At 42.3% G+C, this 286,244-nt stretch overlaps 18 protein-coding genes across 29 annotated transcripts in view; 11 read left to right on the top strand and 7 right to left on the bottom strand.

Moving 5' to 3' along the window:
* nrxn1a (neurexin 1a) overlaps nucleotides 1-13,430 on the top strand; it is a 40,609-nt gene extending 27,179 nt beyond the window's left edge. The window contains exons 18-21 of the mRNA XM_080487471.1: nucleotides 108-197; nucleotides 1,342-1,649; nucleotides 9,448-9,526; nucleotides 10,577-13,430. Coding sequence (XP_080343597.1) covers nucleotides 108-197; nucleotides 1,342-1,649; nucleotides 9,448-9,526; nucleotides 10,577-10,878 — 779 coding nt within the window. The 3' untranslated portion in view covers nucleotides 10,879-13,430. The remainder of the gene's footprint in view (nucleotides 1-107; nucleotides 198-1,341; nucleotides 1,650-9,447; nucleotides 9,527-10,576) is intronic.
* A 3,459-nt stretch (nucleotides 13,431-16,889) lies between these two features.
* On the top strand, nucleotides 16,890-29,954 carry fshr (follicle stimulating hormone receptor; the record flags this gene model as incomplete). The annotated part of the gene is given in 11 exon segments (XM_080484594.1): nucleotides 16,890-17,029; nucleotides 22,939-23,013; nucleotides 23,448-23,528; nucleotides 25,063-25,131; nucleotides 25,240-25,314; nucleotides 25,753-25,938; nucleotides 26,568-26,788; nucleotides 27,279-27,460; nucleotides 27,548-27,739; nucleotides 29,471-29,908; nucleotides 29,910-29,954. Coding segments are annotated over 11 exon segments (1,704 nt in total).
* A 3,363-nt stretch (nucleotides 29,955-33,317) lies between these two features.
* Nucleotides 33,318-44,935, top strand: fbxo11b (F-box protein 11b). Of its 6 annotated transcripts, none has more exons than XM_080487728.1 (22): nucleotides 33,318-33,641; nucleotides 34,836-34,999; nucleotides 35,247-35,328; nucleotides 35,537-35,681; nucleotides 35,780-35,909; nucleotides 36,146-36,229; nucleotides 36,360-36,492; nucleotides 36,654-36,760; nucleotides 38,388-38,499; nucleotides 39,177-39,283; nucleotides 39,764-39,901; nucleotides 39,989-40,206; nucleotides 40,296-40,476; nucleotides 40,803-40,925; nucleotides 41,489-41,574; nucleotides 41,970-42,046; nucleotides 42,131-42,274; nucleotides 42,437-42,547; nucleotides 42,625-42,732; nucleotides 42,817-42,925; nucleotides 43,874-43,972; nucleotides 44,093-44,935. In XM_080487728.1, the coding sequence occupies exons 1-22, from the start codon at nucleotides 33,554-33,556 to the stop codon at nucleotides 44,220-44,222; spliced, it is 2,676 nt and encodes an 891-aa protein (XP_080343854.1). In that variant the 5' UTR covers nucleotides 33,318-33,553; the 3' UTR covers nucleotides 44,223-44,935. The 6 variants fall into 6 exon arrangements, with proteins under 6 accessions (XP_080343854.1, XP_080343856.1, XP_080343851.1 ...); XM_080487730.1 differs by having other exon boundaries at nucleotides 35,247-35,307; nucleotides 44,093-44,858; XM_080487729.1 differs by having other exon boundaries at nucleotides 33,330-33,641; nucleotides 35,540-35,681; nucleotides 44,093-44,858.
* A 1,538-nt stretch (nucleotides 44,936-46,473) lies between these two features.
* On the bottom strand, nucleotides 46,474-55,360 carry msh2 (mutS homolog 2 (E. coli)). Its single transcript, XM_080487604.1, has 16 exons — nucleotides 55,132-55,360; nucleotides 53,762-53,910; nucleotides 53,388-53,675; nucleotides 53,017-53,163; nucleotides 51,765-51,914; nucleotides 51,461-51,594; nucleotides 51,152-51,351; nucleotides 49,735-49,844; nucleotides 49,531-49,654; nucleotides 49,229-49,379; nucleotides 49,058-49,155; nucleotides 48,542-48,787; nucleotides 47,910-48,114; nucleotides 47,586-47,833; nucleotides 46,929-47,104; nucleotides 46,474-46,732 (listed from the first exon to the last, which is right to left on the bottom strand). The coding sequence occupies exons 1-16, from the start codon at nucleotides 55,337-55,339 to the stop codon at nucleotides 46,565-46,567; spliced, it is 2,802 nt and encodes a 933-aa protein (XP_080343730.1). The 5' UTR covers nucleotides 55,340-55,360; the 3' UTR covers nucleotides 46,474-46,564.
* A 2,807-nt stretch (nucleotides 55,361-58,167) lies between these two features.
* gch2 (GTP cyclohydrolase 2) lies at nucleotides 58,168-61,337 on the top strand. The gene is made up of 6 exons (XM_080488995.1): nucleotides 58,168-58,682; nucleotides 59,196-59,305; nucleotides 59,460-59,515; nucleotides 60,052-60,083; nucleotides 60,199-60,283; nucleotides 61,073-61,337. Exons 1-6 carry the CDS (start codon nucleotides 58,238-58,240, stop codon nucleotides 61,200-61,202), a joined length of 858 nt encoding a protein of 285 aa, XP_080345121.1. The 5' UTR covers nucleotides 58,168-58,237; the 3' UTR covers nucleotides 61,203-61,337.
* A 1,940-nt stretch (nucleotides 61,338-63,277) lies between these two features.
* On the bottom strand, nucleotides 63,278-66,661 carry cript (cysteine-rich PDZ-binding protein). The gene is made up of 5 exons (XM_080489470.1): nucleotides 66,534-66,661; nucleotides 66,327-66,392; nucleotides 65,538-65,592; nucleotides 65,024-65,127; nucleotides 63,278-63,648 (listed from the first exon to the last, which is right to left on the bottom strand). Exons 1-5 carry the CDS (start codon nucleotides 66,547-66,549, stop codon nucleotides 63,584-63,586), a joined length of 306 nt encoding a protein of 101 aa, XP_080345596.1. The 5' UTR covers nucleotides 66,550-66,661; the 3' UTR covers nucleotides 63,278-63,583.
* A 1,804-nt stretch (nucleotides 66,662-68,465) lies between these two features.
* Nucleotides 68,466-71,619, top strand: pigf (phosphatidylinositol glycan anchor biosynthesis, class F). Of its 2 annotated transcripts, none has more exons than XM_080489119.1 (5): nucleotides 68,466-68,822; nucleotides 69,738-69,829; nucleotides 70,253-70,369; nucleotides 70,463-70,571; nucleotides 71,148-71,619. In XM_080489119.1, the coding sequence occupies exons 1-5, from the start codon at nucleotides 68,595-68,597 to the stop codon at nucleotides 71,259-71,261; spliced, it is 660 nt and encodes a 219-aa protein (XP_080345245.1). In that variant the 5' UTR covers nucleotides 68,466-68,594; the 3' UTR covers nucleotides 71,262-71,619. The 2 variants fall into 2 exon arrangements, with proteins under 2 accessions (XP_080345245.1, XP_080345246.1); XM_080489120.1 differs by having other exon boundaries at nucleotides 68,506-68,781; nucleotides 71,148-71,490.
* A 9,859-nt stretch (nucleotides 71,620-81,478) lies between these two features.
* On the bottom strand, nucleotides 81,479-89,111 carry cox7a2l (cytochrome c oxidase subunit 7A2 like). The gene is made up of 3 exons (XM_080489344.1): nucleotides 88,976-89,111; nucleotides 83,554-83,688; nucleotides 81,479-82,948 (listed from the first exon to the last, which is right to left on the bottom strand). The coding sequence occupies exons 1-3, from the start codon at nucleotides 89,045-89,047 to the stop codon at nucleotides 82,808-82,810; spliced, it is 348 nt and encodes a 115-aa protein (XP_080345470.1). The 5' UTR covers nucleotides 89,048-89,111; the 3' UTR covers nucleotides 81,479-82,807.
* A 4,602-nt stretch (nucleotides 89,112-93,713) lies between these two features.
* On the bottom strand, nucleotides 93,714-99,307 carry kcng3 (potassium voltage-gated channel, subfamily G, member 3). The gene is made up of 2 exons (XM_080488876.1): nucleotides 98,481-99,307; nucleotides 93,714-96,372 (listed from the first exon to the last, which is right to left on the bottom strand). Exons 1-2 carry the CDS (start codon nucleotides 99,104-99,106, stop codon nucleotides 95,727-95,729), a joined length of 1,272 nt encoding a protein of 423 aa, XP_080345002.1. The 5' UTR covers nucleotides 99,107-99,307; the 3' UTR covers nucleotides 93,714-95,726.
* Nucleotides 99,308-100,699: 1,392 nt separating this feature from the next.
* On the top strand, nucleotides 100,700-129,537 carry mta3 (metastasis associated 1 family, member 3; the record flags this gene model as incomplete). Of its 3 annotated transcripts, none has more annotated exons than XM_080488289.1 (19): nucleotides 100,700-100,918; nucleotides 103,344-103,411; nucleotides 104,585-104,678; nucleotides 108,004-108,130; nucleotides 108,291-108,354; nucleotides 110,117-110,234; nucleotides 111,542-111,644; nucleotides 113,266-113,365; nucleotides 113,476-113,664; nucleotides 114,227-114,301; nucleotides 116,110-116,168; nucleotides 116,330-116,460; nucleotides 118,693-118,850; nucleotides 120,338-120,560; nucleotides 122,349-122,441; nucleotides 122,541-122,702; nucleotides 123,287-123,318; nucleotides 123,408-123,526; nucleotides 125,345-126,162. In XM_080488289.1, the coding sequence occupies exons 1-19, from the start codon at nucleotides 100,891-100,893 to the stop codon at nucleotides 125,472-125,474; spliced, it is 2,073 nt and encodes a 690-aa protein (XP_080344415.1). In that variant the 5' UTR covers nucleotides 100,700-100,890. The 3 variants fall into 3 exon arrangements, with proteins under 3 accessions (XP_080344415.1, XP_080344414.1, XP_080344416.1); XM_080488288.1 differs by lacking the exon at nucleotides 125,345-126,162 and adding an exon at nucleotides 129,366-129,537 and having other exon boundaries at nucleotides 100,737-100,918; XM_080488290.1 differs by having other exon boundaries at nucleotides 100,737-100,918; nucleotides 123,408-123,536; nucleotides 125,345-125,982.
* An 8,755-nt stretch (nucleotides 129,538-138,292) lies between these two features.
* Nucleotides 138,293-161,189, top strand: ppm1bb (protein phosphatase, Mg2+/Mn2+ dependent, 1Bb). Of its 3 annotated transcripts, none has more exons than XM_080488581.1 (6): nucleotides 138,293-138,703; nucleotides 148,208-149,050; nucleotides 151,961-152,078; nucleotides 153,254-153,365; nucleotides 154,474-154,531; nucleotides 159,796-161,189. In XM_080488581.1, exons 2-6 carry the CDS (start codon nucleotides 148,220-148,222, stop codon nucleotides 159,823-159,825), a joined length of 1,149 nt encoding a protein of 382 aa, XP_080344707.1. In that variant the 5' UTR covers nucleotides 138,293-138,703; nucleotides 148,208-148,219; the 3' UTR covers nucleotides 159,826-161,189. The 3 variants fall into 3 exon arrangements, with proteins under 3 accessions (XP_080344707.1, XP_080344705.1, XP_080344706.1); XM_080488579.1 differs by lacking the exon at nucleotides 159,796-161,189 and adding an exon at nucleotides 156,059-158,964; XM_080488580.1 differs by lacking the exons at nucleotides 138,293-138,703; nucleotides 159,796-161,189 and adding exons at nucleotides 138,733-138,879; nucleotides 156,059-158,964.
* Nucleotides 161,190-171,757: 10,568 nt separating this feature from the next.
* six3b (SIX homeobox 3b) lies at nucleotides 171,758-173,084 on the top strand. The gene is made up of 2 exons (XM_080480083.1): nucleotides 171,758-172,512; nucleotides 172,851-173,084. Exons 1-2 carry the CDS (start codon nucleotides 171,818-171,820, stop codon nucleotides 172,987-172,989), a joined length of 834 nt encoding a protein of 277 aa, XP_080336209.1. The 5' UTR covers nucleotides 171,758-171,817; the 3' UTR covers nucleotides 172,990-173,084.
* Nucleotides 173,085-178,509: 5,425 nt separating this feature from the next.
* prkcea (protein kinase C, epsilon a) lies at nucleotides 178,510-220,817 on the top strand. The gene is made up of 15 exons (XM_080468019.1): nucleotides 178,510-179,706; nucleotides 197,715-197,778; nucleotides 203,470-203,635; nucleotides 203,741-203,775; nucleotides 206,147-206,235; nucleotides 206,454-206,583; nucleotides 207,638-207,780; nucleotides 207,908-208,007; nucleotides 209,032-209,240; nucleotides 210,998-211,171; nucleotides 211,257-211,411; nucleotides 211,503-211,641; nucleotides 218,630-218,818; nucleotides 219,540-219,686; nucleotides 220,571-220,817. Exons 1-15 carry the CDS (start codon nucleotides 179,362-179,364, stop codon nucleotides 220,718-220,720), a joined length of 2,235 nt encoding a protein of 744 aa, XP_080324145.1. The 5' UTR covers nucleotides 178,510-179,361; the 3' UTR covers nucleotides 220,721-220,817.
* Nucleotides 220,818-222,796: 1,979 nt separating this feature from the next.
* epas1a (endothelial PAS domain protein 1a) lies at nucleotides 222,797-228,083 on the top strand. The gene is made up of 9 exons (XM_080467959.1): nucleotides 222,797-222,997; nucleotides 224,895-225,061; nucleotides 225,183-225,412; nucleotides 225,495-225,579; nucleotides 225,967-226,067; nucleotides 226,288-226,451; nucleotides 227,189-227,295; nucleotides 227,505-227,661; nucleotides 227,874-228,083. The coding sequence occupies exons 1-9, from the start codon at nucleotides 222,972-222,974 to the stop codon at nucleotides 227,932-227,934; spliced, it is 1,098 nt and encodes a 365-aa protein (XP_080324085.1). The 5' UTR covers nucleotides 222,797-222,971; the 3' UTR covers nucleotides 227,935-228,083.
* Nucleotides 228,084-235,826: 7,743 nt separating this feature from the next.
* glud1b (glutamate dehydrogenase 1b) lies at nucleotides 235,827-251,480 on the top strand. Its single transcript, XM_080467944.1, has 13 exons — nucleotides 235,827-236,351; nucleotides 239,661-239,741; nucleotides 240,275-240,330; nucleotides 241,064-241,127; nucleotides 242,645-242,739; nucleotides 244,184-244,363; nucleotides 245,703-245,840; nucleotides 246,110-246,247; nucleotides 246,335-246,415; nucleotides 247,190-247,313; nucleotides 249,085-249,176; nucleotides 249,508-249,570; nucleotides 250,461-251,480. Exons 1-13 carry the CDS (start codon nucleotides 235,952-235,954, stop codon nucleotides 250,578-250,580), a joined length of 1,632 nt encoding a protein of 543 aa, XP_080324070.1. The 5' UTR covers nucleotides 235,827-235,951; the 3' UTR covers nucleotides 250,581-251,480.
* Nucleotides 246,974-248,863, bottom strand: LOC308112461 (uncharacterized protein). Its single transcript, XM_080467991.1, has 2 exons — nucleotides 248,691-248,863; nucleotides 246,974-248,365 (listed from the first exon to the last, which is right to left on the bottom strand). The coding sequence occupies exons 1-2, from the start codon at nucleotides 248,703-248,705 to the stop codon at nucleotides 247,682-247,684; spliced, it is 699 nt and encodes a 232-aa protein (XP_080324117.1). The 5' UTR covers nucleotides 248,706-248,863; the 3' UTR covers nucleotides 246,974-247,681.
* Nucleotides 251,481-255,082: 3,602 nt separating the features above from the next.
* sncgb (synuclein, gamma b (breast cancer-specific protein 1)) lies at nucleotides 255,083-266,732 on the bottom strand. The gene is made up of 5 exons (XM_080468011.1): nucleotides 266,235-266,732; nucleotides 261,720-261,761; nucleotides 260,619-260,746; nucleotides 257,918-257,959; nucleotides 255,083-257,437 (listed from the first exon to the last, which is right to left on the bottom strand). Exons 1-5 carry the CDS (start codon nucleotides 266,353-266,355, stop codon nucleotides 257,429-257,431), a joined length of 342 nt encoding a protein of 113 aa, XP_080324137.1. The 5' UTR covers nucleotides 266,356-266,732; the 3' UTR covers nucleotides 255,083-257,428.
* Nucleotides 266,733-270,523: 3,791 nt separating this feature from the next.
* Nucleotides 270,524-283,311, bottom strand: ldb3b (LIM domain binding 3b). Of its 2 annotated transcripts, XM_080467970.1 has the most exons (10): nucleotides 283,110-283,311; nucleotides 282,536-282,879; nucleotides 279,242-279,393; nucleotides 278,559-278,634; nucleotides 275,047-275,069; nucleotides 273,631-273,828; nucleotides 272,928-272,951; nucleotides 271,847-272,016; nucleotides 271,676-271,712; nucleotides 270,524-271,211 (listed from the first exon to the last, which is right to left on the bottom strand). In XM_080467970.1, exons 2-10 carry the CDS (start codon nucleotides 282,629-282,631, stop codon nucleotides 271,115-271,117), a joined length of 873 nt encoding a protein of 290 aa, XP_080324096.1. In that variant the 5' UTR covers nucleotides 282,632-282,879; nucleotides 283,110-283,311; the 3' UTR covers nucleotides 270,524-271,114. The 2 variants fall into 2 exon arrangements, with proteins under 2 accessions (XP_080324096.1, XP_080324097.1); XM_080467971.1 differs by lacking the exon at nucleotides 272,928-272,951.
* Between the last annotated feature and the right edge of the window lie 2,933 nt (nucleotides 283,312-286,244).

The raw sequence follows: 286,244 nt of genomic DNA, 5'->3' as shown, positions 1-286,244 counted from the left end.
ATGAGCAGACCATTACTTTCTTTTCATTGCTGTTCTTTTTGTATCCAGCTCCTGTACCACGTTTGGATGTGCGTAATTACTACTGTGTTTTCATCTCTAAATTAAAGGCAACATTGATAACGAGCGCCTGGCCATCGCCAGACAGCGAATCCCCTATCGGCTCGGTCGAGTAGTTGACGATTGGCTACTCGACAAAGGTAAAAACCCTGATTAAAATTCCTTAAAACTTTCAGCTTTAAAAAATACAACTTGAAGACAGTTGACTTTATTGTGCACCATCAACTAACATCTAAAAATCTAAATCCATAACTAAGTATTTAAAAGTTGGGCAGCTCTAGTATGTAATACTGTGTAAACTGTAGTGCCTGTGAACGTATCTTGTTAGTGTGTATCTGATAATATCAGGTTAAAGGGACGATGGAGAGATTTAAATGTGAATAAATCAGAAAATAGTACTGATAAAAGATGCTTTATTAAGAATGGTAAATAATGTTGTTTCTTCTCAAATTGTAAACAATAAAGCATTTACTAAAGCATATATGTTGAGAACAATTTTGTAATCAAATTAAAGTACATGCAAAGTATTGTGTCTTGTAAGAATTATGTAAATTTGAAATGATTAATAGAGCAATGCTTTTTTTTTTTCCCAAAAAAAAAGTATGTAAAAGTTTTCCTCCTAAACTTCAGCAGAGCTCCTTAAATTAGCCTCTAGTCCCTTTAACAGTGAGCAGTGCTAGAGCTTATAACCTGTGCATGCTTCATAGGGCTGTGACAACAGTTCCCTAGATCTCTGTCTCTCTGTCTGCCTGTCTGTCGCTCCTTCAAATATAATGTTGTGCCGCACAGCCATCAACATTCCAACCATCTGTCAGCCCCGTCTTCTCAGGGCCCTCTCTGACTCCTCTCATCTGCTGACTCTTCCTCCTCCTGCTGTTCTTTGCCTCTTCATCCTCCTCCTCAACTTCTCCGTTTCCTCACCCTCCCCCCCCCCCCCCCCCCCCCCCCCCCCCCCCCCGTCCTCTTTCTGTTGTCTGTTCTCACTCTTATCTCTCTCAGTCTCGGCCTTCTCCACGGTTCTCCACGGCTTCGGTTTGCTCTGCCATGCTTAATCTATCCCATCCTCTCACCATGGCTCGGGGGTGGTGGATTGTGTAACACTCAAACACTCTTTGTGTGTGTGTGTGTGTGTGTGTTTGTGTGTGCGTGTGCGTGTGTGTGTGTGTGTGTGTGTGTGTGCGTGTGCGTGTGCGTGTGTGCACGCGACCGTATTTGCGTGCATCTGTACACGTCTACCTCCCGTGCGCCTCTCTGTGTGTTTGGCGTGTGCGTGTGCCCGCGTAGGCCGCCAGCTGACCATCTTCAACAGCCAGACGACGGTGCGAGTCGGCGGAGGTGAGCCAGGCGCGGCCATGTTCCAGGGGCAGCTGGCTGGCCTCTACTACAACGGCCTACGCATCCTCAACATGGCCGCCGAGGGGCACGCGCACATTAGGGTGGAGGGCAGCGCGCGGCTGGTCGGTGACATGCCGTCCTCCTCCATCACCCCGCAGTCCAGCGCCGCGGGCGGAGGCAACCACTCCGGCCCTGCCACCTCCATCAGTGACATCACCACCACCACAGCCACCAACAGGAAGCAGGGCCCCACACAGGTCAGAGCGCAGTCCTCGCCATTCGAGCTCATTAAAGCCGTGCCATGTGTGGTCACATAAATATCTGCTGTTCAACTGTAACACAGCAACCCTCCTCTGGTGTGACAATAGATAATTAAAAAGTGGTAATTCGCTGTGATAAATGTCTTTTCTGACTCGGTAAGAGGATTAGCAAGCACACAGCCCCACTAATCAAGGACTGGAGGAAAGGCGAGATATGCCCGCAAGAGTGCTGTTGTTTAAAGCTCCACTCAAAGCAGCCACTTCACTCATGTCACATATTCCTTTCTTTCACATGGTCCGTCACAGACATTGAACAAAACAAGTGGGATAAGACGTTATGGATTAAAGCAAAAAGTAGAAGGCAGATGATGATGCCTGCTCATGAGCCCGTTAAAGGCCGGAGGACAGCTGGAAAGTTTTTTGAAGGTTCTTTTAGTCGTTTTGGCCAAGAGGAGCTAAAATCGAGCATGATGTGTACCGAAAGGTTGCGAGCTGAACCTCAAACGCTGAATTACACGGCCAGCTTTTCTGGCCTGTGGGCCACCAGGACGCTCCAACATCAAAGTTTGCTGCCCGAATTTAAAGGTAGTCGGAGTCAGTGCAAGTCATACATAAGCTGGCAGTTTGTGCTGTATGAACAGTGAGAGAATGTGATGACCAGAATGTGACACCAGAAGGTGAATTTACAAATTCCCTCATTTATCTCATTTCAGCTGTAAAGAGATGAAATAATATATCATCTAACACACCAAAGCAAAAAAAAAATACTGCGCAAAACATATCACTGCAAAATCAACCTTGACCTTTAAAGATTGCAAAAGCTGCAGTTGACTTATGTAACATTAGTCCTCGAGCAGCAAAATGTTCAAAATTTGTTAAAGTCAACTCTCGATGCAACAAATATTTTCAACCAACCAGATCTCATCTTATCCTGGATGTACTGAACTAACACTTGAACGGCTAATGCCACCAACAACAACAAAAGGCTGTTAGAAGAAACACTTCAGAAGCTGTGAAATAGAGACACTGTTGACAAGGCATTTTGATTTGGGGAAAGAAATTGTCGGCAAAAGATTGCACAGAAATCGCAGCGTTGGAGTGTGTTGATCTCAAAAGATCAACAATTTTTAGTATAAAGGCTGAAAGGAGCCAAACAAGAAGACGTTTCAATATAATCAACTACAATTGGTGGGTCAATCGGTTGAATTATTAATTCTATTATACTTATTGAAAAGATCTTGATCAAAAATAAGAGAAAATATGTTTGTATGTCACATCTGGCACCAGACCCATTGTCTTCCAACGTTAGTCAGATCAACCAAAATGACCCGATGGATCGAAAGCTCACGTTCTCATTTAATTTTTCTGCTACATGCACACAAATGGATTAGCTGGCAAATTCTCAAACTGAGTGGTCCCTCCCCACGAAATTACTGGAGGAGAAATGTTTGTGCTAATGGAGGATGTAATGGCTTTTCCATAATATGTGTTAAGTAAACTGATCCAAATGGGACGACAGAAACACGATTGTTACGGAGACCTATTTTGTAGTGGCTGAGGATGCATTAGCAGCAGGTACACCACAGACTCTAATACTCTATTGTTCAGATCACTACTGAGACGCTGTCAGGCTCTTTGTGGGCGTCTGTGTGTGCTGCAGTTCTTCTTCTGTGTTATAAAACTGCCGCACTGAAAAAAGATGGTTCTTTTTTTTTTCGTTTTTTTTTTCCAAGTGATACAAGTTGCCATGGAGATAGGGTGCCCCAATACCCGTTGCTTGCTTTCTCTCTCCCATCCAGACTCCCACAGAGGCTCGCTCCTCTGTGTATAAACCGCCAGCTGTTTCAGACATAAATAATAGAACGCAGAGGGCTGTGAGCTAAGCCTCAGGCATCAATAATGGATACGGGAGCTGGATGGATAGCGCTCCAGAGTGACAGCACTGTCACTGGTTCCTGTTTTCACACCTCGCTTCTCAATCTCTGCCTGTTTATGCAAATGTGATTTAGATGAACCGTCCCTGCTCTTGTGATATACCGATGGCTGAGCTGAATCTGAGATGCAGAGCAGAGCACCAGAGTCACTATCACTGTATGAGAACTAGGTCAGAGCAGACGATCGGCATACTGCAGTGTTTGCTCCAGTCTGCCAATCGAATCACTCCTGTTGGCCCCAAAACTCTCATTTAACACTTTATTAAGAAAAATACACATTTCTTCCTATTTCAAGTGCTAAATACTAAGATGTATACATGCTGCTTGCACGCTACTTCAAATATTGTACAATAACAAGATTACACAAGATTTATTTCTTCTTTCAGTGACTTTTTAACATTATGAAAAAAATATATACCGGTATATAAAATTTTACACCATTTGCTTTTGATATAAAAAAAGAGGAAAAAATTTATCACTTGGCATTTCTATCTTAAAATATATCTGCTTGAAGAGAAAAAAAATTCTCCTCTTTCCACTTGTGCTGGGTAACTATTTTATGACGTGTTATTTGCAGGGAAAAAATGCCTACATAGACTATTTGGATATATTTGGCGAGTGTGTGAAAATCCACAGACTGCAGCTCTGCACACTGTTTAATGTGCACTGGGCATATCATCCAATCTGTTTCAAAAAGACATAACGCAACGCTCTTAATATTAATATTCTGCACAAACTGTCTCTTTTAATGTTCAGCATCACTTTAATTGACTTACATTCTCAGTTTTAAAGTTATTGGGGAATATTAAGGAGTAATCACTCAATTGAGATTAATGGCATTGTGCACATCAGTGATGGATGACACTGTTGCTCTTAATCACATCTTAATCACAGAAACAGTGTTTTGGCTCTTTCGCTTTGGACCAAAAATTTATCTTGAAAATATGAAGACTTGCTTGACTATATGCACTCTGTATCTAAAAAATACTGCAAATCAATTCATAAATGAATCAATCTTTACTTAAAATTAAAAACCCAGAAAAAGTTAAATATACCACAATCTTGATTAATTGAGAGATGAAAATACATTACATGTACTCTTAAAACCACTACTATGACAAGATGAAGGTAAATTCTTGCGAGACATCATATCACAGTGATGACGGTGCTCGAGACAAAAATAACAAGAAGACCGCCACTGGGGAAGGGAACCATCAATTCAAACAACAAAATAAGTCCTAGATTAAAGCCTATCAAAAATGCAATGTGTGCCACCGATAAAAGAGGAAGGAAGATTACAAAATGTGCAAAGATCCTGTTGAAATATTGATACAAATAAAAAATCTTGTAGAATATTTTAGAGTTTCTTTTATTTGTTCATGTTGCCGATGGCGTTTGGAATAAAGCTGTTTTTGTAATGCTTCGTCTTTCTGGCTGAAACTATGAAACTCAGCCTTGAAAGGGTGGGTGTCGTCATTTCAAAAAGAACAAACCAGCCCTTCAACAATTATATGATTTAAACAGTTCCTGCTTTAAAATTTGTATAAGTGCCACGGATTATGAATTGCAACGAACAGTGTGCCTTTCTTTTTTCTGTCGCCAGACAATGATCAGATCTGATGTGTTTAAATGAGCTTCAGGAATGTGATGATTGTCAGATTTCTTTCGGAGCGAAAGAAATCAGAAGTACGCACGTTGCGTATTGATGTGCGGCTCAAACTTACTTATTCAATACATCTGGCCTTGTCTTGTTGAACATGGCGACACCTTTGGCCTTCCCATTAGCTGTGCTGAAGGTTTTCATTTTCTTGAACACTTCATCCCCAGTGACATAAAGCTTCAAAAAGGTCTCTCCATTGTGTTCGCTCCATGGCAGCATGTCGCCTCTCTTCCTATGACAGGTTAATCTGTTCCAGCTCTGTCTTGTGCCAGGTGGTTTTCCCAGGTTTTCTTTTGCCTGACGGTGTTCATCGTGAGGCAGTTTTGGTTTTCTGGTCCTGCTCCAATCAAGGAGATTATCTAGATGATGGTTCGAATCTCCGTTTTTCTGTGACGTTCATTGTTGGAGATGTTGTTTGGCCAAACGATCTGGCATATATGCATTAGAGACATCCACTGTTAGAACTTCACAAATCGATAATCACATTTTAATGTGCATCTAAAAGAGTTTGATGATTATTTGTGCTGACTTCTTCAAAAAGTCAGCAAAGTCGAAAAAAGAAATCAAGAAAGAAAAAAAAAAATCATTCAACAACCCCATAGGGTGAAGATGTTCAATGTTCAAGTCTTTCGATGAGTGCCCTATAAAGGGTGAAGAAGAATCTACAGCTCCTCTATTGAGGCTGACTAGTGTTGCCTGGCAACCAACCTGGTCTTAACCAGCACACACATAAAAAGGGGAGACGAACACAGATTGCACGCACACACACACACACACAAACACTCAGGTGGATCGAGAACAATAGTCTGGAATTGCAGCACATTGCGTCAGAGGAGGGGCAGTAAGGGGTGTCTCACTAAAGTGCCACGGGTCCGAGCAAGTCATTGATTTTCTTGCACATGCCTCACGATTGGGTGTGTCTTGAATTTGGATCTGTCTAAGTTTCCCCATGGGATCACCCCTACCATGAGTTCTTCATGCAGTGAGAATATGTTATATGCTTCCTCCCCAAGTCCACAGTGTGTTGATTTTTATTTTTTTTTTTTGTGCCTGTTGAAAAGTGGAAGGAATTAATAATGCATGACAGCTGAGCACCAGCGAGAAGCAGAGAGGGAGACCGTGTGAGAATGTATGAGTGTTTATGCTAGAGGCTGCTCTGAGTCACAGAATTGGAGTTTGGTTTTGATGTTCGATGTCTGTCTGTGGATGTGTTCTTGTTGGCTGTTTCGGTTCATGCATGTGTGAGTGTACCTACGAATGTCTGTTGGGAGGACTGATGGAAGAAACCTGAGGCTCAGTGCAGCGCTCGATTGGCTATCGGGGAATCAGCTGACCCAGACACTTCCACACGCTCTCTGATGGTCTGTCTGTCTCTCCTCATCTGATTTTTTTTTTTCTTTTCTTGTTGCTTTCTTTGCTCTCTTCACATCTTTCAAATCTTGGTCTCCATCTTGCCTTTTTTTTTTTTAACCTCACTTGCTGTCCTTGTCTCCTGGAGATACTTTTTCCCCTGTCCCCCAGCTCACTTTCTCTTTTTCGTTCCTTCTTGCTCTCCTTTGCTGTCTCTCTCTCCATATCTTTCCATATTTACTCGTCACTCCCCCCACCTCCTCCTCTCTAGCCTCCCTCCCTCCTCTGTCTGTGGTTGAGCTCCAGTGATAGGCTGTTAATGCAGGCGGTGTATGAGTCTATCTCACCATCTGCAGTAGTGAAGCTAGCTCCTCTCCTCGCTCGTCAGGATCTCTTCATCAGCCTGCCAACTTCTGCCTGATTCTGTGCGCGCCTGTTTGCTTAAATAGAAATAGACCAATGGAGCATGTACGGCTGTTGTAGAGTGTATGTGTGTGTGTGTACATGTGCGCGTGATTTCCAGTTGTGAAAGTAGCAGACAAGCTGTTGAATCTTCTCCGAGAGTGTGTGAGGACAGAGTGCCGTGACCATGTGTGAAATAGGCAGTCAGGGAGGCATGGACGGCCGTTGGCACTGTTCGGCTGCTCAGGTAGAATTTTTGCTCTTTAAGCATGCAGATGTCCTTCTTCTCTTTTCGCCCTCTGAATTCCTGTCTCTTTCCTCTTGTATCCAGTTTGTTGTCCTCTAATTATATGTGTCCGTCATTATGTCAGCGTGCTATCACGATAGACCCTGAAAAGATGGGGACATGGAGGGAGGGGCAGAAGGCGGAGGGGCGGCGGGTCCTCGTAATTTTTTTAAGCTCATCTTCTGCAAACTTCTGTAGGTGATTGACGTGATTTAAGTTGTTTGTTGCGCCCGTAGTATTTCTTCCATCAGCTGTAGCCCATGTGATAAGTGGATCAATACTGCTATTGACACCTTCCTATTTAAATGGGACAGTAAGCTGAACGGGGGATGTCACAGATTGTAAAATTAAGTGGTCTGATTGTTATTTGCAATCTACAGGATTCAGAGCCGCTGTGTGTGCAGGGTGCATAGGTGTCTTTAGATTAATAATCAAGCGTGGTGACTTGACATTGATCGGTGACTGATGTCGGGAGTGATGTGTTTCCTACAGACTGATTGGTTTGTGTGCTATTTGGATCCTGGCAAAAGCACAGAGCTTTATTGACTGGCTGAATTCCAGAGGCTAAGCTCACCCTAGCAGCATTTGACAGCCCACTGGGCAGAACTGATTGGAAAGGCAGTGGAGGAAAGAGACAGAGTCAAGCACCAATAACTTAATGTATGTTTCAGGCCAAAATTAAACCACACTAGACTTGTCAGGATCAACGGCAGCCCGTGCAGGGCCAGAGGAGGCTTTCTTAGATGAATAAACTAATGCTTGGCTTCTCCACTACTTATCCAGTCTCTTACAAAAACAAGGGGGCAAGAAAACAGAGAACGCGATGCTTAATGGATTTCTCTTTGAAACACTGCTTGTAATTTTCATCATCGACCACTTAGCACTTTGACTGGGTTCAGATTTTTCCTGCAGTTCAGTTGTAATCTGCCTCTAGAGCGCGTCTCTTTTATAGCGCTGCTGCTCTCCCCTTTCTCCTTTATTCTCTGGGTTGCTAACATCTACTGCAATGCATCACAATCCAATTTTAATTTAGTGCTGGCACCGAGCGCCCAGTGTGGTTAAAACACACACACACACACACACACACACACACACACACACACACACACACACACACACACACACACACACACACACACACACACACACACACACGCACACACTCATATCTCTCATGCCGAAGCGTCAAGGCAGGCGATGTTTAACAGTAGTTCATGAATATGCGGAGCACATTAGCACAGTGTTAAGTAAAGACCGCAACACTTTGAAGTCCTCCTCCTCCTCCTCCTCCTATCTGTTTCCCTATTCTCTTTCCTCCCAAATCGCCTTCACCTAAAATTCCTTTTATCCATCTATTTATCTTTCACTCAACCTCCCCCTCTCTTTTCCTCCCTTCTCCTCACACTCTTGCTGGAACGGCAAATCAATGCACAGGTCCCTACTGAGGTTGCACACTCCCTTTTTTTATTCCTCATCATTTGTAACAGCCTGAACTTAGAGTTGCCATGGCAACAGGAGGAGAAGGGATGAAGAGGATAAAGGGCGCCTTTTCCATTGAGAGGAGAGTGAGGCACAGAAGAAGAGTGGCTGTTGAGATGTTAACCGGATAATGTAGGTTAGAGGTTGACTACAAGTAGCATATTGACTTGATGCTTATTGAGTAAATTGGATTTAAATCACCCATCTGAGCTGGAATATTCAGTCCAAACTGCTTTTACTCTCGCCTTTAGCGTCATGCGACGCCTTCCCCATCGCATGTAAACACTTGCCAATATCAGATGAAGAGGATAGAACACAGGGAAGCGGCGAGATTGGAGGGCCAGTCGAGAGAAAACAGGAGGGGGAGGGTTAAGAGGGTAGGAGATGATATCTGACTGTCCCCTTGTGGTTTCAAACAGGATTCAGTGTTTCTCTCCGCCCTCCTCCTTTCTTATTCTCTCTGTCTTTGGCATTCGGGTTTTGGCCGCCTGCCATTGCTGGGGGCCGTAGCAGGCAATAGTGTGTGTGGCAAACTGGAAAACGGGTGGGCGATGGATTGGTGTTGTGCAGTCACACATAAACAGAAGGGGCGTGGAGCACAGGCATTTTATCTCTGTGGAGATGTTGTGGAACACAGATTTGTATCTATAAATGTGTATTTATGCTCTCAATTTTTCCCCGCAGTCGGCAGACGACCTGCTGGTGGCGTCGGCTGAGTGTCCGAGCGACGATGAAGACATTGACCCCTGTGACCCCAGTTCAGGTGAGAATCCCCCACAAAAGCTCCACTCAGACTGCCTTTTGGAGCTTTTCTTTCTGTCGTATGTCCTCCACACTCAATGCCACTCTGTTGTGTGTCCCTCTCTCTGGCTTTGTCACTCACTACAATGAATTTTTCATAACCACTTAGGTTTCTGCCTTCAGGCATTACCTAACACTCTCTATCCACCTTCTCTCTTCATCTCACTCTTTTAAGGCTTTGCTCCCCTCTCTTCTCTTCCTTTTCCATTGTTTTCTTATCACGTTTTACCCTCTCTTTCTTTTCCCCTGCCTCTTCTCCATCACCTGATCTCCCCACAGCCTAACAAATTCATATGCAAATTTCGTACTAGCAGTCATTTAATAGGGTGTCAGATATTTTCTCACTGCAACCCTCTATCATAAATTGTCAGAAGTATGTAATAAAACTTGATATAATGGGCACCTGTGCCCTCCACTCAGCAATGAGTAATGTAATCTGTTTACACATTATATGATAATATGTAAACAGCTTTGGCTGTAAGCAGCAGCTTTCCCCAGCCAGCATGTAGCAATATGCAAAATAGACGTCAAATAATTCATCGCGATGATGCATTGTGTCTTATTGCTCCAGCTCTCCACCCACCACCTTCACATGTAATCCAAATTAATAATGTAGACTTGTGGTGGGAATCTCCACAAGCCCCCATGACGTGACATTATCGCAATGTTTGAGTCACAATACGTTGTTATTGTGATGTGTACTTCACTTGGGCATAAGGTGTTGCAGCTATTTTTTTGAACTGCAAATCATATCCCCCGCAGGAAACATTTTTATTTTTTTTTATTATCCCTCACTCAAGGCATTTTATTGCAGTTTAATGTGTCTCAAGCTGAGACACTGACCAGCACTGTCATAAATTCTTTACATAAATGTTGCAACCCCCTTATAGTGAAGTGAAAAAGCAAAAGTCTGATATTAAGACGTGAATTTTCCGGCTGCAGAATATTAGTATTTAGCTTACGTCCATCATAATAATGTCAACTGATATAATGCCACTGTCCTCTCCTGCAGCCCGGCCTCCCCTGCCAGAGGTTAAAGTGTTCCCGGGGCCATCTGAAGTGGTACGGGAGAGCAGCAGCACTACAGGCATGGTGGTAGGGATCGTGGCAGCCGCCGCCCTCTGCATCCTCATCCTCCTCTACGCCATGTACAAGTATCGCAACCGTGATGAAGGCTCCTACCACGTAGACGAGAGCCGCAACTACATCAGCAACTCAGCCACACAGCCCAATGGCAGTGCCAAGGACAAGCCGCTGGGCATCGCCAAGATCTCCAAGAACAAGAAAAACAAAGACAAGGAGTACTATGTCTGAGGCAGGAGACTTCTGACACACAGACATATAACGCATACACCTTTATATATAATGGTATATGTACATAAATAGATATATTCTGAAAAAAAAAAAAAATACACACATACACACTGACATAGACATGCTGATGATAATGTTTACTCTCGAATAATCACACTTGCACACATGCTCGCAAGCACAAACATACACATAAACAAGTCCAGACATACATTAAGCACAAACATCCATACACTAACACACAGACTGGCCTGAGGGCATGAGCCCTCACTGTACAGTATTTACCAATGAGCAGAGCCTCTGAGAGAGGCTTGTTTTATGAACATAAACACCATTCCAAATGATTTAGAAAGCACCAGTTCAACTCCCAATAAAGAAACATTTTGGGGGCAGCCAGATTTAAAAAAAAAAAAGAAGAAGAAGAAGAAAAAAACTGTTACTTCTCTGCCACAACGGGACCTCTCCAGTTGGACTCCAAGAGGTCAAGGAGGACTTTTAAGCGCCAAGCACATGGCAGACTGCAAGTGTTGAACAAGAGGCAGAGCACCAGAACAAAGAAGATGTAATAGCACCAAGACAAGCACTAAGTGTCTCTTCCAAGCTTCTTGGCCTTCCTCCCTGTTAGCAGATGGGACTTGATGAAGCAGCGAGGATGCTGAGGACACAAGCACACCGACAGTACAAGTCTATTCCCGAGCAACAGGACAGGAATTCAGGGTGTAGCCATTAGAGACGGTGAATTATGAGTGAATAGGCTGAGGCAGGGCTGGTGCCCGTTAACATAATGGATGAGCTGCGGTCGTTATGCTGCAGAGCTGATGTTTTACGGCGCCCTGTAAATCACAAATGTGGGATTCAGTGGAAAACTGACAGATATTTTCCTGGACAGGATACTTGAGACTTCAGATGCTACCTACAGACACCAGTCATGCATGACTGTGGTGTCACACACACATGCACACACAAATACACATGCACACAGCAAACATGCACACCAATTAAAATATAAACAATCTACTCATGCAGAACTACATCTAACTGCAATGCTAAAGACCCACTGTATCTTCATAACTGACACTGAAGACTATACAAGAAGACAATGGTGAAAACGATGAAGATCATTATGATAATTGTTATGGCAATGATAACGATGACTATGAAGAACATTTGGGCAGTAATAGACACTGGGGAAGGGAGGGGGGATCTTATTGCACGTGAATTATCTTACTCCGTGTGATTTATACCGCGTTGAAACTCCAGAGGTTACATCGTGAAGCACCACCATCATAAACTCACCACCTTGGCTTGAAGTATTCCTAAATACACACTTCAAGTGGGTTTTTAGTCCGCGAGATTCGACGACGATTCAAAACTCCTAATCAACTCTCAGTTCCAATCTTCATGGACAAAGTGTGACCATCTCGCGTGTGATGCATGCCTGAGTCTCTGAGCCGTGCTGTGGAGTGGTGGCGTGTCCCACTAAATCCAGAAGTGGCAGGTTTCTGTGGGCTAAGGAGGAAGACGAGTACGGCGTTGCCGGTTTCATTGTAACGGCAGTGTAACACTTGGATGTGTGTGCACAACACAGGCCATGTCCTGTTTTGTAGTCTGATGTCTTAATGGCCAACCCACACTATACCTGCTCTAGCCAGCCACCTTTTTTTTTAGCATAAACCAGCCGAGGAAAAGAATCAAAAACAGAACAAAATAAATGTTACCATGTGTTGCTTATAGGTAGAAAAATCCAGCTCTTGATGCCATTGGCTAAATGACAACATACGTTGCTTTATTTCATTGGCTCTCCCATTTCTCTCTATCTTTGCATCCTCATGTATTCATTCTATTTGTTAACTGATTTCTCGATACCCATTACCAATACAGCAGAGACAGATGGTTTTCCTATGGGCTACGGTATATTTATCTGTTTATGGACTTTTGCGGCGTCTGAGCCCGCTGCAGCTGAAGAATTGTAACCCCACGAGATATCAATACAAACAGTGCCATGACATGAACAAAGCCCCTCCAGTTCTTCCAAGCGATGTAACTAAGCAGTCGGATGCATGCAGAATGGACCAGGGTGAGGAAGGACATGAAACTGACTGTGTGTGAGAGTTCAAAGTATAATGTCAACGATTAACATTTTCCCTTTTTCTCTTTAACTGGCCTTTATGACCTCCGTTCTCTCCCAGCTCTCGTTTCCCTTCTTGTTTGGTACGTCTCTCTCTCTCTCTCTCTCTCTCTCTCTCTCTCTCTCTCTCTCTCTCTCTCTCTCCCTCGCTCTCTCTCTCTCTCTCTCTGTCAGCCCTCAAAGTTCCTCCATAGCCATCACTTTCCTTTCCCTCTGTCTTTGTTGTGTTGCCATCTGAAACAAAGGAGGTATCTCAACCAATGGGATTCTACATCTAGGTGTTCATTAACCATGTTTATTTTCTATATGTACAATTTTTCTACAGTATTTACTTTTATTTTTATTGTTACGGTTCTTTGATGAACATAAAGTGGAAATTTATTATGAAAAATAGTTTTGAAGATTAATGAGTAAATAAAATATTACCCAAGTGAGCCGCCTGGAGTGCGTTTGTGTGTTGGTTTTTGCTCCCATCGCAGGCGCGGTGACTGTTCTCACACCCCCTTCAGCTATGAGAACAGATCAGCGTCTAATTAGGACTATACAGTCACAACTTGTAGTTAGTGAAGGAAATGAGATGGTAAAGGAATAGTTCAACATTTTGAGTGACAGACATTTACACTCATTTTACACAGAATTAAATTAGAAGTTGTCGACGTGGTAACAATGTTCTAATTTTTGCTTTCATCAGGAAGCTATTTTTCAATGTTACCGCTGCTAGAAGTTGCGGATCTCATGTGTTGTTGTTTTCATTTCACCTTTTGTTTCATCAAAACAAGGGCACCGGTACCTTTTCTTGTAAGTCCCACTCCCTCTAACTGAGACAGCAGACGCGCATAAATACCACCTTGCACACACCGAGCAGAGCTTTGAAGTATGACTCAGTGCAGTAAACGGTGTAAGTCTCTGCAGAATTGCTGTTTGCCGGATGAAAGATCCCTGAGATTGCAGAGCTGAGCTTGCCTCCTCAGGTGAGAGCGGCAACAAGGACCTGCTATTTCAATAAACACCTCCAAAGACCCACTATCTTGTTCTCTCACTGTATCTCTTCCTTTAACTTTCTTTTTTGTCTCCGCTGAAAAGTCTGTGCTCAACAAAAGGCTTGTGTTGGGCTTTGGCCATCTGCTGCTTTCCTGACCTTGAACACATCCAGCTGGCACAGAGATAAAGAAATAGGCATGCTGTATTTATAGGGTCAATACAAAACAACTTCACCGTTCACCAGGTCAATCAGTCAGCAGCAGCATAAACCTTCAGAGTTGACTGAAAGAACAAATCAATACCAACAATCCTGTGCTGTCTGGTATATGTCCGAACAAAACAAATTACAACACTTTATCGCACGATCTGACTGGATTAAGCACCCGAATTTTCAGCTGATTCCTGAATAGGAAAACAGCCCATGTTATTCAGCCGAGTTGCATTTTAAATTAGCGAATCATGTGGCAACCTTCAGGTTGTTGGCTCAAAATATAGGAACAATTAGACAATGTTAAAATAAAAGTATTCAAAGCAGTATTGTATTTTATGAGGTGGTATTTTGAAGTTTGAAACTAAGCTACTTTGCATGAAAAACATTTCTATGGCAGCTTTATTCAAGTTTGAGTTAGGGGGCTGGAGTTGAGCCCAGCTCACATTGACGCTCACGGAGAAAAGACAAGCACCAGGCAGCGTATTTTATCCTTCCCTGCACAACCAGCAACAGATCCTTTTATATGTTTGTATGAATTGTCAGTACACACACACATACACCGACACACACACGCACACGCACTTCCTTTTCCTGTCCCCTTTTTAGTGCAACGACATGGGTTCATTTGTTTATCATATTTCTCTATCATTCTCCTTCCATTTCTTTTTTTGCACTGTGGATAGGCAAGCAGCTGTGGGAGAATGTTTCAGTGTGCGTGTGTGCGTGCACGATGGTGTCAGGAGCTCAAGGCTACATTTTTCTTCCTGCTTTGGAATTAAATCTCAAAGAGCTCTGCTCTTTAACATGAAGTTCCCACAGCACGACACGTACATGCAGCCATGACTTTGTCTCAATATGAGAAACAGCAACTTGAATGGATGAATGGAGAGGTGAAACTAAATAGCAGGAGAAAACATCACATAATTTCTTTTTTAAAAAGCTGTTTTCTACATGAGTATGTGTGTGTGTTTGGCTGGCACGTTAACAGAAAGTGTCCTTGTGAGTTGGCTGCATGTGCTGTTGACGTGTGGAGAGCGTGGTAGAAAGGAATATTGTGTCCATTGTTATCAAAGTGTGCTCATCATTCAACACAAATGTGAAGGCAGAGACAAAACAGAAACACACCTGGACCTCATGGTTATTTTTAATCCTTGTTGTTTTGAGAAAGAAGGATTGTGCTCACTGCTTGAGCTCAGGATCACAATTAATTGATCACTGATTTTTAACTCTATTCTTTATTAATTTTGATTCCTATATCATATAAATGTTACAACTCACCAGGAGAAAGGAGTAATTATTCAAATTACATCATAGAAAAAATCACAGAACATCCAATGAAAATCCCTCTACTAAAAGACACACAATGGCACATTACTCTCACCACCACAAAACGCTCAATATCCCTTTACTATTGCAATGAAGTACATATGCCTAACCCTGACACAAAATCGTCGCCCTCGCAATGAAACTATATGTTAATACATAAAACTGTGTAAGTTGTTGTCGGGTCTGGCTGAATCTGGCCCAGGAACTATTTGTAATTCATTATATACATAATTTGAGTACAGAAATCACATGTATTCACACTAAACAAGTGTTTCTGCTCCAGATGGGAGGGGATGTATATGTGCAGCTCATTGAAAAAAGCCAGGAAACTGTCGTGAAAACGATGCCATTATATCAATCCACTGATAAGACCAGGGACAGGGATTGCAGCTACAAACTCCAGCAGTTTTGATATATTCATAAATTCAGCCTGTACATTTTAACAATTGATTGACATTTCACATTTAACATTTTTGTATTCAAGTAATAAATGTTAAAACAGTAGTTTCATGTTTTAATTGTTTCGCTATTTCAGGTAATTGGAAGGTTAAATTTAAATTTATTTACACATTTGTGTGACCAAAGCTCCCTCACACAGCTTCGGAGGGGGGCACTGCAGCACAAAACATCTGGGAGTCATGTTGATTACTTTTCACAGAAGGAATTTTGTGATTCAATTCTGAGAGAATCTTCGCAAAAACGAAAAAGGTAAAACTATGACTAATTTCATATTAAAAACAAACTGCTAATTACAGAATTCCCTGTCAGAGTAATGGAGATTCACTACAATTGTGAAAAATGCCTTAACACTCTAACAACTGCAGCAAACTACAGTATATGCTACTGTTAATGGGAGGTAGCACAATGTGGCTGAAATTCTGGTGGGGAGTCGCTCATCGTTCCACACTTTGAAAACCTCCTAACCTCAGCTGAGACTAGTCCTAGTCAAAGCTTTACCCCCAAACTTGTCTTCAATACAAATGTAAATCCTCGTGGGTTGGCGTGGGTTGTTCCCCACCAGTATGGGAGAAAGAACGCACACAGATACACAGACAGTCACCATCCAGCAGAGACCTCCTACATCCTCGAACACCCATGCAGTGTTTCACACGCCCCCAAAACTCACTCCTGCATGGCTGAAAAAAACTTCACAACACCTCATTTTGCTTCTCTCTCAGACGGGAGAAGAGTTTTATGAGAGTGTGGGCGCTGGTGGGACACCTGTGTAAGGCAAAAATCTCAGAGAGAAAATACAAACGAAGAGAAGACAAGGAGGTTTGAAAAGTGAACATTCAACACTGTGGACCCAGACAGGCCGAAATGATGTTGGTAATGCTACTGCTCATGCTGATGATTGTGATGATAAAGATGGCAGCGGCCTCGGTGCCCAGCTCTGAAATGGACATCAAACCCGGACTTGAGACCACCAAACCATCCCTATGCATTTACAAGATGGGACTTGGGGTCACAGAGATGCCCTCCAACATCTGCAGTGACATCCAGACTTTGTGAGTACCCACACACACACACACACACTCACACACAAACATGCGAATACTGTTGTAAAATTTTAGATCTTCCGGCTCTACTTTCTCAAACACATTCCTGGGACACCGATGCAGAGTATTTTCACAGTGTGAAGGCTGCTTATCAATCAATTAATCTCTATCTCTACTATTTTGGTCCAGCCTAACATCCAATTGTTCTCAGCAGCATTGCCATGATTATTGTAATCTTTATTCCTCTCCTCTTCCCCAAACAGCCCCAAACAATAAATCTATTTTTACCCTGACGCAGCATGTTTCTATTTTTATTTCTCTTGTTGTTGGACTGCTCCACTTTTATTCATCTAATAATTTAATATTATATTTTTACTAATTTAGGTCTTACAAGAGACAGACATTGCAAAAGTGGTCAGCATTTAAGCAGTGGACCCGGTAGAAGCAAATTTTCACAATAATGTAAAGCATCATAACTCATCTTGATCAAACTTCTTCCCCTCTTGTTCTAACAGACCTTATAATGTCTTTCACGCTCCTCACGAGCCACAAATACAGTGACTTTGATGTGTAAAACTGATAGGGGTCCCTCGACTCAACTGCACGCTTCATCGGTCAGTATTACAGAGAGTAAATCTAAAAATAGTGCCTCCCATTCGCCCCTAAAGGGCCAGAGGATGTCCAATGTTTACAAAATCCATGAGCGTTCATAATCATGGAGACTTTCCCGTCTAATCCTCATTCATGTTCTCTTGGATGAAATGTGCTGAATTTGCCAACGCCGGTTTTGTTAAACCTTCATTAACTCAGGAAATGGATGCAAAGTATGTCTGGCTGCTCACCCTCAGCATGCTGCAGTCGTACAGCACATCCTCCTACACTCAGCTACTGAGTAGCCACAGGTTAAAAATGTCCCCTGGGGTTGATTCATGTGGACAAATAAATAGGTTCTATGTTTTGTTGTGCTTCTGAGCCCACAATATCTATGTCAATGTCTATCCTTCACTGCAACACGTTGCTACTTTGCGCGGTGCTGCTATCAGGGTACAGCGTGAAACTGGTGGGAGTGCTATGCATCGTGTTGTCTGAGCAGTCATGCCACTGTGCAAAAATAACCTTAAAGCAATCAATGCCCAAAGTTAGTGAAGCCGTTACACAACCATGAAAGTAATACGCAACAACACACTGCTAAGATTTACCATGTTTTTTATTGATGGCATCCTCATTGAAGGAAAGTTTCCTAAAATTCATGTTGTCAAACGTTACAGCGGAATTGATGTGCTGAGATGAGGAGGTTAATGTTCAAACATTTTGATACGGCAAATTGTGTATCCTCGGGATGAGCTATGTTATATTCTATATCCTTGGGATGAGTTGTTTTATTCTGAGGAATGTCCTGCGGTAGCAATATTTAGCATTGGAACTCTGAGCGAGAGCTATGTGGTATTGCATCTTTCAAAAGTTTCAGGGTGTTGCTCTCACCCCCAAACATTGATTAAAGGTGGTGCAAGTAGTGTCGGTGACCTTGACACATCCCCACAGTGCCGAGTGTGAGGGCCACTCGACGAAAACACTGACCTGTTTTTCCTCTGAGCCGTCAGAACGCTTTCAGGAGATCTCAAGGTCTCCAAAAGAAACGGGAGGAGTGGTGAACGATTCAGGCCCACCTGGAGCAAACCCACACCTAAGTGGGCAAAAAAGGGAGTTTGACAATATATCATCACATCAGAGCTTGGATAAATAAATCAGTCACACATTAGACATAAGCATGTACCTTGTGGCACGTACTAGTGACTATTCGCCAGAGACATGCACTGAATTCCTCGGTGGCAATGTGAGTGCTCATCTGTTCTGTTCAGCTTGAAGGTCAAGGCTCCGGAACAGTGAGGATATTTACAAGTATGCGGGAGTAACTGGACTCTTAACATGTGATCCAAAATTTCCTGATGGAAAAATCTAGAACTCTTAAAAACAGCAGAAGCAGAAAAATGTTGCATCTTGTTTGACAGTTAAGTCTCTATTGAGCATTAGCAGCAAATTCAGACCCATCATTATTCAGAACATAAATACAGTTTTATCCCACCCGCTTGCCCCAATATAACCACATTTTCAACAAATGATTTTCATCTCTGTACGTCCCAGTGGTCAGTGCGGAGCCAAGAGCTCAAGCAAACGGCTGTTTCTGCACCAACAGGCAAGTTAACCAGACACAGATCAGAGAGATACCCTTGGGAGCCTTCACCAGCTTCAAGAAACTCAGGAACATGTAAGTGTGTGTGTCTGTCGCTCATGTTTATTCTCGGATGTGGATAAGAGTGAAAAGAGGAGTTACACTCTGGATATGGAGGTGAGGGGGTGGGGGGGGGGGGGGGGGGGGGGGGAGTGATTATGCAGAATTTTAAACTTTGATGTAGAGTTGTATTAAATATAAAATATTGAAAACAAGTTTCTACACTTGAGTCTTCATGAGATTGTATTTGAGTTGTAAACTTGTACTGTACTTGTGATAAATGAGCAGTCAACTATGATTATTAATTATTCTTTTTTTTTTTTTTTAAATGTCCCCCAAGTCCTATCCACTGCCAAAAACAACTCACAGCTTTCCTTTGACAAAAGGTCTTTGAAGACAGATATCATATTTGTCCTCATTGATATAGTTGCTTGCCCTACTTTATCAATCTTTGCTGATAATTCTATGTAAGAGATGTCCTAAAAGCTCCTGAGGTAATGAGTCTGAGATATCATGCGGGGGTGGTTTCCAGCGCTGGACTACAATCTTCCTGGCTGCAGTTAGGCCTGACAGACAGTTTTTTTTTTTTGGGGGGGGGGGGGTGTTGTGCCACCTCCGTGAGAGAAAGACAAGAATCATGATTTAGGAGATGTACCACAGGATCAATCGGGAGTGCCATTCCAATTAGACTTACAAAGGTAAAAACCACCTTTTTCCAAAAATCTAGAATGGCAGGGCATTCCCATACCACATGTATAAAGGAGCCAACAGTCCTATGGACCAGTCCCATTTGGTGCCTAATTCTCCATGGAAGTTAAGGTTTAGGATAAAATATGAAATGAATATATTGATTTATGGTTTTGGACACCTCAGTTACTATGATTGGAATTGGCACAGGCACCTCCCAGAAGATATTAGGATGATGTACAAGAGGCATTACCGTGGAAAAAAGTGTTTCTCAGCTTTTATTTACATTTGAACAAAAATTTGCATGTCCAAAGTATCCACACCCGTCTCAGTAATCAATAGAAAAGCTAATGAAGGCTGTCCTATAATTGCTGACCAGCTTTTTGCATGTCCCCACTGGTATTTTTACCCATTGATCTTTAGTGATTTAGGGTCTCTATGACATCATCCTGATATTTAGCTCCCTCCACAGATTCTCAATTGGATTCCAGTCCGGAGTCTGGCTGGGCTAGTGCAAGATGTTGATTTTTCTGTCTGCTAACCATTTCTTCACCACTCTTAGTGAGTGTTTTGGTTCGTTGTCCTCCTGATTTGTCCACTGGTGCCCAAGTTTCTCTGACTGCCTGATGTTGTTGAGAATCCAGATGTATTGCTCTTTTTTCATTGTGCCATTTACTTGGTTCATTGGCTGGTTTGTGTGTTTCTAATCTGGGGAAGTGGCGTCCTCCTTGATCTGTGTCCGTGAAACCGAGAAGCGTCTATTGGACTGACATTGCCACCAGCAGATCCCAGATTCACCAGGATGGCCTTGATAGTGATCCTTGGATTCTTTTTTACATCTCTCACTATCATCCTGACCAGCACAGGTGTCACTTTTGGCTTCCTACCACGTCCTCTGAGATTTTCCAGAGTGCCGAACGTCTTGAATTTTTTAATAATACTTTGCACTGAAGCCAACAACTGCAAACCAACTGCAGAGGGCAGATGTTTTTCACCTGTTGAGTTGATTAAAACAGATTTTCCCAATGAATCAGCATAATTAGGATGCTTTAGAACAGCCTGGAGTGTTTGGAATGGTAGAGAATTTTGGATCTTCCCATATACTGTAACAGTAACAAAGGGTATGAATAGATTTGGACATGACACTTTTTGTTCAAATGTTAATAAAAGCTGAGGATTTTTTTTTTTTCACAATGATGCCGCTTGTACTTCATCTTATATTCTTTTTGGAGAAGCCTGTGTCAATTCAGGTAAAGAAAAAAAACATTGTTGGTTGAATGAAAATAACTTTAAGTCAGCATTTGCCCTGGAGTATGAATAATTTTGTACATATCTTTGTCTTGGAGCACACTGTATCATACTTAAAATGTGGTCCTCTTGTCTTTTCTTCTGTTCAAATATTGTTTTTGTTGTTGTTTTTTGTTGCCTTGTTACTGCTACAATTGTACAAACGTACTGTTTTGTTTTACCAATCACTCCTGTTTTTTTTTAATAACTATATCCATACCTCTATTCATATCAGTTACCTATTACTGATTTCCCTCCTAGAACCATTTGGGACAATAGCATGCTGAAGACAGTTGGTGCATATGCCTTTGCCAACCTTTCCCAGCTCACTTTAATGTGAGTATACTATTGTTATTTGTTTGTAGAACTACTTTAATGGGACGGTTCAGGGTAGAAATACAGGAAATATGCGGATAGAGTGGCAGTGGTGATACATGCCCAAAAGGTACAGCTACTGAAGGCATTTGCACACATTTGCCATGGTCCGTTGTCACCCCAGTCGGTTTTTAAAAGCTACAGCATATGCCATATTTCATTCCTCTGTGTGTTTAGTCTCTGTAAAGGAACACCAAGAGCTGGAAACTCTGACAGACATAGTTGAGTAATATGTTCATCGGGGTGGCAGAGACAAAATATATCAGCGAGCAACTGTGACTGAAGGTCTGGTTACTTAAATGTTATGCTTCATGTCTCCCTAGCGTGATATCTCAACACGTTGCTTTGAAGAGTATTGGACCTTTTGCTTTTTACAACCTCCCTGAACTCCTTGAAATGTAAGTATAACTGGCAGGATAATAACAGTGGTGCAACCCTGTCATTCCGGGATCAGTGACTTTTACGAATGATTACATGATTACTGAATGTGCTTCTTTCAGAGAAATAACCAAGTCAATACGCCTGACCTACATCCACCCAAACGCATTCACCAACCTTGTGAAACTGCAGATTTTGTGAGTGAAAGTTCAGCTTTCTCTTTTCTCTTTTAATGAAACGATTGTGAGTCTGAGATGAGCTGTGGATGACAAGCCTACTTCTGAGGGCAAATAAATACATAATTTCTATACAACAAAAATCTACATTTTTTCACTTAGTAAGATGCATTTCATTCATTTCTCACACATACATTTCTGTTTGAAACAAACTCAAGGTCATGATTTAATAAAAGTACTAATTCAAGACTGCTTAGAAAAACTAGTTATTTTGCTAGCATTAATAGTACTTGGATATGTACGCATTCACTTTGGTGATGTCAGTCAGCACTTTTATTGTTAAATATCTGACAAATCCTTTTCTGATGATTATCTACTCTCTGTTGCTTATATGTTATGATAAACTGAGATACTATATACCTGCCTAATTCTGCATCATTATCTGATGTTATGATGTGACTTAAATGTGCCATTAAGAGAGATCATACATGAATTGTATGGAAACTAGAAACCTACTTTTATCAGCACAATTTTACAGGCGATGGAACATTTCATTGTAGCTCTCTTCATTACTCTGGAATCTCTTCCCTTGTTAAATTTTATTTTGGTATGTACAGCAAGTGCTACATTTTGTGTGTGTGTGTGTGTGTGTGTGTGTGTGTGTGTGTGTGTGTGTGTGTGTGTGTGTGTGTGTGTGTGTGTGTGTGTGTGTGTGTGTGTGTGTGTTTTCAGGCATTATAGCATGAATGTAGTGACATTTGGTGATTAAATCTTTTTAATGACAGGATCATCTCCAACACCGGGCTGAAAAGCTTCCCCACCTTCTCCAAGATCCGCTCTATGGCCCTCAACTTTCAGCTGTAGGTCTCAGTGCAATATCCAAATTGAGCTACAAATGAGATACACACCCACACACTCACTATTCCCACACGCACTCGAATTTATAGGCTATGGTGTGCACACAGACTTAAATATGCCCTGAAGAAATCACACCATCAGACATCTAACGCTGCAGTCAAACCCTGCACGCTAAAGTAGTCCTTACACAACAGAATATCAGCAACACAAATCATGCCTCCCTACAGCCTCTCTTCCCTCGCCTTTGAAAAATCCATGTTCAGACTATCTGACATCAGCTTCGCAGAGAAAGTGGGTTTATCAGAGACTGGATCAAATATATTTCAGCAGCATAAGCACATATATCTTCTGTTGTCTTGCTCAAAACGTTCTTTGGCCATTGAACTCCCCAGTGTTTGTGGTACATTGGATGTTTTTGATCTTTGTGCTGTTTCAGTAATCTGGAGGATAACAGCCACATCGAGAAAGTCCCCGCCAATGCCTTCAGAGGCCTCAGCACTCAAACCATCATGGAAATGTAAGGGATTCATCACATTATTTAGAAGCTCGCCATACTCACACAGATCCAAGTGGGCACTGCATTTGCATTGGAGAATGTTCCCCGAAATGCTCTCAGCCCTCTTCACCAAGTGTATCTTCTCCTACTTGTCTGCTTTTTTTTTTTTCTGAGTTTCTAACACTTTTGCCTCTGCGTATTGCCTTTCATGTTTTCCCCCTTCAGCCTTCCTGAATCCCGCTGAAATCCGTGCTCTGAATCATGCTCTGACTGAAATGTACTCTAATTTAGCTTTAAGTGTTTGTCATCAATTGCTATTCTAGGTGAATGGTGACGGGTAAGATCAATGGCAGAGGGCTCATTGGGCACATCTGCTCAAGTACGATAATGCACATTTAATTAAGGTGTCTTCTATCTAAGTAGTTCTATTTTAAGCCAATTCATCCTGCAATTTCAATCATTTGCAGAGGCACATAATGTTTGTACTAAAATGATACCTGCAATTCACTTTAAGGATTAAAATAAGAGTTAAGCTTTTGAGACGAAAATACTTACTTCTGTCTAAAAGCTGAGAACATATACTGCATTTTTAAAGAGTAGATCAATGATTCAATGCATTCTGGCCTTGGTTAAAAAAAAACCCTCTTAAGACTTTAAAGCTGCTGATAAAACTTAAAAAAAAAAAAAAGATTGTTCTATACTATTGGAATCCCAAATGTAATGTAAATCTAAAAGTTTAAAATAGTTTCTGTGGCAAAACGTTATTCTACACTTTTGCATGCGCACTGGAAACGGTCAGAAACGAACCATCATTCTCCACCTAAAGGAAACACAATCCATCTCTCTGCACTTCTAAACTCAACCAAACTAGTGTCTTTCTGGGTGTTTCAGTGTGTTCAACAACGTGGAAACACCAGGAGATGTGTGTGGGGGATGACTGCTTGGCCCAACATTTGCTGGGCAACCAGTCAACTTCCGGAAGTTGCTCATCATAGCCAAATAGCTGTCTGGCACCTAACAGCCTGTCAAACTATTTCTTTAAATTCCTTTTTGTTTTTACACTTCCTCAGAAAAAAAAACCCCAATCTAATAACCAGTAGGTGGATTTATTATTTTTTTTTTTTCAAACCCATGCTTGCTGATTTAATGTTTTGTTTTTCTCTTTTCCTGTTTTTGTACTTAGAGCTGCTGACGAACAATCGTTTCTTTTAAACTGTGGCATTAATGTATCAGCTTGCCACTTCAGTCTGTTATTCTGTGGTAGACTTTGAAAAGCAGGGCGTGTACTGTACATGTGAAATTTTATTTTACCTAATAGCCAACAAATTCACGGCAGCTTTAACAGTCTCATTGGATAAATGGCAGAATAAGATAGAGCTCATTTACAATTTACTTATGATTTTGTTCTGAAGTCCCATGTATTTGTTCAGCTTTTCTGACTGGGAACAAAAGAGGTGCAAACACTAAAATTAGCACAGTTCCAATAGGTTTGCAGTTGGGAATGTTGTGTGTTGGAGCCGCATGACTCTCATTTGGCTTCTCTTTCTAATGGCAGACGGCTTTCCAGAAATGGCATCAAGGAGGTGGCAAATGACGCCTTCAATGGAACAAAGATGTCCATATTGTGAGTCACAGGCAGAAACACAATTGCAAACAGACAAAATACAGGGAAAAAATATCAGATCACATATTTAATTTCCCTCTTTCTCCATAAATTTTGTTTTTTTCTTAGGGTCCTAAAAGGCAACCAACAGCTTACTCACATCAATCCCAACGCCTCTGTGGGTTCCAGTGAGTTGGTGGTACTGTAAGCATTACATCCAACAGGAACGCATGCCAACATGATTCACTCTCTTAATCATCTTCTATTAAACTCAAAACGTAGAGAAAAACTAAAAATAAAGTGACATGCGTGGGAAAACTTAAAGATGCCGAGTAAAATATAAATGTTTATTCTCCAAAGAGGCATGTTTGTTTTTTTTCTCCATTCTGAGGTGAAATAAGATAAACGTGATGGTTTCTTCTGAGCTTTCATCAGCGGTTTTCATCGCCTGTAATTATCACTTGGCAATCAGAAAATGTTTTTCATCCAGTAATATTGCTGGCTTATTTTCATGCATGACTTAAATCTTGAATCCCAGTTTGTCCACTAAAAACAAATAGTTTTATTTCATTTACTGATTCCCTTTATACTGTACATAGCAAACACAATTCCCTCAGTGTTAAATCCCATTTGCTCCTGCAGGGACATCTCACATACCGCCCTCAGCACTCTGCCGCACTCCATCCTCGGAGACCTCGAAATGCTGATCGCAGAATCCGCCTTCCATCTGAAAGAACTTCCTCCTCTGCAGTTCTTTACCAAACTGAACCGTGCCAATCTCACGTACCCGGCACACTGCTGCGCCTTCGATAATATGCACAAGAACAGGTACGTCTGTGCCGCTTCTCAGATTGGGCAAAATAATATGCCTTCTTCCACGCAGTCAGTTAGGATTTGTGAAAGAGTTGACCCTGCTCTCATACCTCACAATCAAAGTTGATGCCGCATCCTGAAAGAAGTCAGCTCAGCATCAGGACTTTCAGCATCTCTAAAGCTCCTACTTCATATCATATAAGCTTTTGTTTGGCTCATTTCAGTGTTTGGATCGTTTACATTGCATTCATTATTCTAGTTGTGCGCACAAGCAAATCTTATGCAGTAAATCTTATGCAAACATTTGCAAATATTTACACAGAAAAATTGACTGGGGGAGCGAGTTGCAATTGGATGTGCAAGTATGTTAAATTAATTAACAAGCAAAAGGCTCATTCTTCCCCGGGCAATTAAGATATTTCATATGCAGGGGTATATTTGTTTTTGTATTTCTTATATGGCAGTATAACTTGATATGTATGTATTTTATACTATATACACTAAAATTGACAACAGCAATTCTGTAAACATGAGGTTTGAGTATTCTAAACTTAAAAGCTTGTATCTCAAACAAGATATGTTGTAAAGAAAATAATTTTGTTTCTAGATCTTTTATGCACTTTCTATGTGTTGTGTTGTGCCAGATCAGAGTGGAACAGCTTGTGCACCCACCCTAAAGCTATGGAAAATGAAGTGTTCCAATTGCACGAGTGCTCCAACTCCACCTCCTTCCCCTGCAGCCCAGCGCCAGACAAGTTCAACCCCTGTGGGGACATCATGTCCCCCTGCCCTTTACGGGTGCTCATCTGGATCATCTCTATTCTGGCACTGCTGGGCAATGCAGTGGTTCTCTTTGTATTATTAGGTAAGAAAAATCCATATTATGTCATGTTTCTGGCTGTATTAAAGGTCCCATATCATGCAAAATCCACTTTATAATTGTTTTCTAACGGTAATGTGTGTCGCCATAGCCGGTGAATGAGGCCCTAGAAGTGAAGAAAGTCTATCATTTCCTTCACTTGCTTGCTTTTAAAGAATGTGAGTGAAAAGCAGATTTTCCCTTCATGACATCACCTGGGGAAATAACCACTCTTTCTGGTAGTGAATACTCCCTTTGACCCTCCCACATAGATGAGCTCTACCTTATAAAATTACAAGCTGGCACCATTTTTTCTCCCCGAAAGGTGCATGTGGTAGGCGGGGACAGACACAGCTCATTGGCATTCAAAGGTGAAATTGTTGGGAAAACTGTCTAATATGGGACCTTTAAAAAAATTTTTTTTTAAGTATTTCCAAATATGAGTGTTTTTCCATTAATATACCTATACTTCTACCTTATGACTTTGTGTAATTAGGCAGCCGCTCCAAGCTGACTGTACCTCGTTTCCTCATGTGCCACTTGGCTTTCGCTGACTTCTGTATGGGCATCTACCTGGTGGTCATAGCAGCAATGGACGTACTCACTCGGGGCCGGTATTACAACCACGCCATGGTCTGGCAGATGGGGTTTGGCTGCAAAGCTGCAGGCTTTTTCACGGTATGTGCATGTGCACGGCGCACAAAAGATAACAGTGACGACGCTCAGCGACGTGCACACTCAGATTGTGAAGTATCGTCTCTGCAGGTGTTTGCCAGCGAGCTGTCGGTGTTCACGTTAACAGCGATCACCGTGGAACGCTGGCACACCATCACACATGCTCTGCGGCTCGATCGCAAACTTCGCCTCAGACATGCGTGCATGATCATGACTGCAGGCTGGATCTTCTCGCTGCTGGCTGCATTTCTGCCCACAGTTGGGGTCAGCAGCTACGGCAAAGTGAGTTCCCTCTTCTTCTTTTTTTTTTTGCATTTTAGAATTAAACTGATTGTTTAATCACAAAAATATCAGAGAAAAAAAATTAATAAATATATATATATATATATATATATATATATATATATATATATATATATATATATATATATATATATAAAGTGTTACAATTCCCATCTCTGCCTGCCTACATGCCAAAGTGTCCTTGGGCAAGATACTGAACCCTAAACTGCTCCCATTGGACTGACAGCGCCTTGCACTGCTTGTAAAGCACTTTGGGGCTGTTCTCAGCGAAAAGGCGCTATATAAGTGAAGTCCATTTACCAAGTCCATCTTATATAGTTTGATGTTCTTTTATAACTAATACAACCAATTTTTTACTGGGTTTATTTATATTTTATACATCGTCCCAGTAGCCTTTTAGATGTTGGATTGTACTTTTTTAGGCTTTTTTTTTTTTTTTTTTCATTGGTAGGACGAGAGCAGATCAGACAAAAAGAACAAAGTAAAAATGCTCACAGCTGGAATCCCAAACAGCACTTGTAGAGTTTGCAGGACATCTTCGACATCCATGGCATGTCTGTTCTTCACTGAACAGCTGTGCCATGGAGCCACAATAACTTAAATATGTCATTATTTGTTTTGCTCTGAGGCCCCGTTTACACGACAACGAATACGAGTGTATCCGCAAAACTTTCTTCACTTTTGGGGGGTCTGTTTACACTGCACCAGGGTGCGGATGCACTGTGTCCGCTAAGTTTTTAATCCGGCTCCCAAGGTGGAAAGATTCTTTCATGGCCTATATTCCCTCCGGCAGAGAGTGCGCATCTCTCCCCCTCCCTCCTGCTCATCCAGTTGTAAACAAACATGGCGGTCGCGTAGTGGTACGACTCATGGTCAGTATTCTAGTTTGATCGTCTATATCAGTAGTTTTATAGTTGAGACTCACCCCTGATAGCATCCGATGCATCATCAGTCCATGCGGATGTCGGGTGCTCTCCATTTTCTTCACGTTTATAGCCATAGACGTATTGTTTATAGTGTATTGTTCTCTGCACACATCGTCTGTGTAGTTTCATTACAAAATCAAGAAACAGTGCCCTCCAGTGGCCCGGCAGACTAACCACATCGTTGTCTCCGTTAAACACTCCTTTTGTTTAAAGGATTAGGTGTTGTCACGTGAAATGTTGTCGTGTAAACGGGGCCTGAATCTGGATCACTATTTATTCGGTGAACACACAAAAAGATATTTTACATTTACAGGAGGCAAATGGTAATACAGGTTGGCATGTTGAAATGTAACTCTTTATAGGTCATTCAATAAAATACTTGGAAGAATTTAATGTCACTTTGCAAAATGTGTCAAGACTATTTTTATTTACTGATTTGAAAAAATGTCTATAGTTAAAGTTGTATTTGACAAAAGTTGACCAAAATCACACATTGTATGTCTGAAATCTCCAAACCTATCATAATGTCTTAATTGTGAAAAACAACACAGCCAGGTTTTATATGCAAGAAAAAAATTATGTTGCAGACTTGTTTTTAAAAATGTTGCTAATTTTGCAAAATTTGCACAAACAATACCCATCTCTGTTATCTCAATGTCCATCAACACTTTAACTATTTATCGTTAGCTTTAATATTACAAGAACAAATGCATAAGTTAGGACATACGGTAACTTCACTATGGCTGCTGATACCTGATGGTTTCTTCAATATGTGTTCATGCAGGTGAGTATTTGCCTCCCCATGGACGTGGAGTCGGTGGTTTCCCAGGTCTATGTGGTTTCTCTTCTTCTCCTCAACATGGTGGCCTTCTTCTGCATGTGCGGCTGCTACCTGAGCATCTACCTGACATATCGAAAGCCCTCGTCAGCACCAGCCCACGCAGACACCCGTGTGGCCCAGCGTATGGCCGTGCTCATCTTCACCGACTTCATCTGCATGGCTCCAATCTTCTTCTTTGCTATCTCAGCCGCTCTCAAGCTGCCTCTCATCTCCGTCTCAGATTCCAAACTTCTGCTGGTCCTTTTCTACCCCATCAACTCATGCGCCAACCCCTTCTTGTACGCCTTCTTCACTCGTACCTTCCGACGGGACTTCTTCATCCTCTCAGCTCGCTTTGGCCTTTTTAAGACCTGGGCACAGATTTACCGGACGGAGAGTTCGTCCTGTCAGCAGCCAGCATGGACTTCTCCAAAGAGCAGCCGCCTGACAATGTCTTCTTAGGCCAACACACTCAGTCTAGATGGGAAACAAGAGTACTGATTGTCACACAAATACGTAACTGCTGGTCCAGACTTTTGCTAAATTGCCTGAAGGAGTGTTGGATTTTTCCTCCTACACAAGCCATATTACTACAGGCAAACAAAGAAAAATATTAGTTTTCAAACATGTATAAATGTATGTAATGAAAGAAAACCTGTAAGTTAAAATCTTAACTTATGACATACTGTATGTACTTGTTTTATTGAAGAGGCATCTGAACATGCTGCTAATTCCTTGAAGTAATACCTCTGCAATTCATTTTCATGGTCCAATTGTACGTGGACTCTACATGGTCATCAGAGCTTTTCAGCCTCAGTGTTGTCTGTCACAGTGAGAATGTCTGGTCAGTTAAATCAGAGCACAGAGTGTCCTTATTAAACTACACAGGTAAACGTTCTGCTGTATGTAAGAAAACTGCGGATAGTTTGATCAAATCTGGGTCAAACAGCTGTCCTAGATACTGTTTTTTTTGTTTATTTTAAGTTGATTGGAGTGGCAGGCGGCTGCTGTACTGTACTGCTTCAGGAAAAAAAAGGTAGAAGAGTAGCAAACTGATGACTTCATCCTTACGTAACAAACAACATCCATCTGGTGTCCCAAAATAATCACACAAAATTGTGTCCTTTTGAAACAGATTGACGGGTAGGATCTTCGCATACATGCATCAAGAAATGAACGTGGATTTAACATTCAATGTGGTGATTGAATGATATTCATTAAGAAGGTCACCGCAGGGACCTGCTGATTAATAATCCTCTCATACCCTCAGCCTGCCTGCTGTTCCTTTCCACACCTCCAAATCCCCTTCAAAAGTTCAGTGTCTCCTTTTTTTGTAAATGTGACAGTGTTTTAAATCTTATTATGTTTATGTTTGTAAATGAACGTTTACATTTTTGCCTTTTGTATAAAGTCATTTCTTCAGGAGATTTGTTTTTTCCATGCCGTTTCATAAAGCTGTTTTATGCTCTCTCTTCTTGAGTACATTTTGTATTGTGACTGTGAGTGTGGGGACAAAACACACACACACACACACACACACACAATAATTGGGTTGTCTTTATCTAGTAATGCTGTCCTTCACAGCAGCCAAAGCTCTCAAGGACAAAGTGACCCTACCAACCTCTGCTCTGCGTACCAAGATGGGTGGGCAGGTGTAGGAGCAGTGACTACACAGCTGCTCTTTCTGCTCATTACAAGAAGATGGAAATGGCTGCGCGATAAGATGCACATGCACACACTGAACAGAGTTTCAAGGCTGCAGCTGCAAGGAGGAATCCTAGTCCATCTCATTGATATGGATACACTGCCTCCCACATGCCAGCTCGGAGCCTGTGGGTGCACTTATACCCTTTGACCACTAGATGACGCTATTCATGGGGTTTGATTGTGATCGCTGTTCTATTATGGTCTACTGAACTGCGGACAATAATATACTTGGAAGTCACAGAACAATTGAGGCTGTACAAGGTTGACTTTTACATGTGACAATAACATCAAAAGCAACCATCTGCCTTTGTGTGTATAAGCCTTCGTTAAAAAAAAGACAAATTCTAATCTGCTGATCACAAAAAGTCTAGTTTATTTTATTGCAATGACCTCCAAATGTGTGTGCCTTCATCTGTTCATCTTTACCCAATTCAGGGTCACCATTGCAGCTGTCTATGAGTCTCCAGGTCACCAATCCGAAACATGACAAACAACCACACGCTCCCAGTCACACCTTAAGCCAAATTAGGATGTCACCACACACACACACACACACACACACACACACACACACACACACACAGGGACAACATGCAAACTCCAATCAAAGAGGCTCCAACCGCAAAGCAGATTCAAACAAGGAACCTGTCACCATGAGGCAGGACAGCTGACCACTACATCATTATGCATGCATTGGTGAAAAACTTCAGACATAACAATCTTATCCAGACAGAAGAAAAGATAAAACCTTGCAACAATGCAACAACAGTCTCAGTATAAAGTTGTGTCCGCAGGCATTTTCATATCGCGTCTGTTGTTTTGCAACTAAACAATGCCCTCTAGTGGCCGGTTTACATAATAGGATATTAGTGGAGCAAAATCTTCTTTTAAAGGGACATTTCAGACTTAAACCTGTGCTTTGAGTCTCATAGACATCTCTTCATTAAACGTAGAATGTGGCTGAGCCACAGAAGGATTTTAATTTAGTTGCCTTAGTTAGCTCTTTGACAGACACACTCTTCCATTTTATTTTAGTATTGAGTATTGAAATGCTTTGTGTCCCAGAGGAAACACATGCACACACAGGAACAACATACAAACTCCACACAGAGAGGCCCATCCCTTATTAAAACCCAACCCTTCTCACAGTGAGGTGAGAGCACTAACCACTGCTCCACCATGTGGCCCTCTGTGCTGCTTCATTTATAGGATTCAATCATGGCTAACCTTTTTAAACACTTCAAAATAGCAAATGTAAACAGCTTAATGTGCAATTTGGAACATACTGATGCATGAACAATGGAATTTACCTGTTGTCTTGTTGAAACAATAAATGCATCATTAGTGTTCAAATATATTTCTAAAATGTATTTCTTTAACATGTTTCGTTAATATTTCCTTTTCCATACATGCTCAATGACATTCACTGTTCAGATTTTCTGTTGGAAAGCAGTTTTATAAATGTTAAAAGAACAAACTAAATTAATATTATCTATTGCACTGTGTTTTTAATATTATGAAGCGAAACTTTAAAAATTAGATAGTTGCTATTTCTTAAGGTTGAGTTTGTAGTTTGTGAACACCATGTGGGAAATTCAGATGTCTATTAGTTTATGATTATGATAGCCTTCATATCCTGTTACATGTTGTACATTGCATGGTGTAAAAAAAGAAGAAGAAGAAGATATAAACAGTGGATATCAGTTTTGTGACACTATATATTTTACTTGTTTTTTTTTATTCGGTGACAATGAAATTGAGTTTACATTCAGAGCCAGTCCTCGTCAATGATGCAAACACTGCCACAGAGTGCAACATGCAGCTTCAGTTTTGACTCATATAAAAACCTCCAGCAGTGAAAATTGGGACATTATTTTGCACTTGATTTTGGACCGTGTCGCCCCTCAGTGTGAGTGCACATTGATCGATTCACCGCTTGACCGATTCCGAACCCCAACAGAAAGGTTTGTCAAGCTGACTGATACGAAGCTCCTGATTGGTCACCGGAGCGAGCGATTATGAAAGAGAGATTGTGATTGGTCGAACTGACATTCTGTTCTTTTTTTCTCGCGATTGTTTCCCGTGTGGGTTAATGGCTCCTCCTGCTTCAGAGTGAGACGGAGCTGGCACTGAGCAGTGAAACGGGGGGGGAGCTGTGACACCAACGGAGGAAAAAAAAAAAAAACGCGATTACACCCCAAATACCAGCGGGTTTTTGATCGCATTTGTTAGGGTGTATCGGGGGGAAAAGGCTGCCCGGGTGACAGTTTGGGTTGTGGGCTGATTATAGTAGCGGGCGCTCGAGGATAGCAGGCTATTTTTCAACAACCAACTCCCCAGATGAACTCCGTCAGAGCCACCAACAGGAGACCCAGGCGAGTGTCGAGGCCGCGCCCGGTGCAGCCTGAGCGGAACAACGGGGATAGAGGTGAGTTAGGCCCGAGTCAGCTAAAGCTTTCTCCCGGAACCGTGTCAAGCGTTGCTGGTCTTTACATAACGGTCTACCATTCACAGCCGGGACGCCACACACTCCCGGAGACGGCACTTTCGTCAGGAAACACCGAGGCTTCTTGTTCAGTGGCTCAGGCCAGGCCGCGCTTTGTTTGGCTTGAGTGATTGGGGCTAGCTAGCCCCACTAGCTTAGCCTGTCGGGGTAGGTGGAGGTTGGGGGGTTGTCTTCGCTTAATGCGTATGTAGCTACACGGTTAACGTTGACGACTCACATCCAGGTAAACCCGAATTGTGGGCGAAGGATCGACCCCCACCCTCCCCCTGGCTGTGGCCGCAAGTCTTCACGTCGTGTCGGCCGCTGCATTCTCAGCTGTCACAACCGTTTCTGAGGGTGTAAATCTGCGGTGCCTTTGGACTGCCATTTTTGGGGTGTAACGTTGACAAAAACATTAGCGGCGAACGGGGGCAACGTCAGCTCGCTGCCCCAGCATCGAGAGGCCACACGGATCAGCTGTGATGAATGATCCAGTGTGATTCTGGATGATTTCAGCGGGTCCATTTTGCGGGCTGTAGTTGGAAGCTAATGCAGCCCGCAGTCTGAGCCATTATCCCCTTCCTTATTCGCAGAGCCTGCTAGCAGTGGGCTGATTTGTTTACACCGCGGATTTGCCAGCTACGCAGTTGAGTTTTTAGCCATTAGCCTCACGTCTTAACCGACATCATCCGCGGCCCTGAAACTGACAGCACCGTCAAAGATGGGCCCGATTCTGCACACATATGACCGGCTAGAGTCAAAAGCACACGGGACTCATATCTGCAGGGAATATGTAAACATGCAAGACTGGCGATGTGGTTACAGGGGATGCATCTGTCATGATCAATCACTAACCTTTGTCTGCCTTGTCTCCCAACTATTACCCAGGCTCTTAGCCTGCGCAGTTGGCATACAGCTTGCAAGCTGAATGAAATGATTTGGAGGATTAAGAGTGGTTCAAGCATTTGCTGCAATTCCCCGAATCACTTCAGGCGTGTAAATGGACGACACAATTTAGAAACGCACCCACTGTGTTTTTGTTTGCATGATCATGCTTTAGACTGCATGACTGTTCTTTCTTGTGCATCTTGGGTAAGTGATGTCTATACAGCAAGTCTGTTGCTTATCTATCTATAGATGAAGAGGCTCCTGCAGCAGCCGCAGCAGAAATGGCTATTGAGGAGTCTGGTCCAGGTGCCCAGAACAGTCCCTATCAGCTTCGACGCAAGACCCTGCTTCCCAAGAGAACCGCTGCTGCCTCTGCCACCGCCTCTGCCTGCCCCAGCAAGGGTCCAATGGAGGTTAGACTGAAAGACTTTCATACAATTCTGTTTTGTTTGTTTTTTTATCACATGTGACAACTGTGCTGCAGTATGCATTCCTGCAAACTAGGGAGTGTACATATGTGATTAAAAGAGAACTGCTGATTGGTTACCCTCCTGTAAAGGTCCAATAATTTTGTGGTGGTGTGAGTGGTTACTATTCCAGTTGATGACTCGGTACCTGGATCTTGATTCATATACTACTTTTTTTTTTTTTTCTCTGCAGGGAGCTTCCACTTCTTCAACAGAGGCCTTTGGCCATCGAGCCAAGCGGGCACGAGTGTCCGGTAAGAGCCACGACCTGCCAGGTGTGTGTTAAATCTCTGCAGCTGGGCAAGGAGAGTTTTTGCTGCTTAGTTGAGCTTGTATTGATTTTTTTTTTTTTCTGTCTGCTGGTAAATCTTGTTTTTCATAATCTATTACATTGCATTCCTTAGTTTAATGTGCCTAAAGTGAAAAGGTCCCCTGAAACTTACATTTTGTGTGCGTGATTGTGTGTGTTTTGTGTATTTTCAGCAGCCCCAGCAGAGCAATATCTGCAGCAGAAGCTTCCAGATGAGGTTGTTTTGAAGATTTTCTCCTACTTACTGGAACAGGACCTTTGTCAGGCAGCTTGTGTCTGCAAGAGATTCAGCCAGTTAGCAAACGATCCCATCCTATGGTCAGTGCTAGATGAAGAGATGAAAGCCTCTCTGTTCCTGTTTTGCATGTCACAGCAATTAAAATACATTTTCTTGTATGTGGTGTGCACTGTTGTAGGAAGCGCCTATACATGGAAGTGTTTGAGTACACGCGCCCCATGATGCATCCAGAGCCGGGCAGGTTCTACCAGGTCAGCCCAGAGGAGCATGAACACCCAAACCCCTGGAAGGAGAGCTTCCAGCAGCTGGTGAGATGATCGTGCGAATGTATTGTTATTCTTTTGCGCTAGCCTCGCATTGATTTTTTTTTTCTTTTCCTCTACTCCCAATAGCTTCCTGAACAGTAGATTGTGTAGTGTAGACAAGCACGGGAGAAAATGCACCCATGTCGGTGGCTGTAAGCCTTAAAATGATATGTATTAACATGTAATAATAATGAGTGCAAGCATCCACATATACTAACCATGACGTTTGTTTTTTCCAGTACAAAGGTGCACATGTAAAGCCAGGCTTTGCCGAGCACTTCTACAGTAACCCAGGCAGATACAAAGGCAGGGAGAATATGTTGGTAAGTTATAGTAAAGCCCATCTGAAGGATTTTTTTTTGTATTGTACAGCTGATTTGAATTTTCCAAGAAGCCCGCTGATGCACTGAAGGTATATGCAGCCTCAAAGTGCATGTGCTTTTTCTCCTGCAGTATTATGACACCATTGAGGATGCACTAGGTGGGGTACAAGAGGCCCATTTTGATGGTCTCATCTTCGTTCACTCTGGCATCTATACAGATGAGTGGATCTATATAGAGTCGCCCATCACCATGATTGGTGCAGGTAAGCATGTTGATTTTACTACAATGCACTTAAGACATTACCTTGATGCATGTGCCACATGTAATCTGTATATCTCTCTCTCAAGAAGAGAATTCACACTCGGCTGTGTTTCAGTCGGTTTGTACGAGGGTGCTAATGGGTGTTTTCTGCTTTTCCCACAGCTCCCGGTAAAGTAGCAGACAAGGTGGTGATAGAAAATACCAGAGACTCAACGTTTGTCTTCATGGAAGGCTCAGAGGATGCATATGTGGGATACATGACCATCAAGGTAAATTAAAAAAGATAAACAAATAAGGAAGTGGGGGTGGGAGTTCTATTTTTAACAAGCTTAAAGAATGGCTTGATATCAAAAACTCACCTTTATTGCCCCATCACAGTGCCTCATGCTTAAACTGTGTAGTTGCAGAGGGAAAGCCTCTGTTGTCTGTGGTTCATAACTTATTTATATTTAAGGGCACAAATGTTTCTTTAATAGACTCCTGGGTTTCTGTGTGGAAGAAAGAGAAAATATAAGTAAGCAACAACAGACACAGGCTCATTAATGATGCTTATATGAGGCCCTTTAACAACAACAGATGGTGTTGTCAGCTAGGAAGCTTGTCTCTGTAGCTTTTAATTTGAAAAGACGACCTGTGAAAGGTGCTTTGTTGTCTTGAAATTGTAAAATGCAATGCGGTAAAATCAGCTCTAAAGGAGCTTTTTTTCCCCGATCCGAAATATTTGCAACTGATGTGGTTAATTTGATAAATAGGTTCCACTTTAATGTTAAATTTATGTAGGGAATATCGGCAGAGAAAGCAGACTTATAAATTTATTTATGTGTGTTAGATCGCCATTTTTGTGCCATTTGGTGATGAGAATGAGTTTGTTTGGTTTCTTTGTAAATGCTCACCAATGCTTCTGAATAAATTAGATTGCATTTGGAAAGAACAACAAAATATATATTGAATTCATCACACAAACTGATTTCTTTATTCAAGTTTGTCTTTTATATGTGTATTATTCATGGGAATGGAGTCCATAATATATTTTAAACTGAAAAATGCTTGAAAACGACAGTTTACATAGTTCATGGACAGTGCGTCAAACATGTGGCCCGTAGATCCAAAGTGGCCCACTGGAGTGTAATCTGCAAAATGATTTTGGTGGGAAAAAAAGAAATAGATATAATTTATTTATTTTATTTTATTTTTAAATGAAAGAAATTAACCGCTATTCCAGCTTAACTTACCTTGGCTGGGGATTGGTCTGTTTCCGGAGTATAATGCCGCTGTGCTGGTATGAAAGCTAAGTTAAATACTAAAGCAGCTATGTATAACACTGCTGCATTAAGATGATAAAAACCTCTCCAGTCTGTAACCATGTGACGGTTCTCAGTAGTTATAAGAACATAGATCTGGAGAGAAAAGTTCGTGTAAAATCACCAAATTCCCCCTCTGGTCCGCTCTAACTGATGTGAAAGCAACACCTGTAAGAGTCCCTCGCACAGCAGAACACAGAGAGTTAAAGTAGCTTCAGCAGCTCAGCCGTGCTCTGATGGAGAATGTTTGAAAACATGCACGCCGAAGGCTACAGAAATCTTGTTCCTTTAATTGCTTTTGCCAGCAAATACCTGAGAAGATGCACAAATATTGAATTCCATCTCCATGTACCAAAATTTTCGTTCATCCTCATTGATGCCTGTTTGGTTGTGTAAAAATTCTTGACTGCTAGAAAGCGATCAGGCCTCTCGTGGCAACACATTGTCGTGCTGTGCAAGTTATCACTCTGCTTCAATCACTGCTCATGTTGCCAGTAGTAAGAGTCCCGTGTGGACGTGGAGGGCGGACAGAAAGTTGATGTGTTGTCAGTAATCGTAGCCTTTTGTCTGACTTGTGCCACTCTTCTCTGTGCAGTTTAATCCTGATGATAAGTCAGCGCAGCACCACAACGCCCACCACTGTCTGGAGATCACAGTCAACTGCAGCCCCAACATCGACCACTGCATCATCCGCTCCACATGCACAGGTAACACACACACACAAGCTGATCTTCTGTCACATTTGCTTCAAAGAAGAACTATTTATTATATTGCTATTGTAGTGTTTTTGTCAGTGTTTTTTAATACATTTTTCTTTCATCTGAAAGACATGGGGTGCTCCTAATTTTTTTCAATATCAGTAAGTGACCCGTGTGTTTAGTATGTCCCAGAGTGAGTGACTAAATTTAATATTTGGGTCTTGGACTGAAAACTAAAAAAAAAAAACCTGAAATGGTTTTTTGGGGCAGTTTACTGTGACAGCTCATGGTTAATCCAAATATTTCTCCTCAAGCGAATAATGGTTAAAACTGAGGGGATTCTGAAAAAAGGTTTGGTGTGCTATTTCTTCAGGCCGTTAGTGCCGGGGATGGAATATGGTTTATTAGCATTTTTTATTTTTTTTTTTAGGTCCGGTCCGAACACCCACATTAATCTATCTGAGGAAAGTTTGTGTACATTCGGTTCGTGTTGGTTTCAGCTTCACCGACGTGAGGACTTTCTAGCTGATTTATTAAATTCCACTTGAAAGTTAATCCGACATGAAAACTGTCCGAGTCGATGGTGGCATAAAGGAAGCAGCCGGACAGATGATTCTCATAAATGTCTCCATCTCGTGCATCTTTTCGGAGGTTTGACCTGCTTTGTCCTCTGTTTCTGTGCGCAGTTGGTTCGGCTGTGTGTGTGAGTGGACAGGGAGCGTGTCCAACCATCAAGCACTGCAACATAAGTGACTGCGAGAATGTGGGACTGTACATCACAGACCATGCACAGGTAAATACAGTGATCACTAAATGCCCACCATCTCACCGTATAGGGCCTTTGTAGCCAAATTTTTTAATCAACATGGGTCATTAAAAAAATACTAATTAGTAATCATTATTTTACTTATTTTTAATGTTAACCAACTTCATTTCTTCTTTTGTTTTTTTTTTAAAGATAAAACGCATTGCTTAATTTGCATAAGTCATTTCTCTGTCAAATTTGTATTTTTGTATGTAATTTCTCCTCTCAAATATAAATTAATGAGTCTAGAGGAATGGAATATTTTTTTGTTTTGACGACTTATGGATCAAAAATAGTTGTTTAAATTGTTGTGAATATAATTTTATTAGTTGCCTCTCAAATGTCAACATCATGCAAAGATGACCGTATGTTGTAATAAATGAATGAATAACTTTGTGTGCAAATTATACCCAGCCAGATGCCTCACCTTCTGCTTCTGACCACAAAGTTGATGTTGATGTGTTTCAGGGCATTTATGAAGACAATGAAATCAGCAACAATGCGTTAGCGGGAATTTGGGTCAAAAACCACGGTAATCCCATCATTAGACGTAACCACATCCACCATGGAAGGGACGTGGGCGTGTTCACGTTCGATCACGGCATGGTACAGACTGACCAATGTTTCACTTCTGCGATTTTCTCTCATCTGGAAAGTCTCCAGACAGCTGATTGGCTGTCTTCTCTGTTCCAGGGTTACTTTGAAAACTGTAACATCCATAGAAATCGCATAGCAGGTTTTGAGGTGAAGGCGTACGCCAACCCCACAGTGGTGCGTTGCGAGATCCACCACGGTCAGACAGGAGGCATCTACGTCCACGAGAAGGGGCGGGGCCAGTTTATAGAGAACAAAATCTATGCCAATAACTTTGCTGGTGTGTGGATCACGTCCAACAGCGACCCGACGATACGGTGAGAGCAGAAACTTGATGGAAAACGACACGTAGGGCAATTCTAAATGATTTATTTCAACAATGCTGTTTTTCTTTCTTTGAATTCAGGGGTAATGCGATATTCAATGGGAACCAAGGAGGAGTGTACATATTTGGAGATGGCCGGGGTTTGATAGAGAGTAACGACATCTATGGTAACGCATTGGCGGGAATCCAGATCAGAACCAACAGCTGCCCCATCGTACGGCACAACAAGATCCATGACGGACAGCATGGGGGAATCTATGTGGTAAATACACTGTGCATTTGACAGACAGCAGCTCAGATGTGGTAATAAAGTAATTTCCTTTTATTATAGCACCTATAAAACATTCACAAATGATTTCCCTGTTAATCTTATTTGAACACCTGTACTGTAGTTGCACGGGTGACCGTAACTTGTAGTTGAACCGGTACACCATCATGTCGTAAAAAGTCTAAAGGCAGTGAAAAGATACGTGATCAAATCGATTTAAAAAGGACAATCGCATCCAAGTAATTTGAAAACATGCCGTGTAACCCTGCATGCAGAAAGAATGCATGTTGTTATACATCTAATCCTGTTTGTTATTTCAGCACGAGAAAGGCCAGGGAGTGATCGAGGAGAACGAAGTTTACAGCAACACACTGGCGGGAGTCTGGGTGACCACAGGGAGCACTCCCGTCCTCCGCAAGAACCGCATTCACAGTGGCAAGCAGGTACAATGGACATCAATTAACTTAATTATTGCTTTTCTTATATAACTTCTTAGGATAATACTCGTCAGATGTGCTGCTACAGAGGTCGTGTCGGGATAGTCGAGCCTCTTTTAGGCTCAGGGCACCTGTAAAAAATATGCATGAAACTAACAATAGATTATGTAACGGGGAAAAATAATCAAGAAATGTAATTTTGTCTGCAATGCATTTGAAGTGACCTTGTTTTGATACTCTTTTCTGATCAGAATCGAAGTTGTGAAGTTTCCTCTTGGTCCAGTAGCAGTTTAAAGTAGAAAAACAATTAAATTGTCGAGGTTTTCACTGCTCCTTCGTCGCCACTGACTAGCAGTACATTTTGATGGTATATTTTGTAATTCAGGACAAGACAAAACTACATTTCATGATGTGATTAACACCTGCGATGCTATATATTCTTTAGGTCCTTTAAACACTATCTTCTCTGTCATCTTAATCGCAGGGATAGTCAACATGGTAATCTTTGATATTGAATCTGCAAGTTCCTCACAGTATATAACTTTTTGTTTTCGGTTTGTTTTCCTCAGGTTGGTGTGTATTTCTACGACAATGGGCATGGTGTGTTGGAAGACAATGACATCTACAATCACATGTACTCCGGCGTACAAATACGGTAATAACTGTTTTCTTTCCGCATCATAAGAGCTTCAGTTTTCAGATTATTTAGAGGCATTTATTAAAGGGGTGTCAAATAGGAGCCGGCAAGGAATTCTAATGGACTTAAAAAGTGCTTAAAAAATGACAAAGATGATATTACCTACAATGTGTCATTGAAAATAACCGCTCATCCAAATCCTTCCACTGGGAGTTTCACTAAGTGTCCAGGTCACATCAGTGATGCTGCACTGAAAGCTAAGCTACCTTAATGCTAATAACTTAGCATGAGCTCCAAAGCCATGAGGGTGAGGGCGGACACCCATGATTTACACTGTGCTATTTTTATTATTTTAATTGTTAGAATTTAATGTCTGTTATGAACCGTCTGTGACAAATGTTTATTCTCTTCAGGACGGGTAGCAACCCAAAGATCAGGCGTAACAAGATTTGGGGAGGCCAGAACGGAGGGATTTTAGTCTACAACTCAGGTCTGGATGTTACACCGACACTCTTTAGTCCGACATCAGTGTGAGACGAGCACTTTGACTCAGACTGCGCTTCGATGTGAACAGGTTTGGGATTCATAGAGGACAATGAAATCTTCGACAATGCCATGGCTGGAGTGTGGATCAAAACCGACAGCAACCCCACTCTGAGGAGAAACAAGATCCATGATGGCAGGGATGGAGGCATCTGCATCTTCAATGGAGGAAGAGGTAATCAATGCTCTTTTTAACGAGCAGTAGCTACATCAGAATCTGTCTGCAACCTTGTAGAACGATCAACTTACACCATTTATTGATATATTTTCTTTAAAGTGGTACTTCAGTGCTGATTTGGTCCTTGTGTGACCGTAGCGAACTGTGACATCTCCGCAGGTTTACTTGAGGAAAACGACATCTTCAGGAACGCTCAGGCTGGTGTGTTGATCAGCACCAACAGCCATCCGATTCTGCGCAAGAATCGCATTTTTGATGGCTTTGCAGCAGGTTGGCGCCTTCACATTCAACAGCATCTCCATATCCGTCTCCATACGACCTTGATAAACCTTCCCTTGTCTCTTTAGGTATAGAAATAACGAACCACGCCACTGCAACACTGGAGGGCAACCAAATCTTCAACAATCGCTTCGGGGGGCTCTTTCTGGCCTCGGGGGTCAACGTCACCATGAAAGGTAAATGGCTGCTCTGTCTGTTTTTAAAGCCGTTTGTTTATTTGACCAACTGCTCACTCATGTTTCTCTTTCTGCTCAAATCAGACAATAAAATTCTGAATAACCAGGATGCCATTGAGAAGGCGGTGAGCCGAGGACAGTGTCTCTACAAGATCTCAAGCTACACCAGTTACCCCATGCACGACTTCTACAGGTAAAAAAAACGACACTTTTATTAGGAATTGTTCCTCGGTGATTTAAAATAAAAAAAACTTTTCGATACTAAAGAAACAGCCTTATGCAGCACCGATAACATAAAAACATTTAAAAACCTGTTTGAAGTTCAGTGTATATATAATCAGCCAATGACGAGGCTTGTGGAAACTCCAGTGACTTATTAGCTGTTTACATGGACCAAAAGTAATCTGATTAAAATAGCGTGATGTAACACTTCTATTGGATTAGATTAGCGTCTTTCCACTGAAATTACAATCCAGTCAGAGGAGGAGGTGTAACCGTCTTTATGACCCGATCAGAGCCTGTATAAACAACACATTGGTTTACGTTCTCATGTCCACAAAGGAGACAATGCTGCTCTTTAACTTATTAAATCTTTCTCATCACATCTGAACAGGAAGACTGTTTCTTAGGTTTGCAGTTTATAATGAAATGCAGCTTCACATAGTAAAGCTGTAATACTGCAGTTAAAAGCTGAATGTGAGTTGGACTCTAATCTGTTGGAAAGAATCTGACAGAAGTGACCATGTAAACGCAGCTACAGATGTTAAATCAGCCAGTTAAGTTTCTTAATACAAATTAATCAAACTCTTTATTGATCTTCTGCATTGAAAGAACTTAAATTAGCATTAGTTTTGCATTTGGAATAAAGAACTTGGATGTGTGGCTGATTCATCGAGCTTCACTGAGGGAAAACCTTTAACTCTCATGTAGTCGCTTGATGACTGAACTGAGCTGAGAATTGAGTGAAGAGAAAATATTATGTCGTTTTTTCCCTTCATTTGTGGGGATTTGTTTATAGTTAAAGATATTGGCACACGTGTTGAATCAGCATTCCACTTTCAGGAACCTAATAATTTGGGGAATTGTTTGTTGAATATATTTACCTGTGTATTGTCTGTGTTTTTTTTTTCCCCCTCTCCAGATGTCATACCTGTAACACAACAGATAGGAACGCCATCTGCGTTAACTGCATCAAAAAATGCCACCAAGGACATGATGTAGAGTTTATACGGCACGATAGGTACGGTTTCCTCCTGGTTGTCGGCTTTTAGAAGCAGATTGAATGTTCAATCTGTGTGTTATTTGTGTGATCTATTTCCACATCGACGCTTTTAACGGCCGTGTTCTTGTGCTGCCGCAGGTTTTTCTGTGACTGCGGCGCAGGAACGTTGTCCAACCCGTGCACACTGGCCGGAGAGCCGACGCACGACACAGACACTCTGTATGACTCGGCGCCGCCCATCGAGTCCAACACGCTGCAACATAACTGAGGGCGTCTTGGCTGAGTTCCACTCTCTCACATAAGCATACAAAACACATCACATCACGTGACACACAGTCATACACGCACGCACGCACACACACACACACACACACAGAAACGCACACGGTTACATACACTCATCCACCTGCAGCCATAAGGACCCCAAGAGAGACTCTGTGATTGCGGCGCTCTCATACGGGATCGAGGTGGAGGAGGAGGGAAGCTGCGGAGGAAGCGGCTTCCTGCCCGCTGCAGCGCACGCAGACGTCACTAGAGGGAGCAGCGGAGCTGAGCGCGGTCTGACCGACCCACGGGCCACAAGAGATTCCTCACAGGAGGCATTCTCATCGCAGTCTGTAAGCAAAGAAGACGGAAAGAGAAGGGTCACAGAGGGGCTTTTCCACGATGCCAGAAAGAGAGGGAGCTCCCTCCTGTTCTTCCTCTTTTCTTCTTCTTCGTCTTCTCAAGAACTGCAGTCAAAGAGACTTCCTGCTTCCTCACTGCTGCCATCCTGAATGACTGTGCAGGCAGTAACTTGGGAACAGATGGGCGGACATTGCTCTGTTTGTGTGTTCGCGCGTGTGTGAGAATATAAGCAAGGTTGTGTGTGTGTGTGTGTGAGATGGAGCACTTGGGCTTTTTTAAAAAAGAAAAAAAAATATGTTCTGATCAATGGATTTTATTTCAATGCTTTTCTCATGTAGTTTTGTATTTTCAAGCAAAAAGCTGACTGTATTTGAATGTCTTTTATTTTATTATATATTATTATAATTATTATTATTTTTCTTTGGTTAGCGTCCCCCCCCCTCCCGCCCCCCTTTCCCGTCACCCTGGCAAACTGCAGAAACTCCGACGTTCCAGTGTTGAAGTTCTTTCTGTGAAAGAGAATCTCATTTAAACACTAAAACCCCTCTCCAAGTATATTAGCTTAACTGGCAGGTGGAGCGGCTCCACAGTTGTATAAAGGTGTGTATGTGTGTATCAATGTGTGTCTTGTACAGTGCAAGTAGTGGGTGCGCGAGTGTGTGTATTTGTCGATGCAGTCAGTGTTTTGTGGAGAGGGTTTAAATTGCAGGCGTCGGAGCCCCTTTGAACTGGAATCGTGGAGTCGCTCTGCAGTCTTCCTGCCCCCACCCCCCACCCCCACTCGTCCCCCCCAACCCCCTCGTCTCTCCTCCCCACCCCTTCGTCTCCCCTCCTGTGTATCGTGGTGACTGTGGCTCCTCATGCAGCCTGAATCGTATGCATGTACCATAACATCTAGACTTAATATATTGTGAAGTATTCAATAACCATTATGTAGATGCTAGTTGGAATTCAAAAAGGGGTATACTTTCTTAGAAAGATTAAAAAAAAAAAAAAACAGGTAACTGGCCATTTCTAAGAAAATAAAACTTTATTAGATCAGAGGTGTCTGTCTTCAAATTCAGTCGCTTGTTGTGAAAGTCACACTTCTATAAAGATCCATTTTGTTTTCACCTGCTATGAAATGTATGAATCATGATCTGTCGAAAGCAGGCAATGTATGTAACTGGTTGTTGGAGCAACTGACCCGTTATGACTGCTTCTTCGAGAACAATAGGCTTCAGTAGGAATGATTTCCTCGAAACAGCTTCCAGTATCCGGTATCAGTCATCTGTGACGGCTGATCTTCGGGGAAGATGTTCATTTTTAACAGATTTATATAAATATAGAAGTGAAGTGTGTCTAACGGGATTTCAGCTGGTGGTTTCCGATGCTTATACGCCGTTCGGAGATGGGTTTTAGTTTGCAGTCATACGTCTAATCGAAAGCCAGAGAAAACGTTAATGTGGATATGTATTTCGCTGCTTAAGAAACTCAAATACTAAAATAAGAACAGTTGGTCGTCGTGCACATTCTGCCAGAAGAGGTTAGAGTGTAGAAAACTTGGCGGTGTGGTTTTCTCAATGTGATCTACTAATGGAGCAAACTTCATTATCTACGCTGCATCGAGTTATCCGGGCCCTTTCGCAGATAAACATCTCGATTGTACCCACAGCTTCACTCGTGGTGAATCGGTTTGTTTAACGTGACCGGCGGAGGAAACTCTGTAGACCTGATGTGGTTCGCAGTGACGTAAGTGACCAGAACAACGAGGACAAAACATCAAATACAATTACGACGCTGGAGGCATCCATCGTCGGTCAGCCAGAGCTACGGCGCTCTCCGCCTGCTCCAAACGATGCGGTCACATCTCCGGACATCCGGTTCGGCTCAAACTTGTTTTGAAAGCAGCTGCATTTCTAGTTGGGACAACCAATCTTTATTGAAAATTAAACTATACAAAGTCACACTTTAACTAGACGGTGTGTTTGGACATCAAGCCGTTTATACAGGAACACAACGGCCAAGGAGGTCGCCGATGTACGCGTTGTTTTTGGTGGCCAGCTCCTGCTTCATCCTCCGGAGCTCCGCCTTCACCGCCGCCTCGGACATGGTGGCAACAGGAAGTGATTTCACCTTCTGCAGAAAGTCGTGCATCAGCTCTTCTCCCACCTGTAGGAGAGTCACACAAAGCTCTCAAACAATTCCTGCATAAATTATATTTAGGAAAATTGGATTTAAATCTTGCGGTGACCACTCCATTAGTGTGTTTGCTTATTTCAGATTTACAAACTCTCAATCCACAAACATGAGAAAATAAACAAACATTCTTTGTATCAGAAAGCTTGAAGTTAGAAAGATATCCGACTTGTTTGTCCGTCCGCCGTCTCTTGGCCTCGGGACCGTCCCCCTGCTCCGACGCGTCCCCGGCAGGTTCTTGAAACTCCTCCAGCTCTTCGGCCTTCTCCTTCGCTGCGGCGAGCACCGACGGCGGGAAGCAGGCCAGCTCGGCCACGTGGATCCCAAAACTCTGGTCACACACGCCTGAGGACAGAATTCCAGCTCGGTCAGTCGCATCGGAGTGTCTTTGGTCACGTTTTTTTTAAATCACACTTCCCGGTGTGTTAATGGCTGAAGAAGGAAGTTACAGCCAAACAAATGATTACTTTTTTTACTTGAATAGCTTTTTTTTTTTTTTTTTTTTTTTTTTTTTTTTTAATTTATCGAGAAATTCCAACATGTTCTTCACAAATAAGCAGATCTATTTTTGACAAAAATACAGAAGCTTTAAGAACCTTTTCATATCTGCTGCTTTTAGCCTTTTAAACAAGAATTCTCTTTTTATTCTTTTGTCAGATATTTTTGCGACTGGCTGTGAAATAAGTTGCCCCTTGGGCACAATGAGAAAATCAGTGTTTTAACTAAACACCCATGAAATGAATGTGTGCCCACTGAGAAAATGTGTATACATGAACTCATTAATAACATAGAAATTCAGGCCTTTGTGTGGATGTGGGCCTCCTACCCGGTTTGACTCGGTACAGCATGGTGAGTGTGTCGTGGGACGTGAGCGCGGTGACGTGCAGGTTGTGCACGGCGGGCTGCTGTGCCGCCAGCGCCGTCAGCTCGTGGAAGTGAGTGGCGAACAGGCAGAAGCAGTCGATCTTGGAGGCGATGTGCTCGCTGATGGCCCATGCCAGGCCGAAGCCGTCGTACGTGGACGTCCCTCGGCCGAGCTCGTCGATTATGATGAGCGAGTTCTCCGTGGCTGAGCTGAGGGGGGTCACAGCGGGAGGATGAGCGAACGGGCGAGCAAGAACAACGCACGTGTGAGGGGTATTGCTCTTACCGCAGAATGGCCGCCGTCTCCAGCATCTCCGCCATGAAGGTGGACACCCCCTTCACCTGGCTGTCTCCCGCTCCCACCCTGGCCAGGATGCTGTCGATCACGCTAAGCTCCGCCTTCGCGCATGGCACAAAACAGCCAATCTGAGCCATCAGGGCGATCACACCCACCTGCCGGATGAAGGTAGACTTTCCACCCATATTTGGTCCTGCAGGAAAGAGAAGAAACTGAGAACAAAACAGGTACAAACGATCCCTACAGACAGTTTATCAGTACAACACAAGGCATCGTTGTTAATTCCTGTAAACGGAGGAAAAACTGAAGAATTCTACCAGGAAGTATAAATCCCCTGAGTATCTCTCAACAAGTGATTGTTCTTTGAAGTCAGCCCATTTTGAATTAATGGATATAATTGTGTGTGTGTGTGTGTCGGCACGACGGGAAAATTATGTTTAACCGCAAGAGTAAAAAAAAAGGCAGCATAATCATTGAAGGGTTAACAATAAGAACCAAAAACCTGATTTTGAGGAAAATCGTTAAGAAAATATGTTGAGAAAAGTCAAAATATTTGATGAGACTTTAATCAAATATCATAATCAAACATTTCTGATCACGAGCGCCTTTCTTCTGTTCACCTGTGATAATATAGAAGCTCTTCTCGCCCTGGACGAAGGACACGTCGTTGGGAATGAACGCCGTGTCTGCGTCCGTCTCCATGCAGGGATGTCTGGCCCGCAGCAGCTCCATTCGCCTGCAGCCGCTGGAGGCGAGGCGCGGCCGGACGAACGGCACGGGCGCGGAGACGGACGCCACGGCGAAGCTCGCCACCGCGTCCAGCTGCGCGATCACGTCGCTCAGCGTCTGCAGGGGGTCGACGTAACCTGGCGGCCCCAAAGGTTTTAAGGCAGTGTCGATTAGTTAAATGTCCAGTCCTCAAAATGACACGATCAGATTATCTTGTGACTATTTAAAAGTTGACATCTCAGCAATTTACTGAGCTTTAGGGGAAAATGTGAATAAGATCAATTGCTACGAAAGCATACAAACAAAGTGAGCAGTGAGGAGTAGATCACTATCGTTGTTTCCACTGTCTGTCAGATCGATGTCATGCTGGCGGGGCGCAGTGCGACGCATGTGATTGGAATCCTCACCTGAGGCAATGTTGATGATCTCTTTCACGATGGCGTTCTGCGCCTCCTCGTACTCCTCCCTGTTCTTCGTGTACTCCTCATTCAGGGAGCTCAGCTTACTGCAGACATGGGGGAGGTCATCAGAAGGGGGGGGGGGGGGGGTCACTGGGTGCAAATGGTAAAGAGACTTACCTGTTGGTGAAGCGCACGCCGTTCTTCTGTACGTCCAGCGTGGTGAATTTCTTGTTGTTCCGCAGGCTCTTCTCCTCCTTGCACGTGACTCGGAGGTAGAAGCCCAGCACGCCGTTGGACTCCAGCTTTATGGTTTTACCGGCATCCAGGCCTGCAGCGTGAAGTCACCACAATGAGTTCAAACTGGGACACGAGGTTGTACCTCTTTTTTTTGTTTGTTGCTCTACTGCTCTGATTCAAAGCTTCAACTCATTTAAACTCTGCCACGTCGATGAAGTCTTATTAAAGATGGATGTGATCACCGAGTTCTCGGGCGGCGCCGCTCAGCGCCGCCTGCATGCTCTTTTCCAACGCGTCCATCTTCTCTCTCAGCTCGCTCAGCACCGGGTCGAACGAAGCCTTCACCAGGAACTCGTGGTGGTCGATCTGCATTCGACGCGGAGCAAGTGATCAGCAGGGAAAGTTGCCAAAGCGCGATCACAAAGCAACATCGAGTGATTAGTGACCTGGTTCATGTCCAGAGTCGTCTCGATCATCTCCTGAAACTTGATGAAGTCGGACTGCAGGTCAGTGAGAGGAGACAGGAACACCGCATGCAGCAGGACCTGGAAGCTTCCTACAACACACACAAATGCTACAGTTTCAGATCAGGGGTGTAAAAACTTTATTCCACTTTCTTTCAAAACGGAAACATTTAGAAACTGCAGGTCAACCCGTTAAGAGGTGTGAAGAGTATTCCTGAAACTTAGTCAGCTGCCGTTTCCTTCATTCTTGGTTTTGCTACTCTCAAGAACCAGCAGTGACATTTATCTGCCATTAGCCTGGTTTTGCCGACATGGTGGCTTGTTGAAGCGCCACCTAGTGTTAGAACTGAGAAGTACAAGACAGTGAGCCACAGGCATCACATTTGGACCAGAAGCTATTGTGTTGCAGGCTGATGCAACAGGAACCACGGGGCACAGTTCGGTCACCTCCATTTGGCATCTATTATGCAACCCCACCGTTTGAACAGTCAACTCATTAACAACATCGGCAACACAACATCAAAACAGCAAATTCCTAAACATGCCTCCTTCACTTGACAGCAATTTGGTTTTTTTACATAACATACACAAATATACAGAAATCTTATTGCTTAGAAATATGCAATGGCCGCAACAACTACAACTACTTTATCAATTAATCTGACTGTTGAAATGATTAGTCGACTTATTTAGCTTTAGACACTTCTCAAGCTATTGACCGTTACCTGATGGAACAGTGCACACGACCTGCGTATCCTTGAGCAGCAAACACATTTTAGTTCCGTAAACAGGTTTGATATGTGTGATTTGCTTGTATTTTACCAATACTATGAGATATACCCACCCATTAGGCTTTATATGGGACTATAAATTCTTATGTATTGAATCGTTATGTACCGTATCGAGGTTTGTCTAGACCCAGCCCTATATTCGTCATTACATTTTCTGCCCATATTCAGAAAATGACACAAAAAAAAAAAACCTTACAAAAACAACCAGACTTCTGAACAAATGAACTTTTTTGAGCGTCATAAGACCAGGTCCCGTGATAAAGAGGCATTTCAAGGGTAAACTATTAATACTTAAGTACCATGTTTGTCAGTGTGGAAGCACTGAATTATTTCTATATAAAACTATAAAAGTGGCTGGACTTTCTAGAAGTTCGAGATAGTAGTGCTAAAACAGAGGGAGTAAGAGTAAACAGCAACTGCTAACCATGTTGCTTTTGAGAAATTTCTTTAAAATAAAATTCATGGGCTAATATTTGCATTATTTAATGGTTCTGATGATGACATTTCCCCCGTTTTCATTCACTGCCCCCCCCCCGACACACAGACATGAAATTCCTCCAGCAGTTCTAAGAGAATCCAATGTGGCAGAAAGAAGAGGAAGTTTGTACCGGAGTGTCTCTCTAAGGCCGCGGTGAGCGCCGGGATCTGGCTCACAGCCTGGTAGACGCGGTAGCAGTCCTGCAGTGTCGCCGTGTGGCGGTGAAACTTCTTAGCCAGGCGGTGAAGGTCGGGGAAGCGCCGCAGTAGGTCCTCCTGACAGGTCTGCCTCAGCTCGGCGTCGCACACAAAACTCTCCACCAGGTCCAACCTACAGACGGCAGATTATCCCACACTTCTTGAGGTGTTTGACATGGGGGAGCTAAAGTGCAGAACGCAGGATTTGAACACAGAAACATTACATATCACCTCTGTATTACCTCTCCTCGATTTTGGTTTTGTCCATGAGTGGCTGTTTGATCCACTGGTTTACGAGCCGCTGACCCTGAGGAGTGCGGCACTTGTTCAGCAGCCCGGCCAATGAGTGAGCCCCGCTGGTGTCTTCAGGTGAACCCTGATGGGGAAACAATCCACAACATGGTTCCACCATGTAAACATCACCCCATGGCGACACACACTCCCGAGTATAACAGAGGGTGTGTGTCTGTCTTATGGTTTTGGGGGAAATTTGCTTTATTTATAGGGGAGAGCAAAGATCTTCTCACGTCAGTCACAGTCACAGACCTGGAAAAGGTTCAGCGCCCTGACGGCAGCGTTGTCCAGCCTCATGTACTGACCCAGGTCCAGAGCGGTCAGGCTGAAGGAGTTGAAGTTGGACTCGTCAGAGAGCAGCTCAAGGAAACGGACCACCGCAGCCAAACAGGACATGGCAACCTGCCAATGAAACCACAAATCAAGGTTTTAAAAGGTTTAGAGTTCAAGAGAATTACAAAACAAAGGCAATCTTGTTTACAGGTCATCACTTTTTCACATTCCTGCACAACTTCTAACGTAAGTTTGTAAAAGAAAAAAGACAAAAATAGGTTCTTAATTTTCTCTTCCAGCTCTTTTTCTTCGGGAGGGCACTACAGCAAATCATTATGACTCGCACGGTAGACCTGGTTAGTTTTCTTTGCTCTGCTGGAGGCTGTTTTTCCTCCTACTGCCAGGATTTATTCAGAAGGAAGATCAGTACTTGGTGACCTCTTTGCTTTGCACACAGTTGCAGGTAATCTGCAGAGATGTCACATCTGGGAGAAAATATCACTTATCTTCTGGTGACGGCTCTCAAAGAGATTTGCAGTGTGTTTAAAGTTGGTGTCCTCGGTTGCAGAACGCATTTGAAGCCTGGTTGTATTACTGTAGAAATACCTGCTTAGATTGACAATACCTACTGATCTAATTCCATCATTGAATCGTGGCGTTTTAACTGTTATTAGATTTGTGGTTGTGCTTTGAGCCGACAGGATCGCTTCTGTTGCAGCCCCAAATCTTTAGAACAGCATTTTATCTAGAAGAACTAAAACAAAGTGGAACATAATCATTCCACTGGAATAATCTACAGCAACATTCAAGTCAACTATTAGGATAACTATTTGCATTGGGCAGCTGCTGTTGTCTTCATAAGCGGTATCTAATGAACCTCGACTTGGACAAATCTTCCTTTTCAGCATTTTTCGGACATACTATGCCTTCAATCCTTCAACAAGCCAGAGTACTATCAGCCGCAGTAAATAAGATAAGTAAGATAATCCTCTAAGTGTTACCAATCCCGATGTGACGAATCAGAGCGTGCGATTCAGAGTTCTTGGCCACGACACACTGTTCCAAACTCAAAATAAATGTCCTGCTTTGTTGGATAAATGATACCACTTCTAAAATGATACGCCATCCTGGGAGAATAGAGCTCACAGTTGTTACTGTGGAGATCTTAACGCGATCACCTGATGTGAGATGACTCTCAAGTGTCGGGCAGCTGCATTTGGTTGTCGGTCACCTGTTTGTCCAGCTCGGGAAGAGTGTTGCTCGCCACCGTCTCTCCTCTCTTGGCTCTCAGCAGCCTGTTGAGGTCCTGGACAATGTCCTTGCTGTTGAACTCTGCTCTCTTTCTGTCCGACACCAGCACCCCACCACGCTGTACAACCTACAGAAAGACAACAACAATGTCTCCACAACTTCATCGCAGTATAAATCTGAGTTCACACTGAAATAAAACGACTCCGTTTATAAAGAAAGCAGGACATGCCACACTTCAAGAGCAGAGCGATGTATTATTTGCTGGGATTGCTTTGGCAAGTTGTTGAAAATTTACCGACACGCTTCACAATGCGGATGACTGGTTACAACTCCCCCACCACCACCACATACCTCCCGCAGTTTACTCCCATCCACGTTGCCTTCGCCCTGCACTAACAGACACTCTTTGGGGCTGATTTGAACCAGCAGAGACTCCAGGTTGGAGAAGATCTCGTTGTCTGGAAACTCGCAAACTCCCATCTTCCTCTGGGCCGCGTCCACGTAGCCGACGCCGACCACACGCTGGCCATCGGCTCCTGAAGCAAAGCGCACGGCCACCACTCCGGCACAGCCCTCTGCTCCGGCTCCACCACCGCCAAACAAGATCTCCTCGAACTGAGTCAAGTTCCCCGGAGAGGCCTGCATTCAGAGACAATGGCGTTTGAATTATGTCATGCTTTATGGAAATGATCACGATTATTTAGGTTATTGTGTTTTCACGCTACCTTGTATTCAATCTTCCAGTCGTGCTCCTTGCTGCTCTTACCGTGATTCTTGTAAACCTCCACTCTGTACTGTCTCACCAGCAGCAGGTCTTTCACAAACGCCTCAAAGTTCAGCTTGCTCAGGATCACACTCTCCAACTTGCGACTTCCTGGGAACCAGCATTAATACAAAGAACAACCTCAGACCACCCTGCTCACATCATTTCTTGAAGCGCATATTCAAAGGATAGAGAAATTGTTGTTTTCTTAATCAAACAATATCGACACGTCGTTGGTATAACTAAATCAGCTGACATTTTCCCAGGAGTGGTGTATGCTCACTCTGTTACCTCAGTGCTATGAACCTCCACACCTCAAACTCTTTGGTTCCAGATTCAGTTTTGGTGAATATTTTGAGAAAAATTGGGCCATTTAATTGTGAAGTAGTACAGGTTCTCTGAAGTGGCGTGCAGAGGAGTGTGCATTCATATTGAGGACAAAGCCAAACTAGAAAGGGTTGTTGAGTGTTTCATAAGAAGATCCAGACTTTTTTATTTCATGGCACCATATTAGTTTGGGATTGACTTCAGAAACTCTAAGATGAATACACCAGGATTCAACCAGTAAAGGTTAACAGTAGTTACATCACAGAAACAGACAATAAATAAGCACATATTTACACCCGTTGGAAAATAAGGACAACACAGACTTCACAGAGAAAGACAAGCCATCCCACAAGCTCGGTTCCTCTCACTGTGAAGTAAACATACAAACCACAAGGGTCCTAGTTTTAGGTACACACTCACATTCTCTGTTATCGAGCAAAAGCCACACAGTGCTGGGCTGGAAAAGAAGGCTTCTAAGTTAACAGTAAAAGGTTCATCATATATCTTAAAGGAAAATCTTCAATTGTTGAATGAGTTTAAAACAATACTGATATTTCACACATCTGTTATGTGCAATTGGTTGAAACAAGGTTTCGTGTTGTCAAAGGTTTGCTATGACTGTTGGTCAGGCCTTCAAAGAAATTTAGCACCAATGGGGACTAAAGGATGAAATTAAAGGGAAATGACTGCATGTATGAATAATTTAACATATAGTCCCCTGCAAACAGTTCAATAGTGTTGATTTTAATGAGCTTATCGGGATTTTGGAGGGATTCGGGTCCTATCGCATATATTTAGATAGATGAACACAGAACATGTTCATCTATCTATTTCTGCAGTAACAACACGCAGGACTGACGCTAATACGATAACGTGTGGGATTTGGGCTGGCTCAGCAGTGGCTGGATTCAATATTACACTGAAGAAGAGAAACACGAAAGTGAAATCAGCCTGTCAGTAGTCTGCAAGTTTGAGCCTAGTTAGCTAAGCTACAGGCCAGGTTACCTGAGCCCAAATGTTTGATGACCCCGTTGGTCTTGAAAACCTCCTTCGCTGCGAATATGGCGTCTTTCCCGTGGACGGTATAGTACTCGGAACGGTCGAATATCCTGAACGTGGTGTCCGGTTTCTCCGGCATGGAGAAAATAAAGCTGAGGAAGCCATGCTCAGTGGCGCTGTCCATGGACAGGTTCTGCTTCGGCTGCACCGCCATGCTGGAATCTCCCGCCACCAGAGGGTCCAAACAGGAAGTGACGTAGGGTTATGACGCGTTCCTATCATGGAATGCGTTTTTCTTTCTCAATACAAGGGAATTTTAAAGGAAAGAATTTAAGTACAATACAAAGGCCATAAGACTCTTGAACTGCAAATAAGTCTTCTGTCAGGTTTAGAGGATGATGCAACAATCCAGCTTTTGTGATGCATTGCTGGCACATCACTGTTTTAACTGTGTGGTTTTATACTTTTATTGTTCTTGGATTTCTTGACACCTTTAAAAGCCTAAGCTGAGCCTTTGCTGTAAAATGTTGTTCTTGTATCCACGATGGTCTTTATGTTGAATGACAATATCTATCTATCTATCTATCTATCTATCTATCTATCTATCTATCTATCTATCTATCTATCTATCTATCTATCTATCTATCTATCTATCTATCTATCTATCTATCTATCTATCTATCTATCTATCTATCTATCTATCTATCTATCTATGTATCTAAGACAATCAAAACAAAAGGTTGCATCTGCAAGACACCTATTAGTAAATCGTAATAAGTTGGAAAAGCCATACCCCCCCCCCCCCCCAAAAAAAAAGTAGATTTAGGAGGAACAAAGATCCACTATAAGTAAATTACATATGCTCATGTACCAACGTTTATAGCAGTCACTCTGTGGTATCAGTAAACTTCAGACTCTCAGCATGTGCAAAGGAAGGTCTCCATGTTAGATTGAATTTTGTTAGTGAACCATTTGCTGTGATTTTCTCCGGCTTGATAAAGTTAAGTATGTATTTTATCCAGGCGGAGTGGGAGGGGGGCACGGGCAATCTCCACATCAGCAGAATTTAATATTGTGTGCTAATATTGTGATAAAATGTGTCTGTTTTTTGGGGGAGTGATAGAGTGGGAAGGAAGATCCAACAGTTGTAGTGACATCGAGGTGAGTGCAGCCTTTGCACATTAAGATCAAGGCAAATGTTTCTGACTGGAATTCATGGGCACGATTTTGAACAAAGCAACAATCTTTTAAATATCTAAAAAATCTTTGCAGACAATTGTTGGAAAGTCAAAGATATTGCCTACTTAAACATTCCTTAGTGTTTTAATGTCCAACTTTGACACCTTGCAGAATGTTTAATGGACCAGTGATGGATGGAAAGCTGGGCTGCCTGATTGTGGAGCCAGAAACAAAGGAGAGTGAAGACAAAAACAGCGACAGAACTAGCTCCAAATTCTCATTGTGGACTTGACCACAACATTTGAAGTTAGGCGATGCCAAACCACCACTGACTGCCATTTTGTCTTTGCAGCAGCTCTCTCCTCAGCCAAGGGGTTAAAAATGCACCTTTAATCATCTTTTATTTGTTTGTTTTAGATGCAACTTTTCTGATACACAACTCCCAATTTACATTTTTTATTTTCATTGAAAACACAATTTCCTGCAATTACTTTCCAAATTATGGCTCTCCAGCAAATGTAAATCATGATGAACTTAAAGAAAAACAAGGCCCTTGAAACAATAGTTTGTTGCATGAGTGAGTGTGAGAATAAGTGTGACTTATCGCTCTCTTTTTTCCCCCTGGATTTAAGAGAATGCATGAAGCCATTGCATTTCCAAGAAGTTGATAACATGGTTTGAAATCAAACGTTTTCTCGAGGACCAAAGGATCACGCTCCCTTCCTTCATCATTTACTCTACATTGTTGTAACATTACTGGAGAAACATTGGCAGGTTACAACCGGGATCATCACAGGGCACACATGTGCGGACATATAGTCTCCTCACATTCGGACCTTGGGTTAATTTAGAGTTAGCAATTAACATTAACATAAATTGCTGAGTTTGTTGGTGCTTTCCAAATTTCTGGATTATTATTTTTTTTTTTTGACACGAGGCAATCTTTCCCCCGGCTCGCTCAGTTGGTAGAGCACGAGACTCGCAGTCTCAAGGTAGAGGGTTCATGTCCCACGCCGGGCGCCACCTTCCTGTGGGCTCACCACCTGCAGGAAAGGTTCTTAATCGGTGCAATGTGATCTGGGTGACGGTGCTCAGGCTGCGGGAGAAGATGGATGGATGAGACAATCTTTCAAACCTGTGCAACAAATATACATTAATGAGTGAAACAGAATTATTTATTGTGTGTATGTCTATAGTAGTTTCAATAGCCAAAAGGATGAAGAGTACAGAAATGTTGAATAGACAAAACTTCAGACATGGGTGGCAGCTGCAGAATGTACATACAGTCTGATAAGATGGCAGGTGGTGGCTTTTAAAAATGAAGCAACAATTTAGATCCATTTCACGTTGTTTTTTAAGGACTTTCTCTTGTATCTGCAAAACTTGTGTTTGTAAATCAGTAGGCTATAAGAATTTGTTCATTTGTTTACTCGTCCACAGGATTTTGACTATAGTTCTTCTTTCTTCTTTTTTTTTTCTAACACATTTTATGCATGTTTAATAAACTCATTGGTGCCTTTGTTTAAAATGCAGGTTTGGATTTTTCTTTACTTTTCACTTTGTGCCCTGCATTCTTCCAGTTTCCCTCATTGTCCATCGGTCATCAAGCCCTTTCACGTGGATCCATGACTTCTTACACAATTTGATGTCCGTGTAATTAAAATTTGAAGGGCATATTAGGCATGACTTTCCCCAAAAAATATGCCTGAGCCTCACGTGAAGTCATGAGCCTCACGCGCTTTGTGAGAAAGCACTTCGAGTAACCAAGTCAGAAGGAATCGTTCGTGATAATACAGCGTCAAGTGATGGGAGGTGCGGAAAATGTGAAAACTTCTGAATCTGAGAGGATGTGTCCTCGCCTGTGACACGTCGATGGCCTCTCTGACGACACCAGTGTTTTGACGCACGCTGCGCCCTGACGAATGGGTAACTGATGCGCAACCGGCTTTATAAACCCGATGAGACCCAGCGAAGGGACTGTCTTCTATCCTCACCGGGTGAATCTCCTTGCAAGACCCCTCTCGGCTTTTCATCTTGTCTTTACATTCTCATCCAGAGTCCAAAAAAAAAAAGAAAAAACAAGCGTTCCAGCATGAACAGCCACTGCAACGGAACCGTCAACGGCGCCGCGGAGGAGTTCTGCAACGGCTTCGGCGAGCTCATCATCGACACCAAAAAGTCCGCCGTGCACCTCAAACACGAGATCTCCCGCAAACAGTCCGAGGACAAGAGCCACCTGCCTGCGCTGGAGAGCGCCTACACGAGCATCCTGCGGCACCTCGGGGAGGACACGGACCGAGAGGGGCTGCTGCGCACCCCGCTGCGCGCCGCCAAGGCCATCCAGTTCCTCACCAAGGGCTACCACGAGACTGTGGACGGTGAGTGATGAGTTTGATATCTTACACTGAAAGAGTTCATGTTGTGATTCAGACAGGTATCAATGTCTTTTTACTTTGAAACTGAGATTAGGTCCCCATGGGAAAGTAGAAATCGTGTATCCATCCACCTTCTATTATCGTTTATCCAATTCAGACAGACACAGTCTAAAGTCTGATGTCCACAACCAGAAAGCCAGACACACAATAATGTCTCCAAGCCCGGAGTCGAATCAGGGATATATGAGGAGATACATGCTTCAGATATGTTATTCCAACTCTTAACATAATTTACTTTGTGAAAAAGGAGAAACAACAGGAATGCATCTCTGCAGAATAGTTATACGTTTTATTCCAAACAACTGCAACACAGAGTGCATTGAGGTAATTTCTCAAGATCACTGTAGATCTCAATGTGATGCTCCCTTGTTCGTTTTAGTCGAACATGAAAGCCCACTTGAGCGTTCAAATTAAAGATCTAAATGTATTAAAGTATGTGTTTGTTTCTGCCACCAGATATCCTAAACGATGCCATATTTGATGAAGACCATAACGAGATGGTGATTGTCAAGGACATCGACATGTTCTCACTGTGTGAACATCACATGGTGCCATTTTTTGGCAGGGTGTGTACACTTAGGGCGTGATACTACATTGTTGATGGGTCAACATTTCCAAGCATGACAATTTAAATACCATCAAATTTGAACCGCACACTTTAGAATGACTTCACCCTGACTGCATGTCTTCCCGCTCACGCTGGCTGTGTTCTCATTCCAGGTTCACATCGGGTACATTCCCAACAGAAAAGTGGTGGGGCTGAGCAAACTGGCAAGGTAGCAGAGCACGCATGCGCTACATCTGTCACTGAGGCTGTGTGTGTGTGTGTGTGTGTGTGTGTGTGTGTGTGTGTGTGGGTGTGTTAGTATCAGGCGACTGAGTTCTTCTGTTATCTCAATGTATTGACCCGGAGGCTTAACATCTAAGCCCACAGACCATCATCTCATCCCCTCATCAAGCACACTCACAGATCACAAGTCTAAACTCTGTCCGCTCTCGAGCCATGAGAAAATCCCTTCGGTCCTGTGGGAATGACCCGTTATCATCACAGCCCCTCTTTTCCTAAAATATCGCACCGAATCTGAATATACACACCCAGAATAACAGTAGCAGAGTCACTGGGTTCTTTTTTTTTTTTTTTGCTTTGAGACAAAAACCTACTGCTGTTGAAACTTGCATTCCAGATTCGGAGAATCAGGGTGAATAATTCACAGATGATGGGACTATTGCCCGTTCATGTTTTGAAAAAGATTAATCATTAGGACGACTGACGGGCAATCAGTCTTTTACACTTTGCTTTGTTTTCTTTCAGGATTGTGGAAATCTTTAGCCGGAGACTTCAAGGTAAGCAGCCAAACAATTTATGTAATAGGACCTGCTGTGATGATGAATTAGGCAAAAAGATAGCAACATCTAGCGTAGTAAGTATATTCATGTAGAGTTGTGTTGTTCCTTCCAGTTCAGGAGCGTCTCACCAAGCAGATTGCCATGGGAATCGCTGATGCTCTGAAGCCGAAAGGCGTCGCCGTGGTTATTGAAGCGTCGTAAGTACACAAAACACATTGTCATTTGGCTTGAAGCTGCTGTAATGATGTCCAGGTAAACAAAAGAAAATTAAAAAAGGCGATCTACCTCAAGAGTGAGTGATTCAGTTTACCAGGAATTAAGAGTCTTATTTTAATGGATGAAAATGCTAAATGGAGAAGAGCTGAAGAGTGACTTGTCGAGATTTGTACGGACTCTTTTTCTCACTCAAATACACAAATTAACATGCTGACTGTGAAATTTGTGTTAACTTCAAAACAAAATAGCTCCAGGAAACAAGTAGTGTTGCAGGGTATTGGTGATTTTATAAAACAGTGATGCCTCATGGTTTTTTTTTCTGAAAGGAAGTTTGGACTGTGATTTCTATTAATTTATTATGTCAAAACTCTGAAGCGATAAAAGCTATATAGAGTCTTCATGGAGCACAGCGTCGACGGAATGAAACTAATGGAAGGAGAGAGTAGGAGGATCATTAGTGAACACAAACATGTAAAAATAGTGACGTTTTCCTTCAAAGCAAATGTAAATAATCAAACTTTTATCCTCATTGACCAAACCTATTCCCAGGATGCGGAGGTGCAGCCACATTACAGCACCCCAGGGGGGTCAGGGGTCTTTCTCTGGGACCCGTGGCAGTGGCTCTAACCTCCAGGCCAGTTAGCAGTCGGTTCTAAGACCAATGTGGGGATAGAACCTATGACCTTGGTGTTATTAGCACCAACACTCTGACCAGCTGAGCGAATGCTGCTGCAAACCTGAGACGTGTGTGTGTGTTTGTGTGTTTGCAGCCACATGTGTATGGTGATGCGTGGCGTCCAGAAGATGAACAGCCGCACAGTGACGAGCACCATGCTGGGAATTTACCTGGAGGACCCCAAAACCCGGGAGGAGTTCCTGACGCTCTCGCGGCGCATCTAAGAAACGTCACACACACCGTCCACCCCAGAGTCTCAGTTTCTAGCAGCACACTGACAGCTCAAGTGCCAAAACACACACACACACACACACACACACACACACACACACACACACACACACACACACACACACACACACACACACACACACACACACACACACACACACACACACAAAAAAAACTGCCGCTGAAGTCTATAAATTGAAATCACTGTGAATATAATAATATCACTATCGTGGTGCCTTTCTTACATATTTTACAGTCTCACATGGCAATATTATTGTAATAAAGTGTGAAAACTGAGTGCAATATTGTGAAATTATAACACTTAAAACTTCCTGTGTTCTCTGAAGGGTAATTTCACTGGTGCTTTCACAAGGGCGCCCATGTACATCTTCCCTTCTTTTATCACTGTATTTAGGGTTCATTGATTTTAATGATTTAAAAACAAAAAAGTGTCGTCTATTAATGGGAAGTTTTTCAATGTTCTATATCAAACGATCCTTTTAAGAATTAACCTTAAGTATTATAACCATTGTCCAGAGAGGAGAGCTGATGGATGTACGGAGGTGTTGGTTGAGATCAATGAGAGCATGTATTCTGAAAAAAACAAAAACCTTTGTTTAAATAAAATCAGAAACAGAATGAGTTATGTTCTCTGCCTTGTTTTATAGTCATGCATCTTCTGTACAACAAAGATGATAGAAGATGAATAAACTCTTGTGGATATAAACTAGTCAAACGTGACAATGAACCTAAACCTTTGTTTGATATCTTCAATATGAAGACGAGACGTCGCTCAACTAATCTGATTGATTTACTCCATCCACATGTTGCTATCTGCTCTAATAAAAAAAATAAAAAAATCAGTATCACTTGGAGGTTGATGCCCTGAATTTACAGGGCCCCAACAGCCAAGATCAATAAGTACACATAACAGCAGCGTGCACACGTGGCTGATGGCCTGAGGGAGAGCAAGGCCTTTAAATATCAAATAAAGAGCCCGTCGTCACACAGTCTGTGAACTTTGACCTCCGTCTCTGTGTATGTGTGTATGTGTGTACGTGAAGGGAGGGGGGAGGGTCGGTTACACCTGAAAGTGCAGCATGCACTCTCCAAATATAATTAAGTCAGAATAAACTGATTATTACAGCCATACAGGAGTCTGTTAACTCTCACGCAGTAAGCAGAGAGTCACATAAATGCACGTTTTCTGACGCACTGGTGCTGGTGCGACAATAACGTATCCAGTAAGGTAGTGAATCAACAATGTTTTGTTTTTTTTAATTAAAGATTCTTACCACTGGACATCAGTCAGTGTATTAGATGATGCATCAGCATCCACTCTAGTGGCTGATAAACTATTGCATTGTATTAAAGGGTTAATATGAATATAATATCACTCTTGGCCATAATCTCTACTGAGCCAGGCTGTTTTATACTACTTACTGCTTTTACACTTACTGTCAGTTTGACAGAATTTCACTTTTCTGTGGTATAGTGTATGAAAAAATATGCCGCATATCTTTGCTGTCACTTACCTACTTTTTTAGTCTGCATGCAGTCGTTCACCTCGCTGGGTTCTCTGCGTTGGCAATTTGTATGATTACACAGGTTAATTAACCCACCACGCTTATTTTAATCTATTACAATCGCAAAAAATATCAATCTTATGATTGCAAGTTATATGAATCCCTCAACACCTGTGTGCATGTGGGGTGAAATTTCCCCCCAAAAACAAAAACCCCCATTTGACGTCTCACTTATAATTTACTTATGGTTACAGTTTTTCCTCTTCGAGTTTGTTATAATTATATAAACCTGATTAGAAAACTCCAATACAAACTGTTAAGAAAACCAACATTTGTAACCGTGGATATATTCGACAGCCAACCAAACATTGTCAATTTGCTACTATTTAATGAAGAAATACACAAATAAATAACTCAAAAGTCTCGTTTCAAAGGAAGAAATCTTCTTCTTGCTACTTCGGGATAGTCAAGATCCTTCACTTGAGATAATGCGACAAGACCCCAGCCAAATGATGGCACAAAGTTAACCCGGTCAAATGTCCTCATATTGGAAGCTTTTAATTCACTCAAAAAAAGAAAAAAACAACACAAACAGAAATCAAAAGTTCACGAGGCAAAAACAACGAAAGCTTTGAATTTAAAATTAGAAGTGAAACCCTTGGTTTGAGGAGCAGGTGATAACTGGTGGTGTTTTCAGGGGGAGAGGTTTTAGCCTGTGTAGGGCCACTGTAATCATTTCCAGCAGCATCGCCTGATCGCTTATTATAAGAAGACAAAGCTGTTTCCGCATCTCTATCATTCAGTCTGTGCTTTCCGCTTGTTCGGAGACTTGTCCAATCAGCACGTTGTCACACAGACGTCTGCTTGTAGTTCTTGGTGTCCAAAACTTTCTTTCCGCACATCGCACAAATTCCTGCAGAGACAACAAAGTGAAGTCAGGAGGTAGAAGCTGCACCTTTTTTTTTTTTTTATCTGGGAATCAAGTGTGAACGCTTCAAAAGTGTGAGACATTTCGGGACAATTCCTATCCGTTCAACTTTATAAGTCACTTTCACAGATTTCTGACAACTGATATGAACTTTGAGCAGACGTAGATGTGAACCAGATGTTTACACCATTTTTGCTCAGTGGTCATTCCGGAGGGACTTCATTGTGATCACTGCCACACGGCAGGTGCTATCACGGGTGTTCAATATGACGAGATGAGCAAAATGAATTGTGTGCGAGTGTAATTTGTGCATGCGGGTAAAGAGATTCATCTATGAAAATTAAAATTTGTGTGGCACGCCTTCATAAAAATGTTCATATGTGAACTATATTTGGTGTGCGTGCACTTAGATTTGCTGTGCATCCAGGGACCTGTAAATGTCTTTACCGCCACTACAGGCGTGTCTTTTTACCAATACATTCCACTATTATTTCACCCATGCACACAATTATCTGGAACGAGGGTTTGTTCGCCCACGATAAGGACTGGCAGGCTCACACTTGTCAGGCCGCGTGCCCTTCGGTCTGCACCGTGGTGCACTGTGCAGCTTTCATAACACTAAGTAGCACTGTAACATACAAACAAAACATCACAGGAACTGGACAAGACCTGGCTTGTCAGACATGAGCGTTCCACATCTTTATGGTGCCGCATGGATATATCACCCAGAAACGGCATTTAGTAAAATGTGCGAAGACTGAGCTTAACATTGGTCACTGAGTTTGACGAGCTGCGGACCGAAGGTAAAAGCGCCACATATAAATGTTTTCTGAAGTACTTGAGGTTACCTTTCAGTGCAATCCAGCCTGACAATAACCTGAAATTCATAGTTTCTCACTTCTGCAGTACAGAAAAGCAAAGGCTCATTGATCAAACGTCTAATTCATAGTCCAGTTTAAGTTCAAGGCCTTGGCTGGATGAACTGGAGTATCTGTTGCTACACTCAGGACCTTTGGCCAGCCTCCTCTTGTTTTACAATACTACTGCTGAGAGTGAATGTTTTTTTTGTTTCCCATCAAAACAAACCTCGGGTCATGGCCAAACACTGAAAATGAGCCATTGGCAGCAGTTGCAAACATGTTGTCGGAGAATCTGCATCATAAAAAACTTGACTGAATAAAATACTAGACGGTAACACGCTCAGAAAAAAAAAGACGCACATTTACATAGATCGTTTGAAAGCAATAAATATTGTGACTCTGGCCATATCAACAACGTATTGATGACAAAGATCCTGACAGAGTGCAGTTTCTTCTTCCGCTCTTAACAGCATAAAGCTTAAGTTATCGTGACTTTGTACCTTTCTTGTAGGCACAACCCTGGCAGTAGTGCGATCCAGACTGATGAACTGAGCTCTTGCAGATCCTGCAGATCGCAAATCCTGTCTTACTGTAAGGGTCGAACCTGAAAGAATTGTAGTGCAAAATAATGGGGCAAAAAAGGAAATATTATTGAATTCAGACTATAGAAGGTACCAGAGCATTCCCTAATCTAAGATGTCTAAGTCCAAAGTGCATCACACAATTTATTAAAATGCAAAAATGACAATGTCCACAGGTTAGTGTAAATACAGTGTCTTTAGACCATTTAGACACGTGTTCCTGCATATGGCATTAATAGATTTAGTTCGAACTCCAGATCAATAGTAATGTAAATAAGCAGTTCTTTTTTAGTGATAGAAGAGGATTTTAACATTTAAATACCAATCATTAGCCACGGCAAAACTCTACTTAAATAAAAGACAACTACATTTTCTTAAGTGATAAATTCTAAAAGATAAATTCATGAGAATATTTTCACAGCAGTCTCCTCACCTGGCTTTCTTAGACGTTAAAATCTTGTTCTCGTTCAGTTTTCGTCCACCGCTCTCTAAACAACAGAAGAGTCATAAGAAAAAACATATTATAGAGTGTTACAAACTGACACAAAGCAAAGCAGATGAAGATAAAACAGAATCAGAGATGATTCATTATAGATAGTGTGATTACTTTGAAAATCCACCATCTGGTATATTATTGTTATATGATTCAAGAAGTGAAAACTAAATCTCTGAGCAGTGACATTCCCCAAGTTAATATGAGATGCTCATGATCTTCAGGACGGGATTGAAAAACCACCTCAAGGACTCAGTAACACTCACAGAGATTATTTTCCCCAAAACTACTCATCCGAATTGCATGAAATCTTCAGGGATGATTTGTCGTCATCCAAGGACCAATCAATTAGATTTTACATGCAGACTCAGCTACCAGGTTATGGAGAGGCTGCAAGGCTTTCTGTGCGATGTATTAGTGCCATTATATCTAGAAAATATAAAAGGAAATTTAGTGATGAGATTAAAGGAGACGATTGGGACATTTTTTTTCCAGTTTATTTGGAATTTATACGGAAACGATTGGCCGTTAACATCCCAAAATCTAATCAATTGGTCCTTGGATGATGACAAATCACGATTGTGGTTATTTTTTCCAGATTAAAGCAGGAAAGTGGCTAAAATTAAGTCTTGTGTCCTAAAGAAGCAGAAACAACAGTATAAAAGCAGCTTTCCACGCAAAATAAAAGGCAGATTCGAGCTTTGACTGTGGACATAAACCTGGGTTCACCTGTGGTATTCCGTGCCCCATCCTTCCAGGTGTCAGGAGTGATGACTTTGCCGAGCTTCTTCTCGCCTAAAGTCGAACAAACAGAACATACGCAGATAATCAAGCACCGAAAGTGTGTCACGACAGCGAGCGTCACAGAAAGACCACAGTCGATAACAGCCCTTTAAATGTAAAGACAATCATGTGTCCAGACGATGGGATACGTACACTTTTCACAAACCATCTTCCCCTCTGTTTTCTTTAAAATCGTCTTAAATCTTAAATAATAGGAACGATTGTTCGCGAGTTGGGGCTCGCTCAGAATTGTAAACTTCCGGTTAATGGTTACGCTTTGCGCACGCGCGGGATTTTGCTGAGTTTTTTTTGTGTGTGTGTTTTTTTTTAATGCTTTTTCTGTTTTGTTTTTTCAAATTAATTTACTTTTCTTTATAGATGGAGGAGAGCCGAAAATGAAATACCAAATTCTAAATCGATCGGTTAATCCTAACTGCCTCAGTAATAATAACACACACTGTGATTGGTCCGTTTGTGTCACTCAGGTCAAGTAAATAATCTTTTCCGGTTCAATCCAAACTAAGAGCCTATTTTTTTTCTTGGCTGGCATCCTCTGCATGAAAATATGACTTCGATACAGCATGACAATGACAGGCTTGAAAGTTACCATGCTTCTGATATCTGAAGTAAATAAATACTTTGAAAAGTCAATGTTTGGCTGTTGTTTATTTTATTCCCTGGCATATAGACTATTTTCTATTTTCGAAATTTGATTGTTCAGAGCCCCAGGCATGACATCTGAAATAAAACTTAAATTCTGCTGAGAAATTAATATTGTGTGGAATCAAATTAGTATTTCGTGGCCATAATACGGTATTTTGTGCCAGAAGGTTCATTTCAGCCTGCCGGAGAACCTCATAAAGTGTAAAAATGATAAAGAAAACATTCACTTAATTTTTTAAGAGAAGTAACTGTTGTTTCTGGTTAATTTACTGGGGCTGGCACTGTTTGATAAGGACATAAAAGCTACATCTTATATTGCTGGTAATGAAGCATTTTCATATTATGAAATCATGTATCATGACGAGTGACAGACTTTTTGAAGAGAAATGTCAAAGAAAAATTTCAGATTTTAATGCAGAATTGGAAAGCATAAGAATTGTATTAATTTGTGGCATGTTTATGGAACCATCCATCTTCTATACTGCTTTATCCTGTTCAGGATTTAGAGGCACTGAGTTTATCCCAGCTAAATGTGCGAAGGTACACCTTGGACAGGCCAAGGCAAACACATTGACACTTAGGGGCAATTTAGGCTCACCAATTTATCTCACGTAGAATAGAAATATTTCATGAATCCCAGATTCTTGAAACATAGCTCCTTGCATGTTATTGGACTGTGGGAAGAAACCCATGCACACACAGGGAGAACATGCAAACTCCACACGGAAAAGCCAGAGATGAAACTGAGCCTTGTTTTTTTTTTTTTTTTTGCCCTTGTCCTGTTCGGCAGATTGGGCCAACAATATGATGTGATTGAGAGCCTTCGGAGTCAGAACAGTTTTTGGTCTTGCAACAGGGAGAGACCTGGAGTCTCCTCCTGTTGCCTCCTCCATCAGAAGTTGGCATGGCTGCTGTACACGACCGGGGGGAACGCACAAAGAGAGAGAGAAGAGAAGGGGAGGGGGGAGGGGGATAACATACAATATCCTTGTTGTGCTACATATATTATTTGCAGGTATCACACTGATCCAAATACTTTACAACTGTTTTTGGATTAAACCAGCCTGGCAAGCCCTATCTAGATAGTAACTTGAAGCAGGAACATGAATTAACAAAGAGGCAACAACAAAAGAGGAACATGATTTTTAAAGTTTGAGCAAATGATGACAGAGAGCAAGTAACTTCAGAAGCACCTTTCGTGAGGAGTGGAAGTGTGTGTGTGTGTGTGTGTGTGTGTGTGTGTGTGTGTGTGTGTGTGTGTGTGTGTGTGTGTGTGTGTGTGTGTGTGTGTGTGTGTGTGTGTGTGTGTGTGTGTGTGTGTGTGTGTGTGTGTGTGTGTGTGTGTGTGTGTGAAACTGAGCCTTGTGACGTCCCTTCCATCCAGACTATTAATCGCCTGCACACTTATTCTGAAATGTTGCCGGAAGTGAGGTGAAGCGCCTCCTTTTATGGATTCCTCCTGGTCTGTTTGTCACTTTAACGTTTAAAGTATTTCATTTGAATCGTCTTCACCGTGCTGCTGGGTGGTTCTACAGAGGGCTTGCCTTCACCATGTGGGACCATGAAATCAAAGCCATGGCGTCCACTCACGCGATCATCGCCTCCTCGGTGTTTATGGCCACCGTCCTACCTGCGGCGCTCGTGCCGGGCTTCTCGGTGTACGGCGCTCACCTGTTGTGGCTCTACTCGGTGTCCGCGGCCGTGACGGCGGTCAGCGTGGCCGTCTTCTGGCTGCTCGGTATTACACCGCCCACCAAGAAGCCCACGCTGGGATACAAGGTGCTCGGTTTATCACGGCATAACATGTGGATGTCCGGTTTATAACACTAACAACAAGGGACACTGAAGGAAGTCGGTTATCAGTTAACAGGGAAACCACTTAATCCGAAACACCTGTGATCTCGACTGTTTTTATTCGTTATTATTAGAATACAGTAGATGTCACTAGGAGGCAGATGAAGGCAGGTAAAGTTATGACGTTTAGAAGTGGAGTAAATTAAGTGAAAATAAAAACATGAACATTTTAATTGGAAAACACAGAGGCCACGCACATTAATATTCACGCCTACAATTTAGATTTCTTTTTTGTACTGTGGAAGGAAGCACAGGGAGAACATGCAAACTCTACGTCCAACCCAGTCTCAAACCGGCTATGAGACGAGAATGGTATAAATAAAGCTATTCATATCATTATGTTATTGCCAGTATTTAAAAAATTTGGACAAAATGCATTTCATTTAGGGCACACAGTCTTTCAGCTAAATCACCTGCTCATGGTCTTCAAACAGCTTCCTCAGTTGTCTCCCTTGGACATTTCACACAGTTGCTGACCTTCATCTTTGGGCAAGATAAATAAAACACAGAGAGATAATCATGCACATGCATGGAATCGATCAGGGGATGTCACTACGAGGCCAGAGCCTCAACCACTACACCTTTGTGCAGTTTATGTGCTGTTACATTAGACAGTTGTAAGCAAAACCTGCTTGTGAACCAAGCTTCCTGTATACAGTTTGGACTGGTCGGTCAAGGGGTTTCACAAGCGCTCTTCTTCTGAGGATCAGGGGGATTCTTTTTGAGGATGATTAATTCCTAATTTATTTGGAATATGTACATATGAAAGAGGCTCATTTCTTTGCTGTGTAGGTCTTCTTGTGCCATTATTTTTCAGTTTGAATCTTCTTCTCTCTGCAGCTGTCCAGGTTGTTTCGTTCCTGCCTGTACTTCTTGCTGTCGTGTCTGTTCTTCCATTCCGTGGTCGTTCTGTACGGAGCGCCGCTGATAGAGTGAGTTGTCGCGGTTGTCCATGTGCTACACTTGCCACCATATATTACAACTGTAACAGAGAAACAGTGTTGGGAACAAAGCATTGTGATGCCGCTGCGTTTGACCGGAACATACTACTAACTGACCAAGATGATCACAAGAATGACCTAAATGAAAATATTAAAGTTTGAATGGAACACAGAGGATGTGTGATGCTCTTGTGAATCCATCTGTGGAGTTCATGCATGCATGGAGAGAGATGCATCTTGACTGCTATATGTGGCCACGTGACTGAAAGCGAAAAAAACACTCAACTTTGTGCAGATTTACTGACGCAAGCAATTGTCCTGCGATGTCACTCGTCGTCACATATTTTCATTCCTCAGACCGGTGTGGAGATCGACCGTCACCTATGCATCTGATGTGTCACGTTTGTGTTTCAGATCGGCCTTGGAGACGTTCTCCCTCTCTGTGCTGCTGACCTCTCTGACCACACTGAGGTGTCTCTGTGTCCTCGGCCCAAACGTCCAAGCTTGGATTCGAGTGTTCAGTCGACATGGGTGAAGCACACGTTTTCCTCCATGAAAAAGAAAATTCTTCCGTTCTGCTGTCACACGTTTGACACTGTCATCGTGTCTCGTCTTTGTCTCCAGAGCGATGTCGGTGTGGGACACTTGTCTGCAGATCACAGTGGCCTGTACACTGGTTGGAGCCTGGTTGGGAGCTTTTCCTATACCTCTGGACTGGGACCGGCCTTGGCAGGCAAGTAAAGCGTGCAACAGCAGGAATAAAAATGTTGTTGTTGTCAAAAGTGAAAACTATCCTTACTACCAGCTGTCAGAGCTGCCGAGTGAGTGAATGAAAAGGACACTTTTTTTTAAATGGTTAATGGACTTTTGGTTATCACTCTTTGTTGTGGCGTGCAAGGTGCTCACACACTTGGAGTTCAGCGTGTTGTGCAAGGAAACCTGGACACCTGACTGAAATACAACACGCTTTAAAAACTGAGCCTCAGTCTCCCCAATAAAAAGATCTTTTTTTTTGTATTTAAGGGTGTTCTTTATTTCATATTTACTATAAGCTTTTAATTCACTCCCCAAAATTGTTTTTTATATTATTGTACACTGACAGTATTTAATTGTTCTTTATAGATTATTTAATGCAGAAAATAGACACGAAACGCCAAGGAGATTTTTTAATAATTATTTTTTTTGTAATGATTGACTGAGAAACACTAATAGGAAACAAACTACTTGTATCATATCTGAGAATAACACCTCTGCAGTATTTATTTAATTCATCAGAGCGGCGTCATGACTCCTGCTCTCTTTCTGGTAGGTGTGGCCTGTTTCCTGCAGTCTGGGCGCTACGATCGGCTACCTGACGGGGCTCGTTGCTGCTCCAGCGTGGATCCACTACCATCGCAAACAGCTCACATACAAGTGCAAGTGAGAGGCTGACGGATGTCTGCGATGCGTCAATATGTCCATGGGGGTATTTGTTGCGTTCCTGCTGAAGTTCTTTGGACTTTTTACTGAATATTTATTAAAAGTGTTCACTGTGTGTTTGCAGCCTGGAGGATGATGAGATGATTTTGTAACAATGAAGAGGTTATTTTCTACCTGTGAAGGCTGAACCTGAATGTTTTTTTTTTCACATGATTAAACATATGTCAATAATGATTTGCAGCAGTATGAATCATTTTCTTTTTAAACGATATTCTGAATACAAGTGCACAGGTGCTATACATACTGGATTTGCAGAGGGTGATAACATTAATGAGCAATCTACATAAGTATTGTTTGAATATAAATATAAAAAAATTGAATATAAAATAAAGGATTCAAGATGTTTTTAAGTGGTATTTAAAGCTATAATGTGTGTGTGCACTTGTGTACGTATACATGTGCATATTAACCCATCCAACCACCAGCTTCACTGAAGAACGGTTCAAGTTATCTTAAAAAGGCCTTTTATATCAATAAAGTTACAAAAATACTTCTCATTTAAGAACATGTACTTCAAGAAAATTAAAACAATTTCCATTTGCTAATTCCAAGAATGCTAAAAGTATCTGTACGCCTACTGAAGCCTTCCAACCCTAGGTGGTGCTGTTGACTCATTGTGGGTGAGTGAGTGAGTGAGTGAGTGAGTGAGTGAGTGAGTGAGTGAGTGAAAGCTAATGGCCCTGTGCTTGTGTCCTCCATGTGAAACAACCACGAGTGGATTTTGTTTTATTGATTTTTATGTGAGGATATAAAGAAATTGAAATTAAGACGAGACATTAAGCCTCGTTTGCACAGAAATGCAAAGCTGTCAGTGTTTTAGCTGAGCAGTCGTGTTGAAAGTGTAAGTATACTTAAAAAAAAAAAGTGCACACACACACACACACACACACACACACACCACTGCACCTAAAGCCGACAATAGCAGATGACTACTGCTCCCTTTTAAACAATCATTAATCTTGCCTCAACTCTATTTCAGCCCCCTCCTCTCACCACAGCCCTCATTCTCGTTCCACCTTTCCACATCCTCAGGCAACCATATTGATTCTCTTTCATTTTAGGGACATTAATTTTCCTCTTTCCATGCTGCCCACATCTTTTGTTCCCCCCTGGCCGGCAGTAACCACAGTCAAATGTACATTTTCTGCACTGCGGAGTCAAATTGCAATGTGAATGAGGGATATTTAAAAGCAGCCCAAACACTGTGAACACAACACCACTCAGTATTTATACCTAAGTAATTAGGAAAAGTGACTTGTCTACACAGTTGGAAATGTATTGTTATGTATGATTGAGATTGGTGGACGTTTTCAGTGCACAGCCAAGGGCAAAGCTGTCCATTTACCCCGTGTGTGAACTCTTATGTAAGGTTGTTGCCAGGGAAAGGGATGGGATAATATCCTGAAGGTAAAAAAGAAAAGAGGGAAAAGAGGGAGAAAAGCCTTTCAGAAGGCTACATATGCTTACAACAGCAATCAACACACCGCTTTCTTTCATGCTCCAATCTCTACCCCATCATCCTGATGAAATTCAACCCAACCTCATGCTGTTAACTCCATTCTCCTTATTCACCACACCTCTTTTTTTCTTCTATTTTCCAACTCACTTCTGATAAGTTATTATCAGCAGAGAGCAGAGGAAGTGGCAAGAAGGGCCCTTGGAGAGTAGAGGGTGTGAACAAACTGATTTCACTGTGACCTGAGCAGAAATCTCACCCTGGTTTCACCTCTGAGATCATGTCGGTGTGAGCGCGTATTTTTAGGAGATGTGTCATACCCTTCACAGATTGCATTTTATTTGAGGGTGTCTTGTTCAGTGCCTTGATGGGTTTTTTGGGGAACACGATGCAGTTTTTCAATCTCCACGGAGTTGCCATGTTCATCTTGCACAGATCCACTTGCTGTTGCTGTTTCATATGGAGAACAAGCACAGGGCCATTTTCTTTCTCTTTCTTTTACACGCACGCACGCACGCACGCACGCACACACACACACACACAGCTGCTGCTGCTGCTGCTGCTTCACACAAATTGCTCTCCTCATTCAATCTCAGAGAACTTTATTTATTCATTATTTGTTCCCAGGCAGTGCTATTGTGGCAGGGCATTGTGTAGAGGGATAATTTGTCACTCCATGCTGATCTATCACTCTCTCTAGCCTTTTTCTGCAAGGCGGTTCTCATATGAATGTGTTTGCAGGCTTGTTATGTTACTGTTTTGTTCCTCTCAGGAGCAACAACCAGGATAGTAGAGTCTGAACTCCTGTTTTTCCCTCCACAGTGAATAGTGTCACCTAAAAAAAAAGTACCATGGGGGAATCTGTGACTACATGTATTAATGTAATGATGCAATCACTCTGATTTGACAATAACACTGAATCAGTCACAGAGGACTGCAGTGTGAGAAGGCTGACAATACAGAGGATTAACAAACAGCCTCACATACATTTCTGTGCAGCCTCTCAGCTTCAGATCATTTTGCTTATACATCCTACATATTTAATGTGAGGCTCAGCTCATTTTTTCTTTTAGTGTTCCCAGATCCACAGGCGGCTGCTTTCAGCTGAAAGTTCCTGATTTATCCACCACAAAGGAGAACAAATGATTTTTCTCCATTTTGTTATTCTAATGCAACAAAAAGCTAATTTTGTTATAAAGTGAATTCATTATGAATATCCTATGTTGTTGTATACTTCAGAAAATTAAAAGCATTTTCCAGTTAATATGGTTTCAAAACGACAACTCATCACAACAAGGTTGTGCACAATTTTCTCCTAAAGCACAGGTAATAGGGGCCAATCGATCTTTCGGAATAAGACTCAATGTGCTTCACAAAAGATTGGCAAAACAATTGAAGGGAAAATATTTGCAAAAATACATACATATATATATATATATATATAGATTTAAATGAATGTTTGTATTAATAAAATGAAAGTAAAAGCATGAAGGCCTAAGGACGGCGTAACACAAAGCCAAATAAAGAATTATGCTTCAAATGAATAATATGTGTAACATAATATACATAATATATAAACATATAATATAATAATGTATGTAATAACTAACTGTATAACAGTGGCAATAAAACCTCTTGCAATGGCATTGAATTAACTGTTGGAAAGCACTTTTGTTTTAACTTAGCAGGTGTTTATTTTGGAATTGTAGTGTAGTGATAATGCAATGAGCTGGTTTCTTTCAGTTTTATATATATATATATCCAATGTAGTCCTGTTATTTGATTCGTTTCTCTTCCTTTTTATTGTCAATGTGTAAAAGGATGAGGGTGAAGAGAAAAAAAAAACATTCACAGCAAATTAGTTTTCCATCTATTGATCCATTCAGAGGCTCACCTCTTCATTAGTCCTGGTATGATTTCGGTGCTTCCACTCACGGGAGCCAGATACCTGAACCTCCTCAAACTGTCCTTCCCAACTAATTTATTTCCTTTTTTCTTTTCTTTATTTAATTTATTTATTTTTTTCCATATTTTTTTGATGGCTTGTTATTTTTGCTTTGCCTTATTCTGTTTTTACTGCTTTTTCTCCTGTACCTCTCCTGGTTCTTGTGTTTCGTGTTGTTCTGGCTTTGTTCTTGTTCTGATTTAAAGTTATAGTCCACGTGTGGTTCTATTTCCTTGCTCCACTCTTGTGTCCTCTTCACTCAGTAGTTTACCCCCAATTGTTTTTTGTTGTGCGCCACTGACTTTCTTTTCATTGTCTGTATCAATGCATCATCCCCTCGTCGGTTGGTTTTCTCACAACCTGGCTCGGGACCATGAAAAAAACGGAAGGGACAACAGACGCTTAGCCCAAAACATATTTATTTTGACTCATATGCAGATAGATCAAACAGAAGCCCAAGAAATGGGGCATGTGTCATCAGCAATGACGAATGGTAGATGTGTGAGAAAGAATGGTTCATGTGACGATGAGGTGCAAAGAAGAAATCAAGGTGCCAGCACTGGGAGGGCTGGGGGGAGGGTTAACTACCTCACATCTTAACAGGAAGTGGGGTTTATAGTTCCACTCTGGAGCATATGGCCCAGGTGATCCAGATCTTGTAGAGAAAACAGAGGGGGTCATCATATTCCTCACAGCGTTACCTTGATCATTCAGAAGCCGTTTTAAAGATATACTCAAACGTTTTAATGTAGAATACATGAAGTCAAAATATTGGGTAAATGAGTACAAACAGCTTCCTGTTTACATCTTTTAAAACAGGATTACATTTCATTCTCCTGAAAAGTCACACCCATCCTAGCTCTAACAGCCCTCTTCTTAACCCCCCCCCCACCACCTCCTCCTCTTCCTCACGTCTGCTGTTTGTTTTTTTGCCCCAGTTTTCTTTGTTCACACTCACGCCGGTGCGCTTCATTAACAGTCGAAAGCAGGCTCCTGCGTCGCAAACATGCTATAGCAGAGCTCCCCTGTCTCTCTCCTGTCAGCTCAAAGAGTGACAACAAAAGAAGTCATTGCTACTGAGGGAGGTGCAAATGGGCTATCATGACGCAAGAGGGACAAGGGAGAAAGAGGGTTGCTATGAAAGGGAAGTGCAGAGGGAATCCTTCATAGAAATCAGGTACAAGGTTTAATATCAAAAAGAAATTAGATGAGTTCTCAAAAAGTAATGAGTGCACATATTGAATCTGTTTTCAAAGAGAACGTGGTTCCCAAAGGTTCGACCCTACTGATGACTCCCAGACTCACAGCGCTAACACCAGATTGAGCCTTTTAATGGCATTCCTCGCATAAATGGAAGTCTTGCAATTGTTGCTATTCGCTTGCTTCATTTTTCTCTTGCAAAAGATTCTACTGATAGACAGAGACTGATTTTGTCACCATTGTCAAGACCAGACTAGTCTAACAACGGTCTGTCTGTCCCAAAAAAAACTACGAAATAAAGGTTAATAGATGACATCTGAAATCAGTCCAACAAATTCAACAGAAAATCATGTTTTCTTAAAGTTTTTAGTTGTTTCTTTAACCCAATGCGAACTGAAAGCATGTAAAGTGATCATTAATAGTATTTGTTTGCAGTACAATTGCAGGGTTCTGTTTTTGTGTTTTCTATTTTGTTTATGTGTGTTATGATTTCCTGTAGTTTTTATTTCTGCACAGTTTCAGTGTCAAGTTCATGTCTAGTTTCATGTCCCCCACCTGTATTTATGTGCACATTGTTCTGTGTCTTAATATCTCCTACTGCTGTTCTCTTTACTTAGTTTGACTGTGATCTCAATCTGTCCCCGTCTGACTTTTCTTGCCTGTACTTTGGGGTCAGTTTTTGTGGATTTCATCGATAATAAAGTTTGCTAATTTTGATTGTGAAGTTAAGTTGGGCCACCATCTGCCAATGACCAAAGGCAGTACCATTGAGGAGAGGGTCAGCTCCAAGTTCCTGGGAATACACCTGCAAAAGAGACAGTCCTCCCTTCGTAGCATCTTACCACTATCTACAGAGACACTATAGATTCAGGCCTCGTGTCCTTGTTTAGCAACTGCTGCACAGCGGAGAAGCACCAGACTTTCTGCACCCAAGTCCATCAGTGTGTCGCTTCTCTTCTCGGACAAGCATTTAAACCACCGCTGTGCACACAGGGCTGTTACTGCCACCACCCTTCCTTCACACTTTTATTCTTGTGGCCATTAGGGAAAAAGTACTTGAGCCTTCGTGTGAAATCATTCAGAACGTAGAACAGATGGCGAGAACAAGCCACTGATATGAAACGAGGTAAAGTAGCAGCAGGTGAACTTTTCTTTCTCTGCATTTTTCTTTCATATATTTATTGTTATGCCAGGAGAACACAACAACCTCTCTCTCTCTCTCTCCCTCTCTTCCTCTCTCTTTCTCTCTCTCTTTCTCTCTCTCTCTCTCTCTATTTTGAGAGTTTCACTGCATCCAAATCGTGTTGTCTGGGTCAGTTAATCTCCAAAAACTGCAGCTCCTGTGGGCTCTTGGTCTCAGTCTGCAATGATCAATATATCTATCAAAGTAGTCCAGGCAAACAAGGTGAGTAAGTTCCAAGAAAGATTAAAACTCATTTGTGAGCAAGGGCAAGCCAACTACCGTGGATCAAATGGTTCTGAGAGAAATATGTCAAATTACGCAGTTTATCTCAGCTTGTTGCACATAGGGAGCAACAGAAGAACAATATCAGGCAGATGGTCATAATGTTGTGGCTGATTTGAGTCTCAGCTATCTTTGCTTCAATTCTATTCTTTTTTTTTTTTATCATTTTCAACCCATCTGCGAGACGTAGGATTGAGGTCAGGCATCTGAACGCTCGACTTTTTGGCTGACCGACTTCCCTCTGCTCATGGGACTGCTGTCCTTCTGCTCTACCCTTAAATAGCCGTGTTTCCTATGAAAAACACGGCAGCAAATCAGACGAGGCCACTGGTTGTGAGGATTCAGCTGCCAAGCTTCATGTGACCCTACTTCACTGCACAATCAATGCAAAATGGCTCTGGGCAGACCAAGGTCGCTAACTGCTTTTCAGCAGCAGATAAGAGTTTCAAGTCATTTAAACACCTTTGTAATACACAATATTAAAAAATAAATAAAAAGATCGTCTAAAATAAAAGAGAGAAAGAGAAGAAAAGAAGATGCTTCTAAGAAATAGATCGAAAACTGGTTGAATGTGGAACATAAGAGGTTTGAAGCTTGAACTCTGTTCATACTGACCAGACATTGCTGGAGAGATTCTTATTCCAAACCAGAGACCAGTTGTTCGCAATCATCCTCACGCGGAAATTCCCAGATTGCTTCTAATAAAGGCTGCAGACCCCCTGTGTCCTCTCTGATTTGCTCAAACATAGTGAAGCCAAGGTCTGACTGAGGAGTGGTCTAATTTTGGTCTAACATGCTAATTTAATTTAAAAAATCTCAACACAGTTAAACAAAGGTGTGTCTCCCACTCTAGTTGATCCTGGATCCCAACATTGGAAACCACTGTTCTGGATGATCATATTATGAAATTGATAAATATCTCGAACTATCACATGAAAACTGCTCCTGACAAAACCTCCAAAGTTGCACTAGACCCACATTTCAATAAAAAACTAAATTAACTAGACCAATGGTTTACATTCATCATCTTTATATAGACGGACATCATTCAATCAGCTAAATAAATGTATTTGATCGTTCCCAGACACATTTTTTTCATTACTTGCAAACTAGGCATTATATATATTCAGTAATTGATTGCATCCAGTGAATCCTTTCTCTGTGTGAGATTTAACCACGAGCAGGACGGTGCAGCGACTAACAGGAGGGCCATGGATGGAGTCGAGGGTACCCACTGCAGCACTGTGGAGCAACAAATTCTGCACCGAAAAGAATGCCAGAAAATTCATGCTTTAATGGAGAGGCTGGATCAGACTGAAGCACGGAGAGATGCTGTGTCTGACGAACATGTGGAACTCAAGAAAGAACCTGAGGGGCTGGAGATGACACTACAAAGTGAAAGTCTTTTGGCAGGCGCAATCAGAAAGGAGACTGAGAAACTGACCCAGCTTAACCAAACTTTGAGAGAGAAAATACATGGATGCCAAGAGTGACGCCAACTTCTCAAACCTTTGAAGGCCAAGAAAGAGGCCGTTGTCCAGGACAATGTCACTTTGCAGAGGGAGCTAAAACGAATGTTCGAGATGCACAAACATGCCGAAAGATGACAGCCGAACTCGTCACTGCCACAGGTGCCATGGAACGTCAAACCAAGGTCCTGAGGAAAGAGCTCCAACTTTTGACCGACGGATATGAAAAAGAATGTCGTTTAAATGAGCTGAAAAAGAAAAACGACAATCTGCAACAGCAAATCAAGGTGCTGGAGGATCAACACCGGATCACAGACATTCGCAAGAATACATATGCTGAACTGGTGTTGGAATTTAATATCCTCCAGAAAAAGGAGAAATCCTTACAGCAAGCTCTTGAAACAACTCCTGAAAGAAGAGGACTGGTCAAAAAAGTGTGATTTGCTTAAAAAGGAAATTGATGACCTCAATCAAAAAAAGAACGACTTGACAAAAGAAATTCACGGTTGTCACCAGAATCTTCACAGAAGTAAACAGCACAAAGAAGAGTACAAGTCGCTGGCAACAGAAAACATGTCTCTGGTCACAAATATGACCTCTCTTGAGAAAGCGCTCAAAGTGCTGGAGACAAAGTAGTCAAAACAACAAGCTTTGGAGAAAGAGAACAAAGCAATGGAGCTTATAAACCGAACACTCAGGCAATCTATAGTTTCACTGAGAAGAATCATAAACAAGCTACAATGAGCTCTTAATGGTGAATAGGCTGTGAACTTCAGGTACAGTAGTCTGACAATGGAGGAAGATGCACCCATCCGGCAGCACAACCTTCTACAGAAAGAATATAGAAGGATGAAAAAGCCATTTCAGAAGAGGAACTGCGCAGGTTTGAAATTGCAGATGTCAACATGCAACACGGCCTCCTGAAGGAAGAAATTGAAGACCTGCGGCCGCACTCAAGAAGAAGAAGAAGAAGATACATTTTGTGTTGTTTAGTTATACAAAGTTTTTACTTTCTACCAGAGTTATGGCATGATCATCATTCAGAGAGGTGTTGCACAAAACCAGGATAAGGAATTAAGCCTGGAAATATTGGTTATTCTGGATAAATTTAGCCTCAAGTTGGTTGCACGAAAGCAGGACAAGTTTATCCTGGACAAGTAACCATGGTGACTTATTCTCTGCAGCAAGCCTGCTCCAGACCAGGATATCCAGGATAAGGTTAATCCTGCGGTGGATCTGCTGTCAGTGATGTGAGAAATAAGTGTGTTTTAATTAGCTGCAGTTATCTCAAGATCACACAGTTTGATCGAGATAATCCCTGCAGGTTTGCCAGCTGTGTGTTAATCCCGAGTACACTGGAAGTCCCCCAATCAATAACCTCTGAGACGAGGATTTGGATTTGCCATCAACACCAACTGAAACCTGCACTAGGATTAATTTGCTTTATGTTGCACCTTATTGAAGAATTAGGTACAAACGAAATACCCAACCATGAACGAATACAATGCAAATAATAAAAATATGACATTTATTACATAATTGACTGAAGTTAAAGAGGTCTTCTTCTTCTTCTTTTGGGTTTAACAGCAATTTGCATCCATGAAGTTGCATTACCGCCATCTGCTGGTTCTATCCATCTACATTGTTTCCGCCCCTCTCTTCGTCCCTGATGACTGTTTCCCCCTATCTCTTATTGGCAGCCTTTTCGTCCCTGATGAGCGTTGCCCTTCTTCTTCACTTGGGTTCAATGGCAGTTAGCCTTTGTGAAGTTGCACTACCGCCCTCTGCTGGTTCCAGCTAGTCCATACCATTCCCACCATTCAAAAAAAAAAGAAAGGAGAAGAAGAAGAAGAAGAAGAAGAAGAAGCCCAAAGCCTGCCAAGTAATCATTCCCCACACCCGTCCTGCGTCCACCGCCAGCCTAGACTGTTGACACAAGGCAGACTGGTTGCATGGATTCATGATGCCAAACTGTCATTCCACCATCTGCGTGCTTCAGCAGAAATGGAGATTCATCTTACCAGACTCCATTTTTTTTTTCCAGGCTTCAGCTGTCCAATTTTGGTGAGTCTGCGGCCCACTAACGCCTCACATTTCTATTCTTGGCTGACAGGAGACCAGCAGCTCGGTGTGGTCTCCTGCTGCTCAACATGTTGGGCTTTCTGAGGCGCTTTTCTGCTCATCAGTCTCATAAACACTTCGAAACTGGGTTAAGCCAACCAGTTTTTTTTAAAACAAAAACAGCCTGAGGGAACTTTAGACACTGGTGTGACCTCAGGAGATCAGCGCTTACAGAGACACTCACCCAATGGTCTGAGATCAACAATCAGTTTCTACTGTGACAAGAAAAATGACCAATGTGCGCGTTTGTGTAGCTATTAGGCAGAACTTTTCTCTTGATATGATAAATGTCAGTGATATAACTTCATCAAATCCTTAGATTTGATTATAACCACCAGGGATGGTTATAATGGATCTAATGGACCGGGTACCACAAGCTCATCTTCAAAGGTTTAATTGGCCTCAACCGGTCAAGGCTGCTCACACATCCAAACAGATAATCACCCTCATGTTTACATAGTTAATGAGATTTATACCTAAATAAATCTATTCAAAAAGAAGGATTAAACCTTGAGAAATCTGTATTGCATTCCACGACATCTCACATTGACCAGTGTTGATTTGTAATAGCGTTGCTCTCCTTGAGGCTCAGATGAAAACCATCATTGGTCAACAGGCCACTAATATGACTTTGATTTCTTCTGGTTATCACCTGCATCAGTGTTGAATTTCACAGCAATTACTTTACTTTCAGGTTTATTGAATAAAGACACCATTGCCTCTCTTCTTTGAACTATGAGACAAGGTTTGTAACAAAGGAAAATACAACTTTTATACACTAGGGGAAAAAAGATAAAACAGATAAATGAAAGGTAAAATGAGGCAACTCTCATGCATGCATCATGTATACATACATTTTCATGGGAAACTAAAGCGCCACATGTGGCTAAAAGCTAAAAGCTGACCTTCCCAGGCTGTTCCAGTGATTTTACTAGCAAATGTACTTTTTGTGCCTTGAATAACAGATGAAACTGCTGCGAGAACAAGAGACTATTAAGCATGTCATTTCTGTTCTTCGATGGGTAAATAGGGTGTTATATTCTTATACTAAATATTGGTTTAAATTAGAAGCCTTTGCAACAGTTGACGTGTCATCTGAAACTGAAAAATTACTGTGATTTAAGAAAAAAAACAAAACCCTGGAAAATCTGTCTCATGTAACATATACAGACTTGAAACGTCATACCAACACCCACTCGTGCTTTTGAGTATAAATGACTCCAGCTGTGAAATAAAGACAATCACTCGATACGAAAGGGAGAAAATTGCAGAGAGCGAGACCGATCGTCGGATGAGATGGGAGAAGAGCATCTGACATCACACTTGGGCCCACACACATAAATACTGTATGAGACATTACTTAAGCCAAGTGAGCAGCAGCTATGTTTCAGACGGGGTGTCTCCAACATGCTTGCTCTCTGTCACACACGCATCACTGGCTACACCATGACAAGCCTGTTGAAAGCAGAGTAAAAAAACAAAAAAAAAAAACATCTTTACATCTCCCTTCATCCACAAGCGAAATGTCAGAGCTCTCATGATTTGAAGACTGCTCTCTGCAACAAGGTGACACAATATAGGAAACCAGAAAAACAAATTCAAACAGTTTTCAACCTTTTTTCATCTTCATATTTATTAACATAGATCATCTTTTTAAAGAAGACAGACATTTTTATTGTTATCATTGTTCTGATGTCCTGAAATACCATAAATTCTCATCTAGAAAGAGTCCCAAGAGCTGGCGTGGCGAGGGCAGATGGAGCACGCCACTGCTGATCTGATTTCAGTGGCGACATGTCAGAGGTGTTGGAACAGGATCCGGGCCGCGCGTTGGTCACTTTTTGTTGGGCTGGGCTGCGATGTAAAGAGCCACCAGACAGTAGACGACTCCCCCGACCGTGAGAGCCATCGTGGTGCGGTAAAGAAGCTTGTCGGGAACGCCGCGCTTCAGATGAACGGGGAGCCCATCTGACGACTGGGAGAAGAGGAGGGTGGACGGAAGGGGGAGGAAGGTGGAAACAAAATGAGAAACAGAAATTAATGAGAATGAGGCGGAGAGCAGAAATTGTTGCAGGACACCATTTTATCTCGACTGCTCATTCATCCTTTCTCTCCTTTGTCACACGGTGCGAGTGTTTTTAATACTGAATCTAAATCTGCGATGTGTTTTACAAGACAGTTTTTTTTTTTTAAGTCAGGTGTTTCACTGGAACCAAATTTGAAAATTGCAGCGGGTGATTCTGTGCTTTCCATTTGTTTCAGTGACTGCTCTCCCCACCTTCTCCCACTCGTAATATTCCCGTTACTGCCTCTTCAGTAGCACACTGTTGGGGTGTGAAAGGGCGGCGCAACAGGCAGTTTAAAACAACTTAAACTAATATTATTCATCCTCTTAGGCTAATAAATCTCCACTGTGTTGACAGGCAAAGCCAGCTTGTCATAAATCTTCATTGGCATTACTGGTTTTTTTTTGTTTTTTTTCTCATTACTGTTTTTAATGACAAACTGGCCTAAATTAAAAAAACAAACAAACAAAAAAAAAAAAAAAAACTTTATTTTTTAATCTGAGTTCGGGATTACCTGGAATATCCTCTGGAGGTCTGGAACCTTGTTTGCTCCCAAGTACTCCACTGTGCCCACACCCTCTGACACCACCTTTGTGGGGGTGGCGAAGATCATGGTGGGGCTCTCTGTTGGCAGGCCTGGCTTCAGCCCCTGGGGAGAAATGAGTAGCGGGTCACCTCCATGAACAAACGCATTCTGTGTGAGTAACAACATGCACGAAAACTACAAATACTTCATTAGAGAGTCCAATTTTAACACAGATCAAGAGGATACATTATTCTTAGCTCATATATATGGGGTAAATATGGGACAAATGTATTTCACTTGTGAGATTCAGCCTGGATTTTGGCGTGAACATCGGTTACAATCACTAAAAAAAGTAAACGCCCAACTCAAATAATTAGAAAGAAAATGTGGCTGGCGGGACGTGAAACGATCAGCTTTCTTCAGATTCATCAAGTTGCTGAATCAAAACATTTTTGGTGACAAAACATCTATTATTCCCTCCAGTTTCACCCTGAAATCCTTGAGATTTGATACAGACTTTAAATCTGAAGCGCTAATGATGACTCGACAGGTTTCTAGAGCCGCCACTATCAAGACATGTCAGCCTTTTAAGAATATTGGTAAGTAGGAATTAATCCAAAGTAGGAGTAGGAGATTAATGCATCATTAAATCAACATTTTGGACAGAAAATAAAATTTAATAAATGTGGGAAAAAACTTTTCTATATCTACATCTACATATATACATATTAATGTATTTTCTCACTGACCTACTGTATTTTATACAGACAGATCCAGAGTGTTTTTTGAGGCACTTTACTCAGCTTAACAAGTGATTACATGAGTGTTTCATTGATTTTATTTTGCTAGTTATGGCTCCGCTTGTTAGATTGTTCGAGTGTCTCTTCAATAAATTAAATAGAACTTATTGATGAAGCAATCCAAAGCTTTTAAGTGAGAGAACAGTATTTCACAAGTGTTCTTTATCAAAAGCAGAAAATCTTTATGAGGAAATCCATGGAGACCCCCCCCCCCCCCCCCCCCCCAGAGTTTCCTTGTTTTCCTTTCCGCATGATTGTGTCTCATCCACAAATCTTACCATTCATACATCTCTCACGAAAAGAAGCTTCGTATCAAGCCTGGTTTTGAAAGCTACCGGTAGTCTCATACCTTAGTTAGAGCATGTGGAGGCAGACTGAGTGTGAGCGGGGAAAATTAAATCTGACATATGAAAATACAGAGGCACTGAAGGCCGAGTGTTTGCCATTTTAGAAAGGCCTCAGATGTGCTCACAGCAGGAAACCCACGAGGATTAAAACGGGAATGCGGGGATGACTCGTTCGTATTTTCGGCAGCTTGTGATCACAGAAAATGCTGAGGAACAATAAGCAGAAAAGTAACTAAATGTACTCCCCCACAGGTGTGTGTTGTTTCAGGTTCGAAGAGCCCAAAGCTACACGAGGTGAAGATGTGACTGTAAAGTGTCTATTTACTGGCTTTCCATGACCCGTCGATGTTGAAATAACAAGTGTCTGCTGGCGGAGGCAAGATGGGTGAAAGAACAGATGGAGGTGAGGTCAAATGACCAGCTTTCAAAGTGATGATTACCGTTGGCGGAAAAAGAGCTGGTTGCTATGACATTACATCTGGCACTTTTATAACAAAGCTGGTGTTGGATGTTTCTGGAACACTCCGGGTTGCAGTTTTCACCACCTGATGCATTTGTTTTTAAGCACAGGAGGGGGTGAAAGGGCACGTCGGCAGGCTGTCCGTGCTGCTTGCATGTTTTCTCTGTATGAATGTGGATTTCCCCCAGACTTGATTGGTCACGTTAGAATTGCTCTTAGGTGAGGGTGAGATCATCTGTGATTGCCTGTGCATCCTGTCCAGAACGACCCCATGACCCCGAGTTGTATGGAACATTGACTGACGGCACATTTTAAACAGATTGATTTCCAACTGAATCCAAAGTTCAAGCTTTGCAAACGTGGGGAAAATGATCTCCTGTTTGCGTTTTAGCAGAAGAGGCACGTTCACCTCGCAGGAAGATCACATGGGGCCATTTCTGTGTACAGTTTTGTTTTGACATGTTTGCCAGGGTAATTGGTGAGGCTAAATTGCCCGCAGGAGTGTCTGTGTGTTTCTACCTGCCTGGATATGTTAGTTTATAATAAACTAGCAATCTCTTGATGGTGTACGCTGCCAATCTCCCAAAGTCAGCCGAGATAAGCTCCAGCCCACTGTGACCCTGTCTCGCCTTTAAGCAGATATAGAAGCTGGATGGCTGTTTCAGCACAACTTAAATAACAGTATCTAACATAGAAGATGAAGTACTGACTGGAGTTTTAATCTATATACAGTTCTATTATCACCATCCAGCTTCTATATCTGCTTCATCCAGAAGTCTATCTGAGCTAACATAGTATGAAGGGAAACGTTAACACACGTCTCCCATGTCATTGAAGTTGTCCAAGGAGTCGAAACTGTTCCCAGAAATCACTGCCGGCAGCGCATGAAGAGAACAAACTTTGCACTATTATAACACCTACGTATTTACAGCTATAGAATACAGAACTCATTCTCCCGGCTGCACTCTGGAAGGGGATACAGTCTTTTAGAAACCTCAATAAATAGAGTAAAAGACAGCTTCTGTCCCTCAAACAGTAACACTGCAGCACTGCCAACGTATGCGATTGCTTTTTAAACAATCATATTGAATGATGTTCTATTTCGGTAATTCTATGTACCAGTACTCAGATGAAACGCTGCATCTGCTATTTATGTATTGTCTCATTGGTCTATCTGGATCCTATGACAACATTCATATACGATGCTGAAAAATGACTAATTCGGCTTGATTCTGTACATTAAAACAGCCGTTGGGAGGTGAAAACAGCAGACAATGAGTGGGCTGATTTACAGAATCAGCTGAGCTGAGGTGATACAGGAAGAAGAGAAGCAGATTTGGACGTAAACAAAGCAGCACATGATCTGTAAGGAAAATAAACGTGAAAGACTGGTTTAATGTCCTAATCCCTACAGATAAGTTGAGTTCATTTCTTTGGTTTGTATTCATTATAGCCTTTTTCATGAATAAAGTCTTGAATAATTCAACCAGCACCAGCACAAACATTTATAACGTAGTTGGTTGCACAGGGTTCACACTACATTGTTCCATCATGATATGATTTTGGGTCAATATATGAAGTGTTTAGTTATTTCCTTAACCCTAAGCATGCAACAATACTCATCAGGTCATGTCGAGTATGATACACTTATAAAGCGATGTAACAATTTATTTTCCAGAGGAGATAAATGAGTAAAGGTGTGCATTACTTTATTACTGAAGCAAACTAAGGAGCAATGCCATAACTCATAACAGGCTTTTTGAATGTTGAATAAGTGATATCCAAACAGAAACAAGAGTTCCAATGCTGCTCAATGAGCTTTTATTCTAAAACAAAAAAGAGCCTTTAACTGAGAAAGAATTTGAAGAACTGAGCTGGACTAGATTCAGAAAAGCCCTGGTCAGGAAGTCACACCAAAGTCTTTTTGCTATGAGGCTTCATTGCTAACAATGTCGCCCACAAGGTATTAAAGAAAGGTTGTCCTGACCTGAAAATTATCTTCCAGGAAAAAAACAAAAAAAACATCTTCTGTACTATTAGTCACATTTCAGAAACTCTAGCTTAAAGGACACAAGAACTATAATGAAGGTCACATCTGGCAGTTGATGAATCTAAAATCGGCTGTAAATTTACAGAGAAAGGCCAGATCGACAGATTGGAAACAACCTTTCTGGATAAAGGTTAAGTAAAGGCTTTGTGACAAGCCAGTGAACTGAAGAAGAAGAAGAAAAAAAGGCATAACAGTATGAACAGAAATGGAAAGGAAAACCCACAACGGCCTTGTGGTGTGTCTGAGTTCTATTAGGTTTGGAGAATATCTTCATAGGCAACATAATATTGATCTGGAGAATGAAAAAGGAGCGCAAATGAAGATTAATCCTTAATTCTCTTAAAAAAATAATAAACTGGGAGAAAAGAACACTGGAAACACGGGTATATTTATTATTGAAAGAAATGGGCCAATCTGTTGTAGAATTGAAATAATGAGCAATTTCCATTTGATCTTTAATAATAATAATAACAATAACTAAAATAATAATAATAATACATTTTAAACCACTGTTATGCATTTTAATTTTAAAAGATTGTATTAATTATTTCTTCTATGATTTTTAATAATGACTAAAAATAAATATCATTATACGACAAATAGTTGAGAGGATTATACCTCCTTCTAAACAAACAAAATAAAATATACCGTAGCACAATTAAAATATAAATATGTTATGATTCACTTGATGCACTGGGAAAAAAAAACAAGTGTAAGAAATCATAGCTTTTCAATCAATATGATCAACAATGATATCAATGGGCCACACAGTGGTGCAGTGGTCAGTGCTCTCACATCACAGCAAGGTTGTGGGTTCAAATACTGGCTGTGTGGAGTTTGCATGTTCTGAAGGAAACCCGTGTACACACCAGAAGAACATGTCTTCCGGTGTGTGTGTGTGGGTTTCCTTCAGTCCTCCAGTTTCCTCTCACAGTCCAATGCATGCATGTGAGCTGACCTTAAAATGCCCCTAGGTGTGAATTTGAGTGTGTGGTTGTCTTGTCTCTCCGTTTGGCCTGTGATGGACTGGTAATCTGTAATCCTTTTCTCTTCTTCTAATCTCTCACTCAAACTGGGAACAGCAGAAAGTCTCCACCTCTGAGCCTGGATATACAGGTGTTTTCCTGTTAAATGGGAGTTTTTCCTTTTCATTGTCGCTCATGCAAACACATGAGGAATTGTTGAGTTTTTCTCTCTAAACGTGCCTAGGAGTGACTGTGTTGTTTCTGGCACTAAGTACATAAATTTGAACTGAACTTAAAAATTAAAGCAGCAATTTGGTGCACAAATGGGGTGTAAGTGATAATTTGCCAAAGAAAATGGGTTGAACAGCTTGTGTTGATATAAGAAATGCAGACATGACATTATTTACTTAAATAAATTGAGTTATTAAAGCTTATCTTTGTTAGATTGGAAGAAAATTTAAAAAAAAGAAGAAAGTTGACAAACAAAATCGCTTGTGTGATTAAAGGTTACGTGCAGTTCTCGGTTAAGTAAACAGTATTCACAAGGTGGGGGAACGATTACGTTCATAACCTTCAATTCACAAATATAAACATATTCAAGATTCCACAACGTTTCGTTTAGCAAGTCGCAGCACATTTTGTTAACTTATAGTCGGGGTGACGCTTCGGATTTGATCGCTTAGATTCGTTTAGCTGCTCGGCTCCTGTTACATGTTACATTAACCGTATCAAGGTCATCCCCGCCGGACACCGACTGCGTACGCCGACCCGCCGCCCCCCGGGCTTACCTGCGGGCTGAAGGAAGCTCCAGGAGCAGAGCCGGTCAGCTTCTGAGTAAAACCGCTGAATTTGTAGTACATTTTCACCCTGAAGGGCAGGAGAAAGACTACCACAACAAATCTTCACCGGTAAGGACCTTCCGGTTCGCGGCGACGGGCGATGGAGAGTGACGCAGTTCGAGCTGGCTAAAATATCGCCTGTTTAAAATTGGCTTCCGGTGAGTTCTGTCCTAAATTTAGCATAGATAACAAAAGACAATGTTATAAAAGTAATCCCTCTGTCTATAATCATGTTGTCATATATCTATATATCTAGATCTAGATCTAGACATAGTTATAGATCTAGATCTATATCTAGTTATAGATATAGATATAGATATAGATATAGATATAGATATAGATATAGATATAGATATAGATATAGACATAGATATAGATATAGCTATAGATACAGGTATAGATATAAATATAGAAATAGATATACCTTGTATTATGTGACACTTGTATATTGCCTAGCAGAAAATGTAAAACAATGTTATGGTGCCGTATATATTTTGTAAATTGTAATTTTATTTAATTATAAAGAGGGAAAGGAAAAATGCAGTGAGTTGTAGCATGATTATCCCACAGTAGACCAACAAGAACAATGCTTTTGTAACAATAGTAAGAATGTGAAAATTGTAATTCAAACACTTCCAGAAAAATTTTAATATTTAAAAGCTACTATGCATTTCATTGTATTTCTTGAAGTTAGTTAAATTGACTACATCTAGAAACCTATTGTATAGCCAGTGTCCATATTGGTTAATGAACTTCCCACAGTCACCTTTAAAATGTCATTAATGCCTTGAACTGCAACTACTTATTTAAATTTTTTTTGTATTCTCTGTTGATTTGTTGTATTCTATTTTCCTTTTTCAGAAATTTAAAAACCTTTATTATACAACGTACAATGGAATTGGAGAGCGGCTCCTCTCACAGTGCAATTGAATAAAATGTAACAACAAAAATAGTGCAATATAACAAAGAATAGTGCCATATGATAATAGGGTCACACATTTTCCACAGTTGATGTTTCAGTTGTTTGTGTAGGTGTGGCTTGTGATGTGCAGAAAGTGCATGATCCATTTATGAATTTAGGGTGTTGGCTTTGGCAAACAAATTGTTTCTGAGTTTGTCTTTGCTTTGATAGACCTGTAATGCCTGCCCAGGGGCCACACGTCAAACAAGTGGAAATCACGGTGGGAGCTGTCCTTGATGATGTTTTGTGCTCTGCTGAGGGGAGGGGTCAGCCAACGATCTTCTGTAATCATCTTCTATAGGCTCCTCCTATGTGCCTCAGTGGTGCTCCCATATCACACTGTAACACACTGTAGCATGTCAGCAGGCTCTGGATGCACATGTGGCCTTTTAAAAAAAAAGAATTTAAATCCCTTGTCTTATTATTATGCATTTGTCACTGTTCATATTTGTCAATATACAAAACTTTGAATTGCCTTGTTGCTGAAATGTGCAACATATAAAAATGATTGCCTTGGCTTGTAAAATAAATGTGGCTATGTGTCATAGCATGATGAGTGATCTCGACGTTGTAAAATCTTGAAGCATCGTATGTATTATATAAATCAAAATAAGACCTTTAAAGGCGATCACACACTCAAATTTGGAATGCTTTTTTATGGCCAACACACTTTTGTTATATATATTCATATCTGAGTGAAAACTTTCAACATGTCCAACACTACATTTATCTAATTATGAATGTAACAGAAACAATACATTTATGATTATTCTTTCACAAGCTTTCGGCACTTGGGGTACATTTGTGTGCTATTGCATTGAAATGTCAATCAATCCCTTCTCATCATGCCCTCATAAATATGATATTTAAATGACACTGATACATTCATAATGTTGTTCGGAGATTTCAGACAGTGTTTTCACAATACAAAAATACTTAAGGAGGCAGGAGTTTCAGCCCTATGGCTCCTTTACTCTGGAATCAACTACCAGCCTCGGTCCGAAGGGCCGACACCATTAGTTTATTTAAGAGTAGACTAAAAACCTTCCTCTTTGATAGAGCTTTTCATTAGGAATAAAATAGGAGCACTAAGTTGAGCTGCTCTAGGCCTAGACTGCTGAGGGGATTTTCTCTCTCCCGTTAAAGGGAGGAACTCTACATTTGGAGCTTCTGTTTCTTGTCTTTCTTTCTTTCTCTCTGTGTAACAACATTACTGTAGCCACCAGATACTGCCGCCGTCTTTTTTCTCCCTGACAGGAGGGGAGCAGGATCCAGGGGATCAGACCCAAGACTCCCAGAGTGGAGTTACGACGGTCCTACTACCCGACCCCACCACAGCACGGTGACCCCACCGCAACGGCACGGCCCTTAAACTCCAGACTGAGATTGGTTCATCATCAGACCAACGCTCATCATAGACTTTTCTTAGTATTTGTACTTATCTCGCCTCTCTGCCACTCTCTCTCTCCCTCTTCTTTTCCTCTCTCTCCCTGTCCTATCCCATGTACTTCTCCCCCCAACCGGTCAAGGCGGATGGCCGCCCTTCCAGAGTCTAGGGTCCGCCCCACGGTTTCTTCCTGAAGAGGGACTTCTTATGAACTTCTCTCCATGCGAGGGAGTTTTTCCTGGCCATTGTTGCTTGTTACATCTGCTTGCTTTGGAAGGGTTTAGTTGGGTTCTGTTGTACTCTATCATTGTAAGAGCGCTTTGAGATGTTTGTTGATGTGATTTAGCGCTTTACAAATAAAGTTGAATTGAATTGAATTGAATTAAGATTTCCACATGCTTTAAACTGCCTTTTAAACATGACTAGAAACATTTCAGACGAGCTATAGCGTGAGAGGGAATAGAGCAACCTAATAAGTGTCAGGAAATAAATTATTCAATTGTCACAAGAACAATGACTTTGTGATGCATTTTGTCTCACAAATGAAAGCAGTTCTTTCATTTTTGCAAAATAGAGCTGTATACACACTACTCTATTTCAGACCATCTTTTGTTGAACTGAAGGACACGATAATTTGAAAAAATGTGAACAAAAGGTTTGTTGGAGAAAAAACATCAGCTCTGAGCAGACAACCGCTCCTCTTTTTCATTTGGTTAAATGACCGCTTGGTAAACAATAATTAAGTCCACTGTGCTCCCATGCAGCTTAATGTGGGCAACATTGATTTCAATCCATCGCTCTGGTTCATTCTGAAATATCCCAACAAATATCAGAGGAATCTTAATGATTTTTTTGCTGATATCTATGGTCCCCTGAGAAAGAACCGTAATGACTGTGGTGATCCCTTGAATATTTTTTTGGTGCCAGCAGCAGAACAAAGCATTAGTTATACGGAGAGATGTCTGATCATTAACTGGAAAAACAGCAGCAGAAGCTTGTCGAAGCAGTTCTGAGAACAAGCATTTTCCAATAATCTTTTGAATTTTCTATAAGTTTTTACTTTTCTCTCAGCCATCCATCCATCCATCCATCCATCCATCCATCCATCCATCCATCCATCCATCCATCCATCCTTCCACTCTAAGCAAGACTGGTTATTCTATACATTGAAGAATGTTGTATTTCTTTATCAATATAATTTGTGGTAATGATGGAATTCTTTTATGAATTAAGGTATTTCAATAGAATGTTCAGAATTTTGGCCAATTGTTTGCAGGTTTCATAACAGCCCAGTCAACAAATATTTAGAAACACACATTAAGGTGGTTGTCATGGTATTCATGAGACCCCACCAGCAAAATGTGGAGCCACAGTTTGATAAACTGGTTAGTCCTCTCGCCTCACAGTGACAATATCCTTGAATCTGGGGTTATTGGTGTTTCTGTGGAGTTTGCATCGTCTCTGTTTGCATGCAGGGTTTTTCTTACCTGACTTCAAAGAATACATTTGAGGTTGATTGGTTCCCCTGAAATTGCCCGTTGGAGTAAATGTATGTGATTGACTTTCTGTGGTTGCTCTTTGATGGGCTGGTGAACTTTCCAGGATATGCTCTGGATGAACTTGTGTTGAATAGGCGTTGAGAATTGGCAGTCCCTCTTTCCTCTTGTTTCTGGTGTTTCCCCCTGTCCCGTCCCCAGTGTCGTTAATCATATACCATATCTCTTGTCTCTGAGTCCAAAATGGCTGCATTGAGGGTCCTAATCAGTTCATAAAACACAATCGGCTCAGCTTGTGTCTTCCTTATTTGGACAAAGATGATGGGACTTCTAAACATTAAGAACATTCAGCAAAACTATGAAATTTCTGGAGAAAAAACTCAAGTAAACTGAAAAATCGACTTAAACAAGCCCAACATACCTATGACGTCTGTTTATAATTCTCGGGTGCTTTTATAACAAAGGGAGCTGACATAAAGCAAACACAGCTGCCAAAATTCACTCAGATGTGCAACAGTTTGAGCCCACAGAGCTGCGCAGCTGCTGTTTGTGATTCAATAAACCTTTTAGCTGTACTTTGTGAACCACAATGCGGTCCAGTGATTGTCTATGTGTGAATCTGATGAATGTAAAGCTACGCCCTCGTTGAAGGTCTCAGGTGTTTTTCGGATTAAAAATATTACATCACAGTGCCCGAGGGAGACAACCAAACACACAACTGATCCCAAGAAATCATCGAGTGTTATTAATCCGTTTTTGTAGTTTGTTGCAATCAGGAGAGAATTATAGGTCAGAAATAAGATTGGCTGTGTTTGATCTGTAATACGCTATTAGACATTCACAGACATTTAGCAATTCATAGTTTTATTATTAAAACTCATACATCAATCACATTTAATACAACGTTGTAGTGAAGCAACAGAAAAAAGGTTTCGATTGACGGTTTCAAACAGGTCAGCCTTGACCACTGGGCTATGCTACATGATTTATGCATTGTAAGGTAAATAAAAATATATTGACGTGATTAGTTCCATGACAATACTGAAAAAATGCACACCATTAACAACAACAAGGATACAGAGATGGCTACAATACAGACTAAACTCATACAAAGCTACAGAGATTGTGAAAGAAGGACCTACGTAGACTTTTAAGGTGAGGACAAAAAAAGTACAGACGAATTACTGATTCCACATCACAACCAACAAAATAGACTTTGTGTGTGTAAAAATGGGATGGATGATGGCAACATGAGGAAGAGGAGAGGCGTGGCAGAGAGACTCAAGACTGTTGTGTGGGAGAGGTGTCGACTTGTTTGTTTGGATCATGTGTCTCTTCAACAAATCATATCATCTTGGCAAACCACGAAGAGTGCAAACATGTCTGAATCACAAACGACAGAAAAATCATAGGCGACAACCTGAGCTGTTCTTTTTATTCTCTCCTCGCTTGCCTTTTTTTTTTTTTCATTTTGAACCCTTTATCGTGTAAGTAAGTATATTTAGTTATCTTAACATTTATTTTTGTACCTTCCAAATGAACTCTGCTATTAGGATGCCAATGGCTGAATATATGACGAAATAGTCGTGCTATACAATGAAAAATGACACTTCTCCTCCAATTGATGTCTCTTAGTAACATGAACATAAATGTTGAGTTTTGCCCTTTCGGTCTGTGCATCTGACATATGTAACATTAAAAAAGACAAGAAGATGCACACAATATTGAAGTGTAGCCATCTATTCCTTAAAACATACATCAAATGCAGCTTATTATTTGGTGTGTGTTTCTTTAAATCCAAATAACACATTACATTATTGGACTGTGGTGCACATAAATAACCACTTGCAAAAATGAGATATTCATCCCTTTTAGAGACATTATGAAGCTTCTTTTTGGTCAATTTTCTATCTTCCAAAAGCTTTAAAGGGGTTGAAGGAATTTCAACTCATTCCGTCAAGTGATATTCCCAATAAACCGAGGGAGAGAAGAGCCATGTGCCAGCTAAGAGGTGTGCGTGGATGTAGCCTATTTGTGTGCACACGAACCAACCAGGATTATGATTGACATGTTGGAGGATGAGGTTACCTTGGAGACGGAGACATACAAAATGCCTTACATTCACCCACAAATGGAGAAGCAATCCACACTATTCATCACTGGTGTTCAGGCTTGAGCCACATTCTGTCGTTTCTGTCCAAATATCTTTTATCCTTCATTTCACACTCCATCTGCCTCGTCGTATCCGTCTCCATTTTTATTGTCTGCCACCTTGTAGTCCTTGCTGACTTGTCTCCATATTTCATTACTCTTGGCTTAAGCTCGGCCGCACACTGAGCCCTCTGTGCAACCCCCTCTGAATCCCCACTTTGCACTCTCTTGTTCGCTCATCTTTATTTCACAGGTTTAACAGATTGCATCTAGATCACACATCCATCTCGTGTATTTTGCACCATCTGGGTGCAAAACTTAGACAAAGTGAAAATCTGATGGTCAGACAAACAAAACACAAGCGTGCACACACACGCGCGTTGCACTTGATGCAACCATTTCTGGACATGTTGTAGCCATGGAAACACAGTGTAAACAGCAGCCTCTGTCAAAACTGGATTGACTGCACCTGCGTGTGTTTAATAAATAATTATCTGTGTTTTCCTGTTGTTATGTTCAAACGATGTTGTTAGGGAGACCGTTGCAAAGCATGCTGGTTGAAGACAGTGATTGGAAATCATCAACACACCAGTCAGTCCAAATAAAATCAGAGAGGAAACAGGATCGCTTGCAAAGAAGATCATTATTCCACAATGGCATTAGCAGGCCTGTTGGTTTGTCGAGCTTATTTCTGTACGTGCACGTTCATTGCAGCATCTCTGCCGACAGGTTGCGTGCTATTCTGGCTGAGCGGAGTTTGAGTTCATGGTAGCACTGAACAAAGCTGTGGTAGATGAACGTGATGGGCAGTGCCAGGAGAACAATACCACTCACGACACACATTCCCCCAAGCACCCGTCCCCCAATCGTCACTGGGTACACGTCCCCGTAACCCACCGTGGTCATGGAGATGATGACCCACCAGGCAGCGGCTGGGATGCTGGCGTAATCTGGATTCTGTGTCCCCAAGTCCAAACCGTGCTCCAGTAGCTGGGCTAGAGCGCTGTATATTGCCATGGCGACGAAGACAAACACCATCAGCATGACCATCTCACGATAGCAGCGCCTGAGTGTCATCCCCAGTGTCTGCAGGCCCAGAAAGTGTCTGGCCAGCTTCATGAGCCAGAACACTCGCATCATCCTCAGCACCCGCAGTATCACTCCTGCAACCCCGAGCCCAGCACCCGGCATCCCCGCCCGGGCCATCGCCATGGTGACATAGTAGGGGGTGATTGCAATCACATCGATGATGTTCAGCGGCCGGCGGAGGAAATCCCACTTGTCTCTGGCCACTAGAAAGCGCACTATGCACTCTCCTGTAAACCAACCAATACACACGGCCTCCACTATCCTACAGAGAAGGGCAGAGAGGAGGAAAATGAGTTTAACATTGTAAACAGGAAATGGGTGAGGAGCTACAGAGACATATGATGACACATGATACTGCTGGACATCTGATGCACTATTTCTATTACATACAATAAATTATTTCTTAGACGTGAACATATATTTCAATCATTGCTGAAAATAAATTATTTGGCCAAGTCACTTGTGCATTTCTTTCATCTCTCTTCTTCAGGTCTTCTTAATAATGTGCACAAAGTTGTACTACTGCAGTGCTTCTGTGACACATTAACTGAGCTGTCAGCACTGTGTGGGTCTGATTCACTAAAATAAATTCAGCTGAAATTACATCAGTTGGTTTGAAGAAGATATGTTATCAAGTCTTGACAAAAACCTCCTTTACAAACTAATGGAAAAGAATAAGCGGCAACAAAAGAGCTGAAATAATCTACAACCATGCAAGCATTAGCAGAAAGCTTTTGTAAAGGTAAGATAGCATTATGTTTTATCATCACAGGTTCTGTGCGTGCAGGCAGGAGATAATACACTTTTTGAAAGGCTGAGTTGGTTCTGGATTAATGAAGGTGCTTTTACTCCAGTAAGGTTAAGACAATGGTAGAAGTCCACATCCAAAGTAAAACTGATAAGAATAGCAGCTCTGCACTCAAGCTTTGTTTATCATAACTGTAGTTCATTTCATACCAGTGATCAGTTATTATAGCATCACTGCTTGACTTTATATTCCCAAAGGTGAGGCATGGGTGAGAAATAAATTATGGACGACGAGGAACACATCTCAGGATATTTTGGGTTCACACAAACAAAATGGGACAGGGGGAAGGTTGCACAGTAAGGACGAAAATCTTGGAAATTTTCCAGAGTCTGCACAAGGGGAGGCATTAAAACCCCTCAAAGAGAGACTGTGACGAAAACAGACACATAATGACCCCATTGATTAGCACAGCAAAGGCAATCAAAACCAATTAAGAGAGAGGAGATGCTGGTAAGAGTAGTGAAGCCAACCAAACACCACTGGGCCTCAAGGGGAACTATGAGCACAATAAACCCAAACCAAATTATGGAGCAGCTGACAAAGCTGCAGCATGAGCATGAAACTGAATTGGAATCCATTTGACCCTCTGAGTATAAGCTACACTTTAAAAAATATATTATTATCCAATACTGTAACGGGTCCAAAACTCAAAACTATGTCCAGCATCTGGGAACATAACCTCATATAGAGAGTTTCTGCTGTGGGCATCTTACAGAGGACATGCAGGCTGTGAGTAATGTAATGCAGAAAGAAAGACCCATATTATATCACTTTAAATCTGAAAAAATCCAGTTAGATTACCGGCCAAAGGCTGATTTATATTGGTAGTGATTCCGGCAAGTGGTTTAATTTGTCTTGTTTGCTTACATTATTATGTAATCCTTGTGTAAACATTCTACTTTCACTTCATTACCTCCTTAAATATTATGAATCTGCATTATCTGCTACCTTTCAAATACACAAATACATCCAGATTCAGGGTGAAGAGGAAGTATGGGATGAATTGAAGCTGGATAAAACCAGACAAACCAAAGAAGTATTTTTCCTGGGCAGTAATTGGCTCCTTACTTTTTTGTTTGTAATGGCCTATTGATTGATTAATGATATTCTTCTCTTGGGAGCTTCTCTGACTGTCACATCTTAAAGGACAACAATTCACCAAGGACACATTTCTTATACTGCCCCTTCGATTGTAAATATTTTTCCCATCTTTCAAGATTTATTTTTACTTTAACTTCGTTTAATGAAACACAACGTCGTAGCACACACACAAAGCAAAAATTTTATGGTTCAATGAATCTCCCTAATGAATGGATACATTTTAATGCAGGCACTTGAGAGAGATTCTCAATTGTTTGTTTGTGTACTCATGAAAGCTGTGGCGTAATAGAGAAAGCGTCCTTGACGTAAACAATTCTCTTGAGCGCATCTGGATTCACTTTTACGCGCAGGTCGCAGCATCATCCTCTCATTTGTGGGACTTCCCGCATGCATTGCGCCGTGATATTTCTCAGCTTTTGCATGACTGAAGCGCCGCTATATTTCTCAGGACTGTCGCCTACCTGTGCTCCTCCGCGGTATTTCTTTTAGCTGTATCCCAGTCCGGCAAGGTGCTCGCACACAGCATTATCATAGAGATCAACACAAAGATCACGGACACTGAAGCCAAAAGCTGCGCAACAATTGAAGAGTTGGGCTCCTCAAACGTCTTGCGCACTTTCTCGAGCCATTTAGCGCGACCCGTGAGCTCAGTCCGTGTCACCGGTTCTTCCGGGCTTTGGGACCCGTCCGTTGACAGTCCCATTTCCTCCTCTGATATACTGTCCAGTCCGATGTCGGACATCCTGTCGTCCAGGCGCTTCTGACAGCAGGAGTCCAAGTGCGCGCTCTCCAAGCCCCAGTAGAGCATCTCTGTGTAGAATGACAGCTCACACACTCCTGGAACAAATCGGAGTTTACCGGAGCGCACGTAGAGCATAATGAACATGAAAGCCTGAGCATGACGATCGAAGAAAAACTCATTAAGGTCCCGATCGTAGTCGTCGCACAGTTCAAGGACCTCTTTCTCGGTTGCGCAGGCATGCAGGCGGCTGACGCGCCGAAGAGGGAAATCCCTGATCACCTCACGGGTGAAGGCGTACCGTGTCCCCCCTACATTGAGCACACAGATACTTTTCCCGAACTTCATCTTGTCAACCTGCAGCCCACTAGAACTCCTCGCCACGGTCCATCCCGGCGTCCACGATCACAGGAGTTTGGGCAGTTGGAGGGCTTTCAGTCCCCCTGCCCCGGGGCGTGGTTCGCTCGGAGTGGCCGTGCGCTGAGGTCCGTGCATGGCTGCTGAAAACTTCCCTCTGTCCCTCACTCTTCTCTCTATCTCTTCTTCTGTAGCCTTTAGAAGAGACTCTCCACCCCGCTCAGAGCGAGCCAATCCCATCAATGATGTCACATGCGCGCGAGCTCAACGGACGCACGCGTTGGAAAAGAACCCCCCACTGAAAAACAGTAATTTTAAGCACGTTTATGTTCAATGTGTTTCCAGACAAGATGTTGTATGAATGTTTTTTTTCTTCTTCACACGTGCAACTAGTCCTATGCCAAACACCTTTCCAACAGAGTTTTCATACATTTCTCAACAATTGTATGGATGGGCTATTTATACCAAAAGGAAAACATGTAGGCTCCATACTGCTTTTAACACATTAGAACGTGGGCCTGGTATAGCAACACGTTTGAACACACGGGTAGATGCCATCAGTCATAAAAACGTGTTAATCTTGCTCGATATAATATACTGCACAGGCAAACGTGCACATAAAACGCATGTTACTCCGATGGGTGAACAAACAATGCGTTACATAGCATTAATCGAGTGAGAAACAATTAAAAACATCTGTCAATTCTGCATGCCTCATTCTCAAAAAAAAATCAAATGATCTACTAAATCAAAAGAAAAATCAAGAATTGTCAGTTATAGGAGGGTGTACCAAAAGGCACTGTGATATATTTTAATCATAATATCATAACAACAGGTATAGCCTCTGATAAATTGGCTGTGCATTAATATATCTAAAAACATACCTATTTAGCCCTGGTGACAGGTTTTTGCAAATACAAAAACTTAAGAAAATTTATGAAAAAAAACTGTTGTGAATAAACTTTTTACGCAATAAAAAGACGCAAAACATCCCATCAATCAACAAATATGAGGTGTAACACAGGAGGAAGGTCATTTAATGCCTTAAAAGTAGATGGAAAAACTTCAAAACTAAAAATCGAGTTTTGAAGGGAATGAAAGTGTCAAGGAAAGGAGTAAAATCTGAATGAAGTGCATTATAGAAACTGAATGTGATGGGGGAGAAAGTATGTTTAAGATTTTGGAGATCATGAGATTATTACAAAAACACACTATTTATGAACTGATCATTACCACACAGGAGAATAATCATCATCATCAAACATAAAAAAAACAACACTAACATGCAATGAAATGCGACTTCATAATTCATAATAATGACCAATAACAGAACTTTTATGGGTTGTTGTAGGTATCTCCAATGGTCCGCGTGTGGATGAGTTTGGATCAAATTACGCTTTTAGGGCAGCTCTTCCGAGCTCGGCGTTTTCTCCAAGGTGTCGGTGTTTGTTTGTGCGCATTTCCGTGTCCGTGTTTCCGCGTGCGCGCCCCCTCGCAGCGTGCGTCAGTCGGTGGTTTTTCGGGTTGATCTGACTTCTTTAGGCTGCCGCCGTGAGTTCACTGTATTGTTTCGGAGGAGGAGGAGGAGGAGGAGGGGGGGGGGCTTGAATTGCCAAAAATTCTCCCGATAGGGTTCACATCCGGAGTCTCCACGAGCATAATTTATCGCACCTTCTGCCTTTAGAGCAGCCGACTTTTTATTGTTTTTTTTTTTTTATTAATTTATTCTATTTCTCGTAGTTTATGGTTTACGTTAACACTCTGGGAGGGCAGAAATGGCGGCCAACATGTACCGGGTCGGAGGTATGTATGTCAATGTGGATCTTTTTTCCCCCCCTTGTATCAAACAGAAACCTGTCCAGGGTTTTATTTGCGTGCTCCGGGCTGCTTTGTGGCGCTACTTCTTTGCGGGTTGTTTTCTTTAATGCATTTAACTGCACCGCACGGCTGCAGCACGCGAGCCGGGGCGGCGTGAAAGTTGAAGCAGGAAGGTGAGAATTGTTAAATATTTGGGATCCAAAATGGGTCAGGCCTCGCGTCTGTCGTGGCCACCGCAGCTAGCCTGCTAAAGCGGCTAGCCGCTTCACAATGTAAACATTTTTCCCCCCAGCTGTCGGCTCTGCCGGTAGCTCGCCGCCGTTTTGGGATACTTCCACCGGGGATACCGGGGGTGGGGAGATACGCCGCGGTGCTCCGCCGCCAGACATACGTTTAGAAGCTGGCTAGGTTGCTGCCACGGGCTGTCTGAGGCTGCCTTTGTATTTGCCTCTTCTGGCGTGCAGCCATTAGTACGACTCCTTATTGAGCTAACGTTAGCACCAGCGATGGCCCCGCTGATTAAAGCTCGTGCCGCCTCGCAGCACGTTCACTACACTGACTGGTGCTTTTAACGGTCTTTTTTTAAAACACTGCACGCCGGGTTTTGGGTGCACAATTCCTCTTATATTCACCGTGAGTGTAATTAATTAAGCAGACCGGCTGGGGGAGGACGTTGCTGGCTGGTTGGCTAGCTTAGCTCGTTAGCAATCCGCCGGAATTCAACATCAAATTATTGTCTCGATTCGTGGCGTCGTTTCGTTTGGATTAAACGTCCCCACACCTCCGCTCACAACAAACCCCCCCCCCCCCCACATATTTTGACGAGAGTCAGCCCAAATGTATCACTATCTACCACATGATCATTAAAATTCCTGTCGATAAGGGGTTAACATAATCATGATTTTACTCAATATCTCTGCTGTGTGACAAAGTGTTTCACTCGATGGTCACCTTTACTCAAGTTCCCGATGCTGCCTTCACGTGCTCCACGTAAACTTCAGCTCCTCCAACTTTTACAGATTCCCACAAACATGTCACATAACTCACATATCACATCTGCTGTACAACATGTGGTCAAATCTGTTGTAAACAGTCAAATTAATGATCTCCTACAAAATGTAAATCTAATCAGTGAGTTATTTTCTGTGGTCTCAATTCACTTGATTCAATGGCCGCACATCACTCCTTGAAGTCTGTGTGCATAATCTTGCACTATTCTTGGATGCCAATAGATCTGTGCTATTTTATCCCACAGTCGCCCACATATTTTCAACATCAAATAGGTCGAAGTAAATACAGCTATTGGTTTCTGACTTTGGAAACTCGGTGAATCTAATCTTGTCTGCCACATAACTATCTCAACTCTATTTCATATTCAATGTCAGTTTGTTTGCGGCTCCGTTTAATGGAGTTGCTCTTGATTTTGTTCAGATGAAACCTGAAGATGCCCACGTGGCTCTAAATCAGGCGTTTGCAAGCTTTCTGACTAAAACAACCTGTTTTGCCTGCTTTTCGCCCAAAAACAATTTACTTGGAGCTGCAATACACGACAGCCTCCAAAATAAAGCCAACTATGTATAGTTTTGATGGCTTATGTTGGATTTTTGAAATTTAAATAGAAATGACCAATTTTTAGATTTGATCACATTTTTAGAAGTTCTCCCACAGTTTTAGACCTTTCTACATCTCTAACATACAGGTAAACGTTTGTGTTCCTGTAAGACGTTCCTTTATTTGGACTCACACATGATTAGTTTACCAAGAGGTGCATTTGCAACCCCAACATTCAACGTGAAAGGTAGCATGTGACAAGCTATTGAACCATTCTATAATTTAAATGTCAGAGAAACTTTGACCACTCTTTGACATGTTTACCTCTCCAAGTGGACTGTTTATGAGTCTGGAGGACAGTAATTACTGTCTTTTGGACGCAGCTTAAACATAGCGTTTGCAGTGGACTGCAGCTGCACAGATAAAATCGTGCTTAGGTTGGCTGAATTCATTAAAAACAACCTGCTATCAAATTGATGCATTTGACTGTCCTATAGACTTTGAAAGCCCAATAGTCCCACAGCTTACCAGGATCATCCACTGCATTTTTTTTTTTTGGGGGGGGGGGGGGGGGTCCGATTAGCTTGGAATTTGATATTCTCAGTTCTGCTTGCTTGTTTTCTGCAATTTATTTTCATTAATGGCAGGTTTGTCTTCAGCTTTTTCTTGCAACTAATTCCAGAAAGACTTGTCTGTCTGCCCTATTACTACACTGGTGCTTTTGTAAACTCACATCGTGTTAATCAGTCAGTTTGACTCCCTTGAATGAATTTGTGGTTCGAGTTCGATAATTAACTCACCAATGTACGTGTCTGAATTTCGTGTTTTTTAATTTTTTTTTCCCCCATGTGTTTTACAGATTATGTATTCTTCGAGAACTCGTCCAGTAACCCATACCTGATCCGCCGGATAGAAGAACTCAACAAGGTACTGAGGTGTTTGTCTGTCATAATTGTGTGTGTTTGTGCCTGTTTATGCCTGTAGGTAAATAGCTTGGATTCCTCCTCTTCCCTGCCCCCACTGCCCCTCTCGCTGTATTTGCAATTGTGTGTGTGTGTGTGTGCATTTTATAAATTTGGTTGTTTGCCGTGTGACTAGAGGCAGGTGCTCTGCTCTCCTAACCGTCATTACGCCGGACACACCTGTAGGAGTGACTGTGCGTCAACACTTTAATTGTTGTAATAAGAGGATACAATTCTGCGAGATTGTAGTTTGATATTGTTCCTGAAGGTGTGATAGGCAGATGAATTTTAAGAATGAACCCAAAAATGCTTTTCGGGTATCTTTAAAAGTAAGAACAGGCTTTAACCGTGTTGCAGTTGTGCAGAAATATTCAATATTCAATAAAATCCAGGTCATTATCAGATTGTCTGGGCGGGATAATGTCCGATCAGGCTAGTATATCAGCCTGAGATTGACGTACTGCATCTGTATTTCAGAATTTACAGACGGAAGACTTTTATAGCCGATATAAAAGAGCTTTCTACAGAATTAAACAATGAGAAGTTGTGCTTCAACTAGTACAGCCAGTGCATGTCCATGTCAAAAGAAAGTTATTGTAAAGGTGTTTCTTTTATCAAGTAATGTCACATCTATGACATAAAAAAATCAACAGAAAAATAGCTGATCTCTTGAAACTTTGTTAAACTGTGAGATACTTCTCTAGACGACTATGATAAAATAATGACGTAGGCTGTAGCCTGCAGAAGTTTCTCATTTCAATGCGCAAACTTTTTCTGTTACACTTTTTTTCTTGATTCGTAGAAGCACAACCGTAAAGTGAATTCGCCCAGACAAACAGCAGAAGTTAGCGGCTACCGTGCTTCCTTACCCTTTCACAAACCACATGCAATCACCCTACATCAGTCATGGCATTTAATACTGGCTCGGTCTTCCAGCCTGTCGGCCTAATTACACAGCGAGACAATAAATCAATCATCTGATCAAAAACACCACCGCGGCCCCCGGTCACCCCGTCATAGCAGCAAAAGCTCTGCGATTACACAAAGGAGTCTGGTCTCCGGGGAAATTAGAGGGTCCGTGCAGGGAGGCGTTGCCACTTCTTTCAGTCAACCTGGCTGTCTCTGCTCTTCATTCCAGACCGCCAGTGGGAACGTGGAGGCCAAGGTGGTTTGTTTCTACAGAAGGAGAGACATTTCTCACAGTCTCATCCAGCTCGCAGATAAACATGCAAGTGAGTCGTAACTATTGTCAACCGTCCCAACTTTTGTTCTGTTTCTCTTTTTTTTCCTCTGTGTCACACCTGTGAAATACTTAATAGTGTAGTTAAGATATTTTTGTTCCATGAGACCAAAATCCAGTTTGTTGAATGACCTTGCATCATATAAAAATTAAAAAGTATTTCCAGTTTGTGTACTTGGGAAAACAACACCAAACCGAGATTGTAGAACATTTCTGTAGCAACCTTACTGCTAGAGACAAAGCATGATCTAATCTTTTTGCTGCTCTGTCACTATTGAAATCTAACTATTGTGTAAGTGGCCCCTGAACTAACTACAAGACCCCCCCCCCCCCCCACACACACACACACACACAATTTTGACAGCAAAATTAAATCAAGCACAAGGTTTGAAAGTGAATCGTTTTGTTTGAGAAAAAAATAAATCTATTGAAAGGTAAATAAATAAATAATTTGGTGATTAAATACTTTTTTAATAACGTCAGACAAAATGGATTTTCATCTGAAATTGAAAACAACAGGAAATTTGCCATCATCTGCTTTCTCCTGTCATTAAGAGGTCATTTTCAGCAGTTTTTTTTCTCTTTCTTTTCTTCTTCTTCTTCCATTTAGTGCTTTTGGACATTGTAACATTTACAGTGAATGAAATGATTGTAAAATGCTCTTTCGGGCGATGATTGGAAGTGCTCAAGTGCAGCTTTGTCAGTTTGGCGATATTCATATTTAAATGTGCTGTATCACTTGGAAGCGCAGCATGAGATAGGTAGTGAGGCTGTCTTGAAAGAAAAAGGGAAGGAAAAGCAGGCGTTGTTATCACAATAACACCTCTTCTGCGTGGGAAGCCTTCTACCTGCTTCCTGTGGCTTTCTGTCACAATAAAACAAATTATTAGTCACTGTCTGGAAGTAAAACGCTCCCCTCTGCCAAAGCAATCTCACAGTTTGGCTGATGTGCAGCAGGGGACCCGGTGAAGTGTTTCTCAAGTTTTCCTATGAATGACACCCATCCCAGACAAGACAGGCAGGAACATATTAAAGCTGAACGTTGCTCTTTGTGTGTCTACGTGCGATGTCGAAACCAGTTTTGCTGATTTAGCCTGACTGTGTAAACATAAAGGAACCTTCAGAACAGAAATATAAATCCCGTGCAGTACTTGAAAAAGTGAGCAATGATCTCAAAGCTGTGCCAGGTCTTCGCTGTCATGTCGGCTGAGAAACGCCACAATAAAACTTTAGTACTGCCTACCGAGCTGTAAGGAAAGATTTCGGGCTGAGAACAAAAGTACAGCCGTCACATGTGTTATAAGACGCTATTAATCTTGTACAAGAGTCCAGTCTCAAATATAAAACTGTAGATCTACAGGTTGGGTAAATGTTTTTAGCAGCAAGCGTTTGTGCTCTGAATTTATTCAATAATCGTAATGTCAGTCACCCCGAAGATCATTAGGTATAGCTCTTAAATGTTTTAAAATGTAGAAACAAAACCTTTTGGAATCGTTTGTCAAAGTATTCGAGGGCAGCGAGGAGTGTTGAAACATTTAAAGGTTGATTTTTCAATCAAAGAACATGCAGTATTTACATTTGATTGTTCTTTTTTATATATATATATATATATATGTATTATAGCATTTTATTAGCTGTATCACTCTTAAAGACTTCTATAAACCATATTAGTTCGAACATAAGACATTCTCTGACAATATGCATTGATGCACTAAACTAGTTGGCTGCAGAATTATTAACCGGTTGGTGTCCTATGTATCGATGTCAGACAGCCGTCTACCGCTCCACAGACAAGATGTCATCTCTCTAAATCGATGTGGTTTGGTACGACGTTCAGTTAAGACAATTAAAGCAAAAACTGGTGTTTGAGTATTAACCTGCACTGATTGCTGGCAGTTCTAGGCTAGTTTGACATGTTTATTCTGCCTGGTTTGAGAAGATAATGGTTTTTAATGCAAGAAATGTTTCCATTTAAGTTATTTGAAGGTAAAAGCTTCAGGGAAATACCAAGCTCAGCGTGTAAACACCGAGCCAGATTGCAAAGTGCCTCGGACTTCAACAGCATTTAAATACCTATAGAGTTGCTGAAGATTGTGAGTGAAAGCATCAAAGAGCTTCTAATATTTTTTATGTTTTCTGAGTACTCCTTTTTTATTTTTTATTTTATGACCTGTCAACTTGTCTTAAATAAATGTTCCTTTCATTTCACAGCCTTTAAATCTGTCGCCAAAAAGGGGAAATATCAAATACTTTTCAATAAATTTTCTTGGAATTATTACTTCTTGTTATGACCCTACTGCACAGTTAGAGTTTGGGGTTAGTTTGACAGATCTTTCATGATTTCCCGGGACAATAGAGGTGAATTGAATTATACCAGCAGCACTCGCAGTATCCAAAAATTAGACTTGAAAAACTAAGCCATACCCACGGCTGCTTTCGCATCTATTACTTTAACCTGCCGTCATGTGAAACGTTGAATTTGTTTATTGATTTCTAATAAACAAAACAAAAAACCCATTCAAATGTACCAGGTCTACCAGTAGGGTAGGGGTGCCCAAGTTCGGTCCTGGAGGGCCGGTGTTCTGCATGTTTTAGCTCTCTCCCTGTTTCAGCTTACCTGAATCTAATGATGAGGTCATCACCAAGGTTGTGAAAAAGCTCAATAAGGAGCCCCTCATTGCAATCAGGTGTGTTGCAACTGGGAGAGAGCTAAAACATGCAGGACTCCGGCCCTCCAGGCCCGAGTTTGGGCACCCCTGCAGTAGAAGTTCAGTTGGTGCCAGTCTCGTGGAAACAAAATCATCTTTATTTATGTTTCTTTTTCTTTCTTTTTTTTTTGTGCATGACTGATTTGAAGTGAGTTTTCAAAGAAGCGTTGCATTTTGTGCTGACTCAGCTGTGGCAACGCAGCTAATCCAGTATTTATAGATGACCGCCGTTTGTAAAATTGCATTCCTCCTCAATAGTGTTGAGCTGAACGGCTTGAATCTCCTCAGTTTGTGATGGCGGAGCAGGCAGGAGCGCAGCTATGTGAAATCACGAGGTCTGGGGGATTAATGGGTGAATTTGTGATTCTGTTCACACTTCTGTTCCAAAAATACATTAAAATCTATACGTTTGTGCCCCCTCCTCGTGTGTTCTTGGGGAATTGAACCCCTATATCAGTAAAGTCCATTTATTTTAATATGAGCTGTGAATTTTAAGCCTGTATGCAGCGCTACTGATGCACAGAATTGATATTGTTTTTGTGTGGGACACATTTTGTGGTTTCATCTTCTAAATTACTTTGGGGATTTCCGTGTGTGCACGTTTTGCAGAGGAGCTGGAAGAGGAGAAGGAGAGCCCAACAGAAACAGAGCTCACAGAAAAACAGAAACACCAGCTTCGTCACAGAGAGCTCTTCCTCTCCCGGCAGTATGAAAGTCTACCTGCGACGCATATCAGGTACCGCACACGCACCGAGCTCATCACGCGCAGGCGGAGCTTGTGAATCATTGCTCAGTCAGCCATTAACGCTGCCATCAAGCAAGGCTCACTTCCTTTGTGTGTGGTTTACATGGTGCATCTTTCTCTCCCTCCCTCCATCCCTCCCTCCCTCCATTAGGGGGAAGTGCAGTGTCGCATTATTGAATGAGACTGAAGCAGTTCTTTCATACCTTGACAAAGAGGTAAGCCTGAGAGAAGAACATTTTACGTCTCCCACAGTTCCGTGCTTGCTCAGGCTAAAATCATTGATGGTTACGTCACCCTGTGCTTTCTGTTTGACTACAGGCATTTCTGAGTATAGTTGATATTGAAGATTGAGTTTAAAGTCATCTTTTTCATCAGTGTGCCTTCATTATTCCTAAATAATAATATAAAGATTTGTAAAAAGCTTAAAAACTCTTTTAACTTACTAACTAAAAAGATTGAAGTGGTTCTCTCTCAAAGGTACTCAATAAACTGCACTACACCAATGTTTGAGGCATGTGTGGAATTGAGATAATAAAAAAATATAAACACTGTTATATATATATGTATTTATGTATGTATATAAATTACTATTACTACTTTTATTAACACAATGAATGAACAAGAGAGAAATCAGTAATCTGTGTGACCACCATTTGGCTTTAAAACAGCATGGAAATGTTTTGAAGAAACTCTAGACGGAGGTTGTTGCCCCTCGTCTCCTCATGTAGTCACACAGACTCTGAGGTTCATATCGAGGCCCTGTTAGGGCCCACAGTATCGTCCGCTAGGTTTATTTCTCCTCTTCATCACATTAACCTTACTGTTGACCTGCATAATTAGAGCCAAAAAGACATTTCCTTGATGGAATTGCCTTGGGGCTAAGTAGCATTAATCACACGTGGCTCAAACTTCAGCACTATATTTGTGACGCACGTCGACATTTCACGACAATGAAGTTTCAGTAAAATTTCTGTAGAACTCGGAAATAAAACTGTGTTCAGTAATTGCAAAATAAAACATTTTAGGGAAGCTGACAATTGGAGGTTTGGAGTAACTTGGTGACCAAGCAAGTCCACTTCAAATGCAATGAGAGATGGATATCTGAGTGGTATTTGATTTTCATATATTCATGTATTTACACTTGAAAATTTCAGGCATTTTCCCAGTTCAGCTGAGATTTTCTGAACGTGCGTCACAGCAGTTTGAGCCGGTGCAAGAAGTCAACGCTGCAGCTGGTGCAGAGGAGACAATTAACAAAGCTGCATGAGTAGGAAACATCACTGATGGAGGCAAAAGTGTTAAACAAGCCTCGAGTGCAGAACGAGTCGTCGGAGATTTGATGTTTCTGAGCAAAGGTTTTAAAATGGCTTGTTAGAGGGTCGAACATGATACTTTGACCTTGCAAAGTGTAAAAAAAAAAAAAAAAACACTCACTTGAGGTCTGATGTCTCAGTGAGAGTAGAAATCATTCCTTCTGGGAAGCAATGGGCTTTTTTGCCGACATTAATCTCAAGAGAAACACTGCAGCAGGATATCAAACATCTTTTCTCAAGAAATTTTATTTGTAGATTCTTTTTAAATGCATAAAATTGTAAAATGTTTATCCACGGCTGCATATTGGCCACGAAACTCTGAGGGTTTGAGAGTTATTAATGCCTTCAGTGTCAATTCATCAGCTGATTAATTTATTTACAGTTTTATTATCTTATTGGATTTGTTCAAATGACCCTGATCCACGTTTGATGGAAGTCTTATTTAGAATGAGAGATCTATAGTTTTGTTCACCCTCTTCGCGTTCAACAGATATAAGGACAGTGAGGTCCTCTGCAGTGTCGTTAATCAAGCAACTTCAATATAGATTCAGATTTATTGCTCACGTGTAATAGAGAAACGGAGTTTGAGGGAGGATTAGAACGCAGTGTTTTAAGCAATAAAGTATGAGCCTCAGCGTTCTTGATTTATGTGTCGTTTCCGCAGGATACCTTCTTCTACTCGCTGGTTTATGACCCGACACAGAAGACTCTTCTGGCCGACAAAGGAGAGATCCGAGTGGGACCGCGCTTTCAGGCAGACGTACCTGAAATGTTACAAGAAGGTCAGACCTGAACGCATCCACTCCAGAGTGTACAGTGTTCAACGGCGCCGCCAGATTTTGTTCGCTGCAGCATTAACACCTCCTCTCTGCGTGCGAGCGGGTGATGATTAGTCTCATGGGGTTACAGCAGGGAGAGCTTGTGGTTTTTTTAGAGGGGTGCGAATGTGGAGGCTTTGTTTTAGCAGTTAGAAAATGAGGCTGTTTCTTTGCTTGTTAAAGCCTCAGTGAACCATGTAATGTTTTCATAGCTTTCTGTCAGGGTTTGTGTCTGAACACGAGATGTTATTGTATTAAATCTGATGACTTTAAACCTATTTCATACAGTTTGAATTAACCTTGTTGACCGCTTGTAATTTGACTGGAGGAAGGTGGATTTAGTTTTTCAAGCTTTTATTTTACTAAGCCTGCCGAAAGCATATCTGCATATTAGATTAAAATAAAAACTGCATTTTGCTTCTTTGTCGTCACAATGCCGCTCAACAGTTATTCTCTCATTTATAACAATTAGTACATTTACCCATGCAGCTCAGTCGTACTGTGTCTGTAGCTCCATTCTGTTTAATTGGACTATGGTTTGATTGTTGCGGTCAAATCACCTCAGCAACAATAGTTAGCTATCTACAATCTTTACGATTGTCAGTATTGGAGGATTTCCGTTTGACAACAACGAGCCAGCAAATTGGAAATCAGACGCTCAACTATGGACAAGGTTGCAAATTTGTACATGGTGTGCTTTTTGTCAGTTGGCTCCTTTTTGTTTGAGCTCATTTCGAACTTTCTTTTTTTTTTTTTACATGCTGTTCAACGTCTGGGACAGGATTTGTGAATTTTATAAGTTTGATCCTCCAACATTTGTATTTCAGTCAAGCTAACATGTTTTGTATACTTGTACAGTCTCATTGTAATCTGACTTGTGTGGTTATACATGATTGAACAGTAAATTGGGTGGCTTTCATGAACCTTGTCACAAAATAGCAACATAAAGTCCAGCTTTTGCTATTGTGTAACAAATACACATTGGACTCTATTGTGCTTAACTATATTTCTTGTTTCGTACTTGGTTCCAGACACTATATGTGTTTTCAAAGATTTCTCTTCATTGATTTGGGGTTAATGGTTCACACTGAAACCAGTGTAGTTATTGACCTGTTGCAGTAACTCTTATTTTGTTTGGAAGGCTGGTATTTTATATGGGGCCGGCAGTGCGGTGTATTACACCACTGAATTCTTTGCCAATGCCAGACAGCCGTCGCTTCGAATAGCCTCAAGACATTGTGCCTGTAAGTTTTTGTCGGTGTGTTTTGCAGGTGAGCCAGATGACAGGGACCAGGCCAAACTTGAAGAGAAGCTGTGGGATCCAGAGTGTCCCCTCACCAACAAACAGATCGACCAATTCCTAGTGGTGGCACGGTAGGTTGTCTTTCACCCCACAAGCCTACAGAAACAACCATCCATTCATCTATCTTCTTTATTCAACCCAGTGTCACTGGGGGCATCGTGAACGGGTCTTAAATTAATCATAGGGCAAAGGCAGTAGAGAGAAACTCAATCATATCCTGACATTCACATCTTTGGACAATTTTAGTGAATGTAAGCACAGAGAACATGCAAAGGCCTCTAAGCCTAAATTTCAACCGAGAATACTACATCACAACACAGTTGTATAGAAAATAACATTGTCAAATGATTAGAATTATTAGTTGGCTTAATCACAGGCCTGCTGTGCATTAATTTGATTAATCACGATTAAATGTCTCTTCATCGCGTTTCATTTTGCTTGAGCGAACAGACTCGGAAAAATAAAATGTTTATTAAAAAACCTTTAATAATTCATGTCAACAAAAACCTTTTTCAAAACAAGCATTTGTCCATATTAATTTGGCCTAGACTTGTCAACATTGTCCGATAAGAGACGCGCCACTCTGGGGAGTGTGTGAGTTCAAACCGCTCGATCACAAACTTTGTCTTTTATTACCAAAACAGTTCGGTTCTGATAATATTTGAGGTGAGAAATAAGCTGTGCAGTAGCTGAATCTGTCCTCGTTTTGGATCCACCACAGCTACTTTAGACCTTTTACAAAAGCTTTGCGACGCCTCATTTGCATAAAGCTGGCAGGATTCAACTTTACGCAAGTGAGCTACGGGCATCTCCGGGAGAAGGGTAAGCAGAGCCGGAGGCTGCAGCAACAGGGCTCTAGACAGAACTATTGAGGTCCGGAGCGGCGCAGCTCGAAACGCAGTGCACTACATTCACTTGGACAATGAATGGGATACGGGAAATTGACCTGTGGACCTGTACCTTCGTTCTGGGTTAATTACATTAAAAGTTTCAATTGGATTAATCATGATGATGATAAATCTGTGTTAATTTTGACAGTTCTAATAGAAAACTAATATTCACAGCCACATTCTTCGTTTTGACTCCTAATGTCTGCTGGAGATGTGAAGTGTTGGAATTAGATCCGGTGGTTTTGTCTGTCAGTGAATTTGCAAAGAGCAATTTGACATTTCTAACCCGATCATGAAGGGGATTCGACCTGCCTGAAGCTTCAGAGCTTTCTTTCAATTCTCACTTGTCAGGGCTGATTATGCCATTTGGATGATGGAGGAAATGTCTTAAAGATTTCAGGCAGGTCTTGACGATGCAGTTGGATCTAACATGACCTGAGGGACTGATTCTCCTCACAGACAGATCAGAGGAATGGCTCTCCAGTTATTAACTTATTTTTATTTATGATATGAAATTATCTCTCTTTTTGTTTTTCCAAAATGAATGAAATTGAATTAAAAAGCAATCAGGGGAAGATCTGTTTGTAAGTCATTGTAAACAATTTGGCAGTAATAACCTGTAAACCGCTTTTAATTGTGTTTCTGGCCCCAACATCTCATTACTGGAAGCTGTGTGTCAGCTATAAGGCTTTTGTAATTAATAACTTAAAGATGGCAAAGCCCCACAGAAATGAGTACATGTGCAAATAAAACACGTTTGTAGTTTCCTTGAACTCGTGTGTTTTTGGGGCACCTTTTCTAGAGCGGTTGGGACCTTCGCCCGAGCGTTGGACTGCAGCAGCTCCGTCAGACAACCAAGCTTACACATGAGTGCAGCTGCAGCCTCACGAGATATTACACTGGTGAGACACACACACACACACACACACACACACACACACACACACCCTGCAGCAGGTAATCTGGGTTTTTGTGACGGGTTGTTAACCCTTCTTGTGTGCACCGGTTGCAGTTCCATGCGATGGACACGCTGCATCGTCATAATTACGACCTGTCCAGTGCGCTGAGTGTGCTGGTCCCGGCGGGCGGCCCCGTGCTCTGCAGGGACGAGATGGAGGAGTGGAGCGCCTCCGAAGCCGCCATGTTTGAAGAGGCACTAGAGAAATATGGGAAAGATTTCAACGACATCCGACAAGACTTTGTGAGTGATTTTGCCGCTGCGTTCGGTCTGCTTGAGATGTTACTTACATCCCATAGCCTTATTTAAAAAAATTTTTTATCTTTCTTGTAAAACTGACAGGCAGTGGAATTCCTGAGTCTCACAACTGAAATCCATTGTAATCGTCATAAATCTGACCGCAGCTGCTTTCCTGCAGATTAACCCATTTACACACTCTTTCAGCTTTTTGTCAGACAGGGCTGACTGTTTGGTGCTATTGAACTTTCCTTCCCACCATCTACCTTTGCTGTCCTCTAAAGCCTGGGCAGAGGCACCAGGTGCTCATGAATATGTATGAAACGTGTGTCTGTGTGTGTGTGTGTGAGAGCGTTTGTATTTATTTTTTTTGTCTCGGGCCAGAACTGAGCGAAGCCAGTAGCTCTCAGCCGTCGTGGTCACGATGCCTCCATGTCATGAATATACATGAAGGCTTTCGCACCCAGATGGCAAGAACATGATATATTAATATCGTTCATTTGCTCTCTTCTCTCTCTTTCTCCCTCTCTTCCTCTTTTTCTCCCCACTCTCACACCTGCTCTTGAAGCTGCCATGGAAGTCCCTGACCAGTATCATAGAGTACTACTACATGTGGAAGACCACAGACAGATATGTGCAACAGGTGAGATCATTGCATTGTATTCAAAACACTAAACGTATCGTGGTGTGGACTGTTTTAATGTGATTGATGGCTTTGAGGACTTGGTATTTGCATTTGTAGTATCATTGAGTATAATAATAATAGCATTGTACTCCTCAGTGTGCCCTTGAGTATTTATCCTTCTAACAAATTTGCACTTTAATTTATGGAAATTTTAATGTGCCCGTTTGTACTTTTTAATCCTTCATTTTTATCATGAGTATTTCCTCTGTCAGTGATTTTCTCATCATCAACAGTGATTTAGATTTAAATGAAAGAGGTGATGACGAAACAATGACTATAAACTGACATTTATAATGTAAATATGTTGACTAGACAAGAGAGGAATTTGCAGCATAGTTCATTATGGCATCTGAATATCTATCTATATAAAGGCCGCCACACACTGCGATCTTCGGCTGTTCCAGACAAAAGATGCCAATAATGAATGGATTGTGGTGCGATCTTTGGTCTTTGCTCTAAACCGTCACACTGTGAGACCGATTCAAGGACGTCTTGTGACCAAAGACAACCTGCGATAAAATTCAGACGGTGTCAGATATTTAGAGTGACGGTGACTGCTGCTGCGCCCTGCTTGTTACGTTTGCATGAAGTGTGTTCTGTTGGAAAATGAAAGGCAATAACAGTTAATGCTTACATAAAATGCTAGTAGATGCTCCTTTGGAAAACTGGCATCCCGAGATGGCCTCTCCTTCCGAGCCGGGATTCCTCTCTAAAAACACGACGACAAAATGGCGAAGGCTCCGTTTATTGCATATTCTTGTGCAATCAACTCACGCTGTCGTAGGCTGTGATTCATCATGCATTTTCATTCTGCAATCTGCACACGGCAAACTTCATTTCGTGGCCCAAAGTTTCTAAGATTCACGTGAGCTGTGAACTTAAAGGATTGTTAAAATCGCAGTGTTTCAGAGCCTTTAGACCAGGGGTGGGGAACCCTGGTCCTCAAGAGCCGCAGTCCTGCACGTTTTCAATGTGTCCTCGCATCAACACAGCTGACAGCAATTATTGGCTCGTTATCAAGCTTTCTGCAGGGTTCATCATGATAACTCAGGTGTGTTTGAGCAGGGAGACATGGAAAACAGGCAGGACTGCGGCTCTTGAGGACCAGGGCTCCCTACCCCTGCTTTAGACAGAACATTTTGTTCCCTGCATTGAGTTTGTTTTATTGTTGGACTTGTAAAATATTTACCAAGTTACATTTTGGCCAAAGGCAATTGTATCATCACATCTTCCCAGACTGTAAAATAAACTTTGCACAAAAAGTTAGGACACGTGCATTTGGTACATTTCTTCATCTTAGCAGCGATTTTTGAAAAGCCTGCTTATTTCCATTGTAAACTATGCTAAGTGTGTAAGAAACATGCATTTGTGGGATGAGAGCCATGAAAAAAATGTGCCGTACCTTCTCTGCTAATGCTAAACCATTTTTCTTTCACCGTTGAATATTGTTCTGCAGATTAAATTATTGAAGTCTGAAGAAACAAGACAGAAAAGTGTGAATTCCACATGAGAGGCATAAAGTTGAATCCCATGTGAAGCCCTATATTTTTAAGACCGGTGATAATAACCTGCAGAGAAGGTGCAAATATTCAGCTCTTCACAGGTTTAGTGGCGTTCAGCGTCTCAGTGAAGAAGGGAAGCGACACCTCTTGAAATACTGTGACACGTGAAGTGATTTTCTTTATAATCCCACAGCGATGTTTTCTGAGAGGATGTTTGTTTTCATGTCATTAATGAATAAATCCCCCGTGTCTCTCCTTGAGCAGAAACGGCTGAAGGCAGCAGAGGCAGAAAGCAAACTGAAGCAGGTTTATATCCCCACATAGTGAGTCTCCTCTACTATTCCCCCCTCCCCCCCCCGATGTAAACGTTGCTGTTGTTACTCTATCTGTTGTGGAAAATGACCGTTTTAATTTGCAATCACTTCAGGAGGCAGCTGCCGTCTTTCCGTTTTGTAACTCTCCTCCTTTTTATTTGCCCCGGCAGTAACAAACCCAACCCTAACCAGATCTCAATGACCAATGGCAAAATGGCGACGGTGAACGGCGCGGGCCCCGGGGCCTACCACACGGCGGGCGGCGGCGGCGGCGGCGGCAGAGCCTGCGAGAGCTGCTACAGTGAGTTTTGTGCGAGCGAGTGTGTAGTTGAAGATGACAAGTGTGAAATTGAATAGTCACTGCAGTGACCACAAGTCAATTAGAAATGAAAAGGGTACGAAATGAAGTGTTAAGTCGGAGGGAGGATTTCTGACTTTTAACCGCTCCTGCTTATTAAACGGCTACTGTTGCAAATCCACTGATCAATACCTGCTGCATTTGACTATGATTGAGGGTTCTGTTATGCATTGAAATCTATTTATTTATTTTTAAATTGCGCTAAATGGCACTTTTAATGTTGTTGCTCACAGGTCACACCCAGCCCATATCCTCAGATAATTTAATATATATATATATATATATATATATATATATATATATATATATACACACTCATCGGCCACTTTATTAGGTACACTTTGCTAGTACTGGGTTGGACCCCTTTTGCCTACAGAACCGCCTTAATCCTTCGTGGCAAAGATTCAACAAGGTACTGGAAACATTCCTGAGAGAGTTTGGTCCATATTGACATGGTAGCGTCACGCAGTTGCTGCAGATTTGTCGGCTGCACATCCATGATGTGAATCTCCCATTCCACCACATCCCAAAGGTGCTCTATTGGATTGAGATCTGGTGACTGTGGAGTCCATTTGAGTACAGAGAACTCATTGTCATGTTCAAGAAACCAGTCTGAGATGATTGGTGCTTTATGACATGGCGCGTTATCCTGCTGGAAGTAGCCATCAGAAGACGGGTACACTGTGGTCATAAAGGGATGGACATGGTCAGCAACAATACTCAGGTAGGCTGTGGCGTTGACACGATGCTGAATTGTTACTAAGGGGCCCAGAGTGTGCCAAGAAAGAAACCGCCACCACCAGCCTGAACCGTTGATACAAGGCAGGATGGATCCGTGCTTTCATGTTGTTGATGCCAAATTCTGACCCGACCATCCGAATGTCGCAGCAGAAATCCAGACTCATCAGACCAGGCAACATTTTCCGATCTTCTATTGTCCAATTTTGGTGAGCTTGATCGAATTGTAGCCTCAGTTTCCTGTTCTTAGCTGACAGGAGTGGCACCCGGTGTGGTCTTCTGCTGCTGGAGCCCCTCCGCCTCAAGGTTCCAGGTGCCGTGCGTTCAGAGATGCTCTTCTGCGTACCTCGGTTGTAACGAGTGGTTATTTGAGTTACTGTTGTCTTTCTATCGGCTCCAACCAGTCTGGCCATTCTCCTCTGACCTCTGACATCAACAAAGCATTTGGCCCACAGAAACTGCTGCTCACTGGATATTTTCTCTTTTTCGGACCATTCTCTGTGAAGCCTAGAGGTGGTTGTGCGTGAAAATCCCAGTAGATCAGCAGTTTCTGAAATACTCAGACCAGCCCGTCTGGCACCAACAACCAAGAGAGAGAATTTATATCTAATTAGCTTTTTTCCTCCTAGATTGTCATCATAGACGTACACAGTCACAATTGTAGTGAGAAGTTTCACATCTAAGCGAAATAATTTGTAAAAGCAATCTATTTTTTTATTTTCTCTATGAATTGAGTTAGAAAATGGCTTTCTCATATTTAGATTTATAGCAGTAATGCACCGAGGTGAAATACCAAAGTTAGTAAAACTTTATTCCCTGTCATTAAATAACTTTACAGAAGATCATTTAATCCATCTTAATGCAATAAGCTCTTTTTAATAAATCTGTTTAAAGAAATCTAATATCCAATACGACAGAATGTTCTTTGTAATGAAAGCTGTTGAAAGTCTGTAACATAATATTTCCCAGCTCACAAACGAGATTAAAACCAGAAGAACTGCACTGTCAATACATGAACACAGAGCGATAGCTGGATGTTTACGTGCAGTGTGGGTTTACAATGCTTAAAAACGCCCCAAAGATGAAAACAAGCGCTCCGTGATCAAAGTCGACAAAGGTTTGACGGAAATAAAGATTAACTCGGGACAAAATGGAGCAGAAATTCTAACAATGGCCTTTGGTGGAGCAGTGGCTAATTCCTCTGTATGTCATGTGTGTGTAAATCTGATGTGGCTCCATGTATGAAAGCGGGTTCAATTTGATTTAAAAATAACAGATTTATTTTGACCAGGCTGTCGTGAAAAATTTAATTCTGGCCCTTTTTGAAGAAAACATTCACTATGGAGGACTGACACTGTGAAAAAGAGTCCACTGCTCTGAGCACGCTCTCCTCGTAGTCCCTCTTAACCAACATGAATTAATTTTGTGCATCAACAGCCATGCAGTCGGCTCAATGGTACTCGTGGGGCCCTCCAAACATGCAGTGTCGACTGTGCGTCTCCTGCTGGATGTACTGGAAGAAGTACGGCGGCCTGAAGATGCCGAGCAGGGCCGAGGCCCCAGAGGAGCGGACCTCCCCGAGTCCGGCCAGCAATGTAAGATCCATGAGAGGGCGAAGGGCAAAAATAATGCTCAGAGGGGCGTGAATGTGACCTCGATTAGGGCTGATCGTACAACTCGTGGAATCTCTAAGCATTTTATTCCTTCACCATTCTGCTTTATTTCCTGCTTTTTCTAGATAATAATTTGACATTGATGCAGTATTTTCTTCTTCTTCTCGCCAGGTTATTTGAAATTGAATGTTCAGACTTGATAATAGTGTTTTGTAATAGTAAGATGTAGCATGAGTGTAGCTGTTTTACTGCAATATTTACTGTTGCGTTATAGTAGATATTGTTTTTTGAATGAAGAAAATGCATCATGCAAGAAGAAAACATCTGATTGGTTCCACATGGTTCCAGTCATAAAGCCCATGTCTGGGATCGTACCACCTTAGGGTGTAAAGTCTAAGGGATCAATGAAGTAGTGAGAGTCCTGACCTCAACATCGTTTGAGATTAAACATTGGGACAAAAGAATTTGATTGTGGCCTTGTGTCCATATACTTTGTAGCCTGCAGCCAATTTAACCACAAATCTGTTGAAATGACTTTAAATGATTGCATTACAGAGTTTATCTTAGGTTAAAAATCTAATTGAAATTATTAAAAAAATTACAATATTAATAGATACAATTGCATACAACCCATTCTTTTTCTTAAATCCTTCTGGTAAAAGTGCTCGGTCACAATTTGGCTCTGAAGTAAAGATAATTAAATCTCTGTGGCCCTCAAAATGATAAGATCAGTCAAGGCTTGACTTTGGGGAATTGATGCTGTTCTTGGTGCTAAATGATGATTGTTATTCTGTTCCTCCACTTTGCATTGTGTTAATTAAGTTTGTGAATTCACTTTGAATTTTGATCACCTAAAACCAAATAGTCGGACATTGACGGCCACACACATCTAACTAGTTGAACCTATGTGAATTATGGCTGGTAATTTATTGAAGATAAATAAAATAACTAATAGAGCTCACCATAAAAAAACGCAGCGTAGTTGTCTGCTGCAGTCTAATCTGGCAGCTCTGCCATAAATCGTCCCATCATGAAGGCTGTAATATTACGATTTTATCTAAAGTGTTTTCAGGAGGGCAGTGATTCAACTTTACAGCCGTTGTGGAGGCTGTAATTATCCTCGCTGACATAAAAGTGGGTGCACAAAGTATTCAGCTGGCCCCATTCACACAATCCAGTTCAACAACACCACAAACAGCAGCTTCATCAACCCCTTCTTTCTTTTTCTTAAAGTCAAATTCATAAAGTTTTAATGTCTAGTTCTTTCCCTAAGGAGGAGGTGCTGTATCTTTAAGCCTTAAACGGCTTCAAGGAGTTTTTTTACATGGTTTTTTTTTGTTTGTTTTGAATGAAATACTGATTCTTTCAGTGACAGATAATATCAGATAGCCTGATGTTGGAGTGGGCCTCAGGTTGTATTTTTCAGCAGTTTAATTGATGTTTTTTATCTTTTCTCTCCTCGATCTCAGGAGTCCCGCTCAAGAGGCCACGCTCCCCGCCAGTCCAACCACATGGTGCCGATGCGAAACAGCGGCAGCCCCAAGTCCTCTATGAAGACCAAGCAGGCCTTCCTGCTGCAGGCCACCCGCCTCACCAAGCTGGCCCGGCACATGTGCCGCGATATCATCAGGCTGCGCCGTGCCGCGCGCCGGCCCTTTGTCCCCATTAACTGTGGGGCCATAAAGGCAGAGTGTAAGAGCTCTTTCAATTCCTCCTAACTTCTGCCAACATGGAAGCACACATACACATTCACATATATACACACACACATACCTACAGACACAAACACACATACAGAAACACACACACACACTCACTCACTCAGTCACCATCCCTCCTCAACGCTCCTCACCCTGACTGCTCCCGCCATCAACCCCCTCCCATCTCTGCTCCCCGTCTGTCCCTTCCTGTTTTTATTATTGTTATTATTATTATTTTGTTTTTTGTATTCTCCCACCCCGTTTCCAATAAAGACTGCCTGTCCTCATAACTATGAGTTTTGATCATCTTTTCATTTGTGTTTTAGTTCAATTTTTTTATTTGATTTCTTTCCCCATTTTCTTCTTGTTCGTTCTTGTTTCTTGTTCACAGCTGTTGGAATCCAACGAGTGGTTAGATAAGGACCATTTCACAGAAGCACACCTGCGCACACTGGAACAACACACACGATAATAATCAAAAGCGCTCTCGTCATTAACGCGTATACTTTTGCGGAAGTGGTATTGTAGCCTGAGCCGTGCATTCGCTTCAGTTAGCTGTAGAGAAGATGTATTTTACTAAGAGAAGCTCTATTTTGCACGGTGCTCCCGGTGAAGGCGCACCCTCTCCGTGCTGCGATGACAGAGCGAGTCGTCCCAGCCTCTGATGATCACTGTAAATACCGAAGCTCGGCTTTAGAGTGTTGGCCATCACCACTTTTTTTTCCACATAATTTTTTATTTATTTTTTTGCGGCCCCTCATTCTGTCCATAATGTGTGTTTCTGTGAGTGTATTCAGACAAAATGAATGTTTCTGGATATAAAGCTTTAGATTGAGGCAGCTGAAACTTAAAAAAAAAAAAAAAAACACATAGAGATAAAATGACTTTATTGTCACATAATATGAAAATGTAGCGGCTCTTCACTTCTTCGCTGCTGGCCTCGTTGCCTAACGTAGATTATATTCACCTCATAAGGAGTCCGGGTCCCGTCGGATGGACCTGCACAGTTCTACTCATCCTGTTAATTTCCTGTGTTTAAGCCCATGCAATATTCATATGAATCCATCCTGTTGCCTCCTCCCGTCTTGTAAATCCCGCAGACAGGATTTGCCATCCAGCCTCATTTCTCTCCCTCCGGTTTCTAACCTCATTCTTCATTTTCCTAATGACGGTTGCAAATGTTCTCATCCCATCCTCTACCTCTAATTTGCTCTTTATTTTATAATTTTTTTCTTTCATTACTGTGTGAATGTGAGAGTCGACCTCCAATAAAGTCTCACCTGAAAGCATCTCTTCCGAGTCTTTGTGCTTCATGTGTCTTGTGTTATCTGTCCCATCACACTCCACCACACTTGAGAGGAACAACAGCACCCCCACCCCCCCACCCCTCACCCCTCACCCCTCCAAGCATGGACTCGACCTTCAGTGCCCTCATGTTCTCACGTATGCGTCCTCACAATAAGCTTTTTGCATGAGCATGCGAGCATGTTCCGGCTCCTGTATGTTTGCATGCGACGAAGGGGCGGCTTTTGTTTCCTACAGCGCTCATTTCACTGCCTCAGTTTTTGACTCGCGTGCACCGACTCCTGCATCACGTGACGCTCCTCCACATCCATCCACTGCAACAAGAGGCCATTTCCATCCACACAAGACATCCTTGTTCTCATTATAAATGGATGAGCGGATCTCGGTCAGGTGCTGTTTGGGTAAATGGAGGGGAGTTTGTGCAGTCGGAGTGATCCTACGCTGACTGACACAAATTTCTGTGTGTTTGGTTCAGATATGTTGAGGGTGTCGGAAGGGCAGGGGACCCGCCTACCCAAAACCAGGGCAGCCCAAAGGAGCACTCTGACCAGTGTCCTGCAGTTTCTAGGTAAATCAATGATCATGTGACCACACTCACTCCCCAAGAATTTAATCAGGTGGCCTGAAGGGGTCAGTTCATGCAGATCCGGTGTGGTGTCTCTTCCAGAGTCCCGTCCGGCGACCCATGCCCCTCGCTCCCACCGCACCCCGGGCCTGCAGACGCCTCCCCCTCGCCGCCTCCTTTCCTCGCTCCCTCATGGCCCTCATGGCATGCTGGGAAAACGCAGTTACCATCACCACAGCAGGGCTGAGCCGGACAGGCGCTCAGGTACACACACACACACACACACACAGCCACACAGAGCTTGACCACTACCCCCAAAGTAATTATCACTTGTTTATCTATGAGACTGTCATTGCTTTAACTAAATCCTGCCTAAAGGCAGGAAGTCATTACTTGTTCTGTAAAAGCCCCCCGACATGCAATCCAAAATGCATCCCCGCTATTATGAAGCTTCCTATGATGTGAATGAATGTTGGGGACTAAACTGTTGATATCAAATGTTTCTTGTCATCCTTGTGTCTGATGAAATGGAGTTAGTGGACATACACCTGGACTTGATAACCTTTTCTGCCATTTCTTATCTAAACTAGCTCGTTGGAGAGAATGACAACTAATTCTAATGAAAACGAATCAGCAGATGGGGGTCATTTGGATAATTTGGATGATTCAACTTCAGTCTGACACTTTGTTTTTTATTGGTAACTCCACTATTCCTCCTGACATTGAAACACAGTTATTTGTTGCACCACTTTTAAAAAGGAAATTTAACACACTAATCAATACTGTTGACAGATCCCCTCATGTGTACTTTGCATCTTTCTCTCACGGCTGTGGCTTTGTTTTTGCAGAAAACCCAGGTACAACAAGTGGACCTCTCATGGTATTTATCTTTTTCTTTATTTGTCCATCATTTCCTAAATCTGTGCAGCTTTTTGTTGAATGTAAGTAACATTGAGTTTGTTTCCACAGCATAATGGGCGCAACAGCGGCAGCGGAAGCGGCCGTGGGGGGATGATGATCCGCAAGAGACGCCCGAACTGGATCGATGCCCCAGATGACAGCTTTTTCCTCGTCACCCGGGAGACCAGGTAAGCAAAGGTGACCTTTTATTGATCTCTGATTGATTGACAATGCATGTGTGTGTGAGGGGAAAGCCGGGGGTCCTGAGAGTCCAGCAAAGGCACATAACAGGAGACGAGCAGAGATGGAAAAGAAGTCCTTTTTGGTCTCTTAGAGATTTTAGAAAGCTGAATAGTATACACGAACACACAAGAGAATGCAGTACTCATGTGTTTCACAAGAGATGAAACAGCCTGAGAACATCAGTGGAAAATTTATCAAAATACTGCTCCTGCAGATTCAAAAACACCAAAGTCTGAACAATTATACTGAAGATTGTTTAGCTTAAAAGTTGAGAAAAATTAAGCCAGAAAAAGATTGATATTAGTGTAACACACGGCTTGGTTATGCTTTTCTGTTAATAATGATTTAAATTCACACGGAATTTCTCACAAAACTTTCCAGTTTTGACACTTTCTGAGCTATACATGGCCACTTCCAGGCCAAAAAGATGATTTAACATTAGTTTGACTCATCCGGCTCATGCGCAACATGAAACAGAAATACTTGATTCTTCGTGCGTGAGAGTGTTTAACAAAAGGCATATTAATTATCTCTACATATGAACTTTTAGTTTGACCTTGAAGTCACTTTTCTCAAACTTGTACCACACTCCCAGCTTCACATGCAAATCGGCTGCTGCTTTATTTTAATAAGATACTAAATATTAAAATACAATAACAGTTTAATAGCAATCAAAGGCTGCACACAAAAATGTTTGATTACTTTGATACTTAAATAGATGAATATTTTAGCCATCATCTGGTCACAATTGTAAATCTTCATGTGGTTGTTTATGTCAAGCATTTCAACTACTGACTTCTAATGTGTTTAAACATCTTTCTAAATGTGGTATTAGCTTTCAGTGGTCTGTGGTGTCGGCTCACAGGGCGACTGTACGGCTGGACAGATGTTTTACTGAAAATGCTTTCAAACTCAAATCAGATTTGAGGCTGAAATCTAAAAATTGCTGATGCATGAATGAAAACAGGAGAAACAGTATACGCTTGTGTAAAAACAGCTCCTCATCAATGATTTATTTGTCCCATCATTGTTCTGCATATGGACTGAAATAAGCTGGAACTGATTTCTTTTTCTAGTTCTTGTAAAGCACAGTTTGAAGAGACTTTAATGCAGGTGTCACTTATTGAGCGGAAGACCCGTTAGAATGACTTCAAAGTTCACATAAATCATGTTTATTTTCTGTGAGGCTTCGCTGTTTGTCGTTTGACATGACCAAATAAACACGCTTTAATTTAGGCTCAACACACAAGACAAAGAAGCACACGCTCCTTTCTCTTTCTGTGCATCTAATAAATCAGTTTGCATGTACGCATGTGAGAGAGAAATATGTTCCTCCATTAAGTCTGTGTCTAAATGAGCCATAGCAGCCGCCCTCGGACCGCCGGGTCTAAAATTAGAGCAGCTAACTGGTGCAGATGGAGCCAGGCACCGCTGGGCCCTGAGTGGAAATATCATTACCACATTAGCCGTGGCAGCACTTGCATGGATCACTCACTTACCACCAGACTCGACATGGATGCACGACGGCGTGCGAGAGATAACATCAATCACATTTTTTTATTTATTTTTTTCTTAATTTCCTTTGTTGTATTTATTCTGAAATTCACTCTCCTGGCAGGCAGGCAGGCACATACAAATGCTTCTGTGAATAAAAGGCATTATTAGATCTGCTCTGAAAGGCTGGTGCAAATGAAGGATGATTGGAAGTTTCATTTTCTCCCATTTTCAGCCTCTTTATTCCCCTCTCTCTCTGTCTTTCTCAGTGCGATGGAGAACGCAGCACGTTGCAGAGCAGAAAGAGGGAGTGGGACATCACTCCCGCTTATTCAGGGAGGGGAGAGAGACAAATCAAAATGGAATAAAGATGACAAATTAACACTTTTCTTATCATAGGTAACACGGTGCTTCGCGGGGTGACATTACAGCAATTCAACCTGTTAAAAATCAATCTGTCGGTCCAAAATATAATCAGATTTCATTCCCAAATATAGAAAGGCTAGAGATGCTTTCATTGAGTGGTGCTGAGAAAAGGTCAGAGGATCACTGAAGTGAGTAAGAGTGATCATCAGGGCGCCGTCAATGCTTTCAAAAAACGTCACCGTCTACGAAGGAGATCAGAAATGGCTGTAACCTTTTTGTTTTCTTCCTCTTTTTAAACAAATTCCTTTAATAATTGATGCAAACTTGTTACGTGTGTCTGCTGTTCAATGGTGATGTTGCTGAAACACAAACTGAAAGTGCATGCTTTAGTTTCATGTTAGATCCTATCATGTGAAACTTTGAATTGGGCATTTTGAAACATTTGACATTTCGCTGACCATAACTCTGTCTGTAATCAAGTCAAGCATGTTATTTACCAAGAATCAGAGACTTTTAACACAATAAAACTTTGCAAAAGGGGGCCGCGTGCGTCAACATCGAAAAGTGTGTTGCGCATGTGTGAGTGTGTGTCTTTGGCCGTGCTTGTCCCATTGTCTGTGCGTGTGTTTGTGTATGTATGCATGCCTATTTCTATTGTAATGCAGTAATACAACATCAACTCTGAATACATATCTGTAATCATTAAACTAATTTCTCTTCCTTTTTTTGTATTGCGCGTGTGTGTGTGCGCGTTGGCGTGCATGTGTGTCGAGCCGTGAAATTATTCAGAGAACACAAAATGACTGCTTGTGGAAAGTTGGAACACTGTCACAAACGACACGATGAACCTCGATTCATAACGTAAAGCAGATGAAACGTTTGCATGTGCAACTCGCGTGAAAATAATCTGCAGAGGTAAAAAAACACGCAACGTAAGTTTGATCATTTCAACTACCAAATGCAGCCGAACGAAAATATTTTCTAACCTCCAAATTGACTTGCCACACACTTGAGTCCATTTGTTTCCCAAATCGGGTGTAAACATGTCGTTATTTAGAAACAGACCGGCAACCCTTATCGGTACGATGAATCTTTTAAATCATTGCCTTTACAGTGGATTTGACCTCCACTGGAGCTCCAGCAGCTCTGTGGATCCCAGCGCATCAGCATCATGGACAAACAGCTTTTCTAACTTGTGTTTCAAGAAACTGGATGTATATATCAGGTGTCACAGCCATTCCTGGTCTCACCTTCATTGGTTAGCCAGACATGAATATAATTGACAGGATAATTTCATCTGCTTTTAAACACTTAACGTTTCCTGCTGGAATCCAGCCAGTGGTGAACATTCAGTAGTGTCTTTATCATTTTGTATAAATATCAAATTATAGTATTGTGTAGTAGGACAAACATTTGACCTCCTTTCAACTTATATTACAAATAATCTAAGAAGAAAAAAACTCCAAACTTCTCCCTTCTTAAACTTTACTCTTCAATTCCTTCCATGCTTCTTCTTTTCTCTGAGTAGCAGTATTCAAACATCTGTTGAAAGTGTTTTATTGGTAGCCTGCTCAGTCACGAAACTGACACTGCAATTTGCAAGCTGCTCACTGATTTGCAACCGCCGTTGCATAAACACACAATTTCTTTTCGAGATTTTGAAACAAGCTGCACATTTCATAATAAACACTCTAAACCCTTAAATGGTAAAAGCATCTAAGAACGTGTCCCAATTTAGTAAAACTGTACTCTGAGAATGTTTGAAAAAGCAAGGAAAACAAAGTGTTTATAATGGATAGAAAGAGCTTCTTTCACCGGCTCAAGCAGTGAAACACAGGCAGCACGCAGTTCCCCCAAAAGGAGCGACACTCAAATCGTGTCGTACGGCACAGCTTTGCAAACAGGAGTCGGAATTACAGAAACTAAACAAAAATGTAAATGAGACAGCTTGTTATGTTTGAGGATAGATTTACATGTGTGCTCTCCTTCCCCTGACGGACAGCTGAGCAGACGAACAGCAGAGATTTGGATCCTGCGCCACATCAGTCGATTCTGTTCGTCTCCACAAAATATTCAGCTTCGTCTCGAAGACACCGAATGAGCACAAGTTCTCGTGTCACAATTGGCCTTGGAGTGTACCTCGCGTCAAAGATGTTTGTGTGGATGCATGGCTATTGAGTGCAAATGCAAACATGATTTGATGTTGGTGAACGTATGAGCACATAGAACACCATGCGTTCTCTTTATGCACGGCCAGTATTGTGTTTCCCATTCACAGGGCTGGAAAGCCAGCCGCGGTGTTGCTGAGCGAGCAGCAGGCGGGGAAGAAAGCGAGAGTGCAGGAGCTTTGCTCTTCATTAAATCGCAGACTGCCTGAAGGGAAACCATGAATAATCACCTATACATTGTGGCTACGTACCTCGCATTTGTCTCAAATTGAATTCCATTAGTGCTGCGTCAAGCAGTCCTGGGTGTGTCCCCTGGTTTTGGTTTTAGTGCAGTCAGTGGTTGTGGGCTGCTGAGAGTGGCTTCCTGTCACAGCACAAAGCCCACTGCCGCCCAGGAATGACCTCTGAGTCCCTTTACAGGCCTGGAAGTCCTGCCGAGATGCAGCTCGTCTCTCTTGACTCCTAACCTGAGATTTGTACGTCTGTTCCTGATGCTCAGTAATTGTTACACTCTCCTCTAGTGAGTCCTCTTCAAATGAGAAGACTGGGTTGTTTGTAATTACTTGCAGGCTCAATTTATTGCCCTTGAACTGAACTTTCGAGCTCGTAAAATCATTTCTGCTAGACTCAAACTTTATGGCTTTCTCTTTTTATGAGTTTTCTTTTCACCTCATGTGTCCGATTTATCGAGCTGCTGCGGGAGAGGCTAACACCTTCCGTCTCATGTAAAGCTTGTTATCTGTGCCCAGCTCAGAAAAAAGTAGAGAAGAAACAAAAAAAAAAACTGCTTTAAATCATGACTGTGGCAAGAAGTCCCACCTGATTAAGTACAATCTTTTTTTCTTATGCTTGCAGAAGTACTCTAATACTTTAATTAGGTAGATGTAGATGCCCTTCTTTGCCAGGACGTGTTTCTTGTACTGTGTGTAATTATTTTTGACTTGTTAAAAGCAAAAGCAAAACAAAAACACTCCTGTGATGGACCTGGCTTTAGAATCCTGGTTATGTCTTTGGTGCAAGTTGCTGTGAGGATTTATCTGTCTATGGAAAAGAAAAAAAATAGCTGAAATTGAAAATGCTCAAGACTACAAATGCAAATTTTATTGAACCCATTATTTCATTGGTGTTTTTCATGTTTTTGGTTTAAAAAATATATATATACTATCAGCAGCTTTTGTATTGTTTCATTTCATTCAGTTTACTTTTAATAGAATTTGTAAAACATAAGCAACAAGAGCAATCAGAGATTTCAAGCATCCGCCAAAAATTTCCAGATCACCTCCAAAATGTTAAGGAATCTTCCATGGCCTAATGTCTATATGTGGAGCAAATTTTGACAAAATCCGTGCAGTAGTTTTGACGTAATCTTGCTGACAGACATAGAGACAGGCTAACAAATATATGCCAATGACTTCATTAACGTCCTTGGTGGATGTAATAAGATGGGATATAAAATAAAAGGACCATGACTTACTGTTAACGCAAATGCGCAAAGAAAAAAGTTTTACAGTGAAGACCATGAAACAAAGCAACTATAAAAGCCTTTTCACCTTTCTGACAGCGGAAGCTCTGTGTTTAGCAGCATATTCCCAGAGAATATTTCCAGAGAATAATCACATCAAACTTGTGAGTAAATTAGCGCCGAGGAACGGAGCTCCTTCATTGTGCGTCAGTGTTGATTAACGTGACTTCATTGTGCTTTGCATCCCTGTGTATTTCTCCTGGCTCATGTCCCATCTCGTCTTCACCCCCCTAGGAGGGCCCGGCGGCTGCTGTCGCGCTCGCAGCTCAGACACGCCTGCCGGCAGCCCTGTGAGCAAATCACCCTGCGCAGGGTCTCCCAGGCCCCACCGCAGGGGCTGGTCCTCGCCCCTCCACACCCCCACCCGAGCCTCAGGATGCGAGGCCCCATCGTCATCCACGACTGATTGGATATGGACTCTGTTATACCCAACCACACACACACACACACACACACACACACACACACACACACACACACACACACACACACACACACACACACCCACCCTAATGAACTCTCACCACCCGTTGTCTCATCATATCCTTTAGTTTCAGACCTCATGATACCGTAATAACCCTGACAGCACTTCAGCAGGCTGTCTCACTGTTAGACAGCCGATGGATTTGGCGAGCCACGATGCAATAGCAACATAAAACTGATCAGACTGCAGGTGCTGCCTGTATTGACCCCCCTGCGAATGTGGTTGTATGTGTACATACTGTATCTGGGAGCCTGCGTTGGCCGAGAGAGAGCGAGAGTGTGTATGTGTGTGTGTGTGTGTGTCTTGTGAGAGAGCGAGGGGATGCTGTTCTTACTTTTTACGGATGGACATAACGACGGATCTCAGTGTGACCTTTGTGTTGATGGTGAATTGTCGTGAACTTTTATCAGTTTGTACAAAGCTAATTTGGGGAGTTGGGCGGGGTTTGGCAGGGGGTGGGGTGGGGGGTTGGGATAGGATGAGGGTGGGGTGCCTTTGCCTGGATTTCTGGGGTATTGAGGCTTGTTTTATCCTGGGAGAAGAGACACGTGTCCACCGCTGATGTTTAAAAAAAAAAGAAAAAAGAAAATGCACTAAAGTGAGGCTGAACCAGCGGCCTGTTGGGAAACGCAGGCTTAACAACTTCCAGTTGAGTTTTTTTTTGTTTTTTTTGAGCTCATCTTGAAGTCTGACCGGGAGACCGTATTATTTGACATAAGCCCCCACACCCCCCAAAAAATAAGGAATCAAATCTCCAATTTAACACTTTAAATAAAGCAAAAACATAAAGGGCCAGCTTACATAAACAGCATAAACCTCCCAGCTGAACCTCTGTAAATATAACGTATTGTATATCTCATGGCAACACTGTAAATTCTACTCACCTGATTTCTATGGCCGATACCTACCTAGCCACGACATGGGCACTAAAGCACTTCTTTGCCGCAGAGAAAGGCATGGATCTGTCGTATTTCCCTCCAGGCTGCGATGCACCGGCAACCTTTTGTGGCAAAAAGAAATAAGAGTAACATTGCCAGTAGCTATAAGCTGTCTGCTTACATCAGTTTATCCCATTGTATTTGTTCTATAAAGCCAGTAATCATGTTTTTCCTGTCTTTCCTCTCTCTCTCTTTCTTCCCCTCCTTCCTTCCCTGCTGCATGACAATGTTGCAAGAGGGCGTTGCCCCACAAAGTTGCCGGTTAACCCCGTCAGGCCTTCAGGCGTGTTTATTCTTAAGTTTTGAACTGGCATCGCCGCCGCATGTCTTTGAGGATGAGAGCCTCCGCTGACCTGCGGGTCACATGATTTCTTCTCTTTCATTCAGAATGTTTATGTTGATGTTTCCTGTATGTCATGTGTTGAATTATGAATATGCTGACAATAATAAAAAGAAAAACAACACCACGAGCGTTGTCAGTGAGTCATTTTGCAGTTGGTGACTCATCATTTCGCCCAATCTACTGTAGAGAACAACTTGGTACTTTTTCATATCAATACACTTTAAGACTGAATTGAGAGTGTCACAGCATGCGTGACTTTCACATGTAACGCAAGACGATCATGCAAGAAAACCTGTTTAGATTGTTTTTCAGTTGTGCCACATTTTTAAGGGACAAAAATTTGTGGAAAGAGCAGCGGAGCAGAGTTTGTAGATTGCGCTCGTGAAATATTTGATAAATCTCATTGGCTCCTGCCAAACAGCTCTTTGCTCTTGACTCTTGTTTGAGGGATTGCTAATAAACATCATTCAAACAAACAAATAATCTATCAAACACAAATTGTCACACCAAAATCACACAAATGATTTGTTTTCAGTTCAAATCACGACTAAAAGAATTCATTTTCTTATTTTTTTAAAATACATAACTTTAATAAACCAGTGGGAAACTTGCACATCCCCATCTATGAGCCTCCCACTCCATATCTTCATATGTGCATCTCTCTTCGTGTTGCCTTCAAAGGGAGAGAGTGCGTTAGATGGGCCCGAGGAACACGGTGGCCTCTGTAAAGATGTTGTAAAAAATGATCCCCATCAAAACATGGCAGTTTGACATAGTGATGAGGAACAAGACGTGCTCTTGGAATATAAAAGGCGATGGTGGGAGCTCCGAGTCGGCCTTGAGGTACTTTGTTGCCTGTTATACGAGTGTGTTTGTGTTGACACTGGCCATGCTGCTGCCGTCAGACAGGGGCTTCATTTGCAGACCACACTCTGTCATCACAGCTCTTAAAACCTGAACATTGTATTCAACTCTGTATTTATGTCTTAATATTTTCAGTCAGGAAACCCATCCTAATACTGTCACGACGGTATATTCTGATCTTATATTCATCCTCAAATGACTAATCGCTAATTAAACATTTAACTTTTACACAAGGGACAATGGAAGACCTTGATATCTGCTTCTTATGGAGCAACCAACACCTGAATCAGAAGGGAAACAATCACTTCTTGTACGCTCGGCTCACAGACACAATATCTTCAATATCTTGGGTTCCCTTTCTGTGCAGAGTTTGCATGTTTACCATGTATCTCTGGTTTTTCTCAAGGGAATTCCAGTTTCTTCTCACAATCCAAAAATATGCATTTTAGATTATACAGTGATGTGTGTCTGGGAGACGGTTCAGGGTGTAACTGCCTTCGTCCTTCATAGAACCAATATACTGTAACTATCTGAAAACGTATTCTGCTTACAGCATAATAAATAAAAGATTTCTATTCTATTCTGTAGATCAAAATCGCAACTCTAATGTTGTTCCATTATCCAGCAAATGGAGTAATAATATTACCTAGACCCAGATAGTTAAAAGAGCTTTTGATCATTTTGAAAATATGTTGGTACATCATGTTATAGGTTTTTCAAAACACTGTGATCGGATTTAATGATAATCTTTGTGAAGAGACTGTCTAATAAACCATGACTGGCACAGAGTGACCCAAGCTGTCTGCACTTCTGAAAATGCTATTCACAATGCTTTTTTGTGTGTGTGAAAACCTGGCTGCAGAGATTTGCTTCAGTTCAGCCCATAACAGCATGAGTGAGTTTGAGCAGTCATCTTGGGAGGGAACATCTGATTTGCAGTCACAGTTACGGTTAATTCCAAAGAGTTACAGCTTGGAGTTGAGGTCAGGGCGCTGTGCAGACAAGATACAAAGCAAGACAACATTTTCTGTATCAGTCAGGCTTCATGCATGAATGCATGTCACTTCAAAGCAGGGAGACTGTAGCAGGGACAGTTCACTTCCTTATTTGTTATCCAGTGAGCTGTGGAAACACTGCTGCCATCATCACAGTCATACACATCTCAATTATGACATGAGTGTGGCTAAACAATATTATATACAATTGATAGACTTTCCTACATTGAAAAAAAAAGATGAGCTCATTGTAGTAGTTTTAGGAACTGAGATGTAAAATCATCATTGTTGTTGCTTTGTTTGTGTTTCTATTTCTTCACGTTTTAAAAAAAAAAAAGTTTTGTATTGGGTTTATTTCTCCAGAGAGAAATAGCCAAACGTCTGAAAGAAAATCATTTGTTAGCCAAGATGATTAAACCATTGGAGAGCATGAGTCACAAATGCTCAACAAACAGAACCCATCGATCAACATTTTAACAACAAAATTAATAACCATAATAGTGATTTATTTTACATTCATGATTTATATAAATATATACATATTTAATTAAATCCATCTAAAATCCTAAAAGTGTAAATGCGGAATAACAGCTGTAACAAAGAGAAACTAATAAATTAATAAATGTATTTACGCCAAATTCCCTGAACAGCGTTCACTCCAGCTGAGACTAATCTTTCCGAGCTTTGTGAGGGGTACTTGAACGCAGCCTGTGCGTATTATGTCTGTGGTTGGCTCCACGAGGCTCCCGTCCTCTGAACCTCACGCGACCACCGGCGTATCTCACCAGCGTCTCACCTGCTTTACGCGGTTGTTTCCGTCATAACAACATAAATTAATCACCTGCAGACGGAAACGAGCGCGCGAGGCCCACGCACATCTGTGACTTTCTTAATGCCATTTCGCGGCCGCTCACCGCTGAAGCTCCAGTGGCGCAATCGGTTAGCGCGCGGTACTTATACGACAGTATTCAGCAGAGCAATGCCGAGGTTGTGAGTTCGAGCCTCACCTGGAGCAGAGTTTTTAGTGGGACAGTCACCTGGTGCAGCAGGTGAATCCTCCGGAGGGAAACACCTGCTCGCCTCAATAACGGGCAATCATGAAACAGCTCCAGGACACTCACCTGCCCTCATACTGTCTCCGGACACGTCTTTATATAACAACTGGACGAAAACAATGGCTTTCTGTTGGAACACAAGCAATTGATTTAAACAATTCAACGAATCATCAATTATTATTCTCCTCTTCTACTGCTCTTTGCGTGTTGTTTTAAAGTCGAGCAATCCACCGGTGACCACCCTCTCACGTGTTTTGTGTGACACCGCCCCCTATTGTTCAATAGGTGACATTCCCCTCCGTTGTAGAAGCAGATGTCCGCCGCGAGAGGGCAGTATGACTGCAGCAAACAAGCCAGAGGTAAACGCAACCAAACGCACACGTTTGCAGCAGATCTCATGACTCAATTTATGGTCTTTAAACATACATATATCATTCTAATATCATTTCTAATCAGTGATAGATTAAAGGTACGCATTTAAGACATTTCGAACAACCAAAGTTTGGGGAGGAAAAATTGTACATTTATTAGATGGACCACAATAGTTAATGCAGACCTGGGTAACAGGAAGCCTCTGCAACACAATTCCCCATTTTTTTGTGAGCCAATTTCCATAAACTAATACTTTACTACTTCCACAGGTTATGAGAGGTGGAAAGTAATTTAAACCATTTCTGTGTATTTATTGGCCATAATTATTTTACATATCTCTGCAGCATTCATGACTGGTGACAATTGCCATTGCTTGTAGATAATATGTATAATTTGGGGCCTTACAGCAATCAGAAATGTCCTTCAATGCTCTAATGTGATACAGTGCAACAGACAGCACTTCTTCTTGAAGTCAAAATGTATTTGTATGTTAGTTATGGTTACATTATTAAAGTGATGCCAGGTTTTTCTTACAATCTTGGTGAACACTTTCAAAAATGCTGCAGAATTTTAATATGTCATCCTGAAGACACCGTCCAACCTTTTAATCCTTTTTAAGATGTTATTTTAATTCACTGTGCACAACTGTGACATGCAGTGTACACGTCTTTATCCCTGTGTGTCTGAGCGTCGATGTGCTTTGTGTGTTTTGGTCACTCTTAAGCCCAGTAAAGCTGGGAATGAACAAGCAGAAGATTGCAGTAATGACGTGACCCAGATGTCCCGGGTGCAGATCTCCAGGCTGAAAATGAGAGTGCAGATCAGGACCTCGTACCACCTCCTGTCGTCACCCCTCCCCTCGTCTCCATCCGGCCCAGACGCACAGCGTGTAATGGTAGGGTATACTTCTGTCTGAGTACACAACTTGAAAGGGAATGCTGCAGTGTGTGTGTGTGTGTGTGTGTGTGTGTGTGTGTGTGTGTGTGTGTGTGTGTGTGTGTGTGTGTGTGTGTGTGTGTGTGTGTGTGTTTAAGCTCATCCAGGTCCGTGTAAACATGTGGGATCAGATTTTGGAGTGTGTGCCACTTGTTCTTGGTGCTCCGGATTAAATGTAACAGTTTTTTTTAATTTACTCTCCTCGGCTGCTTCCATAAGACACTAAAGCCTGGCTTCGACCCCGGCACAACCCCACGCCACCGGCCTCTGCCGTCTATTCGCCCACCCCCGGAGGTCACCAGGTGGCTGAACAATCACATAACACACACCGCCCGGACAGGAGGCTCAGCAGGCCACTTTACTGGATGAGAAGCGGCACAAGCATCTGTGTGTGTGGAAATATGTTTATGTGTTTGTGTGTGCACGTGTGTGTGTGTCTGTGCGTGCGTGTGTGTGCGTGTGTGTGTGTGTGTGTGCTGGGGATTGAGGCAAAAGGGGACAAAAGACAGCGAGTTTAATATTTGGGATAAGCTGTGATTGAACATCCTGAGATCAGAGCTGAATGATCAAATTCTGCTAGTGATAATCCCTCATCTTGGAAAATTAAATACCACTCTGCCGTCTCTCTTCTGCTACTCACTAACTCTCCTTCACACACACACACACACACACACACACACACACACACACACACACACACACACACACACACACACACACACACACACACACACACACACACACACACACACACACACACACACGCGCACGGTATTTAAACCGGGTCTTAATCTTACATGTGTCTCATAACCCTGGTTGGTTCCTCAGGGAGCTGTTCTGATATCTGATGAGTTTTTCATTAATAAGACACAAGTCTAATCCTGAGGGAGAAACACAAAATGACAACGGATAAGCCCTGATTTCCTGGCATCTCTCTCTCTCTCTCTCTCTCTCTCTCTCTCTCTGTCCCTCTCTCGCTCTGTCTTTTGCTCTCTCCACACACACACACACACACACACACACACACACACACACACATTACTTGTGGCGGACACTCATTGACATAATGGATTCCTCAGTTGCCTCTCCTATTCATGACTCAAACCTGGACACAGTTGCCCCCTTGGCCCTGAAGCCACCCAGAGGTTCCTGTCTTGGAGTTCAGGTCCACTTTGGGCAATCACCAGAGTTAGGGTTATAGTCAAAACTAGACTTGCACATGTTTTTAAAAAATGAAGACATTTTCTATCATCTACAGAGCTGGTGAACAGTCTCATTAAACTCTCGGAGATCTCTTGTGAAAAGAAGATTGGAAAGCACGACCTTAAAACATTCTGGTTCCAACAAGGTAGGCCAGACCATGCAGGGGTGATTTGAACCAAATGGCTGAGCTAGATTATCAAGATGCAGACAGCTCTATCGAAGATAAGGTAGAGTTCATTTGAGGCTGCTATTACAACACGCACACGGTGGAAACAGGTTATTTTTCATGTGGGTTAGTTGAGGATGAATGAGGGGCTCCTCCTTCAGTGAACCAGAGTTTTGTGAAAGAGAAAGTGAGCGGGTATAACAACTGTTGGTGAGCAGGACAGAGAAAGCAGCTCCGCAGCTCTCCAACTGTTCTCATGAACGATAAAAAGAAAGGAGTAAGGATTGCACTAGAATTTCATTTCGGAAATATTCTTATCATAGGACTTATGAAGATGAATAAAAACTGTAAAATAAGCTGCAGTACAAAACCATAAACAGTGTGGGCAGCGTTAGACTCTTTATCAGCCCTATACAGTATCACCGAGAAACAAAACACATTTCTGGCCCGGACACTGCCCTGACTTTAATTTGTTTTCTTTTACATGTTGCGGGATACGTTTCTGTCCAAGAAAATCAGGGTTTGAATTGATGGATTGGAGACCACTTGAAAGCTGCGGCTGCAATATTTAATCTGCCTTTCTACATTGTTATTGTAAAAAGAAATAACTTGATGAATAAATATGTGCAGAAACATGTAAAGAAGCATACGTGATGGTCTAAATATATTTTTTTGTTGTACTTGTATACTAAAATTGAGTTTTTTCATTTGCTGCTTTCGGAAAATATCATGCAAACGTTGCCCTGAGGCGACGGTATAAATGTTTCGGTATAGCTACATCTTTGTGCGGGACCAGACAATCTGTAACATACATAATGTATTTGATGTGCCACCTACTATCAATTTAGAGGAAATGGACACAACTACATTTCTAGGCTGCAGTCTCCCGAGCAATGCAAGTTAGGGTCACAACAGACAGTGAAAACACCGGACTTGAGGAGGAGAGTGAAAATGGGGGGAAAAAGAACCAGAGAATCAGGTTAGAGATGCAGTTAGAATGTCATGTGATACTTAAAGTAATACGTAAAACAAACATATCTGTAAGCCCATCTGTGCTCTTGCATATTTGTGCATGAGTGAATGATTAATGCAGGGATTCATATGACTCATTCAAATGTTTTGTGTCCTTAATTTCTTTTCTGATTGATACAATATTAGGAACACTAAAGCTCTCAATAAATGATATGCAACATAAAATAAACGATGATGTCATACACGGTGGAGACTTAAAGAAGTGGAAATTTTGTCATAGTTATAGTTTGAATTAGCTTTGCTTGGAAATTTTGAAAATTAATTTTCACGTTTGTGGCATCAAATATTGCACAATCAGACTAATCACTCATGAATTAAGTACAAAAGAGGTTAAAGGGGGAGTCCCCTTTTAACCTTTTCAGTCATCTGTGCTGCGCTTAGTTTACGTTGCGCTTGTTTTTTCGTCTTGGGCACTGCGGCATGTACACACTAACTTTCAAATATGACAGATATCCAGCCCGTTTCAGCCCAGGCGTGCCCCGCGTTGCTACCGTATCGATCCCGAGGTCTGGTCGGGGGACTTTAGGGTCAATCTCCCTCCGCCACGGAGTTGAACGCTTCTATTTCAAGTCTGCCTCCGCCCATTCAGACAAGCTTCGGCGTACGCCAGTAAAAGTTACGAGTGTATCCTACGGAGCTCGCAGAACTTCGGAACAGACCAATGGGAACCCAGTACGGGACAGGGGCAGAGCTGCTTGACAGGAGAGACAGCCAATGATCGTGCGCGGTGCCTTGACGTGAGAGCCAATCAGCGCGCAGATGCCAAAAATAACACCTCCTCTTGTTCAGCACCCAAAGTCGAAGGATAGCTCTGGCCTTTCAATGGAAGAAAGTGCTAGATTTGTCACTGTTGTATAATATAACGAATTCTCAGTGTCCATATTTGTTTTGGAGCGATCGGAATTGTCTTCAGTTATTGTGAGGGACAGAACTGGCGTCAAACATGCGTAAAAATCAACGCTGTCCAAGCAGGGGACCACCGAGAAAGGAATTATCGCCGCTCGTCTGAGGCCAATCTCGATTATTATTATTATTTTTTTTTTTCATACAAGGAAACACAACACGGCTAGCCAGCTAACGTTAGCTCCCCAGGTAGCTTAGGTTAACGACATATCTTCACGGAGAAAGCGGCGTCTCCCAACACCATCAAGATTGGATCGACATTCGCACAGCCGCAGGAAAACGTAAGTAGCATGCTAGTATGTGCGCTAACGTCATTAGCCGGAGTTTGACAACCCGGGGAAGTGCGCTGGCTCCAGCGGCGGCTAGCTGGTAAGTTGCCGTTAGCACGCCGGCTAAACGCTAGCGCACATCAACAGCGGAGCGGAGGCCTTTCCGTGGAGGGGGAGTTCAGCGTGTGGTCAGTGGATTGGTATTTAACACACAAACGCATTTCCAAAATCAGTCACTTGGTTCCAGCATAGCGAGAGAAAAAAAAAATATTGTTGTGCAACAGCGTTGGCGTTCAAATACACGGATACAACAAACAAAACTTGGGGCATCTGATTTTGAGTTCCAGATCGACCCAGTGAAACCAATCCCGTGTTGAAGCTAATCTGGAGTGTGTTTTAATGGGACCGGTTTTTATTTATTTTTTTTGACCACACGTTGGTGTCCAGTGGTTAGTCTGGTCCCGGACTAGCTTCAGTAGCACACACGAGCTATGTAATTAGCATCTGATTCGGCGAGTCGCTGCACATTTTAATGCTGCAAACACGATACGATTAAAAAGAAGAACTAAAAAAACAAACATGCGATGAAATGAATTTATTCTAAATGAGGAAACATGCCGCTGTGTCTTCCACATGTACGCCCAACCCAACCAAACGATCATGAAATCCACTACTTGACAAGTTTGTCAATAAGTTTGTGATTTCTGAAATGTGTGGTGGTGTTTTTTGTTTTTTTTCCTAAATCTGGGCTCGATCCAACGTGGCGAACATGAAGTAAAATTCAACTTTAACGAAACAAAATTAAAACATTTTTGAATGAGCTTCAAAATCTCTGGGATACTGTAATTCGAACACGCTTAAGTGTCGTTGTTTTGAATGAGATCTGATTTATTTCTGCATTTCTCAACTACAGTAAACATTCGACTGATGATCAGTCAGGTTTCAGGGGACATAGAGACTTTATCACAGCATTAGGAAGATGCAAAAAGTTGAGTGATCTGTTTAAGTGCTGTGAAACTGAGGCTCCGTCTATAACAAGCTAATGACAGCTTTGTGGACTTTGTCATATGGGTGTCAGTGGTTGGCTGTGTGACGGTAGCTTGGCAGTCTGATGGCTTTTGTAACCGTGTTAAGTGTTTAAGCAAACTGCCAAAGGGTCCCATTGATTTCAGTGAGTTTCCAGTTATGTGTCGGTCATAATGTCCAGAGTTAATCATCAATATGTGTCAAACAGAAATGCATGCCAAAGCAGAAAGGTACTGCATGTTCTAATATGTATACGGCTATCTTACAGGGGAATTATGACCACGAAGCCTCACGTTTTATGTGCACTATCCTTGTCAAAGCAAATTCAATCAATCAGAAGGCATGAAATATTTAAATGACTGGCAATTTTATCATTAGTTTCACTGTGGCACCAGTGCTGCTCATCACTTTACAGATTCTATTGAGTTCCCTATTATCTGATGAGTTACAGTCAGATAAGGGCCTTCCGAAATAACTAACATTAGCTATAAGTTCATAACCTTACAAATTGGATTAAACATTGACCAATCATTTCAGGTGAAATGTCTTCATTATTGCAGAATGTGTGGCAGTTCTGCATAGTTGCATGCTGCACACATTTACATTTCACAGATTTGGTCTATGCCTTCGGATTAAAGGAACTGTATGGTCACTAATGTAAAGTGTGTGTATGCTTGCTCTGACGATAAAAAGGACTTGCTTCTAGAGTGCTGCTCGTGGTTATTGAAGCAAATTCATCAGCAAAGCACATCCAACTTTAAATTTTTTTTTTTTTAATCCAGTTAATTCTGGTCTTTGTACTCTCGCTTGTCAATGGAATATGTCACATGCAGGACTAATATATAAGTAAAACATTTTAGCTATCCAATTAAGTTTCTCGGTTAATTAGTTTTGTCAGATGTGTTAATGGTTGTTAAGGATTATGCTCTGCCCAGCACAAATCCAAAATAACGAGATAAAAGCACTAAAATCAATGCCAGTAATGTGCTTCCTGTATCTCATAAACATGATCACAACAATGCTCGATTCAATCTAAGTCATTAGGATAGAGGCTGTAATAGTAGCAGAAGAACATGCAGATTAACGCTGTCTTCTTGAACCACTGCTAATTGTTTTCTTCTGTAATACAAACATAATCAAGAAGTTGTTTGCAGTCTATATGATGTAGCCTGTCCAGTCCTCTTGTATCCATTCATCAGTTCCTGTATTTTCCAGTTTATTGTGTTGGGAATGTCATGGTATTGTGATTGAATGATGAAAAGTGACAAACTGTGCATAAAACTCTCAACTGCTGAATCTATGAAGGGATAATTGTTTGATAATATTATATATTTAACGTGTAGCTCTTGGATTCTTGTCTTGAGGATGAGCATGTACAGACAATTTTGAAAATTTTATTGAATGTCATATGATTAAGCTGCTTCTTATTTTCTGACTATATCGCAATAAAAGTGCCATCCAAGCCAGAGCTTATGTCAAAATTTGTCATGAATTTTTCAGTGTTGAAATGTAGCCGTCCCACTCACCTTCTCTAGTATATCAGATTGCGATAAGGTGCACAGGTGACTAGTATATGACATCACTTAGTGTTGGACCTGCGCCCTGCCAGTCAGATTGGCGAGGAGTTCAATAGCTGCTAATCTTATCTGAGTCAGCAGTCACTGTGTAAAGACTGTGGAGCAGATGAAGCACAGTGTCAGTAGGAGACTGAGACAGTCAACAAGCTTATTTTAGAGTTTAACAGATCGTATTGGCCTTAGGTCTGCGGCGCTGATGGAACTGTAGGCGTCAGAAAATTCTTGTGAAAACTGTAAATTGCTACAGGAACCTACACTGGTCTTTTAAAAGGAAGAATTTGCACTGCTTCAACAATAAAACAATAAAGATAAAAAAAAGCCCCCCGTGACAAATCAAAGAGATTTATTGGAGTAAAATTTAGAGCCGATTATTCATTTGTTTACACAGATTATTCACTTTGGACAAGAAGTACTTTGTTAACAAGAAGCCAATCGTCTGTGCAAATATGCGCCATATATATATTTTAACTGCTTGCTCTGATGATATACTCTGAGTCTGAGCTGAGGTGCATGGGCAACAGGCCTAATTGGTATAAATGACACATTGATTTCAAGTGCGCTATCCTTCATACTGGATTCATATTATATATATATATACATAGATGGTGAACAAGTATGTGTTGACATTGCAGAGCTGCAGCAGTTATGGATTAGTCAATCTGCGTCTTGAGGACTGATTAATTCTTAATGTATTTTCTTTAAGGCAGTAATCTAAATGTGCACTTTCCTGATGAATGACTGAGCAAGTCCTGGTGTTTTGATAATGACGGTATGCTTAAAGCTTGCACAGCGGTGCAGTGGTTGGTACTCTCACTTCATAACAAGAAAGATCTGGATTGGGCTTAGGGGCCTTTCTGTTCAGAGTTTGCATGTTCTTCATTCCCCTCCATGGGTGTTCTACTCCGGTTACCACTCACCGTCATGTTTTAGGTTGATCAGTGATTCTTTACGGGCTGTAGGTGTGAGTGTGTGTGTGTGACTGTTTGCTCTGTGATGGACTGGCGGCCCGTCCTGGGGGGACCCCGCCTTCCCCCATAATTAGATTGAATCAACTCCATGAGCTCACAACCCCAAATTGGATAAAGAGGATGGTTAAATGGATATTTGTCAGATTTATTTAGAATATCTCCTCCTGACTGAATCAACCAACTTCTTCTGGTTCTAATATTTATAGTCCCTTGATTATCTGTTTTAAGTCACTTGTGGAGAGAATTAACTTATATTTCAGCAAGATTTAAGGAAGCTTTGTTGCAAACTTGTGTTGGAACTATTGTTTTTTTTTTTTATCACATGGGATGATTGTGTAATTATTACAGTTGTTTACTCAAGCACAAATTGTGGGGGCGTTTTGTATTATTTTAAGTCAGTACTGTGTATGTCAGACCAAGGCTGTAGTTGGCACGTGTTTTCACTTCTCACTTCCTATGATGGGCTTAATAATTCAGCAGTTTTAACAGTAAAGTTTAAAAAAAAAACTGCCTTAGAAGAGCATTGATCGGCTGTTCTCTCATGTGGTTGTTACTGAGACTTTATGGGTCCCATTAAGTTGTGATTTTTATTTGTTCTGAGGTGGTTGTCTGATGTCCGTTTGTGCACTTTGTGCATTTGTCCCCTCGTGCTGCACAAACTTACCTGTGTCGCCATTCTTCTAGTTTGTGAAATGTCTTCAAAAACGCGTCCTTCAAATATCAATGAGTTCAGTACCCTTTTGATATCACAACTAAGCGATAACAAACATGTTGTACATTTTAGTTCTGCATGTAATTAAAGCAGTTGGATTATAGCAAAGGTTAAATGTCTTATCTGGATGTCAGATAAGATCAAACAAATATGAAGGTGTCATGTAAGTTTAAGGTGTGTGAATGGGCGGGAAGGTGTGGCTTGAGAAAGTATTGCTATTGTACAGTAAAACCTGTTGCATAATGTGAACTGTCTCTCAATTCGGGCTTGGCTGCTCCAAAGTCCGTGTTTCCAGACTGATAACGTCACCACAATTTGATGAGACCTTTCTGTTCTGGAGGCTCCAGCTAAACAAAATGCTCCCTGTCCCTCAGTCCACGCTGATTCTGTTGTTTTTGATGCTCCATTCAGGAGGTTTTCTTCCCTGAGGTTGGCTTAGTAGTTTATTTGTTTGACCATGTCCTCCTTCATGTTAGAGGAAACTTTACAGTTAGTATAGGACATTTGAGTATCATAAGATGGGTAAATGCAGCTTTCGAAAACTTTTTCAGTTATTTTTCAGGAGGGCTTTTGTGTGTGGAGACTGCATGTTCTCCCTGTGTGTGCATGGATTCTCTCCTGGGATTCTGGTTTTTCCCACAGTACAAAACCATGAGCCCGAGGTTTAACTAGTGACTTCAGATTGCTTTACGTGTGAACGCTCGCACGTTTGTCCTGTGATGAACTGGTGGCCTGTCCCGAGTGAACCCTGGTTTCGGCCCATAAGTCTAAAGGCCTTGAATACAATGAAGCAATCCGCCAGATGGATAGATGCTTAATTATTTTTGATTGTGAGCCAGAGCTGTTAAATTGAAGTAAACTGAGGATTTCTGACTATTTTTTGAAAGAGGTTGCTCCTAAGATGGGGTTCAGCACTAATAAAACAACCACAATCATGCCAGCAGGGAGCACACATGAGCTTTATGACATGAGGGGAATATCGAACTTAAGTTCTCAAAGCTATTCACTGCATACCGTACAAATGTGTGTGTTGTTCCTGCTAACTCCCACTAAACTGTCAGAACTAAAATGGACAGTTAAAGTGATCTCGATCTTCTTTGTAAACTTTGTGAACAAAGACAAAATCAGATGGCGCATTCTAAAAGAGGGACTGTGTGAAATTTGTAAAACAGTAGCGTTGACTTTTACTACCTGGAACATGACGCTTTACCATTGAACACTTCCAGGGATTTTTTGTATTTTTTAACCAATCATCTTGTGAACGGCTTCTCACTAAAACATCACAAAAATGCCACATCATCAATATCATGCAACTCCTAAAACAGCTTTTATAGACTTCTTTCTTACTCCCCATTGCCTCTTCTTCAGTATTAATGAGAGATGGATGTTGCTGTTTTTTTATGAGACTCCAGTGAGGCACGTTCTGCCTCCAAACTTGAGAATTTGAATCTCATATCAGACTCCATGTTTAACAGTTGTGTTGCTTTGTTTTCAGACCAACAAGTGTGGTAAATCCAATTTCACAAGTGTAGGTAGTTGGAAAGGCCATCAACAGTTTCAAAGCCGAGTCAGCCACATCAGTTTTTGCTTTCAGAAATGTTTTTTTTTCATTGGGAAACCCGGTCAACATAGACACACTAAAGTAAAAGTCTTTAGTAGCACGTCGTCGGTTAGCGCTCTGTCGTTGTGCTGATAGGAGGCGTTCAGTTACGTCACAGAACACAATGACTGACAGATGTATGTAAAATGCAGCATTATCCAGATGACTGCTGGAACTCAGGAAAAATAAACAAAAAACGTTCTCATTGTCTTTTCACTCAGTCTGATGGCAACTTCAGAAATGGATAAACAACAGAACTGATCAGATTTAATGGGGCTCTGTCTGTCGCTGCGAATCTGTGTTGTGCTGATGAGGTGTGATGGAGTTCTGTCTCTAGCTTTGCGGAACAACGGCCGCCTCCACCCCCCTACCTCTATCATTTTGTGTTGTAATTTACCTCACCGGTCACCACGAACACACTCTTGGTTATACATCCATGACAGAAAACTATTTATGAAAGCAACACCCGGTGAATTCGCACTGCTTCAAATTCAATATGTAGGCGGCAACACAGAGGTCTCGAAGTTCGTGGAGAAAGTCTTCAAGCGTCTTGGATCTCATTGAAAAAAAAAGTCTTGAATAGATGAGAAAGTATCTATTCCAACTTCTCCTGATCCTCACACTGTTGTCTTCATTGGAATCCACAGACATTGTGTCTTTAGTGTGAACCAGGAGACGAGGCTCCAGTATGTGGTTGCATATTAATGTGTACTTGTCGATAGTGCTGAATGCAGTGTGTTAACCTTGCTTCGACGATAGCATTAGTTGTTTTGCGTTCAAGAGACTGCGCTGGTAGGAGCGTTTAAGCTCTCTGCAGCATTATGTAATCCCCAGCCCTCCACTTCCCTCTTCCTAGCCAGTGGTTTTTTGGCAGACGTGAGTCTCGGCATCAGGGGGTGTTGGTTTCGACCTGTGGTTCCAGCATGGGTGACAGCAGTTTTGCCAGGGTCAAGTGGTTTTCAAGGCTTCCTGGTTTCATTCTGATGTCTCAGAGGAGATGTTCTCTCCACTTTAGAGTTGCGACTGGTCTTATTTACCAGCAGCCTATTGTACCATTACAATCACATAGTATCAGCATGTGATCTTGCAGCCCGCACGTCTCCTTTCAGTGTCTGGTTGCTGCAACGGCTTTAATGGATGGATGATGCAACTCCCCCCTTCCTCTTGCTACCAAGCAGTTGTGTGTATTTGTGTGTGTGTGTGTGTGTGTGTGTGTGTGTGTGTGTGTGTGTGTGTGTGTGTGTGTGTGTGTGTGTGTGTGTGTGTGTGTGTGTGTGTGTGTGTGTGTGTGTGTGTGTGTGTGTGTGTGTGTGTGTGTGTGTGTGTGTGTGTGTGTGTGTGTGTCTTAAAGCGAATGAGAAAAAGACATGGAGAGGGGGATGTCGCTGAATGAAGCTTAGCCTGGATGCTTGCACTGCAGGGTGGGTGGTTGCTAGGCAATGGCAGTGTGTTTGTTTTATTTTTAGAGAGAATTGCTGCGACTGAACATAACAGATTTGCCTTTCTCTCATACACATATGTGAGCAGTTTCTTAACTGTTGCATGAACGTGCAGCTCACTTTGGAGTTGTGAGGGTAACAAAGAAGATTGTCGTAATGGTGCGGCAGGGGAGCAGTTGCAAATGTGAATGGCGTGGCCCGCTGCCTCACCCTGGTCATGAAATCCAAACCGGCCTGGCGTATTTATAGAGCATCTTTTTTTCTTCGCACATAGACGGTGACACTGCACACATGCGCAGACCCAAACACTCGCGCATGTTCTTCTGAAACCAGCTGTAGTGACTGCTTGCGTGTAGCGGCCTTTTTTGGGCACATGCCTGCCGTGCCATGTGTGCGTTCATGTGGGAAGTAATGCAGAGCGAAAAATCAATATGCTGCCAGGGCGCCTTCGATTTTTATCGCTTTCCATTGATTTCAAGACCTCTCGAGTACTTCAATACCAGCCAAGCAAGGCATTCTGTAAGTTGCTCCATACTAGCAGTTGCTGACATTTAGGTCAGAATTGATCAGCATGACGGGAGAATACAGCACAGGTCAAAAATGCCAGTGATATGGCAAGAGGCGGTTGAGCATTTGAAAACTGATGGTTCTGAGGATCTGGAGGCTCTGCTACAACACTGACCATAATAGTATATGAAAAATTATTAAATGAATTTTATCACATGTTGTACAGCCACATATTATATTCTAGTTTCCTCATAAGCCTGAGCTCTGTTCTTTTCAAGGCTGACAGTAAATCACAATTGTTTCCGTTTCAAATTACGTTCGATTTACATTTCGCACTTTGAAATCTCATTTGTAGTTTTCACCATGTAGTCCAGGATGCAATCATTTGCAGAGGAAGCAGATTTCAAAATAGATTACACAAGCAAAAGCATTTTGGGTCATTGAGAATGGCCCAACAGCCAAAATGCAATATATGGGCGATTGATTAATTACCAAATTGTCTTTCCTTGGCCATGGTGAAGTCTTGAAGGAAGATCAGTCTTTTGAAACACTTTATTGACTCAACTTTTGCCAGACAGAAACACAATACCAATCCTGTGAGAATTAGTCGAGTAATTACTATTTAAGTACTATATTTCTTTGGGATGTGAATGCTGTATTACTACAGTCTCCCCTCTGTTGTAGCAACACAAATATGGAAGCAATCCAATCAATTTATCCATGTATGTAGTTCAAAGTCTGATATTATTCCAATCAGTTGTTATCAGTGGAGTTTCTAACACTGCCGTGTCAGTAATGTTGCACTATTGCTTGCCAGAAACTGAACTAATGGTATTACCCACTGTGTGTTCAAAGAGAAAGAGGCTCTATATCCTTAAAGAAGCTTTAAATCTACACCGTAATCCTCAGCTCTGGTTCTTGCTCAGCTATCTTTGTCCTGTCAGGATCACGGTCTCACACTATTCATTGAGTAATTAAAAGCGCTCAGTGCTCACAGTAAGTAGCAACGAGCTAAACTCTCATTTAGAGTTATTAAAAAAAAGATATATAGTGAACACAGTTTTGTTACACTCGCATATTTTTAAATGGATCATTTCCTTGTGCACATGGTGATCGTACAAGAACTTCTAAAATACGTGAAAATATCTGTTGGGTTTACAAAATCAAAAACACTATTGCTATATTAATTGCTTTAATATATATTTAAGTCGACCTGACTGTTTTGTGGTGAATGAAAAGCTTTACTGTGGCTCTGAGTTGCTTGATATATTTCAAATGTATTGTTTTTCTGGTGTGAATATGTAAAAGATTGAAGTGCAATACATTTTTTTCTGTACTGTGAAAATTCAAAATGAAAGAAGTTGAAATACGAATGAGAAGTGCAATTAATACATAAATATTGTCGGATTAAATAATTAAGTCGGGAACAAGAAAAAAAGCGTCTGTAAAATGGTGAAAATTACGGGTGAGAGAGAGAACACTGTTATTTTGAAGCACATATACATCAATGTCAGCTACTTAACTGTTTATTCATCATAAAGGATATCACAGTAATTAAAACATCATCACATGGTCACATAATATCATTCAGCCTGACCACTTTTCTTGAAATGACTGACTTTATTTGTTGTTACCGATGTAAAGTTATTGACTGTTTCTTTGTCCTCTTCCCTCTATAAATCTCCAGCTATAGGCAGCAATGGGTGCGTTCCTGGACAAGCCGAAGACGGAGAAACACAGTGCCCACGGTGAGGGCAATGGGCTGCGCTATGGCCTGAGCTCCATGCAGGGCTGGCGGGTGGAAATGGAGGACGCCCACACAGCTGTGGTGGGCCTTCCCCATGGACTCACCGACTGGTCCTTCTTTGCCGTCTACGACGGCCACGCAGGCTCCCGGGTGGCCAACTACTGTTCCGGCCACCTGCTGGAGCACATCTTGTCGGGAGGGGCCGTATTCGGTTCTGGTCCCGGCTCCGTGGAGGGCGTGAAGGACGGTATCCGCTCCGGCTTCCTGAACATTGACGAGTACATGCGCAACTTCTCCGACCTGCGGCAGGGCCTGGACCGCAGCGGGTCGACGGCCGTGTGCGTGTTGCTCAGCCCCACCCACCTCTACTTCATTAACTGCGGCGACTCGCGGGCCGTGCTGAGTCGAGACACCAAGGTGGGCTTTTCTACCCAGGACCACAAGCCCTGCAACCCCCGCGAAAAGGAGCGCATCCAAAATGCTGGTGGCTCCGTCATGATTCAGAGGGTAAACGGCTCCCTGGCTGTGTCCCGGGCCCTCGGGGACTACGACTACAAATGTGTGGATGGTAAGGGCCCCACGGAGCAGCTGGTGAGCCCCGAGCCCGAGGTGTGTGTGTTGGAGCGGGCGGCCGAAGGAGACGAGTTTGTTGTCCTGGCATGCGACGGAATCTGGGATGTCATGTCCAACGAGGAGCTGTGCGAGTTTGTCCGCTCTCGACTGCAAGTGTGCGACGACCTGGAGAAGGTCTGCAACGCGGTGGTAGACACCTGTCTGCATAAGGTAAGTAGGAGAAAGCTTGAAGCCTGTCTTCATTCTAATGACTTTAATCTTCATTGCAAATTGTAGGACAGTTTCAGGATTACTATTATTGCCAGAGGGATCATGCTTGGCTTAAAGATACCATGGTGAAGTAATAATTGTGTCAGATTTGTTCAGTTAAGCTATGTTTCCACTGCACAGAATGTGACGGGTCAATAAAACAAAGATCTGACGCCGTTGCTCGGTCCCATCACAGAGAGTATGGTTAAAATGATGGCGGGGGTTGTGAACGACGCAGGTATGTAACATCATTACGCAACAGTAGTCTCGGCCCTCTCGGGACCAAAGCGGAAGTGCAGCCGCAAAAAAAAAAAATCGAGTTGAACAAAACAACCAGCGTGCGCAAAGCGGAGTATGTAAACAACAACAACATAGGATCTATGTGGACGATGAGATATTTGAATATTGTGGGCTTATCGAAAGTGACGTAAATCACTAACCAATCAGCAGACAGCTGCGTTTTGCGCTGACAAATGCGAACTGTTCTGTTGTGCTGGGTAGCCCAATGGAAGGGTGACGAAAACTCGTAACCCTTGCATACCGTTCTTTCGGTACCATACACAACTTTAGCGTTGGGGACGCACAAATAAAACCCGTCCTGTTCCATCCCGTCACATTCTGTGCTGTGGAAACAAGGCCTTAGAAATTGCTCATGACAGAAGAAAAAAACATGACTGCATTTAAAAATAAAAAACCACCTAACGTGCCTAAGTAAAACAATGAGAAGACTGTTCTAATCATCTTAATATTCTACTGTGAAATGTCATGATAAATAATAAATAAGTGCTCTCTGCTGGTGCAAACCTCATTCACCAGTCCACCTCCTCAGTTGTTGATTTCCCACATATCCCTTATTCTGTGTGTCTGGAGTACTCCAAGAATCAGGGAGAGCACAGCGGCCCAGTTATTTTTATTTTGCTGGACGGGCGATCTCAAGTAACAGCCACACGATGTCATAAATCTCCTCTGCTGCCTCACTGCCTGTAGTGATGTATGTGACACTGTACGCTTACAGAAAGTTACTGTGAACACATCGACTTTTACAAGGTAATGACAAGGTGACTGTTCATTAGGTTGAGGGCCCGGAGTTTTGTCTGTTAGTCCTATAAATGCCAATTAATACGCTCTGCAACGTTTTATATGTAGTCTTATGTATGTATGATTTTGATTGTTATGTTGAGTATGTTTAACAGGATGTTAACCATACGCTGTTATTATGGCCCTTTATTTTTATTTTTTTTTGCTGAAACCCTCTTTACAGGAATGTTGTTTTCTTTACAGTTCTCCTCACTCAAGCAGAAAACAAATTTAGAGCATCTTGAATGACGTTCTTGTGAGTGTTGACAGAAAAAAGCACGGGTCTTGTATTGTTTACTTCTCAGTGCTGCGAAGCTCTGCACATCACTGCCACCTGTAGCTCAGTGGACTGGTGAGAAACTGAGACTGAATTGTGGTACACGTGCAACAATAATGCACATTAAAAGGTGCTGTTAAAAAAATAAAATACTGGTGGTGTTTTAGGAAGTCCATCTCAAAAATTGTGAAACTTCAAAGTGCGTTGCATTTGAATAAAAAGCTCTATTAGGACCAATTAGCCATAGCGTGATAAAAGATTCCATCACATTCTTTAAAAACATCTAATGTAGTCATGAGAGGCAAAATACATGAGACAGCTCATGCCACCTCCCAGAAGGAAGTTAAGATAATTAAAAATTTACTTAAATAAAAGATAGTTAACCAAAAATACAATTTGAACTGCAGAGATTACACTTGGACAACTTTCAATTTGGGAATAAATCAGGCAAATTCTTAGGCTGTCAACTAAAACAGAACAAAGAGACATGTACAATCTCCTCAGTTAAAACTAAACGGTAATATCAATGAAATAAACAACACAGTAAGTGAGTTCCATAAAACTGTACTCTTCACAGATAAACCCATCAGAATCTGCCACAGACACATTTCTGCGCCCGTCTCAATAGGCATGAAGCTGTCCGATCATATGCCTGAAGGCAAAGCCCTCGGACACGATGAGTAGCCTGCGGAATTCAACAAAACATTCTGGCCTTTACTCTCACAAACATTTTTTAGGATGATTGAAAAGATTAAAGTGATTTCTACTCTGCCTCCATAAATGAACTGTGCAACTTCTTTTAAAACTGGATAAAGACCCCGCACTCGCATCTAGCTATCGCGTAATGTCACTAATCCATGCAGATCGCAAAGTGAATCGGTAAACTCCGAGCAAGTAGAATAGAAGCATCATAGAATTGTATTGGTTGGCTTGTGTCAGTGTCTGGGGCCCTGCAGTCTCTTCTCCTCCTGCTGTGGGCTCCTCCGGGCTGGGGGGGTGGTTTTCTCTGGGCTGATGTACTGGCGCCTGGTGGGGTGCACGGGCGGCACGGTCCGGACCAGACACGCGTGTTTATCAATCTTTCAAAAAAGAAACGTGCCGCTGTTTTTGTTTAATTTCTGCCATTTCTCATAACACAGTTGTATTTGTTTTTTACTTATGGTTTTCTCCATTTATGTACTTCTTGTTTAACTACAACTGTAATGATATCATCAACAAGGTTGTGGTCTGTTGCCCCCCCCCCCCCCACACACACACCCTTTAAATACTTACTTGCTATTTTAGATTATTTTAGAACACTCTACAAGATATGAAGTGATAATCAGCTTTTATGCTGAATTTCTCAAAGGATTGATAACAACTGTCATACAATACAGTTAATTAGCTTCAGATCCCCAGAAACAGATCCCCAGGAAGATCCTGCAACAACAAATGAATTTGATTTGAGTTTGATGGACTTAATCCTCAATGGAGTCACTGTGCAGATTGCATTTAACCGTTTGTCCCTCGTTCCGCAGGGGAGCAGGGACAACATGAGCGTGGTGTTGGTGTGTTTACCCGGAGCTCCCAAGATCTCAGAGGAGGCGGTGAAGAAAGAAGAGGAATTGGATAAATACCTGGAAACCCGTGTCGAGGGTCAGCGCTCACACACGCACACACACACACACACACACACACACACACAGGATATTACGATTGAGTTGCCCCTAATGGTGCGTGACCACTTTCCATGACAGCCGTTTATGAATGGTTGCATTATTGGAACTGTTAATGTGTATAAGAAAAAAATATTTTCTGTTTTCAAATCTCTGATTTGCCTTTTAAATTTATACTAGTTTGATGCAAATGTTTAGGTCGGAGCTGCACAAAAGCTTCCTGCTTCTTTTTTTTAATATTGTTTATACCTTTCTCTGAATTCATGAAAAACGTAATTGACATGACTTTTTAAAAAAAAATAAAAAATTTATAAAAAAAAAGATGACTGATTTTCAAAAGTCAAAATTCATTACTAATTCATACAATCTTGCAAAAACAAATACAAATTTTAAATTGGTGAAAGACTGTTATTGACTGAAGTTTAGTTAAACCAAAGATTTTACAGAACCAGAACTCAAGCAATAGAGTACTTTTGACGATACAACTCAAAATCTCATTAAGACTCATTATGTTTTCTGTGTTCCTTTATGAATATTTATAGCACATCAGTTGTCATCAGCACAATGGTGTCGTCCTCTCTGGAAACTGTAAAAAAAAACGAAACAAAAAGAAAACACAGGGGTTTCAACTGGAGTCAGCACATCAAAATGACATGTGTATGATACCAGCAGCAGCAGAGCAGGCCAAACACACTGAAAACGTAACTCATTCTAAGCATCGCTGCCTCGCCTACAAAAATATGACCTTTTTTAACCCGTATGTGTGATGTCATTGCTTTCTAATATCGAGCTGATAATTATCTGTGCCTATAATTATCGTGCGTTACTAATATTGTCTGCAATATACTTTGTAAATAGTTCGATGCCTTTTCCCAAAAGGTGAAGTGGAGAAGTGGCTGCAAGCTGTGCTCAGATTCTGTGTGCATAACCAGAGCAAAATAATCATTCTTTAGGCAGCACAAATATTTGAAATCTGTGCTACAGAGCAGTGCTGCAAAAAAAAAAAAAAAGGCCCGCAGTGGCCTATCTGATTTTATTTTTTTTTCCACGGTTGATGATTGGCTTCTCTACTGGGCAGCGGGAGAAACAATCATAAAATGTACTGTAATCTTGTTTTTCCTGCACAACTTAACGGCGTATGCTACTATGTCGCAGAGCTTCTGTCGAACTCTGGAGATGCTCGAGTCCCCGACCTGATGTCTGTCCTAAGGAGCATTGCCACAGAGAACATCCCCAACCTTCCACCCGGCGGAGGCCTGGCAAGCAAGTAAATATACAGCAGACGCCGTTTCACACACATGAAACACATCGTGCTAGGAAAGGGAGTTGAAATGTCTCATTAACCTCCTGCCTCAGGCTTTAGATTGTTTAATTCATCTTTAATTATTTGTCTTTTTACTTTGTGCCGCATCCTTAAGGAACATACATTTGTGGGATGAGCAGCAGAGTATGCGAGTTGTCGAGCAGCGTTCCAAAGCCCGAGGAATCAAAACATTGGCAGTTTGACAATTTCTTCATTTTGGATTTTGGTCTGTGATAAAGTGGACTGGAATGTCAACAAAAGAGTCGACAGACAAAGAAAAGGGGTTTATCAATAACTTTGCCAAAGTGTTCCAGGATACTCTGCTCGGCTGCTCATCCCCCAGATGCATGTTCCTTTACAAATGTGGCACCATCTAATAGAGAAATTAACAGGTTTTCAAATGATCTAATATTTAATTTCCAAGAAGAATTGTTACAATAATGGAACGATTGACAACGCGCACGTTTTCATTTTTAATGTCCATGGGCTGCTAATGATTAAATAATGTAAAAGTCATGTTAAAAAAAGAACTTTTTTTTTATTTCACGTGGCTCCAGGTGTAAATATTTTGATGATTGTTTTGGAATTTAACAGTCGTAGTTCCAAACAGTTGCTCTTCTTAATATTTCTTGTCAATCGATTGAAGTGGTTGCCAGCATCATACACCGAAACCTAAATTGTCTGAATCTTTTGTTCAATTTTTTTTTGATTAAATTTGATGGAAGGGTGAATTACGAGTTCACCTTTTGTCGTTTAGCAATCGTCCAATTTTTAAATGAAGATCACACCCGAACAAAAAGTGGCTTTACTCATAACAATACAAACACAGCCGCTGCATCCTGCTCGCACTGACAGGCAGGCGTAAGTAACACTTATCAGAACAGCTCACCTGCACGCATGAATAAAGAGCATCCATAGTCTCTTTATGCTCTCAAATATCGACTTAGTTGCTTTTTTAGCTCCATTAAATCTCAATCAATAAACATTTGCGAAGAAAGAAGAGACTGTTATTATGTGGGGAGTCCGTCCCTCTCTCTAAGCGGGAAGCTGTGCGATGTTTGTGTGTCTGCAGGCGGAGTGTGATCGAGGCTGTGTACAACAGGCTGAACCCTCACAGAGAAGAAGAAGGGGTGAGTTCACCTCTCTCCGAACCCCTCACCTCTTCAACCCTTCACCCTCTCACACCCTCATGAACACACACCAGCCCCAGACAAGGACACTCTGTTATGTGTGTGTGTGTGAGTGTGTGTGAAAGAGTGAGAAGATGAAAGATCTTAGCAGGATATCCTTGGCGAGCTCGGTGAAACTCAAATCGACAGTAGTTTACGTTGACAAGCAGTGCGGACTTGAGAGAGCCAGTCAGCCGTAGCTGACTTTCAACCATCAGTTTGATGAAAAACGCTTCTAAATTTGGCAATCGGAGATTTACCAGCAGTCACTCAAGCAAATAATGTGATATATTTTTTTTTTTTTTTTTTTTAATGGTTGTAAAAGTTGTATAAGCCTGAGAGATTGGCCTTCATCATCATTGACCTTTTAGGTCAAATTAACATAATTAATTTTTCATTAGTGACCGTGTCTTCAGGTATCAATATCAGCCAATCTACACAGGTTTTATTCCTTTTATATGTTTATATGTTCATTTTTCATCGCAAATATTCCCTTTAAAGATTAAATTAATACCTGCAAAAATAAGTTGAGTATTTTTTATCTTGCAACCACGATCGTGAAAGCTGCACGCATTGTTGTTTTTCAACAGACGTCTCTATTCTTCAGAAAGTTTTAGAGATCTTGTTCTGCCTTGTCAGGTAACCATGGTCATGTGATTATGAGAAAACAAAATGAACACGTATGGACTTTTCTCCGTCACGCCAGTGTTTTTGTGCAACGTAGACTCGGTAGTCTCCGCTCTTTTACGTGTTCGTGTGAAGAACAAGACTGTTGAAAACCTTGACGGAGGGGAAAAAGAAAACAAACGGGCAGTGCAGCAGAGGAAAGTAAAGAGACAAACGTCATGGTGAAGGAAATGAAAACCCTCAGCACAGCTAACGCTGAGATCGTGAGGAGTTTAGACCCCTACCTCACTCTGAAAGAAATGTCATGTTGGACTGAAACCAGGATTTTTTTTTTCTCCCCCCATTATCACATTTCTCAAGTGCACATAAAAACGTCAACATCTAGTTGTCATAATTATGTGATTTCTCCAGGTGATCACATGTTGATCAAGGTCCTGTGACAGGCTCAGTGTCAAGTCTGAAAGAGCCTGCAGGCATGAATGTGAAGGTGTATGCACGTGTGTATTAGCTTTTTTATTTCTTTTCTTTTGTTTAATATCCATGGAGTGTTAACTTGCAGTCTCTTTTCTCTGGGCTGTGGGTACCCCCCCCCCCCCCCCCCACCCACCCACCCCCCCTTTACACCACACAGTGAATCTCACAAAGGGTTGTTGGTCACAGGGTCAGAGGTAGTGTTTGCATGAGCCTGTCTAACTGGTGCAAGAATGTCTCTGACTGTGTCACGCTACTGTGTGGGAGATATTTCTGTGGTGATGATGAGTGCATTGTGCCGCCGCCTGTTGGATGTGCGTCCGCGAGTGTTGGTGTGTTGTTTAATCATGGAGCGTGCCTGCAGAGTCTGACCCTGGCGTGTCACCTCAGGCCTGTGCGGGGGGAGAGGAGGAGGAGGAGGAGAGTGAGGAGGGAGGTGGCAGCACGGCGGCTCATCTGCAGAAGGCTCTGCGGCAGTTCCGCCTGCACCACCTGGGGCAGTACTGCTCGGTGCTGGAGGAGCCCCTGGCTGCCTACAACCTGCGAGGGGAGGGCACTGCCGCGCAAGCAGCATGGGACAGCGGGAGGAACTCCAATGACGCCAATGAGGATGAGGACAGCCAGGAGACCTCTGCCTCCCCTCCCTCTCCCCCTTCACCCCAGCCTGCAGAGCCGGAGGCCAGCCAAGACGCGCCTGCCCCAAAGTCTGCTTGATCCCTCCTCTGACTGAGCACCCGCCTGCATTACCCATCCATCCACCCCACCCACTCTTCCATCCCACCCCAAAGCTCTAGCGAGGCGTGCTCTGACCTCTCCTCCTCTTTCCCTTATCACAGAACTTGAATAAACTCGTTGGCCATTTCCAGCTCAATTGTGGTTCTTCAGCCAAGATACGTCACTCTGTAGAGTTCATTAAAAAAAAAAAAAAAAAAGGCTTTCAAGTCTATTCAAGTTCTATCTTCAAGACACAAACTCTTTCTTTCCTTTTTTGTTTGTTTGTTTTTCTTTATTCCTTTTCCTGACCACCTTGGCTTGGATTCCCAAACTTGCCAGTCACTTTATCAACTCGGCCATGCAGACTGATGTTTACAATATCAACGAAGTGGTAGCGATTTCTTAGTCCTCGCAAAAGTGGCGGCTGGGGAAGCCAAAGTGAGCCTTGCATTCTATGGCCTCCATTTACCGGTTTCTTGCTTCTGGCTGACCCTCCCTTCTCCGCTCCCAGCCTCACCACCCACAGCTGCGTACAGCCGAACAACTGACTCAGAAAAAGGCGAAGGAGACACTGAACTCCAGCTGTGCAACGTACTGCACCGTCTCCAGGCCGACTCCCATCTGCAGACTCAGAACACACTGTGTGTGTGTGTGTGTGTGTGTGTGTGTGTGTGTGTGTGTGTGTGTGTGTGTGTGTGTGTGTGTGTGTGTGTGTGTGTGTGTGTGTGTGTGTGTGTGTGTGTGTGTGTGTGTGTGTGTGTGTGTGTGTGTGTGTGTGTGTGTGTGTGTGTGTGTGTGTGTGTGTGTGTGTGTGTGTGTGTGTGTGTGTGTGTGTGTGTGTGTGTGTGTGTGTGTGTGTGTGTGTGTGTGTGTGTGTGTGTGTGTGTGTGTGACCCGAGCGGGAAACCAATCATCCCTACTGAAAAGTTCCACCCAATCGATGGCATGCTTTGCAATGCTCAAACCTGTCGGTGTCATTAAAACCACTTGTATCTCTCATCACCACATATTAGAGAGCCGCCTCACAAGCAGCCATCAAACGCTACGCGTCCCTGGTCCTGATCAATACGTCGTGTGTAGTTGCACTTTTGCCGCTCTCAATCCCGTAATCCTTCAAATTACCGAATGCAAGAAAAGCGGGGGAAAAATATCGATAAGAAAAGTGTAATTTTCAGAAATGTTTACTCGTTACAGTGGTAACCCTTCGCTTGGACGTGCAACAGCGCAGCGGACTCAGGGCTACAACGTGTCATCTGGCTTACTGCTGTTTTCAAACCTTCGATTTAAAGTTTTAACAAAGGCGCGTTATTGCAAATTTAGGATTATGAGCTGCTGTTGGTGACCTGCCATTGTAAGCATTCATATCAAAGCAAAGCTCAACTACACTGCAGCTTTTGGAACAAAGCACACGGACCATTCATTGTTCACTTATGTCTCTTATGTTAATGCTTCTTAAACAGTTTTGACCAATGTATATAGTCGTTTCTCCACACATTAAAAAGAGCATCGAGGGTTTTCTACAGAGAAATAAGAACATTGGGAAGTATTCCCACTTGTTTGATTTCCAGATCTGGAAAGGAAAAGAGATTGCATACGAGCAAAGTGTGTTTTTCATCCCCGTTGACTTTTTTTTTTTTTTTTTTTATCAGGTAGAAAGACATAAAACAGATGTCATATTGGACAATCTTAGGATTTAAAACTCAAAACTTATAGCAATTGAAGATGAACCAGGACTGTGTTTAGCTTATTCAAGTCTCTTTGATCAGCTGCATTCATACTAAACTATAATACATTTTAATGTATTATGTTCCCTATGTTAAGCCCATCACTTTTACTTGATCTACATTTTCAACAAGCTGGTATTCAACCCAACGTATGAAGCGGTTTGCTTGTCCACATTTCAACCTTAAAGGCATGTTGATCATGTTAGATGGCTAATTTGTTAGTATTTGCTTCCAGATGTTTCATTAACTTAGCAGCCCTTCCTGGAGTGTCCACCCACTACTCCAATCCCACAGATACATATCAAAGTCGCTGGTGTTGGTGCGGTGATGTCCAGTAGAGGCCTTAAACACCAGGTTTAGCGCTAGCCTGTGCAGTAAACTTCACACCTGTGTAGCCGTAGCTACTTTACACTATCGCTGAAATATTAATGGACCCACTGTTCATTGAGGTTCGCTTTGCTCAGAGCTGTCGAGTTTCACAACTTGATAAAAGCCCCCATGCAGCTCTTACCACACTCCTCGCAGGTTCTGACACCGCCTGTTCAGAACAACACCATCGCCAACACTTACCTCATTGTGAAAGACTGATGGCAACAGGCTGCTTAACCTCGTGTTCATTCTTCTTTGAAAGCAGGTAGAGGCAGGGCATCGTGAGTCTGTATTAACGCTGAACCCAGAGACTCTGGCAACGCATGCGCCGCACTTCTTCTCAATATCTAAAGCACTTAACTATGGTGAGGGGAGGTTAAGCTGAACACTGTGCGTCTGTGTGTGTGTATGAGTTGTATTTGTATTCTGTTATGCGGGATACATCAGTCCTGCAGGTGACAAACGAACAAATAAAAAGGATCTGAGGTATAATGCTACGATTTGTGTCAAGTGTTTTGAGTATCCCCCCCCCCCCGACCCCTCCCCCACCCCCAAGTGCGAACTGACTGTATAGCTCGGGTTGTTGGCTCTGTACCAAAACGGTCACTTGTGCAGAAGTGTAGGAGCAGTGGCGTGATAAGCGACACCAAGCGTACAACAATGTGCCTTCTCCTATTCAAAATTGATTGCACTTATTATTCCTGAAAAAATGGAATCTGGTGGCGTTTGTTACAGGGCCATTCCCTGACACTTATAGGAGAGGCTTTCAATGTGCTTCCTCCTTAAACCTGTTGTCTGTGTCGGCTGTGGAGTTTTTATTTTTTTTCTGCTTTTTTTTTTTTTTTTGGAAAGCGCTAAAGCCGAAAATAAATCCTCACCTCCCTCGCTCTCCTCTGTCAGCTTTTAGACCCAGCGCAGACTCATTATTTCATCTGTTAATCTGTCATCTCCTTCAAAACAATAGCAGCTCTCGGGTAGGAGAGACTTCAGAATAAAAGCCGGCCGCTGCAAGCCGGCAACACGGAGGCTATAGGGAGTCCATTCTCTCCGGTCCTCCCCTGTTTTTCAGTCTTGACAGTTGGCCTGGTGATTCTCCGCAAGGTGAGTCATCAGACAGGCCGGGCAGGGGTCAATCTCACCGTCACCCACCTTTACCCACTCAGATTGAGTAAATCCAAAAGAACAAAAAGAGGGGTGAGGTTCAAACTCTGCCCTCATTGAAGGCATCAGGAGCAGCATCTTCAGCAACTTCTGCTTGTGGTGAAAGACGCCAAACCTAACGCAGAACTCTCTCCATCTCTCTCCTCTCTACTCACCTAGAGTGCCGGTGAGCTGGACGACCCCTGGTAGCCGTGGCAACAACGGCCCTCCCCTCCCGTCTCCTCCTGGTGATGTGTGCAGCCACCCCAGAGGAGGAGTCTCTCTCTCTCTCTCTGTCTCTCTCTCTCCCTCCCTCTCTCTCTCTCTTTCTCTCTCTCTCTCCATTGCGCCATGTCTTTCTCCACTAGAAGAGGACATGTGGTGTGTGCTGGAGTGCGTGAGTGTGCGTATGTCGGTTGTGCATGTGTGTGAGTGTTTGCAGCAGTGGGACAAAGACAACAACTTACACACACACACGTGCGCGCATACTGCTTTAAACCTGGAGGAAATACAAGAATCACTTTTCAGAAATGTCAAGATTTTATGAACTGAAACATTGTGATGGTAGACATGATTTTTACCATTGAAGTGTTTTTTTGTTTGTTTGTTTTTTTCCTTTTCTTGAATGTTGACATTGAACATCTGACTTCATATTGACATAAGGACCTATTTTGTGTGTGTTTGTGTGTGCGCGAGATAGAGTTTGTGTGAGTGTGTTGTGAAAGAGGGCCAAGAGGAGACAGGTGGTGGATAAAGACTTTCTATGTAATTCTTCTTCTGGACATTTTTTTTTCCCCCTGTGCTCCTGGGTCTGATAATTGCCTAACACCTTTGCTTCTTCCCTCTTTTGAAGACACACCCATGACACACTCTGTCTAACACACACAGACGCACAAAATCATAAACGCCCACTGTCCACCTGTGCACGTATGTGATGTGCCACCGCAGGGCACTGCATGAGGACTCTGGTTCTACATGTGTGGACGTGGTTTTTCTAATGGACCCGGATGGACAGCCGTTGGTTAAGACTGACTGAGCCCGGAGGACCCCTGAACACTGACAGGCTCTCGCCGTGTGAGAAGTGGAAATGATTTGGATTTTTATTTTTATTGATGCTATTAGGATCATGACGATAATCACGGCTGTTTGTGGGGTGGGTGGGGGTGGGAGGTTATTACTGAAGAGCCGAGTGCAAGCTGGACTCATGGCTTTGGGGTGGTGGGTGGGGAAAGGTGGGTGGGTAGGGCGGTTGTTTAATCACTGGTTGGACTTCCGGTATGAGGAGGGACAGGAGGGGGCGCTCCTGTGGGCTCCCCCTCCTGCCTCCTCACCACCGTGCTTGGAGGTGCACATGACAGCAGACTGTCCTGACAGAGGAAAGTTTTGTTTTTTTTGTTTTTGTTTTTTAAATGTCCATGAGGTTACTAGCTGCTCGCTGTGTAGAGTGAGTGAATTCCCTGTTTTAACCCTGTTCCTGGTTCTCAGACTGCATTGGTAATGTTTGTATTGCTGTTGTTTGATTGCACTCACATTTGATTACAGAAAGCGTCTATATATGAAATAAAATACCTGCCAAGGACTCCCGGTGTGGCTGCGTGTTTTCACAAAGAAAACCTGGTGTCTCACTGTTTCGAACATCTCAAGAGACATTTTCAGATCCAAACATTAAAATCTTAAACTCACAGCCTTCATAATGCAGATTCACATTCACTGGGGTTTTAAGAGTTTGTGTTCATTTGTAAGAGGTGAAATATCAGTTCAGATGATGGCTGATAGAGGGCATGCTTGATGTACATACACAGACACAATCCAGTTGGTAAAATGATTTATTCATGTGTTTACACATCAAACTGTAATACTTTGGACTCCAAGATCTATTGTGGCTGCTCTAGACTAACATTTCACTCCCAGTGTTTGGGATGGAACGAGACATTTACATAGTGTTTGTATTACAGTAATACCATTTATTGTTATACACATAAAAGATGTAGATTTAACATTTAGAAGACATTGGTTTAAAAGATGTCTGAGGTACTGGCAGAGCTAATAAAAGAACGTAGTGTCCTTTATCATGTAATAATCCATTTGTTGTGACTCAAATCAGTTGCCATTCATGTGAACAGGGTTTATATTGGTATGTGGTCCAGGTCGAATTAGGTGATCATCCGTCACAGAGCATTAAATTCATTGATGAGATATCTGTACGTCCATCCATCTTCTATACCGCTTAATCCTGGGTGGGGTCGCAGGTCGCTGAAGCCAATCCCAGCTGAGTATGAGTGAGGGCAGGATACACCTGGACTGGTCTTCAATACTTCACAGGACAAACAGAGACAATCACACACACTTCTATAGTCACTGATAAAGCTGTATATGAGTATTCACACACACAAAAAAAAGTCAATACGGGATTGTTGACCTGTTGGTGGCGCTAAATGTTAATTTAAAGGTATGTTTTAACTCGTCCATGAGAATGAGAAAATCTTCACACATGCAGGAGGAACATGCAAACTCTTAAAGGCCCTCACCATGGGATTATCTTGGTGTGAGGTGAGCGTGCCGACCACTACTTCACCAGCCCCCAGATTTAATTTCTTTATATTTCATTTGTTAAATTGTTTCTAAACTCTTTTTTTTTATTATTACTTAAACCACTTCTAGATGTATTTATTTTTTGCACTGTAATCTAAACAACAAAGTACGTCTTTTCACCTCATTCATGTACTGGATATGTCTGCACACACACACACACACACACACACACACACACACACACACACACTCGTCTAATCTGTCACTCTGTCATAATTTGATCATAATCCCTAATCATAATCACATCGTATCTTGAAGGTGTTCTCAATCTGGAGTGGGATTATGGGATTGCGCAGCATGTGTGTGTTAGAGTGTGATGAGCAATCCAAATATATTATGATGCCCGTGTTGTGTTGGGGGGGGGGGGGGGTAAATTTAATTTGATGATGGTGGGGTGCAGAGGGCGCGCTGATTCACCCGGAGCGTCCGCTCTAAGCCTGATGGAGCCAAACAATAGGACGCACACTGACCTGCTAAAATTGTGTGGGCGGATCCCTGTTGGGTTCCTCTTTAATCTCTCTCACTTTAATTTGATTTTTTGTTAATTTTTTTGACAAAACATGCAACAGATGCCTCTTCAGATGAACAATCAAACTGCTCCTTTTGTTTCTGTTTAGTCTCAGATCTGCTGAGGTCAGGATATATATTATCATTCAGTCGTCACTGTAAACTTGACTATTAACTTCAAACCTCAATTGATTTGCTTTGTTGTTGTTTTTTTTCATTTCTAGAGGCTGTTTCCCCTCTTCTTACATTGGTTTGCTCCACATCCTTTACAAACCAGCACAACAGTGTGGAAATCTGGGATATTTAACTGTTTTCTCCTCTACAAATGATCAGTAATTTGTGTTTGTTCTCACTGTGTTTTTCCAGCCGTTTTCTTCCGTCATGTAGTATTTCTCTCAGTAGTTTGGCCCCAAACCACCAGCAGTCAGTCCCTCCAGAATACTGCCAACTTTAACAACAAATAATCCTCATTCAGGGAACATAACGGTCCCATGCAGAAATTGATCGTTTGATTGACAATTAAATGTTTGGTTGTGATCGCTTTTGTACAATTTCTTCCTATACATTTCTTCATATAGTTGAACATGGAGGTGATGAATAAATTCTTAAACTGACCAGCACAGCATTCACAAATTACTTTATGGACATGTTAATTATTTAGTGCCTTGCTTTATACTTCCCTATGTGGTTTGGTGTTAAACCAGCACAACAGTCAGTCTCTGCAAAAAAACAACGTTTCCCAATGAATAATGTTAATTGATTAAACTTATTGAAATTGAGTTTTCAGCCTTTTATTCTTCTCACACGAATAATGCAATAAGTAACTGACTTGAAGCATAGCTACTGATGTATTTCAGTAAAAACATACATCATGTTTTGCATTGAGACATTTCTGCAGCTGTGACAACAATTTGTAGTTCTTGAGGAAATGTACTGCACATTTTACACAAAATGAGTGACTCCAGTGTTATCTACGACTCTTGTGCCGCGAAGAGCTTCATGTTTGTTTCTAGTCAAGTAAATATCAAGTAGACTGTGATAAACGGACATCTCTCCTGCTCACAGGATGAAGTCTTTGCGCATTGAGTAGTACAGGTCACAGTTTAGACCCCCCCCCCTTCTCCTGAGCTTTTACCAACTGCCCACTCTTGTCTTTTCACTGCAGAGGATAATCTGCTTGTGGCTGGAACCTTTGGATGAGAGAAACGGGTGACCGGGTGAACCCTGCTCCATGTTTCCAGCATATCTTGTTTTATTTTAGTTCACTGAATGACACTTAAAGGAGCCGGTGGTAGAATGTAGAGATGGACAAAATCAGTGTGCGTGTTTATGTGCGCGCGCGCGCGCGCGCGTGTGTGTGTGTGTGTGTGTGTGTGTGTGTGTGTGTGTGTGTGTGTGTGTGTGTGTGTGTGTGTGTGTGTGTGTGTGTGTGTGTGTGTTCCAGCATATGATTTTGAGTGGAGTAATTTAGCAGATGAGCGTGTGGCCATTGTTAGAGGGATAATCTGGATCTTGCTGCTCAGATAGGTTAACATCCAGCAGATTAGTGCAGATTACCCCCCAACCACACCAGACAGGACAGCCCCCCACCCCCCTCCCCCCACCCCCGACCCCCCTCTGCGACCCTCCACTTTTCCCACCTCCCTTTTCCTCGTCCTCCTTTACTTTCCTCCTTGTTAAGTCGCATTGTGACACAGACTTCATTTAATTTCCTCCTCTCTAGGCTTAATACCATCACCTAATTCTTGATGTACATTGTGCTCGAACGAAGTGTTAACATATTTTCCTGTATTTTTCACATTCAAGTAAAAAGCCTCCATCAGTTGGGAGGTGAAGCAAAATAAAAACCCGTTCAAGTGTTGTGCACTGTTAAAATTTTCACGAATGTTTGAAATCCTGGACACACAGCACTGATTTCATTTTGTGGCACACCTGTTTCTTCAATGTACTGTACTTTAAGAGAATCAGCTCAATGTATAACGAAGGTATTGAATAAGTGTAACTTAAGTGGAGAATATATCAACATTAACTCTTGTAGATATCGAATGAGATCGAATTATTATCGTCTTTCAAATCATATTTGCATACCTGGCTTATTTTCCAAAAGACTCTCCAGGCTAAAATGGTGAAAAAGGCTAAAATTGTTAAATTTTTTTATTTTTTTTTAAAAAAGGGTACAATTTGCTTAAAATGGCTAAAAACCAGAAAAACTAAAAATAAAAGTTTAGCATGGGCTAAAAAACAAAAAAAAAGTAGGCAAGATGTTTTGAAACCGTCAACAATGTAACTAGAACATGTCAAACAGTTCAAATGGTCAAAAGTCAAAATGGCTGATTCATCCAAATCAGCTGAATCTGTTAAAGTTGGATAGAAAAGGTTAAAATGGCTAAAAATGACAACAAAAGGTAAATCAGGATCTTTTATCATTAATCGTGTTTTGTGGCTCGGGTGGAAAGAGACCAAAACGGCTTGTTTGATCAGAAAGGTTGCAGACCACTGGTCTAGTGGTTGCTGTTAACACAGCGAGGTTCACTCCTGAGGGAATAAAAATGCAACTTGACCATCAAATCTGCATATTTTGAAAAACAAATAATTCAAAATCAATTTTTTTTCCTCCCCAAATTTAATTTGTCCCCAGAAACTGACTTCAGATTTGTAGGAGTTTACTTTGCTCCTCCATCATAACTCAACTACGCCATAAAATAGTAGATATTACATCTTTAGATCTGTTTGTCATGAATCAACGTATCAATCTGACTCATTGTCTTCCTTTCTGTTCCAGTTCCTCCACCCGCTCACTTTAGATGAATATGACCAGCTGGACGGTGTTGATGTCTTAATATCTCGGCTGTGTGTGTGTGTGTGTGTGTGTGTGTGTGTGTGTGTGTGTGTGTGTGTGTGTGTGTGTGTGTGTGTGTGCCACTACATTTGTATGAGCACGCGCCTCTATTTAGGAAAACCTGCGATCCAGCTGTCGGCCCAAGCTCCAGCTGTTTGTATTTTTTTGGCCGCCGGTGTTTGTTTTGTCGGGTTGCTGCTGCGTTTATCTCATTCAAGCTATTAATTAAGAGCGCCCTGAGTGGAGGGATGACACTAACAAAACACAGGATAACGATGTAATTATTGCTCTTACATCTGCCCCAGATGTCCTAATCCGCCGCGTGCGAGCCTCCTCGAGAGCACTGCAGGAATTATTAGTCAAATTATCTGATTATTTTTCCATCAGTGAGGTGTTTGTGTGTCCATCTGTCATGTTTATGTTTATCTGTATGTTTGTATGCGAAAGCAAAAAGTTCTCCAGGTTTTTTGTTTTTTTTTCTTTCCTATAATAGCTCAGGGTTCAGGTTTCGGAGTGATCGGGCGGCGGGATTATTCACTCAGGTACAGATACTTGAGTACCTGACATCTTTAGCTTTCAGTCAGAGGTCAACAGGCGGTCACAAGGCCAAATCCTTCAGCGCACATGTGCAGAGGATTTGATTCCCATTGTCCACAAGACTTTCGCTTGTAGCCGTGTAGACGTGTCCTATAATGGTAATGCGTTTTGATGCTGCGGACACAAACAGAAAGCGTCGCTACACATCTGTGAAGATCTATTTTCATGAAGGACAAACATAGCGAATAATAAACCGACTGAAACTTTAGTAATCCTAACTGTCAGTAATTTACACAATTCCTCAAAGTCATTTTATCGACATCATATAGCGTAACAGTCATGTTTTGATTGATACGTCACAGTGTTGTTGAAAAGAAAAAACAATACATTTGCACAAATGATCGTCTGCTAAATAACTTGATGGTAAATAATGAAGCATGTTCTTCCTGCAGTGCCCCTTCAGTGTATAGTGAGAGATGGACTGCATGGGCCAGGCGGTAGACATGGTAAAGAAAGAGTTTAGAAAGACAAGATAAAAGCTGTTTGAGGTGTTGTGAGGTTGATTTTGTTACTTTCAGAGTCGGGAGGCTGTAGCCCTGAACCAGAGGGTCAAAAGGAAATTTTGTCAAAAATGTTAAACAAACTTTTCATTGATGAAGTTAAACTCATGGTTGTTGCGGATTACTTTTTTTTCTGACAACCACTGTTTTCAACAATACAGATGTTTGGGGAGCTTAACATTGGCTCAGTATGCGTTAGAAACAATGTCCTCCCACTTTCTCCACCCTAATTTTCATCCACAATCTGCAACACCCCCTCCCTTCCTATCCATCCAACCTTGTTTCTGGGTACCATTGTGCAGCAGACTCTCCTGCAGCCCTGTAAGAGCACAAAAGCACAACAAAGACTCAGGAAGTGATTAGTGGCTTAACGAGGGGGAGGCTTTGGGGGGAGTTGGGGGGTCGTACAGCCTCCTCCGGGAGGGGGTTAAAGTTTCAGGGCTTAGGAGGTCAGTGTTAAGTTGTGGGGGTCGCTGGAGAGGTTAATTAGGAGCAATGCCTTTGTTTACAAGGAATAAGTAGATGTACAGGCTTGTCTCCTCGCTGTGTTCCTCCACCCTGGAAGAGTCACCCACCCTCTTCTCGCCGGCTCTGCTTTCCCTCGGAATTGTCCCGCCGCTGAATGGAGACGCTGCTGAATTAACTTAATTGTCACCTTTGCGACACACTCGGCCCCTCGTCGGCACAATGGCCGCGCAGCTCGAGTGCCTCTCCAGGAGTATGTTAGGCATGTCCTTCCCGCTTCGGGGAGAGGACTGTCTTTTCAACTTGGGGGAACTCTGGCCGTGACTGTCGCTAGTAGACGTCCGTCCATTGTTGTGCTATAACAACACACACAGAAACGCGTCGTATCCATCCGGAGACAGGAGCTTTTGGAGTGGCTCAAGCAGGAGACGGTTCCAGAGAAGCTGAACGATAGCGCACAATGAAATAATGTCTGTCAGTGCTTTGTGCTGAGACCGCCATTCAGCGGTCTCTGGTCGATTTGTTCAGGTGTTTGAAAATACCACTGAAGAAACTATCAATCTTCATCTTCCTCCATTGTGGAAAGCAAATCATAATGCAGTGATAGGAACTAACAATACCACAGCACTGCTCGTCCGTACTACTTTTGGCTGTAACTTTCAGGGGGAATACCACAAAGTCCGCGATTTAAGTGAGCACAGCTTTTCTAGAGGTATGAAGAGCAGAATGAAGTGACAGAAAAGAAAAAAAACAACTTTTTCTTTTAACATGTGGAACCATTGCTCTTGATATTTGAATCAGGGATTATTACCTTGAAGAGCACGAGCAGTATTCTTCACTATAGGTCAAAACTGGCACACAAATGCCCCACGGCACCATGAGGGGACATCTGCCTGTTGGGGGTAATTGGCATTAACCCTTTTAAGCTGGGTGACCCCCTTTTTCACGCCCAAAAACATCTGCACCGGGGCATGTGGAAATAAAAGGGTGCACATGAGTGACAATAGAGAATTAGAGTGTCTGACTTAGGTTGTTGAACATACTGTCGAAGAAACGTTTGTACTTTTAGTTTGTTTTATACACTTTAGTATGTTTAGTGTACATATTTGTCTGTTAATGGTGTAAATGTATATATTTTAACAGTTTATCATCCACTTTTTTCTTCTCTTCTTAGTTTTTGTGTCATTTTTAAGGTTTTAGTTTTTTTAGTTAGTAGTAATTATGTAATTTTTGGGGTACTTTTAGTGTATTCTATTTGTAATTCTATACATTTTTATACTAACAGTGTGCAGAGAACCCACAATTTCTACTTTAACAATTCTTTTCTACTCCTATCAATTTAAAAGGCTACTTTTAGCGTAACTATTGCCATTTTGAAACAAAGCTTTTGTTAGTTCTTCCACATTCAATCCGACTTATTTTTCTTTCTCCACCACTTAAGTAATTTTCTACAAATTTACTGAATAAAACAAATCTACAACCTCAAAAAGGAGCAAAATACATGCAGCCACAGGGTAGGTTGCACAGAGCGGCACACTCCAAAGCATATGGTCTAGGGTGCCCAAAATGTGTTAATGCTGATTGCATATGCTGCTCCATTACACTAATGTTAGCAGACTGTATAGGCCCGATACTAATCCAGGGCACCAGGATGGAGATGGAGTGCGGCTTATCTCCAAATTTATGGATATTAGAAAATAGAAAAGTGATTAGAAAGTGATTAGAGTGGCCGGAGACCACTTAGGGAAACATACGCTTTCAGGTTTGGATGAGATTTCCAATCACACCGGTACGGTGGGCATTACTGCTATTAATGATGCAAGGAGCTTACCGGCAGGACCGGAGAGGTTATGAGATTTAACTGATAACAGACTGTGATGTCAGGTCCACGGTTTAATTCCCATTCCTCCTCATCGAAACTACAACTTTCCCTGCTTAAAGGCAGCAGTGGCGAAAGCAATCACATCTTATATACAGTTCACAGTTTCTGACATGTAGTCAAGTACAAAAGTAAGAATAGATTGGTTAATTTATTGATACAAAATTTTTTTTTTTTAACCTTCCTCTAGTGTTAGGGTCGGCACCGACCCGTTTTTAAGTTTAGCATGCATAAAAGCACTACATAAATTAGTTTTTTGCATCAAGACTTTTTGACTTTGTCAGGAACTTTTATTTAAACAAAATAAAATAAAATAAAAATATTTTACTAAATTATAAAATCCTCTGGTGAAAATTATAGTGTTTGTGTTGTTAGGGTCAGTTTTGACCCAGTTAAAATATAAGATGATAAAACAATAATAAATGCCAAAACTGAATTCATGAACACACAATCAACCAACAGCCGACAGCCAGCTCTTCCTCCAACCACTTGAGCTTCAGTTTGGGGCTTTTCTCTTTGCCTGTTTGACAGAACAAACAAAGACAGACGTGTCCAGGCATTGAAGGCCGATTGAATTTCTAGTTGGTGACTTGCAGAGTACACACCTCCAATTTACAGCAACAATGAGAAGAAGATTTACTCTCAGCCAAGCTCTGGATCATATCTTTGCTGACAATGAGGCAGAGGACACACATCAGTATAGCGACAGAGATGAGCAGGTCTCTGAGGAGGAAGATGATATGGAGTATCAACCGGAAGACACAGACACATCTGATCAGTCTGATGAGGAGGTCACCAGTGCTGAAGCTGCTGCTGCTGAAACATTCAAATCCAAAAGTGGCAGCATCTGTTGGAGCTCAGTACCTCCTGAGGTACCTGGGAGGACAGCTGCTGCTAATGGCATCAAAATGACCCCTTGGATCCCAGCAACAAGAAGAGCATCAGCATCAGCATCAGCTTCCTCCTCAACCAGCCCTGCCTCAACATCAGCAGCAGCCACAGCCCCAGTGAGACCAGCTGGTTCCAAAGGAAAGAGGTGTCAGGTGTGCCCTGGCAATAAGGACAGAAAGACCAACACACATAAAATGCAAAATATATACCTGCAAGAACACACTGAAAGTGTCACTTTTTGCCACACATGCATCTAAATACACACACACACACACGCCCGCACGCACACACACACACACACACACACACACACACACACACACACACACACACACACACACACACACACACACACACACACACACACACACACACACACACACACACACACATGCATGTTCTTGCACAGAGTTGTTATGGAACTTGTACTTGATTTCTGCAGGTGTGATTTGCTCGATTGGTTGTTGTTTGTTTGACCTTGCAAATCTACATTTAATTATAATTTGTTTATTATTTATTTCTAGTTCTGCTTTTCATTTGTATGTATTACAGTTCTATTTTTCTAAACTTGTTTTTTGCCCTTTTCTTGAAGTAAATATATATGGGTCGAAATTGACCCGAAACACCATAGATGTTACTATAGTTGATAATATTGAAATTAAAATCTCTTTTTTTTGAAAATTTAAGAGATGTGATCTAATACCAATCAGTAATAGTCAGGTAACAGAACAACCTTTTATTTGTTTACATTATTCTCTTGAGGTTCCCGTTAACATAAGAGATAGTAACAGAAAGCTAACACCAGAGGAAGGTTAAGACATCATGATCCTTTTTTGGTGAAGATGATGATGTACATGTATGTCCACACACATTATAATACTGTTTTAACTATTAACTATTAACTCACCGATCAGGATCCAACTCGTATCAGACATAATGTGTAGTTGACAAGCTATATGGACTTTATATCAAACACTATAAATTCAAACTTTAATATCGGAAGAACTAATATATTTGAAAAGAAAACAAGAAGGTTGGTATTAAGTCATTATTGAAACCCCAACATTTGTCAACTTCTGCAGTTTCAGTGAAAAACCGTTACCATCAGCAGCTTTGATTCTTTCAGTGTAAATCTGAAACTGGCTGCCTCAAAGTTAAAGTAACGACCCATTTTGAAAAATGTGAGGAAGAAGAGGAGGAATGAAAAAAGGTCAAACATTGAATATTTTGTTTTTCAACACTAAGCTTTTTGGTATTGTATTGTATTCTTGTGTATTTACTGCTTCCACAGAAGATGCTTTAACTACATTTCATTGCTGTTAATGCTGTCTTTTAACATTGCTTTCAGAGTGACAATAAAAAAATAATTATTTTCTATTCTATTCCATCGTATTGTATTGTATTATATTCTTCTTTTGTCATTTAGAAACAGATTGCACTCATAGTCACATCTGTGTGTCTGTTACGCTTGAGGGAAACGGCAAAGAGGATGTTTTCATCTTCAAGATGACACAAAGCATTTTAATGCTGAAAGCAGAACTGATCAAAATAAAAAAAAATATATTTATTAAATGGTTATATGGATTTCCAGCATCAGTATTTGCTTATATGCTACTGTTGCTGTCCGACTTCCCTTATCCGGCCCACTCATTGTAATGATGTTTAAAGATAATATTGAGGGGAAAAAAACCTTCACATTGTTGAGGGGAGATGTCGTGGGTAAAGCCTTTACATAAAAAGAAGCATATAAATCCTCTTGATTGACAGCGCTGTCATGACAACCCAGCATCAGTCCGGGTGTCCAATGAGGAGTCAGTGTGAGGGTCCCTCCCTGACTCCCAGGTGGGCTAAAGAGCCAGACCTCTGCACATTCCTGTCACACTGCTCCCGAAGCGCATCTCGTCTCCACTCCGGCTTCACTCTGTATTCCAGATGGTTTTCAGATCGCCGCTCGACTTTTTCTCCGCGTCCCGTCTCCTCCTGCCTCACTTTGCGGATGGTCCCCCGGTCGTGTCTCGCTCACGGTCCCCGGAGAACTCCCCCACCGCCTGCCCCCCTCTCGCCCTCCCGGGATTGTGTTTCTCCGCCGCGCAGATCGCCAGCGTGTGCGAGACTCTGGAGGAGACCGGGGACATCGAGCGGCTGGCCCGCTTCCTCTGGTCGCTCCCGGTGACCGCGGACGGCCGCGACTCCATCTCTGAGCACGAGTCCGTGCAGCGGGCTCGCGCCGTCGTGGCCTATCACACGGGAAGTTTCCGTGAGCTTTATCACATCCTGGAGACGCACCGCTTTACGCGCGCCTCGCACGGAAAACTGCAGGCGATGTGGCTGGAGGCGCACTACCGGGAAGCAGAGAAACTCCGAGGGAGGCCACTCGGACCCGTGGACAAGTACCGAGTGAGGAAGAAGTTCCCGTTACCGAGGACCATCTGGGACGGCGAGCAGAAGACGCATTGCTTCAAAGAGCGCACCCGGGGGCTGCTGAGAGAGTGGTACCTGCAGGACCCCTACCCAAACCCGGGGAAGAAGAGAGAACTGGCACACGCCACCGGACTGACACCCACACAAGTTGGGAACTGGTTCAAAAACCGGAGACAGAGAGACCGGGCGGCAGCAGCCAAAAACAGGTCAGTGCCATGGACTTGAAGTGCCAAAAAGTTTTAAGGAAAGTTTATAGGATCTAAGAGTATGTTGTACATAACAAACTCCATCCCCTGGTGGACGTCCAAGCTTTTACTTCAACTAATGTAAACTATATACCTTTTAAATTTAAGCAGTTTTTCCTCACAGACAGCAGAAGCTGAGTGTTAAAGGATCATTCATGCGTAAAAGCGCACAGCCATAAAATACACTATTTGTTTTTATGCGTTTTACAGTGTTTTTGGGGAAGTTCAAAATAAGTTATTTCTATTTAAGTCAACTCGTATGATTTTCTTACAACATCTCCCGTCTATCTTGTTTGCAGGTTGCAGCACCATCGGATGTGTTCGGACGGGGTGCGCGCACTGAGCAGAGGGGACTGCAGTCCAGCCGGGAGCGCAGAGCGCGCCGATGGTGAAACTCTCCTCTCAATTACGGACAGTGACTCTGACTTGGATGTCTGAGACCTTTTAATCTATGAAATGGACCTTGATGGACCCTTGATCCTTCATCAGGGAATTGGGATTTGCGGACAATCGACGATCAGGGTTTTGATTACAAAAAAAAAAAAAATGTTCAGGGAATCGAATACAGTCATCCACCAGGCAGGAAATATACACGTAGCTCCCCCTCTTTTGTTTTCTGATATTTAATTTTTGTATTTTTCCTGCTGGTGGTTTCTGGGTGCAGCTTTTGAAATAAATCCACCTTTTTATTTGTACCTTTTCCATTGAATGGTGACGGTCAGTCCAATTAAATAGGCATCAGACCGCGGACCCCTGTTGGACTTTAACCCAGGAACCCCCTCAAAGAAGAACCTTTATCGACCCAATCTTGCCAGTGAGGAAATCACTCCTATTTTCAACCATGATGTCTCATCTTTTGAATGAAATAGTTAGTTGTTCGCCAAAGTCCTCCGGGGACTGCATGTCCACTGCTGTAGACAATCAATACCACTGAATACTTCCTTTCTGGCTCTTTGTATGTTTACAGTCTTTCCCATCTTTTTTTTTTTTTTAAGTTCACTGTGCAGTCTTTACCCTTTTATGTGGTTTATGTTCTACAAGATGCTGAATAAATGTTTTAGTATTTTATATAAATAAAAGTATTTAATATATGACTGTTAGTTACTTTTTAAAGACCCCACTTCTCTTCAACATCCCTCCGAGGAAAGTGTGTCTATGTGGGTTTGTGTAATCAATACTGAGTTTATAACGATTTTGTCCTCTTACAATTCATTCTTGTTTGGGTCAAGTCGTTTCTACAGGGATTTGGTGATGGTTGGTTACTTTTTAGTCAAAAGTTGTCAGAAAATCTAGTAAAAACTTATTTTTTCTGTTGCCTGTAAGAGTGAAATCCCAGATACTAATGCATAAAGTTATGACGACACCACAGACTTTACATGGTAATCTAGAGCTTAAAAGAACTATCATCAAGGATGAAAATGCAGAATGTGCTGTGGGAACAGATTTGCCTTTTAATGAGCAAGTGACCATTCTCAGCAACACTCTCTTCTTTCTGTTTCTTTCAAACTAACAATGACGAATACGAATGGACAACCACAGACCAGATTGCAATGTGAAATCTTTGCAAAGGCTCCTTCTAAACCCAGATGGTTTGATGCATGAATCCATCCAGCCTCTAAACGGCTTTGTTCAAATCAGGATCACAGAGTGCTGACGCCATGCTGTCTATGGGTGATGGCGTGATACACTCAGAAGAAGCCATCAGTCTATCTCAGGGTGACCAGACAATCAAAAAGTGACAACCGCAGACTTAAACAGAGAGACATTCAGCAGTTAGGCGAGAGAGCCAACCTCTACACCTCTGGGCATTAACTACTTAATACATTTAACTAGAACATATAAAAGAAATCTGTGACACCACATTCAATCCCAGCATAAATCAATTGACATGTTTAGCCACTTTTCTTAGATCTATCACATTGGATCATAAGATAGTAATGCTGGTTGAATAGTATATGAGATGTGTTTGAGGATTTTATAACTACTTGCAGAACTCTGATAAGAAACATTTTCTATTTCAGAGACAATTCCAAGCATTTATAGGAAAGGGAAGGCAACATTATTGATAGAGCATCATTCAGACACAAAAGAAATCACAGTCCTTTGCAAAGAAATAACAGAAATACATTAAAGCAGGCAAATCAGAATCCTAATTTTAAGCAATTAAGAGTATAAAATACTTTAAAACCTCTCACATTCTCTCTCGCACACTTACAATGTAATGAGTTTCACCCTTTCAAACAGAACTTATGATGTGGAAATCCCAGAAATGGTGTTTATTCTTCAATTATTGTGATTTTAGAGTTTATTAGGGGTGAAATTAAATCCTTGAAATGTTTTCAACTTATTTAATTTTAGTGAGCACCCTTTAAAAGAGTTTGGAGTGTTATTGTTGGGTGAATAATCTGTCCATATGATTTAAAAAAACAACAACAAACAAACACATTTACACATAATGCAGTAAATAAAAGCAAAAATTCCATTTAAAACAATTCAATAGCGACTCGGTTAAACATGTTTTTTTCCCTTTTGTGAAAAATCATTGGATGACTGACACACAAAAACTACAGTGAGTTCAGGACTTACTTCTATGCAGAGTCTGACTCCTTTCATTGATTACTAAGATGTATTTAACCGGACTGATAGATCCCTTGATTTAGCTTTAATTTACACTGATAGGCGTTTTTCATACCCCGCACACGGCGCGTCCATGTACGGACACACAACAGCGCCACCCAGTGGGAATAGACAGGTCTGCGCTATAACAACTGAATATTTGTAGGGATCAGGGACAATTCTATAATGAATGAACTTTATTCCTTTTGTTTTATTGTATGAATAACAAAGCAATAGACTGTCCTGCGTGTGAAACTTAGGAAGCAACATTTAATATATTCTAATTAAATAAATGAGTTAATCTACTGTATACCGTGTTAAACAGGAACATTTACAATCTCCGAGGAGTACCTGAATGCAGCGCACAGTGACGTCCTGACGTGGTTGCGTCATCGCTCAGGCGTTACGTCCTCTTACCAGCAGATGACGCTGCACACCAGAGCTAATGGTGCAGCTAATGGTGGCAGTTCAGGTAAGAAACATATTCACTCATGCACAAATAAATCATTTTCTGGTTTCAATATTTTCATTAATGTAGTGGCATATTTCAAAACTAACAAATTGTGGTACTTATAAAGTGTACTTAAGTATGAAAAAAATACAAAAAAAAACCAAAAACCCCAACAACAAATACACCCCCTGGTAAAAGGAAAAGTTTCCTCCTGAGATTCAGGAGAAGTTAACATTACAAAATATTCACTTTAAAAGTATAATCTCGCCTTTGTGTTGACCTATGTAAGTGATGACAACATCATTTTTAAATTTTAAGACAAAACATACCTACAAAGTTAAATGATTAACCATTTTAAAAGTTGCAGCCTCAAATGTGTAATGTCTAAATTGATTTATAATTTCAATTAATACCTTTTGAATTATACCGTTTGAGTGAATGAGTTTGTGAATAACTTATGAGAGAACATTGTTGTTTGCTTTTTGTCTTATGAAGGCTCCAGTCTGACAAATAAGACTTTCCAAATTTGTAACTGTCAAAGGTTTACTTAAATTTACTGTCCAATCAAAACCTATTGTCAGAGGTAAGTCTTTAATAATATTTCCATTCATTGACGAGCTACATCTTCTCTATCATGTTTTAACTCTAAATATTTCTGCCAGAATTTTGAGAAGAATTTGACCACATTTTACCAAAAACATATGCAAATGTGTGTGTGTGTGTGTGTGTGTGTGTGTGTGTGTGTGTGTGTGTGTGTGTGTGAGAGAGAGAGAGAGAGATAGATAGATAGGTGTTTTTTAAGGGAGGATGGAAATCACCCGCAGGCCTGAAGTGTGTTTGTGTGTGAGCGCTTGTGTCATGGCCAAACATCCACCAGAGGCAGTCAATCAGTCAGAATTTATGCACGGTCTCACACACACACACACACACACACACACACACACACACACACACACACACACACACACACACACACACACACACACACACACACACACGCACGCACGCGCACACACACACACACACACACACACACACACACACACACACACACACACACACACACACCAATATTGGCCTGTAAACCTTCTGATGCTTCCATGTGAAGTCGGACCTTTTGTCACACGAACGCACCAGCTCTCCTGACAGCATGAACGCGTTTGTGCCGAGTGAAGTTGCATGAGCATCTGGCTTTCTGAACTATTATTCCCAGTGTTTTCAGCTACACCCATCACTCACACACTGGTATACAACCACTGATGACATGATAGAAACATTAAAACCCCTGAATGATATTTGAAGGAGTCACAATGATCCAGAACGATGCGTTCTATTGCATTACGCGGTGACGTTGAAGCACTATCTTTGCTGGCAGACACAAATTGAACTGTTAAAGAAATAATTTGATGAGTATTACTGTAACACTCACGGTTTCTGTTCTGAAAGTGAACCCTCTTTCCTTGTCTCTACTTTGAAGATGAAACTTATAACCTTCCTATTTAATAAGCTTACAGTTCAGTCTGATTCAGGTGACGGGACTATTTTCTAGTTAAGCTGCTCTAAGTTGCTGGGAGACCTCGAATGAACCGATTCTCTCTTTTCTAACTTTGACTACTTGTATATATAAGTATATGTAAGTGTATACACACAAAAAACTAGAACGGTCACTCGGTAGAGCGCATACCTTCGCCAACATCTCAATTGTAACCATGGAAACCAATGGATTTACAAGGTTATTTGATCCAACACACCACAACTCCCGTCGTTTGTCGTGGTCGGTTGAATGGCTTCATGTTATCGCTATTTGACACAGATGTGCAATTTCCATGTGACCCAGCCCTGACCTTTGACCCCGAACCACATGTGGCATATCAACCGAGTTAGCATCGCTGGCATGATAGCGATTAGCTCATATCGATGCTAGTGACTTAGCTACCTGATCTCTTTCACCTCTCCCATCCGCTTTGTATAGGATTGTTTGTTTGTTTATGTTTTTTGGGATTTATTCGATGTAGAATTGAAGTTAGTTTCAGATAAAATCCCGGAAGTATCCGAACCTCACTGAGACAATACTGTTTGTGCGTTTGTGTACGTGACTTGTCCCTATGGAAATGGCTCAGCTTCCAGGTTATGGAGAGGCTGCAAGGCTTTCTGAGAGATGTATAAGTGCTATTATTACCAGAAAATGTCCAAGGAAAATTAGTGTGATGAGATAAAAGATGATGCAGTTTCTTGGGATTTATTCTGAAAGGATTAGCCGATAATGTCCCGAAATCTAATCGATTGGTCCTTGGATGATGACAAATCATCCCTGTAATTTTCATGCAATTTTGGTGAGTAGTTTCTGTGAAAACTTGGTAAAATACATACAAACCAATAAAATACACACAGACTAGCACATCAGCTTCTCGGCCATCTTCCCTGGTCTCCAACTTTTGTTGGCAACTGTAACAATAGTAAATCATTGCAAAACAATATTTTCATTCAGCACTCTTACATGACCGCTACCGAAGAGACCAAACCTGCAATTATTTTCAGGATTTTAATCCATCAAATGGTAGTAAATGTATTTGAAAGTTGTTATTATTTAAAAAAACAAAAAAAAAAAAACATAATTTCACTGCCTTTACTGTTTAAAACCATGTATTTTTTTTACTTTGAAGAAACATACATTTTTTTCTGTTTTTTCTGTATCACATCTCATGAAACCATTTTCATAATAATAATCTCTCTCTCTCTCTCTCTCTCTCTCTCTCTCTCTCTCTCTCTCTCTCTCTCTCTCTCTCTCTCTCTCTCTCTCTCTCTCTCTCTCTCTCATCCGGCGCATGAGCTTGGCGGCGCGTGTGACGCGTTTTGCGCATTTCCTGCAGCTCGTGCTCACTCGCGGATTCAGGAGCGAGGGGGACGGGAAACGAGGGGCGCGCGCAAGGACCGACAGGAGGAAAAAAAAAAAAACGGGAGCGGAGCTCTGTGATGTATTCGGGGTGCTCGAGAGCCCCCACCCCCAGAAAAAAGACTGCGTTAGGGGGGCAAAAGGGGGCATTGATTTCCGCCAGCGGGTGCAGATATCGCGGCGTCGTGAGATTTGTAGCGAGGAGATAATCCCGGAGAGGAGCGGAGCCGCGACTGGCTGGAAACAGAGCACCAATCCCGGATGGCTAGGCGCGGCTTCTCGCGCTCTCTCCCACCCTGACCCGGGAGAGACACGCACGAGAGACTGCGGGAGAAGCTCCGGGGGCTTCACGTGAACGTGAGCGTGTCTACCTGCAGCCCCCCTCCCTCGCAACCCGTTTCTATCCCGGCCTGTTTCCGCCGAATCGGGATTTTTTTTCTTTCTTTCTTTTTTTTTTCTTTTTTTTGCGTGGCGCACGGGACCGACCGTAAACAAACAAGGGAGGCAGCCGCTCCGCTCGGCTGGGAGGGTCGTCATCCAGCGACCCCTCCAAGGCTGCGGCTCTGCCTGATTACTGCGCCTTTCAGCCCCGCCAGAGGTTCTCCAGCGGCTCGGTGAAGTGAGCGCGAGCTGCGCGCGGATAACACCGTGTTCCGATATGGCTGCACGAACCTGAAGAGTCCACGGAGCCAGCGGCATTATGGGATGTAGCAGGACTGTGCAGTGACCCCTTCATTGGAAGGAAACACTCTTGTGTACAGGAACAGCGTAGACACACACACACACACACACACACACACACACACACACACACACACACACACACACACACACACACCTCCCTGCAGCCATGCCTGTGTTCAGTGGTCTGTTGAAGGTGCGAGTGTGTGAGGCGGTGGACTTGAAGCCCACCCCGTGGGCCCTGCGTCACGCTGTGGGGAAGAGCGGATCCTTCCTGCTGGACCCCTACCTGGCCCTGAACCTGGACCACACCCGGCTGGGTCAGACCGCCACCAGGACCAAGACCAACAGTCCGGCCTGGCACCAGGAGTTCTGCACCGAAGTCCGCGAGGGAAGGAGCCTGGAACTGTCCGTTTTCCACGACGCCCCCATCGGGTACGATGACTTTGTGGCCAACTGCACCATCCAGCTGGAGGACCTGCTGCAGAATGGGACCCGGCACTATGAGGACTGGGTATGTTGTGTTGTCTGATTCTGTGTTGGGGGTCATGGAAGCAGTCGGGTCGCATGAGAATGCCAAAGGGAATTCAATCCCAGGCAATATTCATGGAGACGAACATGGTTTCGTGGGGAGTCTGTGCAGTGTGTCTCCATACCCTCGATCCCTGGTTCAGTTCATACGCTTTGCTTGAGGGGTTCCAGTGCCTTGCTCAAGAACGGAAATGTGCTGTTTTGATTTGCTTTTGTCCAATGCAGATATCTTTTACCACTTAGTAGCAAGATCATTCTGTAGCTTTCAACCCCCGAATTAAAAATATTGCACCAGTTCTTTTCTGTTTAGCAACTTTTAAGATCAGTTCTTGTCTAATTTACAGATTTTAAATCTCCACTTGAAAATAATTCACAAGTGTTTTTATGAAGAAAATCCAATAATCCTTTGTCGTGTCCCCCCAGCTGTTCTCTGTCTGTATGACGACCCCTTTTCCTGTCCCAGGGACTTTTTCTTTCACTGATCAGGCTGGACTACAACATCAACAGTAATTTGACTCCAGCCTCATCCTCTATTCAGCTTCCACGCCAGTTTATAAATCAGTAAATTTCATTCACTGCAGCCTGTCAGAGTCAAACACTCACATCAGTGCAAAGCAGACATAATGAACTGACATGATCCACATGTGGCCCACGTCACCCATCTTTTCAGCCCGCATGACACTATTACGATTCATTTGAGCCATAATTCCTAATTATCCATGTGGTGCACATACTCGGAAACAACTCGGCCCTTTGATAGTAAGTGTGACATTTCTGTGGCACTCACAATCTGGTCTGAAGCGTAAGCTTGATCCTCAGCACAGTTACTGAAGCCTGCCTCAATTTCAGGTCATTTGATATGAAGACCCGGGGTTGTTGCATTGTTTGTGACTGAACACATGGAAGGAGATAACGGGAGCCTTTCACTGCCACTACAAAAGCTGATAACAGCCCAGTTAACTGCACATCTCAACTCGTGTAAACATTTGTGGATTGAGTTGAAAACATTTATCTGTTTTTTCGGTCATACTGACTTAAATAACCTTAAAACTTTGCACTTAACCGTGGAGGTCCTTAAAGCCATCATCGCCTCAAGCACCTTCTTTCACTTGCTTTTATAAAGTAGTGTAAGATAGGCTCCCCGAGGCCAATCTTAAACTGAACCGGTTCTGATGATGTGTTTTTGCTGAGACTTTGTGAAATTGTCCAGTTTGGCAAAATCAAATAGTCTTATTTATTTTTTATTTTTTTATTAGTGTCTTCTTCAGCTATAAGGAGAAAACGCTTTCTGCTCTATTTGTGACAGGAGCTGCTTGAACTTGAGCTTCTCAAGTTTGACCTCTTTTTAGTTCTGTTGCTTTTCTGGACGGGATTAAATAAGAGGCCCAAATAGACTTGCATTAAGAGACTGTTTTATTTTGTTTTGATAGAAGTTTTTTTTTTTTTTTTTCCTTTGTCATGCTGTCCTGTCCTTGCATTGGGGCTTCGTTGTGTGCATGTTCATCTATGTACAGTATGCAGGCGCATAAAGAGCTGTTTGTTTCTGGTCTTTGAGTTTCCCCTCCACTTTTAACATGTGATCTTGGTCACGGTTTGAGCTCATTTGGTCTCGACTCGCTTTAGGTTCCATGAAAGACTCAGTGAAACGGTTCTCGGACAAATTCATCAAGCAGAGGATTTTAGTTCTCTGCAACTTGATAATATTTCATTGTTTTGGAGTCTATTTTGAACTTGAATATCAGGAAAGTTTTGTGGTTTCCTCAGTTTTTCACACAGTGAATTACATATTTTTGCTAGTCTGGAGAAAAACAATATGTTCTTTAAGGTATTTTGAACCAAAGCAGTTCACAGATGAATAAATAAAACTATCAACAGTTAAATTATTTCAACTTCAGTCTTTAAAATTTAAATGAAACCAGCAGATCAGTAGAACAATGTAGATTAATGAACTGACCAGGCTGTACTAACAGTTACATTAGGTCTTACAGCTATTGTATTCACATTACTGTGGAATAACTCTAATAATACCCCACTGTTAGAGGTATTTTTTCAGTAATCTGAAGGATACCAGCAGGTATGAATCTAAACTTACTGCGATGCTTGCGTTCCACTCTCATGGCTCCATATTGTATCTTACAGCACATAATAAACATTCACTGTCAGACATTCAAAACATTGTGATAAATGACTGCAGCCATTGTCCCCGTTTCTGTTATTCATTTTGCTAAATGGTATTTTTGTTCTTTCTTAAATGTCAGTATTTAATACAGGCCGAGCTCTCAGCTGGATTAACATCTGACCGTGATGTAATGTTTGAAAAAAAGAAAAGAAAAAAGAAGACAACAAAATGTTCAGTGTGGGGAATTAATGTCATATAATGTCTCCAGAGGATTTATTTTTTTATATTAATTTAAAGTCGTTATTGCATAAAATTAAAGGCCGAATTTTACAAACTGAAGCCATGTGATTGGTTGAGAGGTCGTTCAATTCATACGCAGTTGCATAACTTGCATTATTTCAGCGTACGTAGGGATTTATAAATAGGTGCGCACATTCACCTCATCCCGCCGCCGTGCAAAGTAAGGTCAGAGCGTATGGATCACTCTGTTGATTGACCACATCCCATCGATCCGCCAGCCGGCCCGCCGATGCATCGGCCTGGTCCTCTCCACTTCCCCTCCATCCTTCTCCCTCCGTCACTCCCATTACTCACCGCCTCTGCCTCCCGCGCCTCCCTCATCCTCGCCTCTCCAGCTGAGAATTCTTCCTCCTCCTCCTGCTCCTCTTTTTATTTCCTTCTTCCTGCCCAACTTGTGAACCACCAGTGCCTCGTTCATCTGCTTCCTCCCGACGCCTCTTCCATCCAATGGTGGAAATTATAGGATTACTTTATTATATTTTCAAAAGAAGTCTGATTTGAAATGGGGGCATTTTTTTCTTTTTCTTCCCCTTCTAATTTTCACTTCACTATTCGGCGTCAAAGTGGTGAACATCTGCGATGTGCAACGTCATTGTTGAATGTTGTGATTAGAATTTCACATGTGACAAACAGGCAGACATTGAGCAGTGCCTGTCGACTTTAACCAGTTTTATTTCACCACAAGGTTTTCCTCTATTGGTTATTTTTACCTTTTCTCCCTCAGTGCTCAGTCAGTTCTAACAAATGAATCAAAACTGTTTTTTTTTTTGTTTGTTTTTTTCATATCGAGGAGTCTTTGCAGCTTGTGAGTGTTATAACACACAGAATTTTATGATACAACCACAGACATGACAGACAGAGCTGCTGGGTTCACATGGTTGAACTGTTATGTTGAGTTCATCAACCTCTTAATAAGACCAACACGCTGCCATTAGAATAAACATGCAACTGTTATTATTAGAAACACGGTCGGTATATCAGAGAAGGCAGTTTGTGTTCAGGATGTACAGACGAGTTTGGTCATCTGAGTGGAGGAAGAGATTTGTGGCGACATTCACGGAGACCGGGATTGGACCTTTGTTCACCTCGCCGTGGCCTCGGTGAGGATGTCACCAACGTGATGACATCACGGAGGGAGGGACTGCAGCGCATCGCTTGTGATTTGAACCCGGGTCCCACTTTCATGTAAAATCCCATCAAATAGCAAAGCGTCACACACTTAGACCTGTTTCGACCAACAATCCAAACTGACGTGCTAAAACCCGACGGTGAAGCTAAACACTGTCGGTTGCTCTCTCTCTCTTTAATTATTTGACGTTTACTAGAACAGTGCACTTCATAGGTTATTTATGTGGCTTTTGTTTCTGTTGTCACGTATGTTTATGTGTTGATTTGTTTTTTTCCTAGTGCTTTATAATGTCCTTGAGTCTCACAAAGCAGAAAAGACAGTTTTTAGGTCTGTTTTCCATCGGCGAACATGTGTTTTTTTTTTTGTTTTTTTTTAACTTGTTCAAAGAAATCTAATCTCCACCATGATTTCTGGCTTCCGATGAGGTTGGGAACCTCGGGAGCAGACGCAAAAACAGCTTTTACTATAATAGGTGCATTAATATGTTTTGTTATTTTTATTCACAGCGTTTCTTTTTTTTATTGAAATAACATTGTGTTGTAGATTTTATCAACAGGTCAAAGCAGGTCTAAGTACCATAATGGTCCGGTAATCTCTTGGTATTGCAGCTAAACCAAGCAAATGTTTCCAAAATTTGGGTTCGGGTTGGATGACAATAACATTTTTTTGCATATTTCTGCTACAGTTGATCGACTAATTGCTAAATGAGCTGCTATTTCAAGCTCTGATAATAAACATGGACATTAGCGAAATCCATCAACAGCCCTAAAACGTGAATCATCGTAACTCGTCATCTTCTGACTCACATAAGTCTGGTCTGAATTTATGTGAAACATTTTAGCAGCGATGCGATCGGATCATCATATGAATGAACCTACGTGCCTCCTTCAAGTTGTTTATCATTTTAACCACGGCCAGACTTTTCATTTACCGTCATCGTCATCTTCGTCCAGAGTGTGGTTTGTCCGTTACTTCAGTTGATTGAGCAAATACATTCCCATGAGCCTCATAAGCTTTTCTGTTTATTCTGTGTTCAGTGTGATTTGCTCGGCCCATTATGCCACTTTAGCAAAACACCAGGAAGTTCGGGAGAGAAAAGAAAAAGGCATTTTCAAGTTGTTTTTTTAAACTCATATATCACGTTAGAAAGCTCACTAGTGACATCTGTTACCAACAATCACAGCTCCACAGAGTCAACAGTGTTCATCTAACCTTGGACGGAGACGCGGAGCACAACAGCTGAACAAACCATTCCGGGTCGCTCAGCCCAATAATAATTAAGGCAGCGTTACTTGAACTCACGGTGAGAGTGGCTGGCTGTATGTGACACAGGTTTTTGTCTGTTGGGAGTCTTGATCGAACTAATTTAGAATGTTTGAGAAAGAAATGACACATTTTAAGGAAGTTCCCGAATGCAGGTGGTAATTCAGGAAGATTTGGTCCCCTCCAGGGTGTCATGACTCCCAGTCCAGATTCATGCTAAGTACATCGTTTATTTCATTGTTTCTGATGTTTCTGTGTAAATTGTTTTCAAAACATTGCTGTGAAAATGAAGCAAAAATTCAAAGACGATGAGTTTTCACTTGTCAAAATGTTGCCGTATAGAAAGGGCCTGATACTTCATGAACAATTTAGGAATAGGACGGGGGGGGGCGGTCTTCTCGCTATGACTCGAGATACTAAACCACTACTTCATTAAGCAGCCTTTAATCCACCCAGAATTCATGGGTTAAAAACATTGATCAGCGTGTATAATTAGCAATGCCTCATGTTGGATTGCAGAAAGTTTCATGTGGTGAATGTTAAATGTTTCTGTTGTGACGTCTTCCTCGTCTGTCGGCTGCCTGTACTGTCACACCAACCGTCCTTCATTCCATCCATGTAACTTCCCCGGGGATTTCCTCTTGTGCTCACTGCTCCACCTCAGCCGTCCATCTGAGCTGTGAGTTTTAACGATGGGAATGAAGCGTCGTTTAAACGGTGCCGCCATCCCTCAAGTCAGATCTTTGCTGACCTGCCAGTTACACTGTGCATCTCAATTAATGACATGATGATGTTAATGTTGCTCAGTGTGGTGCAAGACACTAAAGAGAGAAGTCACAGTGAGACTGAGCCTAAAGTCATCTTCCTACTGTTCAGATGAGAGCCCAGGCTCTCCTCTCCTCTCCTCTCCTCCTCTCTCTCTTTCATCTCGTCTCTCTTGTCTGGCCGCTGTTGTCTCCATCGCCGCTGCTTCCTGCTCTCTTTTGTCTTCCACCACCTCTCCTGTGGACCTGAGCGCAGGTTCCCACTCGGCGCCCGCCGGTGAAATATTAACCAGGCTTTGATGCTTATTAATTGTCCCACTCAGTAATTGAGATGCTCTGCGGAGCCCATCCCCATGGCGACCATGACAGCCCCGTCCCCTTGGTGACAGCCTCTCACCCACAGAGGGGTGGGTGTAAGAGTGAAGGGGGAAAGAAAACAAAACAAAACAATGAAACGGCTCTTCTCTACAGCTCTTTAAGAAGTCATTATCATTGAAATGTGAGGCCTTCAGTGTTTATGTGCAGCCAAGTTTCTCTTAAACAGGAAATATCCTTTTACTCACCAACACGATTTGTTTGGAGATGGACACAACAGAACGGCATGGTCTGCTGGACTCAGTAACTCGAGCCTCGGATAGGATTAGACAAGTTATTTATGCCCTTTTTTTTTCTTTTTTTTTTCCTTCTTTTGAAGGTGAGAAGGCCAAAGTCGCAATGTAATGGTGTCCGCTTCTTACATACCTACTGAAACAACATAACGTCAATCATTGCACACACTTTGATCCATAATACGATATTATACCACATCCTCTTGTCTGATATTGTAGTTTTTATAAAGCAGTTTGACACTAGTCACTTGCTGCTGGATATTAACTCCAAATATGTTGGATGATGACAAAAAGTGATCAAATGTGAGGCTGGGCTGTAATGGACAAGTTGAGGTTACTCAAATATAAGGCCTGTAGGCCAAAACCGGCTCACAGGAGGCTCCAATGTGGCCCGCCAAACCACAAATCAAATAGTAAAAATTCCAAAGAGAACAAACAAAAAAAAATTCTTAAGAGTAGCAGACACAACAGCGACACCCGAGCTGCGATATCGGAGATGCTGGCCACTTCATTGATATCAAACTAGTCTCAAAGCCATGCTGTCAGGGTGAGTTTGTATAAACATCCATAATCCAACAGCTCTCGGAGAAGCTTTTTTGGAACATTTCACTGTATTTTGAGCCAGAAGGTCTCATTAAAACTGATTTTATGTTGAGATTGTAGTTATTTTTGTTTAGCTTTTGCAAAAAAATAGAAATTTTCATCACGTATACTCTGCGCCACTACAAAGAAAAAGTTTAAATCTAAAGGTTATTATGTGACTCTTTTACCAGTCCCACCCTCTAAAGATTAAATCGGGCTGTTTGTTGGGCCCTCAACTAATGTGTTTGACACCTCTGGATTAGAAACTCATTTCGCCTGTCTTCACCTCACATGTTTTGGTTAATTTGGGACTTCCTTTTGCAGAAAGATTCAAATTCAAATATTTTGTTACACATTAAACCAGGTTATTACATTATTGGATCTCACTTGGCAAAGGTTTTTACTGACTCATGATGAATATAATATATATAATAATTTCAGGCGTTTAAGTTTGATGACCTTCCTGACGCACTTCCTCTTTCACCATCCGGGTATTTCTGTTATGGCATATTTGTGACAACGCAATGCAAAAAGTCATTGCAACTTTTGGTATTCTTTTGCTCTTAAATAAGGTACAGGCCCTATTATTAATCTGTGAACACAGTTCAGGAGGCACCAAAAACAATATTGTTTATTATGCACCTTGTTCATTTGTGATATTTTGATAATTACCAAGTTGAAAAAACAAACTGTTTTGTCCTGGGCTGTCAATCTGATATGTCAATATCAGACGTGTCAATATGTGCCAGTGAAGTATTTAACCTTTGTAATTAGTATGATATCCAAGGGTATTCTCCAATAAAATGTATTTCTCAGAATCTTAAATCAAAGAATAACTATTATGGAATCACCTAACAAGAGAATTTGAGTTTGATCATAACATGGTATTGAATCCAGGACAGAGGAATCAGGGTCAGCACAGTCATGCCTCCTCTATTTACTTGAGCTTACATGAATATTTTAAGTTAATATGTTTTGTAGTTCTGAACCGTATTAGCAAAAGGTAATGTTCTATAGTCATGCACTAATCATATCAAATATGATCAAAGAAATGTTATAGTTTTTGAGTGCAGTTAACTTGACCAGACATTCAGAAGTGGCGCCGTTTGCTGACCTAATAGTTTTGGTACATTTTCCTTTATTTCTGTGCCTCTGATTTCTTCCCCTTGGCCAGCATGTGTGGTGTGATTAAGGCTGCAAATCAATTAGAATCTAATAAAATATTAACTGCTAAGTGAATTGGCAGAAAATGAATGCGGAGTGTACAGAAACACAATATACCACAGTTTGGTTCGTCCTTTGTGGTATGTATTTTGCACATGCTGATATTGTAATAACAATAAATTAGCGATTTATTGTGCAGCTTGAGTGTTTTGTATGGCTCCCACTGGTGCCACAAACACTTCCCACGTTGGCCGTGATATCTCAATCAGAGAGGGAGACACTCCCCAATCCACGAGAAAATCACTTCCTGTTCTCCAAAGTAAATCTCTATTTGCATTTTTCATCCACGGCTTGTCTAACTGACACAGACAGTTTGTTGTCGTACGCAAATATCTCTCACGGTCTGCGTTTATGTTTGGGATTAAATCGTATTGGAGTAATGGATTTTGTTATGAGGAAATAATTATGTTGCTGTTTTGCCGTCTGAAGTTAATGCGGTTTCATTTCAAATAAAGCAAATTAACCATTTAAGAAGATTTTCCATAAACCACCACATTTCCTCTAACCTGATAGGGGTCGGTTATTGACACTCACAGGAAACACGTTAATAATTGTAAATGTTGTTAAACATGCATCCAGTGTGTCTAGTAGGTCCTCTTCATTGTACTTTCTTGATTAATAAGATGAATAACCTATAATATTGTAGGAAAGTAACACACTAGTATAAGATGTGTCAACAGGATGTTAGAACTGTTCACAGAAATCCTGATCATAAGAAACATTTTTAAGTTTTAAATGGTCGCTAGTGTGGGATTTTAGTCCGTTTTGGATTTTCCAAAACATTTCATTATAAAGAAATATAACATATAGGGAATTTTTGTATAACCGTACATCCTCATTTTCATTTTCCATTAATTCAGGGTTGAATTAATGTATTTTATTAAATGCCCTTTAAAGAGTTAATACAGCAATAGGTAATTAGTTTGTTCAAAAATGATCATTATATATTCATTATATATGCACTTTGTTTTTGAAGTTGAAGAAGGTGGAAAAGAAATGGAAGAAAAGCAGGAGTGATGAAAGAGCAGCAGACGAGCTGTGGACATGACCTCTGCGTCCATGTAAATATAAGAGGCCGGACGCTGAGAGCTGTGAGGTTTCCAGAAGCTCCTGAGGCATGAAGACCACGCGGTGTAACGGGTCCCAGGGACCCATTCCATGCCAGCCACTGTGTGACACTCGGTATCGGCACAGACTCGCTCCCATGTGCACACAGCAGCTAGGATTAAAGACTAAAGGACTACAATTTATTTATTCATTTATTTTCCACTTTAAGTCTATTAAGAATGTTTCTGATGATCAATTTTCTGTGGTTGCATTTTTCTTCAGTGGAACAATTATATGGCTATTTTTTGTCCAACAATCTATATGGTACCTTGTTATGATTTTTAGATGAAAGTATGAAGATAACTAGCTTTGCAAGGTGACATATCTATCATATGTCTACTGCTGCAGCTGTCTGTTCAGTAGCCTTGTAGATGACGAAAGCCCTGAACAAAAATTTAGTCAACTTAACATTTCTGGTACAAACCAGTGAGGGGTTCCATATTTAGTAGTGCAGCGACTTCTGATTGACCCACCCATCGTCTACACTGCTTCATCCTGTGCAATGTCCATGCATGTCTTTAGACTATGGGATAAAGATGGGAGAAAACCTTTGCATGCACAGGGAGAACATGCAACTCCACACAGGAAGGCCATGATTTGAACCTGTGACCTTATTGGTTTGACCATGGGCCAATCAATGCAACCGTGTCGAGTGAGCTCTCTTAAGAGATGCAAAACCAAAGAATGGGTTTATGTGGATGCTGTTAGAAGTCGCTTGGACTCAGTGAGTCTTTGTCTCCTGGATGCACATGTTTAAGAAATCCGTAGTGCGACGTCCGAGAATGGAAATCTGTTCTGGGAGAATAGGTTGGTCAACATTTGTTCAGATCAGCAGTTCCCAGCTTATTTTCCTTGGATCCCCTCAAGACCGCCTCTGAAAGACCCTGCAGACCTCGTCTCTGATGTCTGATTGTGCAGAACTTTAATGCCAAATGCTGATCGACCCACTGTCACAAACGTACTTTCCCAGATCTACTTTACATTATGAAGAATTGCTTAGTGATGTTTTCTGTGCTCATAAAACTCTGGCAACCATCCTGCAGGATGACCAGTTGATTTACCACTTATATGTACGTAAAGCACATACGTGTTTTCTTGTGAACTGGTGCCGGTTTAGCAACTTATTACGTTTGTTTATTCTTTGTTGAGTGAATTCACTCAGTCCTCTGCCCCGCCCTCCCACTTTTATCTTTGAAGACTCTGATTAACCACGAGGTCACAGCCATGTTGGCATTGTCCTGTACTTAACTGCTGACCCCCGTTCGCTCGCCGTGGCCAGCTGCCGGACGGTGACATCACGGGCTCCACCCCTCGGCGGTGACCCCGTCGGCTAAGTGGGACAGACTGGAGTTAAGATGTAACTGTTGTCACCGTGACAATGGACACACTCGTGTACACAAAGACAAGCACAGCGCCCGGCCAGCTGATGCCAAATCAGGTCAACCTTTTGGGGGGTGTGTGTGTGTGTGTGTGTGTGTGTGTGTGTGTGTGTGTGTGTGTGTGTGTGTGTGTGTGTGTGTGTGTGTGCGTGTGTGCGTGTGTGCGTGTGTGCGTGTGTGCGTGCGTGCGTGCGTGCGTGCGTGCGTGCGTGCTGCAGGGCTTTCAGTGCACTGTCCTCAGTGGGAGAGAAGAAATGGGAGGATATTTGGGTATTTGGGGACAGCAGTGGAAGTGTCCTCTGTTTGTCCCCTCACTTCGCTTCCTCTCCGGGCATGTTCCAGACAGATTTAGATGTTAGTTTTCACTTCAGGACACGTTTCATACTTCAGAGTGTGTGACTTTCGGCCGCAACTAATTTTTATTTCTGATGAATCCAGTACAACCGGTTTAGTCTTGGCCTTGAGTGAAGGGGTTCCAGGTTCAAGTCCCAGTTTTAGGAAGCAGGAAGTGTGTCCAGTGTGAAAACTAACCAAGTCTTCGGTGCAGATTGCAGTGACTTATAGTGACAACCCCTGTAAAGCAGCAGCCAAGTAAATGTTTCTGTTTTGCTGCTCTAAAGATGACTGGAGGCTGCACAGTGGAGTAGTGGTATAGTGAGACATTCACCAGTTCATGTCCAGACTTGATATGGAGTTTGTCATTATATAAATGTAGAGATGAAAAGGTAGAAGAGTTTTAACATGTCATTGCATTTTTTCAGGTTTTTAATAACAGGATAGGTATAACATTTCTCATTTGATGCTTTTGATCAAAAACACTTAATAATTAATGAAGAACAATGGCAACACAAAAAGGCAATCTATTATTTAATTAGATATTTTCCTCCAATGGTGTTGCCTCAGGACAGAGTCTTTATGAAGTGTTTTCATCCAACAGCGGTGACTGTCTGATCTGCAGAGGCTGCTAATCAGACCGTCTGCCAGTCCATCTGGATGTCACACACTCCTCCTGAGTGTGTGTGTGTGTGTGTGTGTGTGTGTGTGTGTGTGTGTGTGTGTGTGTGTGTGTGTGTGTGTGTTTCTGTGCCCACATAGCATGTGTGTGTGTGATCTCTTAAGATCACCGAACAGGTGGGATCGTTCGATCGGGGGTGGGAGTGGGGGTGGCGTCCATTCTTCTCCTCTCGCTACGCCACAGGGTTGTCGGACCGCTCACCCGAACACCGCTTTGTTGCAGTCGAGCACCGACTGAGAACCCCCCCCCCCCCCCCCCAATCTCCCTCTGTCACCACCACACAGCTCAGCTCTTCTTACATTATTAGCCGTCTGCGATGTTACATTAAAGATGCATGACTCTCACGCTGTCTCACTCAGCATGGGCCTCCTCTGTGTGTGTGTGTGTGTGTGTGTGTGTGTGTGTGTGTGTGTGTGTGTGTGTGTGTGTGTGTGTGTGTGTGTGTGTGTGTGTGTGTGTGTGTGTGTGTGTGTGTGTGTGTGTGTGTGTGTGTGTGTGTGTGTGTGTGTGTGTGTGTGTGTGTGTGTGTGTGTGTGTGGTCGAGTTGCTGTGTGATGGAAGACACACACGTTGTCGTGTGAATGCGGCTGAGCTCTCTCGGAGCCGAAATTTGTTATTTGACAGATGGATGTGGGAGGCTGTCACTGAGACTAAACGCTCCTGAGAGAGACGGAACGAGCCGTCTGGTTGGACAGAGAGAGTGAGCTCCATGGACGCGGAGTGGGAGGGGGTTAGCTCCACAGTATTGATATAATGCAAGCTTTGAGTGCTTCTCTCTACTGCTGCATATGGTGTGTGTGTGTGTGTGTGTGTGTGTGTGTGTGTGTGTGTGTGTGTGTGTGTGTGTGTGTGTGTGTGTGTGTGTGTGTGTGTGTGTGTGTGTGTGTGTGTGTGTGTGTGTGTGTGTGTGTGTGTGTGTGTGTGTGTGTGTGTGTGTGTGTGTGTGTGTGTGTGTGTGTGTGTGTGTGTGTGTGTGTGTGTGCTTTATTCTAAAAATTTATTTTTGAGCTTTGAAGTGTGAGGAGATGGAACAAACCCAGTAGAGTTAAGCTTGAATGTGTGTTTAATGTTAACCTCCCTCTGAAGTTCATTTTGAAATCCCTAGATGCTGTGGGAGCAAACGCACTTTTCGTGTGTGTGTGTGTGTGTGTGTGTGTGTGTGTGTGTGTGTGTGTGTGTGTGTGTGTGTGTGTCACCCTCTCCCAGGCTGTGTCGGTGTCCTAATTGGACTAACAAGATTAATAAGACGAACTCGATTCTCCGGCTCCCCCCACCTTTTTCTTGCAGCGGGTCAAATCAGAGTCACGTTCTGGTTCATGTAACATGTACTGTATACCGATGTACATAAAACCCTTTATTATGATATTTCATTTTATTTGAACTGTAATCCCAAATTATCCAAATAAAATGATAAAGATCAGCATGTAATTACCAAATGTCATTAAAATTCAAGCTGATTTTACTGCTTATTCATTGGGTAAATAAACAATATTATTGTAAGTATATTGTTGTAAGTTCATTGTAAATGTTCGACTGTTTTTAACCCACCTGATGGATTTACCGCCAGTATTCAGTCTTGATTTAGATTAAGTTTGGCCTCATTAAGAGAAACCCCGAAATCTTTCCTCTCTGAATTCAACGCTATGTTGGTGAGCCCTGTCTGACTGTGGCTTAACAGGGCATTGACCCCAAGTAAGTCATTTAAATATATGTATATATCAGGAATATCCTGAACTTTAAACAAACGACCATCAAAACAACTAATTGATATTTAAAAAAAAAAAATGCCAAGGATGTGTAAACTACAATGCCAAACTGATACAAAACAAGTTTTAAATGATTGTGTAATTAATTTGATTATTGTTTCTGTTTTCAAGCCGCTCAAGCTGGTTTGAAAAGCATGACTCACTGCGTGTTGATATTTGTTTTAACCCTGAACAACCTGGTGCCATAAGGTGGGCAGCGCAGCTCGCTTCCTGCCAGTTCACGTCGAGCCAGGTGAGCTTGGAGTCGCAGGAAGAGGAGGTGCAGTCGACTCTGGGGAAGCTTTCTCTCGACAGACGTGGTGACTTGTCGGAGCAGGAAAAAAAAAGCATTAACGGCATTTCAGATCGTCGGGTACTTCCTCAGTGAGAAACCAGCATGCTCAGCACTAAGAAGTAACTACAGCTAAAGCAGCGCCAGTTATGTAACAATTAATCATGTTTTCTTTATACCTCTCTGTGGAGGAAAAATAAATAAATATATATATGTTCTGGAAATACAGCATGATATGGGGGTTGTGTTATATTTGTGGTCTAATATTCAGCTTCCGGTGTTATACTGTGCTCTGCATATCAACAGCATGGAGCGTTATTTTCAACAAGCTGTACAAAGGCTTCAGAAGGCTGTAAACGGAGCAGGTGGCACCGGAGCGATGGTAGCTGGAGTGAACCAGTGAGGCAGAATGTGTGTGTGTGTGTGAGGAACAGACTGAAGACCCTGGAAACTGTGTAAGACTGGAACAAGGAAACGTCGTGTGTGTCTGTGTGCCGTTACCGGAAAGTAAAAAATGCAAACAACTGCTGTTTCATGCAACGTGTTTTTCTTATCTTCATTTATCAGGGCCGTCTTGTATTCAAACCAATACAATCGTATATGTGTGTTCATATTAAAAGGGGAAAATCAGGCTAATTTCACATTTCAATACCATTCTTGTTTTTATAATATCATATCCCTCTCCTTCTGAAATACATAGCTTAAATAATAGATCTTCCGACTCATAGCAGCTGAATTTCCAGATGAGTTGTGACGCATTACTAATTAATGGTGGATAAAATATCACAGTGTTACACCGAGCAGCTTTTACCTGCAACGTCCAGTCAAAAGCAAAGAAGGCAAGAGGATTAAGTGATGGCAGCTTTTCTGGAGATTTGATGAGTACTCTGTGTACCTCACTTCTCTGTGAGGCGAGGAGAGTTAGAACTAAAACTAGCCTGTCTTTCGGACTTGTCGAGGTAGATCAGGTCTCTCCTTTATCCCCTTACCGCCACCTGACAGCTGAAGCAGTTACGGTTAAGCGCCGACCGAGCGCCTACCTAATGCAAGCCTTCATCGCACTCTTCATTTGACCTGCTTACACAGGACTTTCTTTCTATTCACGCCCAGAGAAAATGCTGGCTACAGTGGGAATCATCCTGTCAGATTGAGGAACTGCTGCATGTATTCTTTTCACTTATTCCTTCTTTTGCTGTGATCACACTGTACTCAGGAGATCAGTTTCTTACAAGAGCCGGTCACTTCTGATTAAAATGAAAACTGTACACCTGTAACCTCTCCAAGTAAAGGCAAATATATACGGCAATTAAAACAAAGTGAAATCTCAAACAATTACTTTGTGTTTCTCTGGTATCATCAAAACATTTGACCAGTCAATTTCTGTTGCTCCTACATGAGCATTTCTGAACATTGTTTTAGTTTGCAACAGACGTAATTGATCCTTTCACCGTGGAATAAAAGCTATAGGGAGTCATTTGTTTACTCTGCCAAGAAGAAGCGTGTTCAAAATTGTGTATCTGTGTGTATTTGTGGCCTTTAACTGTTGATGTGGAAACAGCTGCCTGTTTTTTGTTGCCGTAGTTTTTTGTTTAGACTGGCGTGCCACCTCGGGACTCGAGCACTCAATCAATGATGGCGCCATCCATTTGCTCCACTCTATTCTAAATTACTCCGAGTCCATCTTTTAACTGAAATCCCTGCTGAGATGCGCTGTTATGCAAGGGGTTACATTTAGGGATTAGCACGTCATTTTCAAGGGTAGACATCAAGAATCCAATGGCGTTTATAGGTCACAAATCCCATGCAGTGCATAATAGGGACAACAAAGGGGACGTTGCTGTATGAACGCTCCTGTTGAAGACATTGTAGTACACAGTTCATGATGAAATGAGAAGAAAGCATCAGGTTCTCTCTGTTGAAAGAGCTCACAAGATACAATGCGAAGTTGGCATTTTTCCCAGTCTTTGATTAGGAAAAACAAAACAAAAAAGGATATTCATTCATAAGAAGTGTTGGAGACTCACCCGCCATTCATAACAATGAATTTCTGCAAAGTCAACAATACAAAAGACTTCATACAGAGATAAATGATGTGAGTTTAAATTATAAGCTGTATCTTTAAGGAAAGGCGAAAAGTTACATTTTCTCAGGTATAAGATGTCACATTAAGGCGTCAGATACCGTTTCTTTGAATTCCTGTGTGTGTGTTCTGCTTGCGATGCAGGCGCGGGGGCTGATTGCCAGGGGATGTGGTGAAGAAGGGGGAGGTGGGCTGGTGGGTGTGGATGTGCAGCGGTTGTATGGACTTCGTATGTGCTTGTGCTCTTTGTGTCTCATGCTCAGCGATGCAAAGAAGCCGGTGTGTGTGTGTGTGTGTGTGTGTGTGTGTGTGTGTGTGTGTGTGTGTGTGTGTGTGTGTGTGTGTGTGTTTTGTTCCTGTGTGCGAGTCTGACTGTTGCATAAGAGGATCTGCTGCTGTCCCAGAGCTTAACTAAGGATTTAAAGCTCCCTTTCTCACTCTCTCCTGCACTCTCTCCTCCTGTGTTGTCTGCCTCTCTAGCGCTCTCTGTTGCACTCCCTCTAATCTCTGTAATTGCATGTATATTGTAGGCGGATGATGTCATTATTTGTTGAATAAGTTTCTGTTGATGCGGCTTGTCTGTTGTTTTACCTATTAGCTCCATTCTGTCGAAACCGCGAAGCAGAACTCACCGTAACTTCCAGTTTTGCGAGCATATTTAATTTATGTTTATATATTCCGCTGTAATGTAATTATAATTTATGCCCTCATTATTGATAGATCCTTTGTACTTCAGGGTGCCATTGTCTCTGGTTTCCGCCAACATTAAGTTTTAGTGACTGTTCATCCCTCAGAGTACAACCATTATATTAGTATAGATATACATTTGTATCCCATTTCACGCAACAGATCGAGTTTCTGATGATCTAAAAATAATAGGTTTGGATGAGATGTTGCCTGCTCCAACACGCAGCGCTACAAATTTATTGGCTGCAAAATCTTCGCAGCGCAGGAACATTTTGTCAAGGAGGTGATTTTGACTCAGTTGTGATGAGGGATTTGAGAGTATTTATTTGTCACTTAAAATCTTAAAACTTAAAAAGGTGCAGTTTTGCTGGAAGGGCTGGGTTGAATATACCCTCCCTCTGGTCGATGTGATCCTCCTCTAGGCTATTTTTTTCTATATTTCTTTCTTTGTCAGGGTAGAGATTGTGATTGAGGGTACTTCACCAGAAGATGACACAAACACATCAATAATGTATATCGTAAAGCGGAGCTGTCACCTCTCACACATCGCCAGTGAAACTCAAATATTAACTCGAACCTTACTGTGATTTCATTCTAGTTTGATCTCCTGCACCACATTACACTTATCCAATGACTGGCTTAAGCTTTATGTAACTCGTGTTTTTGGCTTCTTTGACTGTAATGAATTTGAAAAAAAAAAAAAACCAACCCTGAATTAATGAGTAACTCTGTCATTTAAAAAACAAATTTGAACTGTTTTCTCTTTTTTTTTTTTTGACAAATTTCTGGTGTTGCTCTGTTTTTGTTCTTATTGATTTGTTGCCAACATTGATTTTTAAGTTGAAATAAAGTCAAATAAAGTCACAACACACAAAGCTTTTCTTACACCAAGTTGCTTGAATGTGGAATTTTCACTTTATCATATATTGTTGTTAACAGGCAAATTTCCAAAACGGTTATTTGTTGAGGTGCTAGTTGAAGCTTTTATCCTGCGTCCTGTAACTGCAATCGCTACTAAAACAGCACATTTGTTTCCTGTCTAGAAATATGCAGAAAGTTAATATTCTACTATCTTAAGCTCCGTATGAAAATGACGTGCTCCTGCAAACACCGCACAGCTCCTGTTATCCAACAGCAGTAGGAAAATTCACCTTTAAAAATAAGATAATTACAACGTGGCTTCATTATTTATTAGTCTTCTTTTTCAGAGATAAACAAGCTGCCACACTGGGTCCTTTGTTGAGAAGAGAGAGGGAGAGAGAGAGAGAGTTTAATCGGCTGCTCACTTTTAAAGAAGTCCTTGCACTACGTACTCTTTAGTGCAGATATCGGTTTCTCTCAAAAGCCAATTGTGAACCCCAGTGAGCCGACAGGGACTCGTCACCGGATTCACATTTGGTTTAAACACCAAGAGTAGTAATGGCCTGCAATGATGTTCACACAGTAATGAGATGGTAATTGTGCTAATTGTGTGTTAATGATACAGATGTTAGGGAGGAGTGTAATTCTCGTGACCATAATGGCCTCTTGCATGCGCTAGTATGTTTGTTTGTGCTGAAGGATAAAGGACCCCCCCCCCCCCACCCCCACCCCCACCCCACCCCACCCAACCCCCCGCATCCCTATATACACTGTTCAGCTGTGTTATTTTTTCTCCGATTTACCCTCCGATTCTCTCTCTCTCTTCATCCCGACAGATCGACTTGGAGCCGGAGGGGAAGGTGTATGTTGTCATCGATCTGTCGGGATCCTCCACTGAGGGTAAGATCACCCCAACACAGTATTTCACCGCATCAGAATCACACTGTGAAACAATTTGGTGCATACATGAGTCAGCATGGTGCGTTATCGAACAACAATGTTCAACAAATAATAATTTGATATAGTTTATTGTATCTACTTCAATTTAGATTGATTTTACACACAAGGTGTTTGAAAGTAAGGTGCCATCACAGACTTTGTCTCACCCCAATAAGTAATATTTAATTAGATCATGCTGAACTAAATTAAGTTTTCCCACGTCCCAAGTTGTTATCATTCATTTGCTATTTAAAACTAGTCTTGTTGGATGCCTTCAACACCTGGTAAGTCTTTCTAAAAAATCTGCAACTATTCTAACTAAAACTATGTTTAAATGGAATAAATAAGTGTTTTTTCTCATTTGGACCCCCATTTTTTTTTCTTTTTACGTAATGTGTTCTTTTCCTCCATAATGTAATGGGGAAAAAAAAAACATACTGTGAAACGGCATCCCCGTATTCCAGAGTTTCTCCATTGCCTTGCTCGTAAGGAAGCGCCCCACACACACACACACACACACACACACACACACACACTGGAACACTTAGTGCCTACATTTTGCAGAATTTTTGTTTTACAAGCATTAATAAAAGATTTGTTTCGTCAACAGAGGAATTACTTGCAAGGAACATCCTCTAGTGCACACAGTGTGCGATGGAGGGACGAAACATAAACCCAGAGGCTTTCCTGTTTTCCTAGAAAGTCCTCATGGATTGATGGCTTCTCTCCCTTGCTTTCTCTTTTTCCATCTCCTATCTTGTATCATTAAACGTGCGCACATGCAAAATATCTCGGTAGATTGGCCTTTACACACACACACTGACTCACACACACACCGCCTGGAATAAGTGATTTTCACCTGCACCTGTGTGTCTTCACACCTGGTTAAAAATAGACGGCCTTCCAGTGAGTGTGCCTGCTTATGTATCGGCTATATTTCTGTGTGTGTTTGTGTTTGTGTTTGTGGGTGTGGGTGAGGGTGAGGGTGAGGGTGTGTGTGTGTGTGTGTGGGTGTGTGGGTGAGGGTGAGGGTGAGGGTGGTGGGATAGCCTTTGTAGAGGAGGTTGCAGCAGAGAAGCCCAACAATACACCACAGAGTGCATTTCTCAGTGTAAAGACCGATCAAGAGAGCGGCGGAGAGTGAAGGGAGAGGGAGTCGATTCCTAAAATAGTAGGTGAGATTGAGCCGCAGATTACACACACACACATACACACAGGGGCGCGCACACGCACACCGAGACGCAGGCGTCCTTGCCTTGCCCTCCCCGTCGATGATTGGACACTCTGCGGTGACCTAACGACCCACTCTCCGCCCACTCCTGAACTTCCGCCCTGAGTTCAGCTGGCTCGAACACTCGTCACGTTAATGTATGCTGATAAAAACAAGTGGGGCGTGTGCGTGTGTGCGTGTGCGTGTGTGCGTGTGTGCGTGTGTGCGTGTGTGCGTGTGTGCGTGTGCTGTGTGTGTGTGTGTGTGTGTGTGTGTGTGTGTGTGTGTGTGTGTGTGTGTGTGTGTGTGCGTGTGCGTGCGCTGAGAGGACTGGAGAGGAGTAAGGGATGGAGAGATGGAGGGTGAGAACTAGAGGAAGAGGTGGTATTTTTAGCAGATTTTTTTTTCCTCCCCTGCTGCAATCTGTTCACTGCGGCTTTAGAGGCTGGAAGAATGCGTTTCTCTTTTACATTTGCTTCCTGTCGCTCGTCTCCATCCTCCCAAATCTGTTTGTCTGAAGAAAAGAATAAGAGTAATCTGACCTAATCTGACCATCTGCACCGTTCTCCCGCTGGTGTCTCTCGATTTACTGCCCTCATCCGTCGCTCTCTGTTATTAAAGTGTTTTCACTTCATTTGAAGCAAGACTTGAGAGATTATACGTCTGCTTGTTTGATTTTTTATTAAAAAAAAACACGAGTAATATTTAAATTTCATTTTTGAATCCATTTTAAATACTTTTATGATTCCTGTACTTTTGGAATGAAACAGAAAGCATGCAATGATACGAAATAAATGAAATAAAATCATTAAAAATAAAATCTTTTTAATCCCTCAATCTAACTTAAGTAACAGGTTTCATTTCTGAAGTCATTGTTTAGTGAACCTTTAATGTTGTACTGAATCACGAACGTACGAACACATTATTTTCACTGTTAGTACTATTTATGCACATGTGCATAATGAAAATAGTCTTGCTATATCAGGAGATATTATTTATGGTATATCATGAATAAGCTAAAGAAAATATATTTTAAATTGCCTTGTTGTTGATGAAAGGTGTGTGTGTATAAAATAGGTGTTAATCAACCAAAAGAATCTAAATTACAGCAGAGAAATTTACTTTATGAAGACTCAACAATGAAGTCGCTCACAATTATTTCAGTGTCTTAAATAGGTTTGTGATGATGTAAAATAGAATTTTAACATAAGTTTCTGAATTTGATACAAGTATTACATATCTTTAGTATTGTAATTTTCATGCTTTTGCAAAGACAAATTGTAAAGGTCTGACTTGATATTGTTATATGCTGGTCCCCCTCCGTGGAGCTTCTTAGTAAAATAAATAGAAAAAGACATAAACACCTTTCAAACACCTTCTAATTGCTGAAAAGATAAACTAATCATAAGTTGATCAATAACAGTTAAAATATGATGCCAAAATAGTTGGTAAACTGTTCTAAACCACAGTGAATCCCCTTGAAACCCCATTTAAGAGGAGAGTGGAACCAGCTCAGAATGGATTCGGTTTGAAAAAGTGTTGATCTGTTAAACAATGGTGGATAATTGAGTCTTAAAATGAAAAGTCTTAAAACAAAAAGACTAGAAAGAGTGTAAATGGTAGTTCACACAGTCCAAATCAGTCAATAAGCTGTTGGAATGCTGTTGGAAATCAGCCCAAACCCACATCGAAATTTCACAAAACAGCCTGATGCCAGCCAAAACCCACCACAAAAAATGTGTTTTTAACTACTACAAAGAGAGATTCCCAAATTCACAAAAACAAACCACAGCTGGAAAGATGTCAGACGTGACTCTGAAGCTACACGTATATACAGTCCAAAAGCCCGAGTCCGAAATTATTCAAGGTAGTCCGAACACCTGATGGAAAAGTAGTGACGTTACTGATTTTACTGCAGGTTATATTCATAATGTGTATTGGAATGTGTTCCTGCTCGTTACGTTTTTTTGTGTATTGTGTTCCAAAATAGTTTTAATATCTGTAGGAATTTTATGAAAGCAGGTGTTACATTTTAATGGTTACTGCTGATGTTATACATTTTTACTATATATATTATATTTGTAAATATGTATTATTATGTTGTGTGCCTGCCCGGGGACTGCAGATGGAAACGAGCTCCGGCTAAAATCTGGTCCGAAGCATTTTTTCTTCAGGATTGTTTTTGTACATGGTCCCTTAAAAAACAAACTAGATAAAAACAAATAAATGATATTAAGCACTGAACCTGCTCCCTGCTTTCAACCCCATGATATAAACAAACCACATGCTGTACAGCTGTCGTGTATTCTCTGACCCTACTTGCATAACTTGCACAACAATGCAGCCCAGCTGGGTTAAGTGAAACAACAATGCATGTGGGATTATGGCAGTCGCATTTTTTCTTTCTTTACCAGCTGAGATCTCACCAACAAGCCTAAAAACTTAAAAAATAAATGTCTGTGTCCTCCAAGTAGACGGTCACGTCACGTGCTTGGACACTTTACCGGTCTTTCGATTGTGCTGTGTTTGTATTACAAACTGCACTCCCGCACAAAATATCACACTTGACTTCACTTAAACTGAATCAGAGTTTAGATGTATGTAACCTTTATTTACCGTTGGTGAAGGTTCATATGTATTTAGAAGAAGAAAAAATCTTAATTGTTTGCGTTGTTGAATCCCTAGTTCGTAGTGTGTCTGTCTCCACCAGGATAACTCTTATCTTTGTGTGTGCAAGGATGTTTATTTATTACTGTTAAGGGGATTAAGTCACATCATAGAGACTTCTTGTCCTTCTGAGGACAAAAGTCACTTTTCCATTCAATTAAATCAGTACTTTTTTTTAATACTTCCAAGTCAGACTAACGGTAGTTAAAGTTAATTTAGGGGTAGTCGTGGGATTTTGGCTTAGAAAAAAATATGCAGAAAATCTATGAAAGCCAATGCAATGTCCCCCTGAAAGCATGAGAACTCTGTTGAGAAGGTGTTTTGAGGTGACTCGAGGGTTGGGTTATGGTTAATGTGAGTGCAGTAGTTTGGTTGTGTTTTGAGAAAGTCTGCAGGAAATCAATGTGAGTCAATCCAGTGTCCCAACATGTGGTTTATTCTTCTGGGTGCGGACTCATGCCACTATAGGTGTAAAACATTAAAGTCCTCAATAGTAAAGTCAATTCAGTCTGAAGTGAGGACATGCTTTATAGGGTTGCGTTAGACATGTGGTAGTTACAGCTGAGTTTAGACTAAGTCTGGAGGAAATACACACAAGTTGATGTAATTTCTATAAAAGGTGTGTGTGTGTTAAACTGATTGCACACATACCCGTGAGGTTAGGGGTTGAAGGTTAGGCGTTATGACTGAGTTTGAAAAAGTCTGCATGAAATTCATACACGTCTGTGCAGTGTCCCTGGAAGGCATGAAAACATAACCGTGTGTGTGTGTGTGTGTGTGTGTGTGTGTGTGTGTGTGTGTGTGTGTGTGTGTGTGTGTGTGTGTGTGTGTGTGTGTGTGTGTGTGTGTGTGTGTGTGTGTGTGTGTGTGTGTGTGTGTGTGTGTGTGTGTGTGTGTGCGTGCGCGCGCGCACACCAGACAGATGGATGATGTATTATGTAAAATAAAGTGATCCCAGTAATGGCCTGTTTAGCTGCCCTCCTCCGACCAACACACAGACGGAAACACAACAGTACGCACTCTGACACACACACACACACACACACACACACACACACACACACACACACACACACACACACACACACACACACACACACACACACACACACACACACACACACACACACACACACACGTGTAAAGACGCACAAAGAATCTGTGGACATCGTGTCTGTAATCAAACTCTGGAGTGGCTCAGCAGTAACCACATCTACAACGCACCCTGGAGAGCGACGCTGGGAGAGTGAAAGACAGGCAAACTAGGACAGGAGCGCTGCGAGAAGCTGTGTGTGTGTGTGCGTGCGTGTGTGCGCGTGTGTGTGGGAGGCAGCGTGGAGGTGGTTCTCTTGTCTTAAGGTTACTCTCGGAAAGCATTTATCTTTCCGGGGAGATGCTGAGAGGAAGTGAACGACTGGTTGGATGATGCCTGCTGAGGAGGAGTATTTTAATATGCTGTCCTTCGTTTTTAGTGCCCACACATGCAAGTATAAATAGCAGCTGCATGTACGTATGCACAGGCCTCTGGTAGGTGTGGGGTGCTTGTGAGAAAGTGAGCTGGAGGGCGGGGGATAAAGGAAGATGAGAGGCCGCTCAATGATTAAACATCCTAAGAAACATGATGCAAATCGTCCTTGTTTGTACTAAGGAAGTAAAATCGATGGGTGTGAGGAAACATCAGTACCTCTGCGACGTCTGAGTGAATCCCCAGCTAAGAATTACAATATTTCTTGTTTTCTTTCTTGAGTTTGTATAATTTTTTTGTCTCCCGACAGCCTCGGGTACCAATGAGAATGAGGAGCGGGTGTTTCGCGAGAGGATCGGCCCTCGCCGGCGACAGGGCGCCGTCCGAAGGCGCGTCCATCAAGTCAACGGACACAAGTTCATGGCCACTTACCTGCGACAGCCGACCTACTGCTCACATTGCAGAGATTTTATCTGGTAGGCAACGTACACAAACACATGGGTTTTGATCCAACTTTCTTTCTGTGACGCTTCATTAAACCTTCATGAAACGCTGACTCGTCTCTGTTTGCGATCCGATAGGGGCGTGCTGGGCAAGCAGGGATACCAGTGTCAGGGTGAGTACTTTTCTCTAACAGATTCCAATTTCTCAAGTAACATTGCACTTCATTTATTATTTAAATGTGGGAACACAGGAGGGATTACTTGTTACTGAGTGACAGCTGTGATTTGGTGGCACGCCATCACCCAGAGTCAAACATTTACCGCATTACACCAGCATCTGTGGGGATATCACAATCCGTAACTGTGCAGGAAAGAAGTCTGTCTCTTATCTTCTCCACTGTTACTTAACCAGGGTCTGTGTATCTGCAGCCTCTGCCATATGATATATATGCTATGCAAATTGCAACTGCCATACCTGTTGCTCACAGTTTCATTTCTTTTATGTAACATTCCATGGAGTAGCTTTCTTCCTTATTCCTTCATCCTAATTTACTCTACAAAATAAAATTTAAAAATTTAAAAATGGCATGAAAGAGCGTTTTCTGTATTTAACAGTCCGTTTGCTTTTCAGTCTCCGACAGTCATGCAGAACAAGACGCACACTTAGTCAAAGCATTTAGTGGAGGTCCAGGAAGCCGTGCTGTGCTTTAGCAGTGGAAAAGGTGATGGTGTGGAGGTGGAAACTGTAACTGGTCGGCCAGCAAAAGCTGACTGAACCCACCTCACACAGCAAAAAAACCCACATATTCCCTAGTTTGTACAGTCACTGTCACATGAATACAGATACATAACTTTGCTTTAAAATCCTCTGCATCCATGAGGGTTATGAACTCTTGTGCCGAAGTAATTTGGCCTCTCATAATGCATTCATCTGCTACTGCAACGGGACTTAATGGATCATGTTTCACGGTCTCACCAGTTACTTAAACACAATGTTCCCAGCAGCACCGCAGCTCCCTGCGTTTTATTGCAGAGCTTCCTTCTGTCCGAGCAAGACGGTCTAAGAAATAATGCTGCCTGCTTTAAAGATTTGACCATGTCGAAGATGTCCAAGCTCCTTCGCCGTTTTATCTCATTTTTCTTTTTGGACGAGGTCACAACTGAAGTCATCCTTGATTGTTATTCATTTATTTATTTTTTACCTGTATGTGAGGAGGCGTGGTCAACCCGCACTCCAAATCTGCACTTTAAGACATCATGTGTTTGAGATTAAATCCTCACACATTACTTTCTCCTGCATTGTGACTGACCTCCAGTATAAATACCATATTAATTTGAATATAAAACAACACTGTGTGTAAGATATGCATCAGGCTCTTATCTCGGTTGTAGCAAGTAGCAACCGGTCATATCAAAATGGCCAATAACGTAATAACTGCCAATAATCTTTACACCCATAATTGATAGACTGTTTAATAGTATGAATCCCTAATGAGTAACTATGTTGACGATGCCTATTATATATTTATTTTTGTAAGCGAACTGCACAAAACATGCAGAAGCAACTATTATTTCCAAGAAACAAAGTCCTATTTATGTATTACTGTGATATTAGCTGTATATTTTTAAAAGACATACTCCTTGATCACTGTAAAAACGTATTAGATTATATGTAGTATAAGATTATTGGCAAAATGTTATTGTGACAATGGCTCAAAATATCTCATTACACTCTTGGTAAGTTATTACAGCTTTGGCGTTCTTACATTAAAAATAGCCCAAAGATGAACATTTACTTACATCATTGGCTTTGCAGACCAAATCTTGTATTTATTAAGACATTATTATCATTTTCTACAAGAAAAAATAAATGAAAACATGTGGAGCTGATTGCCATTGGAGTTTTCCAGAATAGTGTCCAGTAGTGACAACCAGCAGCTGATTTTTGCAAATAATGGTTGCAGTCTTAACATTTTATTTCAAATATAAAACAAGAATAACATATTTGAGATATCAAAACAATATTGTTGCATAATAGATAAAAAATATTAGGAAATCAGCTCAGCTGTCACTGAATATCACCTCCCCCAAAGGGTTTTACTATAATTTCCTTTAATTAAAACCCAAAGTATCAGCCAATGTATGAAGTTCTGAGGTTGAAACTCCACAACCCTGCAGTAGACACTTTCATACATTCAAACTTGTTTGTTGTATTGTTGTTAGAGTTTTATATTGACATTTAATGTGGGTCAGATGCATTTGGCAGATGCAAGGGCCTTTAATAAGGTCAGTGTTGACATAGATGCTAAACCACTGTATTGATGAATCGCATGGTTCAACAGTTCAGCTTTTGTTTTTAATCACAAGATGTAATCAAAGCTGATTTCTTCTTCAGCTGATTTTCATTTTAAATAAAGGTTGATTAAAATATTCCAGACTGGGTGTCTCTTCACCCTCGGTGTGCAGCAGACTGAGGGAATTGTGTTTTGTTTCGACTGAATTTTACCAGATGTGTGAACGTGTGACATTGATGTGCTCTTTCAGTGTGCACATGTGTTGTCCACAAGCGTTGCCATGAGCTCATCATCACAAAGTGCGCCGGGATGAAGAAGCAGGAGGACACGCCAGAAGAGGTGAACACATTTTCTTAACACACCGGGAAATCACGTTGGTACAAATCTGAGGATTTTCCTCAAAATGTAGAGACACACAAGAGATGCTCTTGACAGTTTGTGTATAGGTTTACATGTGTGCACATGGTGCACTAACACTTGAGATCCGCTATTTGTTAAGGTGACAGTGACCTCTTTGTAACACCTTTTGTTTGTTTTGTGTGTGTCTCCCCCTGTAGGTGGGCTCGCAGCGGTTCAGTGTTAATATGCCACATAAGTTCAGTATTCACAACTACAAAGTTCCCACCTTCTGCGACCATTGTGGTTCTCTGCTGTGGGGTCTCATGAGGCAGGGCCTGCAGTGCAAAGGTGAGCTCATGTGTGACATCAAGTCACGCACACACAACGTAAGAGTAGAACAGAGGTAATGTCTACATAAATTCAAATTAATAGGTCACAGTGTTGGATAATTGCCCGATCACGGTCTAGTATCAGACCGTGATGCTTGAATAGTTGTAAACAGCGGCGATGCGTTCATGGCCGAGTAGCTGTAATGTTGTTTTCACGCCTGTTCATATTGTTCCGGTGGAGCAAATACTATTTTAGCGTCATTGCGGTTTCTGTTTCACGTTCACGCAGACTTTTTGCCGACAACATTGGGTACGTCATGTTCCCATGGCAACTGATCATACTGTCATGGGAGGAGTTATGTTGCCATGACTACTGGGCATGCCTAGTACATTGTCTTGCTGGGTAGTCATGGATACACGACGCTCCCCATATCACCACTCTGTCGTCATGAAAACAGACCACCTCCGATGTCGTCACTGCAATGCTTGACACTCCTCATGGCGACGCGTTTCCATGACTACCAAGTGTGACAAAATGGGCATCGTTGTGTTTCCATGACAACTGTGCACAACGGGCACACCATGTTTATATAGTTTTTCTTTTTTTATATATAGATATTCTACATTTATGGCACTGTTCTACAGAGCTTTTGTAGCCCCTGTTTATACACATCTCTGTTCTTTCAGCTCAAACTTTTGAAGTAAATGAGGCATTGTGTGCACCCTAGTTTCATTACGTCCACGTCACACTCGCATCACAACAAAGTGCAACTGCATCTTTTCATTCATTTTTAAAGTAAAACAGCTTACTGGCGTAGGTTTGGAGGCACATGCCAAAAACATCAAAATCTGAATGAAAAGTTGATGTTTTGCTATTTTTGTTATCGTTACACTCAGCATTCAAAAGTCACATATTCTCTGTTCTAATGTAATTATGGGAGCGTTTCTAGAGGTGCGTCTCTTGAAGGATATTTGCTGTTATGTATTTAGTGTTTCAGTATAGTTTTAAAGTCTTAAAACCCCTCCTAGGTTCAACCTCATCTTTATTTTTATTTTTCCCTTTTTTTTAATAGTGTGTAAGATGAATGTGCACAGGCGTTGTGAAACCAATGTAGCTCCTAATTGTGGCGTGGACGCCCGGGGTATCGCTAAGGTCCTGTCAGACATGGGGGTCACGCCTGACAAGATCTCCAACACAGCACAGCGCAGGAGGAAGGTAACAACAGTTTATAAATGATGCCTGGAAGTGGATATCTGTCCATTCATATAGCTTGCTGGAATAAGATCTTTCGAGGACTCGAGGACAGCCCAAACCTACGGTCACGTTGTTTCTCTCTCGGCAGCTGACTCCAGGGCAGGACCCTCCTCAGTCTCCTCCTGAGCTCTCCCAGACCGAGAACAGCTTCAGCCAGCCAGCTGTCCCCACCTCCCCCTCACAGCAGGGTAACACAACACACACACACACACACACACACACACACACACACACACACACACACACACACACACACACACACACACACACACACACACACACACACACACACACACACACACACACACACACACATTTCAAAGTCTTTTCAGATGGCTTCGAAGCAGCAGGCGGTTTTAATGTGTTAATTCAACCAGTAAGAGGCAGTAATCCGATTTCAGCAACAATATTGTTGTTCATTTTAAAAGATATGTAGTTAGCTGCGTTATTGTTTGTTGTACAACCAAAACCAAACTTGAGTTATCCACCACCGCCCACCACCATTTGGTTGTCACAGTTAGTCACGCTATTATCACACTCTGCAAGCTGAGAGAGGAAAAGTTAACTTTCTCTCGGTGGAAGTCTTCCCACTTTTGTGCTTTATGGAGCCACATGGCGGTGACCGCGGCACCGGTCATTGCTGTTATTTAGCCACCGTGGTCTGAGATAGTGCAGCTGAGTCATATCAGCTTTCAACAGTGGAATTGATCATCACTTTTTAACAGTTTATTGAAAAGCACCGGACAGTGTTTCTTAAAAGCTTTGTAACTTTGGCATTTCTTCCTGCCTCTCACGAACTTATAGTGTAAAGTTGAACAAACACCTCATGCTATTAATGAGTCATATCTACCAAAAATAAAACATGGAACTTAGTAGTGTGGAGGCATTTGTTGTTGTTGTTTTTTCATGTGAATTCTGTGAGAGATGTTTCCAGTTTAGAGCATTTCATAAATAGAAATAGGAAAAGGTAAGTGATTATGGTTATTATTATTTTACTTTTTATATCATATGCACGTATCAAAGTGGCTCTTGTGGGAATTTAAATATGGTTTAATCACACTGTGGGGTTGACATTTTCTTTTCCCAAGTATTTTAATGAGTGCCCAATGAAGGGTTGAAGAGCCACACATTGACAATTTGAAAAAAGAAAAAGAAAAGGCTGCCAGCCTGTTTTCACTGATGTCTGATCTGCTTTTCCGATGACACCCACAGACTTGGCAGAGTTAGATCGCCTGCAGGACGCACTGTCACTCGACCAGCAGGGTCCCCAGCACTCCACCTCCTCCTCCACGTCCTCTTCCTCCACTACCTCCTCCTCCTTGTCCTCCTCCTCAGCGGGCAGGGAGAACGGACAGAGCCAGCGGAGGAGCCTCAAGGACTTCAATTTCATCAAGGTTCTCGGAAAAGGCAGCTTTGGCAAGGTGCGGCTGTGCTAAGGAGGAGGACGTCTATCTCTGTGTCGCTCGTTACGTTTATAATTAAACACGGCTCACTGGGGTTCCTATCATTATGCATAACAGCTGCGTTATCAGTAGAATACAAAAATATTTAGTCAGCTGCTATTTTAAATGCGAATTTTCGTCATCAAATATACTATGAGTATTAGTTAGTATGGGTTTCCCACCACTCATTGGTTTCATTTTAATTTACATTAACTGTGTTTTTTTTAATGACAGTAAAATTATTATTATTATTATCATTATTATTATTATTATTATTATTATTATTATTATTATTATTATTATTATTATTGTTATTTCTGTTATATTAGCCAATATTTTACTATCAGTTTATTTGCCAAACAGAATCATCATGATCTGATGTAACTGGTGTAATGAAAGTCATGAAATCATCAAATTCTATAGATACACAACAATATCACAATAACAACAATATCACAACAGCAATAATAAAGTGTGAGATGAGGTGGTTTCTCCCGCTCCTTTCAAAATCATATCCAGTGCTAAATGGTTGGCTGTGATTGGTGGACTGTGACAGTGACAGATGAGCTGGTGAACACAGAGAAGCCAAATCTTATTAATAGTGGTTGATGAGCAAAACGAGAGCAGTGAATGAGTAAATGTTGATTATAAAATCTTAACTTGGCTCTTAACACATACTTGTGAATGCTTGTGTTTTAAATAGTGTTATTGATCAACTATTGGTGGCTGAAACACTCAAGCACCAACAGATTCATTTAGGACGGTGTTGTGAAACTTATTGTAATAAAGAGGCTGCATGCCAGCCCAGTTTGATGTGGTGTCAGACGAACCAGTTAAATGGTAGAAGAACAACTCTGAAATGCAAATTTCTTTTGTGTGAAGAGGTATAGCAACCAAACTGGTAGCTGATGTGAGTTACAGTGACATTTTTGCTGCATTTTGCAGCTTCAAACGTCTGTTTTTACAAATTCCAGCTCACAGTACATCTTTGATGTTTAATTAAAACACTGCAATCTCTTGTGAATAAATCACTTTTCAAAATGATCCCAAAGTAATCGCACGGTAAAAGTACAAGGACTTTTTGTTTGCGACAAAATAAAAAACAAATTATATTATTACCACCAGCACAAGTATGTGAAAACAAGAAAGTCTCCTTTCAGAGGAGGCCAGCTGTGCACCGGCTGCGATCTTGGCTCCTTTTGTTCCTTCAAGCGTGGCCAATCAGCCACCGCTCATCAATCATCCACTGACGTACACAGAAAACAAAAAGCACAAATACACACATACCGATGAACCGTTAACTCATAAAAACAGGTTATAAACAGCGTAAAGTCTTCCCTTTAAACCAGATCTGTCACACTCTTTTTAGCCCGTGGGCCACACACAGCTGTAAATTAAATAAAGTTATAGCTTATTAAAAGTACATCCAGGAAATGTTCAAATATAGTGCACTTTTTTCCAAAACTCAAAAAAAGTTTTATGTGTCAGTGCGGCATTTTGCATTAGTTATTGGAGCAAAGCGACTCCCAGTGGACAAATCAGGTATAGCAGCAACTTTAATTAAAAAAATTTAAGTCAGCGTCTTTAGTCTATATTTTTTTTAACACTCTGGAGATTAGACCTTCTTCCATGCAGGATTCCACCTGCTTTGAATCTTAACAGAAAATCTGAACTCATGTAAACTGTGTTAAGCATATTGATCTAAACGGTCGAAACTTCTCTGGTTTCTTGTCCAGGTAATGTTGGCGGAGCTGAAAGGGACAGAGGAGGTGTACGCTGTCAAAGTCCTGAAGAAGGACGTGATCCTACAGGACGACGATGTGGACTGCACTATGACCGAGAAGCGCATTCTGGCCCTCGCCCGCCGCCACCCCTACCTCACCCAGCTTTACTGTTGCTTCCAGACACGGGTACAAAGTCCACAACACAAACAGACAAACACATTTAAAACTTTTATGTCCAACTCATAGCTAATCCTCCTTCCTCTCGCTGCAGGACCGCTTGTTCTTTGTGATGGAATATGTGAATGGAGGAGATCTGATGTTCCAGATTCAGCGATCCAGAAAGTTTGACGAGCCTCGCTCACGTTTCTACGCGGCTGAAGTCACTTCAGCCCTGATGTTCCTGCACCGTAACGGAGTCATCTACAGGTAATGCTTCATATTCACACTCCCAAGACCCAGCAGTTTGAACTGTGTGACTGTCAAGCAGGTTGCTCCACTCCTGCGCTTTCACCCACAGAGATCTGAAGCTGGATAATATCCTCCTGGATGCGGAGGGACACTGTAAGCTGGCAGACTTCGGTATGTGTAAAGAGGGCATCATGAACGGAGTCACCACCACTACTTTCTGTGGCACGCCTGACTACATCGCTCCTGAGGTGAGTCCAACTCAGGGGAGTCCACGGGTTGCTCCACTGTCTCATACATACCAGGTCTGACTGAGGTGCTGTCACTTCATCTAAAATACTGAAGCAATTGGTTCCACCATTCTATTAAACTAAGAGGTCTTTATGAACATTAAAAATGACAATAATTTAATACGAAATTTTATTCGTACAATCATCTGGGGGACGGGGGGTGATGATTCCAACCAATATAATGATACTACATAATGTTGAATAAATGATATATATGTCGTGATGGTAACCCGATGTTTAAACAGCCTTCCATAAAACACATAAAGCAAGTGCTGAGTACTTTCCACACAAAGTAAAAGAAAGATACACATAGTAATTGTGACGGAGCGCTCCTGAGCGCGCCGTCATGCCCGGAATGGAGCGCTCTTGAACGCACCGTCATGCCCGGAGCGGTGCGCCTTTCCTCTCTCCGCTGGCGGAGAGAGCCGGTGCTGGGAGCGCGCGCACAGCGCTGTCAGTGTTGTGGGAAAGATCAACTCCAGAAACTGATCCCGGGTCCCTGGACATGCTTCCCTGCTGTAGGCAAAGTAGGGTGCACACTCTTTGCCTACACGTCACACAGACATACACGTCACACGCACACACACACACACACGCGCTTACCTGTGGCTGGAACTGTCAAACGGAGGTACTTCCGGGTTCTCGGTTAAGAGCGCCTAGTGGCGCGCAAAAGGAACGGGGTTATACCATTATAGTGCGGATAATTGGTATACCCTATGGTAACGGGCTTAAACCGGCCTAGAGCAAACCGGTATAAGAAGAGCTGGCCCGAGGCACAATTATGTGAATGTTTCAAATCACGTGAAGAACATTTGTTTTACAGTTACTTAAATTGTGGGGAAAAAACCCTGTAATAAATAGTTGGTTTACCCGAGGGAGGGGCTTATAGTATAAAGGAGAGCTCTGCTCACTTAAACGGGGCTGTCGCTGAGCCTAGGAGTATGGTGGGTTGTCGAGCTGGGAATAAGAACATGAATGTCCTCTACCGAACTAGTTGTTTGTTTGTTTGTTTTGTTTGTTTGTTTCGTTCTAGTTTAAATCCTGCACTGTAAATATGAGCACTTTGGTGTAAATAAAAACCACCTCAAACTGCAGTTTGCCGACTGGCCATCATTTTTGCATCGTGTTCTCTTTCTGAAAACTGGACCCGTGACATTTGGTGTCAGAAGTGGGATGGCCAGTCGACGAGGACACACCCGGTTCTCTGGACAACGATCCGGGCTGCGCTCGCAAAAACAGGAAGCGGCGCAGGGTCCAGCTGTAGATGATGGCGCCTGGGACACAGAGGAAGAGGACGAAGGGGGTGCTGCTGCTCGAGCTCTACAAGTACCCCCTGGAGCTCCAAGTGCAGGGGAGGAGCTGGTGGCTGTTATGAGGACTTTCTTGGAGGGACAGCAGAGGCGAGAGGAGGGGTTTCTGGCTGAGCTAAGAGGACTCCGTGCTTCATTCCCAGACCAGAGGCCAGTAGCACCGAGCCCGCCATCAGCCAGGACAACGGCGTCATCTGAGGAGTCATCACTGAGCCATAGTCTGGACCGGCCTACACCACTTCCTCGGCAGCGCTACAGTTCACCCATGGAGGCGCCAAGTCTAAGGGTGAGCAGTGGTGCAGAACTCCCTAGGCCAGAGACCAGACCCTATCGCGACCCCAAGATACCACAGTTTATGGACGGAGAGGACATTGAAAATTACCTGCTTCGCTTTGAGCGTATTGCCAGAACATGGGGTTGGCTAGAGACTGAGTGGGCGTGTCGCCTGGTGCCTCTACTCACTGGGAAAGCACTAGAGGCCTACACGGCCATGGACGAGGAAAGGGCTCACTCGTACCCGGACCTGAAGGCAGCTCTCCTGAGCAAGTTTGACGTCTCACCGGAGACGTACCGTCAGCAGTTGCGGTCCACAGCCGTTCCACCCGGAGAAAACCCGACAGAGACTTACCACCGCTTAAAGGGCTTCTACCGGCGGTGGATCCGGCCGGAGCAGCACACCAAGGAGCAGATGGGCGAGCAGATCATCCTGGAGCAGCTTCTTCGTGTCCTGCCGGTGGACATTCGCACCTGGGTGAAGGAGCACGAGCCAACGGATGGGCTAGCTGCGGCCAAGCTGGCGGGGCAGTACCTCAACGCACGAAGGGGAGGTCCAACTGCCTACCACGGTGGTCCCGGTCGTCAGCTGTCTTCACAGCCCAGACCAGCAACCAGAACCAACCCACATCTGCCTGGAGAACCCCGGACTGCACCCAGACCTCGCAGTCCCGGTAAGGAGTTCATCTGTTTTTACTGCCAGCAGCCAGGCCACAAAGCATCTCTATGCCCCCTCAGGAAAGCTAAATTCAACGGTGCCTGTTACACACCCCGTGCCGAGGATGTTCGTGCTGTTGGGCAGCAGCAGCGTTATAAAGACATTAGGATAAATGGGGACCCTGTGACGGCGTTGATTGACTCTGGTAGCTTCCTGACGCTGGTCCGAAGGGATTTAGTGCCAACGGGCATTGTGGACTATAACATACAAAAAGACATCTTGTGTGTGCATGGTGATAGCCATTCCTACCCTACGGCGGAACTAACTGTGGTGGTGGATGAACAACCCTATTTGATGACTGTGGGAGTTGTGGAAAAGTTGCCAGTCGCTGCCATTCTGGGATGGGACTTACCGGTACTGCTGGACGTGCTGCTGGAAGCCGGGGACCAAGAGATTGACTGTGGTCAGGGTTTGCTGGGTCAGGTGATCACCCGTGCCCAGGCCAGAGCGAGGGTGCCGTCTGTTCCAGAGCAACAAAAGGGGCCCGATCTTGAACCCTTCTCAAACATGGACAGTAGTTTGTTTGAGGGGGGCACAAAGGGCCAGAAGAAGTCTCGTCGGCAGCGGCGTTTTGAAAAGCATCTGCAACCCAGGGAACCAGATTGTAAGGATGCGGGAGAAAAAGACTTGTGGAATGTTCCAGGGGACATTGGGGCCTTGCAGAGAGGGGATGAGACTCTAAAGCCGTTGTTTGCTAAAGTGGTTGGGGGGCTGGAGATGGCAAAGGGGGACAAAGAGTGCTATGCTATAGACAGGGATGTTTTGTATGCAGTGGCTGAGGGGGTTAAGCGCCTTGTGGTTCCGGGTTCATGTCGACCGATGGTAATGCACTTGGCACACACCTTGCCATGGGCTGGGCACCTTGGTCGCAACAAAACATACTTACGAATAGCCTCCAAATTTTTTTGGCCTTCTATGTACACAGATGTTAAAACGTATTGCCAAACCTGTCCCACCTGCCAGAAAACCTGCTATGTCCGTCAGTCAGACCGTGCCTACCTCCAACCATTGCCTGTGATCTCCACTCCATTTAGGCGTATAGCCATGGACATTGTTGGCCCACTAGTACGAAGCAGCAGAGGGCACCAGTACATTCTGGTGGTCTGCGATTATGCAACACGTTTTCCAGAGGCTTTCCCCTTGCACACCATCACTGCCCCGGCAGTGCTACGTTGTCTTGTCCAGTTGTTTTCCAGGGTTGGCGTGCCGGACGAGATCGTAACGGACCAGGGGACCAACTTCACCTCCAGACTCCTGCAGCTCTTCCATCGACAACTGGGGATTTCTGCACTTAAGACCACCCCGTACCACCCTCAGACGGATGGCCTGGTCGAGAGGTTCAACCAAACGCTAAAAAAGATGTTACAGAAGTTCGTGGCCGACACCGGGCGAGACTGGGACCAGTGGCTGCCCTTCCTCCTGTTTGCTTACCGGGAGGTCCCTCAAGCATCCACAGGTTTCTCCCCATTTGAGCTGCTGTACGGCTGGGATGTCCAGGGGCCATTGGACCTGCTGTTAAAGACCTGGGAGGCTCCTGCAACCAGCGCCAGTGATTGCAGTGTGGTCCGGTTCGTGCTGGAGATGAGGGACCGCCTGGCAAAGTACCGAGATGAGGCAGAGGTCAACCTACGGGAGGCTCAGCAGGTCCAGAAAAAGTGGTACGACCGACAGGCCAGACACAGAGAGTTCCAGCCAGGCCAAAAGGTGCTGCTGCTCCTGCCATCCTCCAGCCACAAGCTGCTTGCGAAGTGGCAGGGGCCATACACCGTCCTCAGGAAGATGGGCCCCGTGACCTACGAGATCCACCATCCGGACAAGAAAAAGGCAAAGCAGATTTATCACATCAACCTGTTGAAGGAGTGGAAGGAGGCTCCAGTCCAGGTTCCGGTGGCATCCCTGCTGGTGACCCAGGTGGACAGTGAAGGGGAGGAGGAGCCGTCCCTTCTCAACCTCAACCAGTCTGCTGAACCAGCGCTGAACCATCTGACAGGCGTCCAGTCCAACCAGCTGGGCCAGGTGTTCCAGCGCGTCTCCAAGCTGTTCGTGGTCAACCCGGGAAAGACTGACCTTGCCGAGCACGCCATCATCCTCAAAGACAAGGGGCCAGTACGCCGGAGGTCCTACCGTGTGCCTCAACACCGGGTGGCAAAGCTCCAGGAGGAGGTAGAGGAGATGCAGCGCTTGGGGGTGATTGAGCCATCGCAGTCCGAGTGGTGTAGCCCGGTGGTCATTGTGGCGAAGAAGGATGGCTCACTGCGCATCTGCATCGACTTCAGGCAACTGAACGCAATGTCGCAGTTCGATGCCTACCCAATGCCCCGGATCGACGATCTGTTGGAGAAGATTGGTCGAGCTAGGTTCATTACCACCCTTGACCTCTGTAAGGGATACTGGCAGGTACCCCTTGAATCATCAAGTCGACCTTTCACTGCTTTTCAGACACCTGCAGGTCTCTTCCAGTTCACGGTGATGCCCTTTGGCCTCCATGGAGCACCAGCCACCTTCCAGAGACTGATGGACCGTGTCCTGCGGGGGTGTGAAGACTGCAGTGCTGCCTACCTGGACGATGTGGTCATTTTCAGTGACACCTGGGAGGAGCACCTGCATCATCTGGAGCGAGTCCTTGGCCAGATCCAACAGGCGGGCCTGACACTGAATCCTGCCAAGTGTCAGTGGGCCAAGGAGGAGGCGCTGTACCTAGGCTACCGGCTGGGACAAGGCAAGGTCAGACCACAGGTGGACAAAGTCGAGGCCATCCGCAGCTGCCCACGCCCGCGCACAAAGAAGGAGGTGAGGTCCTTCTTGGGCTTAGCCGGCTGGTACAGGAGATTCGTCCCACAGTTTGCCACCATTGCTGCTCCTCTGACGGCGCTGACAGCGAAGGACCAGAGGAATCCCGTCACCTGGAAGGAGGAATGCGAGACCGCATTCCGAACCCTCAAAGTCAGCTTGTGCTCATCGCCAGTGTTGAGAAGTCCAGACTTCAGCCAACGGTTCTTGGTCCAGACTGATGCCTCTGCAGTGGGCCTGGGGGCAGTCCTGGCCCAAGGTAAACCTGGGGAAGAACAACCGGTGCTGTACCTGAGCCGCAAGCTGCTACCACGGGAGACCAGGTACTCAACGGTGGAGAAGGAGGGCCTGGCTATCAAATGGGCCCTGGAGAGCTTGAGGTACTACCTGCTGGGGAGGGAGTTCGACTTGGAGACTGACCATCGGGCTCTGACGTGGATGAACTCCATGAAAGACCATAACAGCCGTCTGACCCGCTGGTACCTCTCTCTCCAGCCATTCAAGTTTCAGATTAAGTATAGAGCTGGCAAGACAAACGTTGTGGCAGATTATCTCTCCAGGTTGCCGCACATCGCCAACCTCGGGGAGGAGGGGGATAATGTGACGGAGCGCTCCTGAGCGCGCCGTCATGCCCGGAATGGAGCGCTCTTGAACGCACCGTCATGCCCGGAGCGGTGCGCCTTTCCTCTCTCCGCTGGCGGAGAGAGCCGGTGCTGGGAGCGCGCGCACAGCGCTGTCAGTGTTGTGGGAAAGATCAACTCCAGAAACTGATCCCGGGTCCCTGGACATGCTTCCCTGCTGTAGGCAAAGTAGGGTGCACACTCTTTGCCTACACGTCACACAGACATACATGTCACACGCACACACACACACACACGCGCTTACCTGTGGCTGGAACTGTCAAACGGAGGTACTTCCGGGTTCTCGGTTAAGAGCGCCTAGTGGCGCGCAAAAGGAACGGGGTTATACCATTATAGTGCGGATAATTGGTATACCCTATGGTAACGGGCTTAAACCGGCCTAGAGCAAACCGGTATAAGAAGAGCTGGCCCGAGGCACAATTATGTGAATGTTTCAAATCACGTGAAGAACATTTGTTTTACAGTTACTTAAATTGTGGGGAAAAAACCCTGTAATAAATAGTTGGTTTACCCGAGGGAGGGGCTTATAGTATAAAGGAGAGCTCTGCTCACTTAAACGGGGCTGTCGCTGAGCCTAGGAGTATGGTGGGTTGTCGAGCTGGGAATAAGAACATGAATGTCCTCTACCGAACTAGTTGTTTGTTTGTTTGTTTTGTTTGTTTGTTTCGTTCTAGTTTAAATCCTGCACTGTAAATATGAGCACTTTGGTGTAAATAAAAACCACCTCAAACTGCAGTTTGCCGACTGGCCATCATTTTTGCATCGTGTTCTCTTTCTGAAAACTGGACCCGTGACAGTAATAATAACAAATCTATTGAATTGTAACATTTAAAATATAGTGAATATATGGAGGCGCTTTGGACAACTTCAGTAATTCAATAGCTTTGCTAAAACAGTGCGACCGATTGATAATAATAATAATAATAATGTAGTAGCTATCAATATTAATGCAGCCATTTACTCAATAAGTAATAAAGTGCTTTAGAGACAAAGTAAAAGCACAAATGCAATATGAAAACAAGCATAAGGATTTTTTGTCAATGTTTACAAAATGTTAACAAAATGTCAAAACTTTATTTGCTGTACAGACAGTGTGAAAGCTGACATTTCAGTCAACTTCAAAAAGATTTCTGAAACAATGCAAAATATATCCCAAGCGATGCTTTGATCTGTTTGAGATGGCGTTCATAGCGCCTGCGTGCCGTTGTTGCGTACAGATCTTGCAGGAGCTGGAGTACGGCGCCTCGGTGGACTGGTGGGCCCTGGGGGTGCTGATGTACGAGATGATGGCCGGACAGCCGCCGTTCGAAGCCGACAACGAAGACGACCTGTTTGAGTCGATCCTCCACGATGACGTCCTCTACCCCGTGTGGCTCAGCAAAGAGGCCGTCTCCATCCTCCGAGCAGTACGTTGCATCACTCTGCTCTATTTTTTGTTCTTTGTTCTTTATGAGGTTGTAAGACTCAGAGGAGCTGATAAATGAAGAATGGTTCAAATTTATTGCGCGTAACGCTCCTCAATGGTCAAAACGGTCAAATCGACTTGATCCAAGTCACAGTATTGTACTGCAGAGGCCTCATTATGAAGTTTACATCTGTGACTAAAACTTCATGTGAAAAACCTGCACTTTCTGCTAATTTAGCCGCTTAAGAGTTTTAAACTTGAATCTTTGTCCCGCGCTCTTGCGGCCATTGTTGCAAACGGTATCATTCATGTTTCTGAAAGTGCACTAACTGCAGAGGCGTTCCGATGCATCGAAGTCAAAAGGGTTAGAGTCATCACAATGCTATCATAAAACCAGCGTAGATGACGGAGTGCTCTTACAGCGCGGAGCAGAATGAAAAGCGAGGCGGCTTTCAGTCTCGGTACAATAACACCGGCTGACCCCTTGTTTCATCACTCAATCGCTCCGGCTTTGTGCTTGTAGCATCCACAAAGCCATTAACATTTCAGCTCTGTTATCAGCACTGAAATGTGTGTTGTTGTTTTTTTTTTCCTGATCTACCCTTGCTCTCTTTCTCTCCTCTCGCCTTTTTTTTATGGCTGAAACCACATCTGAGCGTCCTGAAGGGCGATTTGTTTCCAGGCGATATGATTTCCGATCAATCGTGTGTGTTTGTGTTTAGTTCATGACCAAGAACCCAGCCAAGCGTCTGGGCTGCGTGGTGAGCCAGGGCTGCGAGGAGGCCATCAAGACCCACGCCTTCTTCAGAGAGATCGACTGGGTCCTGCTGGAGCAGAGAAAAGTCAAGCCGCCCTTCAAACCCCGGATCGTAAGAAAACACACGGTTCACATCTCAGAAAACACGACGTGAAGATCTTATGTGAACGAGCTCACCGAGGTTTACTTGAGCTTCAAAGTGTTGCACGTTATTTCAAATGGATCCGACAAATTTGCTCCTGTTGCAGCTTTTTTGATGTGCGCCGCTTTCAATATTGATTTTTAATAACAAACCGCCGGTGTTGGTTTGGAAGCCGATCGGGTCTTTCGGGTTTGAAGTGGCAGCGTTCATACTTCCACACGTGCGCCACACTCGGGTTTATTTTAATCGCACCAAAGTTGACAAGTGTGAACTCACCCCGAGGTGTCGCGTGGCAGTGTGATCAAAATACCAGGATAAAACTCACTAGGTCAGAGGCTAAAGCTGGTTGAAATGACGCTCTGAAACCCATGCAGAAAGATTCATTCAAAACAAAGTGAGAATAAACGATTCAAGAAAAATGATTGAGAAACAAATTTCGGCTACATGTTTTATCTTTTGAAGTCATTTCTAATTCTTTGTTATATTTCAGAATGATTCCTTAAAATAAGCAGCTTGTTTTTTGTTATCGCTCCTTCCCAAAGTGTCAGGAAGTTTCTCACTCATTTGTAAAATCAACAAATCATCCTGCCTTTGCAGACTATTTAGTCACATATCTTCCACACACAATCCCAGCTGAGGCACGCAGTTATCGTCGGTGGTCAGAAGGTGTCGCTGTACAATCACTTTCAAATTTGATTAAGAGCTATCTTGACACCATTTCTGTGTGTGTGTGTGTGTGTGTGTGTGTGTGTGTGTGTGTGTGTGTGTGTGTGTGTGTGTGTGTGTGTGTGTGTGTGTGTGTGTGTGTGTGTGTGTGTGTGTGTGTGTGTGTGTGTGTGTGTGTGGTCATGCAGAAGACCAAGCGAGATGTGAATAACTTTGACCAGGACTTCACCAAGGAGGACCCCGTGCTGACGCCCACAGACGAGGCCATCATCCGACAGATCAACCAGGAGGAGTTCAAGGACTTCTCCTACTGCGCCCCCGAGGAGACACAGACCTAACACACACACACACACACACACACACACACGGCTCCATCAGCACTGAACCTCCCATGCACCAACACACATCACACTTATGCTGAAATAACACAACTCCATATAAAAGAAAAGAAGACACACACACACACACACACACACACACACACACACACACACACACACACACACACACACACACACACACACACACACACACACACACACACACACACACACACACACACACACACACACACACACTCCTTTACTTTGAAGCTATTGGTTGTTGTTACTTTTGGAATATTATTTACTTGCATTGTGTTGTTCTTGTTGCCTGGGTTTATTATGAATATAAATATTTGAATATGAATATAAATATGAATATGTACACCTGCACATGCTCTCACACCCACACACACACATGCACACAGGCACTGTCCACAGACAAAACCTTTAGCACAGATTAAATTACACGGACACGACAATCCCAACATGCTCTCAAAACACGCTCGCCGCACATGCTCAGACAACCAAACACACTCGCACACAATCACACTGACCCCCGCTTCTCTACCTGGCACCTGTGGACTTTGGGTGCCGGGCCCAGAGGCCTGTAAATAGCCTGTGTTGAGTGGCTGTATCGTGTTGATATCGTCTGCTAGTAAAGGAGCGTTGTGGCGCATGGACAAGCACCCTACCTGTGTTATTATTACTGTCCTTATTGTGGACCAGTTAGGGCCAAATTCCTTTTGTGCAATACCCTGACTATCTATATATTTTATGGTTTTTATGTGTTATTTTTTGTGCAGGTTTTATTTTTATTTTTTTGTGGTATGATTGCAATACTGCTCTCGCTGTCCGACACTCTCACTCTGTGTCCTTGTGCCCTGTTTGTATAAAGTGAATGTCGAGCTTACGAGTTACAGGCTATTGAACTAATTATGTGGAGCAGAGTGTTACAGACAGCCTGTGTAGCAGTGAAAAGCCCGGTTTCCAGCCATTTCATCCATCTGTTAGTTTTCCACAGTCCACGTCTGTCCTGCCGGTGTGAATGCGTTGGCCCGTGGGAGTTTTTTTTTTTTTTCTCTCTCTCTCTCTCTCTCTCTCTCTCTCTCTCTCTCTCTCTCTCTCTCTCTGTGTTTGGGATGTACATTTTATGTGTATGAACGTGTGAATAATTTTTTTCCCTGTCTTGTGTGACTTCTCAGCATGTCTGTTTCTATAGCGACCATCAGTTTCTCTTTCCTTGCCCACACCTCCAAAGCTCCATTTCCCCTTTCCCCTCTCTCAACAGCCGTCTCGCAGCCAAAACCACTTTCTGACTTTTGCTTTTTTCAAGAATGGCTTTTCTTTCTTATTGCTCTTGTTTTCTTTTCTTTAAAAAAAAAAATTTATTATAGTAATAATAATTATTTTTATTATTATTGTAAAGTGTATCTGGAGGAAACCTTTGTGTATAATAATATAACTATACTATATTAGGTCTGTTACAGCCGGGTGGTGAGGAATGTGGATAACCAGCAGCTGAATTACCTCTCATTTCAAGCACACACACTTGCACATACAACCAAACCATCACATACAGACTCTGTCCTCCTTCTTCTCACTGTATTTCCTACAAACACACACACGCACACACACACACAGAGAGAAGGACTGTTGTATGGCGTGTACTGTACAGTGATCTGAAGGCGAGCGGGTTGCTCTCTGTGCAGTAGAGTCGGTGTGTAGTGAAGCTTCGTGCACCCAGGGGTAGGGCTGTTCCCGGTCACACTATCTTACTCTGTGCCAAAATGTAGTGCAACAGCCGGGCTAGTCCTGTCTGGTCTGATTCCAATAAAACACTGAGCTGTCTACATCAGTGCTGGAATGCTTTTCTTTCTTTTGTTCATAAGAGAATCGGTAGGATGCTCAAAAGTCTGAAGCAGAAGAAGAAAAGAGGGAGGAGGAGAAAGAGAAAGAGGGTGATGTCTTCTCCTGGCCTGCTGACCTATCGGTGCTCTTAGCTTTGGAGGCCTGGAGGTGATTTGCATGCTCTGTGGGAGGGACGATGCTCCACCGAAGGCACTTAAAGTCCTCTGAGCTGCAGGGGGGTGGGGGGGGCCCCACTTTCCTCCTGTCGTCTGGTGCTGCTAATTGGACTACCTGTGATGGTGCAAATTGTAGCGAGGCGGTTCCCCGCCGTGCTGTGAACTCCTGCCTGCTGCCCCCATCTCGTCTTTTCTCAGCCAGCCTTCGTCATGCCGTCAGATAGAGACGCCCGTGGGACACGATGACGGCTGACAAGGAGAAGAGAAGGTAAAGCTGGATGCAGAGATGAGCAAAATGATACAGTTAAATAAATTCAGCCATTTCTGTGTTTGTAAAACAGCATAAATGAAGTATGAATGGAAGTTTGGTGGTGGTGTAGTAAAGATTATATGCACCAGTTTTCCTTGATTTCAAAAACACCTCGGTGTAAAAATATGTACAGGAAATGCTGTAGACAGAAAAAATAGTCTTGAAAGTACAATGATTTATGAACAGCCAAAACAATTGTGCGTGTGACGGCGTCATGACTGATTTCAAGGTTCCTGCAATTAAATAATTTTTATTTTCCCAAGTGTTACTGCTACTTATATCAGTGTAAACTTATGTACAGAATATAAATCTAAACATTAGCAGATGTGGCATGAGAATAATTATTAAAGGTGAAGAAAAAGTGAAAAACTAAAATTGTTTAAAACCAAGTTCACATTCTTTATATGAAGAGTTAAAAATTTATGTATTTAATATATCTATGTATTACATACATTATAAAGCTATATATTACAGATAATATTATAAAAACATGTTTTTTTATTGTAATCAAGTTAACCTGTAAAGCTCCATGAAATTATTTTCAGTTTGAAAGTTATTTGCACTTGGAATGTTTTACAGCGGCCTGCGACTTGTCCATTGCACCCTGAATTCCTCTATTCCAGCATCGTGCTGCTGTGAGTTAGATGACGCAGTATAAAAAAGGACGGGTAGATGGATCTTAACATAATATTGTTTTACATGCAGTGGATAACATTTTAAAAAGTGTTTTGTTTTACAACAATGGAAAAACACTCTGTTGTGATTACAATAGTTGTCACTCTAGGTGAGAATGTGAGTGTGTGAGGTTGTTTCTTTCTGCGTTAGTGATGAATGCTGGCCACCCGGTTGAGAGAAGCAGATCTGAGGTTTGCAGGTTTGAATCCCACAGCTGACAAGTCATCATTGTTGGCCCCTGAGCAAGGCCGTTGACCCCCAGCTCCTCTCGGGGTGCCGTAGTGTGGCAGCACCTAGAAATGGCGTGGGCTAAAAAAGCTATTCTCCTGAAGGGATTAATAAAGTATGATTAGTTAGTTGGGAGTGAGGGAAAGGACCTGACTTTAACTTGACGATGATGAAGGGGAATATTAGTGGATGGACTGATGGCTACGCAGACGAATACACAGGTGTGGCACTTGAAGGACACACACTTCCAAACAACATGGGGGAATCGAAGCCACAGAAACATGACGGATGTGAACAATACAGAGAGCATGAGGTAAATGACAAGGCTGCAGCAAATCCAAGGATCGGGGAATAATGTAAAGAGAAAAACAAAAACAAGGTGCACAACCAAACACGCACTTACACAAAAAATTAGTCTGTGTGATTAAGAATGTATTGTATTACAATATAAAACATTTCTACACAATATGCCGATACATGTTCGAGCAGTAATACTTCACTTTTAGCCCCTTATATGGATCTCATTGTAATATCTTAAACTTTTATCAGGTCAAATGAGCTTGAAATTATGGAATTTTTAAATATGAAAATCGTTTTGAAATTGAAAAACTGTCCAAAGTGAGAATATTTTACAATTTATAGGTATTCTTTTCAAAAACAGGGAGAATTACCCTTTAATAGGGCACTCATCAAATACAAGGTGTAATTAAAGGATATTTGAGGAGTTTAAATCTTTAAAATATGCACAGAAATGACACAATTGACATTTTCTAAATGAAAAAAATCTTTATATTCAAAACATTTTGGATCAAGAAGGATTGGCTGGAGAAAACCCACACATGCACAGGGAGAACCCGCGAACTCCACACAAAATGTTGCACATAATGTGTATTTTCCATTAAATGAAAGCTCCAGATCTGCAACAAATGAGTTTCTCGCTCATCCTGTGCAGAGCGATCAGCCGAGAGGCGGCAAGGAGGAGACGGAAAGTGGAGTCTGATAAGTTTGGGGAGTTGTCGGGCCTCCTGCCGCTGCAGCCCTCCGTCCGAGCCCACCTGGACAAGCCCTCCATCATTCGACTCACGCTCAGCTACATGCGCATTCACACACTCCTCAAAGGTGAGAGGTCGTTACGAACACTCAACACACACCTGAAAGCATGTTTAGAAAGATATATGTGGAGTTAAAAAAGGGAATTTTTCTCAAAAATATTCTTACACCCTTTTTTTTTCTCTTTCAGAAAATGTAGGATTCTGTGCAAATGGCAGTCATGGAGTGAAATCTCACCACGTGGTGAGAGCGAGAGAGAACTGTCAACCCGGATGGTTTGAGGAGTCCCAGGACTTCAGGGTGTTGGATGAGAGGAGCATGTACCTGAGGACCCTGGAGGGGTTTCTGATGGTCTTGTCCTCTGATGGGAACATGATCTTCCTTTCTGACAATGTCAGCAAGTACATGGGCTTGACGCAGGTATGGAAACACGCACCATACCTTTTAGAGAGTCAACGTGAAGAATTAGAAGATCAATATCAATTGCTTTGGTTTCTGGCAGACTGAGTTGATGGGGCACAACATTTTTGAGTACGCTCATCCCTGTGATCATGAAGAAATCAAACATAATCTACGAGTGACTGCAGGTATGGGAAGGTTTTCTGGTTTGATTCCTTCAATATTTTACCACAAAGTCCCATTGAGATCAATGTGTCTTTTATAACATCAGCAGATCAAGTACAAACAATATTAAGATCTCTTTGCAAGTGATTCCTAAACTGAAGTGACTATTGTGTGTATTTTTCCATATCTGTTGAAACACTGGCTGCAGTCTCTGTCGGTTATTGTTCAGGACCTCCGAAGATAGAAAACTGTAATGAGACACTTTGCTTCTGCACGTTTGTATACTGCGATTAACTTCACTGTAAAATCAGAAATTGAAAAAGGGAGTCTGCTGTATATACTGGGATGACTGGTTGAAATGATCCTGAACTGTTTGTCCTTGTCTTTTATTAAACACACTTGTGTTTTAGAGGGAGCTTGCTGTGGTGAAAGGAGAGACTTTTTAATGAGGATAAAAAGTGCTCTGACACACAGGGGAAGAAGTGCCACCCTCAAGTCTGCTACGTGGAAGGTTAGAGTGAAACACAAAGAACCCTTCATTTCTGTATACAGTAGTCGCCATTGACAGGATGTCGCGTGTGCACGTCTCATCAGCAAAACTGGAATTTGAAAAAAAACAAAACAACCAGAAAGGAGACAAATTGAGTTTGATGCTCCTGTATTAACCAAAGATTCAGCAATAATAACATTTTTCCATGAAGTCTAAATAAATCCATGTCGTCTTATTTCAGGTCCTGCACTGTCAGGGCAGAGTGAAGGTCTGTGTGTTCCGCTCGTCAACCTCCTGTCTGCTCTTGACCTGCCGACCTCTGCCCCTGTCACACACACTCCTCAACACACACACCTTCGCCAGCCAGCACAGCATGGACATGAAGTTCACCTACTGTGACCAGAGGTGTGTCCTTCCTACTGCTGTTGATTGTGTTGTAGCCACGGCAACATGATCACCCAATGAACCGTATTTAACGATTAGGATTTTATATTATCATATAATTTCAATTGATTTGACTATAGCTCACAATATGATACAAACAGGTACTTTTCAAATTACTTTTCTATGCACTGTAGGACTTTATTGAGTTTTTTAAACTTACTTGGAGGAAAATCAATACCTTACATTGATTTGTAAAACTACAAACTGGTTATTCATTACTATGAACTGATTTTCATTCTAAATCAACTTTCACCTCATAGAGACCATATTCCAGGTTTGGCTTTGTGGGCCTTTTTCTATAGAGTTTGCACATTCTTTGTTTTGAATCTGGGGTTTCCATACATTTCCTATACTTATGAAAGTGAGTGTGTGACTGCCTGGATGCAGTTCATCTCTGTGCACGTCTGTGTAGCCCACCACCATTCAAACTAGTTGTTTTTTAAGTCTTGAGTTTCCATAGATACCAAATATTTCACATGGAGTAATCTCATGTGACAAAGAGGGAACAAAAGCATTCGAAACTATGATTGCTGCTTTTTAACTTCCTCTTTTTCATTTGAGACCCTTGTGCCGAGATCATACAAGTGTGTGCAATCAACCAGTGTGTGGCCGTTCGGTGCTTCAGTACACATCTGTTGAAAAATGTAAATAAATAATAGTAATTATGATAATGGTGTTGCCTTTGTGTGTGTGCGCAGAGTGACTTGTCTTTTAGGTTACAGTCCAGAGGAGCTGCTGGGTCGTTCCGTCTACGATTTCTGTCACACGCTGGATGCAACCTGCTTGCAGAAAAGTCACTTCAACTGTGAGCACTCACACACACACACACACACACACACACACACACACACACACACACACACACACACACACACACACACACACACACACACACACACACACACACACACACACACACACACACACACACACACACACACACACAGAGGATACAACTTTGTGCAAACAGCTTGTGTGTGTATGAGTGAATTTACCATTTGCGTCTGTCCGCAGTGTGCTGGAAGACTCAGTCAGTCAGCGGGCAGTACAGGATGCTGGTGAAAGGTGGAGGTTACGTCTGGGTGGAGAGCCACAGCGCTATCATTCCCTCCAAGTCCAGACCCGCTGCCCACCAGCCTCTCCTCATCCTCTGCATTACCTACATCCTCAGGTGTGTGTGCCATTTAACTAAACTCCACACATCGTACATACATTTGTCATTTTAAGGAAAGAGGCTGAAGACAGGCATTGACTTCAAGTTACTTTTTTTGGCAATAATCACTTGAAATGATCGTTTCAAAGGGGACAATTAGGACTGCTCTGTTTCTAATGTAACTCCAAGAGTTGCTGTTCACAGATGTTTAATACTTGTGTGTGTCACAGTGGTGTGGAGGAGCCTTTCCTGCAGCTTTCTGTGGACCAGACCAGACTATACTCCAAGTGAAACAGTCTGAAGAAAACCCTGCAGCACCCCCCCGCCCCCCGCCCCCCACCCCCAAAACAAAAACAACAACACAACAAGCTTACCTCTGTGAATTCCTGTCGCCTATTTTTATGAATCTAACTTGCATTAAATATAAAACTTTCTCCTTGAATGTAGTTTGCTGTGTGTTTCTGAGGACACATGCACACTTTTCACAAGCAGGTGGAGAGCTGAGCATTTACCTCTACCAGGGTGAAATAAAACAAAGAGTTTCATTTGTGCTTTGTGGTCGACAGACGGTTGAAGGAGTGTCGGAAGATGTGTAACTTGTTGACTACACCAGATAGTTTGACTTCTTCATGACCTTCCCACGTCTGACCTGACTTCCTGTGAGGTTTCCTTCCGAGCCACCTGACACGTGGGCCCACATCTGAATGTTAAACTAGCACATATTGTACAATGCACACACACACACACACACACACACACACACACACACACACACACACACACACACACACACACACACACACACACACAGATAAACATATATATAGAAAGAGACAGAGTGATAGACATTCGTTCTGACGGAGATGTGAGTAGACGCAAGTCGAAGCCACAGCTTCCTGAATAGTGACATCGACAGGAAAGTTTCTCGTGTGAACTTTGTGAACTTTTCACCTCTTGGCCACTGGATGCACACACACACACACGCACGCACAAACCACCAACTTTTTCAAGTTTCACTTCAGGATGTTTGACTGGTGTGACGCGTGAATGAAACAAAAATTACAATCGAACTAAATGGAATAAGAAACATATAAAGCATTCGTGAATGCTGCTGACATTATTTCTTTCCCCATTCACTGGCTCTACATTCAGACTTTGCTGTGAGGAGTTTTCATGTTCTACTCCAGCTTCTGTGCCTTTAGGGTGGGAATTTGATTGTCTAACTATAATAAGCTCCATAGAAGGCTATTGAACAGACGTGAGAAATAAGAACCCTGAGATGTTTGAATGTAGATACAGCTGTAGATACAGATATTTGTGGAGCAAAACTGGTCTATTTGAGAAGGATTTAAGAAAACATGTCACAACCGAGAACCTAAAGTGTGTTCATCAATCTAAGAGACCCGTCTCTGCTCCTGGGGCTTGTTATGAGGTGCATTCAGGTTTATTTACTTCATCATTGCCGGAGCAGCGATCTGATCTGTGTTTTTAAGTATCTCCCTGACTTCGGTTTGTGTTCCGAACAAAAACATGCTGTGAAGTGCATGCAATTGTTCCTATTCTTCACATGTCATTTGCCATCCTAAACATCTTTTATCTGTTGATAAAATAAGACGCTGGCTGCACTGTTAATTGATCTGGAATGTCTTTCTAGGATTTATTCAGCTTGGCTGAATCCAACATCAGTTAAAATATAAGAATCTTATTTATTTAGCTCGTTATTTAATTTTGGAGGGCTTTGTATTTGCATTCTAATCCTGACGCGGCTGCTGTCAAACAACTTGTTAGAAAGATACTCACGCCATCTAGTGTTTAACTGCAGTCATTGAAAGAAAGCCCACAGTCTGCAGCCTCCGCATGGTGCAGAGTAGAGTGAAAAAGCCTCCAGACTGCATTTTACTTCAACCTGTCTTTCATCATTTCTTTCATAAAAAGATTTTTAATTATAGTTCAACATTTCTAATGAACTGAACCAAAGAGAGACATTTGGAGTTGTTGTACTGTAAGTTACCGTATTTTCAGGATTATAAGTCACACCTGAGTGTAAATTGCATCGGTCGAGACAAAAAAAAACGAAAGACGATAAAAGCATCTATGAGTTGCGCTCATGTAAAAGACATTCATTTTAACATGCACAGTCGATAAGCTTCATCCTCAATGTCAAGAACACAGTTTCTCTGCTTTTCTTCAATCACAAATTTCTCAGACACTCGGAACTCTCATTCTGATGCTTTATTTCCATTTTCTGCTGCATATTTTCCATTTTTTTCTCTAATCTGTGTGACTTTTTCTTTCGGCTGATTTCGGTTTTGCTTTGTATGTCAGTTAAACGGGTTATTTCACTTTTACTGCGGCAGCATTCAGTTTTCATACTGCACCATCTTGTGGTCCCAGATGGTATGTAAAATCATATTTTGCTGTACTTCTTAATATACACTGGATGACCAGCCAAAGAACTGAAAAAAATAGAACCGGTAAGCAGCTTATCACCAGTTAGTTTACTGATTCATCAAGTGCAATCGTTCCACCTAAAGGATGCAGAGATGGAGGCTCTCTGCAAAGGCATGAGAAGAGCAGTACTCAGACAGGAAATCACCAGCCTGAGGAAGACTGCCAGGAAGCCATAGACTGAGGCTGCAGCTATCAAAGAGAGCATCATTTCCTGCAATTTTGTTGGAGAAAACCGAGGTTAAAGGATAGAGAGGACACAACTTCCAGCGTGCATGTCAAAGCTAACAAAGTTAGTAACACAGCTGTCCAAGACGGAGGTTGAACGGAAGATAAATATCAAGTTCTGGAAGACCAACTGAAACTCGAGATCAGGGCAGAGGAAAGTGTTGAGCTGAGAGAGGAGCAGTTCAGAGGAGGACCAAACAAGACAGCAAGGTCCTTACTGACACATTCTTCCAGCTGCATGAGCTTTACTGCAAAAGTGAGAGAGAGAAGGGAAACATGAAGGCAGAGATCAGGAGGAAAGAGGAGTGGAGTAGTGGTTTATACTGTCTCTTTTTCTCCAGGAAGCGCCAGTTTCCTTCCACCATATAAAGATGGTTAGATGGAGCACCGGCCTCTAGTGTTTCTCATCCTGCCATCATCATCATCTTATCAATTGATCAAACACATCTAAATAACTTGTTTCTATCTGATTTCAACATGTGTAGGATTGTAGTGCTTCTTTAGAACTAGACACTCGTATCCTGCAGGGCTTCCAAATATGACCTGAAATAGTAATGTTGAAAGGGCTAAACAGCCCTTAAACAAATCTGTTTGTTTGTCTGGAGTTAAATGTTTCTCTTTAGCTCGTGGCCTGTACAATTCATTCTGAATGAAATGATTATTTGTCCGTACCATCAGTCTATAATGTTGTCCTGCCTTGACATTAAGTCATACTAAAGCTTGCATTCGCTCAATGTAAAATAACTTGAAAATCAACGCAATGAAACCACAGTTTGTTAGATGTGTATTGCATTCATTAAGCACATGTTAACTGAACACTTACTTCTATGTGTTTTATGAGAAGAATCTCCCAGCTTGTATATTCTCTGGCTCTTCATATTAGTTCTATAGGACAAAGGAATTAAACATATTGAATGAATGAAAGCTGAATATTGAACAGATTCCCCTTTTTTATCGTGGATACACTGCAGATTTGGGTCATTGGCGATAGAGCTAAAACCCAATAAAAGGAGCCCTTGAATGCAACACGCCAGGTTGTTTTGAGGCAAACTGTAAGGGCTCTGACTTGTTATCAAAATCTGTCTCTGAGTTCATTTTTTGACCTTTGATCTCTACTGTTCATTCACCGCAAAAACAGAGCAAGTTTAAATGTTAACTCTGTTTCTCTTTCATTGAATGAACATTGTTTTAAAAACATTCGGTAACTCTCAATTCATCCGTGAAATCACCGCCCGTCTGAAGATACTCATGATTTATGATAAAAATTAAAAAAGAAATGTCATGAAACTGTGTTTTTGTCTTTTTGTTTTTTTTAATGCAGCTCAGCTATATCTTGAAAGTGTTGTTGGATAATCTGGTAAATTGGTGTATTCTGACTGGCTGTGGCTTCACTGGTTCTTCAAGGTGACCCTGGCAGTTGCTCAGGAAACATGTGGCCTTGCTTCATTTTTACAGGCCTGATTGCTCCAGTATGAGCGGGTCTGAGGTTTGACCTCTGAGGGCGGGGTCAGTAGGTTGAAGGGGTAATATTAGTAGGTTGAGGATTACATATCATGGTGAACGCTCTATTTAAAGGAGGCGCAAACCTCCGTCGACTCAGACACAAAAAGTTTCCTCTGGTGAGGTGGGAAGATAATCTTCGCTACTTGTCAGACTTTCATTAATTCCCCGTGAACATACCACATGACTGATGTATAAACTGGTGTTTACTTCAACGCTCAAGCTGCGTCTCCTCTTACAGACCCCCTCCTCCCCCACAGTCACACCCCCATGGTAGGGTGGGTGTTGTCAGGCTGTCATCCAATCACATCGCAGTGTTCAGCCTTTGGAACAAGCCCCCGATAAATCAGTGCAGAGAGGAAGACAAGGCCGAGGTGAAGAGCAGGGCAGTGATATGATTGAAATAAACTGGACAAGCACAAGCAGCAAGGAGCAGTGGACACTCATAACCATTAGTTATTCTGAAATAGTCATTAATTGTTAGTTTTTTTTATATACAGTATTGCTTTATTAGGGCCATGATAAGATAGAAGGAAGCAGAGTTGACTGTAACAGACTGCTGGAACAGAGTTCATCGTTCAAAGGGTATATGATTGATTTATGCTTTGCAAATGAATTGAAATCAGTTATATCAGTACAACGATTAAAAACACACGCGATAAACTTCCCATTGAATTATATATATATATATATATAGATCTTATTTTTCTGGGTTATCCATTCTCATTCTTTTATCTCACTTTGAGATAGCTGGAGATTGCTCTGGTCCGGCCACTTCATTTAGTGATTATCTACTAGTTGATGTTAGTTTAGACAATGAGGGTTTTGCCAATAGTGACTGAGATTAAAAAAAAAAAAAAAGACTAATTTGCATTCCAGTTTAAACAATACAAACATAAACTCTCTCCATTTAATTTGGCTTGCTTTTTTCCTTCCATGTTTATGTGTACATATGTGTCGCTTCACATTATCTTTACTGCTGTCTGCTTATCTTCTGAAAAGTACCAAGAGGACAAACACAGTATAGACGCCACAGACCATCTCTTTGATTCTGTAAATTCCAAGAAACTATATTTGCCGGTTTCCATTGAGCTTGTTGTTCAGATATCAGCTTGAAGAGCCAATAAACCAATCTGGTTCTGAAGGACAAAGACAGGACAATGAGGAGATAAGCTCAGCAACTATTGCATTAGGAAACATTGGCTTGATTGTGCGCTGGTCGCAACGAGTAACGTGGTTACTATTGATTATTCTGTCCAACTGACATCAGAGTGACGTTACAGGATGTGGAAAACATCCACTTTCAAAGTGTGTACTTCTGTATTTTGCACACTATTTGTACCTGATGACACTTTATCGAACTATTACTCACCTTGTCACCTTTCCGTTGTGTATTGTGTAACCGCTTATTTGGCCTGGATGGATATTTGTACCTGCATCTCAGGGAGGAGGATCTAATCTTATCTCGTGTGCAGAGTCCACACTTTCGAGCCTGGGTCAGGGCCTTATTCAGGCAAGCTCAGCACTGAGATCCAGCCTGTGACTGAGACATGCAGCGGCAGTGTTTGCTCACGCATGTTGCGGTGTTTGTTTAAAATAACCCTAACAAGTTATATAAGAATCATTACCATACCATTTCAGCTCTTACAGGGGAAACAGATGCACTGATGTGAAAGAAGTGGTAACAGCTCATTGGAAAATCCTGCTGTTACCCAACATGAAGAGTATTTTTTAATGTGACCTACACACATCATAAGTGCCATTTTGCCCTAAATTTCCTTTTCCATGTGAAACACACATAATTACATACACAGGTACACTTGCATGCACCTTATGAATATTTGCTTGTGAAAGCCTCAACTAATATGGGAATCATGCAGGCTGTAAATAAAATTGCACTGATTTCAGCATGTAATATGTCATCCATTTATTCCAGACCCCAGCTCCCTACAGCGTGATAACACAGAGCAAGCTCTGTGTCCAGGGCCTTAGTTCACCCTGAGGGCCTCATGTTAATGATAAATTTGGTGCAAATATGCTGCTATAAAGCATTCTGAATAAAACAGTCCAGAGTGGTTGATTTTACATCCTGCAAACACTCCTTAGTCAGGTGAGAAAAGATCCACAGTGAATGAAAATGCCTCACTACTATAATTATTGATGTAAGCTTCTGACCGATCAGCCTTTACAATGGATGCCTGTGCAGGCGAGGAGATAATGAACAAAACAAAAAAAAGAAAACTATTTGGGAACAGTAAAGATTCAGTCAGAGGTGGTTTATGTGAACAGTAAGTGTGTAAAGGTGTATCTGTTGTTTACTTTCTGTGCAATTATTGCCATGATACAAGGTTCCTTCCATTGGAGTAGCTCCAGATTCATCTATCCCTCTATCCATCCATCTATTTCAGGGCTGGGGCAGGAGGTTGGGGCCAAAAATGCTGTTTTTTAAATGTTTTAAATTGCCTCTTTTAGTTTATATTGTTGTTTTTAGCACTTTGAGAGTCACAAATGTAAAGTGCAACACAAATAAAATGCATTATTATTATTATTATTATTATTATTAGTAGTAGTAGTAGTAGAAGACATTATAGCCAACTGATAGTCATCAATCAACCTAATAAGCTTACAAACCTTGGAAGCCAAAAGTGGGAGAAAATGAAAACTACACCCTGGATTTATGAGGAGTATTCTTGCTGTCAGGCGGCAGTGTTAACCACTGCACCAACTTGCCACATTCCTGCATTTGTCCTGTGTATCTTGTTGGGCAGCAGAAAAAGGCAAATGTGTTCAGTTATCTCACACAAGAGTTTAGCAACTTGTACCATATATTTTTTTCTATGTGAGTTAGGGTGCCTAGGGACTGGGGTGTAGGATGGCCACGCACATCTGAACCTCTCCGCCATTGGCCATGTCATCCTTCCCTCCTTCTTTCTTTCTTTCTTTCTTTCTTTCTTCCTTTCTTTCTTTCTTTCTTTCTTTCTTTCTTTCGTAATGGTATGGATTAGCTGGATGCAGATGGCGGTAGTGCAGCTTCACCGATGCCAACTTCACGGATTGCTGTTGAAGAGGAAACAGTCATCAGGGACGGAAAAACTGCTGGCAAGAGAGAGGGAAACAGTCATCAGGGATGATGAGAGCGGTGAGAAACAATGTAGATAGATAGAACCAGCAGATGGTGGTAATGCAACTTTATGGATGCAAACTGCAGTGAGAAGAAGAAGAAGAAGAAGAACTGCCTGAAGGCATGATTTATGATTTGACATAGTCACAAGAGGGAGAAGTGCACAGGACACACAGAAATAACCACAGTCAGAACAATCATTTTTTGCAGTTTATCAATTTTAACACTTTTAATAGTTCCAGCTTTTCTTTTCTTTTTTTTTTTTTTTTTTAACAGTTTTAGCATTAACCATTTGAAGCTACTCGAAATTTATTAAATTGTTTTATTGCACTGTTTCAGTTGTTTGTAACTATTTAGGCAGCTTGACGTTTTTGAGCTGTTTTAGCCATCTTATGTGTTTTATCCTTTTTGTTTTTTATCCATATGTAGTTTTGGTGTATAGACCATTTAGCACAGTAGTATTTAGTTATCAGTTCCTCTATCAATCACACAGACAAACCTACATGAACATACCTGAATGAAACTCTCACAATTTTCCTTTTGAGGCAATGTTCTTTTTTGGTTTATGAGGTATTTGAGAGGTGCGTTTGGAAACTCAACATATATCACTTGCATGTAATCAGATCCAGATGACACACATTCTGACAAGGATCAACATTTTTAATGAAAGAGTCCCTTTAAAAAAAACGTGTATTTCGACATAATTATGTGAAAGCACAAGAATCTTGAACACTAAAAATTAAGGGATAAATAAATGCAATGATTTAAGTTAGTAGAGATGAGCAGTCGGGGCGCGGGGACGCGTCTTGTCAGTGGCACGCGAGCGCGCGGCCCCTGGCGGGGTCGAGCTTCCTTTAAAAGCGGACGGCCGACGCGCGCCCTCCCCCACTCAGCCAGAGGACGGGACACAGTGAGGAGCTGCTGTGTCGCTCATTCTAACCCCTCTCCTGTCGTCACCCCCATTGTCTTCGTCGTTTAGTTCTGTATTTTCCCCATTAGCTATCTGCTGTCATGTACCGCTATTTCGGGGAGTTGCTGAGCCGCTCCGCGGGCAGTGCCCTGGCCTCGGGCTGCGTGGACTCCGCTCTCCCGGCGTCCTCCTCCCTGATGAGGGTCCGTCGCTATGCCGACGCGGCGGCGGACCAGCCCGACGACCCGAACTTCTTCAAGATGGTCGAGGGCTTCTTCGACCGCGGCGTCGAGATCGTGGAGGACAAGCTGGTGGAGGACCTGAGGACCCGGGAGACCCCCGAGCAGAAGCGGAACCGTGTGCGGGGCATCCTGCGCATCATCAAGCCGTGCAACCACGTCCTGAGCGTGGCTTTCCCCATCAGGAGGGATAACGGAGAGTGGGAGGTGGTGGAGGGCTACCGCGCCCAGCACAGCCAGCACCGAACACCGTGCAAAGGAGGTATGTGACCGGGGGAAAACCCTCCCCAACCCGCCGGCCCTTCTGACAGCGAGCCGTTAGCTTCAGTTAGCTGCGACGCTAACATGGGGCGAAAAGTCAAAACACAGCGGCTGCTGTCAACAGCTGCCCGCACCGGAACACACTGTTTTACACTTCACTCCACAATTAACTCACTCATTTAACAACACGGCGACATGCTGGTTCATTGTCTCTCATTACACTTGTGTAGAAGTTGACTGACCTTCTGGAGGCTCACCTGTAGCTCCTAAAGTACTGCTGTCAAACTGCACCACCAAACTTTTAAATCCTCAAGATGTCACCTCTAAAAGTTTATTCTGGGTGGTGTTGCGATCTCACCACCTCCGTCAAGTGTGAATGTTTAAATCATTCTGTATTATTGTGCCTGATGTTAAAGAGCAGCAGGTGTCCTGTCATTGAGCATGTCAGACCTTGGTGTGTCATCATGTGCCTCACAGCTTATCATCAACTCGCTATTATTGCATTCATGCAAACACAGGCAAGTGTCGGAAAGCATTGCAAATACACACCATAAAGCCCATGTCAGCCTTGTGCAGAACAGGCAGGTTTATGACAATGTGGTCCTTCATTTAAAAGTTCAAGGTTCACAGCAGAGGCCCTGGCTGCTGCTATGCACCCTGGGTAAATAGTGGATGGATATGATGTATAGGAAGACAGGAGGCGTGAAAGCAGGGTAGGGGGTGGTTGTGTTTGCAGGCTCTCCTATTTGTCAGCAGTGTGACAGGTGGGGGAGGGTTCTCTGGGGAAGGGGTATTCTCAGCAGAAAGACAAGTGCTGTTTGGCGAGCTCGCCAGTCAAAGGGCGTGTTTGAGCGGCGTGGAACAGTCGCAGGCCTCACATTAACACAGTTGAAAATCCTCCACAGCACCTGCTGGATGGAGACCTTTTCTGGAGTGGCATGTTTCTGTTCAAGACTTCAGATGTTGCATGCTGGCTCTGTGCTATATTGAGAGAAGTTGCTTTAAAAATAATACTTAGCATGCTGCTTGAGAAGCAGACTGATACTGCTTCTTTGTTCCTGCCCCCAAACTAAACGTCTATTTCAGATCATTTCCTAACATCACTCAACAGTGAATGTATCGCTCACTGCCCAGCCAGTTATCTACTTCTGAGGCTGCTCACTTGGAACAATCAATACCATTAAAATGATCTCGAACAAATCCGAGAAGAGCAGGGCAGGGCATCCCCTTTCTTTCACACTATACAGAATGATTTTTCAGTACATCACCCTGCCCTTAACCTTCTTCCTACAAGCCTGCAACTAAAGTTTGTTTCCAGGTTTCCAATAACCAAATACAAAGGAGCCTTTTCAATGAAAAACCCAGTATAATGGCAGAAATGAGCCGTTATCGTTCAGCAGGTTTAATCATTGCTACAGTGCATGGACTCCTGCTGAGTGTTCAGATCAAACTACAAAGTGCAAAGTCGGTTTTGTATGAGTGCATGTGGTCCTTTCGCTTTAAGAGCCACACAGTGACGGCTGCCAGTCTGGGCCACACCAACTTGCTGAGCATTTATTAATTGCTGTATGCGTTGACACACCCAGAAAGCGCTGCACAATTTCAGTTTAATCCGCTTTTCTTATTTGGAAAAATTCTTTGTCTGGGGTCACTGTGTTTACATGTAAACCAAATATGGCTCTGATTTAATAAATTCACCTCCTATGCATGGCTCATGATTGTTAGCATCATTAACATGCCACACTGTGTGTATTGATTACAACTGGAGGGCTGCTGAGCTTGTCCATGTTCAGTCTCCAGACCTGAATGTGGAAATGAAACTCCCCCGACTTCTGGAAAATCTGCCCTCCATTTCAGAGGAATGTGTTTACAGTTCTGTTTTGGTTCCTGTTGCTGTGGTGGGCTGCTGGTTGGGCGGATAAATGAAAGATCGGACGGGGGATGGTAAAGCGGTTTTGCAGGGTTTTTTTTCTCCATTAATTTGATCAGTGAGCTGTAAATTTTCCTCTGCTGGCCTGAAGTAACCTGGCGGATCCGTGGATGAATAGAAGGAATAAAGAGGGAACACCACAGCAACACTCTGAAACATGATGCTTTGTTTTTTCTTTTTCCTCCCTTCCTCGTGACGGTTAGGAAATTCTGTAATTTGTAACTGCAGACGGAGGCTGGGACGCTGGTTGGTGGGCGCACAACTGTCATCAGCTGACACTTGGCGATGACTTCATAGTGGGAGGGCTTTTACTAGTGCTTCCTGTGCTTTTGCTTGCAGTCCCAACACACACGAATAGACCCACGCAGCGCTTCGCTCTCCGTAAAGCACTCTCCCGACTCCTTTGTGCTTTTTGCCCTTGGGTTTCTCTGTGTAAGCTAACCCTGGGTGTGCTATTTTTGGCATTACTGTTCAGTCTCACTCTTACGCACTCTGCTGCCGAGATGGAGTTCTGTGGCATCTCCAGCCTCGCTGTATGATCTCATGTAACCGTGCACATGTTACTGAGGGAACAGTAGTAAACACCCCGGGAACATATGACTGGAGCTCGAGGGCTGGTGTCGCTGTAGAGGGCTGCTATTGGATCGTTTGGTCTCCACCTGTACTTTTCCGCTCCCTTTCTGCCCTGTTCTTGTGGCTTTGAGTGTTCATATAACATACAGTGGTTTTTCGATCTTTCCAGTTTTTCCACCGGGGCTCTGTTTTCTGCTCTTTTTCTCTGTGCATGAAATGAAGGCTGTGCAAGCAGTTATCTTACCAGGCTACACAAGTACACTAGCTATTAAAACATTACCATATGAGATGTAATATTGGATGTTTTTTAAAATACAAATATAAACTTGCAGAGGTATCATACAAACACAGCCCACAAGAGGGTTCAATCTGGCCTGCAAAATACGCTGTAAAAATGACAAAAAAGCATTGCAGCAACCGTCTCTTTAATTTGTTTACTTGGGATTGATTTGCAGTGTGGTACATGTTGAAATCTGCATTGTTGTGTGTTTTACTCCAGGAAACATTTATTAAAAATGGCATAATATTAAAATGGCTAACTTCTCTTGAATAAATAAATATTCAATAAATGTAAACTCACCGTTGCTTTTTAAACCTTGCCATCTTATCGTTTCACTCGTCAACTCGAGATTCAAATGAACCTGGAAAAAAATTTGATTGACTAACAGAAGTTGACAGTGAAAGGCACCACCATGACGAGTCCTTCTTGCAAGAGTGTCTCATGTGATCACACAGCAGGCCTTTTGTACTTTTAGGCATTTTCTTTAGGTTTTTTTTCTGAATACTCAGTCTGTGGCTTCCCTTCAGGTATCCGCTACAGTATGGAAGTGTCTGTGGATGAGGTGAAAGCCCTGGCCTCTCTGATGACCTACAAGTGTGCTGTTGTTGGTAAGTATTCATGTCTTATCTCTCTCCAAAGCGTCCTTCTGCTTGTCCGCAGATTTCCACATACTTACTAATACCCTATGTTTTCATATAGTTTTGCCAGATTAAGATTGTAGGTCATGCGATGATGGTTGGTATTTATACATTTTTCTCTTTTCTGCACAAAAATGTGTGTACACTGATCAGCCATAATCTTCTGAGGAGTGAAGAGAACTGCACGGGATAGGATTATGTAGAAAACAAGTGAACCTTTAGTCTATTTTTGTGTTTAGAAGTAGGAAAAATGGGTAAGTGGGTTAAAGCATATCCAAAAGTGGTCCAAGGAAGGGTGATGGTATTGTGTCTGTCCCGAAGCAGCTCAAGTTGCTGCAGAAGTTATTGCTCGTTCTGATAGAAAGGCGTCAGACTATCGAGTGCATCTTGCTGCATGTGCAGCTGATTGCCGCACAGCAAGTCTGCATGCAGAGGCGGTCATGGTATTATGGGTAATTGGTACGTGTTCCTCTGGTTTTTCACGCTGTGATTTCCTCCTCCAGATGTGCCATTCGGGGGTGCCAAAGCTGGAGTCAAGATCAACCCCAGGAATTACACTGTAAGCCTTCTTATCTCAGGCTTCTGCTCCCATAAGCACATGCACATGTAAAGTTATACACGCTTATTTAAAGTGTGCTGCAATAGATGACAAAAATCATGAGGTTGGTAACGTCATGCATTTGATTTTTGTTTTTTTTCTCATCACATTCTAACAAATGGAACTACTCAGTCACATGGCAATACAAAAGGCAGCGCATGACTGCATTCCCCTAGTATTTGTGAATTGGGTGCAGTTAAAGAGATGGAAATATGTGAAAAGAACACAGGAGATGTACAGCTTTATCCTGGTTGTGCAGATATTACTCCATTCATCCTTTATATGTGTGAAGACGTATGAAAGGTGGGTTCACCGTGTCCGTCACAGAACAAACATGCAAGCATTCAAAAGAAAAGAAAATGACGGGCTTACTAATAAGTTACCAGTCAGAGAGAGAAGCAGATCTTTATTTGTTAAAATGTTTGTTACTCATTAAAAAAAATAGACCAGACTTTAATCCCCTACTATTGGCTGTAATGGGGAAAAATAAATGATTTACTGGTAAATGTCACTGGCCGGTGATTCTGAGGTGACTGGAAAACAAAATATCAGTGTTTTCAAAAATTTGAAGCACTTTTCCTAGAATCTGCTTTCCACAGTCGATTCATTGTTTTGTTTTGTTTTTCTGCTGGAAATAGTGTAAGCAGTGTGATGTTTAGTTTTTTTTCCTCCTTAAATCAATGCTTTGTAACAGGATAATGAGCTGGAGAAGATCACCAGGAGATTCACCATTGAGCTGGCCAAGAAGGGTTTCATTGGTGAGTGTCTTGTGAACATATACTTAAAGAAAATAAGTTTTGTTTCCTGATTTAATATTAATGTTTGTCCCACGAAAACTGCCTGGCTGGTTTCCTTGTGGTTTTTAACAGAGCTAAAGTGTCTGTCATGTTGAGAGCTGAATATTTCCACCCAAGAAAGTAAACACTTTTGTCCCTGTGTGCTGTTAATTCAGGGCATGTCTATGTTTGCTCAAGGGGGAGAGAATAATGTTGAACAGGGCTGGGATGGAATGAGGGGTGACTTTTCCATAACCACACGTATTTATCACAATTACGGCAGCTGCTCAAATGAAAAGGACATCTGTATGTCCTTAATAAAATACAACCATTTGACTCGTTTAACCCTTTTCTTACATTGACACTTTCGTCTTTGTCTTGTGTTTTATTTTAAATGGCTATTTTATTGAAACATCTGTCTTTATCTATCTTCTATAATAATTGGCAAGTTTAAATGGGGAAAAAAAGGCATTATGAAGCTCTTTATTTTATTTCAAATGGTTTGTCCACCTGGTTTTGTTCTTCCTGTAAAGCACTTTGAATTCTACCAACTTGCATGAAAATGTTTATAAATAAACATTTATTGACGTGATCTTTTAGGTAAAATTGCAATGCCATTTTGCAGAAACTCTCTAAAGCATTCAAATTCTCTTGAAATAACAACTCCAAATGTTTTGAGCAAAAAAAAAAATTTTTTTCCCATGTAATTTGAGTAGACTTACTTGGTTTCTACTCTCCTTGTGTGGTATAGTCGAATGGCATAAAATCACAGGGTCATGCATGGAAAAAGCAAACATGCACCTATTTTTTTACCACAAATTTTCCTCCAGAGAAGTGAAATAATCTTGTTGCAATGGCTTTGTTAAATGGTAAATATGATGTGAAGAGAGTTGAACTTTTTTTTTTTTTTGGGAGGAAATTGAATTATTAGTTGGAGCTTTGAACTCGCCCCACATAAATAAATATACCGGCTGGTTCAGCAGGTTGGCAGCCCCTATATAACCAGTGTGTTGCAAGATGTATGCAAGTGTTTCTAATGTATTGAGTCCAAACACAATAGAGATTAATGTCCCCATGCACTGTTAAGGGTCATGGTGAATCCGGAAGTGCAGCGCTCGCCACAGGCCAGTTTTGCATGTTGAGAAAGTCGTCGTCTCTCTTGGGCCTGACCCCACCTCCACTCATGCCTGCTTCTGTTTTTGGACCTCAAGGCCCTTGAGGGCCTACATATGTGACCCAAGGACACAAAGCAACATGCCCACACTTCCTCTTTTGTTAAAACTCTTAAAACGTTTTGACACTTTCAGGGTCAGTCAAGAACTGATAAGTTCTCAACACTCAAGCCATGTGTTTTTAGTAATATTCTCACTGTCCTCACTGCTCACTGACTCATGAGTGAAGTATGTAGTTTTGGCTAACCCCCCCCCCCCCCCCCCCCCACCACCACCCCCACCCCCACCCCCTTTTCCTCTCCTCTCCTCCCTGTTGATGTTAACCAGGACCTGGCATCGATGTCCCTGCCCCGGACATGAGCACAGGAGAGAGGGAAATGTCCTGGATTGCAGACACGTACGCCAACACCATTGCACACACTGTGAGTTCTCAGATGCTGGCCACACACACACACACACACACACACACACACACACACACACACACACACACACACACACACAAATGAAAATAATAGTCTCCGACTCGCTTGGGTTTTCAGTGCGATTTTTAAAATGAGCCAGATCAGAAACAAGTGAGTCACATGTAAACCACGAACAGTAGTTTCCTGCCTCTCCCTTCCCACTCGACCACAGAGGCAGTGCTCCTCTCTGAAAAGCAGCGAGTGTGTTTTTATCCAACAGTCATTCTTCACACTATTTCAAACTGTGCTAATTTGATCAAATGTGGAATGTATTTACCTACATGTGCACTGCACCTTTGTTCATGTCTGTGTTGAAACTTAAAACCTTCACTTGGTTTTCAAATGAGTTTTTATGCTCATAATCTGACACTATCATTACTTATTGAATGTTTCCACTTGGAAAACAGTGTTGAAATCTGAATCAGTCTGATATTCATTAAATCCACCAAATATCTTATAAATTAGATTTCATAATTTTTGTGGCTATATTAAGTTTGACAGTAAATCCACTATTTTACTTTTGCTCATCTTTCTTTAGTTTAATTGCGGCCATCCCTTTCTTTTTTTTGCTTCGGCTGTTCTGTTCTTACAGAAAATGGGCCAGTCAACTCCTTATTGTCTTTGCCAACATCTTGTGTCGTCACACCATTGCTTGGCTTTTTTTTTTTTTAATTCACCAGTTTGATGATGTCACATCTGACTGCTGCTAATGTGAGCTTTTAGCTGCTTGTTACGTTTTACTACACGCAAGCTTGGTCTTCATGATGACTGTATGAGATTTCCTTCCAATTCCTCGTCGCATCTAGTCAGGTGTTTCAGAATCCGCGAGTGCAGTTTCGGAGTAGGTGACACATTCCTGCTCAGGTTATCGACGGGGAGAGGATTATGGGTAGTACATACTGATGTTCAGTGCCCTGCTGCCTGCTTAACATTTTACCGTGGTGTTGTTAAGCAATCCGTGCACACAGGGTGTAGTGGACGCTAAAGATACAGTGCAACAAGTCAAAATTGTTTTGCATGTTTATAGGCTCTTGTGTGAAACACTGGAACAAACACTTACCGAAACGTACCATTGCCTGTAACACCCAACCATGTTGAAACATCCACCTCTGAGTAACACCTATGTTTAAATTCAAACTCAAAACTGGTCCAGGGACATCTCAAGAGCTCTAACTATGAGCTTTATGAAATGAAAAAGCAACTGAATGTGAAGTGGAGACGGGGTTACCCTCTCGAGCTGGAACTTGCTGCTGCTGGATAATTGGAAGCTCTGCCTCCACTTCTACTGTAGGAAACTGCAGGCACTCTGAGAACAAAGTGTTCCGATGGGGTGATGTGGCTTTGATTATTTTTGTCCAGTCCATGGTTCAAGTGGTCTGATCCTGCTTGCATGTGTGCACAGGACATCAATGCTCACGCGTGCGTGACCGGAAAGCCCATCAGCCAGGGAGGGATCCACGGACGCATCTCTGCCACTGGTCGTGGAGTCTTCCACGGCATTGAGAACTTCATCAACGAAGCATCTTACATGAGCATGGTGGGCCTCACTCCTGGTTTCCAGGACAAGACCTTCATCGTCCAGGTACACAAACACACACACACACACATTCTCTTACACATTCATATTATTCAAGGAAAACTCTAAGGTCCTGCGATTATTTCCTCACTGACATCAACAGGATTTAAGTTTCCATTTGATTGAAGTTGGGATTTTCGAGCCTCAATCAGGAGCAGGCCATCTGTTTACCATGACACTGACCTCCACACTGCGTTGACAACAGCAAGACACTATGAAGTCTTTGTGAATAACGACGATAGAAGAAGAAAACTGAGCAATCGAGTCTGTTTTTGGGCCGGAATGCAGAGTTTTTTATGTGAATATCTGTGAAATATGTGATGATAAACCTCACAACCTCAAGCATCAATCAGGTTTTGTCTTTAATATTCTTTAACAATTTAACCAGTAAATAAGTGAAGAGAAGTGCTTTTGCACACCTAAACATTTTTCTGAAGAGTTTCACTTCCATTTGTCACGTAGCCACTGTTTAAGTGTTTTTTAAGATTTGCCTTTACTGGACAAAGGAAAAGGTGTTTGACACAATCTTTTTTTTTTTTTAGACAATATGGCAAAGTCAGTGAAATTCTCCTCTGATATTTGGAAAGACTGATTTCTTCACAGCAACAACTAGATTTTGAGGAAGGCTTGCTATGTGTTACCGTTTCTTCATCTCTTCAATGACGTCTTTCGACCATCATTTCACTCAAACGGTGACGACAGAATCGTGACATAGATGTTCAAAAAGCTAATCCCTGTGTATGTGGTCAGAGATTACTTTGTGTTTGGATTAGATTTTCTTAGAGATTTAATCATTAGAAAAGAGGAAGCAGATCTCCAGAACAAGATCAAGTCAGCGTGGTGGCAGAGATGTGTGCTGGATAGAAGTTAATCTGAGTGCACTGCTGTAAATGGAGAGATTCTTCTTGGAGGTTGTCTTTTGTTATTTCTATTCCTCTGATGGTTTCAATTGCTGTTTGCAAGATTACAAATCAGAGATCTGCTTTGTGGCGAGAAGCTCAGCATCTGTGTAGAGAAGCATCTTGATTCATTTATAATATGTTGTGCTTTAATTGAGCATTTTTATAATATAGTGATTATATGTATTTTGTCAGTTACTTTGAATTGTAACTATTTAAAGGACCAGACTTTTGAAATGCTTCTATAAGAACACGTTGCACATGTACTGTTATTACGTAAACGACCCACATGGTGGTGCCAGAGGATCTATTGCGTTGTACTGAACAGGCACTTCAGGTTGAGTTTAGTTCAGTTCCAACCATGTGCCCACCACGGACGCTTTGAAATGCTTTGAGTTCGATGGCAGGTTGTTGGACGGTGGTGACCTTGCTGTGACCTTCAACAGGGCTTCGGTAATGTGGGTCTTCATTCCATGAGGTACCTGCACCGGTTTGGAGCCAAGTGTGTGGGTGTTGGTGAGATTGATGGATCCATTTACAACCCAGAAGGCATCGACCCCAAACAGCTGGAGGACTACAAACTGGTAACAGCAGAGTTATTGTGCTCTTGCTTCTGTCTTCTTTCCTTTTAATATCTTTAAAAAAAATTAAAATGTATTTTGTGTTGCTCACATAGTTGGAATGTGCAAAACTGACCAAAACAATATATTTGAGATTTCTGAGTGGGTCTAATCCCAAGGCTGAACCCCAGCTTTCCCTTGATGGTGTGGACGGGTGTGTGAGCCAAGGGCTGAATGAGACTGCCACTGGAGTAAATGCCCTTTTTTCCATTCATTTCCTTCCATCTCCGCAGCAACATGGCACTATTGTGGGCTTCCCTGGAGCCAAGCCTTATGAAGGAAGCATTTTGGAGGCAGACTGCCACATCCTGATCCCTGCTGCAGGAGAAAAGCAGCTCACGCGCCACAATGCCCCCCGAATCAAGGCCAAGGTAAACACTCATCCTCAAATAGTACTAAAATTCATTCTGCTTTGGAATTTAAGCTGGTAAATATTTGATTTAATTTTGTTCTGTCAGATCATTGCTGAGGGTGCCAACGGTCCGACCACACCAGACGCTGACAAGATCTTCCTGGAGAACAGCGTCATGGTTATTCCTGTAAGCTCACACAGATGAGTAGTAAATAGAGCGACTAGATTTAAACTTTGTAGCTGCTGCCGTTTAAAGAAAACAGAAAAACTATAAATGTTTTTGTTAAACTCTTATCTGTATGAGTAAGGATCAGTAAGAAATATTCCTTCATACCTGTTGTCAGACCAATATTGGCTGTTGTCAGTAATAATCTCACTTTAAAAAAGGTTTTATCGGGGGATGACGTGGGCCCTCCCTGTTGGAGGGTTCCAATACGGTATCGACGAGAGGGTGTGCAGTCTCTGCTGCAGTCACATCTCACCAGAATAACTCTCACATCATATTAATAAAGCAATATAGCTTGAGTGCCATAAGGTCTCTTCAAATATTAGTAATAACCTAAATAAGGAAATTTAAATGATGATTTCGACCTGTGATTCTGTGTGAAATTTCAGCCCTGATACTCTTACTGAGAGCACAATGTGAACAAACATGTTTTAACCAGGATTGCCAAACATGAGTTAAAATAATAAATGATCCTGAAAAAAAGAAAAATATGTATATAGATAATCCCAAAATGTGTTTCTAGAAACTTTAATCACACATTTAGATTAATCAAACCAATCATTTTGCACTGTTTTCACACACATTATTGTTAATAGTGTCTGTGTTTTACAGATCTCTTCTATATCAAATCTTAAGAACAAACATTTTTCGAGTACAGAAATTATTCCACAAACAAACATTATTTCCTCTGAGAGGAGCGTTTAAATGCAGTCTGGCTGTTGTCTCATCTTGCAGGACATGTACCTGAACGCAGGCGGTGTGACGGTTTCTTACTTCGAGTGGCTGAAGAATCTCAACCATGTCAGCTATGGAAGACTGACCTTCAAATATGAGAGAGACTCAAACTACCACCTGCTCAGTGAGTACAAGACTGCTCTGCCGTTTCTCTGCAACCCCGCAAACAGACAAATGGGTGTTATGGTCATAAGACACAATATACATGATGCATGATACATCCTTACATTTCCTTTACATTTTATATGGTAGGTAAATCCCTGATAACCCCGCTTAAAATACTACTGCATGATTAAAATACTACTGCATGATTAAAATACTATTGCATGATTAAAGGAAAAACCACAGAAAATGTTCATGATAGATCGAACACAGCCGGAAAATTGTAAATTTGCAACAACTTGTAAAAATGCAAAAACTGAACCAAACCAAAAACAATGAAAATACCATCGACCACATCAACTAGTTGAGCCGATTACTTTTTTTAATGTTTCATTCTTCATCTGGAATGTTAGTTTTCCCTTTAGGACTCTCGGTTTCCTCTTCAGGACTCTTGGTTTCCTCTTCAGGACTCTCGGTTTCCTCTTCAGGACTCTTGGTTTCCTCTTCAGGACTCTTGGTTTCCTCTTCAGGACTCTTGGTTTCCTCTTCAGGACTCTTGGTTTCCTCTTCAGGACTCTCGGTTTCCTCTTCAGGACTCTCGGTTTCCTCTTCAGGACTCTCGGTTTCCTCTTCAGGACTCTCGGTTTCCTCTTCAGGACTCTCGGTTTCCTCTTCAGGACTCTCGGTTTCCTCTTCAGGATTCTCGGTTTCCAGCCTCAGCTCTTCCATGATTTCTCTCATTCGGTTAAAGTTCTTGCCAAACATTTCGAGTGTGTCCTTTTTACCTTTAATCACACACGTCCCAGTGGAATATATGCACACAGTGCATTCTCTATTTTCAGCGAGTTTAAACTTGACTGTCACTATTTTACGTACAGAGCTTGTGTTTACCTGGAAGTGCCGGCTTATTGCACGTTCCCACTCCTCTTTATGGGACGTTGAGAAGATGAGGTTGCACGGTGTTTTCCGGTCCCAAAAGAGTGTGTCTGGATGTTGGGCCAACTCACTTTTTTTGAACGTTTTCATTCCATAACGTGTCATGTTTGATTTGTAATTGAAATCACGAGCAATTCCCTGAAATGAAACGAACAATACTTTTCATAAATTATCACGCTACTTTTATACCATTTGGAAATATGCTAACATATTTCACCTCTTCTTGCAATAATCTGTTTTTGTTTAACAAACTATATATTAACAAAGTACAACTTTTTTTTTTATTCTACCTTCCTGTGTGTCTATAGAGATGTCTGTGTGTGACTGTAAAGTCAACAAGCCTATATATCAAAAAGTCTTTTTCAAAATAACATTTTTTAATCTACTACTTCCCTTATTAATATACATTAGACACACAGTTAAAATGCAGACAAAACATTTTGCAGTGCAGATAAATTCTCACGTTTCCTTGAGCCATCGTGGTTTAAGGCAGAGTCCAAGTCCAGTCCAATCTGCAGCCGATTTGAATTCTCGGTCTTTGTGGATCTTCTTTTCCTTTTTATTTATACTTTTTTGTTGTTCACAAACAGCCAATCGCAGGTTGCCTTGTTCAGATCATACTGTTTATGATGCAATGGGGAGTTTCCATTCTCAGCTTTCAGACACTCCCATAGAAAGTCTGAGTGCAGTTCTAGATAATGTGGTGCTGAGTCAGAATCAATCTTTTTTGTTTGCTTTCTCAAACTTTTGGTCCCTCATGAGTGTCGATGCAGAAATAAGAGTGAATCACTTTCCTCCCCAAACTCAAATTAAACACCTTTTTTCATATTTTTTCCTGTCATCTTCGTCCTTTCTAGTGTCTGTCCAGGAGAGTTTAGAGAGGAAGTTTGGGAAGCAGGGTGGACCCATCCCCGTCGTTCCTACTGCTGACTTCCAGGCCAGAGTTGCTGTGAGTGACATCGTTCATCTTCCAAATATCAGAAGTCAACAAAACTGTATTTATTCCTGGAAAAATCTGCCTCCAGGATGGCGTAATACATTCAGCTTCTGGCTGAAGCGTCTGCTCGCTAACATCTAATCACCTTATGAGCCCGTTTGACTGCTGGAGAGACTTTGTTATAGATTTTTTTTTTAAACTTGAACAACAAATACATCAAATTCTTTTATATATATAAAAAAAAAAATTTTTGTATTTAAATTTTTGATTAGTCATTCTGGAGCTCGAAGCATTTTACATGTCAGTCACAGAACCATTTCAACTGATGACTATTTTTCCACAGGGTGCCTCTGAAAAGGATATTGTTCACTCTGGTTTGGCCTACACAATGGAGAGATCTGCCCGGGTAAGTGATCGGATATTCCCACAGTTCAACCTGTTTTGGAGAACAGGTTGTTTCATGTCGGAAGTGATCAACTCCTTTTTGATTAAACACTGTAAACACACCATGACAAAGCGCCTATGAATAATGCCGCTGAACGTTTCCTACGGTTTTTTTCGCAGAGAAATTAAATTAGTCGAACCGGGGAATAACCTGGTAATAAATAACGTCAAGTGGCAGGATTGGGAAGGGACAGTGCCAACATGTGTAGAATGTTTAACGAAGAAGGACATAAAGAAAAGCCAGTGCTAGCACAATGTAAGCGATTTAAAAATACTAAAACGACTCATAAATTCAAGTATAATAAATTTCCTAAAATTGAGTCGTGATTTAAAATCCGTCACTAGCTGGTGACGTGACCCAGGGGTAATATGATTAAATGCCAACCTGATTAAATTTGCACCATATAAACATTTCAATCTGATTATATTTGTATTGAAGTTACGATGGGATCATGTGGTCTAGTTTTTGATCCTTCATCGTCAATGGAAAAACACATCTGGTTGCTTCCTACAGTGGCAGCTTTGCGCGCACGTCTGTCCTCAGTTCACTTAACATCACAATGGGACTGTGTAGAAGAGTCATTTGTGCCACATCACGTAAAAAAAAAAAAAACCCCGTCTCATGCTCGTCTCTCCGATATTTTCAACCAAGAAAGTTTCTCAAGTGTAATGACTCATGTTAATTCCATGTTTGATACGGGCAGGATTCTGGGTAAACCTGGAATTGGATTTGTGCATGTCACAAAGAGCAAATGTTTCAATGCAAAGCATTATGGGATAAAACACAAAGACATTTTATTTGTGTAAAAGTGTCTTTTTACATGATTTTTCGTTTTGTGTTTGTCTGTGCAGCAAATCATGCGCACAGCAAGCAAGTACAACCTGGGTCTGGACCTGCGGACAGCCGCCTATGTCAACGCCATCGAGAAGGTCTTCAAAGTCTACAATGAGGCTGGGCTCACCTTCACATAAACGGCAAATCATGCAGCCGCCTCCCTCCTGCTCCCACCTTGGCCCGACTCCCTCCACTCCCTCAAACAGCCATCAGAACATATCACTGTTTACTGCTGCTCGCCGGCTCTTTTTCTCTCACGCAGCAACACGATGGCTCGCCTGGTGTTTATCCTGTGATCTTTGTGCCGCCATTTTCCATCCGCACTGCTCTGCTACCTACTGTCCCGCTACTTCTATTATCTCCCTAGATAAAAGCCGGATCCACCCTCAGAGACAATGAAAGACCGATTATGTCCCGCTGCCATCGTATAGGTGTTTGACGTTATTGTATGGCAGCTGTGTTGACGGCGCCCCCGTCTGATCGCTGAACACATGCGTGACCCTCCTGTCGTGGTTGCTTCAGTTGACACCACTGCTGATGCCTTATTTCTAAAAGAGGTGTGACCTTAAAGAAAGATTCTAACATTTACTGAAGAAGGTTTAGATTAAACTCCATGTGAATAAAAGAGAATAGTAGTTTTATTACTCAGACGTTTGTCCTCTCACTTCAGTTGTGAAGGTTAGTGGTGAAGTTGCCAAGGTTATTGATTCCTAACATGGATTTTTTTTTTCTCCCCTTTCGAATGACTGCTTTTATTTTTAATGCTCAGGATTCAGATGACGCTCCTCCTCCTCTTCGTCCCCCCCCTTTGTTTTTTTTCCTTTCTTGCTTTACCTTGAACTCCACGACTCCTCCGCTGGCTAATAAAGAGGAGTGAGGATGGGCTGAGGTGTCACTGTGATCGCCCGTTCCCTGGCTGAATCCCCCTCAGATTTAACCGTCCAGTTCCACAGCATCAGAATTGTTTTGGAGCAAATTACTTTATTTTTATTCAGTTCATTTTTTTTTGGAACCAATAAAACATTAAGAAAACACTACTAATCTTTTTTCCTGTCTTGTTTGCTCTAGTGATGGACCTGGGGTGGATAGCAATGTATGGAAGAGTCTAGAAGTCAGGACAGAATTGAACTTCCTTAATGAGTTAGTCCGGCTTAGAAAAGCAAAACAAGATTTAAGAAAAAAAAAAGTTTTTTCTCACATAAAACTCTCGACTCAGTCTTTGGATTTCAAAACTGTCACTCTACTGTAATTATTATAAAAATACCTTCAGATTTTTATCGTTTGCGAGCTGAAAACCTGAAAGAGTGTTGAGAAACACTCCCACTGATCCTTAGGTAATAGGAAGGACCAAGTCATTACAATGGCAATATTGTCACTGAAAAAAGGTTGTACAAATTTAAATACAACTCACAACACTTAAGTGAATGTACAACTTCAGTCAGTGATTTATTCATTTTACTTTCCACCTAAGAGAATGATCCATACTAATGTTGTAGCCCAGCCTGAAGCATCATTCATAATCTGATCCGACTGAGCTGCTGCTCATGAATCATCAACTCGTCTTTAGATGGACTGAGGCTGGCTTCCTCACCTCTCCTCCCTCCCCGCCCTGCTCCATCCCTCCATACTCTCCCTGCAAGAAGAAAAGACAAGAATGAGGGAAAACGACATGCCAAAGACAGGCGCAGACATCTAGTTTTGTTTTGATGATAGTATGAGGGGAATGTAGGGAGGAGGGCCACAAGCAGCACTGACCGCCTTGCTTTCGTTTTAATTCAGCTGTGGTGACATAAAGCAGATAAATATTCCATCAACCATGCACAGCAGAGCTTATCATGCTTAAACGTTCCCAGTATGGGGTGTCAGATAGTAGATTATTATAGGGTGTAATTATGAAATCTTAACCTGCCAGACTTCTGCTGAACGTACACACACAGCTACACAGTGCAAGAAGCTATTTTGGTGCATGCCTTGAATATATTCACAGCCTTTTTCTCTTATGCAGGAGACGGCTGAGGGCTTGTAAGTCACATCATTTCACATACGGGAGGTTCACGGTTAGAAATGGAGAGTTTTAGCACGAGTTTGGTCTGAATCGCACACCAAGTGGTTGTCAGAGAGGAAAATGTTTGCAACGTCAAGAGTGGACAGTCCTGGGAAATGTTGTCAAGTGTTTTTACTAGGGATGTCCCGATCACACTTTTTTGCCCCCGATACCGATCCGATTTTTCAGAATTGGGTATCGGCCGATTCCGATACTTTCCCGATCCGATACTCACATTGCTATTGCAAATATACTCTAATTTTTGGAGCAACTAAGATGTCTGAAGCTAAAAGCACTATTGGCAGAAGCTTTGTTTAGCTAGAAATTATTGTAAAACTCATTAATTGAATCAAAATTCTTCTCTTTCTCTTTAGTTGTTGTTGTAAACTGAGGGTACATCCACACGACAGAAAAACTATCTTTTTCCTCCCTGGCCTTCTCCCAAAAAACCTCAGTCCGCACCTCACTATGAACATGGCTCAACACGAGGCTTCAGGGCATGTAGTACACACGCCAGACCTTTAGGGGCGCTGTGAGTCACCAAACACAATAAAAACGCAGAAGAAGACAGACCACATAGAAACTTAGAAGTAGACTTCTACACATAAACAAATAAAACCACTATATATAACCTAGTTTTATAGGTCTATGGTCCCGCTCCGCCTGCTTCTAGCTTCTGCAGCTCGACCGGCGCTTCTAGTCCCTGATTGTTGTGGTTATTAGGGGACGGTGCGGAACGCGGTTTTTTTTTTTTTTCAGATCGGCGGGGTGATCGGCTGGATTTGGCGAACCCCGATCACTCACAAATCACTAATATCGGCCCCGATCCGATATCTAACGATCGGATCGGGTCATCCCTAGATTTTACACATTTGGCCATTTTGATCTGTGATCCAAGCTTTGATCCAAAGAGCTGGAATCTGACAACTTAAATTCACATTTTCCCAAACTGACGCTCACTTAGTTTTTCATCTACTATTAGCTAAAGTGCACCAGCACAGTCCAGAACAACAGATCTGCGATAACACACTCTATTACATGTGGTTTATCACAGAATTATTGGATTCAATTGTGCATATCTACATGACAAACTAGGTTTTATCATGCAGACTTTATCCCCTTTCTGCCCCCCCCCCCCCCACAAGGATGACACATGACCCCTGCACTGCTCTGTCCCCCCACAGGCACCTCGTATACAGGCTCCTCCTATCAGGGAAGCACAAACAAGACAAGACAAAAAGTGAGAGGAGCAACGCAACACAACGACAATACACGTGACAACAGCGTTGCCGTGGTAACACAACACAAGACACAGACACTGTAAGACACAAACACACGAATGTTAAATGAAAAACATTTAGCATCCGACCAAGAGTTTAACACATGAGAGCAGGAGGAGGGCTGATTGTTTGGAACTAAATCTGTATTCACTCTTTTTTATGTTTTAATGAAATCAGCCTCGACTGAATAACGAATCATTAAAAGATATTGGAAATTTTAAAGTTCTAGTCACTGACTTGGTGGAATTGGGAGTGAAAGTGGACAAAAGTGGCACCTGAATATCATCGCCTAGATCGATGATCATTGAATATTGTTATGAATTTAGGAGTATACACTGAGAAAGTGAATCATTTAAGTGAATTTTTATATAAATGTTATCAATGATCCTACAGCAACACAATCTTATTCTAAATCCTTTTCTCATTCTCAATCATCCAATTTACACTTTGGGAGGACAAAAAAAAAATCTTTGTCTTCATCTTGCATTATTGAGAAATGACTTGAGTATCTATTTGATTTAAAGACGTGTTAATGGAGACGTGATGAGGACAGTTGTGTGTTGGGTGGGTGCAAGTAAAATAATGTATTACTGACGAGTAAAGGATCACTTGAAATCACCTGCATGTGTCTGTTTGTGTAAAGACATGTTGTTACCAGTGTTTCCAGAGACAGGGGTTAAGTATTAATGAGTATAGTTGTGTTATACAAAGGTAAACAGCAATTTTAGGCAATTTCCTGTCAGATTTAATGACATAATCATGATCTCTTTCGTCTTCACATGAATAAGGGTGGGGGACAATACACCAAATCTGGTCCAGAACCACAAAGTCCCCTTTTGTATTGAGTGGATTATGTAATTCTCTCTGGAAAACTTGTTGAGGAGAAAAGGCTCCCCCTTTGTTTTTTTTCCTTTCTTGCTTTACCTTGAACGCAGCTTCACGACTCCTCCGCTGGCTAATAAAGAGGAGTGAGGATGGGCTGAGGTGTCACTGTGATCGCCCGTTCCCTGGCTGAATCCCCCTCAGATTTAACCGTCCAGTTCCACAGCATCAGAATTGTTTTGGAGCAAATTACTTTATTTTTATTCAGTTCATTTTTTTTTGGAACCAATAAAACATTAAGAAAACACTACTAATCTTTTTTCCTGTCTTGTTTGCTCTAGTGATGGACCTGGGGTGGATAGCAATGTATGGAAGAGTCTAGAAGTCAGGACAGAATTGAACTTCCTTAATGAGTTAGTCCGGCTTAGAAAAGCAAAACAAGATTTAAGAAAAAAAAAGTTTTTTCTCACATAAAACTCTCGACTCAGTCTTTGGATTTCAACAAAACTTTTTAATTTCACTGGTACTGTTTATAAAATCAGCGAGTCTGCTTTGATGCCAACTTAAATCATAGTGCGTGACATTTGTTTGTGTGTTTGTGGTGGGACTTGTGGTGTTTAGTGTGTGTGTGCGTGTAGATGTGTAGGTTCAACTGCAGTGTGGTGTGTATCGTTTGCATGTGTGTGGATGTGAGATTGCTTAATAAGGCAACATGCAGTCATCGGTTTCCATTGGCTTCAAAGTAAAAACACACAAACCTGCTCAAGACACAAACACACGCACACACACACACACACACACTTTGCTGGCTCAACCTGTCCTGTGTTGACACACGCAGATACTGTATTGTATACACACCCACATACAGTGCGTACAGACACACACTCTGATGGGCGCAGAAGCAGCGAAAAGGTGGCGTGACGCCGAGTGGCAGGACGAGGGGGGTCACCTGATTGGGATGGTCGATGGGTGAGAGCTTCAGAACAGCCAGGATAAGACTCGTTGGAGTGAAATAAGTTATTCTAGAAAAACAACCACAAACCTGATTTCAAGCAACACAAAGCACCCAAACCTCCATCTGCACACTTGGTTGACAGATTCCAGAAATTAAAATTTTTTTTTCTCATCTATGCCTCCATGATTCGTATCATCCAAGAAGAATGTTTCTTAAAATTTGGCACACGCTGCACTCAGTCTCGCTCGAAGATGAACTGGTCAGATTTTGGTGGCCAAAGGTTAAAAGTTCAGCGTCTCTGTGACCTTTTGGTGGCAGAATCTGAGGGAGGCCTTGAGAGAGTGGCTTTAAATTTGGCACAGATGTTCACATGTAGGATTAGAACTTCCATAGTTGACCTTCCTAAATCGACTGAAAGTTTGCTGGTGGGTTGAGACGTACAATAGGGAGGTGGCAATTGGAGTTTTGGTGTTTTAATTGCAGAAACGTGAACAACTATAGTGAACTGACCACTGTCCTGAATCACAGTCTCTCTCAATGGCATGCAGACCAGTTTCACAAAGACGAATAAGAAGCTACACTAATACAAGAGGAGATTGTATTTCCGCCTAAATGTCTTTTAATTCATGTTTCCTTTGAGTACATTTATATTTAGTGATCTCATAATAGATGAGTTTTGCTTTGCTTCAAACTCCTGTAACTCTTCGACTGTTGTTCAGGATCATGTTTCGAATTTGAAATAACAATGTTGGCCCCTTGGGCTCTTTGTTGGTGAATGTGACCTGTTTGTCAGCACAACATGACTTTGGTTTAAGTTTTAAGATTTTTTTTTCACTCTTGATGAAAGTTCAAAGAAAGCTGAGTCATGTTGGCTAAATTGGATTTCATGGAATTCTTTTTTCCCTCCACTAGCTGCTGTATGATCCGTCATCCAGTTTGTTGGAAATATTTCACATCAAAGAGTGATTTGAATCTTCTCCTTCTTTTCTCATGCATCACACAAACACATTGGAGGTTGAGCTAAATGAGCGCCGTCTACTGCTCCCCGCTGATCTAACCCAGTTTCTAATCGCCGAAGTGACACACACGGTAAAGCCATACAAAGCTACACAGAACGGCTGCTACTCTACGGTCCACAACACGTGACGAGTCAATCCACACATCTGTTCATGCAGTCTACTGCAGCTAACTAGTGCACACGTAACAACAATGTCTGTCCTCGACGCACAGTTCGCTGCGCACGCCTCTGGAGATTTACTTTATACATCAGCAGCTACACATGCACACGCATATACAAGCTAAGAGGGACACAAAGGCACGCTGACTGCAGCTCACACACACTCTCAGGCCCTGCCTTAGTCGTACAAAGGGAGGGGTGGACTGAATTTGACTTTCCTCGTTCTTCTCACCCGATTGCCCAGGGTGTGCGTCTAGCAGGCATTTGTATGCGAGTGTCTCATGCATGTGCCAAATGAAGGTGTCTTTTTTCTATTTCTACTTTTTTTTTTTTTTTATGTTTGTGTGAATGTGTGTGTTTGTGCGTGAGCTTTCCCTACGGTTAGGGTAACAACACCGGGGTTCATATCAGGACAACACTGACACACAGATGCAGCGGGGCTACGACGGGCAGTGGAGGAGAAACTACAGGCTGCAGAAAATTAGAAGAGAGAGGAATAGAGGGCGGGGTTGGGGAGGGGGCGGGGGGTGTAACTGGGGTGGCGGGGCAGAGGTCGGGGTCAGTGGGGGCTGAGGTGCGGCATCCGGAAGAGTCTGTTGTTGTTGATTTTGGTTCTGTAAAGTCACAAAAAATATGTTGAACATCTGGAGTCTGGTACAGCGAGGCATGGGTGGGGGCGGGGGAGGACAGAAGGGTCCTGAAGAGGACTAATACCCCTGAAAGACAGGAACAAAAAAGATCAAAATCAGGTTCAGAGGAAGATTCTTAGCTATAATTAAACAACACAAATATAGACATACTACAATATTTCTACAATACTACAATATTACAGCAAAACTGTCACTCTACTGTAATTATTATAAAAATACCTTCAGATTTTTATCGTTTGCAAGTTGAAAACCTGAAAGAGTGTTGAGAAACACTCCCACTGATCCTTAGGTAATAGGAAGGACCAAGTCATTACAATGGCAATATTGTCATTGAAAAAAGGTCGTACAAATTTAAATACAACTCACAACACTTAAGTGAATGTACAACTTCAGTCAGTGATTTATTCATTTTACTTTCCACCTAAGAGAATGATCCATACTAATGTTGTAGCCCAGCCTGAAGCATCATTCATAATCTGATCCGACTGAGCTGCTGCTCATGAATCATCAACTCGTCTTTAGATGGACTGAGGCTGGCTTCCTCACCTCTCCTCCCTCCCCGCCCTGCTCCATCCCTCCATACTCTCCCTGCAAGAAGAAAAGACAAGAATGAGGGAAAACGACATGCCAAAGACAGGAGCAGACATCTAGTTTTGTTTTGATGATAGTATGAGGGGAATGTAGGGAGGAGGGCCACAAGCAGCACTGACCGCCTTGCTTTCGTTTTAATTCAGCTGTGGTGACATAAAGCAGATAAATATTCCATCAACCATGCACAGCAGAGCTTATCATGCTTAAACGTTCCCAGGATGGGGTGTCAGATAGTAGATTATTATAGGGTGTAATTATGAAATCTTAACCTGCCAGACTTCTGCTGCACGTACACACACAGCTACACAGTGCAAGAAGCTATTTTGGTGCATGCCTTGAATATATTCACAGCCTTTTTCTCTTATGCAGGAGACGGCTGAGGGCTTGTAAGTCACATCATTTCACATACGGGAGGTTCACGGTTAGAAATGGAGAGTTTTAGCACGAGTTTGGTCTGAATCGCACACCAAGTGGTTGTCAGAGAGGAAAATGTTTGCAACGTCAAGAGTGGACAGTCCTGGGAAATGTTGTCAAGTGTTTTTACTAGGGATGTCCCGATCACACTTTTTTGCCCTCGATACCGATCCGATTTTTCAGAATTGGGTATCGGCCGATTCCGATACTTTCCCGATCCGATACTCACATTGCTATTGCAAATATACTATAATTTTTGGAGCAACTAAGATGTCTGAAGCTAAAAGCACTATTGGCAGAAGCTTTGTTTAGCTAGAAATTATTGTAAAACTCATTAATTGAATCAAAATTCTTCTCTTTCTCTTTAGTTGTTGTTGTAAACTGAGGGTACATCCACACGACGGAAAAACGATCTTTTTCCTCCCTGGCCTTCTCCCAAAAAACCTCAGTCCGCACCTCACTATGAACATGGCTCAACACGAAGCTTCAGGGCATGTAGTACACATGCCAGACCTTTAGGGGCGCTGTGAGTCACCAAACACAATAAAAACGCAGAAGAAGACAGACCACATAGAAACTTAGAAGTAGACTTCTACACATAAACAAATAAAACCACTATATATAACCTAGTTTTATAGGTCTATGGTCCCGCTCCGCCTGCTTCTAGCTTCTGCAGCTCGACCGGCGCTTCTAGTCCCTGATTGTTGTGGTTATTAGGGGACGGTGCGGAACGCGGTTTTTTTTTTTTTCAGATCGGCGGGGTGATCGGCTGGATTTGGCGAACCCCGATCACTCACAAATCACTAATATCGGCCCCGATCCGATATCTAACGATCGGATCGGGTCATCCCTAGATTTTACACATTTGGCCATTTTGATCTGTGATCCAAGCTTTGATCCAAAGAGCTGGAATCTGACAACTTAAATTCACATTTTCCCAAACTGACGCTCACTTAGTTTTTCATCTACTATTAGCTAAAGTGCACCAGCACAGTCCAGAACAACAGATCTGCGATAACACACTCTATTACATGTGGTTTATCACAGAATTATTGGATTCAATTGTGCATATCTACATGACAAACTAGGTTTTATCATGCAGACTTTATCCCCCCCCCCCCCCACAAGGATGACACATGACCCCTGCACTGCTCTGTCCCCCCACAGGCACCTCGTATACAGGCTCCTCCTATCAGGGAAGCACAAACAAGACAAGACAAAAAGTGAGAGGAGCAACGCAACACAACGACAATACACGTGACAACAGCGTTGCCGTGGTAACACAACACAAGACACAGACACTGTAAGACACAAACACACGAATGTTAAATGAAAAACATTTAGCATCCGACCAAGAGTTTAACACATGAGAGCAGGAGGAGGGCTGATTGTTTGGAACTAAATCTGTATTCACTCTTTTTTATGTTTTAATGAAATCAGCCTCGACTGAATAACGAATCATTAAAAGATATTGGAAATTTTAAAGTTCTAGTCACTGACTTGGTGGAATTGGGAGTGAAAGTGGACAAAAGTGGCACCTGAATATCATCGCCTAGATCGATGATCATTGAATATTGTTATGAATTTAGGAGTATACACTGAGAAAGTGAATCATTTAAGTGAATTTTTATATAAATGTTATCAATGATCCTACAGCAACACAATCTTATTCTAAATCCTTTTCTCATTCTCAATCATCCAATTTACACTTTGGGAGGACAAAAAAAAAATCTTTGTCTTCATCTTGCATTATTGAGAAATGACTTGAGTATCTATTTGATTTAAAGACGTGTTAATGGAGACGTGATGAGGACAGTTGTGTGTTGGGTGGGTGCAAGTAAAATAATGTATTACTGACGAGTAAAGGATCACTTGAAATCACCTGCATGTGTCTGTTTGTGTAAAGACATGTTGTTACCAGTGTTTCCAGAGACAGGGGTTAAGTATTAATGAGTATAGTTGTGTTATACAAAGGTAAACAGCAATTTTAGGCAATTTCCTGTCAGATTTAATGACATAATCATGATCTCTTTCGTCTTCACATGAATAAGGGTGGGGGACAATAAGACCAAATCTGGTCCAGAACCACAAAGTCCCCTTTTGTATTGAGTGGATTATGTAATTCTCTCTAGAAAACTTGTTGAGGAGAAAAGGCTCCATCTATTGACTGATGTTTCATTATCACGGTGACTTAACGTCTCAAAGTTACAGCTGGTGATTCGGGGTCTTGTCGGTCACCCACCTGGTTGATGAGGCCGGCGGATGCGGCGACGTTCTCCACTCCCTCCCCGGTCGCCTGCGACACTTCGTTGGCCCCCGCGACTGCCGTGTCCCCGACGATGTTGGCCTGATCCACAGTCCTGTTGGCCACTGAGACCGGAGGAAGGTCGGTGATCAAACACACAGATACCGGGGGAACATACAATATTCAAATCATTAGTATTGAATTCCTGAAAAAAAAACAACGAATGTTCTTTAAAAGCAGATTTATTTAAGAAAAAAAATCAAATATATCCCTGGTCAGTGTCATAAATTCAATTTAATGAGCCGCAGCACAAACCATTGTTGTGCTTTAACGTTGACTTGGTCAAAACTTATGAAATCAAATCAGTCCTCCAATTTACTCAAAGTATACAAACCTCTGTCAGCTGTCACTTGACCGATCAGAGGCTTTACAGAAGTTTAAACAAAGCCTGGCAGAGGCAGGTGGTCAAAACATCTCAAAGACACGAAAAGAAAGCAATTCTGAGACACTTCGGCTGCAGACCAAGAAAGAAGCCAATTCTGCAGAGTTAGATGCCTTCAAAACCAAACTGCTTTGGCAGCATAAAGAATCATCACGTACGCCAGAAATACAATCTTTGTTCATATGAGATAGAATCTGAAACTCTGGGGGAATTTGTGACGAAAGGTGTTGATCTGAATCCAACAGAAATCCATTCCAGAAGAGCATCAGCTCTGGAGATTGGCCAAAATGCACTGGGCTGGGATTCCTCAAGAGATGTGTGAGACTCGCTGAAAGCTGGAGAAAAAATAACTACAGGCTATAATCCAGCAGAAAGGATACACGCTGCCAACATTGGAGGGGTTGGTCATTTCGACAGTTTTGTGAATTAATTTACCTCCAGTGTGCAACGCAAACTACAGAAATACTATCAGCAAAATATAGGAATGCTTTGATGCTGCGGAAGTATGAAATCAGATGTTGGTTTTTTCAGACGTTTACGCACAGAAGGGAGAGCAAACAGCCTGAAGATGTGCACACGTCAGGTTTTCTATCTCAGGTTCATGCGATATAAGCACTTATGTTACAAACATGGCAGAAACATGCAGCTTTTCTTACCTGTATTTACTGAAGACACAACTCCCTCCTTTGTCTTATTGCCTGCAGAACCAAGACATTGATTAGAACTACATTTTATTCAAGGGATTCACTCATTGCATCACCAAACAATTGAGAAGGACATTAAGTGGTTAATCTCGGCGCGAGGTTACATTCAGTTTTCATTCATCAGTGAATAAAATGGTGTTCCCTGCATTGATAATGGTGGTTGTAAAAATGAATTAATTATTGATGCTGTAAAACAAGGCGAATAGACTTGCTGTATTACTGCTGCAAACCACTAAATGAAAGTATTTCACCACATAGAAATGATTGCATTGTGTAATAACGTGACATTTCTAAGTTGCTCATATCCATTTGCTCATATTTCTGAGTAAAGTCAGCAGTCTCCTTCGCTCTTTCCAAAATTACATTTAAAGACCTCGTTTTACTCGGAGCCATTTCACTGTGACAGATGTACTCGCAGTATTTTTTTTCGAAATCTGCTTGGATTGTTTCATCTTTCCCGTTCAGCCTTAAAAACCCAGTGTTTGACGTTTAGGAGCTTTGAAACGCTCTGCTGACTTCAAGCATTTCTGCTGTGGAAAACATCCCGTGAGCAGCAGCAGCATCTCTCTGCGTGTCCCTTCCTGCTCCCTGCACTCATTACAGTATGATCCCAAGCAGATTAAATGGTGGTTATATAATCTGCCAGAGTGAGGAAAGAAGGGGGAGGGAGGGATATCAGCTCCAACAAATAATAATAATAATAAGAATAAAAAACAAAACAGCAGTCAGAAAATGGTAGAAAATGAGGGTAGAATGGTAAAAAGCTGCAGAAAGGGACTGTGCTCTCTTTGCACTGTCACACTGATGCAGATGCTGCCATTTACAGCAGCCTGCACCCCCCCCTCATCCTCGCAGCCGCCTGCTTCCCTTCATCACTCTGCACGCTCCCGGTGGTACACGAGCCACGTGCCTGAGTACCCAGCAGTACTGCAGCACAGCCTAACACACACACGTGCACACGCATTATGTTAGACTAATCTAAACCGAAGTGTAACTGTGAAATACTGTACATCGTCGCCTAAACATGTCAACTCCCTCATACAGATCACAGATTTGTCCACATGGTGACATTTGTTCCTATGGGTTGTTGACCTACATGAGAAATATATAACTAACACTAAACATAACCCAATTAGCCATAAAGCAGTATCATCCACTTCAAATAAATGTAAACTGATGTTGGGTCCTGTGGCTCCTGAAGGTAAGTTTGATCCTACAAGTGTGATTAAAGACAAACCACAAACATACACGGAGTTCCGGCTGACGTAATGCAATTTCCTCACCCTATATTTTAACCTTAACTCCTACAGTGTGGGCTCCACAAAGTAGTTCAGACCCCCACTGGTCTGAGTGTAAGCATTTGGTTTCACTGCTTTCACAAGGAGAAAAGGTTTGCAACAAATATTGTATTGAAGTGAAGGAGACGCCTCCTCCTCCTCCTCCTCCTCCTCCTCCTCCTCCTCCTCCTCCTCCTCCTCCTCCTCCTCCTCCTCCTCCTCCTCCGCCTCCGCCATCAACATCCCTGCTCTCCCTGGATATTTGCATTTGCACCTGGTTATAATCCGCCTGCCACAGCCAGTATCTGTGAGAGACTGTTAAACTTGTAAATCAACCCTGATTAAGGTGTAAATGGTTTACAAGAGATGAACAGATGCAAATGAAGCTCAAACAAGACGTGACATAGGACACAGAGTGACATCACATGAACGGGAAGAAAGAAAATGCCCAAAAATAAAATAAAATCCTAATGATAAATAAAAATCCTGATCAAAAGCTTACCTGAATTAATGAAGATTGCATGGCTTACGGCATTTGAATGTTTTCCTATTATGACGTCATGTATTAAAAGCGCAGCAAAAGCTTTTATATGCCCCACGTTTAGGAGTGAAAAAATGAATGCAGTTCTTTATGAGCTTCTTGAAACATTTAAGATATGCATGCAGAGTATATGCAGAGACGCACCTGCTGAATTTACATTCCAGCATAGAGGATATCATCCAGCTGAGAGAATGCAAACTGAGCTTTCTGTAATGATTAATTATTTTAATAGAGGTTGTAAAGGTTACAGATAAATAAGTGATGATGGATCTTCTCTTTTAAAATCAGTACCATGACATTACCAATGTAAAGCGCTTTTGGGCGATTTGCTCGATCTACCGGTCGCACTGCATTAATAATGGATCGGTTATTTGTGCAAAAATCTGGCGATTCGTTGCCTAACTCTAAATGTAACCGTAACCGTAACCGTAACCGTAACCGTAACCGTAACCGTAACCGTAACCGTAACCGTAACCACAACCGTAACCCTACCCTCATCCCTAACGATCAGCCAATATATCCAATAATTACAGATTCATTATTGCCCATCACCCAAAGGCACCGGACACAAATACCCCAGTTCTAATCACTTGTCAATGCTGAAAACCACTTATTCTTATATTCAAATCAATTTCTTTTTAGATTTCAGTGAAAAATTTTAATATGATGTTAAGCCTAATGTTCCTATTATTCATCCACAACCACTGGCCTGATAAACTGTTACTATATATATATATATATATATATATATATATATATTACTATCATAAATCAAATGAACTGGTTCAATGAATTCGCTAAACAACAGTCAGGAGTGGTTTTGTGGCAGCTTGTGCTGAGTGAACTGTGGAGTTTCGGGTTTAATCACAGGACATGTCCCGCCGTCTGTCCAGGTTTAGCCTGTGTGGGAAAGTCGGCGTGCAGACGTTGACACTGTGTAGCCACCTTCACATGCTGACGTATGCAGCCTGCTGCAGGCGGCTACAGCAGTTCATCAGGGGAATCGACCCTCCTCACTCCAGTGATCGCGTTCACGCTCCCTCTCTTCGTTCTGCTCCTGTGATCTACATTTCCACTTCCCTCGTCCTCCTCAAGCTTCACTTGTGACTCATGCAGTGAGCCTGTGATCAGCTTCAGCTCTCATCACCATCCGGGTTTCATTTTCCCAGTGACTCTCATCCCTCCGTCACGACATGTCACCTGTCGTACCCCCCCCCCCCCCCCCCCCCCCCCCCCATGCACTCACACAGGAGCCACGAGACCCAGAGCTCAAAGCCTTTTTATGACATAACTCCCCTCCCTTGGCCTGTAAAACCTCATTTTTCTCTCTCTGTCTGCATCCCTCCGTTCTTCCATCTTTTTTTATGCACTGGGTGGGGGTGGGGGTGGGCGGGGGCGAGAGTGGGGGGGGTGTTAGTCATCAAAGCAGCTCTCACTGGCAGGCAAATCCTGCTGCTGCAACGCCACAAAATCTTGCACACACACATGCATGTTCCCACACATGCACACACGCACACACGTACACACACACACACGCACACGCATGTGTACATGCATCAAAATGAGAAGGAGGGTAAAAAGGCTGGTGGGGTTGAGGGGTGGCGGATGTTAGTGAGTGGGGGTGAGGCAAGAGAGCAAATTGCTGCAGTGCAAGTAATCTTTGCCCTGTATCACCCCCCCCCCCCCCCCCCCCCCCCACCACCCCCCAGACCCTCCACTCTCCTGCACACACATTATTTTTTTACATCTTTTTATAACTTTTATGTAAACATTTTTTTCATTTTTAACTACAGTGCTGATGAGCATTTGAAGGGATGGACTGCAGACGATTCCTCTACTCCACTGACTCCTCACCCACCCTCCTGGCACATTGGCACCCCACCCCCACCCTCATCTTCCCTCCTTCTCAGGTGGCTTCACAGCCTGGCATTCGGGGTAACCTTGAAATGTGACGCAGTTCCTGTTTGAGCTAAAATAAACGCGCAGGTCCCAGCGACAGCATCGCGACATTGCCGAGCTGCCCAAGTAAAAAGATTATTTCAAATTCTTATATATATATATATGTATATATATTTGCTCTTTCATTGTGTCCCATAATATATGTAGGTATGGGGCCTAAGCTACTGTGACTGTGCTGCGCCGAACCAATACTCGGACATCCGCCTGCAAACGGTTTCACGAAACACAGTACATGAGATGAAGAAGGCACCCAAAAGGCAAGGCTAAATCCTACAGTATGTGCTTCCCTCCTCTCCTTTACTCTCGCTCCTCTTCCTCCATTTTTTTTCTGCTCCAGTTACTGCACCGCATCCCAATGAGTTTTCTCCATCTTCGTCCCCATCATGGGGGGATTCTCTCTATCCCACCCTCAGCCCTGCACCAGTCCTGCAGTGGTATTCTGCCACCACTTACTCCATCTTCCCCTTCCATCCCATCTTCTTGCCCCCTCCTCTCCCTCCTCTCCCTCTCCCTTCTCCTCCCCTCACTTTTCACGGGACCACAGACACCCATGGGATGTCACTTCAAACAGTGCAAACCCCCCCACCCCCACCTAAAATTAAACATGCACGTCCATGGAATGAGAGCCTCTCCCCTGAAAAACCAGAGAGTTGTATCTTTGCCTCCGCGCAGACAGGTGGTGACACATACCTACATACATCACCCCTTCCTTGGTCTTGGCGGCTGCCTCCTCCATGCCGGCTTTGGTCTTCTCTGCAGCGGCCACCACTCCCTCCTTGGCCATGGAGAACCCCTTCATCAGTACATCCATCTTGGGCGACGAGACGGCTGGGCTCCCCTGCTCCAAACGGGCCTTGCTGGTGCTTGCAGAGAGTGTGCAGAAGGGACGATGTGGGACGTCAGGATGTGTGTGCGTGAGTGTGTGTGTGTGTGTGTGTGAGTATCGTGGCCGGTGGCTCCTCCTCCCTTCGGTGCTACAACAGCGGGCTGAGAGGAACGTACAGAAGGGCTACAGCACGCAGACTGAGAGAGTGAGCGGGGGGAGGAAACAGCCGGTACGCACGAGATGGGGGGAAGAGGATGGAGGAGGAGGAAGAGGAGGAGAGATGGCTGGATGCTGCAGCATTTTCAAGTCATGCAGCAGCCCCGCCCCTCGAGCATCCCTCCACTCTCATCCATCTTCCTTCTGATGGTGCTCACTGATTCCCAGGCTTTCGGTTTGCATATTTTGATTGGCGTGTTACTGTGGACACACCTTTTCAGCTGCTGAGCTTGTGAGATTTGTTACATAATCGACAGTGCTTCGGCGCTGGAGGCAAAGAGGATTTCTTCTCTCATCATATGCCTTATGTGATTTTGTAATGAAATCTGTAATCTCATCTGATGACTTGACCCAAACAAACCTCTTCCTCCACAGTTTTCTCATTCACAGCAATTCTCTCCTGAAGTGTCCTTCCTGGATATTCATTTGATTAGAGTATATTTATGTACATTACTCTTAATGCAGCTATGGCTCACTCCACTGATGTGAAGGTAGATCATCATTTCCATTTGTGCAGAGCCTGTGTGAGGGCACTATAATTAAATGGAGGGACATAAAGACAGCACCTGCAGCCATTTTAACTGTTGAGCGAGGAGAGAAAATGCTTTGTCATCTGCACCTGGATGAGTCACAAGCATCCTCCTCTTCCTCCTTGCGCTCCCCTCTTCTATGTCTTTGCAGATGTGCCAACTCAGCAGCAGAGACTATATATATTGACACAGATATAGCAAACACAAATAATCCTTTTTTTTTCCTTTTTTTTTTTTTTTGCGCTGGGCATTTTTTCCCCTTCTGAAATGTTGCAAATAGGAAGAAATGGAACCCCCCCAAAATATTGTGCCGGGTCTGACCAGACACATGAAACAAGAGGAAGACTATATTTTATGCGCTAATTGATCCATGCTGTGCTAATATAGGTCTCTACCTTTCTTTTCTTTTGCTTTTGCAGACATGCATGGCTTGTCTTCTGTTTGACCGAATGTGACCACACTGCCCTCTAGTGTTTATAGCGCTAAATTACGTCATGACGCAGCACTAAAACCTTTCTTAACAGTGGCTTTTACGCAGGTGCCATCCAACCATCTATTTCCCATGACTTCATTATCCAACCAAATCTCACTGGGGGCTCGAATCCACTGACACTGGGTGAGAGTACCGATCGGAGACGCTAGACACTATAATCCACACCCACCCACAGGAGTAGAGTCACAATCAACCTGTGTGTTGGCATTGCTTGGAATAAATCCAAGCATGTGGAGAATCTTCAAGATTTGTACAGGAAAATGCATTAAAGAGTGGTTGAGAATTACAGTTGGGAATTTCCCTTATTTACCCAATTATATCATAAATAGATGGTTAAGAAAACAACAAATCACATGATGTTTGTAATTGAGTACACTCACTGAAACCCTTAAAGTTACCAAACAAATACTTTCCTTTTATTGTCCCTATAACCTTGTGTCTGAATGCTGCTGTTGAATTAAAAAAAAAAAAAAAAGGTAATAAATATAAGTGACCACTGGATGGCTCTAAATCTAAATTATAAAGCATGGCCGAAAAAAAGCATTAAGATTTGAATCGTTAAATCATAATTGTTAAACCTTTTTTTTTTTTTCCATTCTGAAATGAATCTCTGAATCAAAAAATGCTCTAGTCGATTCTGACCAGTAACAAATAGTAAAAAGAAGTGAAATCCTTGTTTAAAAAATGGAAAATACAAATACGCACGTGTACATTTTATGTATATAAATGAAAACAAACGGATGAATAATTTTCTTTTGACATGAAATGCACAAGAAAAGAAATTACTCAGCTTTTTTTTTTTTATTTGTTAAATGATTAATAGACTGATCAAACCTTTTAATTATTGTGAATCCAACGGAACCACAACAACTCGTTAATTTACTTTTCTAAATTCCATCGATTATTTTCACTATTTTCCAGGACTGAAGCAAATACAGTTTAAAATGTTGTGGATTTTTATTTTTTATTTTATTGGTATTCAATTTTGTAATAAAAAAATGTACATTTCCCAAACAAACATGAAACTTACCAGATTTCTCATTGGAATCCTGGGGCTGAAGATTTAGGAGCTTAGTGGTGGGAAGGTACAAAACATCAAGATTATTTGCCTGGCGGTTTTTTTTTTTTTTTTTTTTTCTTTTTTTTTTTTCTTCAACAACAAAAGAGGAACATGATTTTTAAAGTTTGAGCAAATGATGACAGACAACAAGCAACTTCAGAAGCACCTTTCGTGAGGAGTGAAAGTGTGTGTGTGTGTGTGTGCGTGTGTGTGCGTGTATGTGTGTGTGAGTGCGTGTGGCTTGTCCACTGGGTGTGGCCGGAACTGTTGTGGGGGGACCCGTGGTGACACCCCGGGGTCCGAGGCCACCGCGCCCGGACACCGCCACCCCGGCAGACAGAAGCCCCCCAGGCCCGGGGAGACCCCAGCGAACCACCCCAGAGAGCCCCGCCCCCGCCCAAAAAGCACCCGACGGAGAATGCAGAGAGGAATCCCCCCCAGGCAAGAGGGGCCCACAAGAGAAGGACAAAGGGCACAGGGCCCCAGGCCCCGACCCAAGCCGCCAAACCGAGAAAAGGCCGGAGCAGGGCCCCCGGGCCGAGCGGGCCGAGAGCCCCCCCAACCCCGGCGGCGAGTCCCACCGCACCCCCGGGAACAGGCCCACCCACCGCCCCCCCCAACCCGGCAAGGCAGAGACGGCCCCAGCCGCCGCGCCCCGGACCAGCCCCGCCCCCAGACCCAGGAAAGCGAAGTCCGGCGCAGGCCCCGGTCGGAGGACAGTCAACTCTACACCCCCAGGAGCCTCATATTCCACCCGCCCCATAACCCCTCCCCCCGGGTCTTGATTGGGAAACCCAACCCATGACCCACCCCGCACACACACACACACACACACACACACACACACACACACACACACACACACACACACACGGAACGGGGGGGGGAGTGATGACTCTCGCACCCTCAGGCCGCCGGCCGGGCCCCCTCCCGGCCACCGCGGTATCCCAACCTCCACCAATCCAACAGCAAGTGGAGAAGGAGCACCGCACCCCAGCCCCCCCACAAGCGCCACGCCCGAGGGAGCGCGCCCCCCGCACTCCAGCCGCACTCACCCCGGGCCGGGGCGGGACCCCAGCGGGAGGTGCTGGGGGGAGCCACGTCTCCCGCCCTTCCCCTGCCCTATATGTGTGTTGGATGTATGTAAGGGTGTGCCTGGCGGTTTTTATTTATTCATTTCTTCTTCTTATTTTTTTTTTTTTATACTTTATATCAGATATCTTCATTATTTTATGAGGAAATCGGAGTCCTTTCCTGTCGGTAAAATAATTAATCAACCAGGAATGTCTGTTGTTCAGGAGCTGGAGTTGTGAATATGCAGTAATCATTGTTGGCTTTCTTCAAGATTTTGGAGCGTTTCAATGGGAGTTTGCGTCCATTCATTCAGTAACACATTTATGAGGTCAGAAACTAGTGTTGGACTAAGAGGCCCGGCTGCAATATCCATTCTCGTTCCCAAAGGTGCTCTTGGGTTCAGAGTTCAAGGTGCAAACTTTGTGAACTGGGTGATGCTAGAAGAAAAAAAAGACTCTCCTCAGAATGTTTCCTCAAAGTTAGAAGCTCAGTAATGTCCAAAATGTCTTAGTTTGTGATGCATTTTGTACTGCTGTGGCAAATGGTCTAATGAAACATATATTTAAACAAATATTCTACCAATATAGTGTATATGATCTTGAAAGCAGGAGTTGCTTGTTATAAACTATTGACCACTACATTTACAAAATGCCCATTGAGTTGAATACCTCTACGATTTGTCACGTTTTCTCTGTCCGTGTTACATCAATATGAAGTATTCAAAATGCGTGTCTCTCTTCACGCATGTTGTTTGTGGGTCGACAGCAGTTCAATCAGCCATTTAGTTTTAGGAAAACATTTATTCACATTGATATCAGTACAATTTTGAGTGCATTATTATTTTTTTTACATACTGTATTTGTCCATGTAGATGAATCTCTATGTGTGTATTTCTCTTTGTGTCACGCCTCACAAACATGCTCATATCATTAATACATTTGTGTGAGCGGTTTATGTACTGGGGCATAAAACAAACATCGTCATGGTTGCATTTTCACTTGAATACTTATTTTGTGTACAACTTCCCTTTCGCTTGAGAGAGACAGAACGCAAACAAACAAGAGAGAAAGAAAGAAAGAAAGAAATAAAGAAAGAAAAACCCAAATGCGAGATCAGGCCTCAGCAGCAGACAGATAATATTGACATTTGAGCTTACATAGCATTCTCACGCTTACATTTAATATCTTACATTCTACTAATCTAGGCTACAACACTATCTCACATTCCTGAGGAGTTTCTTCCTCCTCCTGTCCCTTTTTTCCCTTCATAATTTACCCCCTTTCCCTGTTAACTCCTGGGCTGTTGTCCATGTCATCCTTTTGCACGTCCTCCTTCTGTAACTCTCTCTGTTTTTATTTTATTTCCTCCTCTTTATTCCTGAACGTTGAGGATCTGTGCAGACAGTCCGTGGTGCCAGTTCTTCAGCTTGGCGAAGCGTGGCCCTTTGACCTCTGACTCAAACTTCTCTCTGGAGGTGGGGGAATCATAACAAGAGCGTCACAGCAGGTGTTCACAAACTTCATTACCATTGCAGAAAGGCTCTTCCAGCCTCATATGGTTAGACTGGCTACATTTGTTTTAAGCTTAGGGATGTAGAACTGTCACAAAATGTGGAACAAATGAGTTGTTCTGCACCTATTTCCAAGATAACTTAAATTTTTGACTATTTTCATAGCTTATCTATTGTTATACTGGATTGGTTATGATGCTTATGCCGGTGTATTGACTGGTATTTGGTTGCAAACCTCCTATCTTCTGCTTTTAGGTGGTTATTAATAGATATATATCTTTTTAGAAATTATAACAAGCCGTATGGTTATGAGAGGTATGACAAATCCTATGAGTTGCAACAGTTATGTTCTGTTTCCTCTTTATATTTATTGAAAAATTGCACCAGAGGTAAATAAAAAGCATCTTCTAAACCAATCTTACCTCGACCTCTGCAGTGCTTCCTCATCTGGGTCTTGCACTGCGTGGATAGAAAAGGATGAAGGGATTAAATCCTGATCAGTGTGATGGTAAGCATGAAGTGAAGATTAGCTGAGCGGACTAACAAGCTGAACAAGAGAGACAAAGGGGAAAAGAAAGAGTCATTGTACTGACTGTATTCAGTTCCAGTGATGTGGGCTAACATCCTGAAGCTCTTAGACTGCAGGTTGGCAGCGCGGCGAGCCCATTCAGACATGTCCAGTGGTGTCTCTCCTGGCCTGATCACTGCCTGGTACACCGGGGATGCACAGTCTATCACCGGGTCCTTGACAGGCAGAACACTTCTGCATGGAGAGCACAGTTAAATTTCAGGGATTGTAGTATTTACTTCATACAAAGCCTCAAAATGTAAAAAAAAAGAAAAAAGAAAGTAATATGTATTAAATGTCCATGATGCAACAAAACCTGCATTTTGATAAAGGGTCGAGAGACTGAATGCTGTAAAGTTAAAGGTTAAATCAAAGGTGTTCAGATTGATGGTGATTACTTCACAAAGCAAATACTATTAATATGCCACCTGCTCTGTTGCATCATGGTCATTTATTACATTCATAGGAATACAGTTTGTATTGTATCCTTCATATTCCACGTCTCTCTGTGGTTTCATGGTTTGACTCTGGGGTGTAGAGTATACCAAACACTGTTGTGAGTTTGCACAGCAACGTGACTGGATGGTGCTCTTCCAACAGTCCTTAATAGATGTTAGAAAGTGAGTCAATACCAATCGAGCAGTGGTTTGTGAACCTGCCACTGGATACTCAGAACATTCCCATGCCTTGAAATCCCATCAGTGGAAATCCCATCAGGTTCCTTGAGCTGCAATGCTGTTGGTTCATTGTTGAAAAGAGGATTCTCAACAAAATAAATGATGGGAAAAAAAACAACCAAAACAACATTTGCGAACTTTCACACTGACAGAAAGAACTTGTAAGTATTTGGACACAATTATCCGAGGCCATGATGACGTTATTAGTGAGTTTGTTCATCAAACGCGTTGGTTTGATACGTAACAACTCAGAAACACGGATGAAACCATGAGAAGGTGAACCAGGGGGATGCTGTTGAACAGTTCGGAACACTTTGAATGAGATATTAGTTTACGAGACGTTTGGAGCGATGCACAAGCCGCTACGAAGTCATGAGACAGAGGAGACTGAGGAGAGGCGGAATGGAAAGGAAGCTCTGCTGTACTCACGCCAAGGGAGAACCCGCCTCCTCACTGAGGTCACAACCAGGAAGGGAGGATGGGGAGGGATGGGTGGAGGACAGCACGGGTGTGGTTGATTGGATTGGTTGGTTGGATGGAATGAGCAGAGGAAAGTGGGTGAAAAGCATAGAGGAGTACGTCACACCGACGCAGACGACGAGGACAAGCCAGGGCGTTCGACTCTATAGACATCCTGCATTTAGCAGCGCAGGAATCACATTCGCTTTGAAGCTCCACATTGTTTTTTGGGCTTTTAAAGTCAGAGCACCGTCAGAGGCCAGGTTCTTGTCCCTAAAGGCAGTTGGATATACTTAAACAAGTCTAGTTATCCTATTAAGGACAAGAACTCTGAGATACCATGACCTGGATGACTGAGAGTCTCCACAGAGGCCAAAACATCCAAATTCATCTAAACAAACATACTGTCCCACTTACTCATAGAATCTGCTTAGGCAAGTTTATTGGCTGTTTCTAAAGCCCTATTTATGATGCTATGATGTTTTCAAAATCAGTATGGAGGCTGAAATCTCTTCAAATAAAATTTTTTAGATCCTGACAATAAGTGCAACAGTATGTTTTTTGTTTGTTTTTTTGCCCCAGCTGAACCAGTTACGTGTAATTTGGAGTGCGTTAGAGGAAAAGGGTCATAAAGGACAGCAAGGAGGGGATTAGTTGGGATGTGTGCGCTCACCCTTCGTGGCCTTTGGCCTGTGATTGGCCTGCGATGGCGTCCATGATGGCGTCCTGTGAGTACATGCTGATTGGCGTGTTGTACTGAGCGTGAACGATAGTGGCCTTTCCTCCTGGACCCCGCACCTCGATGGGCTTGTGGGTGGACAGGGCCGAGTCTTTCAGAGCAATGGGGTTGAAGCTGGGAGTATACTCCATACTGTCCGGGAAGGGGTTAAACGTGAGTCGTGCCAAAGAGGGAATTTTATCAGGTGCAGAGGTGAAGGGTTCAAACACAATATGTGGGGCAGGAGAGAGGAATCGGAAAAGAAACCGCACCAGTGGATGGGAAAGAAACAAGGCCACTGGTTAATAGAACAGCCTGTCAGTTGTTCTATTAACCAGTGGCCTTGTTTCTTTCCCATCCACTGGTTAATAGAACAACTGACAGGCTGTTTTAGAGCAGTGTCACAGCCATGGACACTCTTAACCTTTATCGAAAGGACCTTAAACTTGATCCTACTGTGTCTCAATAAAGCCATCCATGTTACAAAAAGTGGTCATACTCAAATATTACATGTATGCGCATTGATGAAACAGGCCAATATTCCCATCACTTGCTGCTTGTCCTCTCTACTGCCTGAACATTATACATAATATACTGAGATCATTCAACAGGATTAGTATTTCTTATGCTATTGTTACACATCACGTTGGCAAAAAAAAATCATTCTCATTTACCCTGAGCCATGCCTTAAGGCTGCAACCATTGAGAAAAATAACACATTTAACACGCTCACATACCAGTCCAATGAAAATCGCATTTTTACAATGGCACTCACTGATACACGCTGGTATGCACATTTGTACACACTTTGGGAACACGGTTGCTCATGCATTTACAGTATACATAGTAATACTGTATACTGTGAAATGTCCAGAGGACCTGCAGAGGTGGAAAACAGTGCTAGATATCTTTGTACACTATAAGTGAAATAATACTAACTTCAGAAAAATTACAGTATTATGAGTTGTAAAAATAAAAAAATCGAATATTTAGAAAGTTTGTTTCATTTGATTGTGGTAATCAAGTCACATATAGTGTAATTACTGTGTGAATAGTGAGCTGTCACATAAATGCACTGAAAGACAAAGGAAAATATACTCATGTAGTTTTTACCTTTAATTTCCACTTCTGAGGACTGAATGCTGTTAGTAGCACAACTTGACTTTCCAGCCTGTGAGTTACTTTCGCCTATTCAGCTACAAGGATGGAGAAAGCTTCAGCTCAGCTACTCACTCGCGGACATGATCATGAGCCCACGACTTCACGATGCACACCAAAACAACCGGACACACAGATCTCTAAACACCAATACTGTCTGCACTGAGGTTTGCTTCATGCACATGTAAAGCTGGGAAATGCAACAGTACTGACTTTGCAGCTGTGTTTGCGATAACCTGAAACAGCCCAGAGGCACACACACACACAGAAGAAAAAGACAGAGAAAGAAAATGAATCACTGTGGGTATTTCAGTGGTCACAATAGCTGCGTGAGTGGTGTCGGAAAGAATACAAGTACAATACAAGCTCAGCTCTAATCCCGTGTGCGGGTCGGAATAGCAGAGCAGGTCATCAGTGGGATATTTCCCAGATCCCCTGCATCCTCAGGAGTGACTGACAAGAGCAGAGGCATCTCTGTCACATGACACTGGACCGGGGGGGGGGGGGTCGCAAAGACACATTTAGCACAGGACATACTGAAATACACACAACTAGACAAACACAACACAAACCACCTGATCCACACACGTCAGGACTGCAGCCATAACATACGCTGAAAGACTGCAGGGGCTTCTTACTTTAGTTTCACACGTACAATATCTTAAAAGAGACTTTACAGGGAACTTAATAAAAGGTGGAAATCTGGCCTGTTGGGACTTTTTGAAGTGTTTTTCAAGCCATTTTACTTATTTTAAGCCACAAAAATGAAAATCTGTGGACAAAGTGTAAAACTGAGAAATAATACGTATATTTCGTGATTTATAGATGCAAAAGTTAACAAGATGAAAAAAGATTCTCACTGGATTTCTGTAAGATTACATCATGTTGATAGGCACTATGCAATTCTGCAACCAAAGTTGCCGCCAATGTGTCTGTAAAACGTGTTTCATGGTTAAAAATGTGTCATCGTGTGACCTTGTACAATAACTATGAGGAGAACGAAGTGTTTTCCAAGGCGAAGGGGAAAAGAAATATCAACTATGATATTCTGTAACTAAAGAATATAATCTAGAATTTATTTTTTTTATAAACAATAGCAAAGTATGAACATCTTTATGACTTTTAATTGAAATAAAAAAAATCTCTTATGTTCATGCAGTGTGAGAGTATTAATGGTACTTTGATTCTCATAATATTTAGGTGTAAATATTTTTCACAATAATGAGATCTTGTCACATTTTCTCAAGCTTTGTAACAGAATTTGTGAGTTTTACACGTTAAGTGGAAATGTCAAAAAGGCAGAGCAGCTGATAATTATATACTGTTCTAGAAAATCTGTACTTGTTGAGTTGATGTCACCAAAAAGTAACTTCATCATCATCAGAGTTTTCACATTTGTGCACAATTAAAAAAAATAAGATTTACTCTGAAGTTGCTTGACTTTAACTTCATTACATTCTTCAGTGCAACCTTGAAAATACACTAAGCCAAACATACTGTCATCTCTTTTAAAATGCAGAATAACTAATAGTAATTGAAACTGACTTCACCTAATTCACTTCAACATCATCTAACCACGTTTTGAATACGACACGTTACACTTTGATCAAATGATGCATTTGTTGGCATTACAATGAAGGAAATCACCATTTCTACTCAGACTATCTTCAGCTCATGTGTTTCTGACATGTGTATCTGTAAATACACAGATATGAGCAGGTGGGCTGGCCTCCACAGTGAGTTCAGGACTCTAAAGCGGAACGTGCTCAGCAGCATCTCATACTTGGGACGTCTCCCTGTGGACCACAGGGTCTTTTCTCAGGTTTGGCATTCAGGAGATTCAGGATGAGGGTGCGTACGCAGAGCAGAACTTTCCATAACTGCGTACAACAGCTGCCGTGTGCACGTGAACGCCTGAGTGTGTGTGTGTGTGTGTGTGTGTGTGTGTGTGCGTGCGTGCGTGCGTGCGTGCGTGCGTGCACTCCGTTCCGTCATCATGCTGCTCTCTGTCCGCAGCACGTTTCCTGACACCTGACTTAACTCTGGCTGTTACTGTACAGCAGCTCGGCTCCAGAGTGGAAACACATTAGGTGGGACCGATATGTGCAATTGATATGTCAGAGGCCGGGCCGATTACTCCCTTAATTAACCTCCACAAGTATTCCAGGGCTGCGACTTTGCCTAAGTTCATGCCATCCCTGTGAGGAGAGTCCCCTCGAGTGGAGGCCAACACTTAACTTCCCATAAACTCACAGTGAAGGCAGTCTCAATGAAATGATGCACAAATCTTCAATGCAAAAGGCTCCCTGATATTTAGTATGAAGGAACAAAGGCCAACAATAAAAAGCTAACCAAGAGGAGTGTCAAAGCTTTATCGAGTTTTCAGATTTTAGCACCACTAATCATGGGCTTTATAGTTTTGAATCAACTCCACATGATTCAGTCTCACCTGAGCCCAAAACTATAGAAATTAAAAAATATATATATTTTTTTTTAACAGATCTTTGACAGTGACAAATGGAAATGTTAATACAAAACTTTAAAAAAATATATATATTTGCAGCCGTAAGATTGACTACAGTGTGGCTCCAAAATGAATATTCTCATAAACTTCTAAAGGAAAACAAATGCTGTTTGAGCATGTAAAAAAAGATTTTCTGTCAAAATCAACAAAACAGAGGCTCTATTGCTGTATTTGTGCTGAAGCCATAGTATTGAAGTCTGCCAGAACGCTTGAAAAAAGCTTAAATGACTACTAGGTTATGAATTAATGCTCAAATAAATGATCCACCAAACTTTCTTTTTTATCAAAAATTTTAAATAATTTGTGCATCTTGACTCGAAAACAACTTGTCAAGTGAGTCTCGTTGGTATTCAAGACATTTCAATGAGATGCTGAGGCCAGTCGACCTTTCAGCCAGGAGTCTCCCATCTGCCTGAAACGAAGATCCCCAAATCACCCCAGAGTCCGATCTCCTGCTATTCTCTTACCTGGAATCAGGCCACGGACATCTGTCCCAAAATAGTGCCCCGAGTGTGAGGTATGAATACTGGGGTTGCAATGGAAAGTTCTGAGTTCATTTTCTTGTCATGGGCCCGTTAGTGTGCAGTTTAATTAGGGTGACGTGACTTCAATCTGCACCAGAGAAAAGCTTTCGTGACTTTGGTTGGATTAGGTGCTGTTTCGGGAACGATCCTTGTCGGTAAACATGCTCTAACCTACCCGAACGACGACACTCTCCTGGAAGCGGGGGATCCTTCTCCTAACCTGCCCTGCATGTACATCATTTCCCCGAGAGTTTCAGGGGAGTAAAGCCCGATCGGGGAATTGTACTGCCCCAGTTGGCCTGGAGAGACGTTATTTTGCCGGGGCCTTTCCTCCATCTGACCTTCTCCTGCAAACTGTTTCTCTTGGAACTCCTTAAAAATATGACAGTGTAAGAAAACAAGTGTGATTTAAAGTAGCAGCTGGTTTTGTCTCAATTTCCCTGTCAGCTCACTGACTGGCGTTTGGAGTCGGTTTGACTTCCTTGCAGTTGCACTGTGAATTGTTTACACTAGAGGGCAGAAGCACACTGTCTCACAAACTATTATTTTCAGGATGTATATGATTAAGAATATGCAACACAGATACAACAGATACAGACAAATATGTGGAGTTCAACAAACATAAAGCTATGTTGCTGCCTCGTTTTGTTTACTTGATGGCAGCAGGTGTGAGATACCTTCTGGTGTGGGATGACTGGCATGGGTGAATCCATTCTGGGGGTTGCTGTGGGGACTGGAGCAGGGCGTCTTGATCTGCACATTATCAAACAAACAAACAAACAAACAAACAAACAAACAAACAAACAAACAAACAAACAAACAAACAAACAAACAAACAAACAAACAAACAAACAAACAAACAAACAAACAAACAAAGGTTTCTTTATTTTTACTATTTTTACTATTGAACTCAACACATAAAGGTGCAGTTCAAAAAATGGAAAAGGCCATTCTTGCTGTAATTAAATTTTGTTTTACACAATTCCACCTCAGAACAAGAAAAGATCAAAAGTGCAGCATCCCAAAATGCTAATGTTTTTTTTAAAAATATATATTATGCATATAAATACATTTGTATATATTAATAACTTAATAATTACCTTTTTTTGAGATGTACTTCTATTCTCAGAGCGAAAACTATCACAAGTAGGTAGAAACTTAATGTCACTACAACAGAAACATTAGTGTTGAACTATTTGGAGACATTCAAACAACTTTTCCACTAATGTTTTTTTTAATTTAATTTATTTGGCCATAAACAACCACTCTGAATTAAACCTCCGGTCTGCGATTATGAAAGAGAGATTGTCCGACTCCATGCTTAAATGGGTGATCAGGTGAAAGTGTGTTGGTTGTTTACTTCAGCATAGAGAGTGACAGTTTGATGGTGGCAGACTTGATCTTGTTCTGGGCCTCCAGGTGTGTCATTCCATCAGTGCTGACCCCTTCGATGGCTGAGATGACGTCTCCCTGGGCCAGGCTGCCGCCCGCTGCCTTGCTGCCTGGAGTTATCTGTGGAGGGGTTCAGAAGTGCACGTCACACTCGGGCCACACACACACATTTCTCCATGGAACATGTGCAGACGTGTATTGTAAAAAACAGAGTTATTAATACATGCTGGATAAATTCTTGAATTGAGAAAGTCATTTTGATGCATATGTAGAAGAAAAATTTGTTAAATAGATGATGTCTTCATCTGAATGATGGGCATCATCTTAAGGTGCAGGTCAGGACAGAATTAAAATTTGCACATTAGTGCGTGTGTTGCAGCTCACTAAATAAGCATTAAAGGAAGAGAGATGAAAAGCTGATGAAGCAATAATAAAGTAATCTGTCCTGTCAAATAACTTAACATGACTACAGAGAATAAGCAGAAGCAGCAGCAGCTACGATGGTCTGAACATTAAAGGGTAGAAAATTGGTATTATTCAGAGTCAGAGTGTGCTGAATGACAATTATTCCTGACTTTAAGAATAATCTCTTATAAAGTAAATGTTTTTGCTGGATCAGTAACTGAGAGCACAAGAGTGCCGGGGTTAGAGTAGGGGTATCAGAGGCTCACTCAGGTCACAAACTGAATGAAATGCCATAATGGTCCGAGATGCTTTGTTTTTGACTTAATCTTTACCTGAAATATCAAATCTTTTGTTAATCCTTCAAAACCTAAACCGCACAGAGAGAAAGTTTTAAGTGAGCTTCTAGGCCCGGGGCATACAGTATCAGGTCTAGGCTTACAGTCAACTCGTTAAAGAGTTAAAAATAAGTATTTGCTGTTGATGCTGCCGGCTTCACTGTGATTGACCCTAGTGAGGCCCCCTCCAGGCTCCAACCATACACACACACAGATATACACCTGCTACTGACATTCATGTATGATTTCCTTCTTCCCTCGCATCCATTTTACTAAATCATCTTCCTCACACTGCACATGTTCATGTTATCATCTCAAACTGTTTCTACACTTCTTTGCCATTTCTTAAATAATCTATTCTTCCTGATGTCAGCCTTCTATATCTTTAGTCTATTTATTACACATTTCTTTCTCTGGGTTTTGTGTTTCAGTCATTTTTCTTGTGTGTGTGAAGCAAAGCGACGGTAAGCGGGAAAACAAAGTGACAGCGGGCAAAGAGAAATTATTTCCGCACTGATGCCTCAGTGTGATCAAGCACACAGGCAGACGAATAGCACGGTCACGCCTGTTTTCTCACGCATCAGACACTGCTGATGTTACAGATTACAAACAGAAGAAAATTGGATCCAAACGTTGACGATGACTGATGGTTTCTCAGTCAGGCGTATTCTCTTTATACATGCTCATGCACAAGTTAGGAGCCAAGCAGAGTCCATGGAGCTGCTTTTATTCATTTAGATCTCAGCTTCAAGCAAGTGAACAAGCTGAAGCGTCAGGGATGAAACATAGTGAGAAGGTTGGTAGTTAATCTCCTACTTTCTTCAAGAAGTTTCTTTGAAAATCCGACCAATAAAACTAAACATTTAATACATTTTAAAGGTCAAAATAATCCAATGAAACTGTGACTTGACCAACAAGATGTGGGGATTTTCACTGCCTTCATTCCTCTTTCCTTTCTTAGTTCTTGGCAAAAGCAGGCCGAAACTCAAACCGTGGCGGTGTTACGTCAAACTGTAATGCCACCCAGCACTGTCATGTCAAGCCACGGTGGTTTATGTTAACCTTTCAGCGTCGACAAGATGAACACAAATCCAATGACACAGTGTTATTCCAGACACAGACCCAAGCTCCCCCCAGGTCCCTAAGACCGGGATCAGAAGACAATAAACCAACACATGTCTGAGGGTTGTGAATCGATATAACGCAGCCTGATCGCCAGCTGAGCATCAATCAGGATGGAGGGATGAGCAGCCGGAGGGGGGAGGGAGCAGCGATTACAGACACACCGTTTCTCACTCAGGTGAGAGTCGTGTCCTCCGCCTTGTTCCATTCTCATCTCTGATCTCCTGAATCAACCCTCAGCTCATCCGCTCATGCCGCACAGGAGCACTTCCAAATGTGGAAGCTCAAACAGTATGAGGACTAAAGCTTCCGGCAGGAAACACAAGCTGCCATCTTTCTTGTCCCTTTTCGAACCCGGTCTACCGACACGAGTCTCCTCTAGTGCTATTTAAAGGAAAAACTGTAAAGATAACTGCCTGACAGGGAACGAACAACCCCATCCCTCCTTTCTGAACACTGATGTGTTTCAAAATGGAGAAAAGTGCTTTGTTTTATTTCAAATACTTTGTGCAATTTGAGCAACCTTCTACCAGTTTGTTTGAAGTGATATTTGTACAGTAGAAACAAGTACATTTTTTAAATCATGAATTCCATTTATTTTAGCTTGTTGACGCATGAAAAACAATTTTTACAAACAAAAAATCTCCGAACAGCTGTGGAAGTGACGAGACCGTAGCTTCCTCCAATAAAACTATTCCTGTCTTTCCACTGCAGCTCTAATCTAGAAACCTCTCTGGAGATTACACTGGAGCCTCCCTGTCATCATCATGTACAGCAGCATTACATAACCTCTGACACACACACACACACACACACACACACACACACACACACACACACACACACACACACACACACACACACACACACACACACGCACACACACACACACACACGGTATTTACATGCTTGGGCAGTCTCATGTCTAATAATGTCATACCAAGGTAGAAGGTGCTTCTCAGGTGAGAAAGGTCAAATCCTGCAGTGTGCAGAATATTTTCTGCTCTTGTTTATCAGTTTTAATTAATTGTTAAAAGAGAGACATTCACAGCACCTACAGGAGTGTAATAGACCCGTTAACTATAACTAGTTAGTTCATATTAAAGAAATAGAATCTATTGGAGAGTGTTTTGTGACTTTCTGAAGTAAAATGAGATGTTTTTAGATCATGGAAAATGGTGAAAGAGACAGAAGAAATCTGGTAAAAGTGAAGCTTTGTGGTGTGAAGAGGCTCGATGAGTTGTGTTGTGTTGTTCCAGTTAACCATTATCTGAGCCGAACACCTTAACTGTGAGTTTCGATGTCACAGCCGAGGCGAACGGTTTGATGGGTTGTTCATCTCTAGGTGTTTGCGAGTTTCTCTGTCACAGCATCTCCTGTGAGGGTGGCTCCGTCCTTACCCTGGAGATGGTGAGCGGCATGTTGAAGTCCTTCCCCCCCTGTAGTCTGAAGCCCCACGGAGCCGGGCCATTCAGAGTCACCGTGTAGGAACTCATCTTCGGTTGAAGCTCGAGACTCCACCTGCTAACAACTCCTGCTGGATGTGTGGTTCCTCCTCCCGTCCGGCGTGCCCTTGTTCTCCGTGCACCCCTGCTATCCTTTTGTCCTGGCCCTTGCCCTGGTGGTGTCCTCCTCTGGCAGTCCCGGCTTCACAACAGTCTCTACTTGCCCCGCTCCCAGCTCTCAGGACAAACAGCCTGGGGTGGTGGTGGTGCTTGTGGGTGGGTCAGGTGCTGTGGAACCTCTGAGACACACCAATGGACACACACACACCAGCATGTGTTAGTGCACACAGATACACACACAGCAAGAGAGAGAGAGAGAGGCTGCAGAGAAAAGCTGAGCCGCTGCAGAAAAACAGCAAACTGCCTCTTACACAAAACCCCCCCCAAAACTTTCTTTAAAACTCTGAAAGTGCAAAAGTTTTAAAAGTCAAGCCTAAAGGTAATATTAAAGTGGAGGAGAGTTCCTTGCCTGCAGGGTTGCCGAGGGTGAGGGACAGACAGCCTAAGAATAGCAGAGACAAGCAGAGACACACAGGTCCTGGCCCGTATAAGGCCTGTAACACGAAGCCCCAGAATGCTTCACTGCCGATTCATATCGCCAATATAGACCCCTCTTACTGCAACACATTCTCCCACTCTCCCTCTCTTTGAGTGCTGTCACTGTATGCTGCGAACACTCCGTTATCTCTATTCACTCCATGAGCTCTGATGTCATTTACATTTCGGTCTCCGAGCCTTTCAATCTCCTCGAGGAAGGAAACAACAAATTACCCCGAGCCAACTCTCCAGAAACACACCCACCAGGCCTCTGTTCCAGTGTGTGTGTGTGTGTGTGTGTGTGTGCGTGTGTGTGTGTGTGTGTGTGTGCGTGTGTGCGTGTATGCGTGCGTGTATGCGTGTGCGTGTGTGTGTGCGTGTGTGCGTGCGTGTGTGTGTGTGTGTGTCGTGGAGCAAATGAGTGAGATGCAGACTGATGCAGATTTGGTTAATAGTAGCGATAGACCGTCCTGAATAAAATCACATTGTGATATTCTAGTGAATATTGTCTCGGTTTCATGCTAGAAAAGTGGAAATCACTGCCAGGGAGAAAATTCTCTGTAGAATACAGATTTGTCAGCTGCATTTGAAAATACCAGGAGAAACACAGGTAAGATGTGTGAATTTTGTATCCCAAAGTCGATTTTCAATTGTTTTGCAAAAGCGATCATTTTCTCCAAATCTTAACGGTGACAAAGTCTGAGGTGAACTCATGTGAACAATGTGGGACTCTATTGTAAAAACTGTTGTGTCGATGATCCTGAAGGAAAAGAAGAAGGTCAAATCAGGGTTAGGAATCAGATCACTGATAAACCTTTAGCTGTAAATGTCCCGAGGCTTATTTTCCAGGAAATCAGTCACCTTGGCGGCCACCTTGACAGCATTTTATTTTGCTCACATGGCCAGGAGGACAGCAATAATAAGAGCATGTAGGGGGGGGGGGGGGGGGAAATGACAGCAAATTAAAAAAAATCTAACTATTTCACAAACAGCAACGTCTCTTAAAATGTGAATCCATAGCTGTAGGTTTTTCTCAGATTTATCACAAGTTATTAGGTTGGCAGATGACACCACTTTGATTGGCCTCATCAAGGAGAGCAAAGAGACGTACGACGAGCACTTCCTGAAGTTCTTCTTTATCCAATATACTCTTTAGTTATGTTGCTTTATAGATGTGATTAATTATATCATGAGTTGCTGTAACAACCAGTGACAAAATATCCCCCTGTTCGATTCGTCCAAATAGTGCAATATTGAAAATCTCTACATCTGATCAGTATTTTTGTATGAAAGAATTTCTGTTGTCATTTAGATCCTGGCTGAATAACTCGAGAGCCAGAATTTGTGCTTCTGTCAATTTAATCTCTAAAAAAGGAAGAAAAATACTTCAACAGCAACGCAGCAACATCTTTATTACAAATTCAACTGGAGCTGGAACTAAAATGCAAAGAACACAATAACAAATCAAACATAATTGTAAAATATTCATGAGCAGTACATCATGTGTAATATTATACACAGTGGTGAAGAATTCAAATTTGATATAGAAGAAAAAAATAAGAAACAACCTCAACCCACATCATTTTAACTTCATTATATTAGAACAGAAACAGTTTTATTTGACCAGTTTTAATGATTTTTGACAAACTGCGTGATAATAAAGAACAAACCAAACATTTCACTCTCATGGCTATTTGACAACAAGATTACCTGATGCTGCTCCACTGTAAACTAAAGCGATTATCAAGACTAATCAATGAATTTGACAGATATATAATGAGAATGATCATTTATTGCTTCATTACATATTTTTTCTGTTGTTTAAACAGGAGCCCCACTTCATTTCCCCACCAGCTTCGTCAACACGCGAGTCCAACCACCAATGACACATCAGTCACATCTCTACATACACTGATCACAACTCGAAACACCTTTTTTTTTGGGTGGGGGGGGCAAAATATTACTTTATGTATAGAGGGATGAGAAAAACCATGGATGCCAATCAAGGCCCACCACTGAGCTCAATATGAGCCTGGGTCTTTCTGGGTGGAGTTTGCATGTTCTTCCCCATGTGTGAGTGAGTTTTCTCAAAGTGTTGCCCCCACAAACTGATGACCTAAAACTGGCCATATAGGTGTGAATTCAAATGTGTGTGGCTGTCTTTACCCTGCCTCCAATAACTGGGATCATGTCACAGTGTCCCTCCATATTAGGGCTTTTTTACTCTTGCAATGTTAATACCGACTGTTACCTCTGCAGGGAGCCAGAGCTCTGCAGGAAGGCTTCGGGTCATTAAGCAAGCAGGTCTGACCACCAATCCCTCACTTGTTGAATAAAAAGATATAATATATCAATTACAAGCTGCAGTTACAACTGTCATTGAAAAATGCATTGGGGTGTGAATGTTTTTTTTCCCCCGCTGGATTTTGTGTTGGATTTACCTTTACCTGCAAAAATGTCTCAATCAGACTGTTTCAGTGTTTGTAAATCACCCCAAAGCCTTTAATAATATTGTATTTCTTTCTGTGTATAATTAACAGAGGTGTAAAAGTACTCCGTATTCAAATACAAGAACAAATGGTTGTGGAAATTGAGAAATCTAAAAGTAATCAGAATATTAGCAGTGAAGAAAAGCTCTATGAGTGGAAATATATCATTTTTAATCAACCAATAACAGAAACTATAACAGCAAGTGTCACAGTTCTGACAGATCTAGCGAGGCAGTCCAGGAGTGAAGTCCCTCGGTATCCTTGCTCACACAGGAAACACCGCAGCCACGTCTCGTCTGCTTCACACACCAAGGAGACACATTCGTCTTCATCGGCGGAGGAGCTTTACCTTCTCTGTCTTACCTCCTTTTGCTTTTCTTGATGTCTTAGTTTCCACTCTTAACTCCTCCTGCACACAGAAGTGAATGGTTCGTACAAGGGAGGCCCAGGTAGGTTTACCTGTGGATGAGGGGGTCATCATCTCCAAAATATTGCCATGGACACGCAAAATATTTCTCTATTATGAAACATCAAAAAACATGGGAGAGTTGACTGACAAGCTGTAATGGAAGGAGAAG

Source organism: Lipophrys pholis (assembly GCF_963383615.2).
Source record: "Lipophrys pholis genome assembly, chromosome: 1".
NCBI classification, from domain to species: Eukaryota; Metazoa; Chordata; class Actinopteri; order Blenniiformes; family Blenniidae; genus Lipophrys; species Lipophrys pholis.
The sequence above is the reverse complement of the archived record's forward strand: the minus strand, read 5'-3'. Positions and strand labels throughout refer to the sequence as shown.

Coding starts and splice junctions, on each gene's coding strand:
- cript (XM_080489470.1), bottom strand. Junction 65,593..66,326: donor TGGGGCACGGAATACCACAG/GTGAACCCAGGT, acceptor TCTGTTGTTTAG/AGAGCGGTGGACGAAAACTG. Junction 63,649..65,023: donor GGGTTGTGCCTACAAGAAAG/GTACAAAGTCAC, acceptor TTGTCTCTGCAG/GAATTTGTGCGATGTGCGGA.
- six3b (XM_080480083.1), top strand. CDS start 171,818: ATGGTTTTCAGATCGCCGCTCGACTTTTTCTCCGCGTCCCGTCTCCTC. Junction 172,513..172,850: donor GCGGCAGCAGCCAAAAACAG/GTCAGTGCCATG, acceptor TCTTGTTTGCAG/GTTGCAGCACCATCGGATGT.
- fbxo11b (XM_080487725.1), top strand. CDS start 33,554: ATGAACTCCGTCAGAGCCACCAACAGGAGACCCAGGCGAGTGTCGAGG. Junction 39,902..39,988: donor TCACGTTCGATCACGGCATG/GTACAGACTGAC, acceptor TCTCTGTTCCAG/GGTTACTTTGAAAACTGTAA. Junction 43,973..44,092: donor GAGTTTATACGGCACGATAG/GTACGGTTTCCT, acceptor GTGCTGCCGCAG/GTTTTTCTGTGACTGCGGCG.
- ldb3b (XM_080467970.1), bottom strand. CDS start 282,631: ATGAGTTCCTACACGGTGACTCTGAATGGCCCGGCTCCGTGGGGCTTC. Junction 279,394..282,535: donor TGCCGCTCACCATCTCCAGG/GTAAGGACGGAG, acceptor ACCCCTCCACAG/ATAACTCCAGGCAGCAAGGC. Junction 275,070..278,558: donor CAGTCATCCCACACCAGAAG/GTATCTCACACC, acceptor GGGCTGTTTCAG/GTTATCGCAAACACAGCTGC.
- glud1b (XM_080467944.1), top strand. CDS start 235,952: ATGTACCGCTATTTCGGGGAGTTGCTGAGCCGCTCCGCGGGCAGTGCC. Junction 246,416..247,189: donor ACAGCGTCATGGTTATTCCT/GTAAGCTCACAC, acceptor CTCATCTTGCAG/GACATGTACCTGAACGCAGG. Junction 247,314..249,084: donor CTCAAACTACCACCTGCTCA/GTGAGTACAAGA, acceptor CGTCCTTTCTAG/TGTCTGTCCAGGAGAGTTTA.
- prkcea (XM_080468019.1), top strand. CDS start 179,362: ATGCCTGTGTTCAGTGGTCTGTTGAAGGTGCGAGTGTGTGAGGCGGTG. Junction 179,707..197,714: donor CCCGGCACTATGAGGACTGG/GTATGTTGTGTT, acceptor TCATCCCGACAG/ATCGACTTGGAGCCGGAGGG. Junction 203,776..206,146: donor GCAGGGATACCAGTGTCAGG/GTGAGTACTTTT, acceptor GTGCTCTTTCAG/TGTGCACATGTGTTGTCCAC.
- pigf (XM_080489119.1), top strand. CDS start 68,595: ATGTGGGACCATGAAATCAAAGCCATGGCGTCCACTCACGCGATCATC. Junction 68,823..69,737: donor AGCCCACGCTGGGATACAAG/GTGCTCGGTTTA, acceptor TTCTCTCTGCAG/CTGTCCAGGTTGTTTCGTTC. Junction 70,370..70,462: donor CGAGTGTTCAGTCGACATGG/GTGAAGCACACG, acceptor CTTTGTCTCCAG/AGCGATGTCGGTGTGGGACA.
- msh2 (XM_080487604.1), bottom strand. CDS start 55,339: ATGGCGGTGCAGCCGAAGCAGAACCTGTCCATGGACAGCGCCACTGAG. Junction 51,915..53,016: donor TTCCCGAGCTGGACAAACAG/GTGACCGACAAC, acceptor TTTCATTGGCAG/GTTGCCATGTCCTGTTTGGC. Junction 49,380..49,530: donor CGGCGCCGCCCGAGAACTCG/GTGATCACATCC, acceptor TTCACGCTGCAG/GCCTGGATGCCGGTAAAACC.
- epas1a (XM_080467959.1), top strand. CDS start 222,972: ATGACGGCTGACAAGGAGAAGAGAAG. Junction 225,413..225,494: donor AGTACATGGGCTTGACGCAG/GTATGGAAACAC, acceptor GGTTTCTGGCAG/ACTGAGTTGATGGGGCACAA. Junction 225,580..225,966: donor TAATCTACGAGTGACTGCAG/GTATGGGAAGGT, acceptor CTTGTGTTTTAG/AGGGAGCTTGCTGTGGTGAA.
- sncgb (XM_080468011.1), bottom strand. CDS start 266,355: ATGGATGTACTGATGAAGGGGTTCTCCATGGCCAAGGAGGGAGTGGTG. Junction 260,747..261,719: donor TGTGTCTTCAGTAAATACAG/GTAAGAAAAGCT, acceptor CTCCGGTCTCAG/TGGCCAACAGGACTGTGGAT. Junction 257,960..260,618: donor CCGCCGGCCTCATCAACCAG/GTGGGTGACCGA, acceptor TTCTTCTTGCAG/GGAGAGTATGGAGGGATGGA.
- ppm1bb (XM_080488579.1), top strand. CDS start 148,220: ATGGGTGCGTTCCTGGACAAGCCGAAGACGGAGAAACACAGTGCCCAC. Junction 149,051..151,960: donor TAGACACCTGTCTGCATAAG/GTAAGTAGGAGA, acceptor CTCGTTCCGCAG/GGGAGCAGGGACAACATGAG. Junction 153,366..154,473: donor GGCGGAGGCCTGGCAAGCAA/GTAAATATACAG, acceptor GTGTGTCTGCAG/GCGGAGTGTGATCGAGGCTG.
- kcng3 (XM_080488876.1), bottom strand. CDS start 99,106: ATGAAGTTCGGGAAAAGTATCTGTGTGCTCAATGTAGGGGGGACACGG. Junction 96,373..98,480: donor AATACCGCGGAGGAGCACAG/GTAGGCGACAGT, acceptor CCTTCTCTGTAG/GATAGTGGAGGCCGTGTGTA.
- cox7a2l (XM_080489344.1), bottom strand. CDS start 89,047: ATGTACTACAAATTCAGCGGTTTTACTCAGAAGCTGACCGGCTCTGCT. Junction 83,689..88,975: donor GAGCTTCCTTCAGCCCGCAG/GTAAGCCCGGGG, acceptor ATTTCTCCCCAG/GGGCTGAAGCCAGGCCTGCC. Junction 82,949..83,553: donor ACCTCCAGAGGATATTCCAG/GTAATCCCGAAC, acceptor CTCTTCTCCCAG/TCGTCAGATGGGCTCCCCGT.
- gch2 (XM_080488995.1), top strand. CDS start 58,238: ATGCGCAACCGGCTTTATAAACCCGATGAGACCCAGCGAAGGGACTGT. Junction 58,683..59,195: donor CTACCACGAGACTGTGGACG/GTGAGTGATGAG, acceptor TTCTGCCACCAG/ATATCCTAAACGATGCCATA. Junction 59,516..60,051: donor GGGCTGAGCAAACTGGCAAG/GTAGCAGAGCAC, acceptor GTTTTCTTTCAG/GATTGTGGAAATCTTTAGCC.